The sequence below is a fragment of the Oryctolagus cuniculus genome, chromosome 8, assembly GCF_051225735.1.
Source record: "Oryctolagus cuniculus isolate XC-2025 breed Fujian yellow rabbit chromosome 8, ASM5122573v1, whole genome shotgun sequence".
Taxonomy (NCBI): domain Eukaryota; kingdom Metazoa; phylum Chordata; class Mammalia; order Lagomorpha; family Leporidae; genus Oryctolagus; species Oryctolagus cuniculus.
Window position 1 is genome coordinate 21,513,051 of NC_142874.1, and position 283,669 is coordinate 21,796,719.

Here is a 283,669-nt window from a genome sequence, read left to right on the forward strand (position 1 = left end):
ACAGTTAGGAGGTCAACAGGAGATCTGAGAAGGCAGAGTTGGAACGAAGCACCTGCCCCAAGCTTGCTCAGTGTGAGCCTCTAACAGGGAATCAAAACCCTCCCTAGTCTCCAGATAGAAGAGGCATGAATGATTCTGTCAAGCCCACTCATGAATTCCATCAAGAAGGAACCATACTCAGACATTCACATTTGTCTGCACCGGTATGATCCATACAATCAGCAGCTTCCAGGGTGGGCATCTGACCCAGTGGCTAAGCCAACACTTGGGATGCCCACAGTTCATATAGAGCACCTGGGAACGAGGCCTGGCTCTGCTCCTGCTTCCTGCTTCCTGTTGATGCAAACCCCATGGATCAGCACCTGACGGCTCAGGTAGCTGCGTTCCTGCCTCCCATTTGGGAGACCCGGATGGAGCTCCCAGCTGCTGACCTCAGCCTGGCCCAGCTGACCGCTGCAGGCATTTGAAGAGTAAGCTGGCAGACGGGAGTTCCCGCTCTCTCCTAATGGTGCCGTGACTCGGATATGAAGCCTAGGCAGGGCTTAGTGTCGTTCCTCCACGAAGAGGGGGAGTGACATAATGGTGCCGTGACTCGGATAGGAAACCTAGGGCGGATAGGAAACTTAGGAGGGAAGAAATGACTCGGATAGGAAACCTAGGACGGATAGGAAACTTAGGAGGGAAGAAACAGGAAGAAGCAGGAAAATACCGGAGAGAGAGACTAGCAAAGAGCCTAGGTGCCGGAAGAAGCTATTGAAAGCCTAGGCATAAACTCGGATATGGACTGTGGGAAAAAAGTTAGGATTGAAAGCGAAAGTGAAAGCTTTCATAGACTCGGATGCGGACTATGGCGGGGAAGCTAGGAGATTGAAAGCGAAAGTGAAACCTGGAGGAGGCTTGGACTCGGATATGGACTGTGGGAAAGAAGTTAGGATTTAAAGTGAAAGCAAGAAGAAACTTAGACTTAGATACGGACTGCAGGTTGAAAGTGAAAGTGAAACCTATAAGAAACTTAGACTTGGATATGGACTGTGGGGAGAAGCCAGGAGAAATGAGAGGAATATTGTTGGAAGAAAACTTAAGGAAACATACCGGGTAGAGAAAAATGTTAGGGAGGATGAAGCCGCGAGTGCAGGCCGAGGCGGAGATATAAGCCACCTTGGAATTCTTCAAGTCACCCCGGGGAGCAAGAGGCGAAGATCTGGAACCAGAGGCAGAGACGTGGGCCGCCAGGTTGAAATTCGCCAGGTTAGTCCGGGGAGCTTGGACTGAATGCCGGTGGTGGCGGAAACATTCGCGGAAGCCGCCGAGTGCAGAGAGAGCACGGGGCGTGAATAAATAGGGAACGCGGGGATGGCGCGAGGCCGTGGTGCGGGCGCGAAGTGCGTGGAGACCACGGAGCGTGCGCGCAGAGCCGGGAACCCGCCGGCGGGGCGAGGCGCCGGGAAGCCGCGCAGAGCCGTGAAGCCGCCGCGGGGCGAGGTGCCGAGAAGCAGCCTCGGGCGGGCGCCGGGAAACCGCGGGGATAAGAGAAACAGAAGTTTAGAAGTAAAATGAGAGAAATAGGAATGCTGGAAGATAGAAGTAAAATGGGAGAAATAGGAATGCCCGGAGATAGAGAAATAGAGAAATAGAAAGGCCTCCCCTCATCATGGCAATGAGAAAGCTTGGATTCGGTCTGCCTGATTAAGTGAGGCGATGAGCACCTGGGCGGCTAGCAGCTTATGCGCCGCAGGTCACCGAAGACAGGCACGAATTAACATCAGTAAGGCTTCCCCACGATACAACAATTAGGAGGCTTGGATTCGGTCTGCCTGATTTAAGGCGGTAAGCACCAGCAAGCAGCTCGACCAAAGCATGAGCTGCAGGTCACCGAAGATAGGCACAAACCAACACTATAGGCACAAACCAACACTAATAAGTCTCCCCCACAATACGGCAATGAGAAGGCTTGGATTCGGTTTGCCTGATTGATAGGACTTGTAAGAGCCTGTGGCAACTCTAGCAAGTAGAGCAGAGTGTGTGCCGTGGGACACCGAAGACAGGCGCGTATCAACGCTAAAAAATAAAAAGAAAGGGGGATCTGTGGGGAGCAATCCGGACTAGACTGAGTTACTGGAATTAAGACTTATTCTATGCATCTGCTCTCCCACAATATGGCGCTGGGAGAGAAGTAAACAGCTTCCGCACAGCTGCCTCCAGTTCAACCAATAAACTGTAGGACTCGCTCCTGATTGGAGGAGAGCAGCGTACTCAGCGTGTGGGCAGCCGAGTTAGGATTGGCGGAGGAGGACTATAAAGGAGGAGAGAGACGGCATGCACCAGGAACATCTAAGGGGAACATCTAGCTGAAGGAACACTTGTGCAGCCCCCGAGAAGAGCCGGCCGGCGGTGTGCCGCTCCCCTGCGGAAGTGGGGAATGTGGCCAGGGGGAACTGCCCTTCCACGGAGGTGGAAGGGATAGTAGCCAACCCGGGAAGAACCAGCAGCAAACCCGGGGAGGGCCGAGCAGACGAAAGAACAGCGCAGGGTCTAGTGTCGTTCCTCCACGAAGACGGGGAGCGACACACCCCATCACCACCATTACCACCACTATCCTGACCACTACTATCACCACCACACCACCACCACAATCACCACCACCATGCTCACTACTGTCGTCACCATCACCACCACTATCTTGACCACTATTGTTGTCACCACCACCATCACCACCACCACCACCACCATCCTCACTACTATCATCCCCATCACCACCACCACTATCACCACCACCACCACCACCATCACCATCACCACCACCATCATTACCACCACCACCGTCACCACTATCCTCACTACTATCGTCCCCATCACCACCACCACCACCACCATCACCATCACCACCAACATCACCACAATCACCACCACCATGCTCACTACTGTCGTCACCATCACCACCACCATCACCACTATCTTGACCACTATTGTCACCACCACCACCACCACTGTCCTGACCACTGCTGTCACCACCACCACCACCATCACCCCATCACCACCATTACCACCACTATCCTGACCACTACTGTCACCACCACACCACCACCACAATCACCACCACCATGCTCACTACTGTCGTCACCATCACCACCACTATCTTGACCACTATTGTTGTCACCACCACCACCACCACCACCATCCTCACTACTATCATCCCCATCACCACCACCACTATCACCACCACCACCACCACCACCACCATCACCACCACCATCATTACCACCACCACCATCACCACTATCCTCACTACTATCGTCCCCATCACCACCACCACCACCATCACCATCACCACCACCATCATTACCACCACCACCATCACCACTATCCTCACTACTATCGTCACCATCACCACCACCATCACCACCACCATCACTACCATCACCACCACCACCATCATCATCCACACTGAGTCTTCCTAAGTAACTTTCCCTCCCTTTCCACCTCTCTTCCTTACCTAAGAGCAGTTACCATACAGGTGTGGAGGGGTGGGGGAGGGGTGCCTCCATGGATCCCAGGATGGGAAACAGATGAGGCTGTGGCGCTGGGCTGGGCCAGGCTATTGACTTCGGTCTCTAGGAACCCTTGGCCCTTCCCACAAATCCCATTCGCTTTGGGATGGCTAGCGCCTTCAGTTCTTCTGAACTTCCAGCTTTCCCTCTGACCCATCCCAGCTGCTGGCTGCATAAACGAGCTGGCCTTTATTTCCTATAGCCTGCTGGCCTCTAACCACTGTTTGTGAGAAGGCTCGTGCTAACACCAGATTCCACCACTGCTCATTATGGCGCTGGGAGCAGGTTCAGTAGGGAATCTGACCTCACCCAGGCAGCAAGAACACACGGTCTGCGTTGTCAGGTTATTGTGACAATCGGAGGAGAGACAGGCCGGAAGGCCTCCGGGGACGCTGTGAAGCCAGTGGGGTTGTGTTCAATGAGATACAGCGCGCTACGTGTGTGGCACGGTGCCTGGTACACAGACAGAGCCCCATACACGGTATATGGGAATGGTGATGAGAGAATAATCGCGTCAGACCTCAAGTATTTTTCTTGGCTACTCCGTTAGCAATCTCAAAGCATTTTTTTTATCTTGTTTCCTCCTGCAGGAGGGAGTGAGAAGCAAAGAGGTGAGAGGCCCAGCAGGCTGTATCGAGGGTGGGTTCCCCCAAGGTCCCACGAGATGTTTCCCCTGTCTGCCACCGTGACCACCACTGTGGCTTCCAGGGGCCTCCTGCCTGGGCCAGCTTTGTTCTTTTCCCACATTTTGGGGCCAGGAGGGGATGTGTGTGTGTGTGTGCGCGCACAAGTAGGGGGTGGTTTCTCTGGCCATTGTGGACTCAAAGCATCCAAAGCTCAAAAAGACACGGGTGAAAGAAAGGCGGGCAGGGGGAGGTGGCGGCGGGGCGGGGGGAGCAAGCCAGCCGATAATTTCCTCGAAGGATAAACATCCGATTTTTTTTCCTCACCCAAAATAAACATGCTGGCCACAAAGAATTAAAAGCAGAAGGGGGGGGATGTGTCTCCGCTTGGGGCGGCTCTAGGAAGCTGACCTTCTGTTTATCCTGGCCTGGGCCCCGACCAGAGCTGCCAATTACACTGGTGGTGCAGGAGCTGGGGGAGAGGTCCCCTCGGAGGCTCCGTCCACCACACCGCAATCGGACTTTTGCCTCTTGTTAGAGCTCCGTGGGGCAGCCTGCCTGGTAGGGCAGGAGGGAGTGTGCGCGTGCGTGTGTGGGGGAGGGGGGTTCAGTAGCTCCCACTTTCTGGGTTTCCTTTTGTCCTGAGTGGCACCAAATGCCTTTCTTTATTTCCTTCTTTTTTTTTTTTTTAAGATTGATTTATTTATATGAAAGGTAGAGTTAGAGAGAGGCAGAGGCAGACGCAGAGAGAGATAGAGGTCTTCCATCTGCTGGTTCACTCTACAAATGACTGTAACAGTCAGAGCTGCGCTGATCTGAAGCCAGGAGCCAGGAGCTTCTTCCAGGTCTCCCATGTGCGTGCAGGGGCCCAAGCACTTGGCTCATCCTCCACTGCTTTCCCAGGCCATAGCAGAGAGCACCAGTCCCTATTTCCTTCTTTTAAAGGAAGATTTACTGGGGTCAGCGCTGTGGCATAGTGGTAAAGCTGCCGTCTGCAGTGCCAGCATCCCATATGGGTGCCGGTTCAAGTCCTGGCTGCTCTACTTCCAATCCGGCTCTCTGCTATGGCCTGGGAAAGCAGTGGAAGATGGCCCAGATGCTTGGGCCCCTGCACCCACATGGGAGACCTGGAAGAAGCTCCTGGCTCTGGATTGGCGCAGCTCTGGACATTGTGGCCATCTGGGGAGTGAACCAGTGGATGGAAGACCTCCCTCTCTCCCTTTCTCCCTCTCTCCCTCTCTCTCTCTCCCTCTCTCCCTCTCTCCCTCTCTCACTCTCTCTGTTTCTGCCTCTCTGTAACTCTGCCTTTACAATAAGTAAATAAATCTTTAAAAAAAGACTTACTTATTTGAAAAGCAGAGTGGCAGAGAGAGAGAGAGAGAGAGAGAGAGAGAGAGAATATCTTCCATTCCCTGGTGCCTACCCCAAATGCTGGGGCTGGCCCTGGCTGAAGCCAGGAGCCCAGAACTCCATCTGGGTCTCCAAACGGGTGGCAGATGCCCAAGCACTTTGGCCTTGATCCACTGCCTTCCCAAGTGCATTAGCGGGAAGCTGCATTGGAAGCTGAGCAGCTGGGCTTTCAACTTGGCTCTGAGATGGGATGCAGGCGGCATCTTAACTCGCTACATGACAATGCTGGCCCCCAGATGCCTTTCCAGGACCCAAACATTTGGTGCCGATCATCTGGACACCCGAACCTATCAATGGGAGGGTGTTGGTGGGAGCGGGGCTGGGGGTGGGGTATCATCCGATTCCCTGGCTATTCACAAATTCTGTCTCCCGTGCCCATTGCATTCTTTCCATCCCCACCACCAAAACTGTTGGAGTGGTTACAAGTCGCTCAGCTGGGCTGGAAGGCTGGCCAGGGCCCCTCTGCCTTCAGCACGTATGGGGCCTGCCCCTAAGAAGGCTATAACCCGGGTCCTGCCGAAGCCTGCTGCTTTCATCCGGGCATCTCAAAGCACCTTGCGTGTGAGTCCCCCAGGTGGCCGCGTCCTAGCTGAGGAGGGGGTGTTGGAGGGAAATTGCGCTGAAGGGGCTGAGTGGAAGCGGGCTCTGAGGACTGGCGTGGGGGGTGGGCTTTGAGAGTGAGACGGGAGGAGCGGCCTCTCCAGGGGTCCTTGGGGGAAAAGCGGGGGCCTCCAGAGGGCGCAGGGGGAAGCGGGGTGCCACAGAGCCCGCAGAGCCCTCCCCTGCAGACCCACACCTGCCCCTCCCGCTGGCTCGACGCTCGGTGATTTCCCGGCGCTCGGTGGACGTGGCTCCGAGGGCTGGCGTGGTCTGGCCTCTTCCTCCTCGCCCAGCTTATTTCATCTTAGCCACATTCCCGGCCTTTCACTTCCTGGGGGAAGGCCGTGCATGCTGGAGCCAGGCACAGCGGCTCCTGTGTGTGTGTGTGTGTGTGTGTGCGTGTACATGTGTGGGTATGTGTATGTGTATATGTGTGGGTATGTGAGTATGTGTATGTGTGTATGTGTGTGAATGTGTGTATATGTGTGTGAATGTGTGTGTATGTGAGTATGTGTATATGTGTGTATGTATGTGTATATATGTGTGTGAATGTGTGTTGTGTGCGTGTATGTGTGTATGAGTGTGCATGTGTATGTGTATGTGCATGTATATGTGTATATGTGTGTATGAATGTGTGTATATGCGTATATGCATGTGTATATATGTACATGCATGTATGTGTGTATGGTTGTGTGCGTGTGTATGTATGTGTATATATCTGTGTGTGTACATGTGTGTATGGGTGTATGCATGTATGTGTACATCAATGCGTGTATGTATGTGTGGGTGGGTGTATGCGTGTGTATGTGTGTGCACGTGAATGTGAATGTGTGTATATGTGTGAATGTGTGTATATGTGTGTGTATGTGTGTATGTGAATGTGTATATATGTATATGTGTATGTGCATATATGTGCATATGTGAATGTGTGTATATGTGCATATGGTGTGTATGTGAATGTGTGTATATGTGTGTGAATATGTGTATATGTGTGAATATGTGTATAAATATGTGTGTATGTGTATATGTGTGTATGTATATGTGTGTATGTATGTATGTGAATGTATGTATATGTATGTACGTGTGTATGTATGTATATGTGTGTATGTATGTATGTGCATGTGTGTATATGTGTGTATGTGAATGTGTATGTATGTGTATGTGTGTATATGTGAATGTGTGTATATGTGTGTATGTGAATGTGTGTATATGTGAATGTATGTATGTATGTATGTATGTGAATGTGTTTTTAGGTGTATGTGTATGTGTGTATGTGTGTATATGTGAATGTGTGTATGTGTGTATGTGTGAATGTTTATGTGTGTATGTGAACGTGTGTATATGTGTATATGTATGTGTACGTGTGTATGTATGTGTGTGTATGTGTGTATGTATGTGTGTGTATGTGTGTATATGTGAATGTGTGTGTATGTGTGTATATGTATGTGAATGTGTGTACATGTGTATGTGTGTATATGTGAATGTGTGTATATGTGTGTATGTGAATGTGTGTATGTGTGTATATGTGTATATGTATGTGTACGTGTGTATGTATGTGTGTATGTATGTATGTGTATGTGTGTATATGTGAATGTGTGTGTATGTGTGTATATGTATGTGAATGTGTGTACATGTGTATGTGTGTATATGTGAATGTGTGTATATGTGTGTATGTGAATGGGTGTATGTGTGTATATGTGTATATGTATGTGAATGTGTGTATATGTATATGTAGGTATATGTATGTGTATGTATGTGTGTGCACGGGGCATCCGGCATGCACTCTGCTCCTGTTACTACTCCTACTATTACCCGTCGCCATCCCCCCCTTTCCAGCCCTGAGGTCCCGAGGCCTTCCCTGAGCCTCAATGTTTCCCTCCATCCGTCCACCCATTGTACCCCCAGACCCAGCCGGGGCCAGGCACGGAGCCGGTGCCAGTGGTCACAAATGGTGTCGAAGGTGGAAGCTGGGGGCGGCCGTAGGATCAAGCAGCTGCCCCCTGGCCCAGCACCCCAGCCCAAGACGGACAGTGCCTGGCTGCAGCTCAGGCCCCGGAGCCCCACCTCCTGCTCCTCCGTGCCCCACCCCCAGCAAAATCCCCAACCCCGGTGCCGATCGGCTTCCTCTGGCTGGCTCTCTGAAAGAGGATGGGAAACAAGACACCAGGGCCTGGATGATTTTCGTTGTTTTTAATCAGGAGGAGAAGGGTTCTGTACCCAGAGGGGCTCCCACAGCCAGGCCGTAGGTGGTAGGCGTGGGCGGCGTGGACTCGCGGCTGTTAGGTGACCCCGGCGGTCTGGCAGGCAGGCAGGCAGGCAGTCCTCTCTAGTTGCGTCTGTCCTTGGCCTTGTTGCTGCCCGGAGCCTGGAACCTGGGCGAATCTTGGTAGTTCTGGGTCATGAACTGGGTGCTTGCTTCCGGTTCATTCAGGTGGTAACGGTTCAGGAAGATGTCCATTTTCCAAGAGGCTGGAAGGACAAACCGACAATGGGGAGGCGGGCGGGCGGTGAGAGGGAAGGCAGGGGCGGGGGGCCCCGGGAGGGTGGCCAGCTCCGGGGCGGTGGAGACGGCACCTGACAAGCTTGGCCACCGGGCCAAGGTGGGCAGTGTGTCTGGCTCGTGGAGGCAGGGGCCCCGGGAAGGGGCCCAGGCTGAGTCCAGGACCCTTTGGGTCTCCCTCCCCGGTGGCCTGTATTTAGCACAGCTCTGCCACCCTGTTCTCATGACAAAGGAAGTGTCCAGGTGGGTGGGCTCCTGTGCCTACGCCCTCCACATGCCCCGCTCCCTGACCCCATGACCAAGGCTCTGAGGATGCCCGCCCACCTGGCCACACCGGCTGCCCAGATGAGATCGGCCCAACGGTCTGTGCTATCCCCTCAACAAGACCCAGATCACCTCCTTCTCCTGGGACAGGTTCCTGGAGGCATGGGGGGAACACCCCCAGGCGTGGGGCCTGGAGAAGCCCACCCAGTACCCAGACTGGAAGGGGCCTCACTAGGGGAAAGACAACGGTTGCACAGAGGGACATGGTCTGGGCCAGGTGTGAGTAGGCTCTGTGAGTAGGCTGGGCAAGGAACACACAGCCCAGCCCTGGGGAGAGGCCCCCGGGGAAGGGGTGAGAGGCATATTCCCACGCTCTTGTTTCTCAAACCCTGGGCCTCAGGCACCCTGGGGCAGGAGGTTGCTAGGAAAAAGCGCAGGGAACCCAGTGGGGTCTGAATGTCAGAATGAACGGTGTGTCGGTGTGACTCTGCCCCACGCGTGGCATGGAGCGTACCTACTTTTCTTAGGGGCGTGCAGAGTTTGGCTTCTGTCCTTTTGCTCTCTGGGTACAGGGAGTGGCTGGGGAGGACCTTGCCCGGGGCCCAGCTGGGCAGGGGTCAGTAGGCTGCGGGCAGTGGAGACCCGTTGTGTCTGATGCCCACAGAGCAGGAGCCCGGAGGCTCCTGGGACTTGCACGCCACTCGCTCCCCGACCCGTGCTCCTCCCGTCAGCACCCATCACCCCTTTCACGACAGGGCAGAATGCCAGGTCACTGATGCCTCCTCTCCACTTACCCTCCCCCTGGAGGGCTGCAGGCATTTCAAGGAGGGGACAGTTTTCCATCCCCAAACCAAAACGACAATAGCAACAAGGCAAGCGCTAAAAGTAATAGTAACAGCAGTGGCAATGACGCACCCACTTAGGGCTTCCTGTGTGTCAGGAGCTCTACACCAACGCCCTCACTCCGCGCTACCGGGAGAACCCTGCCACTCTCCAGGTCACGGCGGGGCTGATGGAGGCCCAGCACGGGGCACCGGGGTCAGGGAGCTTCTCAAGGGGCGGAGGGGGGGGCGGTGATGGCCCCCTGGGGTTCCTTCGGATCCCACCGGACTTAGCGGCTGTGCACTGACTGCCAAGGGCCGGGGTCGCCTGAGGGTCCAATCAGAGGCCAGGGACCCCAGGGACCCTGGCTGGCTGGGGTCTCACCCCTTGCCCGGGGTGGGGTAGCATGCTTGTGTGTGTGTGTGTGTGTGTGTGTGTTCGTGGGCGAGCTGGCGTGTGGCAGGCACGAGGGCACGGGGCCTTCCTCGCTGGGTGGGAAGGAGGGAATTGAAACCCACCACGAGATCAGGGCAGGCCGGCGGGGAGAAATCCCCTGCGCCTGACAGAGCCCAGCTCCCCTCTGCAGCACAGCGGGGAGGAACAGGAGCTGAGTGCCCCGGGGGCCGTGGGCTCCCTCCCGGCCCTGCTGCCGAGGTCTCTGCGGTTCTGGGGCTCCTGAGACCCAGGGCTGCGGCTGCCAAGCCTTCCGCCTCCTCCCTGGCTTGGCTGCGACTCCTTACACTCCCCCCCCTGCCTCTGCCCTGTCCCCTCTCCACCCCCACCCCCACCCCCGGCCCCCGGACTGCTTCCTGCCACAGAGGCAAGAGGAACTGACCCTGAGCAAGTTCTAGAAGGAAGAGGGTGAGTCAGGCCCTCGGGGGTGTGTGGGGTGAGATGGGAGCTGTGGCTTCTGTGGTCACCGCAGGGAGGAAAGCCCCTTCCTGCATGGCACTGCTCTGGCCTGGACTGCAGGACACGCAGGAAGAGGGTGGTGTTGCCGCGTGTGGCCCCGGCCACCGCACTGCTTCCCTGGACCCACGCAGGCTGGGGCTGGGCAGGGCCCCAGCAGGAGGAGGAGGCTGGCTGAGCCCGTCTCCTACGCCGCCCAGTGGCTGGGCTGCTCAGAGCGGGGTGCTGGGATGGGCCGCTCCCTGCACAACCCTAGGGGGCGCTGTCCCCGTCCCGCGGAGCCAGGGGCAGCGGCAGTCGCCTCACTCCCGTTCAGGGCTAGGATGTTTGGGAATGGCCTTGACAGGGCCGCTCTCTGCTCCTAGCTTCCTGTCTGGAGGCTGAGGACAACTGGACAGGCCCCTCAGGCATGCAGGGCTCCGCAGGCCTCCCAGAGGTGACAAAGGGATGCTCCCTCCAGTCTAGTCCTGCCGACCCCCTCGCAGGGGCCTGGGGACTCAGGGAGGAGGTGCTCTGCTAGAATACGCCTTGCTGGGGGAGTCGCAGACTCGGGGGGCGGGGGCCCTTTTAACCCCTCCTGGGCCTCTGTCAGGTCTGTGTGTTGTGGGGAGCCCAGGCCCTTGTCTGCTCTCACTCCTGCCCTCTGCGAGTTTCCAATACAATACAGTTGACAGTGTGCTAACAACCAGTGAGGCCTTGGAAGGGAGCCTTTGGCCAGCAGTGGGAACCTTGCTCTTTTTAAAGATTTATTTGAAAGGCAGAGCGACATACATCTATCTATTATCTATCTATCTATTATCTATCTATCTATCTATCTATCTATCTATCTATCTATCTATCGCTTCCATCTGCTGGTTCACTTCCCAGATGGCCACAACAGCCAGGAGCCTGAAGCTCCATCTGGGTCTCCCATGTGGGTGGCAGGGGCCCAAGCACTTGGGTCATCTTCCACTGCCTTCCCGCTAGCAGGATGCTGGCCTGGAAGTGGAACAGCCAGGACAAGTAGCAGTGCCCATAGGCGTCACCGGCCCCGAGGGGCAGTCTCTGTGGGGACCCTGGGCACCCAGCTCTGAGCCGCCCCATCCCCCCAGGCAGGGAACCTGCGCCTGACCCAGCTGCCTGAGCTATGCTCTTCTCCGGTCTTGCTCTCTTCTCTGCCGCGGCAGCTTCTTGTTAGGGGACAGTGGCCCTGGAGGGGAAAAAAAAAAAACACAAAAATTCCAGGGCGACCTAATAGCGGGCGGCACAGCGCGGCTCGGCTGTAATTTGTCTGGTGCGTCCGGGCCGGTGGCAGTGATAGAAGCGCTGATGCTTTCTGCTGAGATTAATGATGTCGTGGCGGTGGTGGGCGGGAGGGCCGAGCCTTTCATTTTTTGTGCCTTAAATGATATCCAGAGACTTCCACTCAGGAGCTCAACGGTCCTCTTCCCATCGCGTCCAATTACTTGTGGGGAATACTTGCTGACGGGCTGATGCTGCTGGCTCCAGAAACTCCGGGGCCGGACGGGACCGCCTCGACGCTGGCAGGGGTGCAGGGGGCACCCCTGTGTCCTACAGAGATCCGGAGAGCAGACTTCAGGCCTGACCACCGGGGACGCCTTCCTCCACCACGGCGGCAGGGAAGGGGCGAGACGAGCGGCGGCTCCCAGCTGCCAGTCTAGCTCCCACTTCGCCGCCCTTGTCTCTGTAGTCGTGGCCATGCCTGGCTGGAGTTGGCCTAGGGCAGCCGGGGTGTAACTGTGCCTTGTCTGTCTCACCCTGGGGGCTCAGAAGTCTGCAGGCCTGGGTTCCCGGGAGAGCTGGTGACAGGTGCACACAGGCCAAGTGTGTGTGTCGGGGGGTTCTCTGTGCCTTCTCCCTCGTCGTCTGCCTGACCTTTGGGTGGTGGGATGCTTGGCTTCATTCCAGGCAGTTCCTGGCCTGGGCACCGGAGAGCGGCCCCCAGACCCCCCAGTTCTCCTGCTCTGCCAGGTGGGTGGGCCCTTCGAGGCAGCAGAGAGCGGCCTGCCACAAGCCCACACGGGGATCAGAGGCTGGGCCCTGGGGGATTCGAGCCTGGGCCAGGTGAACCACCATGGGAGGTCACGGTGGGGAGGGCACGGGGAAGCTGTGTGTTTGTGTGTGTCTGTGTGTGCGCTGGTGGGAGGGGCCCCTTCCTTCCACGGGGCGCTGTCCCAGCCCTGCGGGCTTTCCCCCAGTCCCTCCAGGCCTGGTCCCTGTGTCAGTGCCTCCTATTTGCCAGTGCTGCTTGGGGCTCTGCTGCTTTCATGCCCTTGGCTCCACCACAGGCCAGACTCAACCCCACTGGGTGGCACGTCCCTGCCCGTCCCTCCTCTCTGGCCCCTGTGGGTGGGTGGTCCCATCCGGAGTTGCTGATGTCAGGTGCTTGTGGCGTGGCTATGGCTGCCTGGGCCAGGGGACCCTGTCCCGACTGTTATCTGGTGGGATAAAAGGCAGATTTCCTCCCTTGTAGGCAAGAAGGACACAGGTCCGGCCTCTGTGTGAGGTGGCCAAGGCGTGGTGTGGCACAGACCACAGCTCCCCGGGAGTTTCGCTTCAGCCACGGCCTTCACCAGGGAGGGGGCTTCTTCCGGCAGTGTGTCTGTCTCACACCGCATCTCAGAGTCTGCAGGCCTGGGTCGCTGGGAGAAGGAATGCGGGAGAGCTGGTGACAGGTGCACAGAGCCCTGCCCGGAAGTCAGGAGGAAGTGACTTCCCCTGGTCAGCTGGGCCTCGTGGTTCCTTCATTCGCTCCGTGGGGATGAAGGTAGAGGGGCTGGTGGGGAGGTGGTGCTGCCCGCCTGGGGTTGGGACACAGTGGATGTGGAAGGGGCGACTCCCAGAGGTGGCTGCCTCTCAGGTGTCGGAGGCAGCTGACGTGTGTTCGTGGGCGTGGGGGTGTGAGAACGTGCAGCCTGTGTGTGTGTGTGTGTGTGTGTGTGAATTAGTAATATGCAGGAGATGACAGTGCCCGTGATGCTGTGCTGAAGGGGTGAGTTGCTAGGGACAGTGACAGGGCCGCGGAGAGAGGGGCAGGGAGCCGGGACTAGCGCTCAGCAGGGGGCAGGCAGGGGCAGGGTGGCTCTGGCCCTGTGTGACGGGGCTGTTCTGTCCCTATGTGTCCCTTCTCAGGCCATCCCTCTCCGTAGCATTATGTTGGCTCCTGAATCTACAAGCCCATCTCTGGATGCCCAACCCTGGGGGCAGCTGGGAGAAACCGGGCAGCCAGCTGGGGGCTTTGGGGGCGGGAGGCGGGAGGGTGAGGATGGGGCTGTGAGATGGGCAGTTCACCTGGAAGGAGGTCACCGCCCAGCGCATCCCAGGCCTGACGCAAGGTCATGGTCGGCTCTAAATCCGGAAATGCAAAGCGTGGCTTTTGGGACAGACAGCAGGGAAACGGGGCCAGCCCTGGCCAGAGGCGGCAGCTCAGGGTCTGCTCTGCTGGCTTCCGAGGTCGCCCCTGCTCCTGCCGCTCTGCCTGGGCTCTTTGTGTTCCCAAGTGTGTGTGTGTGTGTGTGTGTGTGTGTGTGCGCTCCAGCTCTGCAGGGTGTTTCCAGGAGTACAGAGCGCACAGCTCCCCTGCTCCAGCGCTCAGCGCTCAGCACCCGCCCTGCACCTGCTGCGCATGGTGGGGGTGGGGGTGGGGAATGCAGAGGGCATTGGCGAGTTCTGCCCAGTGTGGCGGGGAGATGGCCCGGAGTGGAAGGAGCCAGGGGAGGCGAGAGGGGTTGGGCAGCCCGTAAACCAGAAGCAGGGCAGCTCTGAGCACCCCCCCGACCCAGGCCTGTCCGTGGGTCTGGCACCCTGGTGGGAAGCCTGCTGGGGCGCCTGCACCAGCACTCTCTGGGCTTGGTGCACAGGGCCAGCCTCCCTGGCTGTTCTGCATTTGTCCAGAAGTCAGAGGACGGGAGAGCGCAGGGGTCGGGAGCCCGTCCGTGTGGGCTCACTCGATTGCAGACTGGCTGGTCCGATGCCTTGTCTCGCGGAGATAGAAGTCCAAGTCCAGACACGGGGTGGGAGTTTGTCCACGGCCACACAAAAACGAGACTCAGGCCGTCAAGATCTCATTGGCTGGGGCTGGCATGGTGGCACAGGGGGCTAAGCTGCTCTTTGCAACACTGACCTCCCACATGGGAGTCCTGAGTCCGGCCCGGCTGCTCCACTTCCCAGCCAGCTCCCTGCTAATGCACCTGGGAAAGCAGCGGAAGATGGCACAAGTGCTTGGGCCCCTGCCACCTGTGTGGGAGACCAGGATGGAGTTCCTGGCTCTGGCTTGGCTTGGCCCAGACCCAGCTGTTGTGGCCATTTGGGGAGTGAAACAGCGCATGGAAGAGTCTCTCTCTCTGTCACCCCACCTTTCAAATCCGTCTTCACACATGTACACTCTCCCAAGCCACGGTTGGGAGAGGAATTCCAGGGAGGGGTTGCCCCCTCAGTTCAGAACAGTGTCACCCCGTCTCCCTCCATACGCTCCTGCAGGTGCCCCCGGGATAATCCCCAGCTCTCTCTCTCTCTCTCTCTCTCTCTCTTTTTGACAGGCAGAGTGGACAGTGAGAGAGAGAGAGAGAAAGGTCTTCCTTTTGCCGTTGGTTCACCCTCCAATGGCCGCCGCGGCCGGCGCACCACGCTGATCCGATGGCAGGAGCCAGGTACTTCTCCTGGTCTCCCATGGGGTGCAGGGCCCAAGTACTTGGGCCATCCTCCACTGCACTCCCGGGCCACAGCAGAGAGCTGGCCTGGAAGAGGGGCAACCGGGACAGAATCCGGCGCCCCGACCGGGACTAGAACCCTGTGTGCCGGCGCCGCAAGGCGGAGGATTAGCCTAGTGAGCCGCGGCGCCGGCCCCCAGCTCTCTTGTGCTCAGCCTGTTGGAGGGAAGGGGCCTGCATGGGGCAGGGTTCAGGTGAGGGTCTTCCCTGGCTGTCCGTTCCTCCCCGGCACGGGGGCTGGCTGCATGCGCCCTCTCTCACAGCTCCTTCCCACAGAGGGAAAACCAGACTACGGCAAGTCTTGGGGCCTGTGATCGTTGGCAGGTCCCCGTGTGGTATCACCTGAGCGTTGGTGCAACCTGGGAGTCCCCGGGCACCATCCGAGTGCTGCAGGGAGCGCCAGCCCATTGTGCAAGGAAGGCCTCCTGCTTCTGCAGCTGCTCTGGGTTCCTCCTGCCAGGCTGGGCCCCCACCACCTTCCATCTCGGCGCCCCTGTTCCCCCCTTGTCCTGTCACTCTGGGGTCTCTAAAGACTGTCATGTGTTACTCCAGCAGTGAGCAATCTCTCCTGGCTCCCTATGGTCCACTCACCAAAGCCACGCCTCTTTCAGGCGTTCTAGAACCTCCTCCTTCCCTCCCTATTTTCTCACTTAAAAAATCTGGAGGCAGCTTTGTGGTGTAGTGGGTTAAGGCACTGCCTGTGAGGCTGGCATCCCATATGAGCACGGGTTCCCGTCCTGGCTACTCTGCTTCCAATTCGGCTCCCTGCTACTGTGCCTGGGAAAGCAGCGGAAGACGGCCCAAGTGCTTGGGCCCCTGCCATCCATGTGGGAGACCTGGATGGAGTTCCAGGCTCTGGGCTTCAATCCCGGTGCAGTCCCAGCCATTGTGGTTGTCTGGGGAGTGGACCAGCAGATGGAAGATCTCTCTCCCTCTCTCTCCCTCCCTTCTTCTCTCTCTGTAACTCTGCCTTTCAAATAAAGTAATTTAAAAGAGAAAAAAGAAAACCCTTTGCACCTACAGTTTCCCTACCCTTTTTATCCAGGGCCCAGCCCCCAGCCCATTTTCTTCCTATGGAACCCACCAAGATTGGTCCATCATGTAGGGAGACCTCTTGTTTTCCTGGTGAGGAAAATGAGGCAGAGAGAGGGGGGAGAGGAGGGGAGAGAGAGAGAGAGAGAGAGAGAGAGGGAGAGAGAGAGGCTCACTGATCTGCCCTAAAGTCAAATCCCTAGCTCCCGAAAGGGGGGTCTTCTGCCCCAAGTCCGCAGCATGAGGGCCAGATCTGCTCACGTGCACAAACACACCATTACATATTTAATCACAAGCTGCCCCGCATGGCAATTTCATTGCTTCCAAAGCCAACAACGGTACGCTCCTGGAAGGCAGGGAACATTCCCTATGCCCTGGGATCCTGTCCTCTCCACGCCCCCCTAGCACAGGGCTAGGCACATGGCAGGCCTGGCCTTTGGCTGGAGCTCACCTCTGGGAGGGTGATTTCCTGGGCGCCAACAGGACGGCACAGACGCCAGCCGGGTTCTGGCCAGACGCGATCCAGGTTCTGGGTTTTGCACAGACACCCAAGGCGGGTGGTTTGCAGTGGGGCAGGGGACAAGGAACCCCAGTGTTGGCAAAGATGCAAAGGGAGTTGTGATGGATTCCAGACTCTAGAGTCTTCCAGCTCCTGTGCCTTGGCTCCGTGTCCCAGGAGGGCACTCGGGCCCGCGTTGCCTGGAAGCAGGCTGTGGGCAGGCCTCAGGAGCCGCGGCAGCACACAGAGAGGGGAGTGTCTTGGGGGTATACGGCTTCCTCTGCTCCCTTGCCCCCTTCGCTGCCTCTCCCAATGCTCCCCCTACTCTCCTCCTGCCCCAGAAAGCACTGGTGCCCTGACTGCTCATTCTCCTACCCGGGACCTTGGTGTTGTGACCCTGAGGTCCAGCTGAGGACCCAGAGGCACTGCCCGGTCCCATGAGGCTCTCACAGGTTTGGACGTTGTAGGCTGGGCAGTGAGTGCCCGGGCCTGACATTCTTGGTGAGATGGGCACCAGAGCACTGGGTGAGTTCCGCCTGGCCTGGGCACAGTACCTTTTTTTTTTTTTTTGCTTCTTTCTCTCGTTGTTTCCAGACTTAGAAGCATGCCCTTGGCAGAGCTGTTTAAGGAGACTGGCAGATTGGCAAGGGCCTGATGGCACCTGGGGAGGGTTCACGGGTGGAAAGGTTGCACCAACTCGGCTCTCAGGGCGGCTGGAGCCCTCCGTGATTGGTGGCCCTTGCTCGGCACACATCTGCAGGCCTCCACTGCCCAGCCAGTGCCGTTCTGGGGCCTCGGGCCCTGGAGTCGTAACCCTTCCTGTGCCAGCTTCCCAGTGGTTGGAGCTGTGCGGGGTCACTGGGCGAGAGCAGCTGGCTGGTGGCCCCCGCCCTCCCACTCACCTTCCCAGCAGCCTGGGGGATGTACCCTTTCCCTTCCCTGCAACCGGGAGGTGACGGAGTGCATGGGGCTTACTTTACTTCCCGTTTTCCTGAAAGAGATCTGAGTCTCTGAGAGTGGCGGTGGGGACGTGGCCCCCACCAGGGGGTCACCAGTGGTGGGCTGCCGTGGCCACGTGGCCCAGGGGGCAGGAGGAGCAAGGCCTGGCAGGCTGCACGAGCCATCGGGAGGCTCCAGGGTGTGGGTCCCGTCCAGAGAACGGAGGAGGAGGTGGAGGGCAGCTCGGGGGAGCTGGTGGCGGGGTGTGGCTGGGGATGCCTTTGCCCCAGCACCGAGATAGCCCGGGAGCAATTAGGGACCAATGAAGACAGACTGGCACGGTGGCATTCCAAGGCCCTCTGGCTCAGATTGGCCTCAATTACAGGTGCAATTAACCTGCTGGGGTGTTGTGGGGTAGCTGCCCGCACATGCCGGGCGAGGTTTCGGGGGTGCTTGCCTCCCCGGCTCCAGGTGCTCCCTTTGGGACCGACCTACCCAGCTAAATGCTGCTGTCTTGGTCCGTAGGGCTTGCTCCTGGGAGCGGGGCAGGGGCAGACCCCACAGAAGCCAACGTCTCCTTCAGCCTGCTCGTTCTGGTTCACCCGAGGCCAGGCTGCCAGGCCGACGTCCTCGCCAACGTGGGGGGACTGCAGGGCTGCCCCCAGAACTCACCTGGGGAGCTCTTACCTCGAGTTTTGTTTTCTTTAGGAAGGAGAGAGATGGCCCTTCCTTCCTGGAGGTAGACGAAGAACTGGTACCGATGGAAGCCACTGTGCACCGGCGGGGAGGGAGGCTGGTAGGCTGTGAGCAGGGGCAGAAGAGAGCTGGGTGCACCGCTCCCGCGCCCCCCCCCATGCTCCCCGCTGACTTCCCTGCAGTCCCCCAGTGGGGCCCCACCCATCACAGGCCACCCGGATGTGCCTTTGGCAGGCTCTCAACCGCAGTATCTCCCTTTAGGAAGCACATTTTTGGGGGCTTTGGGGGCGGCGGAGGAGGTGGTGCGGGAGGAAGCCCTTGGGGCTGGCGTGCAGGCCCTGGGCGCCCGTGTAGCTCCCAGGCCTTCCTCCCATCTCTGCTTTTGTCTCCTGCCCGCAGAGAAACCCATCTCCCTCCGTGGAGTGCGTCTGCCAGTGGATTTCTATTTATTTATTTATTTATTTATTTTAGCATTTCCTTATGAAGTCCAAGAAGCCAGATTTCTTGGCTTGGCCCTGGAGGATCTGGAAGTGGTTACGGGGGTGGGTGGGACGGGGTTCAAAGGTTTGATCATGGGAGCCGGAGGAGCTGGGCGTTCGGGGCACTGGGGAAGAGGCCTGTCTTCCTCCTCCTCACTTTCCCTGGGTGAGGCTGGGGAACGGTGGGGGGCAGGGGGCAGCTCTCACTCATCCCACCTCCAGGCACGTACAGGGAGAGGGGGATTTGCCAGCCCAGACCGAAGCCAGGCTTCCTCCTAAGGTCGCTTTGCCCCTTCCCACTGCTCTTCCCCGCTTCTCCATGGCCCTTCCTGGGGAGTGGTGGGGCAGCACCTCCCTCCTTTGCTCTCTTGCTCACAAGGGCGCCTGCAGCCAGGGGAATTCCTGCCTATTCATCCTTCCCCAGGGTTGGGGCCTGCAGATGTGTGTGAGTGTGTGCGCGCGAGCTCACAGTGGGAACAGAGCCGGCTGTGCTGGGAGCCTTGTGCGTCGCCGTGGTTCTGGGTGCAGCCTCGGGCGAGGTGTGTGCCACGGCCCGGGTGCCAGGGCTACCAGGCGCGTTGGAGGCCCTGTCACTGGGGAGAAAGACGTCCGAGCCTGGGGTGGGAAGCCGCGGCGTGCGGAGGGCTGGTGTGGCGGGCCCGCTGAGGGCCAGAGAGGGGTGACCAGGGCAAGTCCGGGGGTGGGGGACACGTCTGGAGTCAGAGCTCACTGGCTGGCTGCAGTGGGGGTTTATTCCCAGGGGAGATGGAGACTGCGCCCCCTCCTGCCTCTGGCCCAGGCTACACGCATTCTCCACATCTCAGTGGGGAAATGGGGACTCTGGGCGTTAAGCCACGCCCACAGCCAGTGGCCGAGCTGGGCGTGAGAGCCAACCCACGGGCTGCCCCAAGTTCGGCTGCCTCCCTGCGCCGTGAGGCTCAGTCTTATGCTGCCGTTTGCAGGAAGGGGATCTGAGAGGGAGGGGAGCTGGGGGGGTAGTTGGGGAAGGGGAGGGCACCCCAGTTAGGAGCGAGGGCTCTCCAGTCTGGACAGCCCCTTGCTGGCCCTGGGCCCGGCCAACCGTGCCACCTGGGGCCGACAGTCTGCCCGTTTCATCCTCTTGAAAAACGGAGCCACTGCCAGTGGCGGGCTGGACCGGCTGCTGCAGGAGAAACCAGAGCCCCCGGTGGACGGTGCGGGAGGGGTTTGCCTGGTGAAGAGCACCAGGGCACTGCCTCACCAGATCGGCCCCTGCTGCGGGCCCCGGGGTGCCGGTGTCGGCGCCTACCTGTTAACACCTGGCCCTGAATCTTCCCTTTCTTCAAGTCAGCACCCTGGAAGAAGACAGGCAGGGCCCTGGGTCACTCCGGGGGCTCCACACTTCAGTGCCCAGGGTCCTGGGGAGCGGGGGACCCCTGTGGGGTTTGCAGTGGGTGCCTCAGGGCTGAGGGTGGCTTGGAGGGGCCGGCCAGACTGCCTGACCTCTGGGGAATCCCAGTGGGACCCTCCTGGGCACAAAGTCACCATCAGCCTGCAGAGTCTGCTCCCAGCGGGGGCAGGGGCTGGGGGCCCTCGGGGCTCCCTCGTTGGCCCAGTCCCCTCTCTGGGGCACTCAGAACTTCAGGCCACCTGAGTTGGGGGGGGGTTTAGGGGGAACGCTGATTCTGCAGCAGTTTCTCCCTCAGCCTCGAGCTGACTTGGCCCCTGAGCCGCGGGCGGTTTTTTGGCTACTGAGGCAGCCTCAGTTTCCCTCCCCCCCATCCCTCCCCTCCGCTCAGTGTCTGTGGGATAATGAGCACCCCCCCTCCGGGGGCGGTTGCTAATTACTGTTTGTGCAGGACGGGGAGAGGCTCAGATGAAAGCGACTGGAGCCGGGCCCCTGGGTCCGTGCCACGGCTCAGGGCCTCGGGCCATGCCAGGGAGCCCTGCGGGCCCCTAGGTGTGGGGTTTTATAGCCTTAATGATGGTGATTAGGGTGGCTCTTAATTGATTCTGCCAACACCTAACTGTGCCCTGGCCCCCTGTCCTCCAAGCCCTTTTGGGTGCAGCCCCTGCCCTGGCCTCCCAGAGGTGCTCAGGTGGGGGGGATGGGTGAACGTGGGAGGCCCCCTGGAGTGGGGAGAACAGGGTTGGGGGGAGAGTCAACCCTTGGCTCCCCCTTTGCCCCTTCCAAAATCCACCTGGCCTCCTCCCATTCAGGCTGCAGCTCGCCTACTGCGGCTCTCACTCGGGGCCACTTGCGCCAGAGATCCCGCTGCCCCAGGCTTGTCCCTGTCTGTCCCGGCCACCTTCAGCCGGGAGAAGGGGCAGGAGACTAGCGGGACAGACCCTCCACGCTTGCTTGTCATACCCTGTGAAGGTGGTGTCTCTGCCCTGCAACGCCCAGCCGCTGTCTCTGACCCTGATCTTTCCTGCTTGGGAGCCTTGACCTTGAGGCCCCCATGGACGCCAGATCCGCCCTGACCCTCTCCCCATGCAGGCTGGACCTGGGCCCCAGGACAAGGCCGAGGGGTTGGAGAGTGGAGGCCCTTCCCCTCGACACCCATCTCTTCTGGAAGGAAGAGGTAAGGACCCGCAGGGACCAAGCAGTTCCTCTCCTAGAACAGCTCCTCTGGCCGCACTCCCCGGCTGGACAGAGCCTGGGGCCCAGCCCAGAGAAGCCAGCCCAGCCTCCCTCCTGGTTCTTTTCCAAGGCAGCCCAGCCAGCGGTTTGTTGAAATCAAACAATGGTAACCCAAGCAGGCTGTTCTTTGCAATCCCCCGCCGGCGGCAAGGGTCCCGCCCTTGGTGACGAACAAGTCCTCTCTCTTCCCAGAGGGGGCTGGGGCGGGGAGCTCCATGGAAAGTGTGACCTGTAGCCTTGCTCAGGGTGGGAAGCCTGACCTTCCCCTCCCTGTCATCACGGGGGCCAGCCCGGCTGACACTGTGAGAACCCTTGGGGCTGGGTTCGCCGAGGCCAGTGTTGGCCCTTCCTGCCCGCCTTCCCTGCCCTCCACTGGGGCACGGATGGCATGTAGACCACTCAGTCCTGCCAGGGAGCAGGATCTGTCCCGGCTGGTCCTCGCTGGTGGGAAGAGCAGGGACAGACGCGGTGGCGGAGTGGGGTCAGCATGGCTTCCAGTTACTCAGGTTGGGCTGAGGATTGGCCAAGCTCCCTGCAGCTGTGAGCCTTCCCTCCCTGGTAAGTCCGAGAACTGATACCTGGGAGGAGCTCAGGAAACCCGCTGAGCCCAGAGATGGAGTGACGTGTGCAGTGAGTGGAGGATGCTGGGACCCGGGGCTGTGTGGCCTGGCTCCCTGAGCTCTTCCTGTGGCTCCTCTGGGGTGGGGGAGGTTCTGCTTTTGGAAGACCATATTTAAAATACCTAACACCAGGACCCATCCCATGTCAGGTCCCCTAACGTCTCCAGGGGTCAGCCTATCACATCGAGGGGGCGGGGCTTTGCCTCAGTGGTGAAGATGCCAGTTGGCCCGCTCACATCACACGGCAAGTGCCTGGGTTCCCTTCCTGGCCCACAGCTGTCCGCGAGGCAGCAGTGACGGCTCAAGTGCTCTGGGCCCCTGCTACCCCCGTGGGAGACCCAGGCTGTTCAGTTCCTGACTCCCGGCCTTGGCCTGCTCCAGCCCTTGGTGTTACAGACGTTTAGGGCGTGAGCCAGTGGGCGGCAGCTCTGTCTGTCCGTCTCTGCCTCTCAAATTAATGAATGTTCTAAAGGGTGTCCCATCTAGCCTGTGGTCACTGCAGGAAGCCGGGGCTCTCTGGGGTTGGATGAGAACCCGGCTAAATTTCGGGGAGAGTCCGGGGTGCGGTAAGGTCTGGGCGCGCTGTTTGGGGCACTGGACTAGGAGGGGGTCCTGGAGAGGCGGGGGTGTGCACTTGGGGAACACACGCAGCGTCCCTGTCCCTTTGGAAGGAGGACCTGCAGGAGGGGGCAGTGGCCCCACAACCTCGGGTCTCCTCAGCTTGCCGGGCTGCCCCCCACTAATGCCCTCCCCCCAGTGCCAGGTGCCCTGCCGCCAGCCTGCAGGTGTGCTGGCGCCTCTTAAAGGCGACGACGGGTCCTTTTCCTTACCAGAGCTCAGACAGATGTGCTTTCAAAAAGGAGAGAAAGGGGGGATGTTCATGCAGAACCTGCATGCAGCGTAGATGTCATTCTGACTCTCCGAGCACGGGGAAGCTCACGACAGCAGGTCACGAGCACCCCAGGTACCGGGGAGTGCGCCTGGGGGGACGTTCTGGGTTCCTCCATGTGCCAGGGACTGGGTGGCTTAGGAAGGCGACTCTTTTCCTTATCAGCATCCCCTGGGGACAGGAAGTCTGGTACCCGTGACCTTCCTGTCTAGGGCAGGGGTAGGGGAAACCACGCCATAGAACCTGAAATGCACAGGATGTGAGCAAACAGTAGAGGGGCCAGTGCTGTGGCACAGTGAGTAAAGCCGCCGCCTGCATCCCATATGGGCTCCAGTTCGAGTCCTGGCTGCTCCACTTCCCATCCAGCTCTCTGCTATGGCCTGACAAAGCAGCAGAAGATGGCCCAAGTCCTTGGGCCCCACCACCCACATGGGAGACCCGGAAGAAGCTCCTGCTCCTGGCTTTGGCCTAGTCCAGTCCTTGGCTGTTGTAGCCATTTGGGGAGTGAACCAGCAGATGGAAGACCTCTCTCTCTCTCTCTCTCCCTATTTCTGTAACTCTACCTTTCAAATAAATGAATAAATCTTTTTTCCCCCACCCATGTGGGAGCAGGGGCCCAAGCACTTGGCCATCCTCCGTTCCTTTTCCAGTCACATTAACAGAGAACTGGATCAGAAGTGGGGCAGCCGGGTCTTGAACTGGTGCCCATATGGGATGCCGGCTTTGCAGGCGGTGGGTTAACCCACTGCACCACAGTGGCTGCTCCATAAATAAATCTTTAAATAATTTTCACAAAGAGAGTAGGGGCTTCTTTTCCTTAGCAGTCAGTTTTGGAGGTACACTCACCCGCGGGCACCTGTGCATACGTGTGTGTTCGTGCATGTGTGTCTAGGGTACTGGGTGCCGGCTCAACTGCCTGGCCTAGGAATCAACACAAAGTGCTCTACTTGCAGAGAAGGGGCTGGACCCTGGATCCTGAGGTTTTCATCCCAGCTCCGCCCCGCCTCAGGGCCCACTTGGTGAGACACTTGGGCAGAGACGGGGCTCATCGAGGGTCGCAGCACCGTATTCCAGGACCAGGGTGACACAGACCATCCCACGGGACTTGTTCTGAGTGACTTGGCTCAGATCAAGATAGACAGAGCGCCGTGCGGCTGTGCGGGAAGCCAGCACAATAGTCCATCCCCACCGTTATGATCTTATTCCTGATGAGCGTTCGGTGAAGATTCTCCAAGGTGCTGCCCAACCCACTGACCTCACAATGTCCCATGTCCGGAAGGGCGTGCACTGGACTGGAAAGAGCCCAGAGACCGTGCAGCGGCCCAAGGGCAGGGGCTGTGTCCTGCCTGCCCTTGTAGTTCCTGGGATGCTTTGCGTATGATGGGTTGGGCGCTCTGGCCCCCTCCACCTCCCCTTGCCCTTGCCAGGTCAATAAACTCTACTCCCACCCCTACTGTTGGTTTCCTGTCCCCATGGGGACACCCCGAGGGCTGCAGAATTGGTGGTGGTGGGGTGGCCTCCAGCGGTACTCCTCCCTGCCTGGGGACACCCCTTACGTAGGTGAAGGCTCTGTGCCTGGAGTTTGTCTGTGAGGCCTGCTGGGTGGGGAAAGGCCCGGCTGTCGCTGGTCCCAGCAGGGATGCAGGCCTGGTGTCTCGTTCCCCTTCAATTACCTGCACGCAGCCGGCCGCCCACCTGGGCCTCTGCTCAGGCCCCGGGCACTCGCGGGGGCTCGGGCTCGCTGACCCCCGGCTGCAGGAGGTCAGTGCGCATTTCCTCGAGTGCGAGGGAGATGATTTAATCTCCTCACCCACCTCTTCCCATTTGGCCAGGAGGAGCCAGTCGCTCTCCAGGCTGGCTTCAAAGCTGCTTTTGGGTCTCTGGGAAGTGAGGGGAGTGGGCGTCTAAGGAGTCCCTACCTAGAAAGGTGAGGCAAAGAAAGGTGTCGTGGGGATAAGGGGAGATGGGAGAGAGACCCTCGAGGGGGCAGGGCAGGGAGAGAAGAGACGCTGGGAGCAGGGTTCCGGGTTCCCCCATGCTGGCACCCCGCAGGGAGGCTCCTTGAAGCCTGTGAGCTGCCAAGGGCAAAGGTCAGGAAACAGCTCAGGACTGGGTGCATGTCCTGCTGCCCCCTCCCCGGCGGCCCATGCATCCTGCAGGTAGCAAAGGGCCAGCCGGGCGCTGGGGCCCTCCCCCAGCCTGGAGAAGACCCTGCCCCAGGGAAAACACTTCCAGGCCGTTAGCCCATGGCTGCTGTTCTGCCCTGGGCCTGGGGAAAGCCGCCAAGGTGGATGCAGTGGGTCTGCTGGGAGGGGGGCGAGGTGCAGGGGCGAGCCCCTGGGAGCTGCGTGCTCCAGGCTCCAGGCTGTGGCATGCCCAGTTATTCTGTACATCAGAGTCCCTCAAGCAATACAGCCTCGTAGTCCTGATAGGACCCCTCCCGGTACCTGCGTGGGCGGTGGGTCAGTGGTGGGGGCTGTCTTCAGGATATGCCAACAGACAGGGCAGCAGGGTGTGTGGTCTTGGCACAGAGGGGGCAGTGGGACCCCCAGGTTCTGATAACTAGTCTGGAGTTGGCTGCTTCCCGGGGTCTCCAGATATCCAAGTGGGGTGGGGCTGATTTGGTTCTTGGAGTCAGGAGTTACCTAGATGGGAGGAGTGTTGCCCACTGTTCCACTCTACTCCACGACACTGGCTTAGAAGCAAGATTTCTCAAGGCCAAGGTCGAGGTTGTCTATGGCATGGAAAGTATAGGCTGTCCAGGCCAAGTGGTTTCTGAATAAATCCTGCTTTGCACTTATGTGTGTGTGCATGTATGTGTGGGCGTCTATGTGCATGTGTGTCCATGTGTGTGTGTGTGATAATATCCAGCACAGGGTTGGCCTCGAGGAACGATACCCGGGGAGAGGCACAGATGAGCAAATGAATGCGAGTCTCTGGGTTGCAGATGGAAATATAAATAAGGCGGGGCCGGTGTTGTGGCACAGTGGGTTAAAGCCCTGGCCTGAAGCACCAGCATCCCATATGGGTGCTGGTTCTAGACCCGGCTGCTCCACTTTCCATCCAGCTCTCTGCTATGGCCTGGGATGGCAGTAGAGGATGGCCCAAGTCCTTGGACCCCTGCACCCACTTGGGAGACCCAGAAGAAGCTCCTGGCTCCTGGCTTTGGATCTGCCCAGCTCCAGCCATTGCAGCCAACTGGGGAGTGAACCAGTGGATGGAAGACCTTTCTCTCTGTCTCTACCTCTCTCTGTAACTCTTTAAAATAAATAAAATAAATCTTAAAGTAAATATAAATAAGGCACCGTGTGTGGTACTGAAGAGCTCCTGGCCTAGTCGGGGAGATCAATCAATGATCAATCAATTGATCACACTACCAGGTGAGGGAAGGTTTGCCTGCTTGGAGGTGGTGTTGGGAGCAAGCTGTGGGAGGGAGGCTGCACTCTGCCTGGGCCCTGGAGGATGTACAGGAGTTTTCTGGTTTTCCACTGCATGAGGCAGGGAAGGGGAAGGCACCTTACGCTGAGGAGACGGCCCCCTGAAGCTGGGAGCAGCGTGCAGGTCTGGAAGACTCCAGGCGAGGCAGGGCCGTGGGCTGGGGCGAGGCTTGACCGTTGGGCGACGCTTCAGGCTTCTGAGAATGGAAGCCACCAGCAGCCTCAACCTGGGGTCTGCAGACCCCCAGGGAGGCCTTTCCAGTGTTCCAAGTGCATGCCAGCAGCTGTGTCCCAGGGGGTCACCAGGGCAGGCTGGCCCAGCTGCCTCTCCTGTCCAGGAAGGACGTGGGCAGGCCTGAGCCTGGGCAGCTGCATGCTAGCACTGAGGCCTCGCTCAGAGCAGGTGAGTCTGGGACTCCTGCCCCCCGCGCTCCCCCCAACACCTGCCTTGTGCAAATAATGACTATTATTATTATTACAAGAACCATGTGTGCATTCTCTCTCTCTCTCTCTCTCTCTCTCTCTCTCTCTCTCTTTTGACAGGCAGAGTTAGACAGTGAGAGAGAGAAACAGAGAGAAAGGTCTTCCTTCCGTTGGTTCACCCCTCAAATGGACGCCATGGCTGGCGCTGCACCAATCTGAAGCCAGGAGCCAGGCGCCTCCTCCTGGTCTCCCATGGGGTGCAGGGCCCAAGCACTTGGACCATCCTCCACTGCCTTCCTGGGCCACAGCAGAGAGCTGGACTGGAAGAGGAGCAACCTGGACAGAATCTGGCGCCCCGACCAGGACTAGAACCCAGGGTGCCGGCACCACAGGCAGAGGATTAGCCAAGTGAGCCACGGTGCCAGCCATTGTGTGGTCATTCTTTTAAACAACCAGAAAAAAAAAGTTTCAAAACACAGAAAAGCCCTAGAAATGAAAAGACCCTCCTACTTCACACCATGTAAGCTGGCCTGAGGACACCCCCACTTTCTTTAAATTTGGTTCCCCGAGTTCTTGCCACACAGGTACCAGCTTTGAGCCCCTGACGCCTCTGGGGCCTGCGCTGGCTGGGGCTCCCCTGTCCGGCTGCCTCGGGGGTACCTCCTGCCCGGGGACCCTCGCTGGAGTCACTTTCAGGTGTGGGGGACAAGGTGGCTGCTCTCCACCTGTCACGGGTCCTCTGGCTCTGGGTGCAGGCTCAGGGGTAGGGGTCGCAGGAGAGTGGGAAGAGAACAAATCAAGAACACGACATACGCGCTCATTAAACCCTTTCCACCTTGAGGCGGACGAGATGGACGAAGGCAGCTGGAGCGCTAACACCGTGAGTTGCCAGCTAACCGTGACGACGGTGCAGCGGGGTCAGCTGGGGCTAAAGACGGCCATTTCTAGATCCTCGGGACAGAAGTCAAAGCTTCCGGCACCCCAGCGGGTTGCTGGCAGGCCTCGTTTATCTGCGATCATGTCATGGGGCGGGGGTAACTGGCTCTTCCTCCCCAGTACCTTCCTCTGATACTGCAAGCCTTCCATGTTTAGCTCCCCAGCGCCCTTGCTCTTGACTATTTGGGATGCCATCTCATTAAAACACCAGTGCTTGTCTCCTTGGCCGCAGTAGGTGGAGAACGCTTTCCGTACTTTTGATCACCACTGTGGCTGGCACCGCACCCGGCTCATAGCCACCAGACCTCCACGCTGAAAAGCCAATGCAGACGGCACGCCCCATAGCCTCCCACCTGCTCGCCCTCCCTGGGGGCCAGCCACTGAGTGTTAGCGAGTGGGCACCATGGAAAAGAAGGGGGATCCCCTCTCGCGGGGTGTGTAAGGGCAGCAGGTGCCTCACCAGGGCTGGGTACGAATTTCACGGCTACACTGCTCTGGTGCCATGCACTTGGGCTTCTCTGGTCTCTGGCAGCCGCGAGACCCGGCCATCGAGGGGAGCTAGGCTGTGTCTAACACCGACCTGGGCTCCGAGCCCAGCGGTGTCACCCACGAGCTGCGCCATTTGGAGCAGGACGTGGAATCCCACAGCACCCCGCTTTGCGTTCCTCTACAGTGCCAACAGGGTGACCGCATAGCCCTGGCTCCCTCACCGAGTTGTCGTAAAGATGCAGTTAGGAGCTGGCATGTCATGAAGTCCAAGTGTGGAAGGGCCACGGCTGGGCTGAGCTCCCCACTGAACCCTGAGTGGCAGCTCGGAGGCTGCCCGGGGAGTGGACAGGCCCGGGGCTGAGGGGCAGACGCTGCCTCTGGCCGCCTGCGGAGACCCCAGACCCGCCCTGCCGGCGCTCTGGTTGTGTCCCCCAGTAGGGTCAGCCTAGTGAGGCTAATGGCCGTGCCGTGGGCTCTGAGGTTACTCAGCTGTGACTGTGGAACTCATCCCGCTGGGCCTGGCTCACCCAGGGCGCGCGGAGCGAGTGGCATGCGATGTTTGTTAATACGCTTTGATGAAGGGCATTAATATCTCTTTAATGATACCATCTGAGCCTGGCCTCCTTCCTGCTCGTCCTCCTCCCCAACTTCTCTCTCTGTCCCTACCCCCCGCCCCCCAAGCCCGTGGAGACACGGACCCACCCAGTGGCTCTGGGGAGGTTCGGAGCCACAGCTGTCGGCTGGGCTTGGGGGGCGGCCTCAGAGACCAGAGAGAGGAGGACCCTGGGTGGGGAGCAAGTTGGACGCCACTGGCTCTGGTGTTTCATGGAAACTTGGCCAGAAACCGCTTGGTGATGGGAGGGACGGAACCAAAACAGTGGCGAGGCTTTTCCAAAACGGGTGGGGAGGGTGCAGCGGGGGTGGGGGTGAGACCGGCGCTTCAGCCCTGGGAGCAGGACCCAGGGGAGCTGCGTCCAAGAGGGCCCTGGTGGCAGCAGTGAGCCAGGCAGGGGAGGGTGGCAACGTGCCCACACAAGACGCGTGCACAGGTCCGCCCACGCTCACACGTGCCCTTACATGCTCAAGTTCACGCATGCTCACACACGCCCAAGTACAGGAGATGGAATTCCCTGAGGGCCCACGGCGCTGTCCAAGTGCAAGGGTCATCCACGCTCACCCTCGCCATACTCGCTTTCTCACACACACTGGCACACTCACACACTCACACTTCCAGGCGGCCCTTCGGGGCCGAATGTCAGGGACCGAGCACGACGCAGATGACACAGGACCGGGGGGGGGGGCGCTGAGGACGGGGTCGGTGACAAGGCTGAGGATTGGACCGTGTGGTGAGGCCAGGTGGATGTGGGACTCTCTAGACCCCTGACAGATGGGTGGCGAGGACCGGGTGTGTGAGTCGGGACCCAGTGCCCGAGGGACAGGTGGGAGAGAGGTGGCTGCAGGCCCTGCCTGCCTCCCAGGGCCACAGGTAGGAGTGGCAGGTGCAGCGGGCAGGACAATTAGGAAAGGAGGCAGTTAATCCCTAAAACAAACAGGGCTTGGGCACCTGCAGCCCAGCCAGGGAAGAGGGAGCTGCAGGGCTCCCAGCCTGGCCGTGATGGCTGCCTGGGGACTCCCCCGTCCTGCACAGTGTGGGCCTGGCCTCTCCGATCCTCCCAGCGCCCCTCGGCCCCCTCTCTCCCTCCTTCCCACCCTGGCTCTCTCTGCCAGCCAGGAAATGGCCAGCTACCTCTGCCTGCTCTGCTGCCGCCCTGTGCCATCTGTGGGGTGACGGTGGTCCCTGGGAAACCAGGCCACGAGGACTAGGCTTCGAGGGGTGGAATGCAGACTGGGAGCGGCCACCTTGGCCTCCCTGGGGGAAGTGGGCGGAGCCAGCTTCCTGGGTCCTGCTCTAGCCCTGTCGTCTCCTCTGCCCTACTTTACGCTTTCCTCCTCAGCTCCGGTCGGAGGAGGACGTGCAGTCCACACTCTCCCGCTCCCTCTGCCTCTCCTGGTCTCTGGGCCCAGGCCTGGGGCTGCCTGGTGAAGGGGGGGGTGCTCTGTGGGAGAAGGATCCAGAATCTTGAGCCAAGTTCCATGCCCCCAGCGCTCTCCAGAAAGTGTGAGAATGAACGGGCACACGCAGTCCAAGCCCCCTCAACCGCTCTCTTTGCTCCTTTTATGGGCACCAACAGGGAGACAGGGGACTGAGACCCCTGCCCCTAGCGCCTGGCAGCTCAGGGTGTGCTGCGCCTCTGTGGCCTTGCCTGCCTGTGTCAAGCCAGGCTTCACTTGTCAGGGCCCAGGGAACGGCACGTGTGGCCCACCAGGGACTGCCGGGGCTGGGACCGGGGCTTGCGCTCGTGGCTGGGTCACCTTGCCTGTGCAATCACCCCACAGAGCATGAGCATGGCTGAGTTCTGGAAGTACTGCCCCGACCTTAGGCTTGTCCCCTCTGTCTCTGGACAATGCCAGCAAGACGAAGGGAGACCTGTGGCCCAGCCTGGCAAGGCTGGCTGACCCTGCCTGCCCAGCTGAGCCCAGCCGCTTCTGGAGCTGCCAGCAAGGCCATGCTCCCCGCAGGCAGAGAGCAGGGCTGGGGTGGCGCGCACTTGGCTCCCTCCCCCGTGCAGGACATGGCCGGTCTCTCAGTGTGTTGAAATGAGAGTTTTGCACAACATTGAGGAGGGCCCAGTCTTTCGAGGTGATTGTGCCTTGGGGGTGCGAGGGAGACGGGAGGAAAGGGCACGGGGTGACAGCAGGGAAGAACCCCGAAAGGGGCCAAGGGGCAGCCTGCCCACTTCCTGGGCCTCCCGTTCCGGGGCTTCCCCTCCCGCGCAAAGCCCACCGCACTGCAGTCCAGGGTGGGCCTCCGCCCAGGTGGAGGGGCCCCAGAGGAGTCAGGCTGGTCAGTGAGCTCTGCCCCAGGGAGCTGAGAGATAGAGAGAGAGAGAGAGAGAGAGAGAGAGAGAGAGAGAGAGAGAGAGAGAAACTTTTCGCCGTGAGCAGTTAGTTGCCCTGGTGGCTAAGGTTGCAGCTGCACTCAGGCAAGGGGGCTTTAATGAATGCAAACGACAGCTGATTAATCTGCCAGCTCCGAGCCCCTGCTCCTCTCTGTGGGGTCTGGCCACGCTCCATTCAACCTCGCTAGCCTGCACCAGCGGGGTGGGCTTCAGCCTATTACCACCGGCGCCCCTCCCCCTCCCCTGGGCCTCTGGCCTGTCACGCAGGGGGGACTCTCTGGCTTTCCCTGGATCCAGGCCCCTGCTGGATCTGTCACTGTGGTCCCCTCTGGTCGTGTGGCTGCCTCTCTGGGGACAGGCAGGGGGCAGAGTGCAAGGGGCGCCCCCAGCTACCTGGGTCCTGGGGTTTATGTGCAGGGCTCCGTTCGGGAGGTAGGCGGGGCACAGCCTAGGCAGTGACAGGTGGATTATCTGCGGGCCCTTCCTTTGCTGCCTGTGGCTCTGAAGAAGCAACCAGGCCAGGAGATACAGGAAAGAATTGGGGCGCGGAGGGAGGACCCCCTTTCAGTCCCAGTTCCCTCACCCTGCCCTGGCTCCTGGCTGCTGCCAGTTCAGCTCGCTGGTATGCAGCTCCTGCTAGGTGTGTGTGTGAGAGAGACACACACACTTAGACATGGGAGCGAAGACAGAGACACACGCCTGGGAACAGGATGCAGAGCAGGCTTTGTGGGGGTTCAGGGAAGGTGTCCTGGAGGAAGCCACACAGGTGCTACTTGGCAGAGGAAGGGGGGAAAGCTGCCAGCCAGGGTGGCGATGCCCCCTATGCCAGACTCCAGCTCCCAGGGCAGGGCCCTAAACAGCACCCACCCCCTCCACTTCCTCAAGAAGTCCCAGGTCCTGTCTTGTCCGCTGTGAGCTGAAGGACCCTCCTGATTCCAAGGGGAGGAACGTGCAGAGCAGCGAGTCAGACCTGGGAGTGGAGAGGCCCCGGACCACCTCCTGGGCCAGACCCCGCCCAGCAGCAGAAGCAGAGCTCCCTTTTGGGGGGAGAACCCCCCCAGTTTCTACTGCAATAAAGAAGGGGCCCCAAGCGCTCACCACAGTCTCTAATGATGGGGTTGGGGTGTAATGAATATTTCTGAGCTCATAAAACAGCCTAATGACAGTCCTCACTTCTCCGACCCCTTTCATCCTCACCTGTTCCCAAAGCAGAAGGGACCATCCTGGGGGCTACCCCCTGCCCTCGCCCCGGGGGCCAGATGGCAGCCACAGACCATGCTGTACAGGGTGGGGGTCCCTGGGGAGGCTGGGCTTCCTCCTCCATGCCTTAGCTGGTCAGAAATGTAGGTCGATGGCTGATAGCGGCTGGCCTTAGGACTGGGCAGGGGTTGGGGAGGGACAAAGCGCATACACCCTGATTCTTAAGGAAGGGCATCAACGCTTCAGGATGGCAGGGAGGCTGAGAAAGAGCCCGCCCGCTGCGCCCCGCCCCCTTCCTCTGCCCAGTCCGGATAGGCATGGCCTGAGTCATTCCAGCCTCAACCTGGCACCTGAGCAGCGTGGCTCCCGCTCCCGCTGCTCCGGGCGGGGGGCGGGGCCACCTGCTGAATCACTAGCAACACCTGTGTTTTGCTTGGGAGGTCTCCGGGGCGCAGGGACCAGCCAAGCCTGACCCTGTTTGGCTTCCTGGAGCTTGGTGAGCTCACAGCCCCGGGTGTTGTGGCTGCAGGCCAGTGTGACCTGCTCTGCAGGGAGCATTTTTAAAGAGATACTTGCCCCTGTGTTCCCAGCTCAATGAGAAACTCAAGTCCTTCTGGGAATTCTGCCCCGGGCTCTCTGATTGGCCAGGGGGAGGTATATCACTTGGGGGTGAAACACATGGCAGGGACACGGGCGGGCGATCCAAGCCATTTGCCATGGACAAGCCCTTGGGGGTGGCCAACAGCAGCCCTTGGAGGAGGAGGGAGGCCCAGGCAGGTGCCTTTGTGCTTCCGAGGGTTCCGCTGGTGTCTAAATGTGGTCCCCTGGTCAGAGCCTGGGCAGGAGCCACGACCCACCAGGCTGGGGTCTGCCAGTGGCGAGAGACTCGTTGATGACTCAGTCTGTAGCCTCAATGTTCCCATGAGGCGTTGGCCCGGCCCTGCCTCTGGGCACTGTGTGGATAATTGGGGTCAGCAGAGGGTACGGGAGCCCGCGAATGCAGGTGCGCAGGCCCCTAACCAACCTCCCCTGTTTGTTTCTGTCAGCTTTCCTTGGAGGGAGTCACCCCCTGACAGTGCCACGTCCCCGGGGGCAGGGGGCAGGGGGCAGGGGGCGTGCATTTAGGCCTGACTGCAGGAAGGGGAGGTTCGGAGGGGCACAGGTTCTGGATATGGTACTCGCCCCTCTCGGCTGTACAGGGGCTGGGAACCCTGCTTCCCAGCAAGCAGACAGGGTGGGGCCCAGCAGCCCCCGTGTGCAGCCAGGGAGCCCGAAGCCCGTATCACAGCCCCGGTCTGGGTCCAGGTGTCCTGGCCGGCGATCTAAAGTCCTCCTGACTCATCGGCCAGCGTTTCTTTTCGCCAGCACCTTGGAACAAAGGGGTCAGTGTTCACAGCCGATTCTTTCCCCTCTGCTGGAATTTCTCTGGCGACCCTGGGCGTGCTCACCGTGTTGGGAAGGGCAGATCTGGATCTTCCTAAGACTCCTGGCTGCTGCCCAGGCCCGGGGGCACAGGACTTTTCAGAGGTGCACTCTAGCCAGCACCCTCTCAACCTGCGGGACTTGGTGGGAGTAGGGGCTGCGAGAGGGGTGGGCGGAGGGAGTCCACACGGCCCTGGCCTGGGGTCTCGGAGGCGTAACCTGGTGTGGGAGGGAGACGTGGAGGGACATGGGGTGGCCTGGTGATTCTGGGGGCCCCAGGGGCAGCTGGCTAGAGGTTTCGCCCTGTCTAGCTCGACCAGTGAGAGCGGAGGAAATCTGCCTCCAGCTGTTTTCAGTCTCCAGTGCCCTGCTCTGATTCCATTTCGCTGCAGCCCTGTTTGCACGACTTTCTCTCCACACAGCCTTCCTCTGTCACCCTTGTCTGTGCTTTGTCTCGGACAGTGGCTGCTCCCCTCTGATGAGTGCTGAGTGTTTGGGGCGCCAGGGGAGGAGCTCCCAGGCACCCAGTTCCTGCCTGGCCCGAGACTTCTCCCTCTCCCCAGCACCCTGCAGAGCCACAGCAGGACCAGAATGAAAGGTGTTTTTCATCTCATAGGTGGATGCCCTTGGCCCAGCTCAGTGCTGTCTCTGCTTAAGAGAAGCTGGGTGCAGGCGACTAAATGGGGCGCTCAGGTGTCAGTGGGATAGAATCGAAGGGCAGCCCCCCCACCCCCTGTCTGAAAAATGCACCCGACATGGGGTGGAGAAGCCTTTTCCCATCACTAGCTCCCCTTTCTTTCTTTTCTCTCTCCCTTCCTTTTGTATCCCAAGAAGCGTGTGGCTTGATGGAAACCATCAGCAGGACCCCCGGGTCCCACCTGTCGTATCTGGTCCCCCTCCCGCCTTCCCGTCTCTGCTGTTCCAGCCTCGCCCTCCCCACGCTCTCTCCTGTGCCCCTCCTCTTCTCCTCTACCCCTTCCCCAGCTCGCCACCAGGAGCAGGGCTCTCTGGACCTCCGACCACGCTCCGCCTCCCCCAACTCGGGCGCTGTCCAGCACGGTGCGCTCAGCCACTTCCAGCACTGTCTCTCCCCTGCCATGTGGGGCCACCGGACGCTTCGAAGGCAGCCGGTGCACCCGAGGAACGGCGTTGTGGAAATAATCATTGCATTTTAGTCCAGCTCAGCGGGAGGAGCCCCGCGTAGCCAGTGGCCGTGGTGCCAAACGTCAAAACTGCAGGTGATACCCTGGGCTGGGGTCCCCGGGCTCCTCCAGCCCTTGTGCAGGCTGCCCTCACTCCCCGAGTGTCTCACTGCCACCAGCCGGTGTCCCTCTCACACTCAGCCTCTTGGCCTAGGACCTGTGAGTGGACACAGAGATCTGGGTTCTGGGCCTGGAGCTGCATGGCCTTGGGTGAGTTGCTTGTTCTAGGGGTCACAGTGGGGAGGCTGCTGGGATTGGATCTGGGTGAGCCCATGTGAGCAGCCAGGCAGGTGGCATTGCATGTGTGTGCACGCATGTGCGCAGGTGCGTGTACACACACACACACCCCTGGGGGAGCAGGGCTAGCAGAGGCAGCCGCGGGTCCCTGGCAGTAATGCTCCTATTAGCTGGATGGTGCCTGAGCAGCCAGTTTCCCAGAGGAGGGCTGAAGGCTGACTCCCCTGCTGGCAGGCGCTTGCCTGCTCCCTGGCCCGGCTGCTCCAACGGTGCCTAGACTTCCTTTTTGGCCATAAAAGTCTCCCGGAAGAGGCTGCGCGCACAGTGCCCTCGGGGCGTTCTCAGGGAATGTGAGAGTGTGTGAGCAGCCTGCGCCTGCGCAGTGGAGCGGGAGCCTGGGGCGTGCGCGCTCTCCCACAGAGCCACGGACCTGGCGGGGAGACGTCTGCCCCAGCTTGGGTGGAGGCAGGTTGGGGAGGGGGGAGAAGGCCGGTTTTCGGCTGGACGAGGGCCCGGGCTTACGCAAGGCTTATACTCAGTCAACTTGAGCAATGGGGATGCATGCGCGTGCACACACACACACACACACAAGCATGCATGGGGGTAGGGAGGGAAGCGCTGGATCAGCCTCTGCCCTCCAATGGCCTCCCCAGCCCTGGACTGGTCCTAGGTTATTTGGCGTGACGGTGCCTCCCGCTGAGACTGGATGGCTCATTGAGTGGGTCCTGGATGGCAAGCGGAAAGCGGCCCCTCAGCCAGTGTTTAATGGACTGTGGTCCGGCACGGAGAGAAGAGACTGCCCTCTCTTCCTGCCCCGGGAGTCCTGGGTCCCAGACCTGCTTGGTTGGGGCACAGTGAAACTGGATACCGGGTGCCTGGGGCAGAGGATGTTGGAGGCTTGTGAGCCTCCTCGTCCACCATTCGGGTGCTCAAGTCCTTGGCCTCCACCTGCTGTCCTCTCCCCCCCCACTCTCAAGTGTACTTAGACGAGGTGGTCCCTGGGGTGAGGCTCAGAGGCCACCAGCTTCCGTCAGCTGGGCGAGGACACCCACAGGTGGTCCTGGGTCCCCTCCCAACACAAGCAGCCGGCTCCCGATAAGCGGGCGAGGCCTTTTCTGGGCCATCTCATAGAGCCCAGCAGACAGGGAAACCAGCACCAACAAGGCTGGGGTGACCTGGTGCAGGCCTGTCTGGGGCCAGGGGACCAGGATGGGTGTGAGGACTGGGCATGGGGGGACCCTGCAGAGCTCTGGGACTGCATCTGCACCTGCGCCAGGGGTGTTGCCACCTTGGCTGGGAAGGTCTACAAGTGGCTTTTTTGGTCATGCGTGGCATCAGCAAGGAGGCTGGGGAGTGTGTGGCTGCTTCGTCCCGCTGCCCCTCCTCCTCTGAGCTCCTCTCGCTTTGCGTCTGTACCTCCCAGCTCCCAGCTATGGCTGGGCAGCCGTCTCCCCTGACTTACGACCGCCCCGTATCCTGCGAGAGCTGGAAGCCAAGCCTGCCTCAGGCTCTGCCCGTGTCCTCCCTCCCTGGACGGCGCTGTCACACACAGGGTACGGCCACCAAGCCTGGTGTACTGACTTCCTCTCTGTCAACCTGAACGTGGCTGCTCCTCCCCTTGCTCTGAGCAGCTTCCCCGTCCAGGTGGGCAGCTGTGCTGGCTGCAGAGGCACGGGCGAACTGCAGGCGATGAGAGCCAGGTCCACCCTGCATTTTATAGGAGAGCAAACCCAGGGCCTCGGCACCTGCCAGGCCAGATACAGAGGGGCAGTGTGAGTCCAGAACCGAGCTCTCCGAGTCCCGCTTTGAGATCCTTTATAATAAATGCATGCTGTCATTTTCCTACGGGCTTGGATGTGCATGGGCTGGTGCTGTGATAAAGTTATCTGGGCAGAGGTGGGTGGTTCTGTGCACACGCTGGCATTTAAGGGGCTGTTGATGGGCCTGATTCTCCAGTGACTCCTGTCTCATTTTCTGTGGGAAGGTAGGACATGCCCCGTGGGGGCTTGGTTTGCCCCTCACTGTCCTCATCCTGGCTGTGGTCACTCCTTCGAGGAAGTTAGGTGGCAAGTAAGATATGCCAGCTGACCCACTCCCCCACCCCTAGGGGCACACGGTGCTCCCCTCCACCCCAGCTCCTCTTGGTACCAAGAGCTAAGGAGCCAATCAGTGCAGAGCATCCACCCTGATGAACTGTTAGAGAAATAAACAAGATGTGATTGTGCCGGGGTGGGGGGGGGAGGAGTTATATCAAAAGTATCTCAGAAAGGAAGAAAGCCAAAAAATATTTTTTTATATGAGATGCATGGATGGGGGGGGGTTGGGAGAGAAAGAGAGAGAGAGAGCGAGAGAGAGAGAGAGCGAGAGAGAGAGAGAGAGGGAAAAAAAAAGCCTGGGTAATTAACTTAATAGGTTTCTTAAAGAATGCCCTTGTGAGTGATGTTCAACACATTCAAGTGTTGACAAGAAGGCATTGAACTTGACGCCCACACAGCGGGCAGAAGCATGCTCTCGGCTTCGACACACCTTCTTTGTCTGAAACTTGTAGTAAAACTCGGTGCCGGGGTTGTGAAATCTGCCCTGGTGAATCTGAGTGGCAGGGGCTCCAAGGTCAAGCCCCCCACCCCTCTAACCTCTCGGGACAGTTGGGACTGGCGGGGGTGGTCATTTTGAATTGAAGAAGGGGGGTGGATGCTACCACCGGGCAGCCTTGAGATGATCTTGTGCCCGGGAGAGACCTGGGGAGCTCCGAGGGCCCCCAGGACGAGCTGCACACTTGTGGGGTGGCCAGAACGCTGCTCTGCCGCTCCCTCCGAGCCCCAGCTGCCTGGTGGGGAGAGCTTGGGTCTGATTCCCAGGGACGTTGGAGACTCTCAGCCTTCTCCATCTCAGGGAAAAACGAGTGGAGGAGTGTTGGAGCTGTGTGGTTTCCCTTTGTCTTAAGTCTGCGTGCAGGGAGAAGTCCCAGACCACTGGTGGGTGGTGGAGCAGCAGGCCTTGCCTGGGAGAGGAAGTGTGTGTGTGTGTGTGTGTGTGTGTGTGGTGTGTTTATACCTTTGTGTTTAAGGAACACTTTGGGTTGCTCTTGGTTGAGACCACAGGAGCCTAAATTGCCACTCCTGCGACAAAGGCCAGCCTCCTTTGTCCACACAGCCTGCATCAAGGGCCCTGGGGAGGGACCAGGCTCTTGGCCTCTTTGCCCACTGCGCGCTCTGTTTGCCCTCCCTGCCCCAGCACCACCCAGCCCTCTGGTCGGGCCGCACTCACCCACCCTCTCTCGCTGTTGCAGTATGCCTTATCAGGATATCCGAGTTTTCAGGCTGGGACCTGACTCACAGGGACTGCATCACCACGAGGGCAGCCCAGCCCATAAGACGGAAAAAAAAAAAAAAAAAGGTGAGATACGGGTGCCTTTGTGCACCAACTCTTCTGTCTGACACTCGACAGAGAACTACTTTGCAAATGAAGTAACCCACGTCTGTGGTTACTTGGCCTGCCTTGAGACGGCGCATCTACAGGGAACCATCCAGAAACCCCCAGCTGATGCTCAGGGCTAATGGGTGTCCAGCCTGGCACCCAAGCTGATGCCTGAAGTCCTATACCAAGACTGCGTGTGCCCCAGGGTGTGGTGGGGAGACTGGGTGAACTGGACATTGCCCCTTTGCAAACGGTAGTCAGTCCTCGCTTGCATTGGCAAAGTCTGGACCAACCCGTGCTCTGGGGATGCAGTGCTGTGTGTAGACGCTGGACGCCCACAGGCAGTGCTGCTCTCCAGGGAACAGGGGATCTGGGAGTTTGCGCACACTCCTTGGGGAAGGGAGCGGTTTCTCATCTCTCCGCCTAACTCCCAAATACACGAGGGCATGAGACGGTAATGCAACAGGTGACGCCTGTTCATTTGCCAGCACAACTTCCTGCCCCGTTCTCCATCACGGAGAGGCACGTCTCTCCTTGTTCTGACGGTCCCAGTGGACCATCTGAAAGCCTTTATCATATTCTGCACCTGCCCGACTGCTGCAGGTGTGCAGCGGCCACGCCCTGCCCGAGTGCCTGCCAGGTGCACAGCCAGCGCTGGGAGCTGCAAGGTGTACAGATAGTACTATGTCCCACGGTTCCTGCCCTCCAGGAGAGTTCAGTCCCCGGGAGCCACAGAGCTGTCCACGCCGTCCCTGGGAGTCCCAGAGAATGGACACTTCCTGTCCTGGAGCCAGGGCACACGTGACTATCCCAGAGACATGAAGGTTTGCAGAGACACCCCCACCTCCCTGCGTCGAGACTGGGGGTGGGGAGCACAGCTTCTGGTATTAAACTCCTCCTGAAAGTCATAAGTCATTTCCCGGGTAGACACCTGTGCACACTTCTTAGTTTCGACGAAACGGCAGAAGCAGAGCAGGGAAGCCGTGGGGGTGTTGCACGCGGACAAAGGTGCGGGGCGGGGGGGCTTGCCCTGCAGAGTGGGCCAGGCGAGGGCTCCATCTTGCTAAGTGCTTCCCAGGCCACCACTGCTTGTAAGGGGTGAGTAGGGGGCTGGGGAGGGGAGCGGGCAGGGCGGGAGCCAGGGACCTGGGCTTTGCTGTGCCGGTGGCCGCCCCAAGCATCAGGTTTTGGACTGAGACTGAAAAGTCTCTGGACCAGATTCCGCCGCTCCTGCGTGGGATGTGTGAGGGGCTGGAGCTGGCAGGCAGGAAGCGGGTGCAGATGGGCTGTCCGGACAGCTGTGTGGGAACGGAGCACATCTGTCCGGCTGTGAGTCTGGCGGGGCCCCTCCCCACAACCTCACTGCCGAGGCCACGTGTTCGCAGGGTGGGGGTGGTCCGGGTTTGGGTCCCAGATGGGGAGAGGGACGGGAGAGGAAAGTCTGAGGATAGAGGCGGGAGTAAGAGGTTGCCCAGGCTCCTAGGTTCAGACGGAACAAAAGGATGACTCTGCGGGCTAGGGGGAGGCAAGGCGGGACAAAGAGACATAACTGTGCCTGCTTAGACATGGGCCCTGGGCTCTCAGTGGTTCCTGGAAGAAGCCCCAGGGTCTGATGCCTGCTCCTGGGGAGGCAGCCCCGTGGCCTCTGCTGTCCGGGCCACTCGCTCAGGTGCTCCCTGACGTCTTAGGCTGTGGCGGTCACGGTCCCTTTCCTATCTGGCCCGCTGGGCTGTGGGTGTGTTGGGACCCGCTGGGGCCTGGTCTCCTGCTTTGTAGGATGCGCAGGCTGTCCAGTTTGTTCAATGGGTGATTTCGTGGCCTGACGCGAGGCAGGGTTTCCTATTGAAGACCTTGGCATTCTCGCTTTGGCCTTCCGCACTGCTGGGAACGCTCGCCCGCCCGAGCAGAGCCTGGGAGAGATCTTGGGGTGATAGGCGCTAGGTCAGATGTCTGGGCAAGAATTCGCTTGCAGGCCCCGGGGCAAGCTAGGCAGGGGAGGGGAGAAGACTGTTCTAGCAACTGTCCGCACTGACTTGGCCTCCTGGCCGCTTGCCTGGCCTCCTTGGGGGCCCTCTGTCCTCCCTCTGTGCAGGTGGTCACCTGCTTGGCGTGGAGCCAGAGGGGCAGGAAGTTTGGGGCTCAGAGCCCTCACCTGTCCCTCTGATGGCTTCCCCCATCTCTGTTTTCACAGAGACGGGAGTTTGAGGCCTAGATCCGCTGTGTGGCCCTGGCTGAGTCGTTTCTGCTACCCACTCCAGTGTTCCCATCTGTAGTGGGAAGGCTGGACTGGGTGCTCCTGAGATCCCTTCAGCTCTTTACTGCCAGGGGGCTGCCGGCTAGGGAACAGGGTCCTGAGAGCCTGGAAGGGGCTGGGGGCTTTCCTGTAGGTTAGGCCGTGGAGACCCCTGCCCTGCTTATGGACTCCCGACCTCACCCACTTGCTGCCATGGTCTCTTTCTGGATGGTTTGTTCAATTCCTGCCCCGGGGTCAAGAGATCTGTGGGAGTGACTCTGAAATCTTTCTCCCTCCACCTACTCCTGATTTTCCGTTATCTCCTAAGGATAGCAGAGGTGTGCAGAGGCAGTCAGGGAGGGCTGAAGTCCCCAAGGGGCCAAAGCATGCATGCCCAAGGCAGGCACTGTGGCACAGAGGCGGGCGGCCAGCATTCCATATGGGCGCTGGTTCGAGTCCTGGCTGCTCCACTTCTTTTTTTTTTAAGGTTTATTTATTTATTTGAAAGATTACACACAGAGAGAAGGAGAGGCAGAGAGAGAGAGAGAGGTTTTCCATCCACTGGTTCACTACCCAATTGGCCGCAATGGCTGGAGCTGTGCCTATCTGAAGCCAGGAGCCAGGAGCTTCTTCTGGGTCTCCCATGCAGGTGCAGGGGCCCAAGGACCTGCACCATCTTCTACTGCTTTCCCAGGCCACAATAGAGAGCTGGATTGAAAGTGGAGCAGCCAGGACTTGAACTGGTGCCCATATGGGATGCTGGTACTGCAGGCTGGGGCTTTAACCCATTGCGCCACAAAGCCGACCCCTGCTCCACTTCTGATCCAGCTCTCTGCTAATGCACCTGGGAAAGCAGCAGAAGATGGTCCTAGTACTTGGGCTCCTGCCACGCACATGGGAGACCCAGATGGAGTTCTGGGCTCCTAGCTCTGGCCTGGCCCAGCCCTGGCCTTTCAGTCATTTGGGGAGTGAACCAGCTGATGGAAGATTTTTCTCTCTCTTTCTTTGTCTCTCCCCTCTCTAACTATACCTTTCAAATAAATATTTTTTTTGTATTTGACAGGCAGAGTTAGACAGTGTGAGAGAGAGACAGAGAGAAAGGCCTTCCTTCCGTTGGTTCACCCCCCAAACGGCTGCCACGGTCGGCGCGCTGCACCGATCTGAAGCCAGGAGCCAGGTGCTTCTTCCTGGTCTCCCATGCAGGTGCAGGGCCCAAGGACTTGGGCCATCCTCCTCAGCCTTCCCAGGCCACAGCAGAGAGCTGGATTGGAAGAGGAGCAACCGGGACTAGAACCCGGCACCCATATGGGATGCCGGCACCACAGGCGGAGGATCAACCAAGTGAGCCATGGCGCTGGCCCAAATAAATAAAATTTTTAAAGACATGCATACCCTCCCCTAAGATCATTTCTTTCATCATCAGCTGTTATCACTACTGTGAAATGTCTACTCTTCTTAGTGTGGGTGACTGGCCTCAGGCACAGCTCGCATGGGGGCTTCTGACTCCAAGACCGGCATGGGGTAAATGCGACCCCTGGCAGGAATCGGGGCCGTTGTCCAGAGCCCAGATCCTTGAGAGGGGCCTTCCTGTCTGGGGCACCTTCCCCGCTAGTGCCAAGAGCTGTGGGGTTGCAAGACCGGTGTGGGATTGCGTTGGAGGCAGTGGCAAGACACAGGCAGGAGGCGAACAGCTAGCGCCTCCTCCTGGCCCCATAGGGCTGGAGCAGGCCTGGGCAGAGCTGGCGCGGGGAACCTTGGCCCCTGGGGCTCCCAGAGGAGCATCCTCCCTCCCCTGAGACCCCTAACTCCGGGAGAGCCCCTGGCTCAGAAGTGCCAGCCAGAGTGAGCGAGGCAGCAGTTATGTAACCGGCTAAGCTGCTTGTCAACACTGGTGACTAATGCAGCCTGCTCTGGGTCTCGGTGCTTTGCTGTGAGCTGCACAGAGGCCACCGGAGCTTGTGGCAGCTTCTACCCACTCTGCTGGCCTCGGCCACTGTCGTGCTGCCCATCAGACCAGGGAGGCCTGTGCTCTGGGCCGGTTTGGGGGGATACCTGGCCTTGTCCAGTCCTCTGGCCTCGAGCCCCAGGCCCTGCAGGTCGCAGGCTCCCTGGGCGATGCTAGCAGCCTGTTGCTGCTGTTTCAGTTCCTGCTCTGAGGAGCACTGAGCCCATCCCCACGGCAGGGGGCTGCCCCGGGAGACACAGACATGGATGGAGGGCGCCGGCGTTCATCTGGGGCCAGGCCACGGAGGAGCGTTCGGCCCATAGCTTTCCCCATAGCCAAGGTTCCCCCAGTGCCGGGGATCACTTTTTTTTTATTCCCGCACGGCCGGTGGGAAAGCCGAAGCTGAAAGCGATCGTGTCTTTTGCCAAAGCTGCTGGGGTCTGAACTCCCGCCTCGGGGACTGCGAAGGCCCTGCTGGCTCTGACGCTGCTGCCTCCCCCACCCTGTGGCGTTCCCCGAGCTGGCTCCTGACACCCTCGGCGATGGGCTCACGCATGGCGGTGACCTCATGGCAAACACCCAGCTCGACCCGGAAGATGACGCTGCGGCTTCCTGCCGCGAGCAGTCTCAGACATGACCTCACTCCGAGTCCCCCGGGTGGGCTGCAGCAGGGTGGGGAGTGGAAGAGGAAGGCACAGAGAGGGCCAGCAGCTCGCCTGAGGCCACACAGCCCCCCTGGCAGGAGCGCTACGCCTGCGAGACCTCTGGGGCAGTTAGTGAGCTAGATGGGTGTCACCCCCCCACCCAGCCCCGAGATGCAGCAACTGGGGTGCTCCTCTTGGCGGGGGGGAGGGGGGCGGGGGCATGACTCAGAGGTGAACTTGCACTGTCAACTGGATCCACGTGAAGAGGGGGTGGCGTGGGGCTCTCAGCGCAGCCTCCTGCATGGCTGCCCAGCTTCCCTTGCCTGGCACACGTGGGTTCACGTGGCTGGGCTGCGAGGGGGCAGAACTTTGGCCCCTGGGGTCGTGGGAGCTTGGGAGGACATCCCTGTGACTCTCAGCTTTTCCATCTTTTGTTTGCAAACCAGATACCCCGACTCCATGACAGAGGATGTCGTGTGCACAGTGTTCCTTCCAGCTGACCCCGCCTGGGTGCCCCAAGCCCCGTCTCGGCTCCTAGCTCAGCTCTACGTAGGCGCCTTGTGAAAAACGGCCTTGCAGCGACCGGGCATCCAGGGGCATGGCCCTGCGTATGCGTCTCTTCCCTGTGCTGCCTTTTCCACGCGGTGACTACAGCACCCCTGGGCAGCCCCGCGGGTGGGCGGGCTTTTTGGAAAAGCTCCGGTCATAAGGGTTGGTGGGCCACAGGTGGTTTTAGTCATATAATCTGTGCTTCCTTTTTTCTCACAACTCCTTTAAAATTATTATTACTATTATTTTTATTATTCTTAGAGAGAAGGGACAGGGGGAGTGCTCCCACCTGCTGGCTGACTCCTCAAATGCCTGCAGGGGTCAAGGCCCGGCCAGGCCAAGTCTGGGAGCTGGGGTCTCACTCTGTCTCCCACATGGGTGTCCGGGACCCCAACTACCTGAGCCATCACTGCTGCACCCCAGGAACCTGGGGTCGGGAGCTGGAGCCAGGAATAGAACCCGGACACTCTGATGTGGGACACGGGTGTCTTAACTGCTAGGCCGGATGCCTGCTCCTTCTTAGGACCCTTTAAGCCTGTAAAAGCTGTTCACCACTCATGGGCTTCACAGCCAAGCCCTGGATGGCCTGCAGGCTGCAGTGTGCGGGGACCAGCTTCCCTAGCATGAAGGTGACGGGGTGGGAGTCAGGGAGTAGACAGACAGAAGAGGCCGGGAACCTGAGCTTCCTCCTTGCCTGGCCCCAGGCCTTTGGAGCGCTCATGTAGCCTCCCGCAGACTTGCACCGTCTGCGCTGTGGCATGATTCCTGCCTGCTTGCCGATGGCTGCCGGAAGGGCAGTGCCTAACAAGTGCCGGTCCTATGGCAGGTGCCTGGAGGACTCTCCAGGGGCGACTCTGTCCTTGCTGTGGTGGAGCGGACAGAACTCCTTCAGGGTCTGGGGCAGGTTAGCACGTGACTGGGAGCCAGGATCGTGGGGCAAGGGGAGTGCCATGGGCGGTGGCTCTTCACCCGCTCTGGGCAGCACTGACGGGCTCTGCTGCAGCCCGGGGGCCGGGGACAGCGGCAGGACCCATGGGGCGGAGTGACCACAGCAACATGGAGAGAGGCCCAAGAGGGAGGCAGGTGGCTGTAGGCCCAGAGGAGACCGCTATGGTGGGCAGATGCCCAGGGCACACCTGGTCCCCTTGGATCCTGTCTTCTTGTCAAGGGAGAAAGCCGAGAAGGGCCGCAGTGCAGAGGCCTGCGCTGAGCGGGGACAGCCAGCGCTTTGTCGCCGCAGCAAAAGCGAGCGCGTGCAGAGGCAGCGTACACCTCGGCGCCAGCTCCCGACAAGCCTGGGCTGGGCTGGGAGCACCCGGCATTTGCTCCATCTCAGGGCTGCGGGTGCTGGAGCCTGGGGTGAGGGCTGCCCGGCCCTCTAATGTCCCAGAGCCTCCCCTGAGCTGAGTCCTGCCCAAGGGGTCGTCACCAGGCCAGAGGACACCCAGGCCGGCGGGACTCTGAGAGACGGAGGGACACCTGCAGGTCCTCTTCCAGCCACGGAGGCCAGGGCCAGCCTGGAAGACCCAGCAGGTGACACGGGGCAGGGTGCGCAAGGGTTGGGTCATCTCCAGGCCATTTGTGTGTGCGCCTGCAGCTCTTCCCACGTCGGAAGTCCTGGTTCCTTCTTTCCCTGGTGAATTCCTACTTATTCACAGCAGCTTGAAGGTCACCTCCTCAGGGAAGCCTCCCAAGCCCACCTGTCCTTACACTGCTGGGGGCAGGGCAAGCCCAACTCAGGCACTCATAGCACCCTTGTCCTTGTGCAAGCTGCTCTCCTGGGTCATCTCTTCCAACACGTACAAACGGCCATGTTCTTATGCCCATTTCTCAGACGAGCACACGGAGGCTCAGAGCAGCCACGTGACCCAGCTGAGCCCACCTGGCTGTTGCGAGAGGAGGCGGGATCTGAGTGTCCTCCCTGCCAATCACCCTGACGTTTCTTACAATCACCCCGACACATGGGCTTGTACCTGCCTCAAGCAGAGACGGCGGCTTCCTTGGCTGACCGACTGACGGGCCTTTGCTGCCCCAGTGCATGGTGCAGAGTACGATGCACACAGTAGGTGCTTATGGGGCGAAGGCTGAAGAAAGAGGCTGAGGCCGCTGGGGGAAGCTGGGGTGCCTGAGCAGGAAGGGCAGGAGGCGGAGTGGCTGGGGAGCCGTGTAGGGTCCGGGCGCCCTGGGGAAGGGCAGGAGGTTCTGGTAGGGCCCGTGCCCTTCCATCTGGGCCCCGCAGCCTAGTCAGGGTACCGGAGCAATGCCAGGACCCGCTAGCCAGCAGCTTTGGGGTGCTCTGCAGGCAGTGGGAGTCCAGAATCCAGGAGTGCTTCCTCTGATCCCTGGACAACTCACACGGGAGCAGCCTGGACTCCAGCCCCGGCAGGAGCCGGCAGTCTCTCCCTGCAGGCAGGGCCTGGGCTGCGGGATCCTGGCTGTGACTCTGCACCTTGCAGGCGGGTTTGGAGTCCAGGAGTCCAGGGTGGGCACAGTGCTACTAGTAGGGTTATGGCAGCTGCTCCGGCTCCCCACCACCACCAACCTCACCTCTACCCCGGGAGGTGGGGCCTGCCCTGTCCCCAAACCCGCAGCCTCCCAGCAAGCTCAGGAGTGCCTGGGAGGTCACTGCCCCCCAGACCTGGCAGTCCACAGCCATCGCCCCTTGCGGGTGAGCCTCTGGTCAGGGAGCCGCGAGCTGCACCGCGCAGCTGCTGGGACAGGCCCTTGGAGCCAACCCCGGAAAGCACTCAGCTTGCCCGGAAGAGAGAGGGAGGTGAGCCCCGGGGAAGGGGGGAGGCGGGGAGAGCGAGGACACCCCCCTGCGGGCCGCGTTCTACAAAATGCATTTGCCAGCGTCTTCCTCTGGTCTGTGAGGCCCTTCTGCTCACTGCTCTGTTTATACATGATAGACAACTAATTAACATCCAAACCTCTTGGAAGGTCTTCTCAGACGTAATGTTCTGACAGATTATGTCAGCAAGGAGCACTGATTTGTCTAAGCATGGATCACATTGTTTCAGATTGAATGAGGTGAATATTAAACTGCTTTAAATGTACTCTTCATAAAGTACTAATTACACACTCCCAAGGGAGAACAGCCAAGGAATACTAAACAGCAGAGAAGTCAACAGAGGGTTCTTTTTATAGTATGTTGCTGGGCTGTTTTTCTGTCTCCTTCCTTCTCTCTCTCTCTCTCTCTCTTTTTTTACAGTAAAATCACAGCACGCTAAAGAATACACATTTATAGCACAATGCTTCTCATCTAATTACATGGCAATCATTAGTCTTAAGCTGGATGCATTATATTTTCTTTGATATATTATGCCTAAGGCATAACTCTGCATTTATTGCCGCTACCGGCAGATCTGAGTTCCCGCACCCCCCGTTCCACACCCCAACTCCTCTCTAACCCCCAGCCCTTTATCAAATTATCTAGCCCCTGCCGTTAGCTTGCTTCTTGTCTCGAAAGAAATCACAATTTCAATTGCCTAAAAAGGTGGGGAGGGGGACCACAGACCCTTTGTTAATGTAAAGGAAAAGAGAGAAAGGAAGGGGTTCTCGGGTGCTCTGGGGAGCTGTGCAATTTTGGGTTCACCAGGTGATGTCCCGAATGCTCAGTGCCTCTGCCTCCCCCCAGTGCACTGCCTGCGCGGCAAATTGCCCCGGCTCACGCCGAACTCCCTGCTTGGCTGAGCTCCTTGTCCCTCGGGGAACGAGATATTTATATGTGGATAAATATATACCCGCAGGAGCAGCGCAGGGGTGGGAAGCCACGCGGCCGGGAGCACGCCCTCCAAGTGCCTGTTGGTGGATGCAGCGAGAATTCTGCCCCACACTTCTCTCTGACAGCTGCCCTTGCCCGTGGCTAGAAGAAGCAGGGTCAATGGGGAGGAGCCCCAGAGTTTCAGTCCTGCAGGTTCCGCGCAGACAGGGTGGGGCTGGTGTTGACCACCTCTCCCCCCATCCAGCTTCTCCTTGGAAGGGCCCCCCACGGCCATGGCCACGGCCACGGCCACGAAGGCTGCCGGGCTCACAGAGGTGGGACCACGTCTGAGCGGGTAGTGGAGTGAGGGCCCTGCCTCCCTACTGTAGCCTCCCCTGCCCTCTACTCCTCACGAGCGATGACCGGCTGCCTTGGAGGGACTGGGGAGTCCTGCCTTGGAGGGACTGGGGAGTCCTGCCTTGGAGGGACTGGGGAGTCCTTTGCTCTCCGTCTGACAGCAGAAGAGCCGCGACCCAGAGCAGGCTGTGTGTGTCACCTAACGTCACCGAGCTGCCCATGAGGCCAGCGTCCATTTCCAACACAGGGGCAGACTGAGCAAGTCTTCTTCGGCAAGAACAGCACGAGCCACGGAATAAGGCGACAGAGAGCTGAACGACGCCTTCAAAGCCATCGAGTCCACCCCTCCCCCCAGTTACTGCCGCCTTTTTTTTTTTTTTTTTAAGATTTATTTATTTGAGAGGTAGAGTTACAGACAGAGAGAGGAAGGGAGAGACAGAGAGAGGGGTCTTCCACCTGCTGGTTCACTCCTTAGATGGCCGCAACAGCACGAGCTGGGCCGATCTGAAGCCAGGGGCCAGGAGCTTCCTCAGGGTCTCCCATGTGGGTGCAGGGGCCCAAGCACTTGGGCCATCTTCTACTGCTTTCCTAGACTATTAGCAGGGAGCTGGATGGGAAGAGGAGCAGCCGGGACGCGAACCTGTGCCCAAATGGGATGCTGGTGCTGCTATGCCACAGTGCGAGCTTCCTCCACGGTGTCCCCGACCAAGGACCTGTTCCTCGTTGGCTCTGGGTGCCCGCTCCCCGGGCGGTCAGGTCATCAGCATGTGGCCCTCAAGGTGAGAGGACAGAGCCTCGGAGGCTGCAGCGCCTGGCTCGGATGTCCCACTGCCGCCTGCGTGACCCCTGAGCCGTGGCTCTGCCTCTGGAAATCGAGGACAACTCGAGTGCCAGCCTCCCGGGATCGGGTGAGGACGAGACACGGTGATACGGGTCAAGCGGTGTCCAGCACACCAGGCTCAGGCCGGCCTTTGTCACCGTCAGAAAGTTCACGCTTTCGGAGGAGTTTCCTCTGTGTCCCCAAGACCTTTCCCAAGATCTGTCATGGCTCTGGCCCCACCTGGGCCCCGCGGAACAAGAGTTCTCTTTCTGCCCCATAACTGCTTTCGGCGACTGCATTCCTTCCTATCACACGGCTTTCACCGGTGTGCCCCTGCCCGCCAGGAGTTCACGGGCCAAGAATCTACCGTTCGGCAGCGTGTCGCGCCCCCAGTGGAAACAAACGCTCACCGCGTCCTTTGCGTGTTCCCCTCTTCACATGTCAACCCGTTCCCAGCCCACTTTGCTTTGGGAAATCATCCAAAGAAACACCAGGGATGAAGAACAAAATGGCGGCACATTGGGACTGGCACTGCCCAAACACATCCTATAGTGCTCATGACACAAGAGATTGGGAAAGTCAGAGTTACAAAGAGAGAGAAGGAGAAGCGGGGGGGGGGGAGAAAGAGAGAGAGGTCTTCCATCCACTGGTTCACCCCTCAGTTGACCACAACAGCTGGAGCTGCGTCGATCTGAAGCCAGGAGCGAGGCACTTCCTCCCGGTCTCCCATGCGGGTGCAGGGGCCCAAGCACTTGGGCCATCCTCCACTGCCCTCCCGGGCCACAGCAGAGAGCTGGACTGGAAGAGGAGCAACTGGGACTAGAGCCCAGCGCCCATATGGGATGCTGGCGCCGCAGGTGGAGGATTAACCAAGTGAGCCATGGCACCAGCCCCACAATTGATCATACAATCAACCCTCTCCGCAGGGTTGGAGTATGGGGTCAAATGTATGGCCTGCAGCTTCTTGGGGTGGGACAGTGTCCACTCCTGGCCCCAGCTGGCAGCTCCAGGGGCTTCTTGTCCACTCCCGCTGCAGGTGACCAAGCACATCTCGGTGTGGAGGGATGGCCCTGGCCACCGGGGCTGGCGGGACGAAGCGCCGGGTGCAGCCCCACCTGGGACCCAGCCGGGCACTCCCTCTCTTCCCGCCACACAGCAGTCACTGGGCGATCAGCTCCTCTTAGAGGCTCCGGCGGCCCCAGGCGAGCTCGTGCCTGGGCTACGCGAACAGCCTGCCTCCGCTCCCTGCTCTTGCAAATGGCGAGGCTGCCAGACCCACCTTGCCACTCTCCTGCTAAAACCTGTTTTCTCCGAAAGTCCCCATCTGCTCAGGGGTAACAGACCAACGCCTGGGGCACGCGAGGGTGTGCGTGTGCTCTCAGGGCGCTCCCCAAGGTCCACGTGTGGGAGGCTTGGTCCCTGTGCAGATGCTATTGGGAGGTGGTAGAGTCTTTGGGAAGTGGGGCCCGGTGGGAGGCCCTCGGGTCCCGGGGAGTGCACTCCCCCACCCCCAGGAGAGGGTTCTCCAGACAGGGTTGTTCTAGAAGCCTGAGTTCAGGCCCAGCCTCTCCGTGCAGGGCAGTGACAGCTACAGGACGGATGGGAGGAGGCAGGAAGTGAGATCACATGTGTGTCAGTGGTCAGGGCTCCATTGTCCCATCAGAACACACAGGTGCAAGGCTGAACCTCCTGGGAACTTGCAGACATGGCCGCGGAGCGCGAAGTCCCAGCTCAGGTCCTCCCCGGCCAGACCGATGAAGCCACGTGATCTTGGATTTGGACCGCCCGGATTGCTGGTTAAATGAACCTCTTCTAGATTTGTTTACCTCAGGTATCTCCTTGTACTAACATAAAGCTGACCAGCACAGCCCCCGGCCTCAGAGGCTCCCTCCACGGCCAGCTTTCTACGAACGCATAACCCGGAGAGACAGCTGGGTGATTGGGTCAAGGGCGTTGGGTCCCTGCTACCCATGGGGGAGACTTGGACTCACTTCCTGGCTCCCGTGTTTGGCCAGTTCAACTCCGGCCACTGCAGGCATTTGGGGAGTGAACCAGTGTATGGGAGAGATCTCTCTTTCACATAAATAAAATAAAACCCAAAATGTCATGGAAAGTAGAACTAAAAGGTAAGCTTATTTTGGTGTAAAAATGTTTGAAATCCACGCACCTGCAGGGTTTTCCAAGTGTGCATGGAGATGCATGCTATGCAAAAGTTGTACACGGCATTCAAAAAATTTTTTGCACCAAAATAAACTTAGCTCCATTAACTTTTATTTTTCTTTCTTTTTTCGCAAGGGTAGCCAGTCCGCATGGGTAGCTAGGGGGCTTAGCTTGATGGCTCCATAAGACATATTGTCTCTCTGGGAAGCCCACAATGCCAAGCGCAGAGGGAGAGGCTGGCCGCAGGTGGCAGTCAGTGCAGCCGTGGTCCCTGCAGTCCCGTGGTGACTGACTGGACTTGCTTTCTCCTTGACAAAGGACACCTCGGGATGCCCGTGCCCCAGGGTTGCCTCGTGACGGACACTGTGCACACCAGGCCCTTGGCGTGGAGCAGACGTCCACAGAGTTTCTCGGTGGGCATTCCTTTGAAGAAACAGGCCCTTCAGTGACCAGAAGACCTGTGCGTGTCCCCTGGTGCCTGTGACATGCCCCTGCACCTGGCCCTGGTGGACAACGATGGCTGCTGGTGCCCATAGAGGATGCACCTGTGTCTGGGGGGGCAACAGTGCCTAGGGTCGGGGGTGAGCCGGGGGGTGTGGGCCCCGGCAGCAGCGTGCCCCTCTTGTGTCCCTCTCACGCTAGCTCTGTGCTTAGGTGTCACTAGTCTTCTCTTTGCTCCAGAAGGCGTGGCACCTGCTGCCCGCCTCGGGGCTTGGAGGAGACCAACTCGGGTCAGCCTCTGTGTGGCCTCGGGCCGGTCACGTCACCTCTGCGTGCCTGAGTTTGCTCCCATGCAAAGTGGGGGATACCGACATCACCCTCCTGCGGGGTCAAGGGCGTGCAGCACTCCGGATCCTGTGTCTGTCACCCTCACGGGTGCTGTGGACCTAACAGACTCTGTTCCCGCTGGGCCCACTGTACACCACACAGTAGGTTGGGGCAGATCTTCAGGGGGAACGTGGCAGGGTGGGAGAAAGAGACATTTTAGGGCCAGGAAATGGCCTTCCCCTGTTTCGGAAGTCACACCCCGCAGCCGAGTGGTTCTCAGCCTCGAAGCTGTGACACGCTGGTGAGGGCCCGGCCGCGGTGAGATGTGTCACAACCGAGGACGTCGCTAATAATAAAAGGCTGCTGCTGCCCAGTTACCCCCCCCCCCCACCTTTAGCCCGCTGCTGTTTTTCTTGCCACTGAGAGGGAATTTGAGGTCATCCCCACGACGTCATCCCCACTCTCGTTCCTGGGTGATTTCTCCAGTGAGTTAGGAAGGGGGGTGGGCAGCAGAGGCGAGGCCAGCCTGGGCGTGGATGGCTGCAGGGTCGGGGGGAGCCACAGCAGGAAGCTGACAGCGTCAGAGAGAGCAAGCCGCCCTAGGGAGAAGGAACCGTGGCTTTCCGTAGCCAGCCACGCGCCTCCCGAGACAGAACACGGCCAGAGAGGCCAGGCGACGCCCACTGCCCCGATTCCCCGCACCGGGACACGCTGACCGACGGGGCAGAGGTGCCCGTCAGCTTGCGTTTCCAGGGGATCTGGACCGGGAAGCAGCGGTGTGGAGGATGGTTTCCGTCTCGGTGGTGGTGTCAAGGGTAAAAACCCCTGTGAGGCTGTACACTGAAGATCTTCATACGTGGCCATGTGTATTTTTTTTTTTTTTTGACAGGCAGAGTGGACAGTGAGAGAGAGAGACAGAGAGAAAGGTCTTCCTTTGCCGTTGGTTCACCCTCCAATGGCTGCCGCGGCCAGCGCGCTGCTGCCGGCGCACCGCGCTGATCCGATGGCAGGAGCCAGGTACTTCTCCTGGTCTCCCATGGGGTGCAGGGCCCAAGCACCTGGGCCATCCTCCACTGCACTCCCTGGCCACAGCAGAGAGCTGGCCTGGAAGAGGGGCAACCGGGACAGAATCCGGCGCCCCGACCGGGACTAGAACCCGGTATGCCGGCGCCGCTAGGTGGAGGATTAGCCTAGTGAGCCGCGGCGCCAGCCCGGCCATGTGTATTTACAACTTCCTCCCTCCCTCCCTCCCTCCCTCCCTCTCTTCTTCTTTTCAATTTTCCCTAAACAGAATGGAGGCTGGCGCTGTGGCTCACTAGGCTAATCCTCTGCCTGCGGTGCTGGCACCCCGGGTTCTAGTCCTGGTTGCTCCTCTTCAGTCCAGCTGTCTGCTGTGGCCCGGGAAGGCAGCGGAGGATGGCCCAAGTGCTTGGGCACCTGCATCCACATGAGAGACCAGGAGAAGCACCTGGCTCCTGGCTTCGGTTTGGCGCAACGCCGGCCATGGTGGCCATTTGGGGAGTGAACCAACAGAAGGAAAACCTTTCTCTTTGTCTCTTTCTCACTGTCTAACTCTGCCTGTCAAAAAAAAAAAAAGTTCATGGAAAATGGAATTAAAAGATATGTTTATTTTGGTGCAAAAAGGTGCTGCAATCCGTGAGTATAAGATATTGGCAAAATGATCATGGACAATGCATATCATGATGGAAGATACTATACATGGATTTCATTTTTTTTCACAAAAATAACCTTATCTTTTAATTTTTTTTTTATTTTGACAGGCAGAGTGGACAGTGAGAGAGAGAGACAGAGAGAAAGGTCTTCCTTTGCCGTTGGTTCACCCTCCAATGGCCGCCGCGGCCGGCGCGCTGCGGCCGGCGCAGCGCGCTGATCCGATGGCAGGAGCCAGGAGCCAGGTGCTTTTCCTGGTCTCCCATGGAGTGCAGGGCCCAAGCACCTGGGCCATCCTCCACTGCACTCCCTGGCCACAGCAGAGGGCTGGCCTGGAAGAGGGGCAACCGGGACAGAATCCGGCGCCCCGACCGGGACTAGAACCCGGTGTGCCGGCGCCGCTAGGTGGAGGATTAGCCTAGTGAGCCGCGGCGCCGGCCACCTTATCTTTTAATTTAATTTCCCACAAACTTTGTTATAAATATTTTAAATTTTATTATTTTTATTTTGAGAGTCAGACACACACACACACACACAGAGAGAGAGAGAGAGAGAGAGAGAGAGAGAGAGAGAGAGAGATCCCATCCACTGGTTCATTCCCATAAATGTCTGCAATGGCTGGGACCAGCCTGGGGCAATGCCAGGAGCCAGGAACTCCATCCAGGCCTCCCACATGGGCGGCTGGGACCCAATTACTTGAGCCATCACTGAAGCCTCCCAGGGCCTGCCTTAGCAAGAAACAGGAACGGGGAGCCAGGGCCAGAACTTGAACCCAGGTACTCTGATGTGGGATGTGGGTGCCTTAACCACTAGGCAAAATGCCTGTTCCCTCCATTAGGCAAAATGCCTGTTCCCTCCATTAGGCTTTGGCCTTTCTTTATTTGAAAGAGAGACTGGCAGAAAAAAAGAAAGAACCAGAGAGAGAGAGAGAGAGAGAGAGAGAGAATCTTCTATCTGCTGGTTCACTCCCCAAATGCCCCCAAGAGTCAGCAGCCGGGAACTCCATCCAGGCCTCCCACCTGGGTGGTAGGGACCCAGCTGCCTGAGCCATCGCCTGCTGCCTCCCAGGCTGCACCTCAGCAGGAAGCTGCAATTGAACCCAGACCCTCCGACACGGGCTGTGGTTGTCCCAAGCGGTGCCACTGGCCTACCCCTCTGCAAACATAAGCACCCTTGTACATCTCTAAGGCATTTTTCTAAGGCACCCCTAAATGCTTGAGGGGCTTGGGCAAGGCCAGGGGGTGATGGCATTAACTCAGGAGCCCTGGGAGTGGGAGGGTGTCTGGCAGGCCTGGGTCCTCCTGCAGGGACCACCCGGGAGCTGTCCTGGCACCTCTCCCTCATGCTCCAATGAGTGGCCGTGCTGCTCCCCAAAGCTACACTGTGGCAGGCCATGTTTCCCACTCACCTCTCGCCTCCTGATCACCAGCACTGGCAGGGATGGGACCCTCCACAGATGTCTTATTGCTCCTGGCCATGGTCCACAGCCCAGCGCCAGCCTGCCCTGTACCATACCTCGCCTGGGCGTGGGGGTGCCACGGGAGTCCCCACGGCCTGAGAGAGAGGGAAGGAGCCGGGGTAGACACCCCCCCCCCCATCCACGGCCCCATAAGGCCGGGGTTGCAGCTCCCAGGCCACCCAAGTGGAGCTAATTCTGTTTGCTTTGTGTCTTACTCTTCACCCAGCCTTTTGGTTGTCAAGGAAACAGGGATGCAGCCTCGGGTGGGGCCCAGGCCCCAGTCAGAATGGAGTCTTTTGAGGCAAGGGTTCAGTAGGTGAGCCTGGCGCCTGGGGCAGGATGGCGGTGGGCACGGGGATGGGTGTGCTCCTGGTATTCCACTCACAGCTGTGAGAGGGCCAGCCCTGCCCATGCCATGGATGGTTCTAGAAGCTGGAGGGCACAGGCCGCCCTGGCGCAGAACTGCCAGTCTCCAAAGCTCCATGAGGTCCAAAGCCTACACAGGCCTCAGTCAAACCAGGCTTCTGGGTTCATGGGCTCACGCCGGGGGGTGGGGTGGCGGCTGGGGATGAAGACTCAGGTGGGTCCTGGGTGACTTGGGAGGCAGCTCCAGGCATGAGCTCCCGACTCCTATCCCAACACCTCCAGGACACGGGAGCCTTGCAATAACCCAGCCCATGCATTTGTCTTCCTACGTCTCACTCGGGCCGGCCTCCCATCCAGCCCAGCCCCAGCTCCAGCCTCGCCATCGAGCCATCCTTGCCTCGCTCTGGCTCTGGCTCTCAGCATGCACTGAGTAGCCGGTGTCCCCCGGGGTGGGGGAGGTGGCCACACCCCCGGACTTTGTCTCAGGGACTGTTTTGTAAAGGCCTGGATGGAGAGGCGGGGCTGTGTTGTGAAGCTCTGTTGCTTGAGCATTGTGGTTCTGCCCCTGCAACCTGGGGGTGGGCAGAGACCCTCCCCACTGCTCCTGCGGGCTGAATACCTCCACTGTCTTGCCAGCAGCTCCAACCTCACTGCCTGAAGCCGGAGGGACCTCCTCCGCACCCCCCACTCCCCGACCCCACCCTGCTCCCGGGTCCCATCTCATGGGAGTGCACCGGCCCCCCACCCCAGCAACCCCCCCCCACCAGACTCCAAACCGAGGAGCTATTTCTGCTCATCTTCTTGCTCCTTTATCACTCTTATCTAGTCACTTATCAAATTCTGTCAGCTCTTCCTTCAAAATGTCTCTAGCATATGTCTCTTCCTTCTTAAAAATCAGTTTCATTGTTTTTCTTCGTGTAACAGAGAAATATGCTCAGTGCAGAAAATTTAGAAAATACCAATAACCAAAAAGAGAAAAGATGAAAATTGCCCGCAATCCCTCCGCCATCGCTCAGTCTTGGATCCCTGCCCAGTCTGTATCCTGCCAGAGCTGCATCCCTGCCCCCGCCCCTCCCTCTCCATCTCTCCCCCTTCCGGCCACTCCCCTCCCCGTGGGCTGTCCTCCAGTCCACCCTGCTCAAACACAACCTTCCCAGGGCTTCCATGCCCTACGCGTCAACTCCAGGGCAGCCATGCGCCCACAGGAAGCAGGCACCCCCCTGGGCAGGAGCCCACAGCTTGGCTAGCATATGGCGGGCCGCTCCATGTGAATCAGAAAGAGGATGCCTCTCCCCCAGGGCAGGGGGAGCCCTGTGCTGTGCTGTGGGCTGCACGAGGCCCCCAGGGTCCACGTGCTAGGAAGGCAGAGCTCTTGGAGGGGGGCCCTTGGCGGTGGTGGGGTAACGGGTGGGATGAGGTGATGGCATTAGTGGCTTGGCGACAAGAGGGAGGGAGGCTTGAGCCCCAGCAGAGCCCTTTGCTGCCCCAGCCCTTCCCCACGGGGCTCCAACGCTCCAGTCTGTTGCATGCTGCTCAAACACGCCCCCCCCCCCATCCATTCCCTCCTCATACCTTCGCCAAAGCCACACCCTCCTCCTGCACAGTCTCCGAGGCCCAGCCCAGGGGCTCACCCTAAGTGTCCACGGCGGGGGCCAGTCAGGTCTCCTGAGCGCATCCATGGCCAGGGTGGGGTCAGTGTTGAGCAGGCAAAGGCCAGGGTTTCCCAGCATTGTCACCTGTGACAGGTGCTCCTCGACTCACGATGGGGTCACCCCCCAGAACCCCATCGTACATTGAAAACATGGCAAATTGAAGATGCATCGAATCCACCTGACCTATGGGATGTCCTAACCGGGCAGCACAACCACTGTGGGGTTTCTCACGGGTCTCGCCTCATGACTGCTGGGCCACCTGCTGCCTGCAGGTGCTGTCGCCGGAGAGGGGCTCCCTGAGCGTAGCTGGCCCAGGATTTCAAACTTCAAGACTCCAAACCTGAAGGACCACACCGAGGCTGGGGGCGGCGGGGACTCTGCCCAGCCCCTACCTCCCGCCTCCTGGACCCACTTTGCTCCTCGTACACAGCCAGCACAGGAGCGCTGGCAGTTTAGGCCATGTGATTCAGGGGCAGGCACATTTATTTACTGACTTTTTTTCTCTTTTTATTTATCTGAAAGGCGGGGAGGGGGGAGAGAAGGGAAGGAGAGGTCTCCCATCTCCTGGTTCACTCCTCCAATGCCTGCAACAGCCAGGGTTTGGATAAGCAGAGGCCGTGAGGGTGTCAGGGACCCGAGTACTTGAGCTGTGCCCTGTTGCCTCCTACTGTGCACATTAGCAGGGAGCTGGAGTCAGGAACGGAGCTGGGACTCGAACCCAGGAGCTTCTAGACGGGACGCAGGCATCCCCAAGCGGTGCCTTAACCCCTGTGCTAAACACGCAGCCTGGGAAGCTTATGGATTTGTGCGTTCAACAGGTACTTATGCGGTGCCTCTCCGCAAGTTACTGCGAAAACCTGGGTTTAGGCTCTGATTCTGGCACATTCTTGAGCAAGAAACTTCAATTCTCCAAGCCTCACTCTCCCACCTGTAACATGGGATGCAAAGTAATTTTCAACCCACTCGTTCAGTTTTAAGGCATTGGGACAGCTATTTGATTTTTTAAAGCATATTGATTGGGGCCAGTGCCATGGCACATAGGTTAATCCTCCACCTGCAGTGCTGGCATCCCATATGGGCGCCAGTTCTAGTCCCGGCTGCTCCTCTTCTGATCCAGCTCTCTGCTGTGGCCTGGGAAAGCAGTAGAAGATGGCCCAAGTCCTTGGGCCCCAGCACCCGCATGGGAGACCGGGAAGAAGCTCCTGGCTCCTGGCTTTGGATCGGCGCAGCTCAGGCCGTTGCGGCCATTGGGGAGTGAACCAATAGAAGGAAGACCTCTCTCTCTGTCTCGGTCACATAGGCGGAAGCATTCTGTAAGCCGTTGGGGCTTCATGAAGTGCCACGAGCGCTCCACCTCCCCGTGGAGCACCAGGCCCATGTCTACGTGGTACCAGGCCTGCATTAAATACTGGATTGCCTGCTAAAGTGTGCGGAGAGTACCGCATCTACCCACCCACCTCCGCAGAGGGTCTGCAGACACCACGTGTGCAAAGTAACAGCAGAGTGGTACCGACCAGGACGAGGAACGCCAGTGGGGCTCCTGGCCACGGCTGGCTCTTACAGTACCTCCTCCCTGAAGCTGAGGCTCAGTGTGTCTAATTCCTTCAGGGCTGTCAAGCCCGGAAGAGGACAGGACAGGACAGGAGGGCACAGAGAGAAACCCACGCGCGAGCCAGCCTGGGGCTTCGGACCCCGTGGCAGAGACCACATGAGTGAACGAGCATTCTGTACATCCAGAAGAGTGGCAGGCGAGCTGTGGGCACTCGCGGCTCACACCTGTTGTCGCTGGTTCTAGGCCACAGTCTACATTAGGTCCTTGAACCCAAACACTTCCACGGCCGCGGGAGCCAGGTGTTCCCACATCCCTTTCGAAAGTGCGGAAGCCGGTACTGAGAGGTTCCACGCCTGTCTGCCCAGCCCACGTGGCTGGGGGCTGAGGCTGGCTGGCCTGGTCCCCGACGCCCCTGGTCAGCCATGGGAGTCTCACAAACCCCTCCCTGGGCACAGAGCAAGGGCGCTGCTTCCCGGAGCACTGCTGGTGGGGCTTTGGCAGGCCTAGGAGCCGGAAGCTGCTTCTTTTTTTAAAAAATGTATTTGAGAGGGAGGGAGAGAGAGAGAGAGAGAAACAGTCTTCCCATTTGCTAGTTCACTCCCCAAATGACCGCAACAGCAAGAGCTGTGCCGATCCGAAGCCAGGAGCCAGGAGTCAGGAGCCAGGAGCCTGGAGCCAGGAGCCAGGAGCCAGGAGCTTCCTCAGGGTCTCCGACACAGGAGCAGGGGCCCAAGGACTTGGGCCACCTTCTACTGCTTTCCCAGGCCACAGCCGAGAACTGGATCGGAAGAGGAGCAGCCGGGACTTGAACCGGTGCCCTTATGGGATACTGGCACTGCAGGTGGAGGCCTAGCCCACTCTTCCACAGCGCCGGCCCCTGGAAGCCTCTGTCAGAGTCACCTCACTCTCGGAACTACCTGTGCAACTCGGATGCTGAGAGGATGGTGGACTGGGAACCTCCTGGTTGCCAAGGGCCCTCCCCGCCAAACTTCCAGCGAACAAAGACTTTCAGAGCCCCTCTTGGCCTTCCCCGCCCCCTACTCATTTCCAACCCCCCCACAAGAAAAATGAAAGAATCTGATAATTATTTCTATCTACCGCCCGACTGTACTAATTACCAACCTATTTCTTCACAGTGTGACAGACACCAGCTCTGGAAAACACATAGAGATAAATTAGCACTAATTGGTTTTCCTCTGGCTGTTTGAATTAGTATTTAAATCTCCAATTACAAAGCAGAATAATTGCTATTAACGTCCTATGGCAGTACAAAAGGCAGTTCGCGCGAAAACCAGCCCAGGTGGACGATTACCCTGATTACAGCATATTTAACCCGGCTCGTTACAGGGGAGACATGGGGGGGGGGGGACAGTTCCAATATGGCGGACCGGCCACTTGCTGCAGGGCTGAGAGCTGGGAGAGCCGCCGGGGGAGGGCTGGGCACGGAGGCCCCTGGGGCTTCCCAGCAGGGCTCTGGAGGCTCACCGTCATCCCTGCCTCCCCAGGGGAGCACCTGCCCCCTGTTCACACCCCTGGCAGGTCTTCCTTGCCTGGCTATGAAGGGATGCCTGGGGTGGGGGGCACAGACAGGAGGACCCGTGGGATGGTCCCGACGTTGCTGTCGGAACATGGGTGCTTCGCTTCCGTCCACACACACCCCCCCCCCCGGCGCGTTCCCAGGTGGGCTCTCCACCAAGGAGTGCACCTGCTTTTACAGCGTAAACCCGTCTTTGGCCTCCTCCGCCCTTCCCAGTAGCAAGTTGTTCTTTTTCCTCTACCATGGACCTCGGCCATCTGGGACAGACGACTGTGGGGAAGCTGGGGTGACGTGAGCTTGGGGAGGGGCCTCGGTGGGGGTCTGGACAAGGGTCCTGGCCCTCCCACTCACCAGCTAGAAGGCGAGGCCGCCAACCTCCCAGAGCCTCAGTCCCTCTAACTGTAAAATGGGTACAGCCACCTCTCTCCAGCTTCACGGAGCCCCGAGGATCAGATGAGGCCAGAGGTGCAAGCGGCTCCTAAACCCAGCACTGTGCCTGAACCCAGGTGGGTGCTTCGCCGACCCTGGGACAGCGGCGGCTGGGGCTGGGTCCCACTCAGCAGATGCCCCTCCTGCTCTGCCGGCTCTTCCTCCACTTCCACTCTCTCCCTCCCCCACCCCGCTCCTGGATCTCAAATCGTCTCCCCATTCACGCCAGGATGTGAAAGACTCAATGAGCTACCCTCTCCCAGAGCAGCTGCGTGGAAGAAGGGAGGGCTATGTTTAACCCAAAGAAATGAGTCACTAATGGTGAACTTTCAGGCAAACCGAACCGGTGTTTTGTGGGGGAGCGTGAGGATTGTCACCACGCTCCCCGGAGCCCCCTAGGCAGCTGTCTGCTCACTAACACACAGCTCTGGTGCCGGCCAGCGCCGGGCCCCGCCTTGGCGGGAGCAGGGGAGCAGGCCCCACGGGGCAGAAGGCAACATGAGAGGAACCTCCCCCTGGGGACCAGAGACCCCTGCTGACCCCAGATGTCAAGGTCATGACTTCAGGCCTGGTGGGGAGGGGTCCTTTTTTGGAGGTGCCTGGCCCATGGTCCCCCCTCCAAGGGCAGTCAGCTGTGTTTCCTAGCCTTGGGCAGCCCTGTGGCTGTCCCCAGGGATCGGGCCTGTCCCTGCCTTTATCTTCTGGGGCCCCGGCGTACAGTCCCAGGCTCCCTTCTCACAAATCAATCTGCCTCCCCCAGGAAGACCCCTGGGTCTGTCCCATCCCGGCTGGATTCCTCCTTCTTTGCGCCCCTCCCCTACGCGGAGTCCTGCCCTCCTCCCTTCCCTGCCTGGGAGGTGCCAGGGGGCCGGCCCCGCAGGGTGCCTTTTCCTTCTCCCCTCCGGGCTCGGTTTCCCCACCTGCGCGTCCTGGCACAGGTGGGCCCCAGGCTCTCCCCTCGTACACCTCTGGGGCTCTTGTCCCCTTCCTTCCCTGCATTGCTCCGTCTCCTGTGCCTCCCAGCAGTGTCCTTTTTGGGGGGCCCCGGGGGCTGTGGCGAGGGGGGCATTCCCGAGGCGAGCCCTTGTGGAGGCCGTGGGCCGCCTGCCAGGGAGGATCCTCTGGGTGGTCTCGGCCGGGTGGGCCCGGATGTAGCAGGCCCGGCGAGGAGCAGCACTGCCAACCAATCGCTCCTTTACAAGCGTACTGGGAGGGATGTGCAAGGGCCCGTGGGTGGTGTTCACGTATGGGGGGGGGGATTTCTTTTTAAGAGACAAGGTGGGTGGAATGGGGGAAGCCAGCTGGCTGTGGGCTCTATTTCCACTGACAAGGCTTTACCCTGTAGGTGTGAGGAATTCCAATTAAACATGCAGCCTATTTGTCTGTGTGTGGGAAGGGTTTGCCGGCAGGGAGGGGGCCGAGGAGCGTCTCCACGGCACACCAGCAAACCAGAAATTAGCTCCGTTCATCACAGGCGCACGGGGCCTCCCTTAGCCCTCCTGTGCACTCACAGGAGTCGCGAGGAGGAGACAGACAGAGGAAGCGAGAGTGAGCGAGCGAGAGAGAGAGGTTGGGGAGGCGGGTTCCCCAGGCTGGAAGGGCTTCCGGAATCTCTGAGTGGGCAGGAAGGATTGCCCGACTCCTTGGTTCCTGGGGGGGGTTTCCCCATCTGGGGGCGCCGGCTGTGAGCTCCTCGGGGCCACCTGAGCCCCCTGGCCATGGCCAGGGTGGCCTGGGATGACCCCTGGGACAGTGGAGGGCCCGCTGATGTACCTAGAGGGGTGCCTTCCACCCGGGAGGCAGGAGGAACTGCAGCCAGGGCTGCTGAAGGTGGACACGGTCACCTCAGTGGGGCCCCAGGCACCGGTGGGCCTTTCCCCTACCCTTTGCCTCCGACACTTGCCAAGCCCCCAGAACGGGCTGTCGCTTCTTCCAGGGATAGGATCCTGAAACGCAGGGGCTGGGGCTCCCGTGTCAGGTGCAAGGGTCTTGCCCGGGTGTTTGAGGGGGGGTACACAGGACCCCAGAAGCCATCGCCAACCTTTGGCCTTCTCCTCATCTCTCATTTTACTCACTCACGTGTGGGACTTGGTAGAAAACACGAGTGCTCTCTCATCAGTTACATCATGTGGCTTTCGGTGCCAGGTGCCCGGCATGTGAGACCCCAGGAACATCAGCGAGGACCCCACCCCCGGCCCCCATCTGCCTCACTCTTCTCTTCAAATCGCTCGCCTTTGCTGCAGGCAGCCACTCCGGCCTGCGTTTGCTTGGCTCTCCCTGCCTGCCAGCCCTGATTCCTCCGTACCTCGTGCTCCACCTCTATTTAAAACACGGTCACCTGCCGACTTGGGGGCCACACAGCTGGGTATAGAAGGGAAGAGGGAGACAGGCTGGCCAGCCAGTTTTCTCATCGAGGCCTCCAGATGTTGGCCACCCCCACCCACAATGTGCCAGCCCACTCCTGCTCCTCCCAGCAGATCCAAGTCACGCCTGCCTGAGGGGTGGCTCGGGGCACAGTCAGGCGCGGGTGGATGAGAGAGGCACACACAGGGCAGCTCTAACTGAGGCCTGGAGGGAGGTGCCGTGGGGAGGTGCCTGTGCTCAGAGTGGGTTAGAGCCAGCGAGGGAGAGCCAGGAGAGGCTTGGCCATGTACCATCTGCCGGGAAAGTGGAGAAGAGAGAGGGAGGAGGAGGAGGCAGATGGGGGGGGGAGGGAGATGGGGAGGAGGAGGAAGAGGAGGAGGCAGCTCTGTCTTCTTCTCTCCCTCCCTGATTCTCTCGTCCCTTCTCCCCACTTCCTGTCTGTCCCATTACTGGGTAGGAAGGAGGGCGTGGCCGCCCAGGAGAGCTCCCTGGGACAGAGAGGACCTGAGCATGGTAGATAGACAGCCACTGCCCTTGCCCCCAATGTCCTTTTAGGGTCCCACGTTCAACACTGAAGACACGAGGCCTGGCGGTCCAGTCTCCCTCCGCTTCACCTCTCTCAACAGAAAATGGAACAGAGAGTGAGTCATTTGCAGGAGGGGGCTAGAGGGACAGTGGTGGCCAGAGGGGAGAGCAGGAGGAGAGGACACGGGGAGGGATGGGGCGCCCACAATGGAGGCCTTAAAATATTAACATCCAGCCAAGAGCAAGGGTTGGTCTGTTTTTGAGAAGTAACATTCCTTGGATCAGACAAGGCTTTTGGGGAACATCAGGGTCGGCTCCCTGCTGGGTCCAAGAGAGCGATAGAAACGGCACTGGGTTGTGTTCAGCCCCAGGGGAGGCTTCCTCGCCCTGGCCGTGGCCGAGGCTGAGCTCAGTGGACATCCGTGATGCTGTGTGCACCATGAGGCGCAGGTGCACCTGTGATGTGTGGCGCCAGCGGGGGCTGCCTGGATCGTGCAGAGGGTCACTGACACTGCCCTCCAGGAACTTGGAGACCAGAGGAAAGGGTGTCTCTGGGGGAGCAGGGCCCCCGTCTCTTCCTGCTGCCTAAGATCTGGGTTAAACAGGGCCTTTGGGCACATGGTGGGGCTTCGGGAGTAGGGTGCTTAGCAAGGCGTGGCTGCAGGGGTTCCAGGAACCCAGCCTGGTGATAGACGGGACGTGGTGCTGTCCCAGTGGCGACCTCCCTGGTCATGGAGGAGAGAGAGCAACAGGGGCCTCTGGCATTGCCTTGGCACAGGTGGGGCTCGTGTTAGCCCGGGGGAGCCCAGGTGGGCGGGAGAGAGGACTCTGACCCTGAGCTGGCTTCCTGGCCCCGAGGGAGGATCACCTAGTGGGCGGCAGAGGGAATCCCGGCCGGCCGGGAGGCTGGGGCGCCCTGGGAGATGATTCTTTCCAGCTTCTTTTCACTTCTGGCTCCTCCCCTCCCCCACCTCGGTCTTCTTTGAGAAATTCTGGCTCCCTTGTTCCAGCCTTGTGCTCGCTGCTTTCCCGGCCCTGTCATCGCGGTCTGATCCCTGCCCCCCACTGTCCTGTAGGAGGAGGTGACATGGGCCCACAGGGAAGACACCCAGGCAGTGGTCACCACTGTCCCCTCCCTCTCTCCAGCTGCCTTCAACAGTGGCCGCCTCTCGTGCCCCAAGGCCAGGGCCCCGCTAACCCTGGCTCTCGGCTGTGCCGTGAGACCCAGCTTGGCTGCGGCAGGGCACAGGCAAAGCAGCAAGGGACCCTGGTCCTTCCAGACCCAATGTCCCACGAGTGTCCACGTGAGACTAGGTCCTGTGGCCTGGAAGATGCCCCACAGGCACACGGTGCAGGAGGTGGCCCAGGCTGGCCCGGGGCTGGCTGGCTGGGCCTCCAGCGCTCATGGAGGAGTGGGCTGCTCTGTGTTACCGGTCCCCTCTGCTCAGGGCATGGGCTGGGCCGTGGCTTCTGCTGAGGCGGCTGGGCCCCTGCAGCTCTTTTTTACCCCTGACGGATCCTCCTCGCTGGGCGCCCTGTCCTGGCCCTCCCTCCTTTACTGACTGCGGCCGCCTGGAGGGGACCATTTCAGAGGACAGCCACTCCCGGGGCCGGTCTTGGGTGGCCGCCACGGGGCCCTGGCTCCTCTGTCGCTCTGTGAGGTGTGAGGATCGCCCAGGAAGCTCAGCCCGCCTGCGCCTGCGTGGGGGCCAGGCCGTGGGGGTGGCAGCCTCTCGCTGGCTCTGGTGCTAGCAGTGACTAATCCTCGCACCAGCAATTAGGGGCCTCTGCCGAGTGGGTGGTGGCAAGGTGGGAGGAGAGGCGGGGGCGGGGCGGGGCTTTCCTCACCCTGTCAGCTGCTTCCTGGCCCTGCGCGTGTCCTGGGGGCTGGGAGGGAGCACGGGACTCCACAACCCACTGAGCCGAGAGTGGCCTCCACTTATAGATTCCGAGGCTTCTCAAGGCACCCTGCTAGGGTGTGGCCGGACCGGGAGGCTGGTGGCTTCCGTGGCACTGGGGAGGCCAAGGACTCTGAATGTCCCCGCAGAGCCTCTGGGTCACAGGTCACAGGGGCTCCTGCCCACCCCTCACCCCCATCTCAAGGAGAGGCTGCAAAACCTGGGGTGCAGGCCGGGGCAGGCACCCTGGAGCCCCCACTCAGCCACCCACTGACAGGGAGGGGTCATTCATTCATTCATTCGGTGATTATCTGTTTATCACCTGCCAATCACTTAATAAGCAGGGGTGGGGGAATTTCTGAGACGGGCTTCTTTGTGGTGGGGTGAACATCAGGGAGGGACTCGGGCACCCCGAGATGGCTGGGACAACCCTAGGCGACCCAGTCTTTACGGGACCACCGGCACACATAGGGTCTGTTGTTGAGCGAGACGTGGCTGTGTGTGATGTGTCCATCGGGGAAGACAAAGGACAGCCAGGCCTGGAATAAGACACACACAGGCCGCACTCGGAGCTCAACAATAGTGAAAGGTAAGGGGTGCTGAGGCTCCCTGAAGGAACCCGGTCTGCCTTGCTAGGCCTGGGAGATGCTGGCGCAGAGTGGGAGGGGACCGGTTACCGGGCTGGAGGGTTCTGGGTCAGGGCAGGTGCATCCCTCCCATCCAGGAGACCCTTTCAAGAGTAAATCTATGGGTGAAGCCCCACCTGTGACAAACAGCATCCCATATGGGAACGCTGGTTCCAGTCCTGGCTGCTCTACTTTTGATCCAGTTCCCTGCTAGTGCACCTGAGAAGGCAGTGGAGGGTGGCCTAAGCGCTTGGGCCCCTGCCACCCATGTGGGAGACCCAGAAGAAGCTCCGGCTCCTGGCTTTGGCCTGGCCTAGCCCTGGCTATTGAGGCTGTCTAGGGGAGAGAACCAGTGGATGGAAACTCTCTCTCTGTCTCTCCCTCTCTCTCTGTAACTCTGCTTTTCAGGTTAAAAAAATTTTTTTTTCTTAAAGTAAATCTGCAGTGGTATTTAACCTAGAGGTTAGGACAGCAGCCACACCCCACAACAGAGCGCCTGGGTTCGATTCTCAGCTCTGGCCCCTGACATCAGCTTCCTGCTGGTACAGCCCCTGGGAGGCAGTGGTGATGGCGCCAGTCATTGGGTTCCTGCCACCCACACAGGGGCCCTGGCTTGGGTTCCTAGTTACCAGGTTTGGCCTTGCCTGTTGTGGGCATTTGGGGAATGAACCAGCATACGGGAGCTTGCTCTCTGTCTGTCTCTCTGCCTCTCAAATAAATAATTACAAAAATACAGATAGTAAGTGCAAGAGAAGTGCTGAGAACAGTGGCCAAGGAGGAAGTGGGGGGGGCAGGGATTGGGGCAGAGCCAGTTACGTCGCGGCTTGGACTGCCCGAACCCCATCAGGGCGCCTGGTTGAGTCCTGGCTCTGCCCCTGAGCCAGCTCCCCACTGATGTGCACCCTGGGAAGTGGCAGACGGTGGTTCAAGTACTTGGGGCCCTGCCACCCATGTGGGAGAGACTTGGATGGAGTTCCAGGCTCCAGGCTTTGGCTTGGCCCTGCCCTGGCTGTTGTAGGCATTTGGGGAGTGAAACCAGCAGATGGAAGATTTCTCTTTCAAATCAATAAAAATAAGTAAATAATGAACTTTTTTAAAAAAAACCCTAACTTATCCTTAAAAAAGAAGCAACGAAAGCTTTTCCCAATGCCTCGTGCTTCTGGGGAAATGTTAGGTTTCACACCTGGAGCCCTAAAAGAGATTTCCTCTTCCTGGGTTGGGCCGGTAAAGCAAACACATACAGACAGTGACGAGTGTTTGTATTGACAAGTGAGAGGAATGGGAGGGTTAGACGGGCGTGGAGAGGGGGTGGAGCCCAGGTCTCCGGAGGTGGGGCTGTGCAGCTCCCGCCCTCACTCAGGCCCTGGGCAGTGGCTGGTGGCAGTAGCGTTTTGCACAGCTCTCAGGGCCCAAGGAGCTCCCGCTGAAGTCCATTTGTCTCAAGGGACCTGCCAGGTCCTGTCGGTTAGCCGAGGGTGACAAGGACACACGGCTGGGGGGACGTGGGGGGTTGGAGGCATCGGGTCTGCATCTCGGCCGAACCACAGGTGAGGGCTGGAGTGTGACCACGCCTCGTCGGCCCTCTGAGGCCCCAGTGTTCTCCTGGATGGGAGAGGTGCGTGCATGCCCACCAGACAGACCAGGTGCCCGGATCAGGGGAGCCCTGGACAACGGGGGTGGGGGGAGGCGGACAGAGGGCCCTGTGACTCTCACGTGCTGCCTCAGATGTGCCATTCTGCAAAAGGCCCAGAGGGTTCCCGGGTTCCTCTGGCTCAGGGGAAAGGAACGGAACTCCCGAGCGCCCGCCGTGGGGCCCGCCCACCGGTCAGCTCCACGAGTCACCCTGAAACCTTGGGGGCCTGGCACCCCTGGTTGCAGCCCGGGATGCTGGCACAGAGAGGTGGGGAGTTTGCCCAGGGTCCCCGCAGAGAGCACACAGCAGCATGGGCTCCTTCACGTGGGGGACTCTGTCATGGGGGTGTGCGGCCCTGATTCTAGGGCGGCGGGTGATGCTGTCCGGCTGGCCCTGAGCACACCGCTCAGAGCAGAGGTCCCCGTCCATCACAGGAGTCCCCCCCACTCCAGGGGCCGGGGACGCATCTCCATGGCCTCGCCGTGGCCTGGCCCGCCCTGCCCTGCCCCACGGGGCGGCTTCTCCTTGCAGTGCGGTGGAGAAGCAGGGAGTTCCGGGAGCAGAGCCGGGGGAAGGGGCAGAAACTCCCGGGGCTGGGGGTGGGTGCCAGGCTTTTCCCCACACTTCCTCAGGGATCGCTTTACATAACCAGGGCTGCTTAGTCACCGCTTTTTACTTTTTTTTTTTGGAAACAATTTTCTCAGCATCACAGCTCCGTCTCCATCCCTTACTAGTCACCGGTGCTAGGGAAGTCCCTTCTCTCCTGTTCCCTAGGCAACCCGGCACATTTGCCTTTCAAATGCTCCAAGGCCTGGGCGGGGGTAGGAGTTCCCTCCCCCTGTACCCGGGCCTCCCACACAGCCACTCCCGCCTCAGCCGGTCGGTGATGTCAGGTGGCCCAGCTGCCCGGAGACAGCTGGGGAGACCAAACGCCCTGCCCCGCCCCCCATCTACACCCTCACATTTGCTGTCCTTGCCTTTGGCTCAGAGCCCCCAGCTCAGGTCTGGAGGTGCCTGGTTGGATTTTGGACACAGTAGGCGGGCTCTCCTCTTTCCTCTGGGGTGGTGGTGGTGGTGGTGGTGGTGGTGGTGGTGGTGACAGAGCTGGGCCTGTCTCAGCGAGACCCAGGACCCTTGGGAGCTGGAGCTGCCCATGCTGCTACCACTCCCTGGGGACAGGGCCTGCTGGCCGTGGCAGAGGAGGGCAGATTTGCGATGGGCTAAGGAGGCCAGGGCCCCTTCACTGCGGTGGCCGATTCTTCTACACGGAAGCCAGTTTGAAGGCAGCAGGTGCTGGCACGGGCTCCCTCTGACAGCTCCTTGTTGGCTTGGAGTCTGGACCCCCAGGAGGGACCCCCCACCCCCCACAGAGCGATTGTATAACCAGACTCACACGGCAGGAAGAAAGTCTAAAGTGGGTCCATGGGGTCGGCGCTGTAGCATAGAGGGTAAATCCGCTGCCTGCAGTGCCGGCATCCCCTATGGGTACCGGTTCAAGTCCCGGCTGCTCCACTTACAATCCAGCTCTCTGCTGTGGCCTGAGAAAGCAGTAGAAGATGGCCCAAGTGCTTGGGTCCCTGCACCTGCGTGGGAGACCTGGAGGCGGCTCCTGGTTTTGGATTGGCACAGCTCTGGCCATTGTGGCCAATTGGGGAGTGAACCAGCGGATAGAAGACCCCTCTTTCTCTCTCTCTCTCTCTCTCTCTCTCTCTCTCTCTCTCTCTCTGCCTCTCCTTCTCTCTCTGTGTAACTCTTTCAAATAAATAAATAAATCTTAAAAAAACAAAGTGGGTCCACACAGCCAGACGCCTGTCACTCACCACTGTCCCCTCCTCTGGAGCCACTTAACTTCCTACAAGAAACCATTCACAGTCCCTTGTTTGGCCCAACACACATTGTCCCAGGCCATTGGCAGTTTATCCCGGCCCACAGAGCTCCCCTAGAAAACCTTTCCTGCCCCCCTTGAAGGGCCTGCAGCCCATTGCCCCTTTCTCTCCACCCTTGTGCAGAGAGGGCGTGAGCCCCAAGCATCCGGCCCCACTCGTGACCGCTCCCCGACCCCGTGCCCCCCAGTCCTAGTTCATAGCTGACTGCCAGGGCTGGCACTCCCCAGCAAGGTCTGGGCCCTTCTGTTTCCCTGGCGACCGCCCAGGTTGGGACTTAGTTGCTGGGGGGGGGGTCCTTTGGAGCCGGTGCCAGAGAGGCTGGGCAGAGGTCTTGGGAGGACAGACCTGTTGTGCTCTTGCGCACACCCCTCCCTGGGAAAAGCCAGGTGTTTGCTCCAACTGGCATCAGGCTCTTGCCGGATGGGCCTCCTGCTGTGAATTCAGCGAGGCAGTTATGGGAGCTGGGATACCGAGTAAGTATTACAAAGTCATAGAGCACACAGGTGCCTCTCCCTCCCCCATTTCCACGCACATCTGTGGAGCACCCGCTATGTGCCACGCGCTGTGCTGGTTCTCAGACAACCGTCAGCTCAAGACCCCTGCCTGCGGGGGTGTGAAATACCCAGGCCGTCGTTGGGGAGCTGCGGAGACTACAGCTTCTGGACAGGGCCGGGGGACCACATGTAGGGTGCTCCTCGGGAGGAAACGCCTCTCAGAGGGCCCTGCTTCCAGCAGTGTTCCTATTAAGCTGGGGCCCGTGAGCGGGCTCCGAGGGCCGGGGTGAGCACGCCCTGGAAAGCTGCCCGCCCTCGGAGATGTGGGTGCGTGTTTCCTCTAGACAGAGGCACCTCTGACCCTGCTGTGCAGACGCCGGCCTGGCTTTGGTAGAGCCCTGCTCTAGGGCCCCCCACTGGGAGGTTGCTGTCCACAGTGGCATCCTGGGAACCTACCTCCCAGGACTTCAGCTGTTGGCTTCTGTTAGGGTCACAGGGAGGCCTGCAGGGTCTCCACTCCCACCCCAGCCCCCAGCCTTTGTGTCTGGTCCCATAACAGGTGGCAACAGTTCCCGAAGGTTCTAGAAGCTGCCGGCAACCCCAGCCACAGGGCCCTGGGCAGGCACCTGCTGCCCGCAGCAGCTCACCTGGCTTCTCCTCTGCACACGGCCCCCCGAGCTTTGGGTAGAGGGCTCCTGAGCCGGGCCCCAGCTCCTCCGGAGAAGGGTTGGGGTAACCCGGCCCTTCTCAGAGCTCTGTCTCCCCCATGCCAGCCTCATGTTTATTTCCCTTCTACATTCAGATCCTTTCTGTCTTGAGATTCAGCGAGTAGCACCGCACAATTTGCTCTGTGCTTCCCCTCGGAGGGGAGGGGAAGGCAGGGCTCCGCGGGCGTGCACCTCCTGGCATTTCTGCACCGTCAGCAGCCTCTGGTCTTGGGCTCAGGTCTCGGTTTCCTGCCTGGATGCTGGTGCCTGAGGCTACCCTGCAAAGACTCACGAGGGGCGAAGGCCCCCCAGAACAGCTCCCTAGCCACTCCTGCAACCTCCCAGAAGCTTCCCCGTGGCTCTTTGGGCGAGAACCCTACAGGTTCTGGGTAGGACCCGATACTGGGACTCGATCAGGATTCTGCTGGGGCCATTGTTCTAGCAGCAGCCCTCGTGATGACAGTGCTAAATAAGTGCCCACGGGACACAAGCATGGTTTCCAGGCTGCCTGTATGCCAGGAGTGGACAGGGCACAGGCCTTGGAGCTAGAGCCAGACGCTCGAGCCCAGAGCGGCTCTCAGCGGCCAGGTGGCCTTAGGGGAAGGTTGTGTGACCCCACTGGGCTTCAGTTTTACAACACACAGCTCTAGGCTGTCGGGGGGATCATGGAGAGAGCCTCTGGCTGCAGCAGGCGTGCTCACTCTTACCCGGGTCTGAGAGGCCGAGGAAGCCCAGGAAGGCTTGGAGGGAGAATAGCAGCGAAAGCAAACAAACAGCGCACCTGGAGAGGGAGGATGGGTGCAGAGAGGCAGAGGAAAGACGGGGACGGGCAGGAAGCAGCAGACGCGGTCATCTGACGGTCGCTTCGAAACATCAGCACCGATGCCCTGAGCCTACGGGGCCCGAGGCAGTGCAATGGCCGCGATGGGCTTCCCAGTTAAGCTTGGAGTTGGAGCCCTGCTGCCAGAGACTGGACATGACCCCGCAGCCAACCTCCGGACCGCCTGTCCCGGGAGACGTGCCAGGCTTGGGTGCTGCCAGCCGGGAGCCTGATTTAGCACACGCCTTGTTAGGAGAAGCTAATTAACAAACCTGCATTTAAATAAGCAGCCGCCCGCCAGGGTGTTTGTAACCACCGCCTTATTGAATTGTGACAAGTTATTAGCCCTTGCATGTTAAATGAAACAGAAGCAGCCAGGAAAAACCCCTAAATCCAATCTGCATAAAGCAGACTCCTGCTGGGAAAATGACGGCAGCAAAAACTGATTCACTCGCAGCTTTGGGGAGAACTCCAGGTCTCCCCTCCTTCCAGGTTACATAACCCTCTGTCGCCGGGAGGGAGAGGCAGTGAGCCCGGGCGGAACGCTGTCCGCGACTCCGCTACCTTTCGGGGGTGCCAAGGTGCCCGCGTGTGCGGCTGTGGCCGCGCCTGCTGCCTCAGCACCCCGGCGCGTGCAGAACACTTGGTCACCCAGCCCTGGAGGCTGTTCCCGCTGCAGAACCCACGGGTCGACCTGCTGGCTTCACTCGGGGGACTCCTCTGCTAGGTTGCACCGACCGGAAGAAGACACGAGGCAGGGCTACCGCCAGGGCCATCGACGGTATTTTGAGGAGACAGAAGCCAGAAGCCCTCAACTGTGGCCCCACTGCCCCAGCCCAAGGACAGCAGGTCTCAGGAATCAGAATTGGGAGCTGCCACATCTCTGATCCCCTGGGATACCTAGAAGTCTGGCCCCGGCCCTCCCAAGTGCCCCAGCTCTCCCGAGTGCCCAGGACTGAACAGTGACGCTGTCAAGGCCCTGAGCACCCCATTGTATGGCCGCCCAGAGGCTGGCTCTCCGGGACAGGGAGGGGGTGGGTGTGACACCTGCTGTCACAGAGCCTGCTCCTGCCTGTTTGTCAGAGAGGGAGGAGGGCTGGGGGTCGAGACAGAAGCCCAGAGAGGGAGGCAGGGCTGATTCGGGGTGCGGTAATTAGGTGACCAGGCTCTGCCACTTGCCAGCGGCATGACCTGGGAAGGCTGCAGGTCCTCTGGGGGCCCGCTTCCTCACTGACAGTGGGGACAGGGCTGCCATACAGGGTCCTGCTAGGAGCAAGTTCAATCCAGCGTGGAAGTAAGTCGTCCATGAATGCTAACGGAAGAGAAAGAGACAGGACCAAAGGCAGACACGGAACTGAGTTTCCCAGATGCTATGGTTTGCGTCTTTGTTTGGACGCTGAACGACCCCCAGGGGCCCATGTGTTATAAGTGTGATCCCCAAATGGCCAAGTTAATCTCATGAAGAGGATGCAAAGCTAATCCAATTATGATGTTGGAGGTGGAGCCTTTGAGGGGTGATTGGATTGAATCTGGTCATTGGGGTGGAGCACCCATGATGGACTCCTGGAGAGGGGGTGGGGAGAGAAAGACCTTCCTTCCACTGGCTCACACCTCAAATGGCCACAACAGCTAGGGTTTGGGCCAAAGCCAGGAGCTGGGAACTCCATCCAGGTCTCCCCCATGGGTGCAGGGGCCCAAGTACCTGGGCCGTCTTCTGCTTTCCCAGGCGCATTATCAGGGAGCTGGATTGGAAGTGGAGCAGCCAGGACTGGAACGGGTTCATATGGGTTGCCAGTGTCACAAGCAGCAGCTTAACCTGCCGTGTGCCACAACACTGCACCCTCCCAATGGTTGAGTGACCACAGAACACACACAGGCACACACACATGCACACACACACACACACACACACGGAGTGACCCTTCTTGCCACGTGATGATGGCAGCAAGAACGCCATGGCCAGAGGCTGAGCCCAGAGGTGGATCTTGGCCTGTGAACCTCCAGGACTGTGAGTGAAGCAAACCTCCCTTCCTTATAACGTTAGCTGCCCCGGGCGTTTTGTTGTGGTTAGGAACAGCTAGCTGGCTGCCCTGCTGTCCACAGTCCCCCCTGGAGACAACAGGGTCCGTGGAAGTCCATGGGTGCTGGAGACAGGAGCAGCTGACCCTGTATGACCTAATCAACTTCTCCGTCCAGGGTTTCCCCAGACATCAGGTGAGGCTTGTCTCGCCTGGGGCTGTAGCGAGCCCGGCGCCTGGGGTGACAGCCTCGCTGCATCTCTGGACTCTAGACTCTTTTCAGAGTTGCTAGGGCAGCCTGAGGAAGCAGAAGGGGCACCATTTCTTGTCCTCCATTCCTTTTAGTGGTCACATCTTCATTCGAACCATCAAAGGTTCTTCAGGACACACAGTCCCCACGAGCCCCAGGCTGGGCTGCACGGGCTGCACGGGGGTGTGGCAGTGAGCAGAGGACAGCAGGCTGCTCCTTCTAGCTGGGACCTGCCCTAGGGAGGGAGAGAGGGCTGTCCCCAGGCGGGTTTCGCAGGGAACACTCCTACCTGCCTCTCTCCCAGGGTGGGTTAGGGGAAGGTTCTCAGAGGACGGGCCATGGTGGAAAGACTGTGCTCTGGTTTCAGAATCTTACTCAGGGTGGAGAGAAGAGTCTGCAAAGCAGAGGAGGGCAGAGGACAATTACTCGGGTCTTAAACACCTCCAACTGACCCTGCCCGAGGGACAGCCTCCAGGTCTCGGAAACAGCAGGTGAGGAATGGGGAGGGATGTTAACCAGACTCCTGACAAGTGAGCTTTGCTTTCTTTTCTTTTCTTTTTTTTTTATTAGACAAGCAGAATTAGACAGTGAGAGAGAGAGAGAGACAGAGAGAAAGGTCTTCCTTCTGTTGGTTCACCCCCCCAAAGATGGCTGCCATGGCCAGCGCGCTGCGCCTATCCAAAGCCAGGAGCCAGGTGCTTCTCCTGGTCTCCCATGTGGGTGCAGGGCCCAAGCACTTGGGACATCCTCCACTGCACTCCCGGGCCACAGCAGAGAGCTGGCCTGCAAGAGGAGCAACCAGGACTAGAACCTGGCACCCATATGGGATACCAGTGCTGCAGGCGGAGGATTAGCCAAGTGAGCCATGGTGCCAGCCCCTGAGCTTTGCTTTCTTGGCACCCAAACCTTCTCCTTGGCGACTCCAGAGGAAGGTGGGGTTAGCCGTTACCACACTGTCCGTCCCCCTCCACCATGGTTATGCAGTCAGCAAACACACGCCAGGGTACGGCTTTTACTCTCAAGTACTTGGGTCTAGGTAGGTGCAGCCCCTGTTGCATTGCTGAGTTGAGTTCCAAGGTGAAAGATGTGCACACCATAGAAGTGCCCCAGGCCAGGAGGGGGCTCAGTGACATAGGAAAGAAAGGTGCAGACAGGCCTTGGGAAGGGAGCGCGCTCAGGCTCTGCCCTAAAAGACGCTCAGGGCAGAGGGGTGGCGGGAGGCTGCAGAAGGGAAGCTCTGAAGCAGTTTTGTTTCTGACGCACGGACAGTGGCCTCGCTGGGAGGGGCCATATCCATTGGCTTCTTGTTACTATGACATAATACCAGAGACAAGCCACTTATGAAGCAAAGAGGTTAATTTGGCTCATGGTTCCAGGGGTGCAAGTCTCACATGGGTGACCCCATGGGTTTGGTGTCTGATGAGAGTAGGGGATGGTGATGACAGAGTGTGTGGAGGAGTAGACGTGGTGAGCCAGGAAGCAGAGATGGTGACTGGGCCTGATTCAGACTTCTGCACAACCCTGTGGTGAAAACCACCTTCCAAGGACCTCCCCTCCGGACCCAACTCCTAAACACCCCAACTGGCTCAAGTGTCCACCCTCTTAGTGCCGCTAGCCTGAGACCTTGGGGTTTAAAGTCTTGCAAGAGTTCGAAAGCCGACTCTTGTTCAAACTGCAGCAGGTGCACAGGTCTGGAGCCAGGCAGAGGTAAAGAGGGAGTGATGGGGCCATCGGGAGTGGATGAGCTTGTCAGGGAAGGTGCAGCGGGAGGAGTAGGAGCAACAGATGGGCAGAGTCGAGGAGAAGGAGGCAACCTCTGAGGGAGACCCAGGGCTGGGAGGAGAATCCTGGAAGCCCGAGGAGGCGGAGGACAGACTTGCAACACGGGAGACACCATTCATGGATATCAAAGATGCCGTTGGGACACGGCCAGCGTGGCTCCACCACAGGGGCTCACGGGAGGGTCGAAGGAGGAGCCTCTTTAGCTGAGAAATGATGAACGGGAAGTGCAGGAGGAGAGGTGCAGGCGCAGCCCGCTCTTAGAAGCAGCTTGGACCGGGAAAGGACACTGGTCGGGGGAGGGGGTGTCGAGGTGGGAGGGAGGTCCAGGAAACCAGAGTCGTGGCCGGGGGGGCTCACACAGGGTCTGCTGCCTGGAGGACCTGGGACAAGTGTGCAGTCTCCCCATCTTCTGGGCTGCGGCTTTCTCATTTGTAAGTTGAGTGGGCGGGACCATAGCCTTGCCGGGTGGTCTTCCCGTCCTAACCTAAGGAGAAAGCGAGGCTCAGCGGAGGGCTCGACGGGCCGGCAGCCCGTGCGGCTCTGACATCGGCCCTTGCACCCGGCGGCAGGTCCCTCCCTCCCAGTGCTCGCCCACGTCCAGCCAGGGCCTCCAGATTCTGCCTGAGCGCTCTGATCCGCGCCTCCTCCTCCTCCTCCTCTCGCCTCTGGGGAACCACAGGCCCACTGTGGGAAGAGGGTGCTGCTGTCTCTTGACTCCGGGCCAATGGCCACGCGCCCTTCTGCCTCTGAGCTCTGCACACTGGCTGCACCAGGGCCCTGCTGGGTGAAGACTGGCGGGAGGACCCCAAGAAGCTCAGTCCCCTGCCCCCTTGCTATGCTGCTGCCTCCCAACACAACTCCTGCCCCCGGCTCGGCCTCCTCTGTATGCAGACGGCTGCTGGCGGAGTGAGAGCCGTGCAGGCCTTGGCCCGGCTCCATGACCCCCTCTCGTCCTCCAGAACTGAGGTTTGCGACTCCGACCTGATGCTCATCCCAACTGGGTGTTGCAAATCATTTGGAAAGTAGGTTCCTAGGCAGGTGCCAGGGAGAACAGAGCTCTAGCGAGCGATTCACCTCCAGAAGCAAATGAGGCCGCCGGCCACGGTCTCCCTGCTCGCCGGCGTCCCGGAGCGCCTAGTTGGCGAGGAGCACCGGCACTAGTGCCAGGGAAACCTCGCGGAGTGCCGTAGGGCTTACCTGCTGCATTCCCGGGGCCCTGGGGGACATGAACGGCATTTGGCAGGGAAAAGGTGGAGGGCTGCGAGTAGGGGGTCGAGTGTGGAGTCGCGAGTGCTCAGAGCTTGGCATGGCCACCGCAATCTACCCACGTGTCTCAGATGGCAGCCTAGCGAGGGGCCTAGCGTTCAAGTCTGGCGCATCCCAGTCCCAAACTCTTTCCGAGGCACCACCGGGGCCCCAGCTAATCACAGCCGACTCCTCCCAGGAAGGTGCTCTGCCGAGATGGCTGGTGTCTGGTTCGCTCGCAAAGTCCCAGCACCCGGGGTGGGGGTAGGGGAGCACCTCACCCAGCCTCCTGCCCGTCCCTGCATTTGCTCCTCCTAGGACAACTCAGGAGACACGCGCTCACTCCCCCACCCCACCCCCAACCCCAAGGAGGCAGCAGCCTCCTGACGGGGCCTCCCCTGGGATTCCAGGCTCATCTCAGGCTCCCCGACTTGAAGTCCCCACTTGGAGATCTGGACAGCATATTCCTATGGGCCGTGCTCGCCATGGTGACCCGAGGGGCCCTACAGGGGCTGGCGGGTGCCTGTCGCCTGCAGTCAGACGGAGCTTGTGATGACACAAGGCGGCTTCCCCGGGCTGACTGCCCCACAGCCTCTTCCCCGGGGCTGGAGGAAGGCCCTGTGGTCAGGGCTCTCAACCCCAAATGTGCATTTTTTTTAACAGTGGCCAGAACGGCGAACCCGGGACCCGCCCTCTTCAGGTGTACGGTGCAGTGTTGTCCACGGCAGGTGCAGTGTTGCTGTCTGGCAGACCCCCAGGACGTACTGTCTTACAGAACGCACACTTCGGAGCTGTTGGACAGCATCGCCCCATCCCCTGCACCCCCACCCAGATGCACACCCCAGAGATCTGGATTTACCTGGCCTGGCATGTGGCTTCCCTGGGGCTTTAAGGAGGGATCGGGTGGAAGCTCCGAGCCTCATGGCCTCCCTCACTGCCCTCGCCTCCTGGACACCGTCCCCCAGCACTCCACTCCTGCCTTGCTGGCTTCTGTCTGTCCCCAGAACACGCCCAGCTCCTGCATGCTGCTCCCTTGGCCTGGGTGCCGGCCGTTTCCTCCCCCCTCTGGCCCACCACCTCCTCTCCCTGCTCTGGGGACTCTGCCCCCACCCCACCCCAGCCTCCCCTGCTGTGTGTGGAGTCACTCCTCATCTGCACTCCTCTCACCAGACAGCTCCTGAATGGAAGGGGTTCAATTGTATAAACCTTTGGTCTGCAGTGAAGCTGAATGGAGCCATGGGCTGGGGCAGGCTGAATGAATGAAATGAATGAATGAATGAGTGAACACAGGTGGTCCGATGTGGAGAAAGGAGAGTTAGAACTCTTCAGCGACACAAAGCCTCGACTTGTTTTGATGCGGCCTAAGATTATATGAACTGTCTTAACTTCTGCAGTATGGTTTGACATTCTATTATTAGCTTAAAATGTAGATTAAAATTAGCTTAAAAACTAACTAGACTCCTCTTCATCTTTTCCCCTCCTGAACCTTTGACATGCTGGATCTTCCCTGTTCTCTGCGTGCCGTTGATTCGGAACCTAAATATAGAACTTTAGATTAATCCCTATTAGAATTACTTTTATTAATTTTATTCAAAAAATTTTTTAAAAATTTATTCAAGCAAGAGGGAGAGCGCTCCCCTCTACTAATGCATTCCACAAATGCCCGCAGTGCCTGGGGCTGGACACGGGCTGGAGCCAAGAGCCAGGGGTTGAGCCATCAGTGCCCCCTCCCAGGCTCTGCTCTGTGCGAAGCTGGATTCGAGCTGGAGCTGGAGAGAGACCCCAGGTACTCTTCCGTGGGACGTGGGTGTCCTAACCACTACGTCAACGGCAGCCCTTAGATTCATCTTTTTTAAGGGAGGTGCACCCTTCCAGTGTGGTGCAGTCAGCTGTCTCGTGTTACCTACTGTGTGCGCTGTTCCTTGAGCTTTGTGATCTGTAACTCTGGTGAGTATGCAGTCTATAAAATCATGGCACAAGGTACAGCATCTCGGGCTTGTCACTGGGGACCCACTTCCAGAGGGGTACTGAGTCGCTGGTTAACCCTCTGCACCAGCCACATACCCGCCTCACACACGGTGGCTGAGGCTGGGTCCCTCGCCCTTGTCTACAAGGTCGCCATGGTTGACCTGGCCCAGTGCCCTGTCGATGAGCTGTGCTGTGCTCCCTCATAGCTTCTCCTGGTCCAAGGGACCGGCGCCTTTGCTAACAAAGACATCTGAGTGGTCAGGCCTGACCTGCTTTGGATGAACCTGCGCTGGCTTCCCACATTTGCTCTTTTCCTCTCCGTGTTGTCTCAGACCATCTACTTATCCAACGACTTTTTTTTTTTTTGCCAGGCAGAGTGGACAGTGAGAGAGAGAGAGACAGAGAGAAAGGTCTTCCTTTACTGTTGGTTCACCCTCCAATGGCCGCTGTGGCCAGCACGCTGTGGCCGGAGCACCGTGCTGATCCGAAGGCAGGAGCCAGGTGCTTCTCCTGGTCTCCCATGGGGTGCAGGGCCCAAGCACTTGGGCCATCCTCCACTGCACTCCCTGGCCACAGCAGAGAGCTGGCCTGGAAGAGGGGCAACCAGGACAGAATCCAGCGCCCCGACCGGGACTAGAACCTGGTGTGCCTGTGCTGCAAGGCGGAGGATTAGCCTATTGAGCCACGGCGCCGGCCCCAACAACTTTTGAGTTGTGATACTTGCCAGGCTCAGTTCAGGAATCCACGTGTGCCCTTCTCTGTTTCTGGAAATGATTTCAGAATTGTGAATCTGAATCTTTCTGGACTCTGAAGGTATAATCCATCTAGAGAGCTAAACTCACTTAAAGCCATGATGTGTCTGCAGGTGGCAGAGGGCTGTTAGTGGGGAAAGGACAGCGCAAGTAGAGGCCCATGGAGGCCCGGGACAGGGAAGAAGGTTTGCAGCTCCACAAGCGGAGTCCTGGGATACTGTGAGGGCTGGGGCCAGGCAGGGGTCAAGGCCTCAGCGGCCTTGAATAACACTGCGTGGAGAGAGGACCCTTTCCTGATGAGCACCTGTTACAAGGCGTCAAACTGGGAGGAATGTTATCATATTTAGATTTCTAAGAAATCACCCTGTGAAGGAACAGGGGAACAAGTCAGTAGACCTTTGCAGTAACAATCTGGAGACAAGTGACAAGGGCCTCAAGGGACTCAACCATCTCGGCTTTTCATTCTACGTTTAGGATTCTTTTTCTATCCCATTCAAACGCTCAGCTCTGGCTATGTCCTTTCCTTCATAAATGCACTCTCTTGTATCTCCTGTCTTCTGCAAGCCTACTCAAAATTCAAGGTCCCATTCAAATACCATCTCCATTGTGAAGTCATCACCAAGTGATGCATATCCATCATCAATATACCTAATCATTATCAATCCACCATCCCCATTCAACCACTTACCTATCCATCCACCCATTCATCCACCCATCCATCCACCCATCCATCCATCCATCCACCCATCCCTCCATCCATCCTTCCATCCATCCATTCTTCCATCCATCCATCCATCCACCCATCCATCCATTTGTATTCATCCAGTTACACATCCACCCATCCAACCTTCCATCCATTCACTTAGACATACACTCATCAATCCATCTATCCATTCATCCACCTATGTCGTCCATTCATCTATCCATCTATCCACCCACCCATCCATCCATCCACCCTTCCATCCATCCACCCACCCACCCATTCATCCACCCACCCCTCCATCCACCCATCCCTCCATCCACCCATCCCTCCGTCCACCCACCCCTCCATCCACCCATCCCTCCATCCACCCATCCATCCACCCACCCATCCCTCCGTCCACCCACCCATCCCTCCATCCATCCATCCACCCATTCATCCACCCATCCTTCCATCCATCCACCCATTCATCCACCCATCCATCCACCCACCCACCCATCCATCCACCCATCCCTCCCTCCATCCATCCATCCATCCACCTAACCATTCACCCACCCATCCACCCATCCACCCACCCATCCCTACCTCCCTCCATCCATCCATCCATCCACCTAACCATTCACCCACCCATCCACCCATCCATCCACCCATCCCTCCCTCCATCCACCCATCCATCCACCTAACCATTCACCCACCCATCCACCCATTCATCCATCCCTCCATCCACCCCTCTTCCTTCATCTTTTATTCACTCATTCCTTAGCACTTTTATTTGTTCATTCATTCAGCATTCACTGTGGGCCTTCTTTGCTTGAGTCACTGTCCTAAGCACTGGGCTATAACAATAATCAGACACATTTCTGCTCTCTAGAAACTTGTGGTCTAAGAGGGAAAAGAGACTCACCAACAGTACCAGACGCGCGTGATGAGGGTGCCTAATGAGGTTGCCTAGTGTGGTGGAGTGCGGGTGGAATGACTCAGGCTGGGGGTGTCTGTGGTGGTGCCACCTGGGCCAACTGTTGAAGGGCAGGGTGGCCACACTGAGAAGCGGATGTGGCTCTCAGCTCTCACCCCTCTTCTGTCTACAGGGCCCGGCTGGAGTTGGCTCTGCCCCACTGAACGGCACTCTCATGGCTTCCTGTGAGCTAGGGTTGTCTCTCCAGCCTGGCAGCAGGAAGATCACGTTTCACATTCATGCCATGAATTCACCAAACCTTTACTGTGTTATTTTTTAAAAGTAGGCATGCTGCCGGGCACACTGCAGGTTAAACACTTGTCCCTAACACCTGATGTCCGCGAGTAGCTTTTCTACTTCAAGGTCTCCCAAGGGTTGGCCACTCGGACAGCCCATTCTCCTGGCCAGACTTGTCCCACCTCTTGCGAGTGATTTATGCTCCTTTCCGTCAAAGGCTCAACTTCCTGGGAAGGCTTTAGGTTATGGAAGATGGAAGGAGTAGAGAGCCAGCATACACGCAGCAAGTACTGTGTGCCAGGTGCGGTGTGCTGGGTGGTCTACAAAGTGCTTTTCACGGAAGCCTCGGTGCTCCTGCTCCTTAGAGTCCTCCCACACAGATGAGGAGCTGGACCCAGGAAGGTGATGATTTGCCCCTCACAGTGAGTCAGAGAATCAATCTCCTGGCTCCATGCTGCTCTGCAAGGCCCAGGTCCAGGGCTAAAGGTAGAGAAGCCACTAGGCTCAGCCCACACCTTCCACACCCGCAGCACCACCTCCGAGCACCCAGACCCAGCCCTGGTATGAGCTGTCCCCTGGGCCGGGCCTGGGACCCGCAGGTATGGTGTCTACCCAGACTCTGCAGAGGCACATGGCCTTGCCTGAGTTGTGCAGGCTTTGGGTTCATAGCACAGGCAGCCATGTGCTGGCCGTGATGTTGTGGGTGGGAAGCTTGCTCCTCCTTGGCCTCAGCTGTCTTCCCCATTTACCCATCCTTCCATCCATCCATTCATCCACTCATCCATATACCTGTCTATTAATTCATCCATGTATCCATTCATCCATTCTCCTAATTATCATCCATCCATCCACCCATCCGTCCATCCATGCGTCCACCCACTTATCCATCCATCCATCTAATCATTCATCCATGCATCCATCCATTCTCAGGGCTTTTGCAAGGATTAAATGAGATGGTCAGAGAGAGCCACAGTACTTGGTACCATGTGCCGATGCATTTTTTTCTCCTTTTCCTCCTCATTTTCATTCTTCCTCCTGTAATTGTTGCCCATATGCTATCTGGACATACGATAGAAGAGGAGGAGGGAGTACGAGCGGTGGGGCTGCTGTTGGGAAGAGCCAAGGGCACCTGCTCCAGTCTCCTCCCTGGGGCAGGGACTCCCCTTGGGCCGCCCTGAAGAATCTATCAGGGATAAGCTCGCTTCTTAGTTCACATTCCTAGAAAACTCCTCCTGATGTGGGGCCACCTTTGGCTTCCCTGGGAAATGTCACCAGTGGTCGCAATCTGCCCGGGGAACACAGCAGGCTCTCTCCTGTTTCCTGCTGAGACTTCCCCTGGTCTCAAAGGCAGGGGCTGCTCCTGTCCCCTCCCACAGCTGCTAGTAGCCTCTCAGGGTTGTTGCTGACCCCATGTGCTTCCCATGGACCTCAGCCTCTGCCTGCTCTCTGCACCTGCTCACCATGGTCCCTCTGCAAATGGCATGGCCAGACAGAGACGCATTCCAGGCGTGGCATAAACGGCCCAGCTGATAGCACTGTCTGAGGTCAGGGGAGGGTCACTGACGCCCCCCTCCCCATTTCCTCGGGGCTCTTCCCGTGAGCATCTGCTAGCGGGTGGCTGAGGGAGGCCCAGGCCACGGTGACAAGCCCGGCTCCATATGCTAGGGCAGAGGCGGGTCTGATGGTTGGTCTTGTCCATTTCTCAGTTTGCCCACAGATGGCCCCATCAGAGCTGAGTTCAAGGTTAGTGAGTAAGACTGTCCTGGAGCTTTTGTGTGGGGGTCATGTGTGTGTGTGTGTGTGTGTGTGTGTGTGTTTAAGAGAGAGAGAGGAGGGGGAGAGGGAAGAAGGAGACAGAAAGGGGCAGAGAGAGAGGAGATACAGAGAGAGAGGGGGAGAAACAAAAAGAGGGAGGAGACAGAGAGAGAGGGAGGGAGGAGGGACACAGCAAGGGAGATAGGCTGGGGGAGAGATAGAGAGAGAGAGAGAAAGAGAGGAGGCGGGAGAGATGGGAGAAGAGAGAGAAAATGAGGAAGGCAGGTTGAAGAAGAGACAGAGGGAGACAGAGAGAAAGAGGAGGAGGAGGAGAGATGGTAGGGAGAGAGAGGGAGATAGGATGGGAGAGAGACAGAGAAGAGCATGAGTGGGGAGAGACAGAGAGAGAGAGAGAGAGAGAGAGAGAGAGAGAAAGTGTTTTCTGTCTGATCCAGGAATTCTCCTGGATGGCAGAGTTGGTTTCCATAACGACTTTCTGATATAAACATATTTGATAAAAATAAGTTAACAGCGGAGCTGTGGTGGAGCACAGATTCTCAGAGTGGAGAGAGAGAGAGCGAGAGAGAGAGAGAGAGAGAGCGCCCTCCTCAAAGACCAGCGTTTCCTCTCTGCCTCACCTCCCAGCCAGGCTCTGCTTGCCATAAACTGACTCAAAGCTTTGTTCGCCACATTCCGTGTAGCCGCTCCCTTCCTGCCTTGTACCTTAGATACATTCTCCCTCCCTTCCTCTCCCTCCCTCCCTCTCTCCCCCCCTTTCTCCTTAGCTACCTGAAGCACTACAGTATGTATGGGATAATATGATAAATTCATTTCTAATTCACTGCATTATCCCTTGAATATTTTAATGACTCATTGAATGGAGTAAAAAAAAGCGATTTCAAATGAACAATTATGCTGCATTAGTCTAAGGGCTGATTATATTTAAACACTGCTCACATGGATAGCAGGACACAGCGACCTCAGCATACGAGAGCTAATTTGGCTCTTATCTCCAAATAATTTTACACCGCAAATTACCATGAAAACCTAAAACCTGGCTTTTAAAAACATTCATCAAAAGATAATATTGCACTTTGTAACGACATTTTATTTAAATTATTTTGAATGGGAGTGAAGGCATTTCTGGGGTGGGACAATGACAGCCGAGCAGAGCGGGGACTGTGAGTGATAAGGAAATGACAAGGGGTGCTGGGTTGGGTTAAAAATAAAAGCAGAACACGTTGGGGTGGGGGAAGGGCGGCAGCCAGGCACGTGGGAAGCACTCGCAGCCCAGTCCCTCTCCCTGGCTGTGGTCTGGGATGGCTCCAGGGAGGCCATCACAGCTCAGGAGGTCACGGGCCAATTCCGGGGGGCTGAATGACAGCACCGACCACCCCTGCTCCAGGCCCCCAGCTCCTGCCCCCACCAAAGCAAGCCTGGGCCATGCCAGCTCCCCCAGGCTGGGCCAGGGTCCATCTAGACCGGAGAGGCAAAGGGGTGAGCTGCACTGGACGGTCTCTTGGATTTTCACTTTCTAAGTCCTGGGGGCGGGCGCTGTGGCACAGCAGGTTGTCTCCACCTGCAGTGCCAGCATCCCATGTGGGCGCCTGCTCCAGTCCCAGCTGCTCCACTTCTGATCCAGCCCCCCTGCTAATGAGCCTGGGAAAAACAGCAGAGGATGACCCAAGTCCTTGGGCTCTTGGGAGACCTGGAGGAAGCTCCTGGCTTCAGCCTGGGCCAACCCTGCCCATTGCAGCCATCTGGGGGGTGAACCAGCAGATAGAGGGTATCTTTCTCTGTGTCTCTCCTTCTCTCTCTGTAATTTTACCTTTCAAACAAATAAGAGTAATTTTCTTAAAAAAGAAATCCAAGTCCTGTATCCTAATGGGATGTGCTAAACCACCAGTAGCTCAAATTTGGGGGTGTTGGGGAAGCACTCACGTTTACTCCAAACACTGGGAAAACACAAATGATCATCATGCCCATTTTAATGATGCAGAAACTGAGGCTTAGAGATTCTCATCTGGGAAGTGGCAGGGCCCGAGACCTCCCCTGGCTCCCGAGAGCCACCTGCCCTTCAGGGTGGCCCTGCACAAGGCTGGTTTCTCAGCAGGGCCACCCTGGCACTGTCCCCTCTGCGAAGGCTTGTTGTGGCCTCTGGATCTCCTGGAGCATAAACCGTGCCTTCACAGCTGCCCATGACCCACACTGGACCCTCACCGTACAGCCCAAAGCACGCATGCGCAATTGCACAGGTGTCAGCCATCAAACTGAAAACATTGGTCCCAACAGAGAGAGAACCGCGAGTCCTGATTCCTCGCTGGGACCGCTTCGCCTGAACTCAAGGAGCAGATAAAGATGGTTTGTTCCACTGACGGTCCCGAGCCGGGTTCTAGGTTCCGGACATGCCAAGTTCGGTAATTATTGCCAGGTGTGCCGAGAGGGCCGCAGGCTCCGCCCACTCGGCAGAGTGGCAGCAGGTGTCACGGCGGCGCTGCCCCCATGCCGCCCGGCTCCTAGTACAGCTAACCCCTTTTCTCCCTGACTCAGTGGTGAAGGGGAGGGGTGAGTGTCAGCTTTGCAGGCCAGAACCTCAGCCTCAGCCAGGTCAGGTGATTTGCTGGAGATCTGTGAGCGGCAGGACCGGCGGCTCAGACGCCAGCGTCCCGGCCAGCACGCTCCAGGAGCCGCAGTCCCGGCACGGCTCATTGGCGTTCCCGTCTGTGTTGTTCACCTAACATATTGAGAAGTCCTTTAAAAAATGCCAACTCTGATTATGGAAAAGTCTGACCCTCTAGGAAGGCAGGCAGGACAACAACCCCTTGGAGGTCCTTCGGATTCAAGCCGGCAACGGCCGCCTTTACAGCTGCCAGAGGCGGAATAAAAGGGAAACTTGAACTTGGCGGTGCCTGTTCTTTCTTAAAACAAAACCAAACCCAAAAGATATTCAGGGCAAATTTTAGAATCATTGACGGTTTCTAGGAAGATTTTCTTTTTTGGAAGAAGAAAGGTACTCTTGTCTCCTTAATTGTTCTCGCTGTTCTCTGTCACCAATCATGATATTCTTTGTGGAAAGCATTAATCTCCCATCCTCTCGTGTTCAATATTCCCATTAACGATCAAAAGTCTAATGAAAATATCTGCATGAAAAGCCCTGAGCACCAATTGCAGAGACAAATAGAAGATGAACCCCATACGCGTCGCTTCTGAAACGCATGATGCAGATTAACTGACATCTTAATTAGGCTTCGGCATGAAGACGGTCAGCCAGAGGGAATCAGAAAGGCCGAGGCCTCAGCACCTGGGGCAAGGGGTCCTCTGTCGGTGCCCTAGAAGAGGGGGCCGAGAGGGACCATGGGCTTTCTGTATCCCAGTGCCCGCCTGCCCTGGTCCAGCCACGATAGGGGCCTGAGGTCTCATCCTGTTTCTGAGTGAACGGGAACCCGCAGGTATAGGAAGTCTCACTGCGACCGAACCTCTGGGCCCTTCACCCTGTGCTGCACCCTCCCTCCTCATCTCCCTGCTACGACAGAGGCTCTGAGAGGGCGGATCCTTCCTCTGTCTCATTGGCGTTGGTTACGCTGGCGCCCACAGGTACCTGACTTAGGGCAATGACAATAACACAGCAGCAAACAACTATACAGAACCTCTGATGTGTTCCGGGGATTGTTCCCACTCCCTGTAGTTAAAGTGACTCTGGTGAGCGCCGTAACAACCGTGCAAGGTACAGACAGTGGGCATCTCTCCTTCCCAGGTGAGGACACAGAGACACAGAGATGCTGAGCAGCCAGCCCAGGAACACACCGCTCACAACATGTGGAGCTGGGCTTTGACTGGTCCCTGCCTCCAGAGTCCTGGCTCATGAGCCCTGGGCTTCACAGGGCAGGGGTCAACATGCATTTGTTGAGTGAGATGACTCAAAGGGCACCATGAATGTCTCGTCCCTATGGCTGGGCATCCCTCTAACCCTTTGCTGTGTTAAGCTGCACACAGGTCCAGAGCCATAATCCTACTCTATCCTAGGTCCTGCTAGACTCTGTTGAAGGTGGAGGTGGGCCCCAGGTATTTCTAGTTTACCTGAGCACTGGCGATCTGTTTTAAACTGGATAGCCTGAGAATAGTCCCCACTGAGGGGCTTCCACTGCTGTGATGTGGCCCCCTCACATCAAGGCCAGGCTCGGTTCTACAGTCCTTGTGAGCGGCAGGGCCACTGTCTCTGAGCACCTGCAGGGACTTCCTGGTGTGCCTTAGGGATTCCTAGTGCTGGCCAGGTGTGTTTACTCACCAAGATCACTCTCCCTAGAGAGGCTCTCCCCTGGAAGTCCCCTCTCACAGGGCACAGCCAGAAACACGAGGGGACTCTGACCATTCAGGGAGCATGAATTAAAAGATGAGTTTACTTTGGTGCAGAAAAATTTGGAGATCTCTGCAAGTGAGGGGCCTTTGTAAAGTTCACGAGAAACGTTATGGCGAAAAAACCCTGCGTGGATTCCCAAAACTTTTTGCACCAAGATGAACTTGTCTGTTCATTCCATTTTCCTACACACATTTTTTTGGAGGCCTTGCCCAGAGCCCTGGGCAGTGAGCTGGAGGGTGGGCACGAGGGGAGGCCCAGAGAGGAGGTACTCCGTCTTACAGAGGAGCTGCTGGGAGAGGCGTGGGTGGGCCCCCGACGTGGTACGGCAGGAAGCAGGGTTACGTGGTTTGGAGTCGGGGCCTCGGCTGGCAGACCCATGTCTACTGCCCATTAGTGGAGACACTGCCTCATTCCACCTCCCTAGGCTGGACTTTCCCCGTCTCCAAAATGGGAGAATGCCTAGTTCCCAAAGTGACCAAACACTGAGTGAGCTTAGCAACAGGTCAGGCATCCCCCGTCTCCAACACTGGACCCCACAGCCTCTTCCGGGCTGCTCGCTCGGCCTCCTGAGCGCTCCCTGGACGCAGTGGCCGTGTGCCATTCAGAACCACTGTGGAGTGAGTTCTGCAGGCAGGGCGGCGCCCTGGGGTCTGCACTGTCTCCAGCTCACCCGTGGGTGTACGCACACGCCTGCTGTCCACAACCCACCCGGGAGCTGTGGACACCAGCACACAGGAAGTGCTCCGTCCTAGACCGATTTGGTTTACAGTCTCTTGCGGCTGGTGGAATCTGGGGGCAGGTGGACAGGGCCGAGTGGACACAGCTGGGCCGAGCTGCTGCTTCCTGCTCCACACTCAGCCGAGGGAGAGTGGGTGACGACGCGACCGAAACCCAAGCTCCTCCGGCCTGAGCGGGAAGGCCGAGGCGGACCGAGCAGGTGGCCCTGGGAAGCTCTGAGGCTTAGCGGCCGTGCCTGACAGCTGCCACTTGCCACCTGCTCTGCCTCTGTGTGTGCAGCACAGAGTGTGTGTGAGGGCTCTGTCCCAGGGGGCACAGGGAGGGGCAGCCTCATGGACTCTGAAACCACTGCACCCTGTGTGGCTTCTGCCCTCCGAGTTGTGGAGCCAAACCCCGGGACCGGAAGCTCTCTCTGTGTGTGGAGTGGGCTGTGAGTGTGACCTGCGGAGTGAGCCGGCCCCTGGTGACCACCAGGGAGGCCCACGCTCAGAAAGTGGCACGAGGGCCAGCTTAGGGGGAGATCAGGGTCTTTCCCTTTTGTGCCCTCTGCCACCCTCCCTGGCCTGCTCACGTGGGTCTCCTCGGCTCCGCCACTTTGCGCACTTAACATGTTTCCAGAGCTCCATGCCAGGCAGAGGCGTGCTTGGCCCAGGGGGTGTGTTGGGGGCACAGAGACCAGCCCGGCGCTGCCCAGGAAGCTGTGGCGGGCGTCTCTTTGAGGAAGCCCCCTCCAGGGCCTTTGCCAGGGCTGCATCTCAGGTCGCCCCCGGGAGCTTCCTGGCGAAGGGCGGGGGACACTGGCCTGTGGTGACTGCTCTTTCAGCACCCCCACCCAGTGGCTGGGAGAGTCCCCTGGTCAGCTAGTGCAGACTGCTGCCCCGTCTCCCACCCAACTCCAGAAGAAATGCACAGTCCCCCCCCCCCCACCGTGTCATCTCTGCATTTCCCAAAGCGCTCCCAGCGTGCGGCCCAGTGGAGTTGTTAGCACAGTTCCCATGGAACAGATAAGGTTGAAACACTTGGCTCCAGGGAGACGACAAAGGGGCTACTGGGTCTTCAACCAGCAAGATCTAGAGCAGATCTGGTTTTTTTCTGGTTCTGCTTTCCCACGGGGGTCCTCTCGGGGTGGAAAGCTTTGCCCACTCTTTGCAAAGCCCGACTGCAGGTTGTCCAGGCACGGGCTCCTAACCGCTTGTGGCAAGCATGTATGCAAATAGCCGGTACATGTTCGGGACACACGCAGACCCCCCACCCCCCAGATATTTTCATTCTGCAGTCGGTTCAATACACAGATGAGGAACGGGCAGTTGCAGAGGGCTGATTGCTAGTGGGAAAAACTCAACAAAGCCCTTCAATACTGCTCACCCCAGAGTGTCCAAAACGTGTATGGTAGGACAGTCTACCTGTCCCTCCCACTGCCCCCCACCAACCGTATAATGCTCACCAACAAGGCACCATATTTGTGTTCCCAAGGCCAACTCTGGCTCCTACACAACCATTGTCTCAACCGAGATGTGGCACCCGCCTTGCCACCGAGACACTTCTTGCAACTGCTGGACCACTTGGGAGGGGCGGTATCAGCTGAGTGCTGGGGCGACCTGACGCGGCTGTCCTTGCACCTGCCGGCCTCCAGCTCCCCCGGGCGTGAACTCTGACCCCTGGCTGCTTACCTTGATGTCTGTCATCAACCAGTGTCTCCAAAACCTCAGCCTGGGCTCCGACCTGCTCGGGGCGTCGGGGTCCACCATCACCAGGATGTAGCTTGCCCCCTGCAACACAAGCACCGGAAGTAATGTAGCATCGTGGCTGAGTGTTGGCAGGAGAACACCAAGGGAGTGGACACTCCTTCCACCTCCACTCCGGCTGGGAATAGCCAGCCAGCCCCGAGCCCGTCCTACCCAGAGCCTCCCTGTTCTCACAACCCCCTGTATCACAGTTGTTCTTGGAGGAAAAAAGCCAGCGACGGGCATAGCAGGGGGCCTCTTGGCTCTCCCTTTAATGAAGGGTGAGTCCTCGCCCCCCAACACACACCAAGGCGTATTCACTGAGCCTCTGCATGTGCCCAGCACCAGATGCACCCCCAAAACAGGACTTCGGCCCTGAGCAAGCTTCCGGGGTGGTTGGAGGAACCCGACTGCTGATCCAGCAAGCACAGGACAACCGTGTAAGAATTGCAACAATGACCAGAAACCCCAGGAAGTCAGCCGCCCCTTCCCCTGCCATCTAGTGGACCACCTACTAGATGCCGGAAGCTCTTCCAGGGGCTAGGAAGCCAACGGGGCACAAGACAGTAAGAGCTATGCTTTGGGGAAGCATCTATTCTAGGGAAGAGACAGAGCTAATAAAACCAGATACAGAAATAAGCAAGGTAAACATCGAGGGGGTGGTGAGCACCATGGCACAGCCCAAGCAGGGCAGATGAGCGGGCACTCCAGGAGCAGGCACTGCTGCAAAGGCCTCAGCTGGGGAAGACGCAGGCTCTGAGTACCACTGTGGCTAGGGCGTGAGCTAGGGGGACAGTGGGTGTGGTGCGGCGGGGGGAGAGGGGGCAAGGGTCAGACCGCAGAAGGCTTTGCAGCACTGGAGGAGGAGAGGTTTTTTTTTTTTTTTTTTTTTTTTTTTAATGATTTTTGAGAGGCAGAGTGGACAGTGAGAGAGACAGAGAGAGACAGAGAGGAAGGTCTTCCTTTTTCCATTGGTTCACCCTCCAGTGGTTGCTGTGGCTGGCTCACTGCGGCCGGCGCACCGCGCTGATCAGAAGCCAGGAGCCAGGTGCTTCTCCTGGTCTCCCATGGGGTACAGGGCCCAAGCACTTGGGCCATCCTCCACTGCACTCCTGGGCCACAGCAGAGAGTTGGACAGGAAGAGGAGCAACCGGGACAGAATCCGGTGCCCAAACCGGGACTAGAACCCGGTGTGCCAGCGCCGCATGTGGAGGATTAGCTTATCGAGCTGTAGCGCTGGCCATGGAGCGGGGTTTTATTCCGAGTGCGGCGCAGAACCTCGGGAGGGTGTCAGGCCGGGCAGTGTTTCGCTGTGACGTTACATTTTTAGAAAGTCAGGCCAGCTGCTGGGTGATGGTTGGCAGAGGACCAGGGAGGGAGCCAGGAGGCAGTTAGGAGACCACCGTAGTAAGACAGGATGCTGGCTCCTTTTCTAGGGTGGGAGAAATGGGGATGGAAGCAAAGAAACGGGTGGAGGTGTGTTCTAGTGGACCCAACCCTGTCTGCGGATGGGCTTGATGGCCATGAAGACTCCACGGAGAAACTGGAATTCAGGATGAAACCTGGGTTCCGGCTAGAGCACCTGGGTGAGTGGGGCCATTTCTGGACACAGAGGAGACTGTTTGAAAGGGACGTTGGGAGTTCTGTTTTAGACACGGGGTGGGGGAAGGGGAGGAAATGCCTTTTAGAGGACAATCCGGTCGGCACACCAGGGTCTGGAGCTCCGGGGAGAGCTGGAGGCTGGGTTCTAAGCATGGGCGCTGTTGGCTCACTGGTGGTCCTGAACTGCGTGGAATGGCGAGATGAGAGCCGCCGCGAGGGAGGAACGGGCCCCACGGCTGACGCGGAGGAGCCGGAGAGCCTGGCAGAGTTCGCCGTGCAGCCAGGGCGGCGGGGGAAGGGCAGGTGCCAGGAAAGCGAAGGCAGAGCTGCGTTTCAGGCGGGAGAAAGCGCTCAGGGAGCCGAGCGCTGCCGAGGTGTAGAGCAAGACGAGGACACAGACGTGACAATTCGACTTGACAGCTCGGAGAGCGCCGTTATCTTGACAAGACGCGTTTCAGTGCGGCAGGAAGGACTGACGTAGGGCGGGCGAAGCTTCCAGGAGACGCGAGAGGAGGAGTTGGAGGCAGCTAATAAAGATGACGAGGAGGAGAAGTTTGGAGTGAAGGGCAGCTGGGCTGAGATGCCGGAGTTAGGAAGGCAGAGTCAGATTTTTTTTTTTTTTTTGGGTGATAGGCATGTGTGTGAGCCAATGGGAAACGGAAGTGGTTTACTAGCAAGGGAGGAACACAGGGCAGAGAGGAGGAAGACTCTGGGCAGGTGGGAGGGGCCAGGAGCCGGAGCCCAGGCGGAGAGGCAAGCTTTGGGTGGGAAGCAGGGACAAGGGGGCCATCGCAAGAGAAGGAGGCCGTGGCGAAGACAATGCAGGAGGGCGGGGTCTTCTCCTGGCTCCTGTTCGCCAGCGAACAAGAGAGGGGGGCACTGAGAGAGGACGTGTGGGGCCAGCGCAGGTGTGAGATTGCTTATACGACGGAGCATCGTAGGCTTCCGTGCCTTCCACGGGCGCGTGCAGGTGTGGAATCCGTGCCGGTCTAGGCAGGAGGGGACTCAGGCTGGTGGGCAGGGGAGCCGGAAGTGAGTGCACGGGGAGAGTCCCGTCCCCGTCCTGACAGGCAGGGGTGGACACGTCCAGATGGCTCCACCGAGTGCCGGAAGCTGGAAGCCTTTCTCAAGTGTAGAGGGAGCCCAGGTGTGCCGGCCGCAGTGGGGCAGCAAGGCCTCAGAGTGACGATCAAGCACTGCTGGATGCGCGTTGCAGGAGGCATCTAATAAGGAGGCAGTGGAGCCATTAAAGGAGAGCCCGAGCACACACGCACACACACGCACATGCACGCACACGCATGCACGCACACACACATGCACACGCACACACAGCCGTGAGCCTCCGGAGAAGACAGACCACAGGACTCTAAGCAAACAGTGGGAACCCAGGCGGAGAAGGAGGAGAGAGCTGTGCAGTGTCGCACGACAGCACGAGGCACTAGCAGGGGGGCAGCGGGGTTGGTGACTCGGGGACTAGGCCTGGGATGGCCACGTGGCACTGGGGGCCCGTGTGCCAGCAGCTGTAAGCTCACAGGGACATCCTTCCTGGAGCTTGAGGCTGGCGTCCTCTCACAGATGGGCAGAGAGGCAGTGGAGGTGGCCCTGGGGAGGAGTAAGACAATGGCGGCACTCTGGAACCCAACGGGATAGGGCAGGGGAGCCTGGGGAGCAGTGAGCAGGGGCCCTGGCTGCAGAGATGTGTTCAGGGAGGGGGGCGGAGGCAGCCACCGAGGCAAGTGACGACAGTGGTCATCATGGGGAGGGGGGCGGCACGGGTCACTTTCCAAAGATGAGTGGTTCAGACACGAAGATACCCAGAGCTGCGTTTTACAATCCAAAAGGCGCAGGGCACCACAGGCGAGGTGCGACAGGAACTTACATCAGACAACATGAAGACAAGCCCAAGAAAGCCCCAAGGACGCAGAATAGAGGAGAAGCAGATGACAACGTGAGAGCAGGAGAGGAACGCACGCCTGTGCCTGTGTATGTGCTCACGTGTGAGCCCAGTGGGACCCCAGAAGGAAACTGCTTCATACATCCAAGAGCTGGTTCTAGCTTCAACGATAAGAAAATCGAAGGAAGAAATAAAGCTCCCCTCCCCTCCCCTCCCCTCCCCTTTCTTCTCCTCCCCTGCCATCCCCTCCCATCACCTCCCCTCCCCTCCCCTCCCCTCTCCTCTCCTCTCCTCTCTCTTCCTCCCTCCCTCTCGCCCTTCCTGTAAAAGTGATATGATTATCTACATGAGAAATTCAGAAAATAAACTGAAAGCAACTACACTAATATCCAGTAAAGTAAGCTGTTAAAAATGCCTCCCCTTACCCCCTGGGCTGGTGCTGTGTTGCAGCGGGTAAAGCCTTGGCCTACAGTGCCGGCATCCATGTGGGCGCTGGTTCAAGTCCCAGCTGCTCCACTTCCAATCCAGCTCTTTGCTATGGCCTGAGAAAGCAGTAGAAGATGGCCCAAGTCCTTGAGCCCTCACACCCACGTAGGAGACCTGGGGGAAGCTCCTGGCTACTGGCTTCGGATTGGCCCAGCTCTGGCCATTACAGCCAATCAGGGAGTGAACCAGCATATGGAAGATCTCTCTCTCTCTCTCTCTCTCTCTCTCTCTCTCTCTCTCTCCCTCTGTGACTTTGCCTTTAAATAAATCAATAAATCTTTAAAAAATTTAAAAATGAAAATAAAAATGGACCCCAAATGTTAATAATAGTCATAAAATAAACTTTAAATTTTCCACTTGCAGGGCTGGCACTGTGGTGCAGTAGGTTAATCCTCTGCCTGTGGCACTGGCATCCCCTCTGGGCTCTGGTTCGAGTCCTGGCTGCTCCTCTTCCAATCCAGCTCTCTGCTATGGCCTGGGAAAGCAGTAGAAGATGGCCCAAGTGCTTGGGCCCCTGCACCAGTGTGGGAGACCCAGAAGAAGCTCCTGGCTCCTGGCACAGCTCCGGCTGTTGAGGCCATCTGGGGAGTGAATCAGTGGACCTAAGACCTTTCTCTCTGTCTCTCCCTCTCACTGTCTGTAACTCTGCCTCTCAAATAAATTAAAAAAAATTTCCCATTTGTAATTGCAATAAAGAATGTAAAATATTTAAGGATGAACTTAATGAAAAATGTAAGACATACAAAGAAAATAGAAACAGGATGAAGTGCATAAGAGGAAAACTTGGATGGATGGGGAGACACACACAATGCTTCTAAACAGAAATAATTACTTTATGCAAAAATGTCAACAAGCCTTCATGGTTAAATTTTGTCAATTTGTTAATCTAAAACAATTCCAGTCAAAATCCTGAATAGATGCCTTTAGAACTCCACAGGATGATTAAAGCTCATGATAAAAGCAAAATGTGGGGCCAGCGCTGTGGCATAGCGGGTAAAGCCATTGCCTGCAGTGCCAGCATCCCATGTGGGCTCTGGTTCAAGTCCTGGCTGCTCTACTTGCAATCCAGCTCTCTGCTATGGACTGGGAAAGCAGTAGAAGGCCCAAGTGCTTGGGCCCCTGAACCCACATGGGAGACCAGGAGGAAGCACCTGGCTCCTGGTATGGGATTGGCCTAGCTCTGGCTGTTGGGGCCATTTGGGGGGTGAACCAACAGATGGAAGACTTTCCTTTCTGTCTCTGTCTCTCTGTCTCTGTCTCTCTCTGTCTCTCTCTCTCTGCAACTTTGCCTGTCAAATAAATAAATAAATCTTTTAAAAAAGGGAAAATGTAAGTAAATAAGAAAGAGAATTAGCCAAGGCAACACTGAGGAAGATGGAATACGGGATCATACTGATTTTGCAGAGAACACAACTTATTACAAAGCTATGCTCATTAGAACAATGTGGAGTATATAAAGTAAAGGAAGCAAAATAGAAAATCCAAAGGGGAATTCAAGTTTTCAACATACGTGCACTTAATCCGTGACAGTTATTGTTACTAGATGATTCTTGATAGACAACAACGATCCTTCAAGCCAATGGGGAAAGGACAGCTTATCTGATAAGTGTCATTGGGACAATGACTGGAATAAATAAACGTAGATCTCTATTTTTTGTAGACAGTGTAAAACTTCCAGATTTAAATATGAAAATGGAAAAACTCATTTGGCAACATGATATTAAGTTTGTACAATAGAACACTCCGAGTGCACTCCTTGCATGCTAATGTGGGAAGATATCTACAGTAGACTGTACATGAAATGAGCAAGTTGCACCAGAGTGCATGCATCACCTCAAATACGAAGGAAAACTTTGTATTTCTAACTATAGACATTTATAGATGTATTTGCATATGCATAGAAAATGCCTGGAAGAATACACATCGAACCGCTGACAGTAAATGGCATGAAGGAAAAGGTTGGTATATTTAACTAGACATACTTGTGAATCTTTTATGTGACAAAAAAGCAAACTAAAATTTGAAGATAATAAGCTGAAGGTAAATATTTGTGACATCTATGAAAAGCAGTTGATATCCTTAATATGTAAAGTGCATTTTAAATCAATAAGAAAAAAAGCCAGTAATTGAAGGGCAAAATAAGCAAGATTAATAAGCAATTAATAAAAAAGAAAGGGGCCAGAGCTGTGGCGTAGCGGGTAAAGCCGCTACCTGCAGTGATGGCATCCCACATGGGTGCCGGTTTGAGTCCTGGCTGCTCTACTTGCGATCCAGCTCCCTGCTAATGCACCTGGGAAAGCAGTGGAAGGTGGCCCAAGTGCTTGAGCCCCTGCACCCATGTGGGAGATCCAGAGGAAGCCCCTGGCTCCTGGCTTTGGATCGGCACAGCTTTGACTGTTGCGGCCAATTTGGGAGTGAACAAGCGGATGGAAGACTCTCTCTCTTTCTGCCTCTCCTTCTCTCTGTGTAACTCCGACTTTCAAATAAATAAATAAATCTTAAAAAAAGAAACACAAATAATTAATAAACATATGAACAAATGTTCAATTTCAGTCCCGGTGCTGTGGTGTATCGGGTAAAGCCACTGCCTATGGTGCTGGCATCCCATACCCGTGCTGATCTGAGTCCCTGCTGCTCCACTTCCAATCCAGCTCTCTGCTGTGGCCTGGGAAAGCAGTAGAAGGTGGCCCAAGTGCTTGGGCCCTTGCACCCACGTGGGAGACCTGGAAGAAGCTCCCAGCTCCTGGCTTCAGCTTGGTCAAATCCTGGCCATTGTGGCTATTTGGGATGTGAACCAGTGGATGGAAGATCTCTCTCTCTCTAACTCCGCCTTTCAAATAAGTAAATAAATCTGTTTTTAAAATGTTCAGTTATACTAGTAATGAAAGATATGCAAAAATAAAATAATATCCCATCTTTGCCTTTAAAATTGTCAAATATGCTTTTTAATGTTTCTGTCGGGTTGTTAAGGTAGTATATAGAGGTAATGGGTACAAAATCCTATGCAGCATAAATCACACTGTCTTTTACAAAGAAGGGAAGCAGAAAAAAAAATGAATGGCATACACTCACAAGAACACTTCAAGAGCTTTGTGGAAAATAGAATTAGAAGACAGGTTTATGGGACCGGTGTTGTGGTGCAGCAGGTTGGGCTACTGCCTGTGTGCCGGCATCCCATATGGGCACCAGTTTGACTCTTGGCTGCTCCACCCCCAATCTAGCACCCTGCTAATGCGCCAGGGAAAGCAGTGGAAAATGGCCTAAGTGCTTGGACTCCTATACCCATGTGGGAGACTCAGGTGAAGCTCCTGGCTCTTAGCTTTCTCCTGGCCCAGCCCTGGTTGTTAGGGCCATTTGGGGAGTGAAGCTGCAGATAGAAGATTTCTCTCTCTCTCTATCTCTCTAACTCTGCCTTTCAAATAAATAAACATATCTTTCAAAAAGCAAGATAGGTTTATTTTGGTGCAAAAAATGTTGAAATACACACTTAGTTTTCTCATATTATACATCTTTCATGAACTTTTTGAAGACCCTTCATATCTATGGATTTCCAAAAAATTCTGCACCAAAATAAACTCTCTCTTTAAAGAAAGTTTTAATTGCTGGCGCCGTGGCTCAATAGGCTAATCCTCCGCCTGTGGCGCCGGCACACCGGGTTCTAGTCCTGGTCGGGGCGCCGGATTCTGTCCTGGTTGCCCCTCTTTCAGTCCAGCTCTCTGCTGTGGCCCAGGAGTGCAGTGGAGGATGGCCCAAGTGCTTGGGCCCTGCACCCGCATGGGAGAAGGAGAAGCACCTAGCTCCTGCCTTCAGATCAGCGCGGTGCCGGTGCCGCAGCGCGCAGGCCGTAGCGGCCATTGGAGGGTGACCAATGGCAAAAGGAAGACCTTTCTCTCTGTCCCTCTCTCTCACTGTCCACTCTGCCTGTCAAAAAAAAAAAAGCTTTAATTTATTTGAAAGAGAGTAACAGAGGAGGAGACACACACAGAGAGAGAGAGAAATATAGATCTTCTATCTGCTGGTTCACTCCCCAAATGGCCGCAATGGCCAGGTCCAAGTCAGGAGACAGGAGCTTCTTCCAGGTCTCCCACGTGGGTGCAGAGGCCCAAGCACTTGGGCCATCTTTCTACTGCTTTCCCAGGCCATTAGCAGGGAGCTGGATCAGAAGTGGAACAGCCGGGACTCGAACCAGCACTCTAATATGGGATGCAGGCGTCTCAAGTGTTGGCTTAACCCACTGTACAATGCTGGCCCCGATAAACTTACCACTTGATTCCAATTCCCCATAAAGTTTGTGAAACGCACTTGACCGCGGGCCTCTGCCGTGGCTTGGATGTGGTTTGTCCCCGGATGTTCACGCCTGACTGCACGCCTGACCCTCAGCGTGGGAGTAGGAACTCTGAGAGGCTGGGCCTCATGGGAGACGCGTTAGGCTGTCCAGGCACTGCCCTCGGAAGAGAGTGAAGAAGTTCTCGCGGGAGGCTGAGGCAGATCTCGTGAGAGTGAGCCCGCCCCGGGTCACTCTCTAGCTTCCTGTTTAGCACTGTGATTTCTCCCTCGCACACCCTCCTGCCAACCACCTTGAGGCCCCCACCAGAACCAAGCTGATATCAGCGCCACGCCCTAATTCCCTAGGACCGTGAGCTAAATAGACCTCTGTGATTTTTATCATCCTTTATTTTTTAAGCCAATTTAATAAATTGTTTTTTTTTTTTTTCATTTTATTTGAAAGGCAGAGAGACAGGGAGGGAGAGACAGAGACGGGCAGGGAGAGAATTTCCTTATACTGGTTCATCCCCGGGGATGCCTGTAACAGCCAGGGCTGGGCCAAGCGAGCCCAGGACTCAATCTGGGTCTCGCACGTGGATGGCAGGGGCCCCGGCCATAAGCCATCACTTACTACCTCCCAGGGTGCATGGTAGCAGGAAGCTGGGTCAGGAACGGAGGGGCTGGGACGTGGGCTAGGCAGCCCCATATGGCATTCTAACGGCTGGACCACACGCTCTCCCCACACACCTCTTTCTGTACAAGGTTAGCCTGCCTCGGGGATTTAGTCACAGTAATGAGAAAAAAGCCTCGCCCGCCCGTGGTGGAAAGCAGACGGAAGAGCAGGAAGTAAGATACTGACTGATGATGTCTCCAGTGTTGCTATCATTAGGAGCTTTTGTTTTCTGCTTTGTGCTTTTCCGATTTCCCAAAGTTTCTGCCCCCAAACGCACTGTTTTTCCACTTAGGGAAAAAGAGAGAGAGAGAGAGAGAAAAGATTTGCACTTCAACAAAGTCCCTGTGGGCAGTGCCAGGGCCCATACTCCTGCCCTATTCACACAGTGGCCCCGGGTGTTCCGGACGGACGGATGGACGGTGGACTCTCCTCCGCCCACCCAGCCCGCCTGCACCTGCTGTCGCATTTCCTACTGAGGCAGCCGGGAGGGAAGTGCTTGTGGGTGGCCCTCTCCGAGGTGGCCACATCCTGAGCTTTACCCTGGATCCTCTCTCTGCTAAGCAACCTCACAACAGACATCTGGGAGTCTGCAGCCAAGGCAGGGCCCCTGGGCCCATGTGTCAATGATCTTCCCTCCTAATACAGTCAGGAAGCCGCGGCCTGGCCCCCTCCGTGACCCTGACTACTCACCAAAAACTCCCTCACAAGGATCTGGCGGTGGGGGGGAAGGAGGGAAGGTGCTCCCCAGATAAGCGGTGGGGAGAAAGCTTCCCCAGAGCCTGGCCTCTGGCTAGAATCCTTCCAGCTCGGCCCAGCCCCGCCTACTCTCGGCAGGCCCTGGGAGCAGGCAGGCTGGAGCTGTGTGGGGAGGAGGCATCGGCATCGGGAGGCCTCTGGCACATGCCACTCACTCCTGACCCTGGCGGCCCAGGCTCTAAGCAGAGCCAAGAGACTGGGCCTGCCATCAACAGTTCCAACAGCAGGATCATCCCCAGAGATGGATAGATTTTCTTTCTTCCTTCTCTCTCCTTCAAGATTTATTTATTTATTTGAAAGGCAGAGTGAAAGAGAGAGAGAGAGAGATAATCTTCCATCCAATGGTTCTTTCTCCAAATGGCTGCAATGGCTAGGACTAAAGCAGGCCAAAGCCAGGAGTCAGGAGCTTCTTCTGGGTTTCCCATGTGGGTGCAGAGATCCAAGCACTTGGGCCATATTCTGCTGCTTTCCTAGATGCATTAGCAGGGAGCTGGATGGGAAGTGGAGCTGCTGGGACTCGAACCAGTGCTCATATGGGATGCTGGTGTTGCAGGCAGCAACTTAACCCAATGTCCCATCACAAGAGATTTTCACACTTGCCTCGTGTCTTCTTGCCTAGGAGAGAAGCTGTTTCCTTGGGGGCATCAGACCTAGTGACCCACCACGAACCTGACAGGTACCCACGAGTGCTTGTTGCATGGTGGACTGGGGATCTCAAACCTTCTCACTGCCTTGTGCCTGAAACACGAGGGGGCTGGGCTAGACAAGCCACTCTCCCTCCAGTTCCCACACCCAGGGTGGACCCTGTGGTTTCCAGACTTGATGTGAATGTCACCCTCTCATCCGGTCCAGCATGCCCACTTCTGCAGATCTGGCTCCAACAACTGAAGCCAGGGTGTAAGAGAGACATCAGCACTCCCATGTTCACTGCAGCACTAGTCACAGCTGTCAAGGGGTGGAAGCACTACCGGTGCTGTGGCGGAGTGGGTTAAGCTGCTACCTGCGACTCTGGCTTCCCACATGGGTGTCAGTTCGAGTCCCGGCTGCTCCACTTGTCATGCAGCTCCCCGGGAAAAGCAACAGAAGACAGCCCAAGTCCTTGAGCCCCTGCACCCATGTGGGTGACCCAGAAGAAGCTCCTGGCTCCTGGCTTCAGCCTGGCCCAGCCCCTGGCCATTGTGGCCATCTGGATAGTGAATCAGTGGATGAAAGATCTCTCTCTCTCTCTCTCTCTCTCTCTCTCTCTCTCTGGCTCTCCCTCTCTCTTTGTAACACTGACTTTCAAATAAATAAATAAATAAATAAATAAATCTTAAAAATTAAAAACAAAGAGCTGGGAGCAATCCAGGCATCCATCGACAGATGAATGGATAAAGAAAATGTGGGGCCGGTGCTGTGGCCTGGTGGGTAAAGCCGCTGCCTGCGGTGCCGGCATCCCATATGGGCGCCGGTTCGAGTCCTGGCTGCTCCACTTCTGATCCAACTCTCTGCTGTAGCCTGAGAAAGCAGTGGAAGATGGCCCAAGTGCTTGGGCCCCTGCACCCACGTGGGAGACCCGGAAGAAGCTCCTGGCTCCTGGCTTACGATCAGCTCAGCTCCGGCTGTTGCAGCCGACTGGAGAGTAAACCAGTGGATGGAAGACCTCTCTCTTTCTGCCTCTCCTTCTCTCTCTGCATAACTCTTTAAATAAATAAATAAATCTTTTTTTAAAAAAAGGAAAATGTGGTCCATACACACGGTGGCGCATTATTTGGCCTCCAGAAGGAAGGAGACACTGCAGTAAGGGTCGGCATGGGTGACCCCTGTGACCCCGGGGGCGCTACGGCTTGAGGAATAATCCGGTCACGGAAGGACAGACGCCGTGTCTTCCAGCTGGGTGAGGAACTGAAGCAGCCCAGCCTGAGGAGCGGAGGGCGGGACTGCGGCTTCCCCGGGCAGCGTGGAAGAGGAAAGTACAAACTCTGTCAGCGATCCGCCGGGGAACTTTGCCCCACAGTTCGCAACACGGGATTGTACCCTTCTACATCTGGGGTGGGTACGGCGCATGCTACGTGTTCCTACCGCAGCACAACAAAAGACAAAGGAGCAAATCTCGCCTCGCGACAGCAGAGTGGAGGCAAAGTCTTTCCCAGTGTGATGCAAACCCCAGAGCCACAGGGCGTGCCCCGCCAAGGCGTCGCACACTTCTCTAGGACTGACGAAGAGGGACAGTGTACAAGTCGACCCAGCAATCCCATGTCTGTGATACTTATTTTTTGGATCATAAATTTTTTTATCTAAGAGAGAGAAAGAGGAAAAAAAAACCCTCCCATCTACTGGGTTGCTTCCCAAATGCGTCCAACAGTGAGGGGCTGAACCAGGGCCAAGGCCAGGATCCAGGCACTTAATTCAGGTGTCCTCTGTACTTGCAAGGAACCCGACTCCTGGAGCCACCGCCTGCTGCCTCGCAGGGTCTGCACCAGCAGGAAGCTGCAGGGAAGACCCAGAGCCGGGACTCAAACCCAGGCTCTCCAGTATATGGGAGGCGGGTGCCTTAACCATTAGCCCCATATTTAACAGGCATGTGGGGGCGGGCGTTCGGCACAGCTGTGAAGGTGGCACTTGGGATGCACATATCCCATGTTGGAGTGCCCAAGTTTGAACCCTGGCTCTGCTCCAATTCCAGCTTCCTGGGTGGCAGCAGGTGGTGGCTAGAATATTTGGATCCCTGCCACCCAAGTAGGAGACGTGGATTGGGTTCCTAGCTCCTGGCTTCCACCTGGCCCAGCCCCAGCTGTTCCAGGCATGGTTCCAGCTGAACCAGTGGATGGGAGATGTCTGTCTGTCTTTGACTTTGAACTAAGAAAAGAATAAATTGGAAAATTAACAAAAAAAGGTATCTGCACACTTATGAAATGGCTTGCATTTAAGGTTCTTCATTTCAGCTCTGTAATAGCAAAAGTTGGAAATTACTCAAGTAGCTGGGGATTGGTTGGTACACAATGATATTGACTCACAATGGAAAACAGCAACCAACCCTACAGTCCCAGGGTGTTCAGCAAGAGACAAGGTGCAGAGCGGCCTTTTGACTAACTCACTTTTAAGGTAAAGAGAAAGAAGACATTGTTTCTTCACATTTGCTTGTATTTGCATAAGCCAACTCTGGAGGGGTACTTGAAAAATTCCCAAACCACAAAATCCGGGAGAGGCCACGGGTGGTGTAGGAAGGTGGGCAGAGGTGGCAGCGGTCGGGGGAGGCTGCTGATTGTTGAGCCACGTGAACATGTGACCTGCTAAAAATCAGCCAAAATTCTACAGTGGAGTCCACGGCACATAGTACACGACCTTGGAGCTGTCAGGGTGGCCTTGTCCCTTTGTGCCAAGGGCACTCCAGGACTCTCACTTCAGTTGCAAAGGGCATTCCACTGGGGAAGTAGGAAAGAAGACTGCTGGAACAGAGGTCTCATCACTGTGGAGCAGGGCGCGAGCAGGTGGGAGAAGCCACACTAACAAGTCACGGCTAGCGCGTCATCTGGGACGATGATGAAGACTTAGAAGCAGAATTAGACGTGGGCATGCCTTAATTTTGTTTTCTTTGAAGATTTTATTTATTTATTTGAGAGGTAGAGTTACAAAGAGAGGGAGAGACAGAGAGAGGGGTCTTCCATCTGTTGGTTCGCTTCTCAAATGGCGACAATGGCCAGAGCTGAGCAATTCTGAAGCCAGGAGTCAGGAGCTTCTTTTGGGTCTCCCATGTGGGTGCAGGGGCTCAAGGATTTAGGCCATCTTCCACTGCTTTCCCAAGCCATAGCAGAGAGCTGGATGGGAAGTGGAACAGCCAGGACTCGAACCGGTGCCCATATGGGGTGCTGGCACTGCAGGAAGAGGCTTAGCCTACTATGCCACAATGCTAGCCTTCATGTCTTCATTTTTAATAAAACTCTAATATGTAATTTATATGCCATAAACGTCACCGCTTTTGAGTATATTTCTATTGTTATTATTATTGATGAACAAAGACAGTTGTACAACCATCACCATAATCTTAGCCTACAACATTTGCAAAAGGATACTGTGCCCATGGGCAGTCATTTCTTGTGCCCTCGCTCCTGCTAGGCAACCACTAATCTACTTGCTGTCTACATAACCTCCTTTTTCCTCTCCTGGCTGTTTCTTCCCCATGGAACAACAGAACACGCGGCCTTTGGTGCTTGGCTGCTCTCTCTCAGCAGGATGGTTCATTCGCGCTGTAGCAACTTGTAGTCCTTCATCCCTTTTTTTTTTAATTTTTATTTTTTGACAGGCAGAGTGGACAGTGAGAGAGAGAGAGAGAGAGAGAGAGAGAGAAAGGTCTTCCTTTGCCGTTGGTTCACCCTCCAATGGCCGCCGCGGCCGGCGCACCGCGCCAATCCGATGGCAGGAGCCAGGTGCTTCTCCTGGTCTCCCATGGGGTGCAGGGTCCAAGCACTTGGGCCATCCTCCACTGCACTCCCGGGCCACAGCAGAGAGCTGGCCTGGAAGAGGGGCAACCGGGACAGGATCTGGTGCCCCGACAGGGACTAGAACCCGGTGTGCCGGCGCCGCAAGGCGGAGGATTAGCCTAGTGAGCCACGGCACCGGCTCTTCATCCCTTTTTATTTCCAAACCATCTTCCACTGGCTGGAGAGACGGCATTTTGTTGGTGTGGCTGGCGGGTGCTTGGCTGGTTCCTCTTTCTGAGTCATGCTGATTAATGGTGCTGTGAAGATTTGCTGCAAGCCTTTTCGACTCTCTTGGGTAAGATATGGACAGTGGAATTCCAGGGTCGCCTGGTAAATTTATGTTTAACATTTTGAGTGACAGCCAACATTTTCCACTTTGGAAAATATCCTACTATTTGTAGGGAGATTCCAATTTCTCTACATCTTTAGCAACACTTACTGTTGTCTATCTTAGAAGTTTTCTTCATTTGACAGTCAAGGAGAGAGAGACGGAGACAGAGTTCCCACTGCTGGTTCACTGTTCAAATGTCTACAACAGCCAGGGCTGGGCCAGGCTGAAGCCGGAAGCTGAGACTCCCATCCAGGTCTCCCACGTGGGTGACAGAGATCCAATCACTTGAGCCATCGATGTTTTCTCCCAGGGCCTGGAAGCTGGAGTGTATTTGAAGAATGGATTGTCTTTCAAAACATTTCTGCCCAGGACATCTGCCTATTAACTGTGCATAACTTTGGGCGGCCGCCACCCTTATTGTTAATCCTGTGGCCAAAGATTATTGTTTCATGTAGTGGAATCCTCATTTTGTGCCTTTAAGAAGTCCACCTTGCCTCAGCCTCCTTGAACACACTCATAGTAGACTGTAGTATGCACTTTCCCACTGCGGCGCTCTGCCGCTCCCGGTACATTTAACCTTTAGAGAATCTCTCTTTCTCTCTCTCTCTCTCTCTCTCTCTCTTTCTCCCCTCCCCCCCTCATTATTCGGGCTGACAGTACCCACTGGGAGTTTGGAAGGACTGGGGGTAGCTGGGCGACTGGAAAGCAAGGAGATGGCAGACGTTTCCATAGAAGACATGGGGACTACAGGCCTGGGGCTCGACCCGGTCAGCTGTCAGCGGAGCACTTGCCTTGTTCTGGGCCTCCTGCCTCGTGCCCTCCACCACCTCTGAACGCTGAGTCGTCGCCACGCTGTGGCTCAGCAGAGGGTCAAGCTCAAGGACAGCCTCATGCCGCGCTGCCCCAGCAGACCTGGCAAGCAAGAGTACCTCCTGGTACTGACCTCCCCAGACTCACTGACCCACATCCCCTGTCACCTGCCCCACGTGGGACAACGGTACCTTGCTCACAGTCACCAAGCCACACTGCCATCCCGGTGATGTGGGCAAATCCAATGCTGCGAGCTCATTTCAGGATCTTGGATCTCCCCACCTTGGGCTGTCTCCCCTCTGTGCCAATCATTGACTTCCACTCTCACACCTGAAACCTGTCAGTCTCCCCGCCCCCCACCAAAGTGCTCCACCTCCAAAACTCTTTAATGCTGGCACAAACTCCTCCGTGTCCAACTTTACCTGTGCCTAGGACACTGACCTCTTGCTTCCAGGGGACATGAGAGCTGGCCTCCAAAGGAAGCCCTAGAGCACTGTTGGTGAAGGGAAGCTCAGAGCACTGGCCATCAAGCAAAACCGAAGACCAGCGTCCATCAAGTAGAGCTCTCTAGGCCCCTGTCCACCAAGTGGACCTGCACACCGCTGTCCATCAAGATAACCTCCAGGCCAGTGTCCATCAAGTCCACTCTTCTCCCAAAGCCCATCAGCTCCCTCTTCCCTTCACTTGGGTCATAGTCCAGTTGATGTCACCTGAGCCTACCTCCCTGTGTCCCTCCCCTGAGTTGGTGAGCCCAGCTTTCTTGTCCTACTGGGTGTGACCCAAGCTGTGAGCTCACCAGGAGAGAGTTGCATTACAGGGGAGACTGGCTCCACCACATACTGTAGGCCACCAGCTTCGTTTTGGGGCCTCAGGACCTCTCAATGTCGCCCCAGCAGCTTCCACTCTGCAATGGCTTTCTAAGATCTAGAACCTTCTTCCATGTCCTTAAACCTCCAACCTTCCCCAGGCCCACCAAGCACGTCGTGGCCAAGAAATTTCTCAGCGGTTAACTTCTCAGAGACAAAAGTGAAGGCATCCTATGATAAGTCCTCCGAGACCTGTTCAAAGCCTACACCCCCATGGGGATGGGAGACCTGCCTCCTCTGTGTTCTGAGTCTTCTCCCACCCATCATTAACACCTTCTCTCTCATGAGTATTCAATTCTCCTCCTCCTCCTCATCGAAACATGGTCAAGTCTCTTTCATCTTTCTTTTTTTTTTAAATGATGTATTTATTTGAAAGGCAGAGTTATGGAGTAAGAAAAGGAGACACACACACAAGGAGAAACAGAGGGGGAGAGAGATAGAGAGAAGTAGAGAGAGAGAGCGCTTCCATCAGCTGGTTTGTTCCCCAAATGGCTGCAATAGCCAGAGCTGAAGCCAGGAGCCCAGAGCTTCTTCCAGGTCTCCCACGTGGGTGCAGGGGCCCAGGGGGTTAGGCCACCTTCTGCTGCTTTCCCAGGTGCATGAGCAGAGCTGGATGGGAAGTAGAGCAGCCGGGACTCAAACCAGTGTGTATAAGGATGCTGGCATGGCAGGCTGTGGCTTTAACCCACCACGCCACAGTGCTGGCTCCTTCTTTGATCTTTCAAAATGTCTTCCTTGGCCTTATAGTCTCTTCAGCTACCCTCTGACCCTTCTCTCCCCATCTCCCACCTTCCTAGGCAAACTCCCGCAAAGAGTGCTCAACACTCTGTGTCTGCCTCCTGATTCCCCTTACTCCTCACTGCACTCTGCTGCAGCCCCTGGGTAGGGGGGGTAGTCAGCGCCTCCACTTCTCTGAATCCAAGGCTCGTTTCCGATCCTCACCACGCGGGACGTCTCAGCTGCACCTGACAAGCGGAGCCCCGCCCCCTTCCAGGCAGCCTCCAGCACAAACCGGAAGCCCAGAGGCCACCTTGGCCACGAGCCTCTCTCTTGGCCTCTTCTTCCAGTCCATCACCAAGATGTGAGCCTCCCAAACCCATCACCAACAGCGCCTGCCGAGCCCAAGCCACCATCACCTTTCTCTCCTCCGCTGGAATCGCCTCCTAGGGGCTCCCGTCACGGGCTCTTTGAACCCCTCATCGATGCCCGCCCTCGTCGGGAACGCTGCTTCAAACCTGAGTAAGGGCGTGTCATCCCGCGGCTCAAAGTCTTCCCCCGCCCACGCCTGGCCCCACAGCCCGCCCTCCTGCCTGTGTCCTCGCGCCTGCCCTCCTTTGGTGTGGCCCTGCCCCCCGTTTCCAAGGCGCACTCTGGGCCTCCTCCCTGTACGCAAAGCGTCTGCACTCCCACCGCACTCCCGTGAGCCCGAGGAACTGCAGCTCCTACACAGAATCCGGCGGAATGCAGCTCATTTCTCCGGAGGAGCGGCCGACACCACCCCTCCCCCCACCCAGTGCAACTTATGCTTCTTTGTTTAAGGAGACCCAACCTCCTTGAAAGCTGGGGTGGGGTCTACATCCCCCGTCTCCCCAGTGGAGCGCTGTGTGTGCACGTGGTGTGGGCTCAGTGAACACTTCTGAACAAATAAGCGAAAGGCCCGTGTCGGAGCTAGCCCAGTGCTCCAGTCGTCCCTCGATGGAGCCCCTGTCATACAATAAGCACCTTGACAGGGGCTGGGGGTGAGGAACGAGTGGGGTACAGGCTCTGCCTCTGCAGAGGCGGTGGTCTTGGGAGGGGGACTGTGTGGGCCTGTAGAGAAGCCGAGTGCCCCACATGCGCTAACCACATGCACACCTCACAGTGCAGAAGCTAACCTCGGGGGTGATTAACTCGGCCTGGGGCTGCCAATCAAGCAGACGGTGTCACAGAGGTCCGCTGAGCCAGGTCCTGATGGGTTTACCAGGAGGGATGGCCGCACTGGGCAGAGGCCGCGGCACGTCCTAAGGCAGGGAGCGGCAGGTCGCTCCTTGCATCTGAACGTGGGGTCCACGGGGCCGAGGGGTAGAGGCATGATGGCAGTGGGGGAGGCCAGCAAGGCAGGCGGGGGACACGGGCAGGGATCGGGGGTGGGTTGAAACTGTGTGTGCCGGGAAGGGTGAGTGGCATGGCCAGAGCTGGTAGAGAGAGGGGGGTAGTTCCTGCACGTGAGGTGGGAGGTGTATGGGTCAGAATGGTACCGTGAGGCCAGCAGGGGTAGGCAGACCAATCTGTGCCAGGGACAGGCGAGCCTGGAACAGGACTGGTTACTCCTGGAGGCAGCCCAGCGTGCCACCTGCTCTGCAACACGGAGACGCTGCCGTGGCCTGCACTTCCCCTAGCCCCTGCTGGGGTGGTAGCTGGGGAGGGGGCACCTTTGGGGAGGTGACAAGGTCCTGAGGATGGAGCCTTCACAATGGGGCAGTGCCCTTGGAAGAAGAGGCGCGAGAGTACCCGCTTGCTTCCCCGTCTGCTCTGCCACGCGAGGACACAGTGCGAGGGCCGTCTGTGAACCACACCTCGGCCTTGGATGTGCCAGTCTCCAGGGCTGTGTGACACACACTGTCTACGTCATGCTTCCTAAGGTGTTTCTGATGCAGCAGCCTGAGCTGGCGGAGGTGGTACTCAGGCCCGGGGACTTGTCTGACCTTGGCAGCAACTTGAGCCTCTCCAAGGCCCTCTCCTTCCACTTCGTCATTTGAGGAATGTGTGAGTGAGCACCCATCTTTCCCAGAGTGGACAGACACAAAGTGTCCTGAGGACAGAAGGGGTCTGGCAGAAATGAGGGGGCAGGGCTGTGTGGCGCAGGTGTTTACTCTAAACATTTTCTGGTGCTTTGGCACCTGCTCACCTGGAGATGCTGTCCCTTCCAGGGACAGGGACACACCCCAGAGCACACTCCTCCAGTGAAAACCAAAGAGGCCGGGCCCAGCCCTCCACCGCCTTTCTCCATCAGGCTGGGCCGCTGATGCTGAGTCATCAGAAGGCCAGGGACCAGCTCAGCTCAGCAGGGCAGCCTCCAAATGACTCCAACAAGCCTGTCTTAAACCCACCTGCTACAACCAACTTATCTTTGGGAAAAAAAAAAAGCTGAAATCAATCTCTGGAGCAAAGACAGTGGCTTCAACAAATGGCACTGGGAAAACTGGATCTGCACGTGCAGAAGTATGAAACAAGACCCCTACCTTACACCTTATGCAAAAATCCACTCAAAATGGATGCAGGACCTAAATCTATGACCCAGTGCCATCAAGTTACTAGAGAACATTGGGGAAATGATGCAAGATATTGGAGATAGGCAGATTTCTTGAAAAAGACCCCAGAAGCACAGCAATCAAAGAAAAAGTAGACAAATGGGATCATTTCAAGCTAAGAATCTTCTGTACTGCAAAATAAACACTCAGCAAAGGGAAGAGGCAACCAACAGAGAGGGAGAAAATATTTGCAGATTTATAAGTGATTAATATCCAGAATCTATCAAGAGCTCAAGAAATTCAACAACAACAAAACAAATAATCCAGTTAAGAAATGGGCAAAGGACTTGAACAGGCATTTTTCAAGAAACGAAATTCAAATGACCAACAGACACTTGAAAAAATGCTCAGTTATCAGAGAAGTGCAAATCAAAATCACAATGAGGTTTTACCCCCACAGAATGGATTTCATACAGAATTCAATAAAAAAACAAGTGCTGGCCAGGATGTGGGGGAAAAGGTACCCTAATCTGCTGTTGATGGGAATGTAAACTAGTGCAGCCACTGTGGAAGACTGTGTAGATACCTCAGAAACCTGAATATAGACCTACCATATGACCCAGCCATCCCACTCTTGAGAATTTACCCAAAGGAAATGAAATCAGCATATGAAGGAGTTATCTGTACCTCCATGTTCATTGCAGCTCAATTCACATTAGCTAGGACATGGAATCAACCCAGATGTCCATCAATTGATGACTGGATAAAGAAATTATGGTGTATATACACTATGAAGTACTACTCAGTGATAAAAATAATGAAATCCTATCTTTTGCAACAAAATTGATCAACTGGAAACCAAGACAAATATCATACATTTTCCCTGATCTGTGGTAACAAATAGAGTAGCTGAAAGGTATTGTACAAAAGGAAAATTGACATTTCGAGATTTGATGATTTTTAATAGCCTTTGTCTCTACTATTGAGGAACAGTGTTTTTTTTTTTTTTTCTTCATCTTACTTGTTGAACTCCTAACTTAATGTAGGGCTGATCTTATGAGTAAGTAAAGTAAGTAAACTGAAAATAGATCTTTGTAAAAATTAAGAGTGGGAATAGGAGAGGGAGGAGGAGGAAGGGTGGGAGTGTGGGCAGGAGGGAGGGTAAGTGGGAAGTATCACTGTGATCCTGAATCTGCATATATGAAATCTGTATACCTTAAATAAAATAAAAATTAAAGTTACAAAACCCACCTGCCCTGCTTGCTCTGCCTTGCTCACGGCCACCTGCTAGGACTTGCCTGCTGTGGCTTCCACGTGTCCCTCAAGGCTTATGTGCTGGAAACCCAGGCCTCAAATTCATAGGGCCGTGCGATCTGGAGGCAGGACCTTTGGGAGACATCCGGGCTCATGAGGGCTCCGGGACAGCATTGGTGGCTTTGCAAGAGGAGGAAGAGAGGCCCCGGGTGGTCCCGTGATGGACACCCTGCGCCCGGCTGGGATGCAGCAGGAGGACCGTCACCTGCTGCAGATGCCGCGCTCTGGGCGCTGTCCAGCCTGTGGACCCGCGAGCTAAGCCAGCCTCCGTTCTTTGTCAGCTGCCAGTCTCAGGCATTCAGTCGCAGCAATGGAAACAGACAAGGCATCGCCAGGGCTTCCCCTGGCTCCACACTGCAGGAGTGGGGAGCCTCTTTCCCACCACGTGCAAATTTGTACCATCATCCACGGGCTGGACAAAATTATCAGCTTAAAAGGAGCCTGCCACAGGTCTGGTCCTGCCTGCGGTTGCCTTGGCAGGGCCGGACCAGATGATTTTGTGGGCCTTAAACTCCCCACGGGCTGGGCAGCCCAAAACCCGTGTCCTACTGCCTCCTGCTTCCCCGGGGGCGGCCCTGTGAGCTGTGCCTCTGGATCCTAAGAGGCTGTGAGGGTGAACTTCTTCCCTCACCACTGTCACTTCCGTACGTGTGTCTCAGCACGCTCGGCTGACACAAACCCTGCTTGTACTTTGGGACGGGGCCCCAGGCTCCTTCATGCTCGGCTCTCCATCACGCTGGCCCGGAGACTGTGGGGCGCCTGGGGAGGCACGCACCAGGGTTCTGTTAGGGCACGGGCATGGCTGCTCTCTCCAGCACTCGCCTTGTCCTCGCGAGGCAGAAGGAGCTGACCCGACCAGGTCAGGGCTCATGGCCAAGTCCAGCAGGGAGCCCTTCTTTCTCTCACCCCTGCCTCCACATCGGCATCACTACGGAGAGTTTCCTAAGGCCCCCAGGACCAGGCCCCGCTGGGCAGAGGGCCTGGAGAGGAGCCCAGGTGCTGGTGTCGCTTTCCCAGGTGATGCGGACGCTGTCTCACCCCCTCCACCGGGGTCTCCGTGCCCCTGCTACAGGCACTTGGCTCCCCGTATGCCATGCACAGGAGGGACAACAGCCTGTCCCTGACCTCAGCAGGGCCCCGTAGGGCAACGGGCGGCCACCGTGCCCAGGCGAGGAGTTGCAGTCCCCAGCACGAGGCGCCCTGAGCAGCCACTGCTCCCGAGAGCGAGCGGGGTGGGAATACAGATTTAGCCCGCCGTGGGCGGAGGCGCTGCAGCCTCCCCCACAGAGTTCTGGATGGGAAGTCTAGTTAAGAGCCTCCTTCCTGGGGGAGGTGGAGGGGAACAGCTGCTCCCCGCCAGGGCTGCCGGGCCTGCCAGGAGGCAGTCAGGTGCTGCCCCCGAGCCCCGGAGCCCTTCGTCCCAAGGACATCTCGTGTTGCAGGCCGGCATCCACAGAGATAGCCGCGTGCCCCGTGGCGCTGCGGGCTCCTGCCACACAGACACACTTGCAAAGAGCTGTGACCAGCTCGCCTTCGCCCTGGCCTGCCTCTACTCTAGAGGCTGAGAATGCTAAAAGACTGCACCCAGGGGAGTTTGACGAGGGAACTCTTTGTGTATCGAGGGCAGAGTGCCACTCAGACAAAAATCCTGGGTGTCTTTTGGTCCTCTGCCCATCCCCCTTGCACCTGCCTTGAATGAGGCCGTGATGCTGGAGGTGCAGCAGCCATCCTGTGACCAAGAGTCCTATGCGTGCTAAGGATGACAAAAGCAAAAAGCGGGAGACAGCCTGGTCCTTGAGCTGCTGAGTCGGCCGGGAAAGCTGGGGTGAGGGTGGGGGGCCCTACACTTGTTGCTGCACAAAACAAAACAACCCCCATAGGCTCCCGTGGTGGGGACCGATCTTCCTTGCACCTGGTTGCGTCCCTGTTGACACACATGTTGGTTTCCTATGCTGGTTTTGGCTGGGAGACGTCGTGAGAAAGTGATCGGAGTGAATGAGCAAAGGGCCCGGATGCCATCTCTAGGGCTTCCACGCACAGGCTGGGTGCTAAGGGGGTTGGTTTACTCTCACCCCCATGTGTCGGTCACCCATGTGGCAAAGCGTCAACAGTGCCTCTCACACGACAGCTTATTGGGAAAATGAAACGAGCTGACAGTGTGAAAGGTTCCGGGGCCGCAGGGCAGTGCCCACGGCTCAGGTTTTGTCCTGGGAACCAGTGGCATCAGCATTCCTCCAAACGTCTCCAGCTGCCTGGAGCCAGGGCCCGAGCAGCTCAGCTTCCTGGTGGGCCCAGGAGGAGGTGGCCTGGGGGCACAGGGGCACCCACAGCCCTTGCTTCTCTCCAGCTCTGTTCCCACGTCTGTCCCAGGGGGCTGAGCTCACCCTGGGGAACGAGATTGATTACGGAATCTTGTGACACCGGGAGCAACGGGGGCCGTTCCCTGCACGGAAACCCAGCCAGAGCCACCCAGCACCATCCGGGGCCTCCCCGCCCAGGGGAGTGCCTGGCTCTCCTGGGAGTGCCGCTTGTTCGGAGCCAGCTCGGATTGTTCCAGCTCTGGGAGCCAAGAACGCCCGCTGCCCAAGACTCAGCTTCCTCCAGAACCAAAGGGCTGTCTACGGAAGCCCCTCCAATAGCCCAAGGCAGTTACTGCGTCTTGCAGGCCAATGGCCCCACCTTCTGCGCCCAGTTCAGCCACCGGGGCTGTGCCTACACCTTGCCCTGAGCAGTTCCCAAGGCGCCGGGGGGGGGGGGGGATGGCTGCGGACATGGCTATGGCACCACAGGGAAGGGGAGGGGGCAGGGACGAGTAGTGTGGGAGCTGTGGGGACACGGGTAGGCGTGGGGCAGGGAGGTGAGTTGGTGGAGAGGGCGATGTCTGAGGAGGAACAGGATGGTTTCGCCAAGTGCCTGATGTTGGGGTCAAGGGGCTGCAGGCGGGCTTGGGTCCGTGTCAGCTGAGGCCATCATTGGGTTTGGCCCACGTCTCGCTACAGGGAACGAGGGGCCACTGCTGGGAGCATCTTCTGAACAGAGCTGGGTCCCTGCCACCCACAGGGAGACCTGGACGGAGTTCCTGGCTCCTGCCTTCGGCGTGGCCCAGGCCCAGCCGTTGCAGCATCTGCAGAGTAAACCAGCAGATGGAAGATGTCTCTCTCTCTTTCTCTCTCTCTCTCTCTCTCTCTCTCTCACTGCCTTTCAATGAAATAAATTCAAAAAAAATTAATGAAATAAAGGCTCAGAGTAGTGCCCGGGGGTGGGGGTGGGGGTGGGTGAAGTGAATGTTTCTCTGGAATTTCAAACCACGCTCGTTGTCTCCAAATGTCAGCCTCTTCCCCCTGCACAGAAGGGCGGGCTCGGCTCAGGGGACAGGGAGAGACTGGGGCTTGACTGTTACTTACAGTATGGTATTTGTTTGCCTGCTGCAAATTCCTGCATACCTGGGTCTCTGCACTCTCACGTCATGCAAAACCCACCCGCCACAGAGATGTGCCACACAGCCCAGCCTCTCTGAACCGTGTGCCTCTGCCGCTGCACAGACCAGTCCTCTGGGGACCACCGTCCCTACTTAGCATGCTCAAGGTGGCTGGAGGCGGGGGCAGCCTCACCCAGCTCTCACAGCTCTGCCTGAGCACCCAGAGGCAGAATGGGGAGTTCAAATCCTAGAGAGAGCTGTCTGTGCTCTGTCCCCTCTCCGGGCCACTGCTACTTTCTGTCTTAAGCAGGTGACTTAAGTTTCAAGCCACTGTAGGTCGAGGGCTGAATGCAGATGTTACCTGTGCTGCATGGGAGCTGGGGGTGCCGGGTGAGCAAGGAGACCGGAGGACGAGAACTGCTGAGCTCCAGCGAGCTCTCGGGGTCATCTGGAGAATGGACCTGGGTGGCAGATGGGCGTCTCTGTCCCCAGAGCACTGCTCCCGTCTACACCCTAACCCATTCATCCCCTGATGTAACCTACTTGCATCGCCGAACGGCATTGCCATTTCATCAGCCACCAAGCACAAACTACAAGTCGACTTTCAACTCGTCCGTCTCCAGCCGCCCCTGGTTCTTACTGATTTCCAAGCTCGGGGGGCTCTCTGGAGTCCATTGACACCTGCTCATTCTTTCTGACACCTTTGGGGAGGGGCCCTGTGAACTCCTAGCTGCTGCTGTTTCCTTCTTTCTTTAAAAGATTTATTTATTTATTTGAAAGGCAGAGTTACACAGAGAGAAGGAGGGGGAGAGAGAGAGAGCAAGCGAGAGAGCGAGCTGACTTATCTGCTGGTTCACTCTCCAGATGGCCACAATGGCCCATTCTGGGCCAGGCCAAAGCCAGGAGCCAAGAACCCCATCCGGGTCTCCCATGTGGGTGGCAGGGACCCAGGCACAACCGCTGCTTTCCCGGATGCATTCACGAGGAGCTGGATCGGAAGTGGAGCAGCCGAGACACGAGTTAGTGCCCACCTGCGATGCCGGCGTCAAAGCCAGCGGTTTTACCCGCTATGTCACAATGCTGGTCCCTGTACTGCTGTGGCCCCTGGCCTGTTCCTCCCATGCTGCCTCCCTCTGGGAAGTGAAGATCCACTCAGCAGAACCTACCACCTCCTCCCCAGTGACAGCAGCCGGGGCAGGCGCTGCTGGCAGGGCTGGGGCCCGGCTGGGGCCCGGCTGGGGCCGGCAAGCTCCATGTTCCACCGGAAACCTGGCCAGGGGCCCTGGGTGGCCCCCGGGCCGTGAGATTCCAGGACAAACCTGCCAGGGGCCGGCGCCGAGCTGGGGGCTGGCCTCCTCTGCGCCCAGGCCCCAGGCTGGCATGGCCGCCAGAGCCCCTGATGTGAAGGAATTTGGATTCTAACTTTAGGTGGCTACGTGGCTGATGGCTGTGTTTGTGAATATCTCATTCCTACTTTGGTGGCCCAGCTGGTGGGAACAGAATGGGTAGTCATGAGACTGTCATCGTGTGCTGTCCAGGTTAACATGTAGCATTTCTATTACTATTAACAGACTTTCTGCTCCTCACTCCATCTGTTCTGAAATAATTGCACTTGTACAGACCATGCCTTCGCTACAGGCAAGCTCTGGGGAAGAGGGTAGTGCTTTTATGAGGGAGAAAAAAAAAGTGTTAAAAAATAACAGCAAACACGAGGAGAGAGTGGGACAGCAGCCTGCAGCAGGTTTCCAGCTTCTTTCGGATGCCGGCCTGCAAAGGTGGCGTTTTTCACGCTTGCTCGGGGTGAGCGGGCCCAGCGAGCTGGGGTGAGCGGTTGGAGCTGGTGGTGGGTGCCTGAGGACTGGGCCCCCCGTTGAGGCTGGTGGACCTCAGTTGGGCTGCCCCGGCAGGGGCTTCTGGGAGAGGCAGGGGTTCACTGGACAGCCCAGCAGTGCCCTGCTGGAGGGAACCACACAGTGACCAGGCTGCCTGGAGGGAATGCTGGGTAATCAAGGGCGCGACGGCTTTGGGCTGAGGCCGGTTCTGCCCCAGAGGCCTCCGCTTGCCCACGTACAGAACACGTGAGGTCAATGTCAGCGCCCCCCTTTCTTGGAGGACTCTCAGGAGACAGACCAGCTTGCTATAGGACGTGAAGGATTTAGCCTTGGCTGATGAAGATTCTGCATGCAGGGGCCGGCGTTGTGGCGCAGTGGGTTAAGCCTCCACCTGCGGTGCTGGCATTCGCGTATGGGCACTGGTTCAAGTCCTGGCTGCTCCACTTCTGATCCAGATCCCTGCCAATGGGCCTGGGAAAGCAGCAGAAGATGGCCCGAGGGTTTGGGCCCCTGTCCCATGTGGGAGACCTGGCTTCCCAGTCCCAACTGTCACGGCCATTTGGGAGAGTAAACAAAGGGGCGGAGGATCCCTCTCTCTGTCTCTCCCCCTCCCCACTCTGCCCTTCAAACAACTAAATAACTACGATCTTTACACAACAACAACAAAACTTTGACGTGTGAACCGCAGCCAGCACTGGACACACCAAGCAGATTACCGTGGTCTGAAACGCTTGCATTTGGGAGCATGCCGTGGGGGGCTTTCACGTTTCGATGAGGCGCTGCACAGTGCAGAACAGTGAGCCCCACAACCTGACAGCCCCTTTCGATTTGTTCCAGTGCCTTCTCTCCCAGTGCCCACCTTGTCCCTGTGAGGGGCCCAACGTCAAGCGCCACGACCCTCCTATGAAGCTGAGGGTGTGGTCTTAGCTCTCGCCTAATCCCCGCCTCTATATTATGGCATGATTGAGCTTTCTTTGTTGGGGAAGGGAGGTGAGGAGTGAAGGGATATAGCTGTGTGATTTCTCTTTGCTTTTGTTTCCAAAGATCTGTTTATTTATTTGAAAGACAGAGTTACTGGGTTGTGGAGGGAAAGGGTTGGGGGAGGGAAGGGCCTCCAACTACAAATTTACTCCCCATTCAGCCTGGGCCGGGCGAGGCCAAAACCAGGAGCTTCGTTCGGGTCTTCCATGTGGGTGCAAGCACTTGGGCCATCCTCCACTGCTTTCCCAGGTGCATTAGCAGGGAGCTGGATCTGAAGTGGAGCAGCCAGGACTGGTACTGGCACCCAAATAATGTGCTATGCCATAGCACTGGCCGCTATGTCTCCTGATTCCAGAGGGACCTTTTTTTTTTTTTTTCATTTCTTTTCTTTTTTTTTTTTTTTTTGACATGCAGAGTTAGACAGTGAGAGAGAGAGAGAGAGAAAGGTCTTCCTTTTTTCCGTTGGTTCACCCCCTAAATGGCCACTACGGCTGGCACACTGCGGCCAGCGCTGCACCCATCCGAAGGCAGGAGCCAGGTGCTTCTCCTGGTCTCCCATGCGGGTGCAGGGCCCAAGCACTTGGGCCATCCTCCACTGCACTCCCTGGCTACAGCAGAGAGCTAGCCTGGAAGAGGGGCAACCAGGACAGAATCCGGCACCCTGACCGGGACTAGAACCTGGTGTGCCGGCGCCGCAAGGCGGAGGATTAGCCTAGTGAGCCACGGCGCCGGCCGGGAGTTGTTTTTTCTTTGAAAGGAACCTGCAGAATGGGACTGTCAACAAGACACTTGCTGGTAGAAAAAAAAATTTTTTGGTGGGACACTGTACTGTATGATTCTTCAAATGTGCTAAAAGTTCAAAAACAGAGTTCCCGAAAGGCTCAGCGAGTCGGAGAGGGGTGGTACCGATGTGGACCCAGGGCAAGGTGTTTTTCAGATGCGACATTTGTGTGTGGTTTTCACCTGCACTTAGTCTTGGAACTGCTCAGGATGTGTCAGATCCGCTTTAAAACCCGGTTCCATGAACCACGGGGATTGCCAAGCCTTTAATGAGGAATTTTTACAACATGGGGGTGGGAGCCCTGTGGGGTGGGAACCCCCAAAGAACCTGCGTCTCCCATGAGGGAACTGGGAGAGGAGGGTGTGGAGAGATCTCGCCTGTTGACCAAGTTTGGGAGTCGTTTTGGGGACAATCCACGCTGTCCCTTAGCTGAGACTTGACTCATGTTGAAGGCTGGTCATCTGCCGTAGAAGCCTGGCTTCCCCCCGCCCCCCCAGGAGCTCCGCCAGGGCTGGGCAGCTGGCTTAGCGTCCCCCACTGAGAACAGGCGTGCGATGCATATGTGACGGTGGTCCCCTAAGATTCCAGCAGCTGTCACGCGAGGCCATCCACAGCCCGAGGCGCTGGGGTAGACACACCTGCTGCACTGCCAGCCATGCAGGAGCCCTGCACGTACGATTACGCACAGGACAGAACATGGATGATAACAAGGGACTGTGTTATTGGTTTACGTACTTCTACATTACACTTTCTGTTGTTCTTTCAGCGTACGAACCTTCTACTTATTAAACAAACAAAACAGTTGCCTGTAACAGTCCCCTGTGCTCTGTCGGCAGCAGCCTCATCCATATCGTGTTAACCCCGGCTCCCAAGCCTACCTACGGCCCGCGTCCTGTGACCGCTCTGTGCTACCTGGGTTTGCACAACTCACTCCAGGCGGCCTGTCCAATGACAGCATCACCCAGCGATGCACTGCTGAGACCGTGTCCCCATTGGTAAAAGGAGCACCGCCAATGCCCGGGGGAAAACTCACACAGAACACACAACGAATGGTAGTAGGAGTCGAGGGGTTCACCACCGAGGAATTGTTCTCCCCTAAAAAGCAGAGCCTGGCAGTCTAAGTTGATGTCAGCGGTGATGAAAGATGATCAAAGAACAGCCACCCTTAATCAAACGCTTTCTAACTACCACCTGCCAAGTGTAACCTATCCCATGCCTCGCTGACTTCCGCAGCCACGCTACCAGCTCAGCATCATCATACCCATTCTAGAGAGAGGAAAGCTGAGGCTGGGGGAGAATGAGAAACTTGCCCAAGGGGTCATCCTTAGTAAGTGGCAGAGGCCAAGACCAAACCCAGTGCCGACGTGAGGCAGGGGTCTCCTAGCACCCTCTCTGGGCTGCCCGTTGGCGCGGAGGAAGTCGGGTCTCTGAGCCGTGCTCATGCCTGCCTAACCCGCCAGGGCTCTGCAGGGGCAGAGGAAGCAGTGGGGAGGGAAACCACACTCGAAGGCGTTTTGACGAGGTTGCTTTCAAAAGCAAGAACCTTTGATGCCAAATATTTTGTCATCGACAGAGACCAACTTCGAGACAGCCGCAAGCAGGCAACAAACAAATCTCTTTCTCTATTCACTCGGAGGTGGCGTTTGTCTGGGCTCTGTGGAAAGCCCTTGAGTTTGTGCCATTACAGAAACAGCGTGGAGGAGGAAGTGTGCAAGGAGACACCACCACCCCCACCCAGTCATCAAGTGATCAGGAAGGGCTTGGCTCCCTGGACGTGGGTGCAGCTGACCCCGAGAGACTGTGTGAGATAGCGGAGAGGTGGGGCAGGTGCAGCCCAGCCAGGACTCAACAAAAGGAGCCCTGCCTGTACTTCCAGGGGCGTGGAGGCAGCACAGGAGAGGAACAGGGTCGCTGCAGATGGGCCTCGAAAGACACCAGCCCGGGCCGGCGCCGCGGCTCACTAGGCTAATCCTCCGCCTAGCGGCGCCGGCACACCGGGTTCTAGTCCTGGTCGGGGCGCCGGATTCTGTCCCGGTCACCCCTCTTCCAGGCCAGCCCTCTGCTGTGGCCAGGGAGTGCAGTGGAGGATGGCCCAGGTGCTTGGGCCCTGCACCCCATGGGAGACCAGGAAAAGCACTGGCTCCTGGCTCCTGCCATCGGATCAGCACGGTGCGCTGGCCGCAGCGCGCCGGCCGCGGCGGCCATTGGAGGGTGAACCAACGGCAAAGGAAGACCTCTCTCTCTCTCTCTCTCTCTCACTGTCCACTCTGCCTGTCAAAAAAAAAAAAAAAAAAAGACACCAGCCCGAGGCCCACTCACACCAGGAGAGATAGCAAGAGGTCGGCTCGACGCACGCAACTCAGCAGAACCATCGGAGGCCCGGCCGGCAGGCGCTGGCCTGGTGCTGCTCAAAGGGCTTTCCGTGCGGTCACAGACGCAGGAGAGGCAGATGAGGGCAGCTGCTCAAACGCAGCCCTGCTCGGCAGAAAGGCAGCGAGTCCCGTCGCCTGCGAACGAGGCTGTTGGTGCAGATGAAAGGAACAGGGCACGGACACAGTGGGCGCAAATTCGTCTAATTCATTATCCCTGAGAGGGAGACAGGTCGAAAATGCAAATTGCTCTCTAAAAGGCTTGGAGAACCCTGGGAGGGTGATGGATTCATGATGCCATGCTGGGTAGATGGCGACTTTTAGAAGGGGAGCATGGAGGGCTGACAGCAGAGGAGAGCAGCGGCCAGTGCAAGTCTCCAAGGTGGGGCCGTGTTGTGGCACAGCAGGTAAAGCCATTGCCTGCGATGCCAGCATCCCACCGGGCGGCGGTTCGAGTCTCGGCTGCTCCCTTCAATCTAGCTTCCTGCTAATGAGCCTGGGAAGCAGCAGAAGATGGCCCAAGGGTTTGGGCCCCTGCACCCGCGTTGTGGCTCCTGGCTCCTGGCTTTGGATCAGCCCAGCTCCGGCCATTGTGGCTATTTGGGGAGTGACCCAGTGGATGGAAGATCTCTCTCTCTCTCTCTATCTCTCCCTTTCTCTCTCTGTAAACTCTGCCTTTCAAATAAATAAATACTTTAATTTTTACAAAAAAGACTTATTTATTCAATTGAAAGGCAGAGTTACAGAGAGAGGCAGAGGGAGAGAGAGGTCTTCTATCCACTGGTTCACTCCCCAATTGGCTACAACAGTCAGAGCTGCGCTGGTCCGAAGCCAGGAACTTCTTTCAGGTCTCCTACGCAGGTGCAGGGGCCCAAGGACTTGGGCCATCTTCTACTGCCATAGCAGAGAGCTGGATCGGAAGTGGAGCAGCTGGGAGTTGAATTGGACAGGCAGTGGTTTTACCCGCTATGCCCATAGGTAATTCTTTAAAAAAAAAAAAGTCTCCCAGTGCAGTGGCCAAAGCAGAGCTCACAGCTGGACCACGGTGCTGACTGGCCGCTCTTGGACTGAGGAGGAGGGGAATATGGCGCCTCTATGCTGAGTACTGTGACTGCGGTCCCCACCCGAACACGAGCCCTGTCCTTGGATGCCATCAGGAAGAGCCTCACACATCTGAGGGTCGAGCACATGGGGGCTTCAGAAACCTCTCGGGACAGAAGGAAGGGAGCATGCATCTGTCACCAGACCAGGATCCCCACGGGGCTGCAGGGCCATAGCAAGTGTGTGCAGGGCCGTTCTTATTGCCAGCTTCTGACGGGTGTGCAACCTGGGCGGCTGCTCAGGGCCACCCGCGTGCTTACGAGGGCAGGCGCTTGGTTTTAAGGCTCTGTTGATGCCATCTTGCGATGCTTGAGCCCTTTTGACCTGGGGGCCCTGCATGTACATCTTGCATGGGCCCTACCAATGATATGGCTAGAGCCGTTTAGGAGTTACTCAGCTACCACGGGTCCAGAAGGCTGAGGACACAGGCCAATTGCGGCGGCTGGATCCAAAGGACACCAGGAAGTGGAACACGTATAGCATTCAGTTTCCTAGGTAACTGGCTACTCCGTCTCGGTGTGGCACACGTGCTTTGCTAAAGCACTTCCTAATGGCAGGGGAGACTATCAGAGCACCCAGGCCCTGGGGAGCCTGGGGTACACTTGCTGATGCTCAGCGGCCTGATGCACAACCAATCCATGAACGGAACCATCTAGAAAATTCCAGAATCATCTAGAAAAGAGAACAGAAAAACAGACCTCATTGGGCCTGGTCCCAGGTGGATGTCTTAGGGTTGAATGGCAGCCTCCACCTCATGACTCCGGCTGATGACGAGAGCCCCCCTGCATTCTTGGGGAAGCCGGAGGAGCGTGGATTCTAAATCAAGGGTGAGGATGACACTGTGCAGGGCCGGGCCATGGCTCTCGTCTCTCCCATTACAATCTCTTCCTTCCCGGGGAAAGGGAGAAGTCTTAGCGTCTCCATCCTCAGGGCAAGGTGTCCAGAGTCCTCCTTGCAGAGCACAAAGGTGGCAAACACTGGTGTAGCCCCTGCTGACGCGGCTGGGAAAGGGAAGAATACAATTGAAACAGCCGGCCAGTGTGCTCAGTACCTCCCTCAGTACCTCCCAGACACGGCTACAGAAGAGGAGGAGCCTTTAGCCCAGCGGTTAAGGTGCCCCCGTCCCACATCAGAATCCCAGTGCTTGGGCTCCACTCCCTGCCCTGGCTCCCGACTCCAGCTTCCTGCTAATGCGTGCAGACCCCAGGACGCAGCAGTGGTGTCTCCGGTAGCTGAGTCCTGCCACCCGCCTGGGAGACCGACACTGCTTCCAGCTCCTGGCTTTGGCCCAGGCAGGACTGGCTGTTGTGAACACCTGGGGAGTGGAACCAGCGGGTGGAAGCTCTCTGTGTGTCTCTCCAACCCATCAAGCATCAATCAGTCAAATGACTGAAGAAGATAAACCAAGATGAAGTGTTGGCGATTCTCTGCCGATACCCATGCAGCGATGAGGTGGCGTCGTTCGGTTCAGAGAAGACAAAGTTAGGGCCGGTTATGCCAAGATTGTGCCAAAGTGAAACCCCAGGTCCCAAGCTTGGCCTGGTTGCAAAATTAAGTCACTCAGTCAAGTTTCCCAAGAGGCTTCTTCCCCTTTCACGTCCCTGCGCTCTGCCGTTTTCCATCCAGAACCCGGGTTCTGATGGGGCGTCCTTGGCTCCAGGTGACAGAAAAGGTGAGCTGCTCCCAGCCCAGGGCTGTCAGAGGTGCCTGGCCCGCACCAAGAGGCCAGCCTATCTGAGACTGGAGCTCGGCTAACTGGGCTACAGAGGGCCTTGACCTGGGGCAGCAGATCTGTAAAGCCGCCAGCAAGCGGTCTGGCTCAAGGAAGGCTGAGCAGGGCCAATCCTACCTTGACTTTGAGCACTTTGAACCACAACCCACTCAGGGCCATCGGAAGTCAGGGTTACGACCCGGCAGGGCCCTGAGTGGGGGAGACTCAGCATGAGATGGGGAGGGGGCTAGCAGCAGAGAGAAGTCCATCCCTGGGCTTCCACTCTGCCTGGTGCTTCCTGTGTTTAAGGACAGACACAGGGGCTGGCACTGTGGCACAGCGGGTTAAGCCACTGTCTGCAGTGCCAGTTCGAGTCCTGACTGCTCTGCTTCCAATCCAGCTCTCTGCTAATGCACCTGAGAAAGCAGCAGAAGATGGCCCAAGTGCTTGGGTCCCTGCACCCACGTGGGAGACCTGGAAGAAGCTCCTGGCTTCAGACTGAACCAGCTCTGGCCATTGCAGCCATTTGGTAAGTGAACAAGTGCATGTGAGATCTCTCTCGCTGTTTCTCCCTCTCTCTGTCTATAACTCTTTCTAATAAATAAATAAATAAATCTTTAATTAAACAAAAGGATAGACACGGGCTTCTGGGCACAGGTGAGGAGGGACAGCTCCCAGCTGGGCCCACAGGAGGACTGAGCGGGCTCTGAGCCGGCCTGGGAGGGAAGGCTGGGAGTGACAGGGAGGCAGGGACGAGAAGGAATCTGCCACGGTTTGGCCAGAGTGTTGTGGGAAAACTGCAGCCACCCTGACCTGCTGTTCTTTGAACCAGGAAGGCCATCGGCTGGGGGAGGGGTGCCTGGCCACAGTTGAGGCAGGACACCCATCCCAGATATCACAGGTGCCCCACCCACCTTTATTCTGCCCTCCTGGGGGCGTCTCCTTACCCCACGGTGGGGCACTCATTCTGGAACAGTCCATCCTTCCAGGACAGACTGCAGGCTCCCTGGGGCGAGCCGCTGGGCCTCTCTCAGCACCCCGCACAGGAGGGGTGCGCCTGGCACCAGATGGAAACCCGCGGCTCTGGGACGCACAGGCGCATGCGCGTGCACTCCTTCTGCTTCGGGCTGGGTCTGCCCTTGGGTCAGGGCAGATCGCAGAGGCTGGGATAGGGCTGGGCACGTCCCGAACGCCAAGAGGGGCTTGGTGTCCTCTCCCCACGCGGACCCTCATGCCGGGCTGGCACCGGAGGAGGGTTCCTCTCTTGTGGGCGTCCCGAGAAACACCATCCCGGGTGCGTTCGGGGCTCAGGGCGGCTGGCTCCCTCCCACGGGCCCTAGCCTCTCGTAGACGTGGGAAGAGGCAGCATACGCCAAGGCAGATTGGTTTAGCAGGAGAAGCAACAGCCTGGGAAGCTCCAGGTCCTGGAGTTCCGATCCTGCGTGACTGTGGTGGGGGCCGGGCCCTGCCCTCTCTCTGTGCTGCCCTTCTCCGGAACAGGCTCTCAGAAGCGGAGGGCTGCCGCTTGGATAGGGGCTGATCCCCCCTCGGGAGAAGGTCCGGTGACCTTCCCCGTACCCATATGGATGTCCTTGCCCTTGACCCCAGGGGAGGGGGTCGGGCTGGCAGTCAGACCAGCAGCTCGGAGCTCCTGTCCTGCCTTCCTGGTACACAGCCCTGGAGGCTATCCCCTTTGCTTTGCTGATCTTGCTAGTTAAGGCGCATCCTTGGAAGAGAAGCCTCCCCCTACCCCCACCCTGAGCTCTTTCTGCCCCTACTAAACTGAGAAGTTTCGTGAAGTCTGTCTTTCTGCCAAGCTGGGAGGAGAGGGCATTCAAGGGAGGGGAGACCCTGCGGTGTTTTATTTCCCCTTTAATTAATTAATTAAATTTTATTTAAAGGTAGAGAGAGAGAGAGAGAGATCTCCTATTCACTCCTCAAATGCCCAGGACAGCCATGGCTGGGCCATGCCAAAGCCAGGAGCCAGGAACTCCATCCGGGTCTCCCACATGGGTGGCAGGGACGAGTCCTTCAGCCCCATCATCCACTGCCTTCCAGGAATCGAGAGTGGAGCTGGAACTCGAACCCAGGCTCTCTGGTGTGGGATCAGGCCGCCCAGGCTAGGCCACCCCAGTCCCTGGTTTTGTGACTCCCTGGCTGGGTAGCTCTGGGTCTCCTTCCTGGTAGCAGGAAGAGCTGAGTGGTGCCTGGCTAGACTCCTACCACTCGCAGGATTTACCTGAGAGGATGAAGCTGCCGGGGCTTCCCGAGGCCAGGGCAAGTAGCCCCAGGCAGCCCCGGGCCGCACAGCCGTGGGGGTGGACAGCAACCTCAGCCCTGCTCCTTTCCCGTGGGGGAGGGTCCTCGCCCTTCTCTCTGCTGCTCCTTCCGCCCAGTTGCCACCCCCGGGCACACCCTCAGGGAAGAGTGGCTGAGAGGACAAAGCTCTGAATGCCTTGTGCCCCTGCCACCTGCCGGGAGAGACAGCTGGGCCGGCCTGCGGCTCTGAGTGCGGAGTGATTGCTGAATTCTGTGCGCCAAACACCTTGGAAGAGCTAAAATGACTTTAAATGCCTAAACACTCTAAAACAAACCTTCCAACACAAGGCTTTTATCCTTTTTTTTTTTTTTCTGGCCTCTGTGCTACTGCGCACTCTTGCGCTCTCCCGCTCTCTGTCGCTTTCTCTTTGGGGGGCGGGAGCGGAACTCAAAAGCCGTCTTATGCCTCATTACCTGCACACCGTGAGTGATGTCTGTCGGTCCGTGTGCTGTAAATACCTTAAATCACGCTTCATTAAGAATATCTATGGCGCTATTAAAGAGCTATAATAGACAACGAGTTAACAGATGATTAAAGATGAATCCCATTTGTGTCAGTCACCAGCCAGAGAGAGGCGCGGGGCTGGAAGTTCTCAACTCATTATCCAGCCGAGCGCAGCACTCCCTGCGCCTGCCCGCACTGCCTTGCTGAGGGGCCGGGCAGGCATGGGAGGGGCTGTGTGCTCCGAGCTGGTGGAGCTGGTGACGGCTGGGGGCAGTGGGGTGGTGGTGGCTGGACTGGGGCAGGATGAGCAGGTGGACCGGCCAGAAGGCATGCGGGAGGGATGCTGGTGGGTTCAGAGGGAAGAGGTGTGCAAAGGCCCCGGGGACATGTGATCACTCCCCAGGCACCTCTGGCGGGAGCCGTACTCTCTGCCTAACAGTGGTGTCAGCTCTCCCTGGCTGTTGCCACGCATGCACGCAAATTCCACGTGCAGCCACAGGACACAGGCGGCTTCTGACTGCCTGGTGGACAGAGCAAGTGGGGAGCAAGGCCCCACTCTTGGCAGGGAGGAGAAAAGGGGTTTGGGGGAAAAATGTGGGACCACCAAGGGAGCAGAATTGCTTCTCTTTAAAGCGCATACTGTGGGGTCCCGACCGCTTTTCGGAAGCACAAGCCATTGTCATCCCCCTTCTGCCTGGGACCGTCCAGTGGCAGACAGACAGCAAGCAGCAAACTCCTCACTCCCCGGCTCAGCGCCTGGGGCCACAGGACTTGGGCGGGAACAGGTGGGCGAGCCACCCTCCGCCCTGAACGGAGACACAGGCGGTTCCAAGACACGGTCTTGATGCTCTCTATGGCTGTCAAGCCTTTCGAAGGCATTGGAACTATTCTCCCCTTTTACACCTGGAGAAACCGTGGCACCAGGTGAAGACAGAGCGTGCCTATTGATAAGGAGTTGCTAGCTAGCTGTGGCTACTGATGAGTCGCTAGCTAGCAGGCGCCTTGTGCAAGACACAGCTCGGGCGCCTCAGAACTCCTCATCCGCCACGGTGTAGATGGGAAGACAGAAGCCCCATTGCACCGGGCAGGGAAAGAAACGCCAATGAGCCAATGGCGGAGGGCAGAAAGACGGGACGGAGGCGTGGGACTCGCCCCTGCGCTGCATCTGCGGCGCAGCTCGCGCTAAAGACAACACACCAGCTCCCCTTGGCATCCTGTGACCCAGAGGGTGTCGCCGTGCCCACTGCCAAGTTATCCTGCCGGCGACGCTGGCATGTGGCATTACGCTTGCACATCCCTAGTGCTGCTGTCACGTTCCCTGACATCCTGCATGTCACCTGCCATGCTGTCTTGAACACGCTACTTGGCCTGGGGTGTTACTACAACTCTTCCCTCTTCACATCTACTTTTTAGGCAAAAAAAAAAAAAAAAAAAATTAGAAGATGTCAAATTCTGATGCTTCTGATTCCTGTCCCATGGAGTCAGCCAGAGACGTTCAAGGATCTGTCACCTGCAGCTGTGGATTGCAACCAGCTCATTGTGTGCAAGGACCGGGAGAGGGCACCTGCACGGCCACAGGTGTGGGCATTTGACAAATGCTGGAGGGAAAGACACAGAGGGCAAGTTAGGGTGGAGGCGGGAGTCACAGACTCAGTATTTACAGGCGCCTGCATGTGTCCACATATCCCGACCCACGGGGGCTCCCAGGAACACTGGGAGAAGATGGCACTACCATTGCACCCTTGAAAACAAGATCTCCCAATCTGTGGCTTAGGGAGGAATGGGGAGGTGGAGACTCAAGGCCTTGGGTTTGTGAGTGACAGAGCTGGGATTACTGCTCTTCTCACAGCCAGGCTGCCCCTGGCTTGGGATCGGGGTTGATGGGACCCTCCCCAAGATCATGGGGACAGCAAAGCGCTGGGCTGTGATGGGACCGGGACACTGCCACGAATAGGAATTCGTCTAGGTCCAAAAATGAGCACATTTTTCTGGCAGGTGTGTGTATGTGCGCAATGCTAGGAAGAGCCGAGCTCTGCACGTGCCGCCTGCCATTTTTGACTTCTAAGTTTTTCGTCTGTGTGCCATGGAGACACGACCCCTTCCAACCCTGAGGTTCCAGGATGAAATGAAGCATGGGCATGTGGAGCTATGTCTGGCTCACAAGGAGGGAGGCTGCTGCACACAGAGGGGACGTATTGACAGCCGGGCCCCCCCCAGGGCTCTGGGCGGGGTAGGAGGAAGGGGCCTCTTGCTGCCACCGTGAGCTCCAAGCTGAGAAAGGAGTGGGGAGAGGCCGGGGTTCAGACTCCGCCAGCTTCCTGCCACGTCCCACTTGCAGGAAAAGAAGCAGGCTTGTTGGAAGAAGAAAACAGAGTCGGAAAGCGTCTTGGGCATCCAGCTGTTCTTGGGAAGCAGCGTTTGGGCAAAAGTCACTGAATAGGCAGCACTTGGAGCCAGTTTCCACCGCCAGCCTCACCAACCCAAGCGCGAGAGGCGGGGCCCCGCAGCCTCTTAGGGGCGGTGTCCCACTCCGAGGGACGGTGCCCAGAAGGACAGGGCTTGCCCAGGCTGGCCTGCGAGGGGCCGCTGGCGGCACACACAACTCCTTGCCCACAGACGGCTGTGCACCTTGAAGGAGGGGAGGCCAAGGACCCGGTGGCAGGAGCCCCGGAAGCCAGCCCGAGTTCCAGCGGCGCCAGTTCCTGGAGCAGACTGGCCTGTGCCCCCGACTTCGTTGCTCTTGTAACTTTGGAACTGGTTCTTAGCAACGCCTACGCTCTATTCTCTAGGGAGGCTTGGGGACTCTCAGTGTACGGACTGGGGTCGACTCCTGGGGCTGTTGGGGCTGGGTGAGGAGGCCCAGAGATCAGAGCAGGAAACTGAGGCTGAGGGAGGCTGTGTGACTTGCCCAAGGGTGCACAGCTGGACCAGCATCCTCACCTCACCCGTCGTGCTACACACGGCACAGCAGAGTCGGGTCCTCACCGCTGAAGCCGACAGCCAGAAAATCAATCTCTCTCTCTCTCTCTCACTCTCTCTCTCTCTCTCTCTGGTTGGAATTCTACCACCCAGGGCTATCAGAAAAAAAGGCAGCGCTTCAGAAGGCACAGGTGCGCGCTGGGGGGCGGGGGGCACGTGCCGGCCCCGATAATTGAATCTTGGTGTGGAGAGACGGCCGCACGCACGGCAATTGAGTTGAGTGGGAAATGCCATTTCCGTCTTGTTGGGCGCCTCCGCGGCGCAAGGGCTGGATCATTTACTCCGAGCACCTGGGGGTCTCGCGCATCTGACCCCTGGCGCCCAGCTGAGCCCGGCGGCCCGCCGAGATCAGCGGCGTTGGGCAGGGAAAGAAATTAATTTCCCATCCCCAGAGACCCAGCAGCTAAGGAGTATACAGACCCCAGGACGAGGGAGGAGGGTCTCTCCGGGGGAGTTATTGGACTCGCGGCAGCGGGGAGCGGCGAGGGAGCGAGGGCTTGCACCAGTCTTCACCTGCAATCCCATCACTGAGATTTAATGGACCAGCCTCTTGCGGGAGATTTTGCCTCCTGCCCGTGGCTCTTCCGAATATTGAATTTCAGACTCCTGCCCTCCACCTCCAAAGCGGCAGCCCTTAGAACCTGCAAGAGTGGGGCGTCTCTCTTCCTCCGCCTTCCCTCCCCACCTGTTGTTCTGAGGCAAGGCGTGACTTGGGCAAGACGGGGATCTGCTCTGATTGCGTGAGCCCGTCTGTGGGTTCCCCCGCACCCCACCTCCCGTCTGCAGAGTCTGCCCAGGATGCTCACATCGCCCCAGTTCTTTCCTGCTCCCCAATGTGAGAAGGAGTGAGCCCCTTTGCAGCCACCTTGGCTAGCGGGTAAGCCAGCAGCAGTTAGAGACTTCGCACTGCAACACCCAACCCAGAACCAGCCCAGGAAAATGTGTTTCCCCACTCAAACCCGGTTCCAGCAGAGTCTTTTGTGGGTGTGGAGAAAATATGAGTTATGGTGCCCGGCCGTGCAGAGCCCCCACTAGAAAGACAGGAAAGAAGCCGAGGGAGGGCTACACCTGTGCCTGCACCCGGGGTGAGCCATGGCGCTGAGGCCTCTGTCTGCACACACCAGGTCCCGAGAGATCGGACGACGAAAGAGAAGAGAGAAGGAGACAGAAAGACGACGGACAGCCACGCGCGCGTTCATGCGCTCGTCCCCAGTGCGCTGCTTTCCTTGGCTAGCCTGGCCCTCCGTGCAGACTGGAGCGAGGTCTCTGGGAAGAACAGGGCATCATTAGCACAGTCAGAGCCCTGTCTCAGCCCGCAGCAATTACCACCCCGCCAGGCCTGCGGGCGCCTCCGTTCCCGGGGAGGAGGAAGGGAACGCACCTCCTCCAGCCCCTCCAGCCCCCATCTTGGGCTGAAACTAGCATTTTCCGCACTGAGGACTCCAGCTCCGCTGGCAGCTGTAATTGCTTTGATTTCGGTGTGTGTGTGGGGAACATGGGCACTTCATGACTAAGAATTGCATGAGGCAATAAGTTGGCCACTCGTTAGTCAGTCCTCACGGCACCGGTGTGAACCTGTGTCACCCATTCCTCCCCGCCACCCTGGGGAGGGACCGGCGAAGCCGCCCTTCGCGACCACCAGCTCTGGGGATAATTGGTTTCTCCAGGTCACAGGGGTGGGATGAAATCGATGGATGCAAATGGAGAATGTTCTTGCTGCTTCCACCCTAAAGGGGTCAGCCCCCGGCCCTGGAGAGGAGTTACGGCAAAGGCCTGGATTCATTTAAAGCTGCTAACTTCTGGGGAACAGGCGAGCCGGTCCCCTCCTGTGCCTCAGGGCCCTGCATTGCTGGTTCCTGAATCTGTTCTACGACTTGCTTCACAGCCCTGTCCTACCCCTAGGAACTGAGCCTGGGGAAGCGCTGCTGTGCCCTTTGGGAATTCGCCCCCCGCCCATGCCGTCAATCACTTTTTTTTTTTTTTTGACAGGCAGAGTGGACAGTGAGAGAGAGGGACAGAGAGAAAGGTCTTCCTTTTCTGTTGGTTCACCCTCCAATGGCCGCTGTGGCCGGTGCACCACGCTTATCCAAAGCCAGGAGCCAGGTGCCTCTCCTGGTCTCCCATGGGGTGCAGGGCCCAAGCACCTGGGCCATCTTCCACTGCACTCCCTGGCCACAGCAGAGAGCTAAACTGGAAGAGGAGCAACCGGGACAGAATCCGGCGCCCCGACCGGGACTAGAACCTGGTGTGCCGGCGCCGCAAGGCGGAGGATTAGCCTAGTGAGCCACGGCGCCGGCCTTCTCATTCACTTTCTGCCATCACCCCCGGAACCCATAGTCCTTCTTTGGGCTACCTGGGGCCTGACAGACCAGTGGATCCCAGGAAATCCATCTTGCTCGGGACAACAACCCCGCCCATGGCTGATGATTTTTGATGAACCGACCACAGGTCCTTCTTAGCAAGAACAAAAAAATTCCCGACAACCAGAAACCAGAGACCACGAGACAGTAAGAAATATTCCTGAAAATGATCCATCTGACATAACCACGCCACACGCACACACACACACACACACACACAGGGCCACCATGAGCCTGCCGGTTAGGAACTGATGGAGTTACCCAGCAGCCCGTGGGTAAGGGGCGAGCACCTGCAGAGTTCATTCTCATGGCTGTTTCCGCCCAGGGAGCTTGTGGACAAGTCTCCGTAGGAGATGGAGCATGAGTGGCTGGCTTCCTTCCTTCCATTTCCAAAGATTTATTTATTTATTTGAAAGGCAGAGTTATAGAAAGAGACATCTTCCATCCACTGGTTCACTCCCCAGATGGCCACAATGGACAGGGCAGGGCCAGGCTGAAGCCAGGAGCTCCATCCAGTTCTCCTGAGTGGGTGGCAGAGGCCCAAGCACTTAGACCACCTTCTGCTGCTTTCCCAGGCACATCAGAAGGGAGCTGGATCAGAAGTGGAGCAGCCAGGACACGAACTGGCGCTCATACTGGATGCCAGTGTTGCAGGCAGCCTCATGGCAACTTTCTCTATATGTGGCCACTCCTGCCAGGATGGCTCTTGTCACAGAGGGCTCGCCAACTATACATCTCCACCACCTATGGGCTCCCGGGGCGTGACCCGGGGGCACCTGCTCCCACTACACAATCAGCAGACACGAAGGCATTAGGGGAGGGGGTGGGGAAGGATACAAGTAGTGCAGCATCAGGGGCCCGGTCTCAGGCGCGTCCCTGAGAAAAGCACTGTCTGTTGATAACAGCAGGGGCATAAAGCGCCCCCACACACGGCCCGTGTTCAGTGGAGGAACTGTCAGGGGGCTGCGATCAGGGTGCGGAGGGGTTAACGCCTTTCCTCCTGGTCTTCACTTGGAGAATCTGAATCCTTGATGGAGCCATTTGTCAGGATTGTTGTGTGTTTACTGTAATTACAGAACATCAAATGCGCATTGACGTAATTACCATAAATATGTGTAAAGACATTATAACGTGTAATTATGTCATATAATTCTTTAATAAAGCATGCAGGAGACGAGATTACTCTGCACATGCTCAGTGCCCCTCCTTTGCTGACGATTTTCACTGAAGGCTTTCTTTGCTACCCTCCCCTCCCCCCCACCCCAAAATCACAGAGGGAGTTCCCCCATGTAGAATTCCCCAGCAGAAGAATAAGGTTAGACAGGGGTGTGTGTGTGTGTGTGTGTGCACGCGCGCCACCTTGTGGGAGGCAGCATGTCCGTGTGCACGCACAGGTGTACACACCATGCACATGTACACACACACACACACACACACCCCAGGAAAGAAAGGCATTTTTCACCCCGGTGCGAGTGGCAGCGCTGGTCTTGCACTTGGCGTTTCCACTGCTGAGGGTGACCGGTGCAGTGACCCGAGACCAAGCCCTGCTCCTGTCTCTCTCTGCGCTTCTCCCTCCTGTAATTGCCGGCGGTGACCTGCGGCCGGCCAGGTGGCTGCGTCGGTGCACCGAGCGCTCGGGTTAGTGACACTGAGAGTTCTGGGAGAGGGAGGCCCGAGGGGATGCTGACATTATCCTGAACCCAGGGGGCTTCTGTAAAGATGTGGACAAGTGAAGGCCCCGGAGGCCGGTGTTGTGGCACCGTGGGTTAAGCTGCGCCTTGCAATGCTGGCTGGTACTGGTTTGAGTCCTGGCTGCTCCACTTCTGATCCAGCTCCCTGCAAATGTGCCTGGGAAAGCAGCAGAAGATGTACCTCGGGACCCTGCCACCCATGTGAGAGACCCGGACAGAAGTTCCAGGCTCCTGGCTTCAGCCTGGCCTAGGTCCTGCCATTGTGGCCACTGAGGGAGTGAACCAGTGGATGGAAGATTTCTCTCTCTCTCTCTCTCTCTCTTTCTCTCTCTCTCTCTCCCCTGGAAAGACATGAAAGTAGGAATGATAAAGGAGGAGACTTGCAGACGCGCCCAATCTCCCTACACCCGAAGGACACGAGAAATCTAAGTGCGCTGGGAGCAAAAGGCCAAGGAACCCGGGCAGCTTATCCAACAGAGGGGATAACATTGTTCAAAAGCTCTGATCAATGAGAAAAACCACAGGAAAATCACCGAAGACTGAAAAGCATATCTTTAAAAAAATCCATCTAGTTCGCAAGCAAGGAGGGAAATACTATTTTTCACCTACTGAATTGGTAGTTATTTGTACATGGTATGGCTGAAAGGTTGAAAGGATAGGTGTACCAATATATTTAAGTTTTTCAGAACCGATTTGGCGATGGATAACAAAAGCCTTGAAAAATGCATGCCCTTTGACCTCTTAATCTCTCTTCTAAGAGCTCATCCTAAGGAATTAAAAACAGAATCAAAGATTTTGCTTCTGTGACACCAAATTATTTCTAAAAGTGAATGGAAAAAACTTCCCCAGAAATAACCCAACATCGAACAAAGAGAATGCTTCGGGTAAACAAAGTGTGGTAGAGTCAGAATCTCACAAAATACTATTTGCTCATTAAAAATGACAAGCGACAGGGGCAGCACTGTGGTATAGCAGGTTAACCTGCTGCCTGCAACGTCGGCATCCCTGGTTCAGGTCCCGGCTGCTCCACTTCCGATCCAGCTCCCTGCTAATGCACCTGGGAAAGCAGAGGAGGACGGACCAGGTCCTTGTGCTCCTGTCACTGAAGCAGGAGACCTGGATGGAGTTCAGGCCTCCTGGCTCCAGCCCAGCCCAGTCCCGGGCATTGTGGCCTTTTGAAAAGTAGGCCAGCAGATGGAAGATCTCTCAATCTCTGACGTTGAAATAAATCTTTAAAAAAAAATAGGTGTTTTATGACTATCAATGACTATTATGTGAAAAATCATACACCAGAAAGTGACAATTTATAGACAAGAAAGTGTGAAAGAATTACCAAGATATTGCCACATTCATTTTTAGTGAGTAACTAGGCCTTTCATTTCTTTCTCACCCTTCCTTTTTTTAAAAAAAAAAATTGGGGGCCAGCTCCATGACGCAGTGGGTAAAGCCACCACCTGTGACACCAGCATCCCAGATGGGTGGCAGTTCCAGCACTGGCTGCTCTACTTCTTCTCTTTGCTTTTTTTTTTTTTTAAGATTTGTTGATTTATTTGAAAGGCAGAATTACAGAGAGGCAGAGGCAGTGAGAGAGAGGTCTTCCATCCGCTGGTTCACTCCCCAGATGGCCACAATGGCCAGAGCTGGGCTGATCCAAAATCAGGAGCCACTTCCAAGTCTCCCATGTGGGTGCAGGGGCCCAAGCACTTGGGCCATTTTCCACTGCTTTCCCAGGCCATCGCAGAGAGCTGGATCAGAAGTGGAGCAGCCAGGATCGAACCAGTGCCATACGGGATCCTGGCACTCCAGACAGCAGCCTTACCCACTACACCACAGCGCCAGCCCCTGCTCCACTTCTGATCCAGCTCTCTGCTGTGACCTGGGAAAGCAGTAGGAGATGGCTGCTTGGGCCCCTGCACCTGTGTGGGAGACCAGGAAGAAGCTCCTGGCTCCGGATTGGTCCAGCCCTGGGCAGTTGCAGTCATTTGTGGAGTGAACCAGCAGATGGAAGATTTCTTTTTGTCTTTCTCTGTAACTCTACCTTTCAAATAAATCAATGAAATTTAAAAAAATATATATGGATAGTGATAGTGATAATTTTTGTAGGGAACAGTTGAGCTATTTTTTAAAATGGAGTACACACACACACACACACACAGAGTCACTCACTTATACATCTTGTTTAATGCCAAAGAGAGAATTATTTAGAGAGAATTTCCAATTTCTAGAAAAAGCCTCCTACCACACGGGGCTAACATTGCCTACCAAAGGCTGTCCCCTTGACTCAGCCTCGTGTTCCAAGCACTCATTGTAGAAACACTCATGGCCAAGGCGCGTTATCAAGGAAGGGCCACCAGGAACAGACACGTACATGCCCAGTGTCCCTTAGCCTCCACACAGGGAGATGGGCTCACCCCCAGTAAACAGCAGAACCAGAGCCAGAAGCCAAGGAGGCAGTCCCAGGGCCAGCCCGCTTGGCAGGGACCCCAGACCCAGGACGGCCGTGATGGGTCCTTCAGCTGAGGTCACAGGAGACCGTTAAGGTGAGGCAGCTTGTGGAGCCGGTTTGAGACCCAGCTGCTCCTCTTCTGATCCAGCTCTCTGCTGTGGCCTTTGAGAGCAGTAGAGGATGGCCCAAGTCCTTGGGCCCCTGCACCCACGTGGGAAACCTGGAGGAGGCTCCTGGCTCCTGGCTTTGGATCGGCACAGCTCGGGCCATTGTGGCCAACTGGGGAGTGAACCAGCGGATGGAAGCCCCCCACCCCTCTGCCTCTCCTTCTCTCTGTGTATGTAACTCAGACTTTCAAATAAATAAATCTTAAAAAAAAAAAAAAAAGAAATGATTTGGTCAAAATTCAGTAGACCTATAGCAGGCTAATTATTAAGCTGATACTGTTGTGTGCCCTGCAGATGAATCATGTTCTAAATGTCCAAATGGCCCTTGGCAGAACAAAGGTTCCCCACCTCTGTTCTAGAGCATGGGGCCTGTGGCAGGGTCTCTGGGGTGGCCGGGAGACGTTCTGTGCTTGTGCCCTCCGTGTCCCGGTGAGAAGGGGCAGCTCCAGCTATACCAGTACTCACAGCTGGGCCATGGCGGTGGGTGGGCAGTTGGGGGAGCACTGGGGATGTTGAAACGGTAAAAGGAACACCAGAGTTGCTTTTCTTCTCCGCGAATTCCTGTCTAAGATATCAGGAAACAAACCAGCAAGGGCATCGGAGGGGTTTAAGCGTTTGGAGCGAGGTGGCTCGGGAAACAGCAGCTTTCAAGCACCGTTCATCCGTCTCAAAACGGGAACTCCTCTGTCTCTGTCCTGCAGATGTCGAGACGAGAGGCATCCAGAATCGAGCGTTCCCAGCGGACGCCGGGCTCCAGCCTCCTTGGAGGACGCGCGGTGCTGTGTGTGTCCTCCCGCTGCTCAGATTTCCAAGTGTGTCGTTGTCCCCAGCCATTCATTTCCTTGAGAGCCTTAGAAAGCGAGACAGCGACGATTACCCTCATTTGAGACATGAAAAGCCGAGCCTGGCGGAGATAACCGAGCTGCAACGTCTCGTGTTAAATAAACAGCGGAAGCCCCGTGGAGAGGCGCGCAGCTCCATCCAGACGTCAGCAGGGCAGGCGTGCGCTCGCGACGGCCGAGCACATGAAAAAAAGAAAAATCAAACACAAGCGATCTCCCAAGTGTCGTGGACCAGCTCATTTCCAAAAGCCTTTTGCCTGAAGCTGAGAGAAGCCCAGACGAAGGCAGCAGCTACTGAACAGGACCTGTAGCTGGCAGCCGCCAGGCTCCCCCGTGGAGCCTGCACCCTGAGACAGAGCTGGCAACTGCCCGCACCCAGGCTGCTCACGGGCATTCAGTCGCAAAGCAGTCAGCTCATCAGGCCGGCGTCTCTTGGATTTCCAGTCGCGCTGCTGGAGTTTGAACCCGCCACGGGGGCTTGGAGGTGGTCAGTTCCAACCAAAGCCAGCAGAGGAAGCCTTCAGGGGCTCTGGGTTCAGTGCGGTCCTGGTCCTCTCTGGGCTCTGGGGCCTGCTTTGCAGAAGAGGTTGGGCTGGGTCAGGACTGGGATAACAGCTTGGGTCCACGGAGTAGAATGCCTGTGCCAATGCTACAGTAGCCCAGGATGAACCCCCTCTCCCCACCCCGGCACACACACACATGGAATCAAAGCCAACGTGTTAGGCTCTGCACTCTTTGGCGTGGCATCCAAGTCCCCTTCGGCCATCCTGCCACACTGCCTCTTACATCTCCCCCTGTGTTGTAAGCTTGGGCCCTATCAGGAGCCACGCTTTCACCCTACACTCTCACGCCTCTCTGCCTCTCCTCAAACCACTGTTCTTGCCGGTCCCTTGCCCGTTTTCAGATACACACAATGCACAACCTGCCATCTAAGCCGCTTTCTAGTGTTCAGTTCGGCTGTCCTGAGTCCATTCCCATTAGTGTGCACCGATCTCCAGAACGCTCCACCTTGCAAAGCTGAAACTCTGTTCATTACACAAGTCTCCTTCCCCCAGCCCCTGGCTACCACGTTCTCCTGTCTGGGTCTGACTCCTCTGGACCCTCTGATCAGTGCAGTGGTGCAATATAAGTGGTCCTAAGAAACTTCGTAGCAGGGCCAGCGCTGTGGCGTAGCAGGAAGCTGTCGTTCATGGCGCTGGCATCCCAAATGGTGCTGGTTCAAGTCCTGGCTGCTCCGCTTCCAATCCAGCTCCGTGCTTATGTGCCTGGGAGGGCAGCGGAGGACGGCCTGAGTCCTTGGGCCCCTGCAACCACATGGGAGACCCAGAAGAAGCTCCTGGCTCCTGGCTTCAGATCAGCGCAGCTCCAGTCATTGTGGTCACTAGGGAAGTAAACCAGTGAATGGAAGATCTCTTTCTCTCTGTCTCTCTCTGCCTCTCTCTCTCTCTGTAACTCTCACTTTCAAATAAATAAATAAATAAATCCTAAAGAAAAAAAGTTCATAGCAAAGCAGATTAGGGGAAAAAATGGCTGGGTTTAAAAAAAATTTGCACCAAATCAAACTTATCCATTTGGGGGGGGGAGAAGTGAGCGACAAAAGAGGATGAAAGAGAGGATGGGGGTGGGGAGGAAGAGAGAGAGAGCGCGCCCCCATTCACTGGTTCATTCTCCAAATGCCTGCAATGGCCAGGACTGGGCTGAGCCAAGCTGGGGGCTGGGAACTGAATCCAGGTCTCCTGTGTGAGTGGCAGGAACCCAATCATCTGAGCCATCACTCGGCCTCCCAGGGTCTGCAATCGCAAGAAGCTGCAGTCAGGCCAGGCACTGGTATATGATTACGGGCATCTTGGGCTAGACACCGGCCCCCATACTTCTGTTTTAATTGCTTTTCCAGCAAGTTCTTGGAGTTCCTTCATCTTTGCCTTCCGCGTCTGGCATAATGTTCTTGGGGCTCATCTATGTGGTCTTCCTTCCTCTTTAAGGCTGAACAACCCTGCCTTGTGGGGCTAGGCCATGTTTTGATTGCATGTTCCCGTCTGTTTTGCTCTTTCAACACCTGACCCCGCCTTCGAAGCTTACGCCCCAGGGTGCTTCATCGGGTTTTCTTTGAGATTTTTGGCCATGGCCACGGCCGGTCATTCTCAGGCTCTGATGGGCATCTGCTTGGCGCCAGGTCCTGGGTGAGGGACACAGAGTCCATCCAAGCCCGGCTTGCCGAGCACGCTGTGGGAATTCCTCGGCAGCCCCGATGGCCACGTTCAGGTTCATGACGCACCACGCTGCCCTGAGGTCTCCCTGCTGGGTCTCACAGCTGTAGGCTCTGGGGGACCTGGGTCACCTCGTGTGTCTGCAACGCCGGGGCCCAGCCAGATGTACTCAGCAGGTGCTGTTTAAATAGAATTCAACTTGCACCTGTGGCCACAAAGGCCTTCCTCTCTCCACCGTGACTGGCTGTTGACATGCTAGAGGTCTGTGCCCGCCTCTCTGGCCGAGCTGTTACTCCGTCCAGGGCCAGGGCCCTAGGATTGGATTTTAAGCCGCCGATGGTGGAGTAGGGGATGTGCCCAAAGCACTTGACCTCAGCCAGCTGACGTCAGCCCGCGCAAAGGCAGACGTGCATGGAGGTCACAGGTGCCCTGTGGGTGCTGAGTTGTCCTGGGCGCCTTGCACGTGCCAGGCTTCCCACAGTTCCCGTAGTTCTCATCCAGGACCCACAAATATCCATGACTATCTGCATTTCACAGGGGTGGAGACCGGGGCACCGAAAGCTTTCCTCTTGTCTGCTCAGGGAATTAAGGGACACAGCCAGCATGCAAGTCCAGGCTGGCAAATTCTTAACGCTGTGCTCTGCTGGTGCACGGGCGTCACCAACATTGATGTAGATTGCACTCAGAATTCAGTGGAAAGTCTCTAAGACATGAATGTGAGGTCTCTCTGATGTCAGAGATCTGTTTTCTACTGGGTTCTGCTTCCGAGTCTCCCAGCCCATCCGGATTCTAAATGCCCTTGGATCGAATGGATGTTAACCTGATTAAGTAGAAAGAGGAAGAACCAAGAACTTCCCCTGGCAGAAGTGGGTAGGGTGGGAGTGGCCGGCCGGGGAAAATGAGAAGAAAGAGAGAAAGGTTTCTGTCTGCCACTCAGTACCACCCAGACCCAGTCTTTCACTGCGGTGGTGAGATATTCTGAACAACCCGTTAGGAGGGCTTGACCCAGGCGCGGGTAGTTGGTTTGGGGAGGGGGCAGGGCTTCACCATGGTCATCCTTCCTCTAGCTCCCAGCCAATAGGCTTGCCCAGGGCAGGGCATCTAGGCACTTTGGGGAGGAGCCCAACAGAAGCCAGAGGTGAGTTGGGGCGGTGAGAAGGTAGGGGAGGAAGACACAGGAGATAGGCAGAGACCCAGGGGAGCAGGTGGACATGGTGCGCCTGGACGGGCGTGTGAGGAGGGCAGGAGTGAGCTGCAGAGTGGGCAGGGGGCTGAGGAGCCGGCTTCCCCTCCATTCTCGCGGGAGCGCTCCTGGCCTCCTGCTGGGGCTGGAGCCTGGCCAAGCCCGATGTGGTGGGAACCCCTGTCTGCTAAAAAGCCCGCTAAGGCACCAGACATGAGGGGTTTTCCAGAAACTCCTGGAAATGGAACTGGAAGAGAAGTTTATTTTGATGGAAAAAATGTCCAAGTCCCTGTTGCAAAAGTTCATGAAAAATGTGTATAATGAAAAAAATGCAGGGATTTCAAAATTTTTTGCACCAAAATCAATTCAATGGTTTTTTTTTTTTTTTGAAAAAAGGATTATTTGAACGGCAGAGTGACACACACACACACACACACACGCACACACACAGACACACACACTGGTCTTCCATCTGCTGGTTCACTTCCCAAATGGTCACAAGGGCAGGGGCTGAGCCAGGCAGAAGCCAGGAGCCAGGAACTCCATCTGGGTCTCCCATGTAGGCGGCAGAGGTCGGGCACTTGGGCCATGTTCTGCTGCTTTCCCAGGCGCATTAACAGGGAGCCGGTTGGGAGGCAGAGCAGCCGGGACTTGAACCGGCGCTGCAATATGGAATACTGTCATCGCAGGCCGGCCGCGGCTGAGCCCACCATGCAACAGCGCCAGGCCCAGCTTAATCTCTTAATTGTGTTCTCCACGAACTTTTCTGAAGTTTTGCTGGCTGAACCCTCATGGATCAGGGACAGCCCCTGGGTGGTTTGGAGTATAAACACTAGGGTGCCTGGCCAGTACCATGGATGGGGAGAGGGGGAAGGATTGGCAGCAAGGACAGGGGTTGGACTGAAGGCTCCGGTGAGAGCCAGGCCAGGCCCAGCTGAGCTGTGATGTGCAGGAGACAGCGGCACAAGCACAGGTTCCTGCTGGCAATCTTCAGCTGTCCCCACAAGTGACTCGGTTCCCGACTGATGGCAGACAGCGTGCTGAGGTGGGCAAAGTCCTAGCTCCCCTCCCCTGACAAAAGTGGTGCATGGGGGGGCCCTCTCTGTGGCCCCCTCCTCTCTGTGCGTCCTAAGGGTGGTTACCCACGCCCTGTCTCCTGTACCACCTGGTGGGCAAGGGATGGCTCTGTGATTGATTGATATTTTGCTTGGGAAGCAGGGTCCTGACACTGGTGCGACGTCTTCCTACGGCTTCTGATGCTGCAGTCCGTGCAACGGCGCCCGCAGCAAGTGTGCGCTGGGTTTGAACTTGGGACACGGAGGGTCAGTGGTTAGGGCCCTGCGTCCCCGCCTCTTTCTGCAGCTGGCTGGGGGAGTTTTTCCACCCCTGTCTTTACTGCCGGCTGGTCAATGCACTGCTGGCGCAGCGAGCCCTGGCGCACACACACACACGCGGGTGCACGGCTGCCCGTGGCCTTGGCGGAGATGGAGGAAGGGCCGCAGCCCTCCATCGCGGCCCTCCACAGGCTCCCTCTGTGTGACCGTGCGTGGCTGAACGCCCCGGGGAGGTGTTGCCTTTCCTGCTACGAGAAAGATGAGCCGCCTGGGCCTCCATGAGGTCACCCAGGAAAGGTTCACAGTGCACCCCGCCCCTCCCGGCACCTGCTGCAGACTCTCATCACCTCTCCCTCCCCTAGACCCCGGCAGCTGCTTCCTAAGCCATCGACTCCCAGCCACCAGAGACATCCACTCACAACTCTGATCGGGCCAGCTCCTGCCCGTGATCTCCCCACAATTCTCTCCAGCCTCACCTCCCCCCCCCCCCGGGCACCCGGAACATTTTCCCTCCAGAAACTCTCTCAACGGCTGCTTTGTGCACCCCTGTGCTCCATTTCAGTCTCAGCTGCAGTTATCATTGCCTCCTCCAGGAAGCCTCCCCTGATTGTACTGCTAACTCCCTTGTCCTCCCTCTCCCTGCCTCCTTGGGTGACAATTCTGTGCCCGGAGAACATTCTCTACAGAAACAGCTCTGTTTCTACTGCCAGGGTCTCTCCCTAAGTGCCCCTCTCCCAGGACCTGGTGCTGACGCCCGAAGGCGCAGGAGAAGGCACAGCCACCCAGGGGCGGTAGGGAGCAGGGCCTGTGTCCCCTCTCTGCACCCTGAGCCCAGGCCTCCGTTTCCCGTGGGGAAAGCCTGGGGGAGGCAGCGGAGCGGGAGCCTGGGGATCCGAGGCTCTGGGTGGGGTGGGAGCTGCTCTCATTCATTAGCATTTGTAAAGGGCTCTGCGCGCTGCAGATGGAAGCTGCGGGCGCAGGCAGCTTTGTTAGCACTAAAAATAGAGCCGTGTAGCACCTTCTCCGCAGAGAAGCTCAGGGATGGGCGAAAGGCGCCGGCTCGGGCAGCCCTAGGTGGCCGAAGCCCACCACGCACACCGGGGCAGTGCGCCCTACTGGGCACCGCCGCAGGAGCCACAGAGGGCCTGGCAGGGCTCCCGGCTCCACACTGACTCCACAGTTCGCGCCATCTGTTCGGGAAGGTCAGGGGGCAGGCAGGTGGCCCGTCGAGTCCAGGGGCAGGGGGAAGAGGGCGAGACCGCCGTGCGCAGGACCCAGAGGGGCGCGTGCCAGTGCGACCGTGCAACAGGAGGGAGGCTCTGGCCCGAGCTGTCGCGGCGGCCGCTGGGGCTGCGGGCAGGTGGCGAGAGCGAGCTCCTGGGGCCAGACGCCCCGGAGGCTGCGGGGCGGGGGTGGAGCGCGGGGCCGGGCGCGGAGGAACCGCGGGGCCGGGGGCGCGAGCCCACGTCCTGCCGTGACTCAGGTCTGACTCAGTGCCATTTCTGAGTGAGCCCTGGGTGGGGGGCGGGGGGAGGTGTGTATTTTGCAAAATGGCAAAACAAATCTCAGCTCCCCGCGGCAACGCGGGCGGGTGGGAATCACCCGGGTCTCCGTGGCAGGCCACCTGCCCAGCGCACTCCGCTACCGTCTGCGGGCTCGGGCTCAGTGCGCGGGGAGCAGCGCCTAGGAGAAGGAGCCTCGGGGAGGAGCTGAGTGCGGGCTGGCACCGCCGGCGGGAAGGAATCCCCTCCGCCCCGCGCGCGCCCCCGCCCCTCCGGCTTAGAAAAGCCTCGGATTGCAGCACCCGGGAGGAGGCGGCTAGGGAAGACGCGGTTGCAGCCACCCCCACCGCCCGGATTCCGGGAGAGAGGGGAGAGGAAGGAGTCCCTCCCGGATCTGGTGGGCGGGAGGATGGGCCGCGGACAGGGACGGGGACGGCTGCTGCCCGGGGCGCGCAGGACCCCGAGTGGCGGGCGGGCCCTGGCTTGCGCGCCCCGCAGGCGCACCTCTGCGACTGGCGGCCAGCTCGGGTCGCGGGTCGGTGCGGATGCGGAGCCGCATAGTCCGGCTCCGGGCTCTCCCCCGCCCCTCCTCAGAGCCCTGGGGAATCCATCCGTGAAGGTGGACTTGACCCGCACAGCTGTAGGGCGCGCGGAGCAGGCCCTAGGGGAAAGCACGGGAGCTCCAGAAAGCTCGATTCTCGGGCGGGCTTTAGCGAAGACGGGTAAGAAACGGGGCCGCCAGCGCGCGTCTCGGGTCCCGTCGTGGTTCAGGATCCCTAGCGCTGGGCGCTGCTGTTCTCTGGGGTCCTTCACGCATCCAGCGACTCGGGGATGCCTGCTCTGTCCCAAGCAAGATGCTGAGGGCAGGAGGACCGGCAAGAGTCACTCCGTGACCCGAAGGAGCTCACGGCGCAGTGAGGAAGAGAGCGCAAAGTTATGGTGCCAACCACACAGGTCTCAGCCAGGAGCGGGCTGAGTACCTGGCCCCCAAGGGTTGTACAGTATGCTCCTGCTGAAAACGCGTCTAAACACACCAGCACCCATGGCAGAATGATGAGTGACTTTTGCTTTCTTCCTCTTTTTTTTTTTTTTTTTTTGAATAAATCCCATATTTTCTGTACCTAACACAAATTTTATCAAAGGAAAAAGCAGCGAGTGCGGCGTGAAAGCTTGCACTTGGCAGGAGTGTTGGCCTTTGCCCTTTTGGAAGTGGAAGGGGTTGGTGCCTGGGACCTCAGAGAGTCTCCCGGGAGAGGGTTATTATTGCGTTAGACATCTTTTTCTGTCTTTGGGGGTGAACAGGTTGGGTGCCGGACACCAGACTTCGCCAGCACATCTGGGTCAGAAGGTGCCAGGGGCCCCGTGGGAATCGTGGGGGATGGGCAGTCCCTAGGCACGTGTCCATTCATCTGACCCCTGTTTCATAACTCAGTTTGACTCTTGATCAGATCCAAGCCCACAGAGCCGGTGCATCAACAACGCACCCCCCACCACCACCACCCTCACCACCCCGGCACCTTTCTGCCCACCCCTCTCCCAGGTCCCCTGGGCGCCCCAGCTTTCCTATCAGCCCTGGTTTATTAAAGCACTAGATTTCCAGGTTGTGGATGGCAGGTCTTGCTCACCACACAGCCCCGCCTTCCCCCAGGGCCCTGGCCCCTGGCTCCCTGCTGGAGAACCTAGGATGGAGGCCAGCTCAGTACTCTGCTCCCCACCCTGTTCCTGCCCCCAATCTGGCCCTCTCAGTCTCCGGACCCCTCCCACGCCCGCCCCGAGAGGTGCAGCTCTGAGCGTGTGTTGCGCCCAGACCGCAGCTTCTCGGCAGATTCCAAGCTGGAAATAGAGGGGCCTTTGCTTACGTCACTGCATGAAATTCACCATCTGCCGCTCCGGCAAGACAGGCCCCGGGGATGTTTAATGTGAAGACACGGCTCCTGCCTGGGCAGTCCACGGTATTCTGGGCGAGGCCACAGCTGGCGCACGACCCCTGTGACCCGCCTAACACGGCTCTGACAAGGGATGAACCCACAGCCACCGGTCCCCTCCGTTTCACCAGCGACCCTGTGGGCAGTGGGATTAGCCCGGCCTGGCTGTGGGGGAACGGGGTGGACGTGGCCATGTCCTGGGCAGCTGGGCGGGCCACCTCTCAGCCTGCCTTCTCCTTTGCTCTGCCTTGCAGTGAAGGAGGGTCGAACACGAGGGTCCCCGGTGATCAGCTGAAAATCTGCCTGTTCCCCTGCTGTCGGATGGGGCAGGGTAGCCCCCGGCCCCGTGCCCCCGCCACCTTGTTAGCAGTGAGCTGTCAGGGTGTTTTGGAGGCCGGTGCTCTGTCTGATGGCCTCTGTAGTGTCAGAGGTTGGTGGCAGTGTCAAGGTTGGTTCCCCTGTCTGCGAGCCTCCAGGAAGTCTGGGAGGAGCTGCCCGCCGCTGGGTGTGCCTGCTTTAGTACTGCCCTCCCATGCTTCCCCGGTACCTCCTGGGCAGACACAGACTGGGCTCATGCACAAACAGCCATGAACTCCACACTCATACACCCGCATGCACCCGACCACTCCAGCGGGACCTCTAACGGGGCACAGGAACACGTAGGGAACGGAGTCCCTGTTCTCCCTGTTCTGCCACCCATCTCAGCTAACGCTCGGTGAGGGGCTTAGGGCAAAAACTTTGGTGTTGGGGGCTGGCGCTGTGGCGTGGCTGGTAAAGCCACCGCCTGCAGTGCTGGCATCCCACACGGGTGCCGGTTCATGTCCTGGCTGCTCCACTTCCTGTCCAGCTCTGCTGATGTGCCTGGAAAGCAGCTGAAGATGGATTTGGGCCCCCGCCACCATGTGGGAGACCCAGAAGAACCTCCTGACTCCTGGCTTCAGCCTGGCCCAGCCCTGGCTGTTGCAGCCATTTGGGGAGTGAACGAGTGGCCGGAAGCTCTTTCTCTCTCTGTAATTCTGACTTTCAAATAAATAAATAAATCTTAAAAAAAAGAGAAAAAGCCCCCACAAGATCTGCATGCACCCTCCCCAGCCCATCCTACTTCTTTCTTAGTCTCTGCTTGTCCCTGGCCATAGTGGCCTCCTTAGCTACACTGGAACAGTTCTGCCCCAGGGCCTTTGGCCCAGCTGGTCACTCTGCCCTCTCGGATATTACCTCATCCCCTTTGCTTAAGGGGCTCTTTCTCACTGAAGGCTGCCCTGCCACCCTACATAGGCAGTGCCAGCACCTCCAGTATCCCTCATTCTGCTCCTACATGGGATCTACTTCTAGAACATTCTGTGAGATGCAATTGTATACCAGGTCAGTTTTTGAGTACATTTCTCTCCTGCCAGAAAGAGACCTCCACAAGACTTCAAGCTCTGCTTTGTCCATGAGTGCATCCCCAGGACTTGGAACAAAGCCCACCTGGCAGAACCTAATTGTTTAAGGACTGGATGGATGTGTGGGTTGCAAGTGGATGGTGGTCACAGGCCCACACGCCTTCCCCAGGAAGCCAGGCCTCTCTGCGGCTCCGCTGGTTTCTTTGCAAACCCCAGGGGAAGATTAAGGAGCTATGGATCTGTTAGACATAGAAATAGGAACAAAAATGAATGAGGAGACACGCCCCGGAGTCTGGCAAAATGTATACAAAACGTATCTGATAAAGATTGGCATCCAAAACACACAAAAACCATAGGAAAGACAACAATGATTAAACAATTGGCGTAGCTCCCTGCTAATGCACCTGGGAAAGCAGCGGAAAATGGCCCACGTCCTTGGGCCCCTGCACCCACGTGGGAGACCTGGAAGAGGATCCTGGCTCCAGCCTGGCCCAGCCCCAGATGTTGTAGCCAACTGGGGAATGAACCAGGAGATGGTAGATCTTCCTGTCTCTTCCTCCTCTATGACTCTGCTTTTCCAGTAAATAAAAAATAAATCCTTAGAATAAAAAAGAATTGGCAAAAGAGACCTGCATTGTGGCATAGTGGGTTAAGCTGCCACCTGTGATGCCAGCATCCCATACGGGCACTGGGCTGTATCCCGGATGCTCCGCTTCCCATCCAGCTCCCTGCTATTGTGCCTGGGAAAGCAGCAGAGGGTGGTCCAAGTAGTTTCCACATGGGAGACCTGGTGGAAGCTCCTGGCTTCAGCCTGGCCTGGCCCTGGTCATTGTGGCCATTTGGAGAGTGAACCAGAGGATGGAAGTTCACTTGATCACTCTGCCTTTGAAATAAAATAGCAAGTAAGTGTATGAAAAGATGTTAACAACATGTGTCATTGGAGAAGTTCAAATTAAGACAACAATGAGACACACCTACATTTCTATCAGGATGGCCCAACTCCAGAACGCCGACAGCACCCAGTGCTGGTGAGCATGGGGGGTAGCAGGTGCTATCAGTCAACACTAGCAGAGACACAACACGGTATGGCCGCCCTGCGGGGCAGTTACGCAGCTTCTTGTGCAACCGAACCCAACTCTCAGCACGCCATCCAGTGGCGTGGACGGATAAGCCCACCGGGGTCCGTGCGCACAGCGGAATTCTGACAGCGCTAATTCTGACAGCGCTAACACGAGATGAGCCGGCGAGCAGAGAAAAGACACAGAGCAGGCTTAAATGTAACAAGCCAGTTTAAAAGGCTACACGCTGAGTGACTCCACCCAAGTGACATTCTGGAAAAGGCAAAACTATGGAGTTGGGAAAGCACGAGGGGTGCAGGGGAGGGGTGGGTGTGAAGAGCACAGAGGGTTTTTAGGGCAGCTGAACATCTCTGCCTGCTACAGTAATACCCAGTGTCTGCTCAGCCCCACAGAACGCACACCACCGACCGTGCGCCCACGTGGAAACCTCAGGCTTCAAGTGCTACTGATGTCTCAGTGCAGGTTCTCTAACTGGAAATATGTGCCACTCTGGGGCCAGCGTGGTGGCGCAGTGGGTAAAGCTGCTGCCTGCAGTGCCAGCATCCCATACAGGCTCTGGTTCAAGTCCTAGGTGCTCCACTTCTGATCTAGCTCTCTGCTATGGCCTGGGAAAGCAGTGGAGGATGGCCCAAGTCCTTGGGCCCCTGAACCTGCATGGGAGACCCGGAAGAAGCTCCTGGCTCCGGATCGGCGCAGCTCTGGCCGTTGCGGCCATCTGGGGAGTGAACCAGTGGATGGAAGACCTCTCTCTCTGCCTCTCCCTCTGTCCCTAACTCTGTCTCAAATAAATAAATTTTAAAAGAAGGAAGGAAGGAAGGAAGGAAGGAAGTAGGAAGGAAGAAAGAAAGACAAAATAAAATGTAGTTTCATTCCTGATCATGGACACAGAAACAAGGCCTTTCCGGAATGTACCTGTGGCTACAGACCCCGGACCTGGATCAGTGCAGGGAGAGAGTTCCCTGAACCGTCTCCTTCTGTCTCCATGATGTTCCTTATGATGTACACACACCTGCCCGATGCAACACAACTCCAAAGTGGTGCTCAGGATTTGAACCTGGGGCTCCTGAGCTCAGTTATCACCCTCTGCTGGTAGGACCAGGTAATGCATGCCTTGCACCCCAGCTGCAGGGCTGGCTAATTTGCAATTCTGTCTCCTTTGCCATGCCCCGGAGGTCTCAGGTGCAGACAGGGCTCCTTTTGGAGACTGCGGGCTGCAGCCCAAGCTCCAGGACACCTCAGGGTCATGGGGGAGTTTTCTGTTAGGACGGGAGGAAGGGACAAAGCCGAGAGTCCTTTAGGTACCTGGGACAAGCAGGAGGTAGGAAGGAATTACTTCCATCAACTGCCTGATTGCCTGACCATTCTTCCTCGGCCGCTGCCTTGACTGTTTCCACATCCTGATTCCTAATTTCCAGGTTAATTAATTAATTAATTTTGAGACGCATATGTACAGAGAGAGAGAAAGGGGAGAGGGAGAGGGAGGGCGGGGGTGGGAAGAGAAATCTTCCGTACACAGATTCACTTTCCTATTGCCTGCAATAGCCAACGCTGGGCCAGGTTGGGAGCCAGGACTTCCATCCCAGCCTCCCACGTGGGTGGCAGGGACCCAAGCACTTGGGCCATCACCTGCTGCCTCCCAGAGCTTGCGTTAGCAAGAAGCTGGAATTGACAGCAGGGCCAGGACCTGAACCCAGGCACTCCAACCGGGATGTGGGGATCCCAAGTGTATCCCTTCCTAGCCACTATGCCACACACCTGAGCCCCAAGTTTTTTCTTGTAGAGTAGATTAGACACAGGAAGGGGAGAGTGACCACAGGCAGCGTCAGACTACAGCTTGGCCTGAATCATTGTGTGGGTGCACCCGAGCCCTCTTACAAAAGTGGGGTGGCTCCCATGGAGGTCAGGCCACGAGTGTCCTTAAGCCCAGTATAATTTCGTTGCATGCTTCTTCTTCTTCTTTTTTTTTTTTTTCATTGTCAGCTTTCTAGGAAAAGAGGGGAGGAAGAGACATCTTGGGAGACTCGGAACATTTTCTCATTCACGTGAAGTTTACCAGGATAGCATCTAAAATGGTCCTCTGAACATCTTACTCTCCGCCTAGGCCTCCCAGAGTTTATGCTTGGGAAACTGAGGCCTGCTCATTTGAATTCCTGGGGGTGAGACTGTGTGTGAGAGGGTACACCATGGGGAGAGGCCATGCCAGACCTTGACCTTGGCAGGAGGTGAGGGGAGATTTAGGGTTTGGCCTAATGGGTGAAACTCAGAACTGGTGCAGTTGGAGGCCAGCTCCCAGCTACTGGGTACCACGTTTGTCTCCCAGAGGGACAGCTCAGCTCCGAAGCAAATGAGGTGAGAAGCCAAGTCCAGCAAAGAGCCGCAGGTCTTGGTGGTCTCTGTGTGTTTGGAGCCCCCTCCCGGGGCTGCGGGTGCGGCTGTGACCCGCAGGAAGCACCCAGGCCCGGGACCCGGATGCCCGCCCGGGAGGAAGCATGGGTGTGGAAGGAACCTCCAGGCTAAGCAAGTAAGATCAGGACAGGGGAAGGGGAAAGAAGTCAGGAGCCCTTTGTCAAGTATCCGCGGAAACGAAGAAGCAAAAAAAAATTATTATTTCAATTACTGTGAAGATGTATTTTATTAGAAGACGGGGATTCATCATTGACGCTCAAAAGCCCGAAAAGCAATATCCAGCATTATAATACGGCTGTCGCTAGGCAGGGAGAATGAGTTATTAAATTGCTAGATGAATGCTTTGCAGTTCAGTTAACTGCATCTGGTAAAAAAAGATAGTTACAAACTTGTGGCGCGTCTCCGGCCCTTCCCCAGCCCCCACCCCTCAGTATCTGCACGGATCTTGACACCCTCTCCCCTTTCATGTTTCTGTGCCACACGAAAATCCAGGCGTCGGGGAGAAAAAAAATCAGCAAATTAAATGCAAACCAGAGGGTTTCTTTTTTTTATTATTATTAAAAGAGAACACAGTTGCATATAGTTCAATTGTTGCAAAGCGCGCCATGTAAATGTGGCGCATTCTTATGGATAACAGCTTCCCGTGGCAGCCTCCATGACTGTTCTGCATGAATACATATGTATAAAATGTAAGGCGGCAAAGAAATACAATCCTGATAACTCGCAGATCCCGTTTCTTAGATTCCGGGAGCAACACGAGGCACCGGCTCTTCTGAGTCTTTGGTATTTATGGGAGGCGCCATTGAAATGATAATGTGGACATTTTTATTATTTTTTTTCAGGGACTAGTAGTCCCCCCCCACCCCCCGCTACTCATGGGGGCCTCTGGTGGTCTGACCTCCCCGTGTGGCTTTCTGGTCTTTCTGATCCAGGTCTGTGGCCCCTCTCCTGCCTCCGGCCTTGGGCCACAGCCCCACAGCTTCTAGATTCTTTCCCTGCTGCCTGCGGAATCCACCTGGCCTGCACAACAAAGAATTTAGCCCTCAGTGCAGCCAGCTGGGCGCTGTCTCTCCTTCAGGTGGTCCACATATTTGTGCCCTGCCCACCAAATGAACCGCCCCTCCCTCTCCCGGTCACGAGTAGGGGCAGCACTTTAGCAGTACTCTTAGATATGCGCCGGCCCGTTTTTCCTAATTTTAATGAATGAATTACTTTTTAAAAAAAGATTTATTTTATTTGTTTGAAAGAGTTACGGAAAGAGAGGTAGACACACAGAGAGAGGTCTTCCACCCACTGGTTCACTCCCCAAATGGCCACAATGGCCGGAGCGAGCCGATCTGAAGCCAGGAGCCAGGAGCTCCTTCTGGGTCTCCCGCATGGGTACAGGGACCCATGGACTTAGGCCATCCTGCGAGGCTTTCCCAGGCACATGAGCAGGGAGCTGGACCGGAAGTGGAGTAGCCAGGACTCGAACTGGTGCCCATATGGGATGCTGGCTTTCTCTTGTCTGGGACAAAATACTGGGGACCCTGCTCTCAGTTAGTCTTGGCTTGGCCCTCTGTCCCCTGGGCGGGCTGAGGCTGGGAATTCCTGGGAGGCAGGCTGCTGGGTTACAGCCACAAAAGCTTCTGCAGGCCCGTCCCAGCCTCCCTTTCCTGCTGGTCCCCAGCACTTCATGCGCTCACCCTGAACGCCAGAAACTCCCTGTGCTTTCCAGGTGTGCCTGCTACTGCCTTTTCTCCTGCCTCTTTCTAGACCCGGTCTGCGCATGCGCCGAGATTCAGCTCGCACGTCCCCTGCTCTCGCAGCTGCCTCTGGCTGGGTTACGGCAGCCCTGACCGCACCCTGTATGTGCTACAGGATGCCTCTATCGGCCCAAGCCTCGGATGTTCTGCGGTTCTGCGTCCCCAGAACGTGGTGCCTGGGAGGCAGTGGACAGTGGCTGGTGTGTGTGGAAGGACCGGGTGAGCGAGCTCTCCAGAACAGATGCAGCCGGTGTGTTCCTCGTCTCTCAGGATTTTCCTCTTGGCTCCACTCCAGGAATGGGCTGGCAGGTGAATGGCGGGGGGCGGGGGGCACTCAGGAGCGATCCCTGTGCAGGGATTATGGTCTCCGCCTCACGCGCAGCCCAGAGGCTGTCGCAATGTGCTTCCTCGATGACAGTGCAGTGCTGGGGCGGTATAAAGAAACAGTGCTCAGGCCGGCGCCGCGGCTCACTAGGCTAATCCTCGCCTGCGGCATCAGCACTCCGGGTTCTAGTCCCGGTTGGGGCACCGGATTCTGTCCTGGTTGCTCCTCTTCCAGGACAGCTCTCTGCTGTGGCCTGGAAAGGCAGTGGAGGATGGCCCAGGTGCTTGGGCCCTGTACCCGCATGGGAGACCAGGAGGAAGCACCTGGCTCCTGGCTTCGGATTGGCGCAGCGCACTGGCTGCAGCGGCCATTTAGGGTGTGAACCAACGGAAGGAAGACCTTTCTCTCTGTCTAACTCTGCCTGTCAAAAAAAAAAAAAAAAAAAAAAAAAAACAGCGCTTGAGGTGTAAAATCAGAACTAAACAGGAGCTGGCACTGTGGCATAGCAGGTTAAGTTGCTGTCTGTGATGACAGCATCTCATATGGGTGCCGGTTCGAGTCCTGGCTGCTCCACTTCTGATCCAGCTCTTTGCTATGGCCTGGGAAAGCAGTGGAAGATGGCCCAAGGCCTTGGGCCCCTGCACTGACATGGGAGACCTGGAGGAATCTTCTGGCTCCTGGCTTTGGACTGGTCCATTCTAGGCATTTGGAGAGTAAACCAGCAGATGGAAGATCTCTCTCTGTAACTCTTTATTTAAAAATTAAAAAAAAAAAAACATAGGTAAACAGATGAACAGAGGAAACCGTCCCCTGTCTTGGTTCACAAGACAATGTAAGCAAGTTTCTGTTGGTGTTGCATGTAGAAAGGGTTGTGATGGGAGCTTCCCCTGCAGCCACTGTGTAAGCCTGGGCCTCTGTCTTTTCATCCCTAAAATGGGGGATAATAGGGACTGTAGCAGGTAAAGCTGCCACCTGTAGCACCAGCATCCCATGTGGGCACCAGTTCCAGTTTGGCTGCTCCACTCCTGATCCAGCTCCCTGCTAATGCACCTGGGAAAGCAGTGGAAGATGGCCCAAGTGCTTGGGCTCCTGCACCCCAGCCTGGCCACTGTAGTCATCTGGGGAGTGAACCAGCAGGTGGAAGATCTCGCTAAATCAATCAATCTCTCTCTCTCTCTCTCTCTGACTTTCAAACAAATATTGACGTTTTTAAAAACTAAAATGGGGATAATAACAGCGCCTCTTTGGTGAAGTCCTTGCCTGATCTAAATGTGTGCGCTGCATAGCAGGGGGCAGGGCATGGAGAAGCAGCCCATGCACACGAGCTATTTGCATCGTGGCTGGGGTTCCAGGACTTTTTATTCTGCATCAAGTGGACGTGGTGCTGTGGGCTTTCCTCTGCAAGCTGCATTTTCCTACCGAGCCTGCTGGCTCAGCCATTCCACAATCGAGTGGTCACGGGACCTCGGCGCCCAGAGCTAGGCAGGAACCCTGGAACTGCGGGATGAGGTTTCCGGGGCTCAAAGCCCTTTTTACTTCACTCATGGCAGATACTTTTCCTTACTGCGAATCAAAGCCCGATAAGACGCTCGGAGGACGACCAGTCGAGCCCCTGGGACGTCGTGCCCTCGGGACTCCCCATAGCCAAGTCCAGGAACCCAGACCCTCGTCCGACCTGACCCTGACCTGTTCTAGGGCGGTGCAGGGAGGTCCAGGCTGGAGGCCTGTGGATGCTCACGGTGGGCACACTCTTGGAGGCTGAGGGCCAAGCCGGACTTTGCCCTGCCTCTCTGTCCTGTTAGATCACGGGGACACCCACACGTGGGGGCAGCCGGGGGCTTCCCTTGTATTGACCACAGTGCCTTGCTGTACCCGGCTGCTCATGTAAGCACTGCCTCGGGGCATCCTGCAGTGTGGGAGCAATGGAGCCCCAATGGGGGGACGCAGAGAGGTGCAGGGGAGGCTGCCGTGTTCCCCCATACGTGGCACCCACACGCAGCAAGCGCACTCGCATATAAGGCCCCGGGAAGGCAGCAAAGATGGCAGAACAAAGTGATCCCACCTTCACCTTGTCACCCTCTCGACCCCCCCCAGCCCCCCAAGGTGACTCGTCTGCTGTTCTACTGCTAGCTGGCCATTCGCAGGGGAATAGCCCACAGGGGCGCAGGTGCAGAAGGAAAGGCCGGGGGACAGGGGAGACAGGAAGCGAGACGCCACGTCCCTGAACTCCAGGTTCCAGGATGCAGTGGGAGACTGGCACCGTGAGATGGCACTTGGGGGGGACCTACCATGTAGGTGACACCAATAGGGGGTCTGGAGGAGACCCTGGAGGGTGGTGCAAGGTCCCGGTAGGCTCTGGACGAGGGCAGTGGGTCTGGCTGTGCTTCGGGCTTGGCTGCTTGGCTGTTTACCTGGCTCTGGGCTTGCTGTAGGCAGCCCCTTGCTATCTGATTGCAAGGAGAGATAGGAAGCCCAGGGCTTCCCTCTGCAGGGCCTCTGGCACTCCTGGGGCCCCTCTCCCAGCTTCCCTCCTGGGGGCTGCTCACTGTAGCCCTTCACTCCTGGCCGGCCCTCAGTGAGCCCGGGGTTGGGGGGAGCAGGGCGCAGGATCTCCTGCCTGTTTTAACAGAGAGCAGGCTCGGAGCTCAGAGCAGACAGCTGCAAATTGAACTCCCCGGCCCAGGGGGAAATACCCCGTGCTTGCAGACTGCCCTTGCCCTTGACCTGGTGTAGTCACGTCCTGTGGGCAGAACCCAGGGCTGGGAGAGGCGTTCAGCGCTATGGTGGTTGGGTTTCTCAGCACAGAATGAGGGGTGGGGGCACAAACTGAGTGTCACGGCTCTTGTCCCAACTCAGGGCAGCTCTGGGGCCCCTGGCACCTGGACTTCTTCCTTGGCAAGGGGCCTGACTACATGAGCCATCACCTGCTGCCTCCCATGTTGGGAGGGGATCATGTTGTGCACTGACAGGAAGCTGCCACTTCTAACACTGGGATCCCATATGGGAGTGCCAGTCCTGCTTCTGATCCAGCTCCCTGCTAGGGCGCCTGGGAAAGCAGCAGAAGATGCCCAGGTACTCGGGCCCCTGCTACCCATGTAGGAGACTCAGATGGAGTTTCGGGCTCCTAGCTTTCCAGCATCGTCTCTTGCATCCATTTGAGGAATAAACCAGCGGATAGAAGATCTCTTTCCTTCCTTGTCTCTGTCTCTCCCTCTCTCTCTGTTGTTCTGATTTTTGAATAAATAAATAAGTCTTAAAAAAAAAAAAAAAAACACCAGGAAGCTGGGATTGGGAGTGGAGCCAGGACTCAAATCCAGGCACACCAACGCGGGATATAGGTACTCCAAGCGGCATCTCAACTGTTGCACCAAATGCTTGATCTTTCTGAGAGTTGGGATTGAAACCCAGTGGGGAGAGGTGTCCACCTCTCAAATGCTGACTCTGCAAGTGTCAGGGAGGTGGCCACAACCTTGAGATGACCACATTCCAGCTCTCCAGTTTCTGGAAGCAGAGGCCTGGAGCAGTTAGGTCACCTACCTGACCCCCTACAGCAAATTCAAGGCAGGGGCAGGGCTTCCCACACTGCCCTAGGCTGGTCAGGGAGGACAGGGAGGTGGCACAGGGGCGCTGCCCACGGGGGCAGCTGGAGTCCAGGCCAAGGGGCCGTGCACACTGGAAACCAAGACTGTGTGCGTCACTGTGCACCTGCCGGCCGACCGCACGATTCGCTGAGGTCACAGCTCTGACCTTCGGGAGTCCTGACTATCAGAATGTTTCCAGACTCTGTCAGGAGGGAAAGGGAGAGAATGTCATCCTAAAATACAACAAAACTGCACGTCACACGCAGGGCATGTTGCATGTGCATCCGTGGGGCTGCCAGACACGGGTGTTTGGTGGCTGTGGGTGTTGGTGTGGCTGCTGACCTCTGGGGAGCCTTGAACGTGGGAAAGCAGTTCACCACATGCACTCAGGTCTCCTGGCAGATGGGATGGCTTTGCCTGACCTTGGGCCTGAGGACGAGGAGGGTGTGGCTGTCACCAACAGGACTGCCTCCTCTCCATGGTGAACTCTGGCCTGGACCTGCACCCAGAAAACAGCAGAGAGTGGGGAGGGGGATGACAGAGCTGGGAGTATGGAGCCTGCAAGCCTTCAGGGAGACACTGCTGAGAACAGAGAAGCCCCAAGTTTACTCCACCTGCCCGTGGGTGCTGGCATGAGCTTAGTGGCTTCACTGACCATCCCTGCTCATTACTCCAGAGAGCTTTTGTGCGGAGCAAATGGAAGGTGTACGTAGGTTGAGAGGCTGGGCTGCCCAAGTTGCATCAGATGTTATTCCGCTGTGAGGATTAGAAAGGGCATGCAAACCTGCCAGTGCCTGCCCTCGGGGTTGCCAGCATGCATGCTGATGGCTGCCAAATGGTTTGGGGTTGGCATTACGGCACAATGGGTTAGGCTGCCTCCGGCATCCCATTTGGGCACCAGTTTGTGTCTCAGCTCCCTGTTGACGCACATGGGAAAGCAGATGGAAGACCCTTGCACCCAAGTGGGAGACCCAGATGAAGCTCCTGGCTCCTGGCTTCAGCCTGGCCCAGCTCCTGCCTTTGTGGCCACCTAGGGAGTGAACCAGCAGTTGGACGTTCTCTCTCTCTCTCTCTCTCTTTGTCCTTCCCTCCCTCCCTCTCTTCCATAGCTCTGCCTTTCAAGTAAATAAATAAATCTTAAAAAAAGAAAAATTGCTCAGAGTTGTTCCTAAGGCAGCCAATTTCTGCTTTATACTTGGGGTGACTTCTGTCTCATGATGGCTGGGATTCAACCAACCACAGAGTGGAAACATTTGAAAAAAAAATGTGTCTGTACCTAACACATCTTGTTTCTTCTTGTCATTATCCCCTAAACAATACCGTACAACAAGTCTTCACACGGCATTTGCGTTGTATTAGGCATTCTAAGATACCTGGAGGTGATTTCCTGTAGATTCCATGCAAACACCGCACCTGTTATGGAAGGGACTTGAGCACCCATGGGTTTTGGTGGCATTGGGGGCCCCATGGGTGCTGAGGGGTGACTGCGCCTTGCTGTAGCTCCTGTGTTCTGATGAGTGGTCTGGGGCACAGGACAGAGGGAGGCCTCCCCGCGGCAGAAGAGCAAGTGGCCACAGGTGTGGGACTATGAAGATGTGGTCAGGTTTGTCAGGCACCGTCCCCTCTGCCTCCTGACCCACCCAGGAGCTTCCCCACGCAGCCTCCCGTTTCCTGGGATCCTGCGGTAGACACATCCTTCGTCCCGATGGTCATCTCCAGGCCTGCCTACGTCACCTTCCCCGATTGAAACAAATCCTGGCCACCCTTAAAACCACAGAGCCGTCTGCATGAAGCGAGCGTGCGCCATGAGGCGTATTCCTGGGTGGAGAGGTCCAGGGCCCTTATCCCAATTACCCTTCATTACATCTTTGATCCCAGCCCTTTGCGATGTGGGAGCGGCCCCGGGGAGCCAGTAGGGAGTGCCGTCACCCCTCCCTCCCTCCCTTGGAGATCCGGCTGGATATTGCTTGTCCCCATCGGCACGCATGCATGTCACACCCCTGAGCACACCCGGATGACACAGCCAATCCTGGCCACCCAAAAGCTGATGCCAAGGACCTCGCTGTGCCCTCAAGGGGCTGCAACCAGATGTGAAACTCCTGCCTGGGCATTGCTCCCCAGGGACAATTGCATCTGCACACTTGAAGAAGAAGAAAAAAAAAGCTGGGCTGAAGATGGCACAAAATTAGTTCCTTCGACAGGCAGATTTGCTCCTGAAACACTCTGCGAACCTGCTAATGAGTCGTCTTGAACCTTGCGTGCTGTTACCTCTAATTTTGCAGCCTGCTCGGATTTGAGTTCTGTGGACAGCCTCGCATTTGGGTTGGAATTACAGCCTGAGTCGCTGCTCACTCCCATTATTGTGCTGTCAATCTTGCATTAGCACATTATAATACGGCACACCGCTTGCATCTGTTCCGTATATCACGGGGCCGCATTGTCGTTTGTTGAATCATTTTGTCTTATATGATGGTTAAGCAATTATTTCATCTCGGGCGGCTCAAACTTTGATTACTGTATATTATTTATGGGAGCTATAAAAAGAGAGGAGAAAGCTCCACCATCAGCTGATTCTGCCAGTTCTCAGCACCCGGTGTTCACACAGGAACTTACGAGGTGCACAGGTCTCCAGCGGAACCTGGCCTCGTGTGCATCTCGGCCCCAGGGCTGAAAGAGTCCCCGGGTTTGGGCAACCATGTGGGAACGTCCCCACGTTTGCTCTCCATGGCAGTTCTGTCTGAGATCTCAAACACAAGGGCCTCTGGGAGGTACCTGGTTCTACTACCTGGTCAGGAGCACTTAGGAAGACTGAAGAGGCGTTATCTGAGATGCACAGTCCAAATGAGAAAGTGGGGGGGGGAGAGGGAGAGAGGGAGAGAGAGGGAAAGTGAGAAAAAGGGAGAGAGGGAGAGAGGGAGGGGGGAGAGAGGGAGGGGGGAGAGAGGGAGAGAGGGAGGGGGAGAGGGAGAGAGGGAGGGAGAGAGGGAGGAGAGAGAGAGGAAGGGAGGGGGAGAGGGAGAGGGGGAGAGAGAGGGAGAGGGAGAAAAAGGGAGAGAGGGAGAGAGGGAGGGGGAGAAAGGGAGGGAGGGAGAGAGGGAGGGGGAGAAAGGGAGGGAGGGAGGGGGGGAGAGGAAGGGAGACAGAAGGACGGAGGGAGGGAGGGAGGGAGAGAGAGAGAGGGAGGGAGGGAGGGAGAGAGGGAGGGGGGGAGAGGAAGGGAGACAGAGGGAGACAGAGGGAGAGAGGGAGGGAGAGAGGGAGAGGGAGGGAGAAGAAGAGGGAGAGGGAGAGGGAGAAGAAGAGGGAGAGGGAGAGAGAGAGAGAGAGAGAGAGAGAGAGAAAGGACTCTCCTAATTAACCAGACAGGGAAGAGTAGAAAAAGTTGCTAAAGCGACCTGGCAGGGTTTGGAACCGCTGTCAGAGCCGCGGAGAGCCACCGAGCCCTTATGTCAGGAGGCGCTCTCCCCTCTCAGGGGTGGGGGGTGGGGTGGCAGAGCATGCCGGGGCTTTGGGAGCCAGTGCCATCACGGCTGAGGCTCCAGGGGGACAGCTGATCAAGCAGGAGCCAGGTGACAAGTCTGGTCCTGGTCAGGACCATCGAGAACACCAGGAGAGAGAAAGCCGGGAGGCAAAGCCTTCTGTCCCCTTGGCCTGGACATCGCCAACCAGAGCCCGGTGCTGACTTCCCTGTCCCTCCCAGAGCGTGTTTCCCACAGTGTCCCCCAGCCAAGACAAGTGCGGTTCTACACAATCAGCCTGCTCTCTCTCCCATGTCCCCTCAACGTGAACCTTTGCCTGCACGTCTTGGCTCATCCTAGTTGCTGTCTGCTCACTCGGGTGCTACCCACCCATCCGGGTGCAGCCGGGCTCACCTCTTCCGGGAAGCCCCACCCTGAAGTGCCCTCCTCTTCCTTGATGGCGGTGGTGGCGGCTGGGTTGTGTCGCACACAGAGTACACCACACCACCTCCCGAGTCAAGTGCACACTGGTGAGAACCAGCGACGGGACACTGCACCTCTTGGTGGTGCGTCGGGCAATGCAAACAGAAACTGTGATACACACATTCTACCCGGCCCCTGGTACAGATGCCACCCTCGCTCACTGCTGGTTAACAGGGTTCTTACTTATACGTGCTAAGCGCTTCCCATGAGTCATCTCCTCTCTCCAACAACCCTGAAAGCCGATTGCTCTGACCTGCCCCTTTCACAGACGGCAGTTTAGGTGACTTGCCCCGGGGCCATGCGGATAGTATGAGGCTGAAGCCCCGATCTGGTTGACTCCCAGGGTCCTCCCTCCTAGTGTGCGATCAGACTCCAGATTGACTGGCCTGGGGTTTTCTCTGCCTTGCTATGAGTGCTGAGGGGGACTGGGGTCCTGCCTGCTGCTGGTCCCTGTTTGCTCCACCCGCCACGCCCCAGGCACAGGACCCGGCTAAGAGCTTCCTGGATTCGTTGAGGCAGCTGACCCTGGTCTCTGCTCTGCTGCATCGAGGGAGCTGCCCTGTTTTTGTTTCAGGCTAAGCGGCTCTGGGGATGCGGAGCCCGGAGGGACAGAGGGAGGAACACAGGTTCCCTGCGAGGCTGGCTTTGGCCAGCCGTGCTGCCGCTGCCGCCGCCGCTGCTGCTGCTGTTGGGACTGACTCCAGCAAAGTCGCCAGCGATTTTCTGAATGAAGTCAGGATTCCCACGTCCGCTGCCAACAAGCTTGAGCGGGGGAACCCCTGGCTTTGGGAATGGCCCGTGTCCCCAGTGATTGGTCACTTCACAGCCAAGTTCTGCCGGAGAGCTGGTAAACCCACCCCTCGCTTCTCCTCCCCGAGCGTTAAGTATCCTTGACACGGACACGCACTGATTCTTCCCTTCCCTCGATGCCCCCCATCCATCAATCATTTCTTCAACCACAAAGCCCAGAACGAGACAAAGACAAACTGCCCCACGTGGACCGCCGAAGGAGCGAGAGTTCAGAGTCTCTTCTGTAGGCATTTGGACTGTGTTCCTGCGCTGTGCAGACAGATGAGACAGGAAGTGAGTGGAGGCAGCCCCAGCTGTGGGGGTCACACCTGGCACTTTCCAGACGGGGCGAGAGCCCATGCCGGCTGAGCCTGGTGGTCAGAGGTGACTCAGCCCACCCTGCGGCCGCCTGGCTGTGCCGCCGCCCACCCCGTATAACAACAGCTGATCACCCTGGCTGTGGGCTATTGGCCAGAGGGTCCTGAAGGTTTCTTAAACTCCCTGGGTCTGGACTTCCTCCTCTTTAAAACGCAGCTGGACACAATGCCCATGTCACAGAGTTGTCAGGGTAAATGGAATCTCCTGGGTAGAGCCTGCGGCACTGGGTGGGGGGAGGGCTGGGGTCTCCAGCAGGGAGAGGGGTGGTCCCTTTTTATTCAGAGCCATGGAGGACTCCTTTGCAGGGAGGCTGCAGCCCCGACACATTCAGCCCTGCCCAGAGCAGTGTCTGGGCTGGGCCCCTGGCCTGGCTGTCCCAGCCCCCACTCACTCCTCAGCCAGTAGTGACAGGGCCCACCTGGCTGAGACCCTGGCGTTGGGAACACTGCCCAGGGCGTGGGGGGGCTCGCGGGCAGGGGCAGGGGTGGGTGGAGGAGGGTGCAGGACTGTCGCTGTGGCAGGGATCTCGTGGGAGGGGTCACGGGGGGATCACCGTGAGGTAGGTGTGGCTCAAGTCAGAGACGAAGGTAAAGGGCAGGGCGGGGTGGAGGGCACATTTATCTCACCAGGGTTCACTTCTCTTTCTTTATTCTCCTTGTGACTTGTTTTTTAATCCTTCCAAGTTGCTAGGACCTGAGGAGACTCCTAGTATATGTTTATAATATTTTCCAGATGAGTTCTTATGTTCTCCAATACTTTATATTTTATTCTCTTTTTAATGAAACACCTGGAGGCCAGCATTGTGGCGCAGCAGGTTAAGCCCACAATGCCTGCTGCTCCACTTCTGATCCAGCTCCCTGCTAATGGCCTGGGAAGGCAGAGGAGGACGGCCCAAGTGCTGGGTCCCTGCACCCATGTGGGAGACCTGGATGGAGCTCCTGGCTCCTGGCTTTGGCTTGGCTCAGCCCTGTTGTTGCAGCCACCTGGGGAGTGAACCAGCTGATGGTTTCGCTATCTCTCTGTCTCTCCCTTTCTCACTGTAACTCTCTTAAATAAATAAGTAAATCTTGAAAAAAAAACCCAGCTGAAATCCTTCTGTAGAATTCATGCACACACTAACACACACATGTGCACTCACACGCAGAGCCACACACATATATGCACATATACAACACACATGTGCACACACCACACACATGTGCTTGCTCTGGAGGCAGGCCCTGAGAGGAGGGAGCCAGCTCCTCACCCTGCTGACCCCCATGTTTGCACCCGCTAACTCACAATATTTAATGCCCACCTGACAGCCACCACCAGGAAGGGAGCGCTCTCAGTTTAATTGCTCCCTACGCCCTGGTGAGTTGCTTTCCCCTGCAGGGACCTGGAGAGGCTCCCCTAGCTCCTTGGGTGCAGGAGCCACCCCGGGTGTTCAGCCCACCGAGCCACTTCTCAGAGGGTGAGGCTGGGGAGGACCGAGTCGTGGCCCCTGCCCTGAGCGGTTGGGGCTGGTGAGTGGGGCGCCCTGGGGTGCGCCCACCCAAGCCCTTCTCAGCCGGGCCCTACCAGCTCGCTCAGGTGCTGGCCCAGCTGCAGGCCCTTGCTCTGGGTCCCTGTATGCGCAGCCTGGGCTCATGCATCCCCACCGAGTAAGCCTTGCTAAGCCATTGTTCTCACACTGCTCCTCTGCACAGGGTTCCCGTCTCATCCAGCCCTGCGCCAGGAGCCAGGGGCCCCGCCCCCCGGACCTTCCCGCCACCGGCTGCTTTCTCGCTGTGTCCAGCAGGCGGTCAGCAAGTGCTGGGAGGGTGCTCCTTCCCCTGAGTCCCCTGGGGAGTCCTCATGTCTCCCCCTCTCCTGGCTGCCCCTGCCTGTCCTAGCCATATTGTTACTGTAACACAATACCTGAGGCCAGGTAGCCCACGAAGAAGAGAGGTACCTGGAAGCCAAGGGCGTGGCACCAGCACCTGCTCAGACCTGTTGAGGGCACCCCAAGGCTAGACAGAGCAAGCAAGTCAGCCCGATTCTTTCTTCCTCTTCTGATAAAGCCACTAATTCCTTCCTAGGGGCCCCACCGTCCTGACCTCATCCCCAAGGCCCAACCTCCAAATGCACTAGCATTTGAACTTGGGGGTTAAGTTCTCCACACCTGAACTTGGCGGGTGGGCTGCACACACAAACCACAGCACCACCCAAGTTCTCACTGCTCCAGGAAGACTCGGGGGCTTCCTCAGGCTCCTGTGCACCTCTGTTACTAAGACTTAACCACTCGGAACTCAGAAGGCCCCCCCGTGGCCGCTCTGCCTCCTCTGGGGCTCATGAGCTCTTGGGTAGCCCAGGCCACCCATGAGCCTCCTGGGACCCCGCAGTCCCAAGCTCACCTCCAGGCATATCCACCAACCCTGAACTTGACCTGTTTGGACTTGCAATCAGAAGACCTGGGCCTGACCGCTCACAGCCTGAGTTTGCAAAGCTGTGAAATAGGGTCCATGCTTCCTGCGACACAGGGCTACTGGAATCAGGGCTCAAAGTCCAAAACAGCCGAGGGGGCTAAGGATAGAAAGGTGGGGTCTGGGGAGAGACCTGGGGAAGATGTTCTGTGTTCTCCTTTCTGCTCTGAGTCCCTGGGGAGCTGGAGTTTAGCGAGATGGAAAGTGGGGGAGAAAATTAAAGGCAAAAGAAGTCTAAGGAAGTCGTCACAGCACAGCCAGGCGAACAGAACCCTGAAAAAGGGAGAGGTAAGAAAGTAATGCCGTAAATTACAGCTTAAAAGCCTCGTTTTGGGCAAATTACTTTTTAACAAGCAGACAAGCTCTATCAATAGCATCTACCGTATGTTTTTATAAAGTGCAGAAATATGTTTTTAAAAGGCCAGTAAATAAAGTTCCTATCGATTTGAACTCAAGAGTAATCTGTTTTTCTGTCTGCCACCAACATTGGTAATAAAGCAGAATCATGTAATACGGTATTTCAGCTAATGTTATTATACATCACTGCAGGGCCGCCCTGCGCCTTGGCGATCTATCATCTTCTATCGGTATTGCTTAGCTGCAGAATTTATAAACTTGCTCCAAATTGATGCAATGTTCAATTTTCTTTTCCAATTTATTTTTGGTTGAGCCAAGCAATATTGAGGGCTGGGAGCCAGCCTCCGAGCACTCCCAGATGTTACCTGGAAGACCTCGTGCTCCTTGAGAGAACAGCAGGGAAGACGCTCGCCGGACTCAGCACCCCCAACAGGCCCTGGGAGCTCCGGGGTGCTGGGGTAGCTTCCTGCCCTGGGGAGCCAGCAGTGTGGGCTGAAGGGTGGGAGGATGCGGGACACACAGCAGCCAGGGAACGCTGGGGGACAGACGCTGACTTAGGGTTGGCTGTGGCCTGGCACTGGAGGTGCCGAAGCTGCTGGTCCACCGACCTCACCAAGGGCAGTAGCTCCCCAAAATGGTAGGTCTTGGCCAATGAGCGTCCTGGAGCCATAGACTGACCAATCACAGGGCTGGGAAGATCTGAGAAGAGGCGGGAGGCATCATGCCCTCTCCCAGAGGCACAGGTGTGATTACAGGGTGAGCATCCCTCCTCTGCCCGGCAGGAGTTTCTGAAATCTGAGACTCTGGGAGCACTGACGCGGTGCCGCGTGGGGAGAACCCCACACCTGACCGCACGTGGTGAGCCGCAGTCACAGCGCAGGTGCACTAAGACTGCTGGAAACAAGCATCCCCAGGCTGTGTAGAAGGTGAAGTGCGTTTCGTGTTTGGACCGAAGTTCCCATCCCCAAGATATCTTATTATGCCCATGCCAGTGTCTCCAAATCCCAAGAACAAAATTGAAGTCCCAGCTACTACTGGTCCCAAGCATTGTGGGTAAGGGGCAAACTCCTGCCTCCCTCCCCCGGGCCCAGCAGTGCTGATAAGTGGACCCTCTGGGCTGTCTACTCGACAGTAACTGCCGGAAATCTCTCCTTTTCAGAGACTGCCTGGCAGGGTGGCAGGGTGGTGTGGAATTAGCCAACATGGGCTTAAATCCCGACTCTACCACTCGCGGACAAGCATGCTTTGTCCCAGGCAAGTGACTTTGGCTCCCTCATCCTCAGCTTCCTCACCTAGTAACCTGGGAATAAAGTTCTTCCTTCAAAATCCACCTGTCTCATTAACTAGGATAAAATAGGGGGTTGGCATCGTGGTGCAGCAGGTTGAGCCATGGCCCGGAATGCTGGCATCCCATAGGAGCACTGGTTAGAGTCCTTGGCTGCTCCACTTCCGATCCAGCTCCCTGCTAATGCTCCTGGGAAAGCAGCAGAAGATGGCCCAAGTCCTTGGGCCCCTGCACCCACATGGGAGACCTGGAAGTAGCTCCTGACTCCTGCCTTTGGCCATTTGGGAAGTGAATGACCATCTGGGGAGTCCTGGCCATTCAGGGAGTGAAATTTCAGAAGATCTCTCTCTCTCTCTCTCTCTTCCCTCTGACTTCTCCCTCTTTCTGTATGTAACTCTACCTTTCAAAAAAATTATCAAATCTTTAAATGTAAATAAATAATAAGATAATATATACAAGGGGACTTTGTGAAGTTTGTGGAAAATGGAATTAAAATATATTTTGATGCAAAAAGATTTTGAAATCCATGCCTAGTTTTTTTGCAATGGAAATTTTGTGAACTTTTTAAAGACTTCTTATATGCATAGGTTTCAGAGTTTATTTACACCCAAAAAGGATTTTCTTTTCATTCTATTTTTCATGAACTTTTAAAATTACACTTCAACAGGGGGTGAGCATTTAGCCTAGTGATTAAAATGCAATTGGAGGCCAGTGCTGTGGCACAGTGGGTTAAAGCCCCGGCCTACAATGTCGGCATCCCATATGGGTGCTGGTTCTAGTCCCGGTTGCTCCTCTTCTGATCCAGCTCTCTGCTGTGGCCTGGGAAAGCAGTGAAAGATGGCCCAAGTCCTTGGGCCCCTGCACCCATGTGGGAGACCCAGAAGAAGCTCCTGGCTCCTGGCTTCGGATTGGTGCAGCTCCGGCCATTGAAGCCAATTGGGGAGTGAACCAGCAGATGGAAGATCTCTCTTTCTGCCTCTCCTTCTCTCTCTCTGTATAACTCTGACTCTCAAATAAATAAATGAATCTTTATTTTATTTTATTTTTATTTTTGACAGGCAGAGTAGACAGTGAGAGAGAGACAGAGAGAAAGGTCTTCCTTCCGTTGGTTCACCCTCCAATGGCTGCTGCGGCCGGTGCACCGCGTTAATCCGAAGCCAGGAGCCAGGTGCTTCTCCTGGTCTCCCATGGGGTGCAGGCCCCAAGCACTTGGGCCATCCTCCACTGCACTCCCTGGCCACAGCAGAGAGCTGGACTGGAAGAGGGGCAACCGGGACAGAATCTGGTGCCCCGACCGGGACTAGAACCCGGTGTGCCGGCGCCGCAAGGCGGAGGATTAGCCTAGTGAGCCACGGCACCAGCTGCACTGCATTTTCCTTACCTACTCATCTAGCGCCCAGGAGCTGCTTCCACTTCTGGGCTACTGTGAATAATGCTATAATGTGAATACGAACATCAGTGTTCAAATCCCTTTGAGGTTGTGCTTGCAGTTCTCCGGGTCTATACCCAGAAGTGGAATGCATGGATGGTGTGATAATGTCACTGTTAAATTTTCTGGAAGTTTCCAGACAGTTCTCCAAGGGCTGCACCACTTCACACTTCCACCAGCAATGCGCATGTTCCAGTTCACTCACATCCACACCGATATTTGTTATCTTGTTTATTTGAATTTTAATTTTTCTGTAATTTTTTAAATTTTAACTTTTGTCAATTTAATTTTTCTACAACCTTCTAGTGGTTGTAGATGGTATCTCATTGTAGTTCTGCTTTGCATTTCTCTAAAGATAGGTGATCGATGTTGAACATCTGTGCCTTCTGACCATTTGGATATTATCTCTGGAGAACTATTTATTCAGGTCCTCTGCCCATTTAAGAAATGGGGGCTGGAGCCAGCGCTGTGGCATAGTGGGTGAGGCTGCTGCCAGCAGTGCCAGCATCCCATATGGACACCGGTTCAGGTCCCAGCTGCTCCACTTCTGATCCAGCCTTCTGCTATGGCCTGGGAAAGCAGTAGAAGATGGCCCAAGTCCTTGGGCCCCTGCATCCATGTGGGAGACCAGGGGGAAGCTCCTGGTTCTTGGCTTTGGGTCAGCTCAGCTCTGTCCATTGTGGCCATTTGGTGAGTGAACCAGCAGATGGAAGACCTCTCTCTGCCTCTGCCTCTCCGTAACTTTGCCTTTCAAATAAATAAATAATATTTTTTTAAAAAAGGGGCCTGTTTGTTTTCTGTGTTGTAGTTCTTTATATATGCTATTAATTCCTTATCAGGTATTTGATTTAAATATTTTCCCCTCCCTCCCCCTATGTGGTCTTTTCACTCTGTGGGTGCATTCGCACAGATTGTCTTCATTCTGTGGTAGTCTAATGCGTCTTTCTCCCCCTTTGTCTATGCTTTCAGTGTCATAGCCAAGAAATCATTGCCAAACCCAGTGTCATGAAGTATATATATAAACTCTATGTTTTCTTCAAAGAATTTTACAGTTTCAGCTTTTTTATTTACAGATTTATTTTATTTATCTGAAAGGCAGAGTTAGAGAGAGGGAGAGATAGAAGATCATCCATCCATTGGTTCATTCCCCAAATGGCTGCAACAGCCGGGGCTGGGCCAGGCTGAAGCCAAGAGTCAGGAGTTTCTTCCAAAGCCTTGCACATGGGTGCAGGAGCCCAAGGATTCGGGCCATCTTCCTCTGCTTTCCCGAGTGCATTAGCAGGGAGCTGGGTTGGAAGCAGAGCAGCTGGGACTTGAAACAGTGCCTCTATGGGATGCCAGCATCACAGGCAGCGGCTTAACCAGTTAGGCCCCAGTGCCGGCCCCAGTTTGAGCTCTTACGTTTAGGTCTTTTATCCACCTAGATTTTGGTCTTCAACTTTTGTTTGTGGTCTAAGATCAAGGTTGCAAGGTTATGTTTTGATACAGATTTGTTCCCTGTTATCCCTTACCATCACTGTAACTATAGCAACAAAATATCACTCTAAAATGCCAAAATGTATGGACATTTTTGGTTAAGATTGGCACGAACACTGCCAAGAATAAATTAGGCACATGTAAATAATGTCTACAGTTCCTGAATTTTGTGAGTGCTTTTTTTTTCTCCATTTCGGGCAGATTTTCTGTGTTTCTTTTATCACGACTCACAAGCCAGTCACCCTGGACAAGTCACCGCTTGGAGCCCTAGTTTCCTGGAGCCTGTGACGCCTGCGTCTCCCAGGCCTGTGCTGGCTCCCTGGGATTCGGGCACAGCAGGCCTGCGGAATTCAGCTTCCTCCTGCCTCTTCAGCCCATGAGCCCCGCTCTGTGCCTTCCCGGTGAATGCCCCACCCTCTCTTCCTTGCAATGGACTTCCGGTGGCTGAGAAATCACCTCCTCCAGGAAGGCTTTCCTGGTCCCACCTGGGAGCTGGCCTCGCCCTCCCTTCCTTTGCAAACGTCCTTGGCACAGAGAGCTTGCGTGTCATTTTCTCTGACGTGCGGTCGGCGGCAGCAGGCAGTGCAGGAAGGCCACGCTCTGCCTCTCACGCAGACCGTGCCAGGCAAGGGGTGGTCAGGGGAGAGGATCAGGGGCTGGCAGACACGGTGGTTCATGGGGCAGGGGCAGATTGAGGACCCCGGCAGATCCCAGGCCAAGTGCAGGCTCAAGGGCCGACTTCACTAGGGACTCACAACCGACTCATGGGCTTTGGTTTTCCTAACTTGAAAATGGGCGTGGCTAGCGCCCTGGCTCACTAGGCTAATCCTCCCCGGGTTCTAGTCCCGGTTGGGCTGTAGCGGCTATTTTGGTATGAACCAACGGAGGGAAGACCTTTCTCTCTGTCTCTCTCTCTAATTCTGCCTGTCCAAAAAAAAAAAAAAAAAAAAAAAAAAAGGGCGTAAGTGGACATCATTGTGACATGAATCAAAAACCACTGAGACTGTTTGCTTTGCAAAGCCTAAAACAAACAAAACACAAAAACCAAGAAAACTCATTTTACATGATGATTATAGCTAAGATTCTTAATCCTTTTTAAACTCCAGGGCCCTAGAGAGAATCCGAGGAGAAAAAGCATGGACTCCAGAAGACGGTGTGCAGACATGAACTTGCAAATGACTTGGGGGTTTCACGTTCCCCCACAGCTCTCCAGGGTCTCTGCACCAGGCTGAACCCCAGGATAGGGCCCTGTCCGTCCCACTGAGCACTCCGGAAGTATAGTGCCTGCCTTGTGGGGCTCCCGCCCCGGGTTAGCTTTTCTCTCTTCCTGTTCACCGGGTCCGGTGGGGGCTCCCAGCTTCACCGCTCAGAGGCGAGGTTATCAGCAATAAAAGCCTCACAGATTCTTTTTGCTAAAGGATGTGGCTGCACATGGTGGCCCGGCCTTCCCTTCACCGGCTGAGGACTTGGGGATCACCCAGGACGGAGGACAGGGCCCAACGCCCTCTTTTCCATCACCAAGACCCCTCCTCACAGTCCCCGAGAGTCGCACTCTCTCCAGCCCAGGGACGTTCTCATCAGCACCCTGAGGACAAATCAGGTGACAGAGGCCGTCCTAGGCATGAGCAGGACACAAACGGGCATGTGGACTTGCTGAGAGGGGCCCACAGGGCTCTATGCATCTCTGTCCGGCTTCCCACGGTCACCCTGTTCCCGGCTCAGCAGTGGTTACCGGGATGGCCCTTGGTGTCTTCTCCAAGCTCCCGCAAGGGCACCATTCTACACCGCAGAGGCTGGAGGCCAAGAGCTATGGCTACGGTTGCTGTTATGGCTCTCAATGCCATTTCACGAAGGAGGTGCACAGAGCCACCAAGCACCACAAAGGCCCCCGCCAGCCTCCTGGGCTGGCACTGTTGTTGGGTTTCTAGGCAGCGGCAGCAGCATCTGAGGTTGACACCCAGATGCGGAGTTCTCCTGCGTGGTCACTGACCTCCGGGGCTGACACTCGGGACCCGGGATTGGAGAGACGGTGGGGTGCTTGCGAAGCCAACAGCCAGCCCCAGTTCCCCAGCTTCCTCCAGGGGCGATTTTCTTCCTGCTGGTGTCATTCCCTGGAGTGCTAAGCTAGAGCCCGTGGCTCAGCCCACCCAACAATTGTGCAAGCACACAGTTTCCCATGTCAAATAATTTTCTACTTAAAATAGCTGGAGTGTATGCGGCAGGTGTTGTGGCCCAGAGGCTCAGCTCTCACTTGTGACACTGGCATCCATACAGGAGTGCCCATTTAAGTCCCAGCTGCTCCGCTTCTGATCCCACTCCCTGCTGATGTGCCTAGGAAAGCAGTGGAAGATGGCTGACTGCTTGCATCCCTGCCACGTGGGAGACCCGGATAGAGCACTGGCACTTGGCTTCAGCCTTGTTCAATCCAAACTATGGCAGCATTCAGGGAGTGAACTAGCAGGCTCTGTCACTCTGCCTTTCGGAGAAATAAATAAATATTTAAAACAATTGTACGAGAATGTGGTTGTGGTTTTTTGTGAATAAATATTGCCTGGCATAGTTTTGGCACCAGGAGAGGCCACAGGGAACAGGCCTTCCTGTGCAGGCTGGTTATCTGCTGGTTGGGTTTGAAGACTGGGAAAGGTTTTCTGGTTCCAACCCAGAGGGAGTATCAGGACCAGACTTACCCTACAACCTGAGACAGCAACAATAAAACATGTGAAGAAATGGCTGTGAGACCGTGAACTTCAGGTGGTGTAGGACAGTGATCAATGAGACAGGTGAAACGAGAGAGAGAGAGAGAGAGAGAGAGAGAGAGAGGGAGAAAGTACGAGAGTGCTTCCATCCACTGGTTTGCTCTCCAGATGCCTGCAATCGCCATGGCTAGGCCAGGCTGAAGCCAGGAGCCTCCATCCAGTGCACTTGCACCATCACCGGCTGCATGCCAGGCATAATAGCAGGAAGCTGGATCAGAACCAGAGGTGGGATGTGATCCTATACTGGCACACTCCAGGATGGGGTGCAGGCATCCCAAGTGGGGGCTTAACCCGCAGTGCCACAGTGCCCACCCCCATCAATGAAACTAACTAAATGCCAGAGAGCAGTTCAAGAATATTTACAGTAATGTATTTCACATTGAACCAAGTTAAAATTCACATTGTCTAGTGCCTAAAAGGAAATTACTAGACATGCAAAGAAGCAGGAAAATAGAAACCATGAGAAAAAAATTAATCAACAGGGGCAGGTTCAGCAATAACATTGTAGCAGTACACAAACACATCAGAACCGCTATTGCAAGTAGAGTCTATACACCAGCACTTTCCCCCACTCTCTGCCCCTGCTCTCTTCCAGAGTCAGACTTGAGCACACTGGAGGAACACATAGCGCTGCAGGCCCCCAACAGCCACCACACCACAGATACTCCTGGGGCAGTAGTAGTGTGGGTCAGGGGGCTCGAGAAAAGCCCAATGATGCCACCAGGGTGATGGGAGGGGTTGAGGCACCAAAGCCCAGCTGTCCCCAATTTTACCCAGGCTCGTCTCTGCCACGTGACCTCAGATTCAGCTCTGGCTTCAGAGCGCGGACGAGTCTCACCAAGTGTTTTGCTTGTCTTGTTCAAAATTCACAGCCGCCCTAGAAGTTGAATGTTGCTTGCTGCATTTTGTAGTCGAGTGACCTGCTCGGAGAGGTGAGCTTCAGGCCCATTTCTATCTTCCCCTTGGGGCATCTCGCTCGTAATACAAACACACTCTCGACACGCCCCGCTGGATACCCGATCAGGCCCTGGCTCCCCACGTCCAGGTCAGAACCCCCGAGTCTTTCCCATCTGCTACAGCTTACATTGTTTCTGCAAAATTCATGTGTTGAAGCCCTAATGCCCAGTGTGGCAGTGCCTGGACGTGGGACCTTGTAACGGGTGAGAAAAGACAGGGAAGTGGTGTTTTCTCTCTCCCTCTCTCCCCGTGGAGAAGCCACACTAGGAGGGTTCACGCAGACCCTGGGACCTGCTCTGTTTTGGATGTGGCCCCCCAAAGGGTCACATATTAGAAACTTAAGCCCCAAACTCACACGCGAATGGCAGACGGTGTTTGGGCGTGGGGCCCTGTGCTCAGGATTCGAGCAGGCCGGGAGGCGAGGCCACTATGGTGGCCCCTGAGGCTTTCTAAGGAGAGGCAGTGCCGTGGCAGCAGGCACACTCGCTCTTTGTGGCCCTGCGATGCGCTCCCCTGTGATAACACAGCCACAGGTTCCTCCCCAGACACCAGCTCCTGGAATCCCGGCTCCCGGAACCGCGAGCACCGGAAGTCTCTATTCCTCCTAAGGGACTCCGTCTGGGGCATCTCGCTACAGTCACAGCACACTGATGGAGACAGCGGTCAAGGGCTGCCCAAGGGCTTCACTCCCCCTTCCTGGGCCCTCCCTGGGGAGCCGTGGTCCAGGGGAGGGCGGAGCAGGCAGGTGCTTGCTGTGTGACCGACACAGGGAATGGAGTCCAACCTAGAGAGATCCTGTAGCAGGCAGGAAAAGTCTGGGGGTGTGGGCTCTGCGGGCGTGCCCCACCTTTAAGGGCCTGGTATTCGCGTGGCAGTGCCTGCCGGAGTGGCCCTGGACAAGTGGCCCTGGCTCCTGACTGTCTTTCCCTAGTAAGGGTGGGACCCAAGAGAGGAGAGCTATCAGGCCATCTCCTCTACCCAACCCTGTTTGGAAGGGATTAAAATGTGTGTGTGTGTGTGTGTGTGTGTGTGTCTTGCTCTCGATTCTCACAGGCGTTACATCAGTTGAGCCACCTTCCAACTTTACCAGCCCTTGCTATGCGTGAGTGTGTCCACGGCAAGGAGGCCTGGCTGGCCTTCTCACTTGTGGTCACTGGGGGCATGCCAATAGCAGGAGCGTGGCACAGAGGCCGAGAGAGAGAGAGAGAGAGAGAGAGAGGACATGGCCAGGAGGCCTGGGCTTGGAGCTGGGGCTCCGTCATCACCTGCCTGCGCGACCCTAGATGAGACCCTTTGTTTCGTCAGCTTTCTGTCTGCAAACTGAGGCCTCTGGGGCCTGCAGCTTTGGCCCCCGGGACAGTCGCGGGACGAGCAAGGGGGAGCGGGAGGCACGGAGCAGCCCCTCTGAGCTTCTCGGAACCGAAGCTGCAATGCAAGGGGCTTATGCGGACACTGGGCCTCCCGCAGCACACATGACATCGGATAGGGTGGGAGGGAGGGGGCGAGATGGCTATGGGCGAGCGCCTGCTACAGAGAGCTCCGTCTAATTCGTGCCTTGGGTACGTGTTCTCTTTAGTCCTCGCGGGGTGCCACCACGTGGATACTATCACACACTGACACACAGATGAGGGGACGGAGGCTAAGCGGCTGAGAGACTCATCGAAGCTCGTTAGACTCGGAACAGGATCAGAACTCACATCTGTCTCCTTGAGCCCCCACGGCTCATCCGACTACTCTGCACCACGTTCCCGGTCCCCCACCCCTTGAAAACTGCACACGAGTGCATTTCACGTGTATGGCAGGGCTCTGGGCTAAAACTCAGACACTTGGCTCACATCCTCATTTTGAGCCTGTCAGCTCTTAGGTTAATTCTGACATGCTGGTGATCCGTTTCTGATCCTGCCACAAATTACAAGGACTGTAAGTGTGCTAACCATCTTCTAAAAATTTTATTGGGGTTGGCTGGGTGGTGTAGCAGGTAAAGCTGCCGCTTGCAGTGCTGGCATCCCATAACGGTCTCGGTTTGAGTCCTGGCTGCTCTGCTTCTGATCTAGCTCTCTGCTATGGCCTGGGAATGCAGTGGAAGATGGCTCAAGTTGCTTGGGCCCCTGTGCTCATGTGGGAGACCCAGAAGAAGTTCCTGGCTCCTGGCTTCGGATTGGCCCAGCTCTGGCTGTTGCGGCCAATTGGGGAGTGAACCAGCAGATGGAAGACCTCTCTCTGCCTTTGCCTCTCTATAACTCTGCATTTCAAATAAATAAATAAATCTTTAAAAAATAAAAATCTTATCTATTTGAAAGACAGAAAGAGAGAGAAGCCAACAGAGATCTCCCATCCACCGCTCCACTCCACAAATGCCCACAACGGCTAGGACTGGGCCAGGCTGAAGCCAGGAGCCAGGAGCTCCATCCAGGCCTCCCGCATGGGTGGCAGGGACCCAGCGCCTTGAGTGGTCACCTGCTGCCTCCTGGGATGCACGTTAGGGAGCTGAAGTCGGGAGTGGACCGGGCACTGGAACCCAGGACTCCAGTGAAGGATGCGGGCATCCCAGGCGGCGTCTTCACCACTCGTCTCTGAGAGCAGCAAGAAGTGACAGATGACAGGAGGAAAATAATCTTTTTGCACATAATTTTAGTAGTCTTGCGTGGTTTTGTGTAGCAGCAAATAGCCCTGCAAAGCGCCTCAATCCCTGAAGAGATGGCTGCGAACGTGCTAAGAACATTTCCGCCTTCCTCAAGAATATAAAATAAAACTTGTGTTCCCCAGGCAGGCCTGACTCCAGGAAAAAAACCATCTCACCTCGGGCAGGCGGCCTGACCTCACAGCTGGGAGCCCCACGCCCCAGCCCCGGGCCCCGCCCTGCCTTGACGGTGAGTGCAGAGCCTGGGCCTTCATCCTTGGCACCACGTGGAGGAACAGACGCGACGGCTGCTCGCTGGAGACTCCAAGGCAGTGAGGGAGGGGCCCAGAGGAAGACCCCGTGCGATTGGATGCAAAACAGCCATGGCCTTCTCCTTTACATATTCAGGGACCCAGCCGCATGCCACCAGCCCTGTCCTACGCCCAGGGCATTCGGTTTGTTAGGTGCTTAAATTCTACCTTCTTGGAGCTACCTACGCTCCTGCAGGGACTGTGGTCAGTTTCGGCTCCAAAGGCAGAAGCCAGGAGCTTCCTCCGGGTCTCCCACGTGGGTACAGGGGCCCAGGCACTTGGGCCATCCTCCACTGCTTTCCCACGTTAGCAGGGAGCTGGATCGGAAGTGGAGCAGCCGGGACAGGAACTGGTGCTCATATGAGATGCGGGCACTGTGGGTGTGGGTTAACCAGTCCTGCCACCACGCTGGCCCCCATCCTGGCCCAGCCTTCGTGAGGTGGAGGTCATCTTGAATACGGCCCATCGGCCATCTCCTCTGTCCAGTGCAAGCATGCTGGCCCCCAGAGCTTTAACGCCCTGACAACCATGGGCAACCTCCCCCCAGGGGCAAGGTCAGCCTGACCCCAGCTGTGCGAGCGCAGCCTGTGCCAGGTGGGGGCACTCATCCTGAGGGCAGGAGCCAGGCACCCCTGCTGCCCTAGAACAGAAATGCCCCTCCATGATGGATGTTGGCCACGGTGATGCCGAATCCTTCAAGAAAGGTTAAATCCTGCTTGTCAAGGCAAGGTCATATGTAGTCTATTTCAGAACAGTTGCCACAACAAAAGCGAGGAAAATACGAAGTTTGTGTACAGAAATGACCGAGGTTCCACTGTCCAGGAGATGAGCTCAGCCCACTCCCGGGGCGGTGTTGCTGTGAGCCCCACAGCCCTCTGTGACAGACCCCACACAACGTTATTGGAGGAGACAGTGCCCCCCACCCGCACACAGGACCTTGGGGAGACTCTCACTAACCCCTGAGCTGTTTCACTGAGAATCTGATCCTTCTTATCTCAGGGTACAGCCTCCCGGTGCCCAGCCAGGCTGCAGCTCTGTCACCAGCCAAGGCCCCCAGGGAGTGCTGGGCTCTGGCCCCCCATCTAGGTGGGGCGGGCGGGCACCTTTCGCACAGTGCTGCATGTGCGTTCCCTCTCATTCTGACGGCACCTGCGGCTCCCAGGGCTCCAGGGGGGAAGATCCACCCCAGGAGCTCTGAACTTAGAACAGGATTTGCTGTTGGAGAGTCAGCCATGATGCTGCGGCCAAACACACCAGTTCTGGGGTGGGTGTTCCAGGTAGCAGTTGAGACACTGCCTGGAGTGCCGGTGTCCCACATCAGAGTGCCCGGATGTGAGTCCTGGCCAGTTCCTGAACCCAGCTTCCTGCTAGTGCGCGCCCTGGGAGGCAGCAGGTGGTGGCTCAAGTCCTTGGGCCCTTGCCACCCGAGTGGGAGACCCGGATGGAGTCTCTAGCTCTTGGCTTCCACCTGACCCCAGCCCAGATGTTGCAAGCATTTGAGAAATAAGCCAGAGGATGAGAGATCTCTCCCCCTTTCTAATTACACACACACACACACACACACACACACACACATCTCCATGTCTGTGCCTTTCAAATAAATAAGACAAATAAATTTTTAAAATCACTTAAAACAGAAAGTATAAACAAGCACACAGATTTGGGAGCCGGGAGCCAGTGTTCGAGTCTTGGCTTCGTCAGCCACCGGCTGTGTGAGCACAGGCAAGTGGCTTAGCCTGTCTGTGCCTCGGCGTCCTGAGCCGCAAAGCGGGTACATGGGCTAATATTTGCAAAGTGCCGAGAGCAGTGTCTGGCACACGCCAGTGTGTGCTAAACAAAATGAGATCCGTGGGCCAAGGCAGTGGATAGAGAAGACGAGGCATTCCCAAGGAATGTGGCTGAAGTTCAAAGCCGCTAACTTCGCGTGCCAGAGGCAAGCCGTTCCTGAATGGGGCTGCAGGGGAGGAGGCGCACAAAGGGTTAAACCCCCAAGTACACAGAAAAACAAGTTCCATCTGGTCCCTGGGACAGAAAGCGACAGCCTGCAAAGCCCCCCGCCCGGGCTCCTGCTCAAAGGACACATTGCTTTTTAAAATTCCAACTTGTGGCTGCCTCCGTCTATAAACCAACCCGTTCTCCGCACCCTAGAGCTCCGAGCAGGGTTTGCAAATGGCAGCGAGGCGCCCGCGTTCCCAGAACAAGTGTGGGGACGCGTCTGCACTGTTGTCAACCAAGGTCACTGGGAGCCGGCCTCCTGCTTCCCAAGGGGCTTCACCGGGCAGGTGCAGCTCTCCCAGAGCACACGGGGAGGGCCTGGGGCTAGAGGTGGGATTTCCATTCAGATGCCCACTGTCTCAGTGACCTGTCCCCCGGTTGCTCATCGACACGCTCACGAAGACGGAGCCACCTGCCCCTAGCTCCCAGCACCGCTGCTGTGACGCCGTCCTGTAGAAGTGGGCTGAGAGCTGGCTGAGGTTGAGCTAGACACCATCAGATGCTCTGTGGGGGCTCGCAGCCCTGTGCAGAGAAGCCTGAGTGGGGTGGGGGCGGCTTGTGCCCCGGGATCCACAGCAGGCCCCCAGGGTCCTGCTCACCTGGGAGAGGACAGGCGACTGCAGGACACTGAGGAGTCTCCTGGGGACCTCTTCCCCAGGGCAGGACAGGGCTCCTCGGCTTTTCCCACCCCCACCCCAGACACGTGGCTGTGCCTGGGAGAGGCTGACTCCGGCACGGGCACTTACCCGCAGAGCAGGGAAGTAATTCACAAAAAGTTGGGCGATTCAAAGTTATGGTTTCCACAGCAACCAGCACTCAGACCATTTGGGTAGCTGCAGCCTTTCCTCTCTGTTCACTCCCCCGCCCCTCCCAGATAGCATTTTTCCTTATTATTAAAGATAGATGCATTCATTGGCGAACATATGGAAATGACAGACAAAGGCAAAGGAGAAATAAAAATCACCTTTAATTCCCACCCCTCAAGGTGATCCGATGTTAAGATTTTGCTAGATTCTCCATTTGTCTAATGTTTCCTTTTTGCATGCCTAAAAAGATGTAATTCCTGAAAATTGGACTACAGTGAAATTACTGTTTTATCATTTGGATTCTTTCATTCAGAAATACATTGTGAGGCTTTCTGGTAGCCTTAAGTAGTCTTTGACAACACGATGTTTAATAGCTATGTGGTACTTTTTTCATATGGAGAGAGTACCTTCCAGTTAACAAATCTATTGTTGAGTATCCAATTGATTTCTCCTCTTCTCCCCCTGCCTGCTATTTTAAATAACGCGACAATGAACATCCTTTTACATAAACATCTATGCATGTCTCTGGTTACATAATCTCGTTAGGGTAAATCCCTGGGACTAAAATGACTGTTTCGACACAATGAAGATGCCACTGGCTGTGGTCGGCATTGTTGCGGCACCCCCAGAGCAGGGGAGGCCACCTGTCTACCTGTACTGCACCCTCCACTGGAGAACAAGAGTACCAGGGGGCGGAGTCCTGGTGCAGGGGGCTGAGCCGCCACCTGCGATGCCAGCATCCCATGTCGAAGCACCAGTTTGAGCCCTGTCTGCTCCGCTTCCAATCCAGCTCCCTGCTAGTGCTCCTGGGAAAGCAGCAGAAGATGGCTCAAGTCCTTGGGCCCCTGCCACCCATGGGGGAGACTCAGATGGAGCTCTGGGCTCCTGGTTTTGGTCTGGCATAGCTGTGACTGTTATAGCCATCTGGAGAGTGAACCAGGGGATGGGAGATCTCTTTGTGCCTTTTCTTCTCTCTCCCTTTCAAATACATTAATATTTAAGATAATTTTAAAAAAAAGAAAGAACACAAACTGCCTTATGGTGAGCTTCACATAAAGTCTGCACCATTCTTAAAAATTGCGTGCCTTGAGCCAGCATCGGGGCACAGTGGCATAGCTGCTGCCGGTGACGCCAACATCCCACACGAGCGCCGATTCGAGTCCTAGCCATTCCACTGCTGACCCAGCTCCTTACTGATGCACCTGGGAAAAGCAGCAGCAGCAGATGGCCCCAGTGCTTGGGCCCCTGCCCCCGACGTGGGAGACCTCTATGGAGTTCTGGCTCCTGACGCCAGCCCGGCCCTGCCCAGGTCGTCGCCTGGGAGTGACATGTTCAGGGAGTGGACCAGCAGTTCTCGCCCGCCCAGGTCTCTCCTTCTCTCTCTGTAACTCTGCCTTTCAAATACATTTTTTAATGCATGTGTTTGCATCACAAACAGAAGAGAACTTCCTTTCTCTTTCTGTCCTCTCGCCCTGCACCTTCTTCTATGGGACACACATCCTATTCCTACCAGCTTCCAAGAGCCCCACCCCACGTGTACAAATGATAGTCATTTGCATGTCTGTGGCACACAGTCTCTCAAGTCTGCCCTTGGCCTTTACTTTAGCCAATGGCATTTTTTTTCTGGGGTAGAACTTTCAAAATATTGCTCTAGCTCACACCTGCCCTTCTCCTTATGATTCTGTCATTTGGTTTGATGCCTCACTGGCCTTCCGCACGCTCAGACCCTGTAAAAAAATTGCGGGTCGTTTTATGGCTCTGTGGGTTTGGCTGCCGGCTGACTGCTCTTAGCCACCTGGGCCCCAGGTAGAAGCTGGTGTTGGGCGTTTGCTCTGTAGCGGCCCGGAAGCAGGAGCCTCGCCGGCCAGGTCAAAGATGACGGTGAAGGAGAGGCAGGTGCCGGCTCTGGAGAGTGGCTGATGATCGGAAGAGGAGATAGCTCGTCCCCGATGATGCACTGGCAGAGGTACACCTCACAGGGCTGGGGGCTCTGAGGACGGGGAGCACCAGGTGTATGGGGAGCTAACAGGCAGCTCTGTCGGAGCTCCTTAGAAATCAAAGGCTCCTGACCCAACCCCAGCTTGACCGTCACTCTCAGCAAGATGAGGGGCCACAGGCGGCTTTGATGGCATTGCAGATCACCGAATTCCAGAATTCCACCAAGAGGAGGTGCGGGGCTTGGGGGGAGTGGGGGGAAACCCTGGCTTCTGCTCCCCTGACACACGGTGGGTGTCATCAGTCTAACCCTCAAGGGACCCTTGTCAGAAAATACCAAGCAGGACAAGTATCGCCTTGGGACAGGGGTCATTTTGGGACAGTGTCCAGGAAGAGGACGCTGGGGCAACCCCTTCCGTCTGATCTTGGGCCATCGCTGCCTTCCACTGTCGCTGTCCCGATCCTGCCCTCAGACCTCTCATGCGAGCTTGCCAAGGTCAGCTCGGCACCTGCTGACAAGCCGAGGCCGGGGCCATTCATCCACACGCCTGCCTGGAGTTCGCCATCTGCGTGGCCCAGTGTCCACCTTGGAGATCTGTTTCTCTTCAGCCACCAGGTATATGGGGAGTTCTCTGTGGGGCACACATCCTACTCCTATCAGCTGCCAAGAGCCCCCGACATGTACAAATGATAGCCATTTGCATGTCTGTGGCACACGTTCCCTCAAGTCTGCCCTTGGAGTTTACTTTTTTTTTTTTAAGATTTATTCATTTATTTATTTGAAAGTCAGAACTACACAGAGAGAGGAGAGGCAGAGAGAAAGAGAGAGAGAGAGAGGTCTTCCATCCGATGGTTCACTCTCCAATTGGCTGTAGCGGCCGGCGCTGTGCAGACTCGAAGCCAGGAGCCAGGAGCTTCTTCTGGGTCTCCCATGCGAGTGCAGGGGACCAAGCACTTGGGCCATCTTCCACTGCTTTCCCAGGCCATAGCAGAGAGCTGGATCAGAAGTGGAGCAGCTGGGTCTCAAACCAGCGCCCATATAGGATGCTGACGCTTCAGGCCAGGGTGTTAACCCACTGTGCCACAGGCCAGCCCCTAGAGTTTACTTTTGCTTATAGTCCCCCCCTTTTTTTTCTGGGGTAGAACTTTCAAATCTGCATTTGACGTGTGGTTGTTACGTGCCTGCCACATGACAGACACTGCCCTGGCGTTTGGGACACACCAACGACCAAACCTGACGGAGGTCCCTGGAGCTCGTGGTCTAGCGGGGGGCTAGCTGGGGGCAGATGACACAAGCCAGCAAAACACACAACGAAGAATGCACAGGTAGGAAGCCGATAGGGATAGCAGGACTCAGAGCGGTCAGAGGCGGGCACCTGCAGGCCTCCTTGAGAAGGTGACCTTGAAGCAAAGATGTGAAGGAGGTGAGGATGAGACCCCCCACCCCCACTCCCACCCCCAGACATTAGTGGGAGGGCGATCTGGCAGAGGCCAGTGCCGGTCCAAGGCCCTGAAGCCTGCTGAGTGTGGACCAGAAGTGGAAAGGAGGCCCAGCAGGCCGGCAGCCAGGGGAGCAAGGCAGGAGGCAAAGTTGGAGAGGGGGCGAGCAGTCGGCCGGTGGGGTCAGGCAGGCCGCTGGTACCCCCTAGGCTTCGACCGTGGGCAATCGGGGCAGACAGGAGGATTGGGAGCAGAAGCGTGAGCAGATCAGACCTGCATGCTGCAAGCTCACGCTGTCTGCTAGGCTGAGGATAAGCTGGGCATTTGGGGCAGGTAGGAGGGACTAGGTCGGTGCTGGCCCTGGCCGGGGGTAGCAGTGGAGGAGAGGGGTAGCAGCTTCTGGACGTGTTCTCTTGGTGTACAGCTGCCTGGTGGCTCCAGGATGTCCCTCCGAGCAGCTGGAAGCTGGAGCTGCTCTTCACGGAGAGGGGGAGACATGGAGGAAGGGGGAGGTGTGTGTGTGGGGGGGTGCTGGTGCATTTGAGGGGCCAGCAGGAAATCACTGTTGTATAGATCTTGAAAGCTGTGACGTGGACGAGACCCCAGCCCCAAAGAGGAACAGCCTGCAAAGGAGCCTGAGAAGTGAAGAATGAAAGGGGGAGGCAATGCCCAGAGTGGGGCTCGTGGAAGCCAAGAGAAAAGAAATCTCTTGGAGGAGGAAGCGCCAGCGGCAAGCAAAGTGCAGCGACGGCCCTGGAGGGTGGGCACAGAGCCTGCATCCCTGGCTCTTGCTGGGGAGACAGACATTTGACGCATTTCCAAGTGAGGGAAGAAACCAAGGTCAGGAACCTGCGCGAGGTCACAGGGCTCCAAGTAGCGGGGCAAGGATTTGCACCCAGGGCTGCCTGGAGCCAGGGCCCTCTGCCGTTTTGCAGCCTAGCCCCTCGGGCTCCAAGTGCCCTGCAAACCAAGCTGTAGAGTCAGCAGCTCTCGTCCCCACGCCCTGTGGTCCCCACACTCAGGATGGCCCGTGGGACGGCTAGCACCAGGGACGGAGGGCTGGGGCACTGCCAGCACCGTGTTTTCTTTTTCTTTCTTTCTTTCTTTTTTTTTTTTTTTTTTTTTTTTTTTTTTTTTTTTTTTGACAGGCAGAGTTAGACAGTGAGAGAGAGAAAGAGACAGAGGGAAAGGTCTTCCTTTTTCCGTTGGTTCACCCCCCAAGTGGCCGCTGCAGCCAGCGCACTGCGCCGATCCGAAGCCAGGAGCCAGGTGCTTCCTCCTGGTCTCCCATGCGGGTGCAGGGCCCAAGCACTTGGGCCATCCTCCACTGCACTCCCTGGCCACAGCAGAGAGTTGGCCTGGAAGAGGAGCAACCGGGACAGAATCCGGCGCCCCAACCAGGACTAGAACCCGGGGTGCCAGTGCCGCAGGTGGAGGATTAGCCTAGTGAGCTGCGGCGCCGGCCAGCACTGTGTTTTCTAAGTCATGTTCCTCGGGGCAGGCTGTGACGGTGCACTCAGGGCCACCTGCCGGCGTTGCACCCAGCTCATCAGCGGCCTGACCCTGGCGGGCACCAGGAGTTGGTGGCCCTGGGTTTACAGCCTTCAGCTCCAGGCTGCGTGCACTTCCACAAGCAGGGGTGCACACCCCCCCCGGCCCCAAATTGGGGGCCTTCTGTTTCTTCCATCACCCGCCAGGTCTCCTCCACCTGACCTGACCTTTGCAAAGCTCCTGTGCCGGCCCTCGCTGGGACTTGAGGCGGGATGACGGTCATGTGTCTCCCCCTGGTGTTGGCTCTTCCCATTGCAGCCCAAGGAGCCCTGAGAAGGCCATCTGTGCCTACCCACAGTGTGCACTCCCTGCTGCAGGCGGGGGCCCCAGACCCCTGGCTCAGGTCCTCTGAATTCCCAGTGCGGTGGGAAGAACACAGACCCGAGGGTCCCAAGACCCAGGGACTTCTCCTGACCCCACCTGGGGTTAGTGGTGGACACAGAAAGTCACTGAAGTGTGCTCCCCTCGCGGCCCTGCTCTCCCTGGGCTGAGCCACTGCCACAGCTGGGCGCTTTGGCCAGGCCATTTGCAAAGGGATAGGCAGGTCAAGAGGAATGCCCAGGGGCCGGCGCTGTGGCATAGCGGGTGAAGCTGCTGCCTGCAGTGCTGGCATTCCATACGGGCACCGGTTCAAGTCCCGGCTGCTCCACTTCCCATCCAGCACTCTGCTGTGGTCTGGGAAAGCAGTAGAAGATGGCCCAAGGCCTTGGGCCCCTGCACCCACGTGGAAGACCAGGAAGAAACTCCTGGCTTCGGATCGGCACAGCTCCAGCTGTTGTGGCCAACTGGGAAGTGAACCAGCCATGGAAGCCCTCTCCCTCTCTCTCTCTGTCTCTCCTCTCTCTCTGTAACTCTGACTTTCAAATAAATAAATCAATCTTAAAAAAAAAAAAAAAAAAGAGGAACGCCCACCCCTTGCTCCCTGCCTCCCTGTCCTGTTTCTTCCCTGGACCTGGCGCTCGGCGTCTGAGGACACAGCTGTACCAGTCAGGAAGCCGTGCTGTGGTGTGGTCAGAGGCTTGGGCACTGGACCCGGCTTCAGATCCGGACCCTGCTGCTCTGCTTTCTGTGCCTCAGTTTCCCCGTCTGTGAAATTCTGCCTGCTGCGCTAGGGGCTGCCAAGCTTCAGAGTGAGCAGGGCACGGGCGGCTGGTAGGGACGGAGTGGGTGGAGGCCGGTGTGTGCCGCAGGAGCAGGGGCGGGGGGCACCCAGACTGCAGGCTTGTCGCTGGCCTCGTTGGAGCAGGCTCCAGAGCAGGTGGGCACCAGGCTCTGAGCCACACCTCGGCCTCCCCCTCACAGCCCCACACCTGCCCAGCCTGCCTCCCTCTCTGCGCTGAGCTGTGATAAGGAAGCAGAAAATAAGGCACAGAGGCGAGAGGACCAGAAAGTGCTCATGGCAGGGAGAGGGCTTTGAGAACTGTCAGGTTCACCCTGTTATCAGCAGGAGACGGCCACCCAGCACCCTGCCGGGTCTACAAGCCAGAATCAGCCACAGCCTGACCTGGTGCCCAGGATGAAGATGCCACCTGTGACACCTGCACCGCGCAGGAGCACCAGTTCGAGTCCCGGCTGCTCCACCTCGGAGCCAGCTCCCTGCGAATGCGCCTGGGGAAGCAGCAGCAGATGGCCCAAGTAGCTGGGCTCCTGCCGCCCACGTGGGAGACCCAGGTGGACTTCCAGGCTCCTGGCTTTGACCTGGCCCAGCCCTGGCTGTTGCAGCCACTTGGGGAGTGAACCAGCGGAAGGAGAAGCTCTCTCTGGCTCTGTCTCTCCCTCTCTCTGTGTAATTCTGCCTTTCAAATAAATACATGTTTAAAAAAAAAAATCTCACTGCCCAGGCACTGCCTGTGTTCCTGCACAGGGAGGTCTCCGCCCTCGGGGAGTTCACATTCTCATTGGAGGGGAGAGGAGGAGCGGTGAGAAACTGACATGGGGTGGGGGCCCCTGTCCACTGCAAAGCTGCTTGACGGAAATGCCCAGGGAAGGCAGGAGGGGGTCTCAGGTGAGAGTCAAAGCCATGGGGACCGTGTACCGGAGCCCTTACGCTGTGCCCAGGTTGCCAGGACAGGAGGCGGGGGCCGTGGTGGTGCCCCAGGTTTTCTGTCAATCTTGAAAGGCCATATGGATCCAACGATGAGGCAGACTGGAGACACCATCACGGTGATCGTCACACCCTTGGTGGTTGCTGTGGTTGGGGGGGAGGGGGAACGGGCAGGACACGGAGGAGCTTCAGGGCCACGAGACGCCTCTTGCTGTGGCTGCCAGTCACCTTGCACGTGTCCACCCTCAGACATCACCCAGCACTGAGAGTGACCACGAGGGGTCGGCACGGGCTCACCAGTTGCGTCAGCCGTCACGCTGTGGGAGGGGGATGCGGGTGGGGGGCATGTGGGAACTCACTCTACTCTCGGCTCAGTTACTGCAAACCTAGAACTGCTCTCCTGAGTAAAACCCACTAGAAATAAAGGCCGTCTCCTCATCTGTCAGAGCAGGCACCTGCCCCTGCCTGCCCTTGACCCCGTGCGGCTGCGACTCGGGTCAGGCGGACCCTGTGGAGAACAGTGTGCTCTCCAAAGTGGCCGGGATGCACGGTCCTTGGAGGAGCCAGAGACATGGTTCATGTCAGGGTGGCAGGTGTCCCCACGCTGGGTTCTTGGCAGCCTCCACCTTGCCGGCTGGCAGAATGCACCAAGCACCTGGCCCCGCCTCATATTCTCCTCCTTTCCCATGCGACACAGAAGCCTTAACACTTTTTAAAAAACCCACAAGGGCCAGCGTCGTGGTGCAGCAGGTTAAGCTGCGTCCTGCACTGCATGCATCTCACACAGGCATCGGGTCCTGTCCCAGCTGCTCCGCTTCCAATCCAGCTCCCCGCTAATGCGCCTGGGAAAGCAGCGGAGGATGGCCCAAGTGCCTGGACCCCTGCCACCCACCCACGTGGGAGACCCGGGTGGACTTCCAGGCTCCTGGCCTCAGCCTGGTCCAGCCCTGGCTGTTGCGGTCATTTGGGGGAGTGAACCTGCAGATGGAAGATATCTCATCTTTCCCTTTCTGTCTACAATTCTGCCTTTCAAATAAATACAATCTTTTTAAAAATCTACAAAACCTCTCTCAAAACTCTTGAAGCCACCACCCCAGTCCTCTGAGAACAGGTGCCATGTCCCCAGAGCAGTCCAAACGTGTGCGCTCATCCCGGTGAATGCCCTGACAAAGGCTGGCAGCTATTTTAAAATCCAAGAAGCCTTTGCTGACACTCCCAGGAGACTGCTGTGAACAGATCACGGGCATGGGAGCAGCCCCCTACAGACACTCACTCAATGAGACACACACACACACACACACACACACACACACACACACACCAGGCTGCACAGCCACTGCACTCTCCTTTCAGCCCACAGAGATTTAAAAAAATGTAAAAATGTAATTTGACCTGAAAAGCACTTGCAGCCTGCTTCCCCAGGCCTGACCCTGTGCTGTCAGCCAACCTCAGATGCGGCTCTCAAGCAGACACCTGCTAGCTTGGGCTCCGGCAATGCCTTTGTGCTAGGGCCCCACAAAGCTTCCTTTTTATTTTTTTTTCTAAAAAATTATTTATTTGAGAGGCAGAGTTACAGAGAGAGGTAGGGGGAGGTTTCCATCTGCTGGTTCACTCCCCAGTTGGCTGCAACAGCCAGAGCTGCGCCAATCCGAAGCCAGGAGCTCCCTCTGGGTCTCCCATGTGGTTGGCAGGGGCCCAAGCGCTTGGGCCATCCTCCGCTGCTTTCCCAGGCGCATTAGCAGGGAACTGGATGGGGAGTGGAGCAGCCGGGACTCCAACTGGTGCCCATATGGGATGTCAGCATCACAGGCGGTGGTTTTACCCGCCACACCACGGCGCTGACCCTCAGCAAAGCTTTCTTAAAAGGCTCCCAGGGCCAGGTTCAGGTGCGATGAGAACTGTGAACCAGAAGCAGTGAGTACGATGCCTTCAAAGCAGGTTGAAGGATAAAGAGGGTTGGGAATGGAGACACAGAAGCTGGCCTGGAGGGAGCCAGTGCGCTCCCAAGTTCACTGGGACAGCAGCAATCAACGTGCTGACCATTAAGGGGTGTCCAATGGGCAGGGCAGCGATTGGATCTGTTGGTGTCTCCAGCCCCGGGTAGGGTCCCAGGCAGAGTTTCTCTCCGTCCAGATCTGCTCCAATGAATGGGTGAACGAGCACCCGACACCCCAGGCCCGGCATGGACGCTGGGTGGGGGCTGTTTTCCAGCCATCCAGGTGGACTAGGAGGCAGGGGAGCTGCCGTCAGCGGCTGGTTCTCGCACCGCCTGGCTTTGGTGAGTGTGAGCTGGGGCAGCCCCGTCATCTCTCCCACTCTGTCCATCTCCCAGTGTTGCTAGGGGGATGCTCCAGGCCTGCCCGGGAAATTTCTTTGCAACCTGATGATCGTTACTGCCCTCTTACCTGGCCCCCTGGTACCCAGAGGTGCCCTGATAAAGGTGGCCGGGCAGCTGGGCTGGCATGGGATTTTAGCAGAAGTGACCAACTGAGTTCAGGAACCAGGGGACAAGGGGTGAAGGGACAAGTTCGTAGCTTCTGGGTGCCGGTGCTCTCCTCACCCGCCCCCCACGCCCCCACTGGTTCTACCTGCCCATCTCTCCATCGCCTTTGAGAACCTCAGCTGTCCCCTGAGTACTCCATCCAGGTCTGCTAGGTGGGGGAGTAGCATCTCTACTGCTTTCCCCGGTGCATTGCAGGGAGCTGGATCAGAAAGGGAGCAGCTGGGACTCGAACCGGCAATCGCAGGCCACTGACTGACACAGGCCCAAACCCTCAGAAAGCTTGCCCCTTCTCCCCACCCTTCTCACCGTCCCAGTCTCGTCATCACGACGGCATCTGCCACTTGCTAAGCTCTGACTGGGCACTAGGCACTGGGTTACAGTCACATCTCAGTGATTCCACTCCAAACCATCACTCCCTGCATTGGTGGACCCCTCACCCCATCCCAGCCTGACTTTCTGCTCCCAGCCCACGGTCCTGGGATAACAGAAGTCTTCAACTTGCCCAGGTTGAATTTATAATTAAAAACAACACACACACACACACTTCTACGAGTGCCAACGCAACAAAGTGACTCCCATGCAGTGAAGCTGTGATTTGCATTTTGAACTTGGACCTTTGCCCTGGTGAGTCAATGCAGTCCTACCCACTCGCAGTCAGCCCCACGGTCACGGTCAAGGTCTCGAGGGGACACGGCCGGGCGCCCTGCCGTGCCCTGAGCTTCCGAGCTGGGATGTGCTCAGGAGGCCAGGGGCACCCGGTGCACTTTGAACTTGACGACATTTCCGCCTTCGGGCCAGCAGGACGCCGAGGTGCACCTGTCCGCAGCCATCTCTCGAGAGCAGTACCCAGGCAGGTGAGAATTTGCTAAGTCCCACAGCTTGCCCCAGGGGGCCTCTCCCAGCTCTGAGCCTGGAGGCCTCCCCATTCCTGCCCCTTCTTGCCTGCACCCCTCTTTGTGTCTTCTGCCACGCCCACACCCTGAGCCTTCCCAGAGGGCTCCAGCTCTCAGGGCTGCCATCCCCACGGCACTCGCCCGTGGCCCCTTCCTCCCACCTCCCAGCCGTGGGGCCTGGCAGTGGGGCATCTTCTGTGCTCCACAATCCATGGCCTGCTCCTGTCAGATCCGGGATGCCCCTGGGGGGGGGCTGCTCCTCCTGCAACAGCTCCCCTGGGAGCACTGCATGGCTTCCCTTCCTGCCCCCAACTCACACCCAGGCCCAGGGGTCCACTAGGCTCAGTGGTTTCTTCCAGTGCCCCAGTATCCCATCCCCCCACACCCCACCACAGGGCTTAGGCAGCTTACACTCCCTCCACCTGCCCTCCGTGCACTCCCCCGGCCACTGTGGGGTCTGCAAGGCCGGTAGGGCTGGGGGTGACTCGGGCACTGAGAACGCAGGGTCTTGCTCTCCTAGGGTTTATGGAACGGTTGCAGCCGTGAGGGAGGAAGGAGTGGCTGCTGTCCACAGCAGAAGCAAGCAGACTCGCTTAGAGGCTCGGGACATTTGAAATGCTCAGAGAAAGAATGAAAAGATCAACCAGGGGCGGGGCTGTAGCCCAGACAAAGGCAGGCAGGGAAGGCTTCCTGCAGGAGGTGGCACGTTGGTTGGGGCAGGACGCGGCACATTGGTTGGGGCAGGACGCAAACATGAGGAAGTAGCAGGCACAAAGGGGTGCAGGAGGGAATACCCCTGGCAGGCGCCCACTGCACCCCCACCCCCGGCCAGGGCCCCGGGGCTGCCTGGGGAGCAGGGGTCCCTCTCTGGGCACGAGTGGCAGCTGTGGCTGCTTTGGTGGCCCTGCTTCCATTGCCCCAGCAGCAAGGCGCCGTCCCCACCGAGCCAGGCACCACCTCAAGCCTGTCCCCGTCAGACCCCACGACCCCCTCCTCTTCTCTCACTAAGCACCCAGGCTTGTGGCCCCCTATTCTCAAGGGATCCTGTCCCCGGCTTGTACCTGCTTCCTCCCTGCCTCTGCCCCCGCCCGCGCCTCTTCAGGGAGGCCGCAGCCAGCCCCTCCTCGGCAATGCCTGTGCTGCCTCCCCTTGCCATTCCAAGTGCCCTCGGACTGCGCCTGCGCTCCCCGAGGTCTCCCTCAGAGCCCCGGCCAGGAGTGCGCCGGTCAAGGCCCAGGACACTGGATTTAGGCAGACCTGGTGCAGCTGCTCTCCTGCTCAGGGTCTGGCCCCAGAGGCTCTCTTCCCCTTCTCCTGATAACCAGCACCCCTATTCTCCCCCTGGGGGCCCATCCTCTTCTGCTTGTGGTCCTTGTACCTGAAGGGGGGCTGCCCAGGGCCACTGTTAGTGACCACGCGAGACAATGCCTGTGACTTTTGCATGGTTGGAAAAGGTCACTCTATTTGCACCAGGACGGATAACCTGGTCAAATGCAAACCTGAGACTGTTGGGGCCATTTGTGTCGCCACAAGGGAAGAGTCTATTTACAAATAAAACAGCACAGGAAAAGAAAACACACACACACACACACACACACACATACAGAGATAAATTTCTGGGAACAGTTGTGCGAGGGCCTGGATCCAGCCATGCCTGATGTTGTTAGCCCTGTGGTTTTCGGTTTTGTGAACCAGCAAGTTCTCCTCTTTCTCTTTTGGCCTAAGCAGGTTTGAGTTGGCTTTGGTGCTGGCCACTGGCAGTCTCGACTACAGAAATCCTCCACTTGTAGCCTTGACCGGGGGTTGAAGGAATTGACACATGCATGGAGCCCGGCACACCGCAGCGCTCCGTGAACGGCAACTTTTGATGACTTTGACTCTGTTTTCTCATAGATCTATTAAATTTCCATAAACGGGAGCTCCATAGCGGTGGAGCACTGTTTTTTTCCCTTTCTTTCCACGACTTCAGACAAACCTTACTTTGTGAAACCCATACCCTCCCCAACATCATGGGTCTTTAAGCGATCTCTGTGTTCCAGTGCAGCTCTCTTTCCCACCGTCCCCTGGGCTGAGACAGCTGGGCTTCCCAGCAGAGGGCGGGTTCAAGCCCTGGAGGGCGTGCTGTCCCGTGTTATGTGTATCGACCCAGCTTTCAAGCCGGCGTCAAATCTGCTCTGCTGAAAAGTCTCCACTGCCATCTAGTGGATGCCTGCAGTACTACAGCTCGCAAAAGGGAGCGGGCAGCCTACTGTCCCTTGGGAGTCATCCCTGGCCTGTGAAATTCTCCGGCCCCACTTGCTCACTCTTTCAGTGGGAAAGCAGAAGACAAGTGAAACCCTGGTAAAGCCAAGAGTTTTGCTCCGGAAGTAGCACGGCCTTGTCCCTAAGTGTCAGGGCTCCTTGTCCTGCTCCTGTGGCCTCCTGCCTCCCGCCCCAAGAGTCAGATCACATTCTTCTTTCTCTGCTCCTCTTGCTGTCCTCAGGGGTGACCCAGGCCAGAGGCCCCCAGGGAAGAGGGCTGCTGTGTGCGTGTACATGGGAGCACCCATGTATGCATGTGCACAGTGCGTGTGTGTGCAGTGTGTCATAGGCACATATATGCATGCACGTGTGTTAGACTCACAAAGGGCAAGACCTATCACCAGTTATCTGTTCTCTAGAAGCAAAAAGCACTTCAAGAAAGGAGGCCGACTCGGGCCCTCCACACCTGTGCTCGCCTCCTCCAGCGCCTCTGCCTGGCCACAGCTCCACTGATGGTGGCCAGGCCCTGGTGTGGGCAGCATGGAGCCCCCAGGCTGTGCCCAGAGACAGGAAGGGCCCTCTCCTCACCATGCCACACAGAAGGGACCGGAAGGTCAGCCTCTCCCTGACCTAAGTCCTTCTGTCCCCACGCATTGGTGACCCGAGCCCCCGTAATGTCACAGTCCTCGCACCCACGTTGAACCCTGTGCCCAAACCCAGCAGACAGCAAGAACTCGGCCTCTGCCCGACACCTGGGGCCGCAGCCCCACCCCCACACCTCCATGCATTTCCCCAGGCCGCCAGACCCCTGGGGCCAAAGGAAGCTTCCGGAACAGCTCGGTGCTAAGTCCCTTTCCTTAGAGGAGTGCTTATTTGCACTTCTTATGATTTGAGATGACTGGGGGCAGAGGAGGCGCGTGGGCTCTGTCGCAGCTGTGGGCTGATGGCCTCTGCTCGCGTCGCCACCCTGGAAGCCCTGTCCGTCACAGACCGCTCCACGGGGGCAGCCACCCTGCCCCTTGACAGGAAGCTCCCCCTGCACCCCTTTCCTGGGCTCTGCTGACCCCAAAGCACACACTCCCGACTGCTTTTCATCTTGACCCTGCAGAGCCAGGCTCAGGAACCCCCAGAGTAGGGGGTCCCAGAAGAGCACGGGCCCCCAGGACACCCCAGCTACAACCCTCCACCTCCCCAGCCCCTCCTGGAGGCCACGGGCCCGGCCCGGGAAAGCACATCCTGATGGCCACGGCCAGCACTGCCCCCATCCCCTTGAAGCACGGGGCTTCAAGTCACCCAGATCTGCAGGCTCAGAGGCGACACACTCCCTCCCCCAGCCCCAGCCCCGCCCTGCGCACTCACGTCCAAGGCCCCGGGGAACTTGACTATGGGCTCCGACCAGGAGGTGATCTTCTGTCTGAAGTTGTCGCAGTCGGGAATGAACATGCAGCCGATGTTCCCCAGCTCGGGGTAGAAGACGCCGAGGCCCCTAGGGAGAGAGGGAGGGGCAGGCAGCCCCGTCAGGCTTCAGGGGCTGGCCTCGGCCTCCTCACCTGGAGAGGGGGGCAGCAATCCTGGCCGCCTCCGAGGATCAGCCTGGGTGGGGGGTAACGTGGGGAGCGGCACTTCCTGTGCATTCTAGGTGGCCAGGAAGTGTCAGCTCTCGCCAGCGCTAACCTCCCAGGAAGGCACTGGGTGCTTGCAAGGGTTCGTGGAACAAACAGCAACGCACACCTGACAGCCATACCCACGCGGGATCTTCAAAAAGTTCATGAAAAGGCGTATTACGAAAAAACCACACATGCGTTACGAAAGTGCACCTAAATTTTGCACCTAAATATTTGCACCTAAATAAACTTATCTTTCAACTCCACCATTCTACAAGCTTTCCTTTAAAGTTTTTTTTTTTTTTTTGAAAGACTGTGTTCCAGAGAGAGAGATCGATTGATCTTCCATCTGCTAGCTCACTCCCCAAACGGCTACATCGGTCAGGACTGGTCCAAGCTGAAGCCAGGGGCCTGGGACTCCGTCTGGGTCTCTCCCATGGGTGCAGGGGCCCAGGTACTTGGGCCATCTTCCACTGCTTTCCCAGGCGCTTGAGTAGGGAGCTGGCTGGGAAGCAGAGCAGCCGGGACTCGAACCAGCACTTCGCTATGGCACACAGGCATCGCAAACAGTTGCTTAACTACTGCACCACGACGCCAGCCCCCCTTCGAGAGCCATTGTGTACACCTTAGGGAACTAAGTCTGTGTCTTGGGGTTTATAAAACATGTACCTGTCGTGTTTTAGGGATGTTCTTACTATAGAAGGAGAGGGTTGGCAGTCATGGGGGAGACCTCTGCCCACTAAGCAGTCCAGAGCTCCCCAGCCTCAAACCTGAGGAGTCTGTTTCTCAGGGCTGAGCACCACCTACCCCAAATGCAAACGCCCTCACCACACCTGGCGTGCCGGGGCAGCAGGGCGCTGCGAGGCTCTGGCTTGCTGGAGCAAGGCTGCAGACCCCGGCACCGGCTGTGGCCTCGGGCGGACCCGGCTCGTCCACGACCTCGCTGGCACTGCCCTTGTATATCTGAAGCTCAGAAGGCTCAGCCAGACTTTTGGACCGATGTGAAAACGGAAAATCTTTGTGCAGCCTTGCTGTCATTTTACAGGCAGAGAGAGGGGGAATCTTCCATTCGCTGGCTCGCTCCCCAAATGGCTACAGTGGGCAGGGCTGGGCCAGGCCCGAAGCCAAGAGCCTGGAATTCTACCCAGACCTCCCACATGTGCAGCAGGGGCCCAGGTACTTGGGCTGGTGGCACAGGGGGCGGCTTAACCCACGGTGCCACAACACCAGTGCCTCTTTTGTCAATTTATCACCAAGGGCCGGGTCTCTGTAGGGTTAGGTGGAGCTGCAGAGAAGGCTATGGGGCAGTGAGGATCCGGAGGGGGGGCCCCTGTGGTTGGGGTCTGGGCATAGCGCAGGGACAGCTTCCTGGTGGGGAGTCCCACGTTCCCTCCCCCGGGTCCAGTGGCAGCAGAACCCATGGTGCTCCAATCCCCCGGGGGTGGGGGGAGGCGCAGCCACAGGAGCCAGCACCCACTTGCTGGGCCCCTCGGCTTCTCTGTAGCTCTTTGTCCACTTACAGCAGTTCCCTTAGGTTGGCATGGTTGGGGCAGCTTTTGAAGGCGTGTTAGGGACAGGTTTTCCTTGGCCTGCACGGCTGCCTGTGGAAGGGCCGATTGATTATTTCTGCCACAGCTCCTGCCCCCTGCAGCCAGAGTGACGCGAGGTAGAGGAGACCCTCCACGGGCAGAGATGGGCGGCTCAGCACACAGCAACCCGAAGGGTAAAATCGGGCAATGGGAGGAGGCAACCCAAGGGCAGAGGGTTCTCCGCCCCCCCTCCCCTGGTAAGGGACCTCAGCTTTTTACCCTGGTGAAATTGCCACAGATGTTCAAGAATGAAACGAGAGATCAGCCCACTGCTTCCTGGCGAGTGGGCTGTCCCGGAGGGCGTCCATGTGCCCGCTGCCCCATCCACATGGGAGCGTGACCAAGTGGCAGGCACAGCCCTCTGTTGGACGTAGCAGTGTATCAGAGGCAGGTCGCCGATGGCCCGGAGCTTGGACACACCTCTGGGCAAGCTTGAGAGGAGCTGAATCAGACAACGGATCGAGCGAGAGTTTGCGCTAAAACACACTCAGGTCCCCAAAGCCGCAAAGGCGCCGTCTTCTGCAGTGCCCTCGCTGTACGTGTACCCAGAGAACCCCCTTGACAAGTGGAGTCAAATGAGCCCTTGGCCCTTGGCTGCACGAGGGACCACAGCCGAGGAGGCGGCACCGGCTGGGCTGCCCCTCGAGACCAGACGCCGCCCGTCTGTGCTATTTCGTTTAATTCAGTGTGACCTCAGAGTGGCCCTGCCCCTCTCCTCTCCCAGACGAGCAAAGTTAATTAACTAGCGCAACGCATCCAAGCCGTGAGCTGAGAAGGCGGAGGAGGTAGGTGGCCCCGTCGCCTGGGAGCCGTGCCCCCGGGTCACCCCCTCCCCTGAAATCGGTGGCCTGGATCCAGTGACACGCTCCTGATGCAGCAAATACTGCAGAAGCCGCCGGCAGCCTCTTCCAAGATTTTCTGCGAGTCAGCTTTTTGTGACCTTAGCCAAAATACCTGAGGGGAGCGACTTAGAAGGGGAGAATGTTTACTTTGGCTTGCAGGTTTGTAGGTTCTCAGTCCAAGATCAGGTGGCCCCTTAGTCTGCTGGAGCCAGAGGATGGTGGAGGGACAGGTGCTCATAGGGCGAGCCAGGAAGCAGAGACACAGGGAGCCGTCTCGTCCTGGTGTGCTCTCTGCTTCTATCATGACTGCCCCAGCCACCTCCTCCAGCCCAACCACACCCCAAAGGCCCCCCTACAGACACCATGACTGGAGCCAAGTCTACCCGACTCTATCCACCATTTATCCATGGACCAGTGCCATTAAGACTTCGGGGTTTAAACCTCTGCCTTGGGGACTGGTGTTGGGGTACAGGGTGTTAAGCCGTTGCATGGGATGCTGGCATCCCATATGGGCGCTGGTTCAAGTCCCGGCTGCTCCACTTCCGATCCAGCTCCCTGCTAATGCTCCTGGGAAAGCAGCAGAAGAGGCCCAAGTGCTTGGGCCCCTGCCACCCACGTGGGAGACCAGGATGGAGTTCCAGGCCCAGCCAGGCTGTTGAGCCTATTTGGGAAGTGAACTGGGGATGGAAGATCTCTCTTTCTCTCCCCCTTTCTCTGTTGTTCTACTTGTCTTTATATATATATATATATATATATATATATATATATATATTTCTGCAAGAGTTTGGGGAGCTGAATCCTGTTCAAATCATATTAGGGTTGTGAGACTGTAGCTTCTGCATGGAGGCCCTTTCTCAGAAGGTCTCCCTCCACCACCCCCACCTGTCCTCTGGGAGAAGTCAGCTGGCATGCTGTGAAGGGTTGTGTGGGGAGGCCACCTGCAGGGGTCCAGAGCCTGTGCATACCCCCACAAGCGAGCTGGGAGCAGAGCCCTGGCTCCGGACCACCCCGGCCTGTGAGACTTTGAGCCACGCCCAAATAACCTGCAAGCAGTCAGAGTTTGCAGCTGCTAGGTTGTGGGGGCATCTGTGGGTACAGCGACAGGGAACTAACCCGGTGTGGTTCTCCCCACTCTCCCCACACTACACAGGTTCCCTAGCGAGGCCTCAGCCTGAGCTGGATGGTCCCCCAGGTCTCTCTGTCATTGTAAGAACTGGATCAGAAGGGCTGGCTTTGTGGTACAGCACATTTATCATCCCAAGGTGAGCGCCAGGCTCCAGTCCCGGCTGCTCCACTTCTGCCCCAGCTCCCTGCTAATGCACCTGGGAAAGCAGCGGAAGATGGCCCAAGGGCTTGGGCTCCTGCCACCCACATGGGTGGGGTTGCTGGCTCCTGGCTTCAGTCTGGCCCAGTCCCAGCCATTGCGGCCTTTTGGGGAGTGAAAGTTGGTGTCCCCCTAGATTCCTTTGTGAGAGCTTAGTTGGCAGTGTGTGTGGTATTAGTATTAAGAGGTGGGGATTTTAGGCCCCAAGTACATTACCCTTATTAAAATCACCCTCTGAAAAGAGAGATTACAGACAGGCCTTCAGCCTAGTAGTTCAGACACCCGCAACCCATTTCAAAGTGCCTGGGTTTGAGTGCTGGCTCCGCTCCTAATTCCAGCTTCCTGCTAGTGTAGACCCTGGGAAGCAGTGGTGATGGTAAAGTCGTTGGGTCCCTGTCACCCTCGTGGGAGACTTGAATCGAGTTCCTGGCTCCCGGTTTCAGCTTGGCCTAGCTCTGGCAGGTGTAGGTATTTGTGAGGGGAACCAGAGGATGCGAGATCTCGCTCACTCTCTGTGTCTCTCCCACCACCACCGAGAGATTAGCGTCCTTAGAAGGCAGGTTGGAAGGGGTATTCCTTCCCTTCTACGGTAGAAGCAGAGAGCAGGGCTCAGCGGACACTGAATCCGCTGGCACCTTGACCCTGGCCTTGCCAGCCTGCAGAACGACAAGCTGTTTCCGTTGTTCAGCAACGACCCCGTCTAAGGCACTTTCGTCACAGAAACTGAACGGGCCATGAGAGAGAGGCTGACACTGAGGCCCCTGGACACGAGGCTGCCGACTCAGAGGCGCCCCTCTCTCTTGGACGGTGGTCCACGTGAAAGCACAGGCCCCACCCTCCACAGTGGCACTGCTACATCTCCAGCTGTGCCTTCTGCAGGGCCCCGAGGAGGGACCGAAGGACTGCAGGTGCGTGCCACGGTGCGGGGGGCAGGCATGGCGCTGGCGGCGTGACGTCTGTCTCCGAACACGTGGGAGACCACCAGGAAGAGGAGAGGCTGGGCTTGCTCTATGCACATCCTGGGCAGAACAGGAAGGGTGGACTGACGTTCAAGAAGAGCAGCCGACGCCTGGATAGGAGGAGGCGCTGTGAGACAGCCGCAGGGAGAGCCTTTGAGTGGATTCACCCACGGGGTGCGGGGCTGATGCACTTTCATTTCTTGGATGCTCTCTCTCTTTTAAGAAAGATTTTATTTATTTTTGAAAGTCAGAATTATAGGGAGAGAGGGAGAGACAGACAGAGAAATCTTCCACCTACTGGGTCACTCCCCAGATGGCCACAACAGCAAGCACTGGGCCAGGCCCAAGCCAGGAGCATCTTCTAGGTCTCCCACATGGTATGGCAGGAGACCAAAAAACTCGGGCCATCTTCTGCTGCTTTTCCCAAGCCATTAGCAGGGAGCTGGATTGGAAGTAGAGCAGGGAGGGGCCACTGCCTGTGGTGCTGGCAGAAGACCTCTCTCTCTCTCTCTCTCTCTGCCTCTGCCTCCCTGTAACTCTGCCTTTCGAATAAATAAATAGATCTTTAAAAAAAGAAAAGAAGCGAAAGTGGAGCAGGGGCCGGTGCCGTGGCATAGCGGGTAAGGCTGCCACCTGCGGTGCTGGCATCCCATATGGTTGTTGATTTGAATCCTGGCTGCTCCACTTCCGATCCAGCTCTCTGCTGTGGCCTGGGAAAGCAGTGGAGGATGGCCCAAGTTCTTGGGTCCCTGCAGCCACATGGGAAACCCAGAAAAAGCTCCTGGCTCCTGGCTTTGGATCGGGGCAGCTCCGGCCATTGTGGCCATTTGGGGAGTGAACCAGTAGATGGAAGACTTCTCCCTCTCTCTGCTGCTGCCTCTCTATAACTGCCTTTTGAATAAATAAATAAATTAAAACAAAGAAAAGTGGGAGGCCAGCGCTGTGGTGTAGTGGGTAAAGTTGCTGCCTGCAGCGCATATGGGTGCTGATTTGAGTCCTGGCTGCTCCACTTCCAATCCAGCTCTCTGCTATTGCCTGGGAAAGCAGTAGAGGATGGCCCAAGTCCTTGGGTCCCTGCACCCACGTGGGAGACCTGGAAGAAGCTCCTGGCTCCTGGCTCCTGGCTTTGGATCGGGGCAGCTCCGGCCATTGTGGCCATTTGGGGAGTGAACCAGTAGATGGAAGACTTCTCCCTCTCTCTGCTGCTGCCTCTCTATAACTGCCTTTTGAATAAATAAATAAATTAAAACAAAGAAAAGTGGAAGGCCAGCGCTGTGGTGTAGTGGGTAAAGTTGCTGCCTGCAGCGCATATGGGTGCTGATTTGAGTCCTGGCTGCTCCACTTCCAATCCAGCTCTCTGCTATTGCCTGGGAAAGCAGTAGAGGATGGCCCAAGTCCTTGGGTCCCTGCACCCACGTGGGAGACCTGGAAGAAGCTCCTGGCTCCTGGCTCCTGGCTTTGGATCGGGGCAGCTCCGGCCATTGTGGCCATTTGGGGAGTGAACCAGCAGATGGAAGGAAGACCTTTCTCTCTTTCTGCATAACTTGGACTTAAATAAATCTTTAAAAAAAAAAAAGAAGAAGAAAAGAAAAGTGGGACAGCCAGACCATGTTCCAGTGCCCATATGGGATGCCAGCGTCACAGACAATGACTTTATCTGTGACGCCACAAAACCACTCCACCTTGGTGATCCCTTATAAGCAAACATCTTCAACAGCAATACAAGACACCCCCAAAACCCCCATTTTGCAATAATGGCTTCCAGTCCAAGGGCATTTTCTTAGCACACTGTCTTAGTCTTCTAAGTCCATGTTTCTCAAACTGGGGTCCAGAGAACTCCTCTACTTGAGTGTGAGGGGTCCTGGGCCCTGGGTGAGGGTCAGCAGCAGGAGGGTCACGATAGTCGAGGACACTGATTTGGAGATCTGCCAACTCTAAGTCCTGCAAGCACGGCGGGCAGCTTGCTTAACCTTTGAGGATTCCCCATGTGCCAAATGGGGTGACGATTGGTCCCCACGTTGTACATTCATTACAACAGTGAAAATGATTTGAGGACTCTAGGGGCTGGTGGAGTGCCTGGCACATAGCAGGTGTCACAGTGGGACCATGGGACATGGGTCACCAGGGCACCAAGTTGTGGATCTCCCAGGGTAGAGAAGAGGCCATCTGGGGACCTAGGCCAGTCTCCTTGGTGCCTCTGCAGATAGTGTCATTTCCTAGGTGTTCTGTGGGAGTGTGGGAGACATGGGCAAACATGGGGGAGGCACTTCCTTATGGGGCCATTCTTAGGGCTTGGTCCTGGGCCTTCCCTGGACCAGCTGGGGTCTTTTTATTCCCCTCCTTTAGTTTATTAAAGGTATTTAATTAACATATAATACTCACACACCTTAATGGGGCACAGGGCAAAATTTTAACACAAGCATGCAGTGTGGACTGATCCAATCAGGCAGTTGGTTCTCCCACCCCTGCCCCCGCCCCCTTTCTACAGCCTTCTACATTGTGTATGGCACATTGCTATGCACTGTGGCCCCTGATCTGCCCTCAAGCACCAGAACCCCTGCCTTCTGTCTGCCTGCCAAGGACTTGACCTTGTGCTTGTCAGAGCAAGAAACTTGGGGTCAAATTTTGACAAATGGGATTACATCAAGCTGAGAAGCTTCTGCACTGCAGAAAAAAAACTCATCGAAATGAAGAGGCAACTGACAGAATGGGATAAATTATTTGCAAACTTATAAAGAATTAATATCCAGAACCTATCAATAACTCAAGAAACTCAACAACAAAACAAATAATCAAGTTAAGAAATGGGCAAATCCTTAAAAAAATTTTTTTGATTAAAAAAAGGAGAAAGAAATGGGCAAAAGACTTGAACAGGAATTTCTCAAGAGATGAAATCCAAATGGTCAACAGACACATGAAAAAATGCCCAGGATCACTAGCCATCAGGGAAATGCAAATCAAAACCACAATGAGGTTTCACCTCACCCCCGTTAGAATTCCTCTCATATAGAAGTCAACAAACAACAAATGCTAGTGAGGATGTGGGGAAAAGGTAATGCGGTGGGAATGTAAACTGGTGCAGACACTGTGGCACTGTGGAAGACAGTATGGGGATACCTCAGAAATCTGAATATAGACCTACCATATGACCCAGCCATCCCACTCCTGGGAATTTACCCAAGGGAAATGAAATCAGCATATGAAAGAGGTATCTGCACCCCCATGTTTATTGCAGCTCAATTCACAATAGCTAAGACATAGAACCAACCCAAATGTCTGTCAACTGAAGACTGGATAAACAAATTATGGTGCATGTATGGAATACTACGCAGTGGTTTAAAAAAATCCTGTTGTTTACAACAAAATGGATGGATGCAATAGGAAACCATTATACTTAGTGAAATAAGCCAGTCTCAAAAAGACAAATACCATATGTTCTTTCTGATCTGTGGTAACTAATAGAGCACCTCAAGGATAATCCATATGCATGCAATTGACATTTTGAAATGTGATGATTTTGAATAGCCTTTGTCTTGACTGTTGAAGAATAGTGTTTTTTTTTTTTCTTCATTCTATTTGTTGAACTGTTTACTTAGTGTAGGGTTAACCTTATGGATATAAAGTAAACTGAAAATAGATCTTTGCAAAAATTAAGAGTGGAAACAGGAGAGGAAGGAGGAAGAAGGGTCAGAGTGCGGGCAGGAGGGAGGGTAGGGTAGGAAGTATCACTATGCTTCTAAATTTGTGTTTACGAAGTACCTGAAGTTTGCATACCTTAAATAAAATTTTAAAAATTGTTTAAAAAATCTCAATCTTAATAAGTGATCTAAGTATAAGTGTTTAAAAATAAATTTGGGGGGGGGTGTGTTCCGTGGCTCACTTGGTTAATCTTCCGCGTGCGGTGCCAGCATCACATATGGGCGCCGGGTTCTGGTCCCGGTGGCTCCTCTTCCAGCCCAGCTCTCTGCTGTGGCCCGAGAGGGCAGTGGAGGATGGCCCAGGTGTTTGGGCCCCTGCACCCACATGGGAGACCCAGGAGAAGTTCCTGGCTCCTGGCCTCGGATCAGCGCAGCTCCAGCTGTTGTGGCCATTTGGGGAGAGAACAGGTGGACAGAAGACCTTTCTCTCTGTCTCTCCCTCTCACTGTCTATAACTCTACCTCTCAAAAAAAAAATCTTTAAAAAAATTAGGTAAATACAAATTTAAAAATAGAAACAAGATGGAAGAAACCCGTAGACAGGGGAAAGAAAAATAAAAAGACAGTTATAAGCATGAGAATGTATTCTTGCAAAAGATTAAGGGAAGAGTGTTTTTTTTGTTTTGTTTTGTTTTGTTTTGTTTTGATAAATAGAGGGCATCTTTTATAAGAATTTTTGTCCTAAAGCAAAATGATTGGATGACTCCAGACTGGAAAGGAGAAGATAGGACAAAAACTAAAAGTTTAAGTTGCAGTAGGTGTGAGGTCACAAGAGGTTTAAAATGAAAAGATCTTAGAAAATGCTATGTGTGAGAGAAGTGACCCTAACTTTAAAACCTTGTTACAGGGTTTTCTAAAACTTGATCATTAATATCAAAGGTACAGTAATGTAACATCAGAAACCCATCTTCTGTTAAAGCAACAAGGTTTTCTGTTAGTGAGAAAGTCTGTGGGAAGTTTTTTGACCTTTTAATCTGTTTTTTGTTTAATTTTTTTGGACCATCTGCTGGTCCGCAGTTTCCCCTTTTCACAGTTTGCCTTGGTTGGTGGCTGTGTTCCTCGACTTCAGAGCCAGTTCTTGTGAGCTCTGTGGGATGCCAGGTGCCCGGACACTAAACGCTGATCTCAAAAGGGGGTAGAAAAGCTGGAGTCTCTACTAGTGGCTTTATCTTCCAGTAACCAGCCAAGGAAGCGAACACCTCACGTTTCACTAAGGTAATCTCTAGAGGCCAGTGCTGTGGTGTAGTGGGGAAAGCTGCCGCCTGCAGTGCTGGCATCCCACATGGGTGCCGGTTCTAGTCCCGGCTGCTCCACTTCTGATCCAGCTCTCTGCTATGGCCTGGGAAAGCAGTAGAGGTTGGCCCAAGCCCTTGGGCCCCTGCACCCGCATGGGAGACCTGGAAGAAGCTCCTGGCTTTGGATTGGCCCAGATCCGGCCATTTGGGGAGTGAACCAAAGCACGGAAAACCTTTCTCTCTCTCTCTCCCTCTGCCTCTCTGTAACCCTGTCTTTCAAATAATAAATAAATCTTTAAAAAAGAAAAAAAAAAAAGGTAACTTCTCGAGTACTCTACTGTCTTTGTCAATTTTAACAATTTGCTAATTGTTTGGAAAGCTGGTTCTTAAAAGAGTTAAGACTGTTTGGGGATATCTACTGATGTACCAGACTCGACTGATCACTCTAACTATGAGTAAATCTGGGCTATGGCCCTGGTTAAATGGACGGGTGTTGTTTCACAGTGATAAGGGATCCTATTTGACCAGACATGTTATGTCCTTTCGGCATCTTTATTAGGCTTTCTCAGAATCAAAGTTCTACATTTTTTTGACTTTTGAGATTTCCAGCTGGGCCCCTGGAAATGTCAAAGGCTGGTTCTCTCATCTGTAGAGGCAAAAGGTAATTAGGCTCTTTAGATCTGTACGGAAAACACTCTCAAGTTTTACAAAAGCTTTAGATAGCAGCTCTACTGGTGTGTCATGAACAGCAACTGTTGTGCAAGGCTGCGTTCCCAGTCCTGACGGTTATCTCGATAAAAAGAGGACTTAGAGACCTCGCAGAGACCACTGAGCGGCCCTCCCCGCCACAGCCAGGGGCCGTAGAGGGACCCCACTTTGCAAAGCCTCCAGGGGCTTTCAGAACCGAAACCGTCTCCTGTCCACTGCCGAGTTTTATGAGTTTAACCAGGGCCATTCTGAGCCTTTTGCCATCCACGGTTCCGATTTTTCTCTGAAAACATTCACAGTCAGATTCTCAGAGAAGACTCCAGCAAACGCTCTGACTGCTTTAAGATCACCGGGTGAGATCGGATTGTCCAGAACTGAGAGAGAGAAAAAAAAAAAAAAAACTGGAAAATCTACGAAACAGCAAATGGAGAACAAGAAAAAAATTAGTTGCACAAGACTGAATGACTTCGTGAAAATTTGCGGATTTCTATGTCTTTTATTTAAAATATTGCATTTCAACTTCTCGGTTCAGGAAAACTTCTTGCTATGAATTCCGTGGTTTACAGTGCTTTGGTAAAGCATAGTTTTGTAACCGGGGAGGGAATGCCTGCCTTTGCCTCTTAATTAATTTCTCTAAAATTCAAAACCTTTTCCGAAGATTTTCCTTTTTTGTGGCAATGTGATTATCTGCATGAGTTCAGTAAGAAGCTGCCCTGGTGGTAAAGGATGTAGTTGGAAACGTTGGAACATCTACATATCATGCCTGAGAGTCCCAGCCTTGCAGTGACAGAGTAAATGGAGCCGTCACTTCCCAGCAGGCTCTGAAAACGCAAAAGATTAAGACACTCTAGTTTAAAAAAAAAAAAAATCAAAGTCTGTCCTGGATTGATTTTTTAACGTTGAGAATTTTCCAGATCTGAGATTATATGTCGGCTGCTAGGTTGTAACGTTCACTGTTAGATTATAATCCTGTTCATGGAGACGTAAGCCTGATTTGTTCTGAGCTTGGCACCTATTTCCTGTCAGAATTCTCCGGAAACACAGTTCACAGCAAGATAATACTGGCCTGACCCTTTGAGACGATGCCTCGTGCCTACTGACCTGTTTAACATGGCCTCCAGGTAAGGTTAGTCTGAGAATCACTCCTTCTAAAACCTCTTTGTTGCTCAGAGGTGGCTGAAAGGGTATTTGACAAATACTTCCCTCCCGAGGTGGAAACACACCAGCCAGCAGGTCAAGTCCAGACCACAATGGAGGATGAACGAACTCGGCCCCAAGACGACTGGTCAGAAAATGATCGTGATCAGAAGGTGGGAATAAAGATCAAGATGGCGTCACTGGCGTCAACCCTAAGCAGGATTAGACACAGCCGAGAGGTTGCAAAGGAAGGGTTCCTATACATGATTATCTGATAGTAACCGCTAGGACTTGGAATAACGGCTCACAATCTGGGGTGGGGGATGACTGACGGCGTACACTTCAAAGGCCTGGGCGTTGCCACCAAGGCTGGCTGATGTGTCTGAGAGTAGCAGCCACCTGTGAGGGATGGCAGGAGACACACGGATCCCTTGTGGCAGCCCACCGCCACGCACACAGCTCATTGTGTGCTGCCATTCTGAACAAACACAGGGAGGTCACCGGCTCCCGTGTGGCCCTACAGGGAAATAACCAAGCCAGACTGATAACTGAAATGTTACTGTAAAACGCTATCTAGCGTCATCTTTGACTCCGGTCACCTTGCCCCCATGCCTCTGGGGAGCCTGTGTGTGACTGATTATAGGTGATTGAACAAGTGTGGCTGTGCAGCAGTAACTCCCCCAGGAAGCTTTGGGAATCGTAGCATGGCCACCAGGCGTCCTAACCCAGAAGGCTGCATTCAGAGCCCTCCCCTGTGCCTTGTGCCTTAGCGGAGGTAAGAGGGCAACATTCACACCAGCTTGAAGAAATAGAAATGCTGGAGGCCTTGGCTTCCTCTTGGATAGACAGGAAGATGTAATTTGGGTCTTTGTTGGGTTCAACGAAGGTGGAAAAAATATAGAAGCCTGCCAGTTCACTCCTGGTCTGGGACTGGAAGCTTCTGGTGGACAAAATAATCATCTTCCTGGCTTTTACTATGGGTAGAGGAATACTAGCCATTGCCGTGGAATGTCGATGCCCCTGCACGATCATGCTGTGCACACACTGGGCCAAGCGCCCCTCCAACCCTGAGACAGCCCACCCTGCCCCTCATGAAGTAGTCAGAGCAGTCCCTCGTCCCTCAAGACTGAGGAGTCATGAGAAACAGGGGGAACGGAACCAAGCCCCCCAACAGTGCCTGGGTAGCATAACTCACTGAGCTGAGGGACTGGTCCAGGCCACCCCACAGGCTCTGACCACCAGACTCACTTGCTTCTCCAATAGATAACACCTTGATGGCCAGTATTGCCCCCAGGGGTTTTGTTTAGGGGAATTCCAGGCTCAGGGCAGGAAACACGCAAGCCCACACGGCCATTGTAATGATCCCTGAAGAGTACGGCATTGCTGACCATCCAGGAACTTGGACATGAGCTGAACATGTAACCAGACCAGATGACCACTGTGGCCCCAGCCAGCCCCTCCTCACCACGACGGAGGCCAACACGCACAGCCCCTGTCTGTTGCCCCCCTTAATCCTGACTCCCCTTCCTTGGAACCTCAAGAACCCCAAAGCACCCTCACTCAGCAGGGTGATAGCTCTCTAACTCGGAGATCTGCTACCCCTGTCATGCCTTGACAGATTAAACTGCCTCCCTCCTTTGCCCTCAGCCCTAGTCCCTGTCACCTTGAGTTGGCACTGGGGACAGGGGCCAGGTTTTTGGTAACAGATTACAAACCCAGAACTCTCATGCATGGAAACAGCTTCACGGACCAGAAAAATCAACGGCTGGCTGTGCAGCAGTAATTCTCCCAGGAAGCTTTGGGAATCGTAGCATGGCCACGATTTGTAAGGAAACATGCAAGACAGCGTGTGCAAAGCCAATGTGCAGGAGAAGCCGGAGGGTGAGGCAGGGGCCCTTCCTCCCTCTCCCCAAGTCCCAGAGATGGCCTCAGTGGGGCGTCACCCTCCTTGGCCACTAACCCCCTTGTGAGGAGATGGTGACATCAGGTGGCCTGGGAATGGGGCCTTGCTTTTCTAACCCTCAGAGCTGGGGAGGGAAAGGTTGAGCTCCAGGCTTCCCAGCCAGCTCAGTGTGGGAGAAGCTTGCGCCCGTGGGTGGGAAGAAGCTGGCCTGGGTGGCCACCCTCCCTACAGCGCCCCCAGAGGAAGTATTCCCCGGGGGCCTATGACCAGATAAAAATCTCGCATAGCAAGGGCCCCCCACACGCCTCCTTCTGATTGCCACTTTTTGCTCCATAGGCACTGGTGGAGGTCCCTGGGACGGGGGCACTCTGGGCTGTAGGGGGCAATGGTCTCTCTCTCTCTAGGACCCAGCAGAGAGGCTGAAGCCAGTCCCCTAAAACACACAGGTTTGCAGGGCTCCAGGGCAGCCTGCCTTGCCTGCAGCCCTCACCCACGTTCGGCCCAACCCACAGCAGCTGGCTCAGGAGAACTGGGCCCGCGCTCTGGAAGCAGCCCTCCCTGGGCGCCCGCAGCCAGCCCGGCCTGCCTTACTTGCAGAGGACGGTATCTTCGTCCGGCAGGGCCTCGTACACACACGGGTCATTCTCGTCCTCGTCTCCCGTGGCCACCATCACGACGCCCAGCAGCAGGGCTGCCATGGCCAGCCTCGTCGTCCAGCCCATGGGCACCTGGAACAGGAAGAGCCGTCAGAGTGGCTGGAGTATCTCCAGGGGCTCCCCTCCCCGCTGTCCGAGCCTCCCCCACTCTCCCCAGCGGCCCACCTGGTGGGCCAGAGCCCCAGGGGGAAGCAGAGGGAGAAAGACGTGCAGGAGCTCCCTGGGCCCTGCAGCTAAGCCACCTCCCGGACACGGGGCCTTGGGAGGACCTGGGCCTCCTCCAAGCAGGACTCAGTTTGCAGGCTCCTCCCCCGGCAGGGCAGGGCGCGGCTTTGCTGTCGCTCTTGTCCCAGCCACCAAGGCAGAGGCCAAGCGGCCAGCCAGACGCACCGACAGGAGCCCGCACCTGCTGCGTGTGGGGCTCCTGGGGCTTTAAGGTCGCCCTGGCAAGAAGCTGGTGACCCAAGGCTTAGGGCTAAGGGTGGGTCTACGCCTCTCCAGTCCACACAACACCCCCGCCCCCGTCTCAACAGCCCCCAGGGTGCCCAAAGGTGGATTTGTCTGCACAAGGCCACCTGGTGTAGGAGGGGCTGCCCCCCCGGGGTGGGGGTGGGGTTCCAGGCCAGCTGGGAGGGGCCAGCAGAGTTCAGAAGCCTGCACCTTGCAGCTGTGCTGAGCTAAGCACTCTCCCGAAATAATAGTCTACGGAGGAGGCCTGCGGAGCCGGGGATCCGACCCTGTGCAGGAACAGAGGGGGGCTCCCTGGGGAGCAAGCCTGCAGCAGGACCCCCTGGACTCTGGTGAATGGCAGCCTCTGCAACCACCCGAGGGAGGGGGACGTCCCAGCACGCGCCACTCAGGGCTCTGCAGGGCCGCGGGGAACGGGGACTGGGCACGTCCCCCAGCTACCTCCTTGCGATATTGGGTCTCCCCTTTCGGAACACAAGCAAAGGGCCCCTCGTCTCTCCTGGGCCTCGCTAGGGAGGGCGAGATCACAGTGGTAGAGTCCCTGCAGCCCGAGCGTTGGAGGGGCCGTCTTCCACACGGCCTGCTCTCTGCCACCATCCCTGCTTCGCCCCACCTCTCCCATGAGGCCTCCTCCAGGGCTACCAGTTGGCACACTCCCCCACTGCCAGGCTCCCCGAGGCGTGCCAGGCGCCTCCATGGAGAACTGCCTCCCAAGGTCCGCTCTCCCTCCTGGGAGTGTCTACAAGTAGCACCCCCACGGGGCCATGGTGAGCATAACAGGAAATGAACTAAGACTCATCGTAACTGCCCGGTGACTTGTGGGCGGTCTCCTGGTTCCCCTTCATGCATTCATTCACTCAGTTGCGATGCATTTCATCCATAGGCACTGAGCCCCTGTGCTGTGCCTGGCCTCATGCGGGGCCCTGGGTACATGGATGGAGCAGGGTCCCGGTCCTCACACAGCTCACAGGACAGCCAGAGCCTGAGCCAGAGGCTGTCAGGGTGGTGGCTCGAGCCTGGGAGACTCTTGACTGCAAAGTGGCAGCCACCACGGAACCCAAAATGTGCCTGAGTGCCGACAGCTCTCAGAAACCCGGTGTGACTGCCTGGAGGCGGGGGTGACCACGGTGTAGGATGAAATAAAATGACAAGGACTGGTCCGTGCCATGATCCAGTGCAAGGCGGCTTGACTGTAATTCTAACCAATGATGCTCCCCAGGCTGCTGAGTGGGCGGCTTCCCTTTCGCCAGTGCTGTGGGAGGGCTTTAATTCCTACCTGGGCTGCTCCCACAGGCAGCGGGAACTGAGCAACCCAGTCAGAGAGAGGGTTCATCTCTGGGCTTGTGGGCCTTCTCGAGGAGCAGGTGGCAATCTGTGACAGGCTCGGTGCCTGGCTGAGCCGCCATCTCAGCCACACAATGCCGCGTGGCTACTTCGGTGAGCTGCTATGCCCTCCTCGGGATAAAGGGAAGCCAGCAAGCCAGTTTCCCAGGGGACCGCGCTGTCATCTGAGGGACACCCGGCTGCCAGACTCTGAGATGCCTTCTACACCTGGCTCAGCAGCCCAGCCTGCTCCACGGCCTCCTCAAACCCAGGCCTGCGGTTCTTCTGGTTGCTAACCTGCCCTCCTCGTCTGTCGGTAGATTAAACTACGTCTTTCCTTCACCCGCAAGCCTGGTCCTCATCCTTTTGATCCGGCACCAGGGATAGGGAGGAGACTTGGGGTAACCGTGGAGCCGCCTGCAGTAGGGACTCCTCCTCACTCCACGTGCTGGGCACTTTGGTCCCTGAGTCCCATGCCTACTGTCTGAAGCAGGTCCTGTGCTCGCCCGTGCGTGTGGCAAACTGGCCACTTCTGGCCCTCACGGCCCTTCTTGTCACGGAACCGCTCTCAGCCTTCTGTAAACACCAGCAGGAAGCTCGCCGCTCACCTGGCCCCCAGCTGCGGGCCCCCGTGCTTGTTTCTCGAACCTTCTCTGTCTTGTTTTTGCAGGGCTTCTGGGCGGGGAGACACAAGTCCCCTTCCGCGTCACCAGCTGACTGCTGCCCTCACTGCCTCACTTTCGGGAGCTCCCACTGTTGGTGCCCACCCCTGAAATGGTCCTTCGGTCACCAGCTCCCGACGCCATGAACCTGACATGCCTCTGCCATCCCCACCCCCACCTCCCAGGGTGCACTGCACCAGTACTCCCGGAACTCTGGGCACCCCCATCCCTCTGGGCCGCTTGTGCCCAACACCCCCACCGCTGCCCAGGCCTCACTTCCCATCTCTAAGCAGACACAGGCTCCTGCTCTTTCCCTCCCACCCAGACCAACCCACGCAGGCCCTCTGTACGTAGACAACAAATTCCTCCTCACCCTGTGCTCTCGTTCTTAATGTTAGAAATTGAGGGGTGGGCGTTTGGCACGAGAGTTAAGATGCCACCTGGGACACCCACATCCCGTATCCAAGGACTTGGGTTCAAGTCTTGGCTCTACTTCCAATTCTGGCTTCCTGCTAACACACAGCCTGGGAGGAAGCAGGTGATGGTTTAAGTCGTCGGCCCCCTGCCACCCACGTAGGAGCTCTGGATGGAGCTCCAGTCTCCCGGCTTCAGCCTGGCCGAAATCTGGCTGGTGCAGGCACTGGGGGAGTGAACTAGTGCATGGAGGATCTCTGTTTCTCCCTGTCTTTCACCTGTAACTTTTACCAGCTACAACTCCGTGGCTTTGGGACACTCCCTCGGGGTGTCACCACGTCCACTCTCATTGCCGGGCCTTCTCACCAGAACGCCCTGTGCTCACTGTCAGTGCCTCCCGGTCCTCCCCTTGCTGCCCCGCCCCGAGCACCCTAGGCTACTTCTCTCTCTATGCTCTGGCCTCCTCTAGAGGGCTCTTCCAACACCTCCCGCCTCCCTTCCAGTCTGCTTTGCCGTCACTGTGGTGGACACTGTCGCCACTACAACCTGCTCCATCCCTAGCAGTCTAAATTCAAGCCATCGCTCTGATCCTAATCTCTCCACTCTGCTGCTCCTCCCGCTACGCCTGATCTTTCATCTCATTCTGCACCCTGGTGCCTGGCCACTCTCCTGTCCTCTCCTATTCTGACTCCCTCCCCGCTGGGGCCTAGGTCCCTTGGGCCTTTGTCTTACTATTTGCGGCCAAAATCTCCAAGGCCATCCCCTTTCTCCTTAGACGGCAGCCATCAGGTGCAACTCCAGGTCTGAACCAGTCCACGGATCTACCTGCTGCACTAGACACCCTGCTCCCACCTCCCAGAATCCTGTGCCTCCTATAGAGCCAGGGGTAGGAGGGAGACGGGGAAACCCTGTGCTAAGTGGGAGAAGCCAGTCACAAAAGATGGCAAACTGTGTGATTGTTTTAGGTCCCACATTTGAGAAAGAACGTGCAGTATCCGACTTTCTGTGTCTGACTTATTTCTCTCACCATGACGTCCACTTTGCTGCAAATAACAGGATTTCTTTCTTTATAGCTGTATAGTATTCTGTTGTATATGTACACCACATTTTCTTTATCCATTCACCTGATGATGGATACCGACATTGATTTTGTATTTTTGGCTACTGTAACAATGCTGCTATAAACGTGGTGCAGGGGCCGGTGCTGTGGTGCAGTGGGTTAATCCTCCGCCTGCCGCGCCAGCACCCCATATGGGCGCCAGTTTGAGCCCTGGCAGCTCCTCTTCCAGTCCAGCTCTCTGCTATGGCCTGGGAAAGCAGTAGAAGATGGTCCAAGTCCTTGGGCTCCTGCACCTGCACGGGAGACCTGGAGGAGGCTCCTGGCTCCTGGCTTCAGATCAGCAAAGCTCCAGCCATTGCGGCCATTTGGAGAGTGAAGCAGCAGATGGAAGACCCCTCTCTGTGTCTCTTCCTCTCACTGTCTGTAACTTTTCCTCTCAAATAAATTAAAAAAAAAATTTTAAACATGGTGCAGCAGGTGTCTCTTGGATACAATGAGTCCATGTCTTTTGGGTATGAGTTCATGTCCAGATCATACAGCAGCCCCATTTCTAGATTTCAAAGGAATCTGCATGCTGGTTTTCAGGCTGGCTGGCTGATATACACTCCTACCAATAGTGTATGAGTGCCCCTTTTCCCATGTCCTCACTAGCATTTGTTACTTTATGTACTTTTGATAACAGCCAGAAGCTGGTGAATTGCGTGGTTATGTGAACCATCTCAATAAAGCTGTTTCAAAAAACAGTCCTAGCAAGAGCAGCAAAATGGAAAAAGAATCTCCAAGCTCTTGTTCCCCCATGGAAATTCATTCATTCATTCACTCTCTCACTCACACACACCTGCTGAACTATCTTTATTACTTTTAAAATTATTCTTTAAATATTTATTTGTATAAATAAAAAATTTTATTTTTAAATATTTATTTGAAAGGCAGACTGACAGAAAGAGGGAGAGACACAGATCTTCCACTTGCTGGTTCATTCCCCCAAATGGCTGCAACAGCCGGGGCTGGGCCAGGCTTGACCCAGGAGCTGGGAACTCCATCTGGGTCTCACATGTGGGTCTTGCAGGGGCCTAGTCACCTGCGCCATCTTCCACTGCTTTCCCGAATGCATTAGCAGGGAGCTGGATTGGAAGCAGAGCAGCCAGGAGTCAAAGCAGCATCCTGATGTGGGATGCCAGGACTAAGAGCCGCAGCCCAGCTGCTGCACCACGACACCAGCCCCTGCACTAGGTTTATAGGGGCTTTGGAAAATAGTAAAAAGTTTAGAGCAAACAAATGGATGTCCAAGCAAGAAAAGGCCCCTTCAGAGGGGTAGCAAGTTTCATTCCCTTTCTCCCTTGCTCCGCCTCCTCCCAGGCAGCAGTAGTCTTGGTACGGAGGAGACAGTAACTGAACCCCCACTTCCCTCTCTCAAACCAGGGGGGCAAATCAGACATTATGTGCGGTGTTCCAGTCTGGCTGCCTGCAGGGCTGGGCTCTAGGTTTGATCTAACCTGGTCTCAGCTGAGCAAAGGGGCAGGCACTGGTCGGGAAAGCAACAGAGACGGCAGGCCCTCGGACACCTGGGACAACGCGACAGACTGAGATGCCCCACAGACCACGTAAGGTCCCCAGGAGCAGCTGGGGTGCGACTTTGGGCAATTAGCACATTCAGAGGCGCTGTGGACGTGGGGGAACTGAGAAAGCCACACGCAATCCGCACGGGACACCTGCTCAGTAGAGAGCAGAGAAGATGCTCATTCAGCCTCTTTGTCAGGCTGCTCCTGGGCTCAACCAAGCTGGGCTAACAGGTGAAGGGCTGGCCCAGCACAGTCGATCCGCAAACACTGGAAGAAGTGGTGTTTTTCCTTCCAGAATCTCAGTTTTCAACCACAAAAATCACAAAGCATACAAAGCAAAGGTAAGCAAAGTCCACTCAAAGGAACAAAATTTAATGACAGATGCTATCCCTGAAAAATCTTAGTGTATTAGCCTTTAAGATTTATATATTTGAGAGGCAAAGTTACAGACACAGAGAGGGAGAGACAGAGACCGGTTTTCCATCTGCTAGTTCACTCCCCAAATGGCTGCAATGGTTGGAGCTGGGCCAGGCCAAAGATAGGAGCCAGGAGCTTCTTCTGGGTCTCCCCCAGGGGTGAAGGGGCCCAAGGACTTGGGCCATCTTCTACTGCTTTCCCAGACCATCAACAGGGAGCTGGATCAAAAGTGGAGCAGCCGAGACTCAAACTGGTACCCGTATGGGATGCCAACCCACTATGTCATAGTGCCAGCCCCTAGACTAGTTTTTGTTACATTAACTAAAAGAGAGAGCTACATCTTGGGGAGAGAGGTGCATCTTGGGAACAAAAAAAGGTTTACGTTCACACAGAGTTTGCAGATCACAATTCAGGAGTGGGTGGCCCCATTAGTTTGGTGTCTGATGGGCCTTGGCCATGGTGGAGAGGAAGTGGAGGAACAGGATGTGAGCCAGGAAGGAGAGCGAAGCTGGGCCAAACTCGGCTCAATAACCAGCCCTCTGGCTGCTCCACTTTGACCCAGCTTCCTGCTAATGCTCTCAGGAAGGTAGAGGAAGATGGCTCAAGTACTCGGGCTCCTGCCATCCACACGGGGACCAGGATGGAGTTCCAGGCTCCTGGCTTCTGCTTGGCCAAGCCCTGACTGTTGAGGTCATTTGGGGAGTGAACCAATAGACAGGAGATCTCTTTCTCTTTCTGTCCCCTACTTCTACCCCGTAACTCTGCCTTTCATATAAATAAATGAACAAACCTTTAAAAAAATAAATAACCAGCCTTCTCCCAAGAACAACCCTCTGAGAGCAGGCCCCAGAAACCTTAAGACCTCCCAACAGGCCCACCCCTTGGATACCATAATTAGATCAAGTCCCCACCCTTAATCCCTCAGTCCTCAACTTTAAGACTTCAGGGTTTAAACATCTGCATGGATTTGTGGAGATTGGTTCTATTTAATCCAGTTTTGGCTCCCCAAAACCGATGTTTTCTGCACATACAACATAACAATCATCCCATCCCCCAAAGTCACAATGTCTTAATGCAGCCCAATATTAATGCCTGAGTCCAGAGTCCAGAGTCTCATCTGAAACTCGAGGCAAGCTCTCTTCCCTGTGACTCCCTGTGTGACCAAAAAGCAGTTTCTTACTTCTAAGATACAATGGCAAGGCAGGCACAGGCACGTTTCCCTTACAAACAGGGGAGACAAGGAAATAGAAAGACTTGATAGAACCAGAAACCAGCAGAGCAAATGTGAAGTCCTAAGGCTCCATGCCTGCCACCCTGAGCACACCGGGATGGGGGCTGGGCCCCCAACGGCTTGGGCAGCCTCACCCCTACAGCTCTGCGAGGCCCACCCCATGCTTCAGTTTCCACAGGGTGGGCGTCTCATCTCTGCGACTCCAGTAGGCAGGGCCTTCTGCTGCAGCTCAGAGCCCTCATTTCTGCTCGGCAGTATTGTAGTGTGGGCTCCTTACGATGATGCTTATCTCCATCTCGGCCCTCAGTTTGTCCAGAACATCCTTGGGAATCTAGGTTGGAGCCTCTCTGGTTTTGCTGGTCTGTGTCCGTGTGGCCGATCCCTGAGGCTGCCTGCTGAGCTCTGTGCCTTGCCCAGGCTGGGCTGGCACCCTGCTGGCAGCTCTCCTTGGTGGATGGCCCTTGTTGCTGGCACCTCTACTTTCCCAGGGTCTCCTCAGCAGCTTCACCCTGCCCAGCTCCCCCTGCAGGGCTCCAGCCCTGCAGCACAACTCTGGTTTCCCAGCTTTGAAATCTCGGTGGAAGCTTCCATGACCCCAGAACACCTGCAGCCTGCACACTTGCAAAGCCGGCATCATGGGGACAATGCCAGGGTCTGGCGCTAGAAGGAGACGTGCCGGGACCAGGCGAGCTTCTATAAGTATAAATATAAATATAAATTATTATTATTATATTTATATTATTATAAATTATTTAATTTATAATTAAATTATATATATTATTATAAATTATTATATATATTATATTATATTATATATATTATATTATATTATATTATATATATTATAAATTATTTAATTATTATAAATTATTATTATATATTATTATAAATTATTTAATTTATAATTATTTAATTTATAATTAAATTATATATATTATTATAAATTATTATATATATTATATTATATTATATATATTATATTATATTATATATATTATAAATTATTATAAATTATTTAATTATTATAAATTATTATTATTTAATATTTAAATATAAATATAAATATAAATAAGTAAATAAAGTTTTTTAAAAATCAGTTTTCCTCAAATGCCCCTTCCCCTCACATTATCCCAACCATAGAACTAAGGAAAGACCCTACAGCACGTAATCTCACTGATGTCTCCTTCTTTGCTTTTTGGTAAAGAAGCATTTAAATTTGGTATTTTGCACATATCAGTTTTTGCTTTAATAGAACAGTCTGTGGTTTCCTACACATCCTCTTGTAGTCCTGAGTTTTACAGGGAAGTAATCAGAAGATCGGGGAGGTTTTCAGCTTGTCCAAGGTCCTGCAACTAAGAAACAGAAGAGCTGAGTTTCTCCGATCCAAGCCCTCCTTCCCCACACATCTTCCAATACCACTTGTGCTTCTTAAAAGTTCAGTAGCCCCTGGGGCTGGCACTGTGGCACAGTAGGTTAAGCCACCACTTGTGGCACTAGCATTCCCTATCAGAGTGCCGGTTCAAGTCCTGACTGCTCTGCTTCTAATCCAGCTCCCTGTTAATGAAGATGCCTGGCCCAGCCCCAGCTGTTGTAGTCACTGGGGGAATGAACCAGAAGATAGAAGATCTCTCTTTTAAAAAATGCATTTATTTATTTTAAAGGCAGAGTTACACAAAGAGAGGAGAAGCAGAGAGAGAGAGAGAGAGAGAGAGAGAGGTCTTCCATCCATTGGTTCACTCCCCAGTTGGCTACAATGGCCGGAGCTGCGCTGATCTAAAGCCAGGAGCTTCTTCCTGGTCTCCCACATGGGTGCAGGGGCCCAAGGACTTGGGCCATCTTCTACTGCTTTCTCAGACCACAGCAGAGAGCTGGATCAGAAGAGGAGCGGCCGGGACTCAAACTGGCGCCCATATGGGATGCCAGCACTGCAGGCGGCGGCTTTACCTGCTCTTCCACAGCGCCGGCCCCAAGATCTCTCTCTCTCTCTCTCTCTCTCTCTGCTTTTCAAATAAATGAAATAAATCTTAAAAAAAAAAAAGGTCAGAAAATGCATGCTGTCATTTGTTCCCCATTTCCTTCACACAGGCACCAAAGCCCCTACCTGTGGTCTGTAGTTCTCCCTTCCACGTGCAGCAGCCAGCAGCAGTTACGGGGAGCTGTGGGACCTGTGAACACATGGGAGGGCAGGCTGAGCTTCCTCCTCGCTCAGGAAGAGCCTTGGTGCCACCCTCTGCACCAGCTGAGTCACCAAGTTTTAAGTTTCGTTTCCCAGAGAAGGTACAAGACTGAGGCTGTATGCCTTATCACAGATTCCCGGGGCTGTCCCATGTATGTTGCCGATGCCTTCTAGGAAAACGCACGTCTCTGCCATTGAAGGCAAAGGTCGAAAGCACATGCACACACACACACACACAGAGAGAGAGAGAGAGAGAGAGAGAACACACACACACACACACACACACAATGTCCCTGCCTGACCTGCAACCTGGTAATGCCCAACTATTAACTACTCCAAAGATGAGCTCAGGGCCAGCGCCGTGGCTCACTTGGTTAATCCTCCGCCTGCGGCGCCGGCATCCCACATGGGCGCTGGGTTCTTTCCCAGTAGCTCCTCATCCAGTCCAGCTCTCTGCTGTGGCCCAGGAGTGCAGTGGAGGATGGCCCAAGTCCTTGGGCCCTGCACCCATGTGGGAGACCAGGAGAAGTACCTGGCTCCCGGCTTCGGATCAGCGCAGCTCGCCGGCCGCAGCAGCCATTAGGGGAGTGAACCAACGGAAAGAAGACCTTTCTCTCTCTCTCTCTCTCTCTCACTGTCTAACTCTGCCTGTCAAATAAAATATATATATATATAAAAGATGAGCTCAGCCACTTCCTAAAGTCATTCACGTTATCCTTTTTGTTTTGTTTTGCTTTGTTTTGGTTAGCAACTGTTAAGGGGCCCGGCACTGTGGGGTAGTGGGTAAAGCCACCGCCTGCTGTGCCAGCAGCTCTGGCCATTGTGGTCATTTGGGGAGTGAACCAGCGTATGGAAGACCTCTCTCTCTCTCTCTATATATATATATATATATGTGTGTGTGTGTGTGTGTGTGTGTGTGTGTGTGTATATATCTGGCTCTGGCTCTCTCTGTAACTCTTTCAAATAAATAAAATAAATCTTGAAAAAAATGATAATTAAACTGACATGTCCTATATCTAGCAGTTAAGACAACTTCTATACCACTGATGGGCCAAAAAGCATTCATTTAAATAAACTAAAATTCTTAAAATTAAATAACCCTAAAGATATTCATAAAAAGGTATAAAATACAGAGCTGGCACCATGGCACAGTGGGTAAATCCTCCGCCTACAGTGCCGGCATTCATATGGGTGCCAGTTTGAGGCCCAGCTGCTCCACTTCCAATCCAGCTCTCTGCTGTGGCCTGGGAAAGCAGTAGAAGATGGCCCTAGTCCTTGGGCCCCTGCACCCATGTGGGAGACCTGGAAGAAGCTCCTGGCTTCTGGCTTCAGATTAGCGCAGTTCCAGCCATTGTGACCAACTAGGGAGTGAATCAGTGGATGGAAGACTTCTCTCTCTCTCTCTCTCTCTCTCTCTCTCTCTCTCTCTCTGCTTCTCCTTCTCTCTCTCTGTAGCTCTGACTTTCAAATAAATAAATAAAACTTTTAAAAAAGGTATAAAATACCTCTAAAATTACATTTACCAAGGAATGTATATTTTCAAATATTCATATCAGAAAGAAGTTAGAAAGAAAATTAGTGAGCTAAGCATTCAACTTAGCTGAAGGAATTAAAAGAACAGTGAGAAAAAAATGTAAAAAGAAAGCGACTTTTTAAAGAAGGTAAGAGGAGAAAATTAATACAGAAAATCCACCCATGCATACAAAAAAGGAGAGAGGACCAATAAAGCCAAAATGAATTATTTGAAAATAACAATAGTTCCATAGCCTGGGCCTGGGGAGGCACAGTAGTGGAAAGAGAAAAGCTACCATATTTGAGAGATACTGTGAAGACTGTGTCAATACGACTTGGGTACTGATTTCATTTGCAGGTGGAAAAGTCACTCCATTGCAAAAGATAACTTCATTCAGTCAAAGAAAGAGATATAGATGTTTTGGAAACAAACTCCTATTTTCACCTTTTTCTCCCAATGTAACATCCATGAACATGCCAAGAAAATGGAAGAGTGCCAGCACCGTACCAGTGTCTCTATCAAGGGAAGGAAGAATCACGGTGCAGGCCCAGGCCCACCATCCCCGGAGTCTCTCCTGAGCCTTTGTGCCCGCATGGATTTATATCCCTTATCTCACGCCGTTCTACCAAGTCTGCTGGGTTTGTATGTTTCTCTGTCTCCCATGTAGGTCCAAAAAAATATTTGTTTATTCACATTGTATTATTTACATGAAAAACACAGAACATATATTTCAAAGAGGGGAGCACAGTGAAGCAGCGGGTAACTCAGAGAAGGAAGCTCTCTGGGGCCCAGACGGAGACAGTCGCTGAAGTTCTTTTCCCAGAGCCGTCAGATAGGTCCCCTTGCCTTTGTATTCCCACGTGCACTTTATCCCCAAAACCGGGGCAAGTAGTGTTGGTGTTTTTGGTGGTTAGTACCTAAGACCCTTTGTATCCTTCCAAAGTTTGAAGCAATTGAAAAAACAGCATAGGTGATAGATGAATGACCCAAGAATCGTCAGCTGTGCTTTTATTAAATTTCCTATTGCCGCTACCAACAAATGACGGCAAGATGAGTGGTAACCTCACAGGTCTGAAAGTCCTGAGTCCACAATGGGTCTCCCCAGGGTGTTGGCAGGACTGTGTCCCTTCTGGAGGTCCTAGGGCAGAGAGAGGCCCTCCCCTGGTTAGATGGCGGGAGAGCTGTATCGACACAGTAGCTGAAATAGGATAACGTGGAAAAGCACTGGGACCACCAGAGTCAGGCTTACCAGGAAGGAGCAACAATATGTGTTTGGAGATGTCTGCTAAACTATCTGCCTGTTTTTTTTTTTTTTTTTTTTTTTTTTAAAGATTGATTGATTGATTTGACAGGCTGAGTGACAGGGAGAAAGGGAGAGACACAGACAGAGAAGTTGTTCCATGTACTGGTTCACTTTCCAAGGCTGAGCCAGGCTAAAGACAAGGAGCCAGAAACTCCATCCAGGTCTCCCACACAGGGGGCAGGGGAACAAGCATTTGTCCCAACATCTGCTGCCTTCCCAGGATGCAGTAGCAGGGAGCTGGGTTGGAAGTGGAACATTCAGCAGGACTCAAAGCGTTGTTCCAATACCTGCTGCTCTATCTCATCTCTGCTTAGAAACCCCCATGGCCAATACTGTCAGAAAACAATCACATGGGCTCCTTTTGAGCCTGGTGTAACCAGTGAGCCAATCGACAATGGCCAAGAATACAGAACTCTGGTGTAAAAAATTACCTGCTTCCATGCGGATGCTTATAGAGTTATTCATTTTTTAAAGCTTTATTTGAAAGGCAGAGGGAGAGAGAGGAGAGAGAGAGAGAGAAGAGAGAGAGAGAGAGAGAGAGAGAGAGAGAGAGAGAGATCTTCCATCAGCTGGTTCACTCCCCAAATGTCTGCAATGGCTAGAACTGGACCAATCTGAAGCCAGGCGCCAGGAGCTTCCTCCAAGTCTCCCACATGGGTGCAGGGATCCAAAGACTTGGGCCATCTTCTGCTGCTTTCCCAGATGCATTAGAAGAGAGCTGGATCATAAGTGGAGCAGCCGAGACTCGAACTGGTGCCCATATGGGATGCTGGCGCTGAAGGCAGCAGCTTTACCTGCTACACCACAGCGCTGGCCCTTTACGGAGTTATTCTCTAGACTGAAAGACTATTCCATGGGGCCGGCATTATGGCACAGTGGGTAAAGCCGCCACCTGTGCTGCTGGCATCCCACATGGGCACTAGTTCAAGTCCCAGCCGCTACTCCACTTCTGATCCAGCTCCCTGCTAATGACCTGGGAAAAGCAGTGGAGAGCGACCCCCTGGGAGACCCAGATGGAGGTCCTGGCCCCTGGCTTCAGCCTGACCCAGACCCAGCCATGGTGGCCATTTGGGGAGTGAACCAGTGGATGGAAGATCTCTCTCTCTCTCTCTCTCTCTCTCTCTCTCTCTCCTTCTCTGTAACTCTGCTTTTCAAATAAAAAAATAAATCTTAGAAAAAGGAAAGACTGCTCAAAGTAGTATGCTCAGTACATTTTTGGAATTCCTTCCAGTTAAACAAAAATGAACGACTAAATACGACATACTTGGTTTTGTGTGCTTCTTAACCATGTAAAAATGTCACAGTATCGAGCCAAGCATTGAGGATGAAGCCAAACTCTGTCCTAATGTTGGCATGCAGGCTGAATAAATAAATGAGTGTCTTCTTGCCATACTGCTAATTCTGTGAGGTTACCAAAAAATGAGTCGTATTCCCCATGTGAGCACTTTTTAAACCTATGACAGCTACCAGCCATGGCTTGTATGCTCTGCACACCATTCCACAGGCTCCACAAGGGCCAAATGTAAAGAAAACTCAGTCACAGATTCATTTCATACACTCGCAAAATACAGGCTCTCATCAGAGAGGTAAGGCAATGCTTATCCAGGAAATGAATCTAAGTCACTGCAATGTGTCAAAGCCATGGGCTTTCTGTCTTCTAATCCTGACACCACAAACACACTTCAAGTGCAGAAGAGTGCAACCTGCTTACCATGATCATCATAAATGCTCTTTTTTAAAGACTTATTGTATTTACTTGAATGACAGAGTGACAGCAAGAGAGGGAGAGACAGAGAGAGAGAAAGAAAAGTCTTCCATCCTTTGATTCACTCCCCAAACGTCCACAACAGCCAAGCCTGGGCCAGGAACCAGAGACGTCATCCAGGTTTCTCATGTGTGGCAGGGGCCCAAGCACTTGGGCCATTTTTCGCTGCTTTCCCAGATGCGTTAGCAGGGAGCTGGATTGGGAGTGGAGCAGCCAAGACTCCAACTGGTGCTTCAATACGGGATGCATACCTCACAAGCAGTGACTCAACCTGCTGAGCCGTGTCACCAGCCCCTGAATATCATAAATCTTCACTATCAAACCTTCTTTCACAAAACTCTCCACATACGGAAATCCTGAACACTTCTGTATGGATGAACAATGTGTAGATGCTTTGAAAGACCCCTTTCTCTTCTCTTGCATTTCCTAATTGGAGTAGATATTTTGTGTTTCCAGATGATCATGGCTATCTATTGACAGAACAAATGGGTTTTATGTGCTTGGTGAGTGCTATGATTGGGACTGATTCAGTTCCTAAACTCATGTAGGAGTTTAAATTAATGTGTGTCCAGATCCTAGAATATCTAACATCTAGTGGGTGCTCAGTGTATGTTGTAGACAAAGTGTGTGGCAAGTACGTGGCCTAAGGGTTAAGGCACTGGTTAAGCTGTCCACATCCCATATCAGTTTCTGGATCTGGTTCCTGGTTCCAGCTTCCTAGTAATGCAACCCCAGGAGCAGCAGGTGATGGTTCAGTAATTGGAGCCGTGCCACCCACATAATTAAACTGAGTTCCCAGGGCCTGGTTTTGGCCTATCTTAGTCTTGGCCATTGTAGGCTTTTGAACAGTGAACCAATGAATGGGTGCTCTCTCTTTCTATCTATCTATCTATCTATCTATCTATCTATCTATCTATCTCTGTCCTCTCTCTACCCCTCTGCCTCTCCCTCTCCTCTCAAATATATTAAGAAAGAAAAACCCCTGAAGTCATAGGTTAATAGTACCAAAAGATAAAACTGAATCCAATTATGGTGTTTAGGAGGTGGGCCTAGTGGGTGGTTGTTGGGAGCATGCCCGTGGAAGGTAGTTCTCAAGAGAAGGTTGATTGTAAAAGCTGAGTTTGATCCCAGCCTCTCCCCCTCCCCCTCCCCCTCCCTCTCCTCTCCTTTCCCCTCCCCCTCCCCTCCCCCTCTCCCCACCACTTCCTGGTTCACCATGTGACCCGCTCTCCACACAAGTTCCACCACTGCCATCTGTTATCCTCACCAGATGCCAAACCAACAGGGTCACTTGAACTTGAATTTGAACCTCCAAAACCATGAGTTAAATAAACTTTCGCTCTTCGTAAAGTTAGCTGCCTCAGGTATTTCATTGTCATCATGAAAATCTGACTGATAGGGTAGGGAACCCATCGCCCTGGTAGTTTTGGCCCCAGGGACAATGAGAGGATTCACACCTGCTCTGTTGGACAGGCCAAGCTCCAGACTTCCCTCTGTCACCAGCCCTGCTGTCAACAGATCCGCAATGCCTACCTCTCATGGTGCGTTAGGTAGTCCTGGCTTCCTGCTCCTAGTGGAAGTTCCACAGGACTTGGAAACCCGGTACTGACAATATCACAAGACACCTTAACAGGCCTCGGTATCCATCTGTGGGGGCTGCCATAACAAACCGCCACAGACTGAGTAACTTACACAACAGAAGCCTATTCCTGCACAGTTCCGGAGGCCGGCGGTCTAAGTCCAAGTGCCAGCAGGTTTACTATGAGAATCTTTCCAAAAAGAGGGGAGCAACGCTAGCTGGATAGACCATGTGTTGTACCGAGCTTTGCAAAGTACTTCAAAAAGCTTGTGGAAAAATGGATTGAAAAGACAAGTTGACTTGGATGCCAAAAATGCTTTGAAATCCATGCATAATTTTTTCATGATATATGTTTTTCACAAACTTTTTGAAGACCAATCTTATGAATGGATTTCAAAAAGCTGTTTCACCAAAATAAACATATCTTTTACTGCCATTTCCATGAACTTCCTGAAGTCCCCTCATAGCTCAGCCTCATGTTGTCCTCACATCCCACCTGCATAAAACCAGCAAGGTCAGGGCACAGTCACGGTCTTCCCTCGGGAACTGCAGGTCTGCGTTGAATTGCGTCAAGAGAGCTGGCCAGCGCCATGGCTCACTAGGCTAATCCTCCCCCTGCAGTGCCAGCACACCGGGTTCTAATCCCCGTCAGGGCGCCGGATTCTTTCCCGGTTGCCCCTCTTCCAGGCCATCTCTCTGCTGTGGCCCGGAAAGGCAGTGGAGGATGGCCCAAGTGCTTGGGCCCTGCACCCCATGGGAGACCAGGAGAAGCACCTGGCTCCTGGCTTCGGATCAGCATGGTGCGCCGGCCGCGGCGGCCATTGTGGGGTGAACCAACGGGAAAGGAAGACCTTTCTCTCTGTCTCTCTCTCTCACTGTCCACTCTGCCTGTCCAAAAAAAAAAAAAAAAAAAAAAAAAAAAAAAAAAAAGAGAGAGAGAGCAAACCACTGCATTGAAAGATTCTGCATCCTTTATTTCATAGGAAGCTGCTTGGCTGTGTTTGCTGTGATAAAGGTTTGGTATCAGCTCAAGTCAAAAAGAAGTGCAGAGCAAGCATTATTGCTCCATTTGTTGCTGGGAAATTTTGACTCCACACTGGCACACCCTCATAAGTAATTCATTTTTTTTTTTTGTATATCAAATACACCGCCTTTCATAAGCAGTCACGCAGGCAGGGACTTTGACCTCTTGTGATAACATAAGGACTCCAGGGAGTCTACGTAGCAGGAAGATACAAACAGGAACACAAAGCAATATTGGCAAGAGCAAGATTTAGCCTTCAGAAAATCCCTAGGCTGTTGGAGCCTTGACCCCGTGCTATGAGACTTCTTCAGCTGGACACGAATTACCACTGTGATCGTAACATCACGGAAAGAGGTGCATCTTCCCCTGCCCCAGTTACCGACTCACACAAAAACTGCAGCATCGAACTTCTCCCAAAGCATCCAAACTTTCCTTCCTTCTTGAATGGAAACTTCCAGTTCTCGCCAAGATGAAGCAGCTCCATTCCTTCCCAATCTTCATTTTTACAACTACAAAAAAACCGTGAACCCAAGACCAGAACCAGCAGAGGAGACCCAGAAAGGCAAGATGAAGACAGCAGACTACCTGGGAGTCTCGAGAGGAGGAATTGGCAGGCAATGAGTTCTCTGAGTTTCTTTGTTGACCTCCCTCTACCCAGAACTGCCAGCTGGCACAGATTAAAACTGCTCCCAGATGGGCTGGCATTGTGGCATAGCTGATTTGTGATGCCAACTTCCCAAGTGGGCGCTGGTTTGAGACCCAGCCACTCCACTTTTGATTCAACTCCCTGATAACGGCCTGGGAAAGCAGCAGAGGATGGCCCAAGAGCCTGGGCCCCTGCACCCACATGGGAGACCAAGAAGGAGGTCCTGGCTCCTGGCTTTGGATTGGCCCAGCCCTGGCCATTGAGGCCATCTGGGAATTGAACCAGCGCATAAAAGATACCTCTCTCTCTCTCTCTCTTTCTCCCTCCCACCCTCCTTCCCCCGTCTCTATGCAACTCTTTCAAATAAATCTTTCCTTTAAAAATTGCTTCCAGAAATGCCTCTCTCCCTCCCCAGCCAGCGGACCTGGAAAAGGGCAGTACAACACAAAACCTTTACAGCAAAGTCCATCCTGCTCCTTCCAAACCTCAGCAGAAGACGGGAACTGTGGCCCCTGCGGGTTCAGCAGGGCAGAGTGGGAAGCAGAAGCAGACAGGGGCACTGTGACTGCCCTGCCTGGTGGTGGCGGCAGAGCCAGCAGAGAGCGGGCCTTCCATCCCATGCCCAGAGCAGGTGCAGCACAAGCTGAGCCTCCACTTGCATCGGGCCCCAAGGAGACTTGCGAAACATTAGGAAGTGGAGCTGATCCATCGCTATGCCTCACCTTCTCCACTTGTAGTTCTTAAGAATAACCGTAGGCCGGCGCCGTGGCTCACTAGGCTAATCCTCCGCCTTGCGGCACCGGCACACCAGGTTCTAGTCCCAGTTGGGGCACCAGATTCTGTCCCGGTTGCCCCTCTTTCAGGCCAGCTCTCTGCTGTGGCCAGGGAGTGCAGTGGAGGATGGCCCAGGTGCTTGAGCTCTGCACCCCATGGGAGACCAGGAGAAGCACCTGGCTCCTGCCATCGGATCAGCGCGGTGCGCTGGCCGTGGCGGCCATTGGAGGGTGAACCAACACCAAAAAGGAAGACCTTTCTCTCTGTCTCTCTCTCTCACTGTCCACTCTGCATGAAAAAAAAAAAAAAAACTGTAGAAGGTCTTAGGCATGTGAAAAGCCCTGTGTTCCAGGGTGTTCCAGGCTCCAGCCCAGGGATCCCTGTTGCCCTGAGATGTAAGATCCAAGATGCACTGCGTTCTGAGTGCCTGAGGCTGTGTCTGCAGCTGGGAGCCCACCTACCCTGAGAAGTTGTCCTGAGTGGGGTGTGACTGCTCTTCACGCATCATAGGCTGCTGCTGTTTCTCACTGCCTGCCTTTGAGGAATAAGCCAGATCCCTGTGATTTTCTGAGTGTGAGTGTGTTCTGCCTTGCCAAGCTCAGACAGGGAGCTAACCAGGGTCCAGTGGGGTTGCTTCACAGTGCATACAGAGATCACTCAAGTTCCGGCTGCTCCACATCCAATCCAGCTCTCTGCTGTGACCTGGGAAAGCAGTGGAGGATGGCCCAAGTCCTTGGACCCCTGCACCCGCGTGGGAGACCCGGAAGAAGCTCCTGGCTCCTGGCTTTGGATCAGCGCAGCTCCAGCCATTGCAGCCAACTGGGGAGTTGAACCAGCAGATGAAGACCTGTCTCTCTCTCTCTCTCTCTCTCTCTCTCTCTCTGCCTCTGCCTCTCTGTAACTCTGTCTTTCAAACAAATAATCTTTTTAAATCTCTTTTTTTAAAAAAAAGGAATGAAAATTATGAAATGGAAAAATACAGTAACAGTAAAGTTTTTAAAATGATTCCATGGCTTCAATAGTAGGGAGCAGAGGTCCCTTAGGATGGAATTGGAGACTATGAGGAGATGTAAGTAGAATTTAGCTGGTCTGAACAACAGACTGCAGGTATGCTGAGACAGAAGCGAACGAGTTTTAGGGACATAGAGAGCTGCTGTTCATATCCTTGAAATCAAAGAAAGGGAGGGAGAAAAAGTGTTTCACAGAAATAATGACTGGGAAGTCCTAAATTTAGCACAAGTCCCAAATTTAGCACACCTACTGACTAAAGAAGCTACACAAACCCCAAATAGGACTCTTCAAAAGCCATACCAAGAAACATCGTAATTAAACTTATGAAAACTAAAGGCAGATAATCCCAGGAGCAGAGAAAAGCAACACATAGCTGATGACAGAATATCCATTCAAATGCCAACGGAAGCCGCAGAGGCCTGAGAACTGAAGATTTTTTGAAAACTGTCAATCATAACTTTTATATCTGGTGGACATATTGGACATATTCATTAGAATGAGGAGGAAAAAGAAAAACAGTGCCGGTTGAAGGGAAATAAAGAGAATTTGACACAAGCAAACCTGTCTTTAAGGCAGCTGTACAGGAATTTCTCGAAACAGAAGAGAAAGGATTGAAAGCGAGATCTGAACTTCAGAAAGGCGAGAAGGACGCCAGAATGGGGAAAAAATAAATAAATAAATAAGAGTTAAATATACTACAGTATTCTCATGGGCTTCTTCCATCATATTTGATGGTTGAGGCAAAATATTTAACATCATCTGATGCCTTGGGAAAGCAGTGGAAGATGGCCCAACTCCTTGGGCCCCTGCACCTGTGTGGGAGTCCCAGAGGAAGCTCCTGGCTCCTGGCTTTGGATCGGCACAGCTCCAGCTGTTGCGGCCAACTGGGGAGTGAACCAGTGGATGGAAGACCTCTCTCTCTCTCTCCCTCTCTCTCTGCCTCTCCTCTGTGTAACTCTGACTTTCAAATAAATAAATAAATAAATAAATCTTTTTTAAAAAAATTTTAAAAACAGGCAGGAAAACAATGACAGTGACGTCATGTGGACGAGGGGTCTTCAACAAGTTCATGACAAGTGTGTATTATGCACAATCTCTGCACGGACTTCAAAAACCTCTGCACTGAAATAAAGTCCTTTTTGAATTCCGCTGCCCAGGCGTCTATGAAGTATCCTCACGTAGACTCCAACTCCTCGAGCAATCCTTAAGAAAACTACACACAGCGATAAACTCAGAGTGCACTAGAAATGCATCACAATGGAACCCTAGACCTGTTCAGGAAGTTCACGGGCAGGCAAGAAATGAGAAACAGAGGGAATGTGAATGGCAAAGGCACACCCCAAACATGGGGCCTCATCACCTGGGAGCAGGGAGATGCAGGGGAGCGGGGTGGGCCCCTCCCTTCAGGGTGGGCCCCTCCCCTGCCTCCACCGTGGCACTGAACCGGATCTGGGCACGAAGGAGGCTCATAAATACCAGGAACTGGAATGCGATGCAGTCAGGCTGTGTCCTCAGCCAACCCTGAGCCACCTGGGCAGCGGCTCAGAGGCTTTCTGGGGCACTGGCCAGGCGCCCTGGGCTGCGGCCTGGCGCCCGGGTGCTCCCAAAAGCCGGCTCTGCCTGGAAGCTGCCGTTTGGGTCTAGCCTGTGTTCAGCTGCTTCTGTGAGACCAGGTGGTCAGAGCTGGCGGAAGCCACAGGTCTGGGAAGGAGATGCGCCCCAGGTTTGCTGGTGTGTGTTTTTTTTTCTCTCTCTCTTTCTTTCCCTCTATCTGACTGTGCTATGGGAAAGGCTGCCTCCTCTCTCAGCGGGATGCTGGCTGCAGCGCTGGGAGCCAGCAGGAATTTCTGGGAAGCAACACAATTACAGCGTCGGCCAGGTTTGTCTGCAGAACCTGTCGCGCACACGCTGCATTCCTGTCCAAAAGGCCAGGGTTGACCCTGGCCCCACCCCGCTGCCCCTGCTCCCAGGTGTCCTGGGGCCTCCCTTCAGGAGTGGCACAGATCCCCGGTCAGTGCCTTGCCCATCGCTGCCAGATCGCACCTGGTCCTGGTCTCCACGGCCCTCGGGGCTCCCTCCCTTGGCTTAAAGGTTCCCTGCCTTGTATTGATGATTGGTCAATCACCTCTCACTAAAACTCACTCACGGCATTGAGAGCGGGATGCACCTGGCCCTACAGGCACACACGACTCATGAGATTGGGGTGGCGCTGTAGGGTAGCAGGCTAAGCTGCTCGCAGCCTGCAGTGCCGGCATCCCGTATGGGCGCCAGTTCGACTCCCGGCTGCTCCACTTCTGATCCAGTTCCCTGCTAATGCGCCTGAGAAAGCAGCAGAAGATGGCCCAAGTGCCTGGGCCCCTGCACCATGTGGAAGGTCTGGAAGAAGTTCCAGGCTCCTGGCTTCGGCCTGGCCCAGCCCAGCCCCGGCCATTGTGGCCATTTGGGGAGTGAACCAGTAGATGGAAGATATCTCGATCTCTCTCTCTCTCTCACACACTTGCTCTCTCTCCCCCCTCCTGTCTCTGTAACTCTGTTTTTCAATTAGATAAAACACTAAGTCTTTAGGGGGAAGAAAAGATTTACATCATTTATCTCCCCGTAGATAACACTTTGATGTTCGGTTTTGTCTTGAGGGGTTTCCATTCCTGGAACCCAGGCCCTGAGCAAGAGGTAACCACCACGGGCACACAGCCCCGAGACTCATGGTGCCCACTTTGTCATCATCAAAATTCCGTAAAGAACATAGCATTGCCAACAAACACTGACGGCCAACGAGGTGCTTGGACAGGAACGGAACACGCACCTCCCGGGCCCAACTTCAAGCTGTAAGCACCTTCACCGTGAACCCTTCGAGGAGCCCTGGAACTAAGCAATAGCAGCCCAGCTCCATGCTCTGGACTTTGAAATACATGCCTCCCACTCCCTTCCACCACCCCAGTATCAGTAATGGGCTTGCTGCGTGCTGGGGGAGCAGGGCCAAATTTGGGGGCTCCACAGCCATTCCTCCAGCCAGTGTTGGGATGCCCTGTAGCGTGAGGAAGAGTAAAGCTGATCTCCTGTCTGTGCCACTCTGATGCCACTGCCACCCACCCCTGAGCCCAGAACGCACTGCCCCTTCCTCCCAGCCAGTCCAGTTCCTTCCCTCTTCTCGATGCCCCAGTGACCCTCCAGTCTCCCCGGGCTCCCTCAGTGCATGGGACAAGGCACTGTGCTCTGAGTCTCCTCTTGATTTTTTTCTTCTTATTATTCCACACTCAAGTCATTGTTCTTTCCCAAATCAAAATGGAAGCTCCTAGAGGATTGCATTGAGTGATATTCATTTGAGTGCCCCCCTCCTCCCCACTTCTTTTTAAAGATTTATATATTTATTTATTTGAAAGGCAGAGTTACACAGAGAGAGGGAGAGGCAGAAAGATGGGGGGCGGTCTTCCATCTGCTGGTTCACTCGCCAAGGGGCCACGACAGCCACAGCTGAACCAGGCTAAAGCCAGCAGCTTCATGGGGTCTCCCACGAGGATGCAGGGCCCCGTACAGTTGGGCCACCTGCTGCTGCTTTTCCCAGGTGCATTAGCTGGGAAGCAGAGCAGCCAGGACAGGAACTGGTGCCCATATGGGATGCCAGCACTGCAGACAGTGGCTTAACCTGCTATGCCACAACACCGGCCCTAACCACTCCCTAAATGCTGCTCATTAACACACACACACACACACACACACACTCAAGGAGACAGGGAGATGTGATGGCATTCTAGGTGCATGGTGAAAAATTGGAAAATGAAAAGACAAGGCACTGATGAGAAGGAAACCCTTTCAAAATGCATATCTGAAAAAGGACTTGGGTCCAAAATACACAAGGAACACTAACAGCCCAATGCTTAGTTCAAAAATGGGCAAAAGAGCTGCACAGACACGCACCACAAACAAGCACTGAGATGCTCCGTGTCACAGGCCATGGGGAACTGCCACAAGGAGATAGGACCATGTGCCAACCAGAACAGCCAACACCCAGGGCACCAACATCCCCAATGTGCAGCTGAGGCTGAGGACGGCAGGAACTGTCAGCCATTGCTGGTGAGGACGGAAACTGGCACAGCCACTTCGGGCAACCACTTGGACAGTTTCTTACAAAAGGAAACATTGGCTCACCATGGGATGCAACACCTAAACTCCTTGGTGCCGACCCATAGGAACTGGAAATAAATTTAAGTCCATACAACAACCTCCAAAGCAGCAATTGCAAAATTAATTCTAGGATGGGAAACATTACAGGAAATGAAGTCACTCATGCGCATCTGTTCAGTTTTCCCAAGTTCAGGACAAATACAAGCACCACTAAAACCAAGAAATCAAATGCTTTCAACAGCCCAGAAGGTTCCCTCATGCTCCTTCCCAGGCCACCCCAACCCCCTGTGTCCAGCCCAGGCCAACCCTGGGGCACCCTCACCCTCAAGTTTCTTAGGCATGGACTCAAAATTCAGTATGTGGCAGCTCTTAGGGCTGATTTTGCGGCTTTGGTGTTCCATTTCTGGGAGTCAGCAACACTCTCTAGAGATCAGTGTTTGATTCAAAGGGCTGATTCCTAGGGGCGGGACTTCAGGCAGGGGGAGCCCTCGCAGGAGGAAACAAGCTCTCCTCTAGCAGAGGGACCTTCCTACAGCTGGAGCTGCATGGACCCTGGCCTGGTCTCGAGGCTGGTGCAGAGCAGGTAGACCTGGACCCCACATGGGCTTCAAGAACCAGACAGGGTGCATGAGCCACAGAGCACAGGTTTCCCTACAATGCTAGACCTAATGACACGTAATTATCCACCCTCTGGAAGGCAACGGATTGGCTTGGAGAGAGGACTAGGGGAAGCTGGGAGCTCCCAAGGCCACTGTTTTATGCTCTCACATGTGTAGGTTGCAACGACGATTCGTAATAAGAAAAAGAAAAGGAAGGGGCCAGCACTGTGGCACAGCGTGTTAATGCCCTGGCCTGCAGTGCCAGCATCCCATATGGGTGCCAGATAGAGTCCCAGCTGCTCCACTTCCAGGCCAGCTCTCTGCTGTGGCCCAGGAAGGCAGTGGAGGATGGCCCAAGTGCTTGGGCCCTGCACCCGCATGGGAGACCTGGAGGAAGCACCTGGCTCCTGGCTCCTGGCTCCTGGCTCCTGGCTCCTGGCTCCTGGCTTCAGATCGGCGCAGCTCCAGCCATTGCGGCCAACAGGGGAGTGAACCAGCAGATGGAAGACCTCTTTCTCTCTCCGCCTCTCCTCTCTCTGTGTAACTCTGACTTTCAAGTAAAGAAATCAATCTTCAAAAAAAAAAAAAAAAAAAAAAGAAAGAAAAAGGAAAGGAAAATGGCAGAGGTGGGTCAGCCTCAGGAGTCTGGCCATCCTTAATAATACCAATCAAAACGAAATCTGCTTGCACAGTGTGTTAAGGCTTCTGCTTGCTGACTCACATCCACAAGCACGGATGGCCTTGAGGGCTCATCGCTGCAGGGCCCTAGGCGGCCACAGTTTCACAGGGACGTGGCCTCATGGTTTCTGAGCACGGCAGCTTCTAGGAGTCGTGGCAGAGACATGAACCAGATATGCAAACAACCTTCTAACCTGGACAGGAGGGGACACGAGGCTCGGAAGCGAGACGGGTTAGGTGCCGTGATGTGTCCTGGTCTAGAGCCATGGGCCCTTCTCCCGTGGTTGTCCACACGGCTCCCTGTTCAGGCCCCTGACCCTCGGCGAGGCACCACTGCATCCGGATGGATGAACTCAACTTCTTCCTCCTCCAACCGCTACCTGCTTTCTCAACCTCAATCTTCGCCATAGCTCTTGCCGCCACCTGGCTCCCACTCATCGTAATTTGCTTCCGCCTCGTTGGTCTCCTGCTCTGGGGTGTGCCTGCCGTGAGCACACAGGCTGCCCTCCCTGTCGGAGAAAGACGATCCCAGGCCGCTGGAACTGCACTGGCTCGGGTTTGGCTTCAAGGTGGAGGAAACAGGAGTGTCCCAAACCTGAATCGGACCAAAATGGGCTCCAAGGGCAGCAAAGGATGGGTTGGTCATGCACCAACGGATTCATATAATCCCGGATGTAACTGGACACAAATTCACCTCTGGGGATCCTGTGGGAGTGCTTTCCATGTGTTCTTCATAAGACAGGGCTACGGGAAGCCCTGAGCTCCCAGGGCCCACTGTTTGGCATGCTCACGGACGCTGCTCGCGATGATGATGGACAGTTAGGGGAGAAGAAGTGATGAAGAAAGGTTTGAACCTGACAAGCGATCGTACTATGGACGACAGCCTCCGTCACCTCTGTTTCCCTGGTCCTGGATGAGATGCCTGGTTCAGACTTTCTCTGATGTTTCCCAGCAGTTCCAAAACCACTGTGGTTTGAGGACTTGGCGCTGAAGTGCGAGCACTCCTGGCTGTGTGAGGCTTACACCGCCAGGGGGCGCTGCGTCTTCAGAAGCAGAAGTTCTCCTCCTCCCCACCCCCGCCGTGGTGTCCACGCTGGGTAACAGTACTAGTGCCGGCACCCACCGTTTTGTGATGATGAGAAACACGGAAGCCACATCACAAAGCCTGCACAAACCTTGTCCACAGAGCCTCAGTGATCTGGGACCAGCACGGCTCCTTGAACACGAGGCCTCCTCCCAGGACAAGGCAGTCAAACACCCACGCCCCTGGACTTCTATTTCCAAATCCCTTTCTTTAGGGGCCAGCGTGTGGCACAGCAGGGTAAGCCACCACCTGTGATGCCAATATCCCTCATGGGTGCAGGTTCGAGACCCGGCTGCTCTACTTCCGATCCAGCTCCCTGCTACTGTGCCTGGGAAAGCAGCAAAGATGGCCCCAGTGCTTGGGTGCCTACACCCATGTGGGAGACCCAGAAGAAGCTCCTGGCTTCGTCCTGGCCCAGTTGTGGCCATTTGAGGAGTGAAGCAGCAGATGGAACATTTGTCTGTGTGTTTCTCTTCTCTCTCTAGTTCCGCCTTTCAAGTAAATGAAAAATAAAACAAATCCCTTTCCCCAGAGACTGCACCCGTGTCTCTTGGGTTCTTTGGTCTCCTAGCCGATGGGTTGCCCTTTTAACTTCACAAGTACTCAGTGTGGAGTCCCTGCTCCAGTTCTATAAATTCACACTCCCTGCTGTTGCACCCTCGTGAGTCTGGGCAAGCATTAGTGATAACAACTAAAGCTAATTCTACTTGCATCATGTGTCATCGGCTTCCACGTGGTTTCAGTTAAATCTGACTCAAGTCAACAAACACTGGTGACATCATGGTGGAGCCCTCACAGGTCACAGGGGTCAGTGGGCCACAACCTCGTGGCTTTTGTGCACATGCAGAGAAACAGAATCTACAAGCAACTATAGTACAGGTAGAAAGGGACACACAGCTCAGGATGGGATGAGACAAGCGCCCCGCCCCCAAGGACCTGAGCTGTCCACTCCCTGCGCTAACCCAGCCTGCACTGTGCCCTGATCACCTGGAATCGTCCCCACAGCTCTTGCCACCACCTGGCCCCCACTCATCGTAATTTGCTTCCGCCTCATCTGCCTCCCGCTCTGGGGTGTCTACACCACAAGCACACAGGCTGCCTAGGACATCAGCAGGGACCTGCGGGGAGCCTCCGCTGTGCTGACTGGGGACGGCCCAGCCTCTTGGCAGGGACCTGCTGTGCTTCTTACAGTGCAATCGGTCCAGACCTTGAGATGAGTGATGGGGCTGGAGCGTTCCAAAGCCAAGACAAGGATCAGGCTGGGACCGGATAATGGCCTCCAGGGAAGGTGTCCTAAGGCAGGAGGCATTCTCAGAGCCTCCTAGGGGACAGCTGGAGCCCTCTCCCAGCTCTGAGGGAGGGGTGTGGGCAGCACAGCCCTCCTCCCTGCAGCCTTGCAGCCCCTCAGGACCACACCGGGCAGCAAGAACTGTGGGCCAGCACTGTGCTCAAGCCCTCCCTGTCTAGCAACCCTGGAGCAAGGTGCCTCCTGCAGACGAGACAAGTCAGAGAAAGGGAGGGACTTGTCCATGGCAGGAGGCTGGAGCCCGGGTCCTGAGATGGCACGAGCGTGCTGTGAAGCTGTGGCCTGGCCCTGCGTGTGCAGCAACACAGGACTTGGAGGTGGAGGAAGGGGCGGGAGACACCTGCCCCTAACCAGCAGCCTGTAGCCCTCCCTCGCCGCTGGGTTCTGAGTCACCTCCCAGGTCTTCATTTTAACTCAACACAAGGGACCCAGCAGCAACTCAGTGCAAGCGGCAAACACTCTTCCTCCAGATGCGCGAGACCCAGGGACTGAGACACTGATGGAGACCCCCGGTGTGAGACACTGAGGGTCCTAAGTTCCCCCTGCAGGTGCTAAGTGAGCCCTCTGTTTATCCCGGCTGGAGCGCCCACTAGCTCTGGCACTCCGGGAAAGCGACTTCCTGTCGATGATCCCGGTGTTTCCTTCTCTGGAACAATTAGCAAAACCAACATGGCAGCTGCTTCATAAATATCCCTTCCCAACGATAATTTTCCTGGTCTGATTCCACCAGTAAAGGCTGCAAACTATTTAATGACCAACATTAGGAAAATGACCCCATGACCTGACAGTTTCAGAACACTTACTTGCGTGGTATGAAATCATGAAAAATCACTTCGGAATATGAACAGCAATACTATAGTAAAAAAAAAAAAACAGTAATGACACAAAAATTGTATCTGCAACTCGGTTGAGAAACAAATCCTAAAGGGAATGTTCTAAACTAGTGTTTATCAAAATCAGCAAGTTGTCCCACTGGGACATACTGCTGTTCCCAGACAACAGAAAGTCTGCACCTTTGCCCAGAGAAAAGTCTCTTAGTGGGAGCCTCCGGATGGTGGCTGGCACTGTGGAAGTCTCGTGGAGTCCAAGCTTTGCAAAGGGTCATTTCGGGAGTGCACACCCACAGCCTGGTGGCAGACCCGCCAATCATGCCTCTGGATTCAAGCCTGGAAATTTGTCCTATTCCCCCAGGGAGCTCGGCTATAGCCCTTTCTCCCTTGTGCCTGTCGTCCCCACCACCTGCCAAGAGAGTCAAGGTCAACCCTGTGTGCACCCTGGTGCCTCCACAGAGATGCTCATCTGCCCATCGACTTCAGTCTCGGTGGTGGGCCTCAAAGAGCCCCTGTGGCCCAGCTCCAGCCCCCTCGGCTGCAGCCCCAGCTTAGTTGCACTGCTAAAAGGACCAGTGGGATACCTCCCCATATCTCCCACCCCATATCTCCCAGCCCAGGAGAACCCCCGCCTCCTGACAAGTGCACTGGGAAGGTTCTCAGTCTGTGCCCAAGCCCCTCCCCTTGCACTCACTCTAAGGCCCCCCCATCACTGCAGTCAGGGGACTGTCCCATCTATGCAGGGATCTCCTGGAAGACAAACCCATGTGGGCTACAAGCTAAGCTTCCAGGCTCTGGTCCCTGGCTACCTTTCCCACACAGCCCTTGTTCCCTACCTGGGACTCCCCATGTCCTTCCAAGCCAAGGTGCTGTGCCAGCCTTGCAGGACTCTTATAGTGTGTCTGGGCCTACTTAGGATGCCTCCTGTGCTCACCTGGCTCTGGAATCAGACTTCCAGACAGGCCTGGTAAAGAAAGACAGGCATAAACCAAGGGGACTGCAAAGAGAGAAGTCAGTACTCAGCTCCACAACAAGCGGACACTGATGCATGTGTGCAAGTGTCAAGAACAGTCAGGTAGGAGCTGGCGCTGTGGCACAACTGGTTAAAGTCCTGGCCTGCAGAGCCAGCATCGCATAGGGGCACCAGTTCGATTCCCGGCTGCTCCTCTTCTGATCCAGCTATCTGCTATGGCCTGGGAAAGCAGTAGAAGATGGCCCAAGGACCTGCACCCACATGGGAGACCTGGAAGAAGCTCCTGGCTCCTGGCTTTGGATCAACTCAGCTTTGACCATTACGGTCATTTGGGGAGTGAACCAGCGAATGGACCTGCCTCTCTCTGTAACTCTGTTTTTCAAATAAATAAAATACATCTTAAAAAGAAAGAAAGAAAGAAAGAAAGAAAGAAAGAAAGAAAGAAAGAACGAACAAGCAGAGAAACACTCCCACATCAAACAGACAAAATTCGATGCCACAGCTCACCTCAGTGGGATGGAGATATGCGACCTCTCTGATATAGAATCAAAGGGGCCATTTTAAGAAACTCCCTCAAGAAAACAATGAAAAGGAATGAAGAAAACTTATGAGATTTATGGGATAACATCAGAAATGCACAAGATTTTAGCGATAAAGAGGGATGAGAGAAAGACAAAGGTATAGAAAGCTTATTTTTAAAATGATGGCAGGAAACTTTCCATATATGGGGAGAGATGTGACCTTTCATCAAGAGGGAGCTCAAAGGTCACACCAGTGAGATTTTGTCTGAATCAGACTACCCCAAGACATCATATAAGTGAACTGTCAGGAAGAGAGGGAAGGGGTATAATACAGCAAGAAAAAGAAGCAAACAGAATATAAAGGACTTTCAGCATAGATGGCCCCAGACTTCTCAGTACAAACCAGGAGGCCAGCAGATGGTGGAATGATGTATTCCAAGTGCAGATAGAAAAACATTGTCGACCAAGGATAGGGTGCCCGGCAAACCTGTCCTTCAGAAACAAAAGGGAGATAGAGACGTCACCAGATAAAGACTAGGAGAATTCATCCCCACCAGGCCTGCCTTAAAGAAATGCTAACCAGGGCTCTCCCAGCTGAAAGACAAGGATGCTCATGAGTAGCACAAAGACACCTGCAGCTGTCAGACCCACTGCAGAAGTGTACGCTCTACACCTGAGACCCCAGTGTCACACAGGAGCGCTGACGGGACGCTGCTCAGCTTCCAATCCAGCTCTCTGCTAATGCGTCTAGGAAAGCAGCAGAAAATGGGCCAAGTGTTTGGGTCCCGGCACGCACGCGGGAGGCCCAAGCTCCTGGCTTCTGACTGGCCCAACCCTGGCCATTGCAGGTATTTAGGGAATGACCATCAGATGGCTGATCTCTCTCTCTCTCTCTCTTTCTCTCTCTCTTCCCCCTTCCCCTTCCTTCTTTCCCCCTCCCTCCCCCTTCTCTACATAACTCTGCCTTACAAATAAATAAACAAATCTTTAAAAGAAAAAGTAGTATATATTAAAATTCACAATATCTTTAGTGCGAAGGGTAAAAGGCAAAACCATTAAAATAAAAATAACTATGATAATTTGCTAAGTGATACGCAATGTGAAATTGTGGCATCAAAAGTTCAGAATGAGACAAGAGAGGGCAGAGAGCCTTTGCAGTGTGGTATAGTAGTTTTAATGCAACCAAGGTTGTTACCTGCTTAAAACTGCTCATTAGAACTCTACGGCATTCTTTGTAAGCCTCACAGTAACCACAGAGCAAAAACCTATCATTGACATGCTAAAAATACAAAGAAGCGATCCAAGCATAGCACTAGGGAAAATTACTTAAGCATAGGGAAAACACGACGGGAGAAAGGAAAAAAGGACACACAAAACCGCTAGAAAACAATTTTTAAATGGCAGTATTAAGTCTTTACCTACACACAATTATACTGAATGTAAATGAAATATTTTCCAGTGAGAAGTCCTACAGCAGTCGACTAGGTTTTTAGAAAACTGACCGTGCGCTACCCGTGAGGGGCTTAGGTAAGCTGTAATGACACACGCACAGTGGACGGGAGGACGGAGGGGCGGGTGTCTGCCCAGTGCTTAAGCCACCCCACGCATGCCCACAACCCGTATCAGAGTACCTGCCGTGAGTCCCGGCTCCTCCACCAGGATTCCGCTTCCTGCTAGCGTGCTCCCTGGGCGGCACAGGGTGATGGCTCAAGCGCTCACCTCCCATCACCCGCGTGGAAGACAGGTGGAGTTCCAGGCTCTGGCTTCTGCTTGACCCAGCTCTGCTGTTGAAGGCATTTAGGGAATGAACCAGCAGATGGAAGATCTCTCTGTGCCCGTCTCTCTTCTCATTTCTCCGTCTTTCAAATAAAATGAAAAAGAATTGTAAATATAATTAATTAGTGACTTAACTGTGAGAATCCAAACTCTGAGCCTTTTAGAAGAAAACATAGGGGAAAGTTTCATGACCCTGGTCTGGGCAGGAAGTTAGGTGGTGCGACCTCAAAAAGCATAGGCAATAAACCTAGAAGTAGACAAATGAGACTGCAACAAACACAGCAAAGGAACAGTCAACAGAGTGAACCGACAGGTAGCAGCATGGGAAACGACATTCGCGAACCACATCTGCTGAGGGGTTACATTCCCAATTATGTAAGGGGCTCAACAGCACGCACAGAATAACTCTGTTTAAACATAGGTGAAAGAGCTGAGTATACGTTTCTTCAGACGGGAACACACCAAGGGCCAGGAGTCATATGGAAAGATGCTCAATATCACTAGTCACTAGAGACAGGCAAATCAAACACATGATGGAGAGCACTTCACATCTGTTCAAATGGCTACTGTCAAAAAGACAAAAGACAGCACGTGCTGGCAGAGAAAGGAGACTCTGATGCATTGTTGGTAGGAATGTAAATTAGCATAGGCACTGTGGAAAACAGTATGGAGAGTCCTCGAGAAAATTAAAACTAGCAGTACCATATGATTCAGAAATCTCACTACCAGGTATGCAGCCAAAGGAAATGAAATCAAGTAGGCAGACAAGTGCTCTGCTCTTTTATCACAGTGGTCACAATAGCCAAGAACTGAGTGAACAGAAGTGTCCGTGGACAGATGAATGGATAAAGAACATGCAGGGTCTATGCAGACTACTGATCAGCGTGGAAAGGATGAGATTCTGCCCGCGTGTGGGACAGGAGAATGCTATGGTGAGTAAGACAAGCCAGGCACTGGCCAGCGCCGTGACTCACTTGGTTAATCCTCCACCTGTGGTGCTGGCATCCCATATGGGCGCCGGGTTCTAGTCCTGGTTGCTCCTCTTCCAGTCCAGCTCTCTGCTGTGGCCCAGGAAGGCAGTGGAGGATGGCCCGAGTGCTTGGGCACCTGCACCTGCATGGGAGACCAGGAGGAAGCACCTGGCTCCTGGCTTTGGATCAGTGCAGCGCACCAGCAGTGGCAGCCATTTTGGGGGGCGGGGGAAATCAATGGAAGGAAGGCCTTTCTCTCTGTCTCTCTCACTGTCTAACTCTGCCTGTCAAAAAAAAAAAAAATACATATTAAAAAAAAGACAAGCCAGGCACAGAGAGATGGGATCAGCTGATGGGGAGTCTAAAGCAGTTGGTCTAGAAGTTGGGAGTGGAATAGTGATCGCCAGGGGCCCAGAATGACAGGAAGGAGGAGAGGATGGGGTGAGGTTGATGCACAGGCGCAATGTTAGAGCAGGAGAGGTGTTCGTTCCAGTGTAGGGTGACTATGTCAACAATAATATATTGCTATGTCCAAAACACAAAGAAAGGATCGGGAATAGCCTCCCCCACACAAAAATGCCCAGCACCTAGGGTGACCAACACAAGAGTCGCCCTGACTGGATCGTTTCAGGACACAGCTATGCATTGCAACATCGCCTTGTGTCCTGTTAGCACGTCTCATACAAAAATAGACCCCAACTTTAAGGCAGCGTGGATAGTGCCAGGGCACGGTCTCATGCTGTCTGGGTATTCCACAGGAGCATGCGTTTCTGCATAACCAGACCAGGCACTGCGTACAAAGCTGGCTTTCTTTCTGCTTTGTAAACTTACCGGCCAACACTTTAGCAAGAGGGGTCAGCCTGGAAGTGGAGGAATGAGGGGGAAAGAGGGGAGGAGGAGACCCCAGGTCCACCAGCACGTTGTAAACACCTGCTCTGTGCAGGCCCTGTGTAGGCAGTTGATTGTCACAGCCATGTGGAATCTTAAAGAACTCAGCTGGGCAGAGAAGGCCAGGGAAGGGCATGTTCAAATGCCCTGTGTGAAGCAGGGAGCTGGGCCTGTGGGGGAGAGGAGAGGATGTGGTTAAGAGGTGAGCAGGCTAGAAATGCCTGGGGGTTGGGGGCATGGCAGCATGAACGGGGGTTTAGCCCATACAGAAGGGTTTGCTGTTTAAACGCTAGTGGTGTATTAAAGCTAGACAGTGTTGCCACCTGTGTAGGTTTTTTTTTTTTTTTTTTGTATCCATCTCTACACTGAGCCATTCACTGGTTCCAACCCCACTAACCACACCCACCTGCCTCTAACCCGCCTCCAATGCCCACCAGGATTTGAAGCAGCCAGGATGGTAACAGGGGGCAGAGTGGAAGGCCCCATCCTCATCGGTGAGAGTGCACAGTGGACGGGCTGGACTGGGGTGCCAAGTTCAGCCATGGCGAGGTCATGGAGGTGGATGGCTTTGCAATTCCATTGCTGGGATGCCCACCTTCCAGGGCAGGTTCCAGGGCTCTGCCTGGGGACTGAACTCAGTCAGACAGGAGGGCACTGAGGGGGCGGCTCCGCCCGCACTGTTAGTAAAAGGGGCAGCCTATGTGGCACCATGCATGCCTCACTCGCCAGCTTAGGCTCTGGCCTGCAAGCTTAGGTCCTGAGCCCCATGACCCAAGTACCGGTGTCAGCTCCACCCCCACCTGCTCCTACTTCCCTGCCCCGCCCCCAGGGCAAAGTTTTAAAAGGACCTGTCCCTGAACAGGTGGCTCTCTCTCTTACTCTCTCTCTCTTTTCCTTCTTTGCCCCTACCTCTGCTCTGTCAGGTTTTCCCCACCAAGGAACCCCTCCCCTTGCTCTGGTGTTTGGTGGCAGCCTTCCACGCACTGCCCTCAACAAAGGCGCAGACCCTGGCTTCCCAGGAGCAGGCACAGTCTCCTTTCCGGGTCCCTCCTTGGAGAGCTGGCCACCTGGCGAAGCCTTGCTCTTGCTTAAGGGACTCTGAGGATGTCCACAGCCGGCTCTCCCAGCCCGCAGGGCACGCCTCCTAGGGGACCCTCAGAGGCAGCGGGCATGGACGGACCTCACTGCGCCTTGTCCCCTCCTTTAGCCCTAGGAGCGCAGGGCTGGTTGATCCAGGTCCCGCCGCGCTCGGGATAAAGACCTAGACGGTCACAGAATCCTAAGCCTTCAAGGTATAAGGCAGAAAACTTGCCCACAGGGAGACAGGCTCTGCCAAGGCCACAGACGCGGTCTGGTGGCAGACAGGGGGCTGTTTGGTTTCGAGTCCCGGTCTGGGAATTCAGTGTGTCTCTGAATACCTTCATGGGTACCTTTTTATTGAGTGTCTACTATGCGCCAGGGAGGGCTGGGGTTTTCCGGGCTAAGGAGCCAGATTGGGCGAGTGGCCAGGGCATCGAAGGGTTAAATTCCGAGCGCACCACGGGGGTGGGGGTAGTGGAGTCTCCCCTAGGAAGAGCCTCCTCCCTCCGGAAACCCGGGCGGGCGCGGAGAGCTAGGGCAGGACTGCCCCGCTGGCGCGCAGCCTCCCCCGCGCCGCGCAGCCACCTCGCGCCCCGGGAGCAGCAGCTCTCGGGTTACAACAAAAGGGGGCTGGAGGCCGGGCCTGCGGCGGGGGCCGCCTGCGGGGAAGGGGGTGGGCCCGGGGAGGGGTTTGCCGCCCCGCTCCGGTTAAAAGTCCGCGGACGACTGGAGCGCGCGGCTTCCTCCCCTCGGGGCTCGCCTTGGCCAGCTCGCGGAGAACTCTGCTTGGCGACTGCTCTCCGACCCTGGGCTCAGCGGCGACCGGCGCAGATCGAGGCCCCCGTGGAGAGCGCAACCCGGCCCAGCCACAGCCACCCCGGACCCCTGCTGCCAAGTAAGGGCGCTTCCCGCGCCGGGCTTCCCGAAGCGGTTCGTGGGAAGGCGGGCACCGGTGCGCGGGTCTCCAAGTTCCGCACCCCGCCGCCTCTCGGCCGTGCTTGGGGTTCTGGGGGAGCGCAGCGGCGGGAGAGGACGTGCAAGCCGATGGGGCCCCATTCCGGCCTGGGCGGCCCCGCCCAGCCCTACTTCATCGGGACCGGGGAGCTGGGTTCTCCCCTTTCTCGCCTTGGAGCCTCGGTGCGCGCCAGGTCCCTTGAGGGTGCAGCATGGAGCCAGGGGTGCTGGGGGCTGCGCCTCTGGACAGATTATGAATTTGGGGGGTGTGGAGCCGGGGTTGCCCACGGAGCTGTGGCTTTGGGGACTGGGAGCGCGCGGGGCTTGGACGCGTCGGGGTAAGGGGCTCTAGGAGGAGAGATGCGGTCCGCACGCTGGAGACGCATTCTCAAGTCAACCCTGGTGTGTCCGGGGACCTGGGGCCCTGTCCCGCTGTTATTCCCCGTAAGGCCCTAGAATCGGAAGGAACCAGCGCCGGCGAACCTCTTGCGGTGCGCGCTGGGTCGCCCGGGTACAGTTTATTCCGGTCTTAGGCAGCGACCCCGGTGCCTGTAACTTTTACGCAGGCGCTTAGCCCACTGCGCCCCTCTCCCCAGCCAAAGTCTGCGAGCTCCAGGTGCCGCTGTCGTGAGGGCCGGAACAGAGTGTTTGGCTGAAAGCAAAGCGGTCCCTTTCGCTGTCCACTCCGCCCCAACAAAACCCAGCGAGAGTGCCCGGTGGAGAGGCGGCGGCGGGGGCAGAGGGGACCGAGCTGGAGTCCCGAGGGAGCTGTATTGACTGGCAGAAACCTGGCCACAATGAGCTGCAGTCCTAACACTGTGGAGATCTTAAAATCGGTCCGCTCATTGCCTTGTGCATGGGAAGAACACTACAGAAGTTCAAAGCCAGGGGTTAGCGAGTATGGGATTCGAACCCAGGTCCATCAGGCCAGGCCCCTCCTCAACACCCACAGCTGGCCCGTGTGCCCTGGACTCCGGAGCTCGCTTGCCATCCTTGGGGGCTTTTTGTAGTTATTTATGTTGTATTGTGTTATGGGGCCAATGAGTGATTCACTGGGATCTGGGGTCGGGGGTCCCTAGTACCTGCCCATGGGGTGACAAAGTGTACGCACCCCAGGGCTCCCGGCGGCTCTCAGGGTCCCTCCCTCCCCTGGGGATTAGGTCTGAGAGGGCCTCTCTGTGTGTGCATCTGCTTGTTTCCCTGTGACTCACTTAGTCATTGAGTGAAGAAGCCAAATATGGAACTGGAGTCTGCAGAGAGAGCAAGCTTCGGTGGCTGGCTGGACTCTGGGTGCTTCCCAGGCAGGGGCTCCTTCGAGTCACTGACGTTTATCTCCTTCCCGCCCCCTACTCCAACACCCTCCCTCCTTCCTTTCCTGGTCTCTCTTGGCCCCTTCCCAAGTCCTTGTCCTCTGAGCTGTGGGTGACCAGAGTGGAGTGGCCTGGTACCAGGGGGGAGCAGATTTTCCATGCTCTGGACATGCTCATCCGTGGAGCTCATGTCCCAGAAAATGCTGCATCATTTATTTAAAATATTTCTTAATCCCAACACAATTTCAGAAATGTGCACCCAAGTTGACAGAAGGGATAATAAGGTACTTAAAAATGTTTGTGAAAAGTGGAATGAAGAGATACGTTAGTTTGGTACAAAAAAAAAATTGGAAATCTGCGTCCAACGGGGTCTCCAAGAAGTTCATGAAATGCATATCATGCAAAACTGCATGGGTTTCAAATTTTTACACCAAGGCCTATCTTTTGATTCCTTTCTCCAAAAATGTTTGAAGTGCCTTCCACTGAGAAGCAGTGGTTCTGAACAAGTTGCCACATTTAACGTCATCTGTCCCTTGGCTGTGTGCTCATACCTTAAGGCAAATGCCAGGTGTGTCCTGTCATGCCTGCATATTTCGCTGTGACCACTATCTGGTGTCCTTGCTACATCTAAGAATTGAATCAGGATTCTTTGATATCATCTCTGTTCTTCAAATTCCCCAACCTTCCCCCCAGATGTTTTTTATACTTCATCTAGAAGGTCTGTTGATTTGTAGAAATTGTTGCATTCCTGTTGTTTTGTTTGTTTGTTTGTTTGTTTGAGATTTATTTAAGTCAGAGAGCTCCAGCCAGAGTGGCCTGGAAGGGGACTAGGCTTCACTTTTTTTTTTTTTAAATGAAACAGGTAGATATTTATGTATTTATAAGGCAGAGTTACAGAGAGGTAGAGGCAGAGGTGGAGAGAATGAGAGAGCTCTTCCATCCGCTGGTTTACTCCCCATACGGCTGCAACGGCCAGAGATGAGTCGATCCCAAGCCAGGAGCCAGGAGCTTGTTCCAGGTCTCCCACGCGAGTGCAGGGACCCAAGCCCTTGGGCATTCTTCCACTGCTTCCCCAGGCCATAGCAGGGAGCTGGACTGGAAGAGGAGCAGCCAGGACACGAACAAGCACCCATATGGATGTTAGCACCACAGGTGGAGGCTTAGCCCACTGTGCCATAGCACCGGCCCCATTAAACCACTTTTCTTTCCACTGAAGCCTTTGATTCCTACGACGTCCCACTCAAGAGTGAGGTGGGTATTGCTGAATTCATTTATGGCTGAGGAAGGAAGCAAACAGATAAGCTGTCTCGACGGCCCAGCTAGCGACCGATGGAGCCAGGATCTAAGCCAGCTCCTTGTTCCTGGACAGCAGTGGTTTTAGCTTGCCCTCTGCGATGCTCATGGAATAGCAGCTGCTCCCTGAAGACTTCCTCTTGGCTCGGCCTTCCTCCTGAGCGGGTCACTTCCCATACACCTGCTGTCAGAATTCCCTGGGTCACTGTTGAGTAGTTGGACATTTGGTGCTTGGGATAAATGAGCTGCGAGGTCGAGAAGCCTGGCTTGCTTCCTCAACTTACTGCAAAACCGTGAGAAAGCCATTCACCCATCTAGGGCATCTGAAGGAGGGAGCATTATCCACTCCCCTTCTGTAGTGCAGGTCTCAAAGTTGCATGGGGCAGGCTTTTAACCTGGCATTGAAGATGGCTGTGGCCTGCGTTGGATTGTTCAGTCCCTGGCCCAGTCCTGGGCTGTTTGTGGGCATTTGGATTAGGAGAGTAAACCAGTTGGATAGGAGATACCTGTCTCCATCTTTCTCTGACTCTGCTCTCTCCCAAACTCATAAATAAGTAGGATGAGACAAATGACTGTACCTGGAATTCCTACAAGAAACAAAGTCCCCAGAGGGAAACCTGGTGGGGATGAATCATCACCCCTCTGGGGGCACTGCCTGGGTGATCTGCACACCAGTGTCCCCCGAATCCAAGACAGAGAAAGGGAGCAGAGGCACAGGGTTCCCGTGGAGGTCCTTGGTTTAGGGAACAACTCTGTTTATTCCGCCATTGATAATGGGGGTATACGAGGGGGCCTCCCCTCCAAGAGTTTGGGGGACAGTGGAATCCAAAGTCAATGGATGTGCATTTTCCAGATCCCTTGGGGACCCCTGCATTGCACAGCTCCAGAGCCTTTTGTTTTTGGCACCTGCCCAGTATAGGTTTCTTTGCTTTCGAGATGGGGTGATCAGGAGCAACTTTTACAACTTGTTAGGGAAACTCCCTGGCTCAGAACCTCCCTCCTTGGCAGGCTGCTTGGGAAAGGGAATCTGGTGCTGCTGTGTTTGTTGAGCTGGAGTAGGGAGTGACCAGACTTCCCACAAACAGCCAGGCAGGGGCGGGAAGCGGGTGCATGGGTCCCTTTGCTGACCTGCAAGAACTCAGAAAGGACAGAGCATTGACCTTGGCCAGCAGGCTGTCTCCCTGGGGCTGCAATGTCTGGATGGTTGCCACTGCAGTTGCAAAAGCAGCACTGCTCCCTTCTGGGGCAGCCTGGGGAGCCTTGGGAGGAAGGGCTTCTGCCTCCCAGGGGCTGCGGGGGCTTCAAGAAGGGCAGCCTGTAATGAGCATGGTTCATCTCCCTCTGGAGAAAGCCTGTGTGGCAGTCCCACCCCGCCTCAGCTGAAGCCGCCGGAGCCGCCTGCTCCCAGGCCCATAGAACCGGCAGACCTGGAAGTCGTGGGCTACAACAGACTGAAGGGACAAGCAGAGTCCCACAGAGACGCCACAGCAGCTGCGGTCTGTGCGAGAACTTCAACAGTCTATGGACAACTGGAAAGAGACTTAAATTAGCTTTATTTTGCTGCGAAACATTTCATAGTTTTTTTCTTAACATGCATATTCCATGAACTTTTTGAAGACCTCTTGTGTGCACAGATCTCAGAATGTTTTGCACCCAAATAAACTTTTTGCATTTCGTCTTCCTCACTGAGCTTTTGTAAGTCCTCCCCTCCTCCAACTGAATCTTCTGTCTCCAGCCTTGTCTGGGGTGAAGCGAGGGCCGGAAACTGCTCATCCTGCTAACTGCACAGGTGTACTCCTGCCATGGAACATGGTGCGCGTATTTCCTCATCCAGGACCTACCACCTGTCAGGAGCGCTGGCTGTTCTTCTCCCCCGGCCTGGGTTGGAAAATTTGCTGAGCCCCGGACCACTTGCTGAGCCCCAGGACCACTCTCTGAGGACAGCTGCTTGCAGGAGGGTGATGCAGCACAGTGATGACAGCATAGATGAGATTTTGGCCCAGAGTTTCCAGCAATTGCTTGCACTTCCCTTGGCAGGAATAATGATAGCGGGAAAGTTGTGGGCGGGGGGTGGGGTGGGATAAGGATGTCAGAGCAAGAATTAATCAGCAGATAATGAGGATGCGGTTAGGATCACAGTCCGTAAATTCCGCCCAGAGCTGTTGGTCCCGTCCTTGGGAGACCTGTAGCATCATGGTTCTTTACGGCGCTCTGTGCGAGTGGCAGTGTGTGTTCTTGCTTTTTGGTTGCTGGGAACCATGTCAGACAAGCAGACGCAGCTGGCCAGCAGACGGCCTGCGGCCACAGCTCCCCAAGATCCCCCTCAATGACTTGCCAGCATGCTGTAGAGAGTGCGTGCCACAGAAATGCTGCCGCTCGCCTGTGACGTGTGCACCTATGACTTCAGCCACTCTGACTCGTGAACAGCTGCATGCATGGTTTCTTTCTCATCCTCTTTGAACCTGGATCTGCTGCCTTCTCCCAGCCCCAGCCCCAGCCCTCCTGCAGCCTTGTCCTGCCCTACCCCACAGCTTTTCAGAGTGCCTGTGTGATTCCAAGATCCAGTAAGAAGATGTTGCCTAGATATATTTCTAAAGCAAATGCAAAGATAAAATTGAATAAAATACATTTTTAAAGCAAACCTTTATATTTTTTTCAAAGAATAATAATAGCTAAAAGAACACCGATCCTAAGTACATACCTGGACAGACTTTCTTGGGTCACTTTTTAAAAAATTTGGCAAAATGTACACAATGTACAGCTCTACCAGTTGAATTGTTTTTAAGTGTTCATTCACATTGTTGTATAATATCACCACCATCTAGCCTCAGAAGTTTTTCTTCTTCCAAAATGGAAACCCTGTACCTGTTAAGTAGTGGTTACAATTTTTATTTATTCATTGTATTTGAAAACCAGAGAGGCAGAGAGAAACAAAGAGGTCTCCTGGTTCCGTCCCCAGATGCCCAGCACAGCCAGGCAGCCAAGAGCCCCCAGGTCCATCCCGGTCTCCCAGCTGGGTGGCAGGGACCCAGGTTCCTGAGCCACTACCTGCTGCCTTCCGGAGTGCACATTAACAGGAAGCTGGAGCTGGGAACAGAGCCAAGACTTAAAGCTAGGCACTCAGCCATAGGAGGTGGGTGTCTCGAGGGGCATCTTAGCTGCTAAGGCAAATGCCCACCCCTCGTTAAACACTGACTTCCCATCTCACCCTCCCCCCAACTCTTGGCGACCACTGCTCTACTTCCTGTCTGTGTGAGCTTGACCACACTAGGTGTATCCTGTAAAGAGAATCATGTTTGTCCCTTTGTGTCTGGCTTACTTCACTTAGTATAATGTCTTTAAGGGTTGGACCATGTTTTAGCATCTGTCAGAATGTCTTCCTGGTGTCATGCCCTTGAATGAGTATGGCACGTTTGTTTATCCATTCATCCACTGAGAAACATCTAGGGTATTTCCACCTTTTGGCTACGGGCAACAATGCTGCTTTGAATGTTGATGTACAAAATACCTGTGATGGGTGAACTCTGACCAAGGGAACGTGACCTTGCAGCTACCACCTAGACCGAGAACAGAGCATTAGCAAGCCTGCATGGACTTGAGGGTAAAGCAGGCGGCTTCAGATGCATTCTGTGCCCACCTACAGCTGTCCAACCTATACCTCCAAAGCTGACCATTGATTATTCACTTTCTGTATCCTGAAGGGGTTTGGAAGAGTTGTTTGGAAAGCAAATTTCTAATCCAGAGGCCACCAGGTTCATTTAGCATTTCCAGGGAAGGCAGGACAACATCCGTGAGACTGGCACTTGGAGCTGTCTTGGATGTTACCGCCAGCTGTTGTGCTCCCAGGCTCGCCTGGGCCAAGGAGGGCTCGGAACCACCTCGAGAGCACCCGCCTGCTCTTTGGTCACAAGGCCGAAGCCCTCCATGAAAGAACTGGCCATTTCTCACTTTCCTGCCCCTTCTCCTTCCGTTCCTATCCAGTCTTCACTGTCCTGATTTAGTAGAGGCTCTGTGTACCAGCTATCCTGCCAGGCACGGCAGGAGACAGAGAAGTGAGTAAGACATGCCATTTGACTTGTGTGTTTCAAAATAAATCTTCAGTCCAGAGTGATATGCTGATGCCTGGCAGCTAAGCCCACCATGCCCACCTGCGGCTAACAGCAGCCTTCAAAAACAGCCGAAGAAACTGTGGACTCCTATGTGGCTCAGCTGCAGGGATGACCACCGTCAGAACACAATTCCAGTGACTGTGCTCTGCACAGTTGGTTTTGTGCCCATCATCAGCTCTTAAAGAGACAGTCTTCCTTTGGAACTGCCTTCAGTCCAGTGCTCTGTGTGGCAGAATTCCACTCAACATGTCTCAACTCGACATCAGTGGAACCCCGTGGGGTCTCTATTCTCTTTTGGTGGCACTTGGTCGACTCTCACACCGACAGTCCTTGGGGTGTCTTCTCCTTCCCAGCAGCTCTCAGAGCCGTGCCCACCTCTGCACTCTTTGTGGCCATTTGTGGCCGTCATTGCCCCCGAGTCACGATGTTATGCCGTGGTCATGTTACCCCATGGTCAGTTTGGCCTGGGGGTTTGCAGTTGTCTTCCCCATGCAAAACCATCCTGTGCAGTAGTCAGGGAGATCTTTCCAGAGCAGGGGTCAGTAGCCTTTTTCTGCCAAAGGCCACCTGGCCATGTCTTAGATTTTATTACCATGTGGTCTCTGGTGCCGCTGGCCAACTCTGCCGCGTCAGTGCTAAAGCAAACCCAGACAACATGAAAGGAATGAACAGGACTGTGTTCCAGCAGAACTCCTCTTAGGAAAGCTTCACTTGCAGATTCAGCCCCTGAGGACTGTAGTTGGCTGACTGTTGCTGCAAATCATGGACCTGCCCACACCGCCCTCTTGCTCACCCTCGTGCTCCTCCCCAGCACGGGGAAGCCTCACACCTCTAAACGTGACATACAGAGTCCCTCGTGGGTCCCGGGCTGGCATCTGCAGCCTCACTTCTGCCACTTCTCCTTGAGGTATCCACTGCCCCAGCCCTTCACTGCTCATTTGGCTATCCTGAGCCACCCCCAAAAGCCCCTGTGTGAATTCAGACCTGCTGCCTGGAATGGTGCCCCCCCCAGCCCCTGCCCCCATCCAAGCCTATCAAACTCCTGCTTCCCTTCAAAACATGCTCAGAGTGTCAGCCACCTACAGCTTTCCCTGATCCTCGTGCCCAGCTGGATTCACTGCCTTCCCACTTCTGTCTGTGGACGCTGTCTCTTAGTACGTTAGCGTGCTGCTGTCTCTTAGTACGTCCGGAAGGATCCTATAAACTCCTTAAGGGCAGGACCTGCTCAGATTTATCTTGGTCTCAGTGCCTAATACAGTGCTTATCATGTGACAGATGCTTAATAAATAAATACGGCTAAGCTCAAGTGCTACATAAGTAGGGTTTTAAAAGTTAATTAATTGGGTGTGGCAAGGTGGTGGTGGCCGCAGCGAACGCTTCCCCGAGGCTCTCTGGTTCTCATGCGTGTGTAGGGACTTAACCACCACCATGTCGAGCAAAAGGGCAAAGACCAAGACCACCAAGAAGCGCCCTCAGCGCGCCACGTCCAATGTGTTTGCCATGTTTGACCAGTCACAGATTCAGGAGTTCAAAGAGGCCTTCAACATGATTGATCAGAACCGAGACGGTTTCATTGACAAGGAGGATTTGCACGATATGCTTGCTTCACTGATGAGTATCTGGACGCCATGATGAGTGAGGCTCCAGGCCCCATCAATTTCACCATGTTTCTCACCGTGTTTGGTGAGAAGTTGAATGGCACAGATCCAGAAGATGTCATCAGAAATGCTTTTGCTTGCTTTGATGAAAAAGCAACTGGCACCATTCAGGAGGACTACCTGAGAGAGCTGCTGACAACTATGGGAGACCGATTTACAGACGAGGAGGTGGACGAGCTCTACAGAGAAGCTCCCATTGACAAAAAGGGGAACTTCAATTACATTGGGTTCACACGCATCCTTAAACATGGAGCGAAAGACAAGGATGACTGAGAGAACTTCATATTCCAGCCAAATGTTCCTTGTTGCCACTTTGGGTATTTCTGAGATTTTTCTCTTAGAGCCTGTTGCATGCCGTTAGCTTTACAGCTTTTGCCTTTCTTGTTGTATTTATTCTCAGCCATTTTGGGCACATGTATCTTTATAATCAGACTGGAAATGGGACTTTTTGTCATTTTCAGATTAGAAAATAGGGTAATTTAACTTACCACCCCTCCCATAACTGTAGTCTATACAGAGTTGATATATTTTTTCAAAGAAAGTTATCCATTGAGTTTTTTCTGAACCATCATTAAACTTTATGATAAAATTAAAAAAAAAGTTAATTAATTGGGGGCCAGTGCTGTGGCGTAACGCCTGCAGAGCTGCCATCCCATATGGGCCCCAGTTCAACTCCCAGCTGCTCCACTTCCAATCCAGCTCTCTGCTGTGGTCTGGTAAAGCAGTAGAAGATGGCCCAGGTCTTTGGGCCCCTGCACTCCTGTGGGAGACCCGGAAGAAGCTTCTGGCTCCTGGTTTCGGACAGGTGCAGCTCCAACCAATTGGCGAGTGAACCAGTGGTTGGAAGACCTCTCTCTCTCTTTCTCTCCCTCTGCCTCTCCTTCTCTCTGTATTAACTCTGACTTTCAAATAAACAAATACATTTTTTTAAAGTTAATTAAATTGAAAGGGAGAGAGAGAGACGGAGAGAGCTCTTTTGTCCATTGATTCACTCCTCAAATGTCCCCAACAGCCAGGACTGGACCAGGCCAAAGCTGGGAGCCAAGATCTCCAACTGGGTCTCCCACATGGGTGATGGGGGTCCAAGTATTTGAACCATCATCTTCTGTCGTGTATCCTCCTGGTATGAAATGCTGTCTCGTGGTCGTTTTCATTTTCATCTGTCTAGTGATTACTGATACTGAGTGGCTTTTTGTGTGCTTGCTATCCAGTGGTGTATTTTCCCTGCAGGAGTGTCTGTTTTTTACTTGGCTATTTTTATTATTGAATTGCCAGCATTTCTATGTATTTTGGGTACTGGATCCTTATCAGGTACACAGATAACAAATGTTTTCTTCCATTCCGTGGCTTATTGTTTTTCTTTCATGAGAGTGTGTTTATTTTTTTTTTTTCGTCTCCAGTTTGACTCACATTTACTCAGCATCTATTCTGTGCTGGTCATAGGGGATCCAGCAATGCAAAGATACAGATGCCCTCTCTCCTGGGGATTCACGGTCCCGGGAGGGAGCTAGACACGCCAACAGAAGATGATAACGTGGTAGACTAAGCACACTAAGTCACCCCCATCAGTGCTGCCTTGGTTCGTGAGGCATCTCAGTAGTATCTTTTTAAAAAAGGAAAATGTCTTTTTAAATTTATTTCTCTTTATTTGAAAGGCAGAGACACAGACAGACACAGAGATCTTCCGTTCACTCCCCAAAAGTGCACGATAGCCAAGGCCGGGCAAGGCCAGAGCCAGGAGCCCAGAACTCAGTCCAGGTCCTCAAACGAGTGGCAGGGACCCGGGTACTTGAAGCATCACCCCTGCCTCCCAGGGTGCTTACTAGCAGACAGCCAGAACCCAGAGCAGACCGGGACTCTGACACAGAACGTTCACCTTCCAGGCAGCATCGCGCTGCTGTGCCGAGCGCCCACTCCTTGACGCTATCTTCCATACACACAAGTTTTTAATTTGCATAAGGTCCAACTTGCATGTTTTTCCTTTGTTGCCTGTGCTTGTGGCGTCTTATCTAAGAAATCCTCGCCAGAGCCAAGACCATGAAGATCTGCCCCTGTGCTCTCTTTAGTTTTAGCTTTCACACTGAGGTCCTTGGTCGTTTTGGATTAATCCATGTAAATGGTATAGGGCCAGGGTGCAGCCTCATTCTTTTGCATGTGCCTGCTCAGTTATTCCAGCTCTGTTCCTTCAAAGAACATTCTTTCCCCCACTGGCCAGTGTTGGCGTCCTCATCCGCATCAACTGACCTTGGACGCGAGGGTTTATTTCTGGACTCCCAGCTCTGCTCCACTGAGCTCTGTGTTTCTCCTGATGTCCGATCCATATGGTCTTGATTCGCAGTGCATGCTGAGACCAGGACGTACGAATCCTCTTACTTTTTGTCTTGGCTGTTTTGGATCCCTTGCAATTCCACATGCGAGGTAGAATCACTCAGCTTGTCAATTTCCTCAAAGAAACAGGCTGGGATTCAGATAGGGATTGGGTTAAGTCTTATGCTCTGTTTATTTAAGCAATGTCTTCTAGTTTTCAGAGCTTGCATTTTCCATTTATTTTATTAACTTTACCCCTACATGTTGTTCCCCATTTTTGCTGCTACTGTAAATTGGATTGCTTTTTTAACTTCATTTTTAGGGTTCTTCACTGAAGGCATATAGAAACACAGTTCACTGTTGTGCATCGGTCTTGTATCCTGTAACACTCCTTCTCAGTTCTAATGGTCTGTAGTAGATTCCTTGAGCTTTCTTGCATATGCATGCGAGTCTGTTCTCAAACAAGGTGTGTTTCCGAGGTGCATGTGTGGTGTAAGAACAGGAAATGGGAAGTGCAGAGGTAGGGCATGTGAGGCAGGTAGGCTCACCTGCGCACAGGTCAGGGTGGCCAGAGCTCGGGCGGGGGGGGCAGGTGGGAGCTGTGTGTGCTGCGGAGGCATCCTGCCGCTCAGAAGTGACGTGAGACTCGTGCCGGTGACACGGATCAACTCCAACAGCAGCTGGGAAAGCCTGCCTCCCCGGATGAGCAACAACGTGTGGGTCTCTGCAGATGTCACTGCTGTGTAGATGCCGTCATGTTGATGGTGACCCAAGTCCAGCTGGCAGGGTGCAGCCGAGCCAGGCCAGCATTGGTGATGTGGCAGCTGGCGCCTGCTGCTTTTGCTCACGGGGCTTCTGGGTGGGAGCCTGGGCTGTAAGGGACAGCAGAATCCCAGATCTTGCACGCTTAACAAATTTCGGAGCCACGCTCTTGCTCCACCCTCCCCGCCCCCTCCCATAGCCAGACGTTTCCAGACACGCTGAGGATGTGACCGTGGCCTCTGTGCCAGCTGCGCCTGCTCTTGCTGGGCCTTCTGAGTTTGGCTGTCGTGTGATGAGCAAAGACCTGAAGAGTGGATTTGCTTGGCTGAGTGCTTGGCGGGGCCACTTCTGGAGATACAAAGGCGTCCAAAGCCATGGTGAGTGCTGCGGTGACACGTGAGCCCTGCCCGGGGCACAAGGCCAGCTTTGCAGCTCAGACACCAAGCTCAGGACGTGCCTCCCTGGCCCCTTTGTTGGATCATCACTTAGACTGGTTTGTGCATCTCCATCAGCTCCCACCCGTTGTCGGAGTGCCTGCCTGCCTGCCTGCCTACCTCGGGGTCTGGGCTGGACCAAGCCTCTGCACCCCTCCTCCAGGAGCCCCGGCCCTGGACCCCCCAGGGAGAGGACTCCCCGCCCAGTTTGCATGCCTTTCCGCACCTTGTTCCTGGCTTCTGCGCTCCCCTGCCTGCTTGGTGAGGACTTTAGCATCCCCCTCAACGTGGCGTGGAAACTCAGGCCCGTGTGACTAGGGATGGCCAGTTCTGAGCCCAGTGTGTCTGAGACTGTGTGGGGTGGTGAGATCCTGTCACCCCATGGCCGCTTAAGAGCAGTCACTTGTGTGAGACCTCTTTTGTGTTTCGCCCAGGTGATTGCTGACTGTCATAGCTACGACGCAGTCAGCGTGAGTGGTGAACCAGGCACGTACTGGGTACTTTACACTTCCTCCCAGGTCCTCTTCTGACTGCAGGAGGCAGATTTGAACCTGAGACCACTCCCTGCACTGGTTCTTGTTCTTTTGTATATTGTGTTATCCCTGTGGCAATCCAGATAGGAGGCGAGGGGTTGGAGCCTGTTTGCCTTGGTCAGTTTCCCCGTGGTGGTTAAGCAGGTTGTGCACTTCTGGGTCCCCTTCTGTCTGTCCAGACGAGATGTGCCTCTTGTGGTCGAGATCCGTTTGGCCTTTGCCTGCTGATCCAGTCCAGGGGGCTGGCTGTCTGGGCACATTTCAAAGTGTTTGAAATTCTACCTTCAGCCTCCTCAGGAAGAGCCTGGTCAGAATGAGATTCCAGCCACAGCCAGCGCTGGACTGCGGGAACCCCGATTGGTCACAACAAATTATGCCAACAAAGGTTTCTTTTTAGAGGCTGAAAAATGTTCAGCTTTGTGTGCCTACCTTCTCGCCACCTCCCTGTGCCCTGACCATTCCTGCTGCTGTGCGGCCAGAAATAGATGAGACTGGGGTGGAATCCTTGGCCGGGGGCCAGAGAGAGCAGCTCTGGCCAACGCGGGCGTGAAAATCTCCATTCTTGTCTGGGTGGCTCAGAGAGGCACTCTCACCCCACCGCTTCCCTCGTCTTGTGGGCATGCCTGCTTCACCCAGGACAGCCTCCCTCGACTTAAACACAGGCACTGAGTCTGTTGCAAATGTTTAAAATTCCACGACGCCAGACTTTTATTGGTTGCAGTCACTGCCAAGTGTTTTTCAACATTGCCCTGCCAGCAGTAGCCCTATCTGTCCACCTCTCTGGGGGCTCCAGGGGGTGGAGCCGGAAAGGGAAGGGTCTCAAGAGAGACTTCCTGGAACTCTGAGCACTTCTCAGCATGGGAGCTGGATCCCTTATCCCCACCTGCTGCCCCACCGGGGGGTAGATGCGCAGGTTGCCCTCAGCGGTGGCTTGGCAGAGAAAAGAGCTCCATGTTCCTCTCTGTATACTAAGGAGGTGGTGGGTGCTCCGTGCCCAAATATGGACCCCTTTCCCCAGGTGATTGTGGGAGAGCTGGACAGTAGTGGGCAGTTCGGGCCATGCCCTGGGTGCTTCCATTCCCTGGGAGCCCTCTACCTGTGGCCAGGGCTCACCGGCTGGCCAGCCCACCAGAGAAGAGGCACTGAGGTGATCTATTTTCCCAAATGAAAGTAGGTTGCAGCATCTGGAGAGCAAAGGGGTGTCTGTGCAGAGGGCAGAACAAGATTATTTGAAGTTACGCTCCTCCGGGCCAGCCTGGGAGCCTGGTTCCTGGCCTGGGTGCTACACACGCAGCCGTCTGAGCAGAGCTCGCTGGTTGCTTTTGAGATGAGATGAGATTATCACATGGAGGAGTCAGCAGCATTCTGATTGGCTTTGGAGGAAATCGATCAATGAATGGTGTGTACTTAGCTCGGAAGAGTGTGCATCGGTCAGTCCATTGGGTGGCAGTTTGGAGAAGAGAAGGGACAGTTCAGGAGAGGCCAGGGAGAAACCGCCATGCAGAGGAAGTAGGGGCTGGAGTTGGGCCAGCAAAAGCCCTACCCTGATTGGGCGGGTCCGATCTGTAGGGCAGTCTGGTGACACCATGGGGCGGGGCTGGCAGTGTCCAGCCTGACTCTGCCATGGCCCCGAGTGGTTCCTTTGTGTCCTCTGCCATGCTGGGTGGTCAGTGCCAGGAATCTCCCTGCTTCATCCCCCTGAGGCCACTGCTCAGGCCCTGGTCACTCATTCATTCCCTGGATACATTTCAGGCCCTGGTCATTCATTCATTCATTGGATGCATTTAATTGCACTGAGCCCTCCCCCAGGCCAGCAGAGGAAGGAGGTGATGCAATGGTCAGCCTTGGTCAGCTGGAGCTTGCCACCCTGCAGTGGAGAAATGTCATGAGTCATCATCCCGTTACCATGGTGATGTTGCTATGAAGAGAACCACCAGATCCACCAGCAGGCTGTCTGGCAGTTGGTCTGGCCGGGCCTAGGGTTTGCCTGGCGTGTGGTTTCCACATCCCAGCCAGGACTGGGGGAGCTTCGGGGTCAGAGGGACCGGCTGCAGGAGCCTCCGGCTGCAGCCTGGCTGCAGGCTGGCCTCCAGCCAGGGGCAGGGCTCACCCCTGCTCCACAGAAGCAGCCTCTGTCGCCTCCCCCGGGGCTTCTAGGTTGGAAAATGAAGCAGAGAGCGTGCAGTTTTCCAGCCGCGCTGAGGAGCTCTTGATTTATACAGGAGGGCGCAGACAGGCTGCCGGTTTTTTCCCCTGGTGGCGTCTGTGTGACCTCAGCTCTCCACGCACCTCCCCTCCACGCCATCCTCAGTCTCAGCCCCTCCGCCCCTGCCAGTTCCCAGCACGGATGGTGGGGGAACAGAAACCGTCTAAATGCCGTCTGGTCCAGCTGCATGCCTAGACCATGTTAAACTCTGAATTCCTGATTTGATCATCAAAAGGGGGTAATTGCCGTGTAGTCGGCTTCTTCTGCATCATGCCTCATGCTGTCCAGACAGTAGCCAGCTCACTAAGCCTTCTGAACAAATGCGGCTCAGGAACTATTGGTATCAGATCTCAAGGGACCGAGAGGGGGGTGTTAAATAGCTCAGAGGACAAGAGAACGCCTGGACACAGTTGCCCAAGTAGTGCCTTTGTGCAAAATCTGGGGCCAGAGAGCCCAGCATCTCTAACTAAGCCAGCCTATCACTGGGTGGAAGAAAGCTCATCCCAGGAGTGTTTGAGGACCTACTGTGTGTCTGGCACGAGAAGCTGTGGGCAACGCACTGATGCAGGAGGCACAGTTCTTCCCTTGAAGGGGAGCTCACAGACCATACTGGGAAGAGAAATATTAGACAAGATAGTCAGCGTCAGCCAAGGACTAACTGAGAAACTCAGGCAGCAGATGCTGGAGGGAAACAATGAAAAAAAATAGGAAATCAGATCTAAGTGGGTGGGGAATGTGGGGGCCGGGAGAGGGCTTTGGGGAGAAGGTAGTGCTGTCTCTTCCTCTCTGAGCCAGGAGGCTGTGGCGACAAGGGACCTGTCCATCTGCTTGCCCTGTCCGTCTCAGGTCCCACACAATGCCTGGGACGGATGACACTCAACAGTATTTGTGAATGAACGGATGAGATCATCCCCGAGGGTCAGCAGGATGCTGATAGGTAAAGAGAAGGGAAGAGAGAATTGCAGAGGGTGGATGGAGCCGTAGCCTCCAGGGGGCGCTACAGTCTGAGCAGGGCGTGTCAGTGCGCCGTGGTTAAAGTGGATGAGCGTGTCGGTGGACTGGATCTGAGAGATGGCAGCCCGGGGCTCCGTGCTGCCATGAGATTGCCATGCCCGTTTTCTACTCCCCCAGTTCTCCTTGTCCATCATCCCAGCCAGGCCACTGCAGCAGGGACGGAGAACTGATGGGAGGGCGGAGAGGCACTGCTGGGTCCCGGTGGGCTCCAAAAGTGAGGATGAGAGAGGGGAGTCAGAACTGCATGGCGGACCCGTGCTCGGCAAAAGGACGGGAGCCCCCCGGGACCCCAGGAGAGGAGGAAAGCCTGAGGCCGCATTTTGAGTGATCAGCTTGTCGAGCTCTGGAAGGTGCCACGGTGGCTGAGGGTCCCTATCTGGAAGGCCGGTCCTTTCCTGTTTATAAATAACTGCAGACGGAAGGCTGAGGCCGGCGGAGCCAGATGCTGGGATCGGCCAGCCGTGGAGGCAGGTGGCCTGCTTCCCGAGCCGAGGGTATGTAGAACTAACCCGTAGTGCGTTGTACTTGGCCTGCCCCTGGAGAGGCTGCATCTCCCCCACGTGGTCTCCCCTTCGTGGCTGCCTCTCCCCCACGTGGCCTCCCCTACATGGCCGTGTCTCCCCCACGTGGCCTCCCCTACATGGCCGTGTCTCCCCCACGTGGTCCCCCCCTACCTGGCTGTGTCTTCCTGACATGGTCTCCCCTACGTGGCTGCATCTCCCCCATGTGGTCTCCCCTTTGTGGCTGCATCTCCCCCATGTGGCCTCCCCTAAGTGGCCGTGTCTCCCCCACGTGGTCCCCCCTACCTGGCTGCGTCTTCCTGACATGGTCTCCCCTAGGTGGCTGCATCTCCCTCGCGTGGCCTCCCCTAAGTGGCCATGTCTCCTCCACGTGGCCTCCCCTATGTGGCCTCCCCACACCAGCACCACCCCTAGGATGACTTCTCCAGTGAAAAACCTGGGCTGGTCACAGTTCTGACTGCTAGAACGGAAGGAGGGAGAAAGCTAAGTAGTATCAACATTGAAATAGAATCCAAGCTGAAAATACTTATTGTTGATTAAATGGCTTTTTTCTATTTAGAATTAAAATAAAAGGCAGTCCTGGAACAATCAGATTTAAGTTTATCTTTCAGCTTTATTTTGTTTACACTCCACAAGCAAAGAGGAATCTCAAACAATCCTGAAAGAGCCCATTAGCACATTCATGTAGATGCCAAAGGCTTTATGTAGACTCTAGTACTCTCCATTGTCTCTCTTTTATTCAAACATGTAAAAAGCAGGTCTTATAATCAGGCCATAAATTTTTAATAAGTGAGTACCTCTGGTCTTTTTATTTATTTAAGCCTCAATGCCAAATACTGCAATATTATATTTGGGATATAATGGGAACCGAGCAAATTATAGACTTATTTCTAGATGAATTCCCTCCTCTCATATTCATAGAAAATGTAGAGTTAATTAAATGCTTTAGCAATTAGAACAGTGCCAGACAGTGTCAGCAATGCTTGCTGGTGGGCCACTGTTGTTCTTATCATCAGTGTCATGATCCTTTCATGATCTTGAACAAAAGTAACTCTGTAGGCAGGTTTTAGTTTTCCTTTAGGCCATTCAACCTTGAACTACTTAAATTTCAGGCACTAAGTGATTTAATACAAGAAGTAGGAAAGCATCACTGAATTATTCAAAAATTAAGTTCCAGAGCACTGAAGCATCAAAGTGGGCCTGCTGAAACTGGCGGCTCTCAGTCCTTCCAGCTCCCCCGTGCCTGATGACCTTTCCAAGGCGATGGTCCTAGGTGACCTTGTTCTGCTTTATGTTCTGCCTGGTGTTTGGCACATAAAAATCACTCAAAGTAATCACCACCCACGAATGCCAGTGGAACTAAGCTATTCTTTTTCAGGTGCTTGATTTGTGTCATTTAAGCCCAAAAAATATACTGAGAGAGAATTTGAATATTTCATTAAAACATGAGAGAAGTTCATATTAAGAGCAGATGCGGGTGAGAGGGACGTTGTGGGGGGGAAGCCATTGTAATCCATTAGCTGTACTTTGGAAATTTATATTCATTAAATAAAAGTTTGAAAGAAAAAAAAGGCAGATTAAGCGATCTCTCCAAATTGGCTTCAAGAGTACTTCAAAAATTTTGTGGAAAACAGAGGAAAATATAAGTTTATTTTGGTGCAAACATTTTTGAAGTCCATGCATTGTCCATATTCTCCAAGAACTTTATGAAAACACCTTGAATCTGGATAAACTCTGAAGCAGGCTTTGTGAAGTACTTTGGAGACATTGTTGAAAAATTTGCATTGGCATGTTTATAAGGACATTTTTCTAGGCATATGAATATTTTACCAACCCCAGAAATGAGTTAGTCTGAAATTATTCCAGTATAGAAATATTACATAAGTGGGAATTTGTGGGAAATTAAGATGTTATGTGAAATTCTCATGTCTTAGATCAGAGCATGGATTTGAGTTGTGGCATTAGCTCCTAGCTCTGCCTTCCTGCTAATGCAGACCCTGGGAAGAAGCGGGCTATGATGTAAGCAGTTGCGTTTCTACCACCTGTATGGGAGATCTGTATTGAGTTCCAGGATCCCAGCTTGTATCCTGGGTAGGAGACTGTTGTGGGCATTTGGGAAGTGAACCTGCTGATGGGAGTGTTCATGTTCTCGCTCTCTCACTCTCTCACTCTCTGTCTCTCCCTCCCTCCATCCACCTATCTCAAATAAATAATTTTTTGAAAACTCTATGAATAAAGGAACGTTGCACAGGTTGGAGGGAGGGAAGACAGCCAGTTATTAAAGGTCTTTTGAAAGATTCCTTAAGATACCAATCTCAAGACTGTAATTCCCTAACTGAAGGTGCAATAACAACCAGATCAAAATGCAAACTGTGTAGTTCTGTTCATGGAATAAGTGCCAAGTCCAAGCTCCATGTTTTAAGGACATTTCAAATACACATAATCAATAAGCTTCTGCGTCTGGCATGTGTTTTCGCTCAGCTTATTCTTTCAAATTATAAAAAACAGAAAGGAGAGACTAATTCATGACAGTAAAGTTCTAAAGAAGAGCTGTGAGAACAATGGAGTAAGTATAAAAACAACATTAATATTCTGACCTGTTTCACCCCACTCCGAATCACAAAAGAAAGTAGTGGTCTCAGTTTAAATTGAATAGTGTCTCCAGGGGTGTCTGATCACATATCTTTGTTCTGGTGAACAGAAAGACCAGAAACAGAATTGTGTATTTACTCCACTACTAAAGACAGGGATGTGATGGTTTGTACTCAGCCATTAATTAGCAAGCATTTATGACTATTCGGCTCTAAAAAAGTGCTGGGGAAAATAGGAAATGGCAAGGGAATGAAATCCACCTTCACAAAGTTTACGACATGATTATTTAATTGATTAAATCCATTTCATACATATGAGTACAACTGCAGAGTGGTATAAAAGTACAAAAAAAGGATGTGGAAACAAAGTTCATACATGCAGAAGAGGGGGTTACTTCCTGATTTCAGTGGCTGTGAGTCTGGGGGTTTTGTAGTTGTTGTTTTAAAGCTTATCTTTCCTGCATGCTGGGACCATTTCCCTCGCAACAAGAACACCACGTGCTTCAGGTTTTGGAAACAGATACACCCAGAAAAGATGCTTTGAAAGCTCACTAGGTGTTCCTAATCCAGTCAAGTTGACAGCTAAAACCAACCATCACACTGCCCAGGAAGATAAGAAGAGTGACAAAAAGAGAGAACAGCTTTAATCAGTGCTATTAATTTTATCTACACACACACACACACACACACACACACGGGCCTTGATCTTAAAACAGGCCATGAGAGTTAGCTAGATGAAAAATTCTCCTATTTCATGTCTGGATAATCATTTCTCAATAAAAACTCCATCCTAGGGTTGGCCAGCTACTGGCAGAGGGACGAGTCTTATATGTCATGTGCTCTTGTAAATAAAGCTTTTTTTTTTTGACAGGCAGAGTGGACAGTGAGAGAGAGATAGAGAGAAAGGTCTTCCTTTTGCCATTGGTTCACCCTCCAATGGCCGCCGCAGCCAGCTCACCGCGCTGATCTGATGGCAGGAGCCAGGTACTTATCCTGGTCTCCCATGGGGTGCAGGGCCCAAGTACTTGGGCCATCCTCCACTGCACTCCCTGGCCACAGCAGAGAGCTGGCCTGGAAGAGGGGCAACTGGGACAGAATCTGGTGCCCCGACCGGGACTAGAACCCGGTGTGCCAGTGCTGCAAGGTGGATGATTAGATTAGTGAGCCACGGCGCCGGCCAGTAAAGCTTTTTCAAGACAGCATTATCTATGATTGATTTCTTGCTATCATGGCATAGTTGAATAGTTATAACAGAGATTATATGGCTCACAAAGCTGGAATATCCATCACTTGGTTTTTTAAAGATTTATTTATTTATTTGAAAGTCAGATTTACACAGAGAGAGGAGAGGCAGAGAGAGAGGTCTTCCATCTGCTGGTTCACTCCCCAGATGGCCACAACAGCTGGAGCTGTGCCGATCCAAAGCCAGGAGCCAGGAGCTTCTTTCAGGTCTCCCACGTTGGTGCAGGAGCCCAAGGACTTGGGCCATCTTCCACTGCTTTCCCAGGCCATAGCAGAGAGCTGAATTGGAAGTGGAGCAGCCGGGACTTGTACTCGCGCCCATGTAGGATTCCGGCACTGCAGGTGGTGGCTTTACTCGCTACACCACAGCGCTGGCCTCTACCAGGTAGTTTTTACAGAAAAGTCTTGTGATGCCTGCTGCATATGATTTAAGGGTATTTACAGTTAAATAGACACACCACGTGTGTCTCATACACACAAAACATAGGAGCACTTTGAAGTCAGCCATTAGTTTCTGGTCTAGAACCCAAGAACAGTGCTCTTTATTTCTATATAAAGCTGAGTGTTTGCTGGAGGTACCTTAACATTTGACAGTAAATTCCTCTACCATGCTGTGAATTACTGTTAATGTCAGAAGTCTGAACACTGGATTACGTATTACCTATAAAAGGGTTTTTAAAAGAACCTAAGAGTTAGAAGAAATATACTTGAAGAAATTCTGCTGTTGGAGCAGAGAGAAAATGGGTTTCAGTCCTGCTGCAGGTAAGAGAGAGCTAGTATCAAAACAGAAAGGTGAGATTGGGAAGTCCCGTTGGAGAAGAGAGGAATGGAAAACCAATTAATCAGTTATATATAAGCCTTCAGCCCAGTCTGGCTCATATTAAGAAGAGGATTTCTATATATGGGACAGACATAAATGCACTTAGTTAGAGACATTTGGCAGTGTGAGCATCTGTTCACTTTGAGGACTACCAAGTCCAGCGAAGCAGCAACTTGATTCCCCCAAAAAACAGGATTCTCTATGATTCCCCCAAACAAATAGGATTCTAAGTGTGAGGGAAACAAACGTACAAATACAGTTTTACTTTGCTTCAAGAAAATACTGAAGAAGAAAGTCTGAGACACAAACTTCCCTCCTCTTTATCCATAATAAAATACTAATAAGAGGCATATGGATCTTTGTCAAGCAATATAAATTAAAGGATGCCGATTATTGTCCATTATTCTCCCTGTGCCTAAGTACGTCATGGAGACATATTTAAACATAGGCACAGAAAGACATAAATAATTAGGAACCATATTATCTTAACCATTAACTATAAGAATATTTAAAAGAAAGTTTCCTTACTGTGGACCCATAGGGAAAGACAGATTTATTTACTTTAATGGTAAAATCCCTTTGACTGTAGATTCTGACTACAGAAGACACCAGTTTTCATGCTCCAGTTTTTATGCATATCCTAATTTGTACATTAAATCTGTTTTGCTATAAAACTGTTTACCACATCAAGAAAGAAAAGTTGCATATCTAAAAAGAGATAGGAGAATATCAAACAGGGGTTACATTAAACAAAACCTGTAAATCATTAAGGTGCAGCAGGCATTACATTTGAATGAGTATTGTTTTGAGTTTGTATTTAGAAGAAAAATAGATGGTAAAAGTTTGTTTGAAATGACATGCCCAGGGACTGGCGTTGTGGTATAGCAGTTAAAGGCCCAGCCTGCAGTGCTGGCATCCCATGTGGGCACTGGTTGGAGTCCTGGCTGCTCCTCTTCCAACTCAGCTCTCTGCTATTGCCTGGGAAAGCAGTAGAAGATGACCCAACCCCTTGGGCCTCTGCACCTGCATGGGAGACCCAGAAGAGGCTCCTGGCTACTAGCTTCTGATCAGCTCAGCTGTGGCCATTGCCAGCGGATGGAAGACCTCTCTCTCTCCCTCTGTCTCTCTCTCTGTCTTTCTCTCTCTCTGTAACTCTATGTTTCAAATAAATAAAATAAATCTTTAAACAAGTATATACATATATATATAAATTTATATCAGTTGTACAAGGAAATTGCATTTCAGGTTGTACTAGTTACTGCTTTCTCAACTTTTCAAGAAAATAGCCACACCTTCACCAGTTCCATAAACATTCTTAGGAGCTAACTTAATTTTTCAGTCATTTAAAACTTAGCATTGAGTCATCAAATAAACAGCAGCTGATGAGTGTTAGCAACCTCTGTGAACTCATCAGGAGCAGAGAGAAATCACTCGAACTCATTTGCTTGTAAGCAATAAGGCAAATTGATTATTGATGCTGCTTCCAATGTCCTCAACTCCTCATGTAACTGTTCTGGCTGAAAGATTAATTGTATTAAACAAGTTTGCTTTCTCTAAACACATTTCTTCGGCTGCTGCAATCTAACATGATTTAAATAATTTACCGTTGGTAAATGGCTTTTCTTGCTTGGCTAACACATGAGGCAATTGGAAACTTATTATGGTTGTAACTCATCCTAATAATATACTTTTGTGAAGAAGTGCTGCAGTGATGAGATATGCTGCTTGAAATTTTCTATTTTTTTTTTAAACATAGCCTGTCTGCGAGTGGAGAATGCAATGACGTTGGCTTGTCTTTGTGGTAATCAGCTTTTCATTTCAAGGTGAAACGTCTGAGGCAAGGTTTTATTTAGCTCACAGATTTGGAGATTTGGGCCCATGATCAAGCAAGCCCGCCCATGTGTCTGGCCCCTAGTGAGGATGGTGGATGGCAGTGGCGAAGCTGGTGTGTTAGGAGGATTATGTTGCAAGCCTGGGCCCACTGCTGCTTTTGTAACCAGCCCTCTCACAAGAACCACCTTCCACAGGCATGTCCACAGTGACCTAAGGTCTTTCCATTAGGCCTGTAAGTTTCTACTCATTTAGTACCAGTCACTTGTGACTTGGAGTTTAAACATATGCACAACTATGGGAGCCAAATCATATTCAAATTATGTCTATTGATGCTGCTCTGTGCTTTGAAGCACAGGTATAGTGTCATTGCATAAGAAACATACTCATGTGTTATCAAATTCAATAAAAGAGCAGGCATCTGGTCTAATGACTAAGACACTTCATGAAATGCCTGCATCCTACATTTGAGTGTCCAGGTTCCCAACACCAGTTTCTTGCTCAGTCACACGAGGGGCGGCAGTAGATGATGGTTCAAGTAGCTGGGTCCCACATCTATTGCAGGCATTTGGAGAGTGAACCAGCAGAGGGAAGATCCCTGTCTCTTTACAATTTACACACATTAAATATTTTTAAATATTTTAAAACTCAATACAAAATAACCCATCTTCAATTATGCCTTAAAAAAGCAACATTAGAAGTCCACTCTTATTTTCTTATTTTGTAAATGTATGGATATGCATTAGTAATGAAAAAGAAATGCAATATGTAGGGCTAGGATTGCTGCCAACATACAGCTGTGTTCCATGGTCTGTAGAGTTTCCAGGCAGTGGTATGAAGCAATCAGAGTGTGATATGCACAAATTCTTGTTCATCATTATTTAGCTTCTCTGCTGTCACGATGCAAAGCAGCCAAAGACAATCATGGAGGAATAAGCATGGCTGACCCCAATAAAACTACATAAGCCACAAAAATTCCTATTTCATATAATTGTCATGAGGCATAAAATAGTTTTTTTTTTTTATTTCTGCAACTATTTAATAATGCCAAAGCCATTTGAAGCTCACAAGTTATAACAAACAGGTTGGAACCAGGTTTAGGTCACAGGCTGTAGTTCACCAACATTTTATTTCTGATTTAGTAAACAAAATTCATGTATTTGATGTTTGGAAGACACAGAATGAAAACCAAGGTGTATTGTAAGGTCAACAGTAAACTTTTCAAAACAGTAAAATACTAAGGGTATTCAGAAAAATAAAGGACAATGCATTTTATAAAAAAATTGCATGGATTTCAAAGAAATGTTGCATCAAAATAAAATTATCTTTAAAAAAAGGATTTATTTATCTGTAAAGCAGAGTTACACAGAGTGATAGAGAGATCTTTGATCTGCTGACTCACTCTTCAAATGGCAACAATGGTCAGGGCAGGGCCAGGCGGAAGCCAGGACCAGGAACCCCATCCAGGTCTCCCTGGTGAGTGGTACAGGCCCAAACACTTGGGTCACCTTCTACTGCTTTTCCAGGCACATTTTCAGAGAGCTGTATCAGAATTGGAACAGCCAGCACTGGAACTGGTGCTTACAAGAATGCTGGCATCACAGGCAGTGGCAAAGCAGCTGTGTCACAGGGCCAGTCCCCAAAATAAACTTACTTTCCAATACATTTTTCACAAATGTTTTGAAGTCCCTGTATAATAACCAAAGAAAGCCAGTTTCATTATACTACATGAGTGTTTTAATGTTTGTTATAGGCCTTGGTGTTTTGTTGTTGCTGTTGTTAATTTATCTTCATTGCAGTTTGTCAGAGCCTACGGTTTGGTGACAATTCAATTTTGGAAAATTCTCAGGAATGAGATTTTCTTTTGTCCCTCCATTTCAGGGACTACAATAATATATATTGTATTATTTCATAATAATTTACATTGTTTGATACATTCAAATTAGAAGCTTATCCCATAAATTTTTCATTTCTGATGTCTTTATTTCAATGCACGCATTTGTTTATTTTATTATTCCCATACCTGAAATGAAATTCTCCATCTGTTGCTGCATTATTTTCATATTTTATTTAACAGAAAACCATAGTTAAAGTCTTTGTCCAATAATCTCAGTGTTTGGACTTGTTTCCTTTCTTGAATATAGGCAGCATTTCTTTGCTTCTTGTTGTGTCTTGTAATTTCTGAGTGTATGCTGGACCTTAAATAAGTGAATATAGCTTGCAAAACAAAGTATAGATGGCTTAGTGTTTTTTTTTTTAAACTATGAAATGCAAGAAAGTGAGAAACTAAGGATAATTAAGTTCAATATTCAATTTTTTTGTTAGTTTTGGTATCCCCTGTGCTCTGCTGCATTTATGTGGCACAATCTTCACTATGAACTCCAGATTTCCAGTAAAATTCTGCACATTTGACCACATTGACCATTGCTCTGTAAAATTATATATGAAAGATCTGGATCTGGATTTGTGTAGGTCCAGGGCAGAGATAGATGAATCACAAGGTCAGTGGATATGTGTTATTAAAAAAAAAAAAAACTCAAGGAAAACAAGAAATCGTAACAAGAGATTATTAGCAGAAATATAAACCCCTTGAATTCTTACACATGAAATGAAGGGAAATGACTACAAAATAAAAAGTTTTGGGGAGCTGAAGACAGTTAACATTTTGGCTGCACTAATTTAACCAACATTTAAAGATATGGCTATTTTCTCATATAGTATCTCATATTTAGGGGTATGACCATTCCATTAGGTGGGATTGTTGGCTTCATTATGTTATTGAACTCTAGAAAACTGTTGTAGGTGTAACTATTTACACTTTTTGGTTGTCTACTTTTTATAGGGACTCAAGTTTGTTTAATTAGTCCTATGTAAAAGTACACTGGTGTTTTTGGAATAACCTTAAATGCTTTGTCACACAGAGCCCATGAATACACATGGAAAGAATGGAGTAAGCTGGGATTTGTCTCACTTTTTTTTTTTTTTTTTTTTGGACAGGCAGAGTGGACAGTGAGAGAAAGAGAGAAAGGTCTTCCTTTTACTGTTGGTTCACCCCACAGTGGCCACTGCAGCCGGCGCACCACGCTGATCCGAAGCCAGGAGCCAGGTGCTTCTCTTGGTCTCCCATGCAGGTGCAGGGCCCAAGCACTTGGGCCATCCTCCACTGCACTCCTGGGCCACAGCAGAGAGCTGGACTGGAAGAGGAACAACCAGGACAGAATCTGGCGCCCCGACTGGGACTAGAACCCGGGGTGCCGGCACCGCAGGTGGAGGATTAGCCTATTGAGCCATGGCACCAGCCCATCTCAGGTTTTTCTTATAGTCTCATAACATATCCTTTTGTCATTATATGCTACAAAAGATATTGCCGGTATCCCTGGCATAATAGCCATAGTTACTCTCAGAATGCACAATTGGTTCAAAAATCAAAATCATCAATTTCTAATTGTGCTTTCTGGTTCGCATGGTACTTATCTACCTGTCAGTGGGAGGACTGTGTGGATAAACTATCATTCTGACAAGATAACCCTGCAAGTAATGAAAACCTGGTAATCCCCACACTTCCAAAGGAGTGATTTGCCTGGTGACTGTTTGTAGATGTGATCTCTGGCATTAAGCTGCAAACTCTCTTTTCCTTCCAGAGTAATAAACCTGAATACTCTCTGTAGTGAGTGGATGTGACTTGATATTACTTCCATTACACAACAGAGGGCAATTTAAACAATGCAAAATTTACTTTTAAAAGGAAAAAGGATTCTAACATATCACTTTCAAGCAGGTTTCTGTTCTATGGAAACCTCATTTACTCTGATTCTGAAGAGAGACTTGCAGAGGTGGAATGATGTTAAAATGCGTGCCATTTTAGTTTAGATGTGCCCATTTAGTTTCATGGCACGTTATTCCCGAGCACTTGATTGCCAGTGTTGTGTAGGAAATTGGTTTATAAAAGCCAGGCTGGATATTCAAGCTAAGACCAAATGACGATATTACAATTTGGATTTCAGAAGGACTGAATATATCAACTTTTCTTGATTTCTCTGAGATTTCTTTTATCATGCTCTGTTTTGTGCCTTTCCTAGTATCACAAGCACATGAACACATACACACCATATATGTTTACACACATGCATTACCATACACACACAAATATGCATACATTCTGAGACCAGAAACAGAGATCTCATGTGAATATTGAGGTAGTCAAATATTTGTATCTGAAAGCTAACTTTGAGCCCTATCTAATGTTTGCTCTTGAGCCTGTACAAGTTCCCTCTAAACACTAATTCCCTTATGTACAAAGTAGGACAATAAAGCACTTCATCGTTTTTATTTAATCAATGTTTCTGAATGAGTAATGTATTCCAGGATGGAAATATCTCAAGAAGTAGGTGGCAGGCATGCTATTGGGGATGGGTGGTTCCTGTCAAATGCTTGCTCCATAGTCCCAAGGCCACTGGGATCTAAGGATTGGCTCATCAGGTCCATACTTCACTGTATCATCAGGAACTGTGGAGAAGGGGTGGTAAACATACCCTCTCACAGCTGGAGAGATAGTGTGTGTGGAAGCAACAAAGTTTAATACACAGACACATCACACACACACACATGCACACACATCACCACGACGATGTCTTCCAAAGCCAAGGAGCTAAAGCTGCGAGTTTCCATCCAGAAACTACCCACCAACTGGATTTTCAACACCTCTAAGCCCTCACTCTTGTTATTTCAGTGGCAACACTGTTTTTACCATGGCAGATATACTAAACCTTGAGTCCCAATAAAATTTAGCTATTTCTGTCTTCCTATATTTATATATATGTATTACACTTCTCAGGTTGCATGGGCTTAGGAAAAGCAGGAAATTCCTAGGAGCCAAAGCTCATGGAGCTGATGTAGCTTTACATTTTTCCTTCTATAATTGTTTTTTAGGAAAGACACTAAGCAGGACTGCCATATGGGAGAGTGCTTCAAAAAGGTTATGAAAAATGAAATTAAAAGATAAGCTTATTATTGCAAAAATTGTGTATCTATGCGTATTTTCATAATATACATTTTTTCATGAACTTTTTAAGTGCAATCTCAATCAAAATTCAAAGGCTTAGGTGAAATATTCTAATCTTTTATTTTTATATGAAAATGCTGCTAACCTACATGGTTTAAAGGAATTTTTAAAACAATAACAAAAGTAAAACATCTACATTCCCTGATTTCAAGAATAAAGCTACAAATACAGCTATTATATTTAATACATTGTCAGGTTAGAGACAGATTAGACAAATGTATCCATGGGCAGGAGAGAAATTCAGTGATTATATAAATGCATACACCACTTTTGTTAGATTATGACTTTTGAAATTTCAAAGCAAAGTGATTTAAGTATTAAAAAAAGAGACATTTGAGTGCTCAAATGTTTTTTTTTTTTGAAAGATTACTATCATTCTGCTTTTGTAGAATTTACTGAGAATTACTTTTAGTTGCTAGGATTACAACCACAATGTACCACAAATGGGGCAATGGAAGAGGGGAAAAAAAGCAATTTCTTTCTCTTATGGTTGTGGAAGTCAAAATATGCAATCAAGGTGTCAATTCTTTGATTCCATCTAGAAGATCAACAGAGAATACTTTCATGCCTTTCACTTGTGATGCTAACAACCCTCTACACTTCCTAACCTGCAAATGAAACACTCCAGTCTCTTTCTCTATTATCATATCATAGCCATTACCCCACAGCCAACTCCTTGTGTCTATGTCTCTATCACCCTCTTAGAAAAATACCAGACCTGCTGTGTTAGGATCCACCTACTTCAAAATGACCTCATCTTCACTAATTGCTTTTGCAAGGGCTCTATCAATATGGTGTTTTTGAGGGAAGCATAAATCAACACATAAGAATTACAATCCAAGCGCCTGTACGAGGGCGGGCTGGGCAAGGAGTGGACCACCAGCACCGGGGAGGTGGTGAACGGGAACTCCGAGTGGGGGAAGGTGGTGGGCCACAAGGGCAGCGTGGACCACGAGAACTGGGCGTCTAGCTACAGCGCCCTGCGGGCCGCCGCCGGCATCCGACCGCCAGGCTACTTCATCCACGATTCGGCATGCTGGAGCGACACGCTGCAGCGCTGGGTCTTCCTGCCCCGCCGGGCCAGCCACGAGCTCTACAGAGAGCAGGACGATGAGCGCAGGGGCACCAACCTCCTCCTGAGCGCTGCCCCCGACTTCAGCGACATCTCTGTCAGCCACATGGGCCGCGTGGTCCCCACGCACGGCTTCTCGTCCTTCAAGTTCTTCCCCAACACCGACGACCAGATCATCGTGGCCCTCAAGTCCGAGGAGGACAGGGGCAGAGTCGCCAGCTACGTCATGGCTTTCACGCTGGACGGCCACTTCCTCCTGCCGGAGACCAAGATCGGGACCGTCAAGTACGAAGGGATCGAATTCATCTAAGGGAGAGGCCCGGGGCAGGCAGGGCCGGGCCGGCACCGGCTGCGTCCGACTCGGATCTGGTAAACGCCTGAGGGCTCGCCGGCTGCGTTGGGTTTGTTCCCCTCCCAGGGCTCCGAGGTTGGGCCTGCGTGAGCGTCGCCAAACCCAGAGAAGCAGCCCCGAGCTGGGGACGGGGCCTGAGGGCGGCTCTGCGCTGCCCCTGCTGGTGGACATCGGTCATGGCAGGCATCGGGATTCTGGGGCTCTGGCTGACCTCTCTTTTCCCGCAGGAGCCCCCGCGCAGTGTGCGTGTGGTGCCCGACCAGGAAGAGCAAAGAGTGGGAGGTGGGCCAGGTGTGGGAGGGCCTGGCTCTGCGTGGAGGGCATGCCCACACGGCTGCGGGAGCCGGCCCGGGCCCCTCCCAAGCCTCACAGGGCCCCAGCCAGGAAAGCCCCGTGGCTGCCGGCCCCTCCGAGGGGGCACAGCCCAGCCACGGGAGCCACGTGAGCGCTCACGTTTCCGTGTGGCCGTTCCAAGCCCGGGCCGTCGGACACGAAGGTGAAAGGGCGTCCTTCGCAGCGCTGGCACGTGCGCCTCGCTCCACTCGGACGGACGCCTGAGGCTTTCATTCCGGACTCCGCGGGCTCGACCCTGGCTGCTGTGGGGCCCGGGCCCCTCCTCTGGACACTCTTGGCCCAGACTGCGGCTTGCCGTCCCCCCGCGGGGTCTGGGGCAGATGTCAGGCGCTGCCTGAGCTGGGAAGGCCGTCTCCGCGCCATCTCCACGCCGTGGCCTGGCTGCTGCTGGGCCGCTCCATGCACGCCTCTTCCACCGAGACCCCAGGGCAGCCGCCAGCGCGGGAGCGGAAGCGCCGTGGCCCCAGGACCCAGCGTCCCCTGCAGGTCCTGTGACCACCACGCAGCCTGGCTCTGGAGGCCCCAGGGCAGGCCTGTTGTGTGTTTTGTAAACAATAAAGCCACAGAGGGGAACTGTGTTCTTCCTGCAAAAAAAAAAAAAAAAAAAGAATTACAATCCAAATGAATCAACATATCATCTGTCATTGATTTACTTATTTATTCTAATCATCAACCCTTAGTAATGTTAACAATTAATTTTTACATGTGAGATAAGCAAATATTGTGTTCATAATGTTTCACTTTACAGATAAGATTGCACTCCAAATTATTAATTGGCTCAAAATTATACACAAAATAATTTGAAATGGCCTCCATTTGAGTTGGACTTATTTTAATGACTTTTGCGTTATACCAGGACCTCTCCAATATTAAGGACAAATTATTATCTGACTCTAAATAATGCATTTCTTCACATTCTTTAATTAGAAATCTAGTTTATAAATAAAATAGATTAGAAGAGACTTAACATAAGTAAATTGTATTTATTTTCTACCAGTTCATTGTGAAAATTAAAAACAATATTAATTTTTTAAGGGGAAAAACAACAAAAATGAAAAATAAAAACTCTCTGAAGAGATAAATAAAAAAATACCAATTTCTGTCCTTTGGTTGACTAGCTTAGTAGGATGGTTTCTAATCACAGTTTGAAAAAAGGTTGAATTTCATTTTCAGATATGACTACCCCACAACCAATGATAATAAGCTATGCCATCTTTAAATAGGGATAACTAAGAATTTCATCTGAGTTAAGGAAATACTAACGCTAACTTACCTGTTTTTGTACATATATAAAGTCTACCCAGTACTTTCTATACCCATAGGTAATACAGATTTACTCATTCTTTCATAAGCCCACACAATGAGAAAACCTGAATGCGATACTACTATGAATTAAAGACAGCCTCATTCCATCATCAAAGCACACTTGTAGATGAGAAACACCACAATTCAACACATCGGCATGCTGATGAACTCTCTATAATGAAGATAGCCAAGATCCAGATTGGAGAAATTATCCAGAAAATGGTAGCATTACTATGAGGATCCCTCTCATCCTGGCATAGGACAAGGATACATGTCATTGGGCAAACTTCAGCTAAGATGAGTATTATTGCAGCGTGATAGAGGTTTACTAGGAGATTTAGATTCTGTCTCTTAGAGTTCAATATCTACCTTGGGAAAGAAATTATCTTGAGTTGCCACCCAATTCCATGCTTATATTTAATAGGTCATATCAGGTGATTTCTAGACACTCCATAAATGCCCCACCCTTAAATATACATTGCTTTTCCTTGAGTCCTCTTCAGTGGTTCCACCATTATCATCTGGTGTAAAAAATACCTATTAGCCTTAATGGTTACTTTCTGAGATCTTCTTCAATGGAACAAACAGTGTTTCCAGAGGAGGCAAAAAGTGAAGCTATGTTTAACATTTGAGCTGAACTACACAGATTGATTAAGCAATCTTTTACATTTGAGGTAGATAACCATCAAATGAACGTGGAACATACATAATAAGCAATTATAGCAAGGTTGCAGCATGCAATGTTAATAAAAACCAATCATTTTCCTAAATCAGCAATGAACAAATGGAAACTAAAGTTAAAATCATTACATTCGCACCCCAAAAATGTAATGCTTAGATAAAAATTTAAAAAATGTGTGAAATCTACATGAGGAAAACTATAAAACTTGATGAAAGATATCAAAGAATTAGATAAGGGGAAACATTTCATGTTCATGACTAGGAAGACTCAAAACTGTTGTCAGGATTTTAATGCAGATCAGTTCTTACCACATTACCTCTTACTTTAATGCAATTCCAACTGAAATTTACCAAGTTATTTTGTGGTCTAAACAAACTGATTTTAAAATTTATATGGAGAGGAAGTAGATCCAGTACAGGCAATTTTAAAGGGTAAGGAAGATGCTAAAAGGCAGGCATCGCTCCAACATCCAGATTCACTATTATCCTATAGTAATGAAGGCTTTATGGTATTGAAAAAGAGTGAAAAATAGGTCAATGGAAGAGAATACAATCTCATAAATACAGTCCAGTGATATTTGACAAAATGGACAAATGTAATACAATGGAGAAAGGTAATCTTTTCAACAAATAATGCTGGAAAACTAGACATCCAAATGGTAATATATATATATATATATATATATATATATATATATATATATATATAGAAACTAAATACCCTTCACAAATAATAACTCAAAATGGATCACAAACCTAAATGTAGAATATAAAACTGTAACATTCCAAGGTGACAACATAGGAAAAAAATCTAGACGATCTTGGATTTGGTGATGGCTTTTAAGATACAGCAAAGGCACAATCTATTTTTAAAAATGAATAAAGTAGACTTCATTTGAAATTAAAAACTTCTACTCTGTGAAAGATGCTGTCATGAGAATGGAAGGACAAGCCACAGACTGAAGGGAAATATTTGTGATAGACATAACTGTTAAAGGACTGCTGTCCCAAATCTACAAACAACTTTTAAAATTCCTCAAAAAGAAAACAAACTAATTTTTAAAATATTCCAAAGACCCTAACAGATATTCCACCAAAGGAAACACACAGCTAATAAGCATTGGAAAAGGCCTTCCACATCATATATCACCTGGGAAATGTAAATTAAAGCAACAATGAAACCATACACACCTGTTAGAATGGCCACAATCCAAAACACTGTCAATACTGAATGCGGGTAAGGATGTGAACTAAGAGGGGCTGCCAGTTACTCCTAGTAGGAATGCAAAACAGCACGGACATGTGCAAAGACAAATTGGCGGTTGCTTAGAAATCCAAAAGTATCTTACCATAGGATCCAACAACTGTTCGTGGATTTTATCCAAAGTTGAAAATTTTGTGCATACAAAAGTCTGCACACGGGAGTTTATGACATCTTTATTCATAATGGCCAAAAGTTGGAAGCACCAAGATGTCCTTCATTTGGTGAATAGATATATGATGGTATATGCAGTGAGAGGAATGTTATTTAACTCTAAAAAAACTATCAAGCCATTAAAAACGGATGAGAAACATAAATGCAATATTACTACATGAAAGAAACCAATGTGAAAGCCTAAGTACTTCATGATTACAACTTTCTAGCATTCTTGAAAAATAAAACCATGGATGTAATGGAAAAAAAAATCAGTGGTTTCCAGGGTTGTGAAGGGATGAATACGTAGAGCACATAAAAGCTGTAGGGGGTGAAATTACTCTGTGTGTGTGTGTGTGTGTGCACTTGCACTGGCACCGTGGCTCACTTGATTAATCCTCTGCCTCACGGCACCAGCATCCCATTTGGGCACCGGGTTCTAGTCCCAGTTGCTCCTCTTCCTGTCCAGCTCTCTGCTGTGCCCCAGGAGTGTGGTGGAATGAGAAGGCCATGCCAAAATGGCCACTGACAAGTGAGCATCAGTTACTCAGGAATGGCTTTGAAACCCTCCTGGCAATGGAGCCTGCCTGGCAACAGGCTGTGATTGGTTAGGGCATAAACCGCCCCTTGACCAGATTGGCTGTCTTGGCTATATAAGCTGTTATACCAACTGAAATAAATGAGTCTGCGGGCTGCTCACCTCTGGCCCGCTTTCACCTGACTCCTGGGGTCTGTGTGGTGACTCTGCGCCTCTTGCCCCCACCACGTTCCTCATCTCAGAATGAATCTACTGCAACACAGGAGGGCAGTGGAGGATGGCCCAAGTGCTTGGGCCCCTGCACCCACATGGGAGACCAGGAGGAAGCACCTGGCTCCTGGCTTCGGATCAGCACAGCACTGGCCATAGCAGCCATTTGGGAAGTGAACCAACGTAAGGAAGACCTTTTTCTCTGTCTCTCTCTCTCACTGTCTATAACTCTACCTGTCAAATAAATAAATAAAAGAAATTACTCTGTGTGATATTTTTTCAACTTTTATTTAATAAATATGTTTCCAAAGTACAACTTTTGAATTATAGCATCTTTCCCCCCCATAACCTCCTTCCCATCTGCAACCATCCTATCTCCCACTCCCTCTCCCATCCCATTCTTCATCATAATTCATTTTCAATTATCTTTATATACAGAAGATCAACTTAGTATATACTAAGTAAAGATTTCAACAGACTGCACCCACAAAGACACACAAAGTATAGAGTACTGTTTGAGTAGTAGTTTTACCATTAATTCTCATAATACAACACATTAAGGGCAGAGGTCCTACATGGGGAGCAGGTGCACAGTGACTTTCGTTGTTGATTTAACAGATGACATCAGTAATCACCTGAGGCTCTTGTCATGAGCTGCCAAGGCTATGGAAGTCTCTTGAGTTCACAGACTCCGATCTTATTTAGACAAGGCCATGGTCAAAGTGGAAGTTCTCTCCTCCCTTCAGATAAAGTTACTGCCTTCTTTGATGGCCTGGGATCTCACTCCCAGAGATCTTTCATTTAGGTCATTTTTTTTTTTTTGCTACAGTGTCTTAGCTTTTCATGCCTGAGAAACTCTCATGGGCTTTTTAGCCAGATCCAAATGCCTTAAGAGCTGATTCTGAGGCCAGAGTGCTGTTTCGGATATCTGCCATTCTATGAGCCTGCTGCATATCCTGCTTCCCATGTAGGATCATTATCTCCTTTTTAATTCTATCAACTATTTGCAGACACTGGTCCCATCCATGCAATCCCTTTGACACTCAATCCCATCCCTCTGATCAACCTAAACTGATCACTCCAACAAGTAAGATGGTATTGGAACATGTCACCTTGATGGGATTGAATTGGAATCCCCTGGCACATTTCTAACTCTACCATTAGGGGTAAGTCCAAGTGAGCATGTGCCAAACTGTACATACTCTGTGTATGTATGGAAATACTTGCCATTATACATGTGTCCAAATCCACAAAATGGGCAACACCAAGAGTGGCTCCCTTAATGTAAACTGTGAACACTGATGTGTCCAGAAACTGTCATCAATTGCAATGTGTTCTACAGTGGTGTGCTATGTGGACAATGAGTGAGACTGTGCATGTGTGGGGCAGGGACATATGGGAAGTCTTTGTACCTTCCTCTCAATTTTGCTGTTAACCTTAAGCTGTTCTAAAAGGAAAGTCTGCTTAAAATAAAATTAAAAATGTAAATAGGCAGATTGTATACTATTCTGTAAACTCTTTGTTCTATCCCAGTTTGAAATGTAAATTCCTTCAAATCTGAATCAGAGTCAGCATCTTTAATTATGTTTTAGGCGTGGCCTTTTTCATCAGTGAAGACAATGAATATTGCAAAGGATATATAGCAAGCATCAAAACAGAGAGGGAGCCAAAAACACACAGTTGGTGAGCTGTCTGGATGAGCTAGTAACCAGATCAGTGGGACATTTGACTTGTGGTGACCAATGGAAAAACAAACATATACTAAATAAATAAATAAATTCAAGAGTCTGACCTAGGCTAAGAGCTAAATCTAGAGTTAAAGTTAGGTCCACACAGTCAATTGCAATTTCAGATTCAATCATTGCTAAGCCATCTATTCATTTCTCATAAGATTATTTTGTTTTTTCAGTTGGAGTATTTGATGGGTCAAGAGATTAAACCATGGTTCAACAATACTGGGGTACATTACATGTGCTATCTAGCAATATACTGTTATTAATAGCATGGCAAATTAATGCATCAAGAACATATTGTTGTTCACAATGACATCAGATTAGTGGTGCTATAATCTGAGCCAGGTTACCCAGATGTGGGATTCTTCCATGTAGCAGCTGTATACTGTTGGAAGGCAGAGCCAGAAAAGGACAGAAAAGAGCAGCGCATTTAGTGAAGCAAATGAACTAAATATAAAAATACTCCATGACCCACAGACACATCGGGACTTCCCAAGGCATCATAGCTACTCTAGTGCTTCAAGTCCAACTGTGGTGATCCATCCCCATTTCCCATCCCCTCTCTATTCACTCTTCTTTAGTTTCTGCACGGAGAACTAAATTTGATCTCATTGTGGCCTAATTTGCTTACCTACAGCAATGGGAGGTATAATCTGAGGAAAATTCTAAGGCAAGTAATAGTAAGAAAGAGATTTCAACCAGGCTGCCTTCAAAACAAGTACACAGCACCACACAGTGAGTTGTCTTTTTTATCACAATTATGCTACAGTTTTAAACTTGCCACCAGATGACTATCACTAAAAGACTATATCCTTTGCACAAATGAAAGTAAGTGAAATAATTTGGAGCTTGAACGACCAAGAGATAATTTGACAATAAAATTCAGATTTGAGGTAGTTCTGAAAAGTCCTTATCGAATTTGAGAATAATCATCTCCACCTGTTTGAAGTAAAAGCTTCCTTCCACACAAAGGAAAGAAATGGATTTCAAGTAAGAGGATTTTCACTCTGCTGTATCCCATTCTTAGAGAGAACTGAGAAACTACACTAACACTTCAAATTTGGTTAGTTCAACCAAAAGAGGAACAAATAATCAAAACAACTTAAATACACTTTTTAAATACAGGTACTCGTTTCTAAAGCTCCTTTATTTAAAAATAATAAGTAAGTGGTGTCCATTTCGCTCTGAAGCACATGTACAACAATGAAATAAAAGAAAAAGCTCAAGACACACTTGAATGCACATTTCCTCAATTCAGTGGTTATATACTTTTTAAAACTTTATTTCAGAGAAACTTTAACTTCTCCCATCTACAGGTTCTAAGTCACAAAGCCATAGATGTAGATGATACAGTGCCTCACAATTTGCAACACAGTGTCCCTCAGTGTTTTAGACATTACTGCTGAATTAGTCAAATAACTAATCAGTGAGTCAACAAACATTGAACACCTTATTTACACAACCATTCTAGATGATGAAGCTGTGCTGATTTGACCTCTGTTTCTTCATTCAGCAAAAAATAGGTGCATAATTAAGCATAACCCAAAACACAACAAATAATGGCTGTAATGAAATCATCAATACTACAGAAGGACAAAGAAAAGGAAGCCATTTATGGTACAATTTTCAAAGTAAACAGAATATTTTCTATGCATTGATCCAGCTTTCTTTTGTTATATAAATTCGAAGTGTGAACCATTTCATGGCTATAACCCAATACTTAATAGTATTAGGAATGGTCAATTTATCATCAAAACAACACTAGAGACATAAAGCATCACTCATTTGAGTTTTCCTAGCACCATGACTACTACTTGGTTACTATTTATTAATCTCTTACCTCCTTGTTTGAAAGCTTAGCTGAGAATATTTCATGATAAATCAAAGAAGACAAATCTCAGAAACAATAGCATAAATAAAATACCTGTGTATACCAGGAGAAATTTGTCATGGACTTCTATTTCAGAGATGGGACAGTATAGAGAAGCAAAAATGCCTCTTTCTGTTGGAAAAGCAATTATTGTATTTATAATTACAGTAATTACTCCAGAGCTATGCTCCCATTTGGGTGTTGTGTGTATGTGTGCCAAAGAGAAGGGAAATGACTATTCACCTCTGTCTTTTCCTATATTCTTCTGTGCATTTAATCTTTGCTGCCTTCTGCATTTTACTGGGAAACTCACTTGTGAAATGCATTTTTCATTGAGCATATATTAAGCACCTGCAATTTTCCAGTAATAACTTATGAGTAGAAATGTTGGTTAACATTTTGGAAATAGATTTCATTAGCTCCCCTTCACCGTGGTGGAATAAAACTCAGGCACATTTTAAGTAATTTACCACAATTCATGTAGCTAGTAAGCAAAAAAAAAAAAAAAAAAAAAGAAATAAACCAGATATTTTAACATGATACCCTGTTCTCTTTCAAAATCCAACTTAGAAAAAAAGAACACCTTCTGAAACACTTGTTCACAGAGACCTTGGGGTCATGGGAACCACAGCCATTCTGATGTCCCAACAATGGGACAAGATGTTGTGGGGAAGACATGAGAGCCAAACATGCCTCTCACTTGATCTTGCTTGAACATTTATTCCCAAGAGATAATAGCCTTTTGCTTCAAAGGAAAGGAGGAAATGGCAGTTTGGGGATAACAGTTTGCACTGGCAGTTAAGACACAATGTCAGAGGGCCCGAGTTCCAGTGCTGGCTCTGGCTCCCAACCCCAGCGTCAGCAAGTAGTGCTCACATGCTTAGGTCCCTGACACCCACGTGGGAGACCCAGATTGAGTTCCCCACTGCTGGATTCAACCTGGTCCATCTCTGGCTGTTGGAGGAATTTGGGAAGTTAACCAGCAGATGGAAACTGCCTCTTTCTCCCCCTCCATCCCTCTCTTTCTCTCTCTCCATCTTCCTCTTTTTCCCTCAGCCTGAAATTATAAAAATCAACTCTGAGTGGGTGGTAAAAGGTGTGTGTGTTTGTGTGTTTGTGTGTATGTGTGTGTGTGTGTGTGTGTGTGATTTATGCCCAATCCCTACTTTACTCATAAAAGTCTGCAATCATGACAGATACTTCAGATTCAGAGTTAGTTAAAGGAATCCTAAGTACTTAAGACTCACATCACAAGTATGGTTACTTGTGATAGGTAAGAAATAGAGCCAGAGTTCACTGCCTCAACCAACTAGGGCCTGACTCTGCATGCACTCAATAAATGTGTTTTTGCATTCCATTGAATTGCATTGAATTAAATAGGATATCGCATACTCTTTTCTGCAATGATAATTAAAAAAAAAAAAAACCCTTGATTAACTATTTCATTCCTGTCAAGGTTTTAGCATGTTCCCTATTGTATGTGGGTTGATAGAATAGTAAATGAGAAAGTTATAGTTTAGTTTTTCAACTGAGCGTATAATGATTTTTACTTGCAGTGCATGAAGGACAAGCATTGCAAGTCGTGCTCAAAAACAAGGTGATGAATAACAAAGCAATTTAGAGGCCAGATGTTCTCTCTAAATGGGGCATCTAATTCTTCCTAAGGCTGAGTTTCATTCTGCAGACCTAATATGCAAATACATCTACTATCACATAAATTTCCACTTCTGTATCTGAATCTCAGTAAAAATCAGAGGGAAAGCATGACTGGAGACAACTAGAACTGTCTCTGGAGTTAGCGTCTCAGCCACGCTGCTGGCATTGTGTGTGTGTGCCTAGGCTAACATTTTGGATCATAGCTATCCCACAAATTAAGTTCCAATGCAAACCGTTTCTTGAGACTCTGGTGAGGTTTGACAGAATCGAGGATGAGATGTCATTAAGAAAAAAGACCAAGTAGAATTCACGGGAAGAAAGAGTTTCTCTGGGCAGAAACAGGCCTGAATGCATGCTGGCTCAGGCCTTTACACATTCAAGACAGTACCCCACAATGTCACGGAGATGTCACCAACACCATCCCTCTATTATCTACATTGTGATAACACAGGGGTGTTTTGGAAGGAATCTGAATTACAAACATGATACAAAGCTGTTAAGGAAATGTGGACCCAGAAGGATGAAGAGAATCTATACCCCATGAGTACATGTCCACGTGGTCCTCTCCACCAGAGAAAGACTGATGTCCTGTGCGTTATTCCTTGTAAGAGATCACACGGTCCTTCATAGCAGATGTTTTTAAATGAAGGTTTACTGTGTAGAGTGGTATTTGAAAGCACATCCATTTGTAAATGAAGAGTTCCAAGATCAGCTTATACACTTTAAGCCCCTGAAATGGATTTGAGCAGTAAAATCCACATGCATTACATACATATGACAAGTCCTTCGTGTTTTTATTGCAATCTCTCATTTGCCATACTTTTTTTGTTTTAAAGATTTATTTATTTATTTATTTGAAAGGCAGAGTTACAGAGAGGCAGAGAGAGAGAGAGAGAGAGAGAAAGTCTTCCATCTGCTGGTTTGCTCCCCAAATGGCTGCAATGGCTGGAGCTGAGCTGATCTAAGGCCAAGAGCTTCATCCAGGCCTCCTAGGTGGGTGAAGGGGCCTACACACTTGGACCATCTTCTACTGCTTTCCTAGGCCACAGCAGAGAGCTGGATCAGAAGTGGAGCATCCAGGACTGAAATCAGCACCCACATGGGATGCCGGCACTGCAGATGGCAGCTTTATCCACTATGCCACAGCGCCTGCCCCTGCCATATTTTTACAACTGGATTCTCATCCTTTGTTTTGCCCCCTGATTGATGTAAGACTTTTTTTAGAGTAGCAAAAAACAGGGTTGGGTAAGAAATAGATGGTCTCTCTTCTGCTTTTGAAAGGCAGAAATCTGTGGGAAAAGTTCTTTCTAAATACTAATCATGTATTTTCCTTAGTCTGCAAATAAATTCTCCCTGGTCTATTCTTAAAGATTCATATGTGTATTCCCCCTGTGTTTTATGACTTTTCAATTACAGCTTTGTTTTAGGATGGAGGTCAGTCTTCATCTGATGCAGAAGAATCACAATAATAGCCTAATAAAGTAATAAAATTAGTGTTGTAAGCCCAGGTGTCTTGGTGTAATGTCAGTTTCACCAAGGCAAGAGTAAAACAGGCGTTTACCCTACTCCTTCTGTCTGCCAGGCTGAAAAACTGACCTAACAGGCCCAGTCCTTGCTTGAAGCTAAATGAGATTCCAAAGGGTGTACATTATCCATACAATGCATGTGGGTCTGTTTTTTTGCAATAAGGAATTTCCAGTGATTTTATAGGTAAGTGTCTTGTTGTTCACATACAATAATAATGAGTCGTGGAGATCCAAGATGGTTGAATAGGGAGAGTCACTCTGGATTTAGCCACAGGAAGAGACCAAAAACCAAGGGAAGGATCACGTTCCCAGGGTCAGTTGAAGAGAAGCTTTCAGTGGAATCCTACAGAGCAGAACAGAGACTCTATGGAACAGCAAAGACACAAAGCAGCTGGCAGTGTGCTAACAGCAACCCCTGTGGCCGGCACAGGTGAGGGAAATGCCAGGTGGGGGGCTGTGCTACACAGAGTCAGATTCTGTGGTCTGCAGCTTGGATCTGCCCTGTGACAGAAGTGCAGCTTTAATCTGCCCTGTGTTCAATTTGGTTAAATAACCAAGGGACTGGTTAGTCAAAGAAAGTATATTCCCATCTTGTAAGTGACTGGCTGGCAGCCAGGGCATGGGTGCCATATTAGTAATGCCAATCCGAGCTTATTTATATGGTTGTGGTGGAATTTCCTTTCTTTCTTTTATTTTTTAAAAGATTTATTTTATTTATTTGAAAGACAGAGTTACAGAGAGAGGTAGAGACAGAGAGAGAGGTCTTCCATCTGCTGGTTCACTCCCCAGATGGCTGCAACAGCCGGAGCTGTGCCAATCCAAAGCCAGGAGCCAGGAGCTTCTTCACGTCTCCCACATGGGTGTGGGGCTTGGGCCATCTTCTACTGCTATCCCAGGCCATAGCAGAGAGCTGGATCAGAAGAGGAGCAGCCGGGACTAGAACCAGCGTCCATATGGGATGTCAGCGCTTCAGGCCAGGGCATTAACCCACTGTGCCACAGCGCCGGCCCCTGTAGTAGAATTTCAAAAGAATCAAATTGCAAAGATGATTTGTGGCCAAGGCTCAGAGCAGGCATACTATCAGTTCCACCAAATTCTATCAATAAAAGTAAGTTGTGCTGGCACCATGGCTCACTAGGCTAATCCTCCGCCTGCAGCACTGGCACCCTGGGTTCTAGTCCCGGTCGGGGCACCAGGTTCTGTCTGGTTGCCCCTCTTCCAGGCCAGCTCTCTGCTGTGGCCCGGGAGTGCAGTGGAGGATGGCCCAAGTCTTTGGGCCCTGCACCGGCATGGGAGACCAGGAGAAGCACCTGGCTCCTGGCTTCAGATCAGCGCAGTGCACCAGCCGCAGCACACTGGCCACAGCAGCCATTGGAGGGTGAACCAACGGCAAAGGAAGACCTTTCTCTCTGTCTCTCTCTCTTACTGTCCACTCTGTCAAAAAAAAAAAAAAAAAAAGGAAGTTGTAACACCAGATCAGATTCAAGATTCAAGAGGAAGACAATTATGCTCCAACTATCCATGAGAAATCTGCAAAGTCATATTGCAAAGGTGTAGACTCAGAGATCTGTGAAGAATCAAGGCCATTTTTGTCATCACTTTTCACAAGAGGTCTTCCATGCATGTTTGAGATAAAGATACAGTGAATACCACTGCCTATTGCTAAGACTACCTATATTTGGAACATGAGTTAACATAAACATTCATTTTGCAAACAGCTCTATATTCAGTTTTCTAACTTCAGTGAATTATTATTTAAAATATTTTCTATGGGGCTGCATTTTGGCACAGTGTGTTATGGTCCATTGGGTTAAGCCATGGCTTGTGGCACAGGTATCCTATATCGGAGCACTTGTTTAGGTCCTGGCTGCTTGGTGTCCAACCTGGCTCTCTTTCAGTGCATCTGGGAAGGCAGCAGAAGATGCCTAAGTGTTTGGGCCCTTGGCCACTCACATTGGAGCCCTGGATGGAGTTCCCAGCTCTTGGCCACAGCCTGGCCCAGATCTTGACCATTATGGACATTTGGGAAATGAACCAGCAGAAGGAAGAGTCTCTCTCTCTCTCTGTCTCTCTCTCTCTCTGCACTTGATTATGTTACTGTCTTTTAAATAATTTAAAGAAATAATTTGTGGGTAGTAGCATTCGGTCTAGTGGTTAAGATAACAGTTATCCACAGTCCATATTGGAGACCAAGGTCCAGATCCTAAGTCCAGGTTCTAGCTAATGCAGATTCTAAAAGGCAGCAGGATGGCTCAAATGATTGTGTTCCTGCCACCGACATAGGAGACATGGATCGAGTTTCCCGCTCCCAGCTTCTGTCTGGTCTGCTCCTGCAACAGCAGCTGTAGGCACTTCAGAGGGAGAATTGTGGATAAAAGCTCTGTCTGTCTGCTCTGCTTCTAAGATAAATAAGTCAGATGTTACACTTACGCTCAACCGGTCATTTAGGTTTTGGAAAATAAAGAGAATAGAATCTAATGTGTTCTACATATTCTAAATTTTGTCAAAAAGTTAAAACAGTAGTAACCCAAGAGCAATGTTCAAGGTATGAACTCAAAGTACAATTCTTTAAAGTGATAGCAATCTAAAATTATTTCCTTTGATCTTCCAATTTTCAGTAACCTTAAAGCCAGTAAAAGTCTTAAATCCATCATTCGTTCAAAACATAAAGGTAATGAAAGCACTGACAATCAATATTTATCTTCAAAATAAGTCCTCATGATCATAACTGGGACCAGTAGATCATGGTTAAGAATGAGTAGTCTGGCCGGCGCCGTGGCTCATTAGGCTAATCCTCCCTCTGTGGTGCCAGTACCCTGGGTTCTAGTCCCAGTTGGGGCACCAGATTCTGTCCTGTCTGCTCCTCTTCCAGCCCAGCTCTCTGCTGTGGCCCAGGAAGGCAGTGGAGGATGGCCTAAGTGCTTGGGCCCTGCACCAGCATGGGAGACCAGGAGGAAGCACCTGGCTCCTGGCTCCTGGCTTCGGATCGGTGCAGCGCACCAGCCATAGCGGCCACTTGGGGGGTGAACCAACAGAAGGAAGACCTTTCTCTCCATCTCTCTCTCTCACTGTCTAACTCTGCCTGTCAAAAAAAAAAAAAATGAGTAGTCCACATCTAGTTAATGTACCTTCTATCTATGATTCCATTGTTTGACCAGAGGAAATAAATGGAAGTTTTTACCCACTATTCTAGGATGCAGTTGGTACTGAGGTAATGCGGACAGTGAGGGACTGGGCCAGCCCTCTGAGCTCCAGGATCTCTCCCTGTGGTTCTTCCCTGCCAGGGAAAGCAGGGCTCCTTGTTTTAGCTATGAAAAGAACCAATCCAGGTGAAAGCCTCCAGCAAGCAGCAGACAACAGCCTCAGACAACAGCAGAACCTCCTCTGAGACACAAACACGTGAGAAGCCCGTAGGCTGCAGTGAGCATCCATGACCATCCCGCGAAGGCTGGAGACCAGCAGCCTTCCATCAGGTGCCACACTGCAGAAGCCGGGAAACCACAAGGCTCCCGACAGGGGATGCTTCTTGAGAGGAGGAGTAGCAGGATTCATCAGCATGTTTGCATTTCTCACCCACCTGATAGAATTAGTTAGGAGGAACCCAGGGAGAAGAATAGATTTACTAGGAAGTCAGAATCTCCTTGTATATATTTAAAAGATTAAACTATAGTTCCTTTTTTTCTGAATCTTGAACAGTTGAAATTGGTCATGTCAATGGAATTAGATAATAGAATACATTAATGTAAAAGCTATTTCTTTGTCTATAATACCATTATTCCAAAATGGAA

The 283,669-nt window shown here is 54.4% G+C and overlaps 1 protein-coding gene, 1 long non-coding RNA gene and 2 pseudogenes across 4 annotated transcripts; 2 read left to right on the plus strand and 2 right to left on the minus strand.

Annotated features, from left to right (window-relative positions):
* Nucleotides 1–8,356: 8,356 nt before the first annotated feature.
* On the minus strand, nt 8,357–205,131 carry LOC138843573 (phosphatidylethanolamine-binding protein 4). Of its 2 annotated transcripts, XM_070048173.2 has the most exons (7): nt 204,934–205,131; nt 204,704–204,840; nt 190,474–190,600; nt 90,111–90,209; nt 20,319–20,364; nt 18,543–18,656; nt 8,357–8,650 (listed from the first exon to the last, which is right to left on the minus strand). In XM_070048173.2, exons 2-7 carry the CDS (start codon nt 204,832–204,834, stop codon nt 8,508–8,510), a joined length of 660 nt encoding a protein of 219 aa, XP_069904274.2. In that variant the 5' UTR covers nt 204,835–204,840; nt 204,934–205,131; the 3' UTR covers nt 8,357–8,507. The 2 variants fall into 2 exon arrangements, with proteins under 2 accessions (XP_069904274.2, XP_089158141.1); XM_089302015.1 differs by lacking the exons at nt 8,357–8,650; nt 18,543–18,656 and adding an exon at nt 19,481–19,623 and having other exon boundaries at nt 204,934–205,069.
* Nucleotides 205,132–211,897: 6,766 nt separating this feature from the next.
* LOC149124903 (uncharacterized) lies at nt 211,898–235,512 on the minus strand. Its single transcript, XR_016211632.1, has 4 exons — nt 235,441–235,512; nt 214,007–214,070; nt 213,065–213,257; nt 211,898–212,598 (listed from the first exon to the last, which is right to left on the minus strand). It is a non-coding gene; the product is annotated as an uncharacterized LOC149124903 (long non-coding RNA).
* Nucleotides 235,513–247,535: 12,023 nt separating this feature from the next.
* LOC149124904 (myosin regulatory light chain 12B pseudogene) lies at nt 247,536–248,448 on the plus strand (annotated as a pseudogene). Its single transcript, XR_016211633.1, has one exon. The product of XR_016211633.1 is annotated as a myosin regulatory light chain 12B pseudogene (transcript).
* Nucleotides 248,449–251,209: 2,761 nt separating this feature from the next.
* Nucleotides 251,210–268,973, plus strand: LOC138843349 (soluble calcium-activated nucleotidase 1 pseudogene; annotated as a pseudogene).
* The last annotated feature ends 14,696 nt before the right edge of the window (nt 268,974–283,669 follow it).

Coding starts and splice junctions, on each gene's coding strand:
- LOC138843573 (XM_070048173.2), bottom strand. CDS start 204,834: ATGGGCTGGACGACGAGGCTGGCCATGGCAGCCCTGCTGCTGGGCGTC. Junction 90,210..190,473: donor AGTTCCCCGGGGCCTTGGAC/GTGAGTGCGCAG, acceptor CTTGTGTTGCAG/GGGGCAAGCTACATCCTGGT. Junction 20,365..90,110: donor GGTTGATGACAGACATCAAG/GTAAGCAGCCAG, acceptor GTCTTCTTCCAG/GGTGCTGACTTGAAGAAAGG.